The following is a 275552-nucleotide window of genomic DNA, read 5'->3' on the forward strand; positions in this document are numbered from 1 at the left end:
TTGGTTCTTTTCAGGAATTCCTTCTACAGAAGAGACCATGAGCTCGTTGCTGTCAGCAATACATTCAAGTTCACAGTCCCAGCTGGGCTCCCAGCAGTTTTCTGAGTGTTCAATCTCTGAGTGGAACAGTGGAGCTCACCCCAGCACCAACGCAACCAGTAGCAACGGACAAGTAGGACATGTACGTTTCCTCTTGTTTTCAGTTCTGTGATAGGAAAATTACTAGGCGGAATTAAGGTTCTTTATTTTTGTTTATTTCATATTTATCATACATGCCTTTTTTTCTTTTATTTTTACATTTCATTGCTCAATCTTTACATATTTTCATTTCATTCAGCGTTGCTTGTCTGAAAAAGCAGTTTTTATTTCATTTGTTATTTTTGATCATCATTTTGTTGAAGTCATGTGCGCTTCTCTTTCTCAGGTTTCATGTTCTAGTAACGCCACTGTAACACCAAGCTCAGGAAGCGACAGTTTGTTATCCCCAGTGGGATCCATCAGCAGGCCAATACCCCTAACTAATACTAGTTTATGTTCAGAGTCCACCACATCCAGTGTCTCCCCCCTGACGTCTAACTATCCCAAAGCTCCCGGCTTTGAACGTGAGGATCAGGTACATAGAATCACTCTGTTCAGATCTAGAAAAGGATAATACCCTGCCAATTTAGGATATTTTTATAACTGGAATTTATTTTGCCTTTTGTTCACACTGTCATTTTAATTTCATTTCTTAAGGCATTTCATCTCACCTACTATAGCTTGTTGGTCATTCTGGGTTTCAGAATACCAGAAGAAAAGTGTCGATTAAGCTTTTTATAGTTTAATATTGAGCATTTTTGAATTTTATGTAAGCTATTTTTACTGTGACAGCTGAAGAGTTGTACATTTGAAATTTTGCTTAAATGGTGTTAATATTTGTAATCTTATCTTGTGGTGCAATTTGAAAGAAGTCAAAAGTAAGGCAAAATATATTTTTAATCTGTTCTCTCTATATCATAATTCGTCTTAATAAACACTAGATATGTGGATGACCTCTTATATTGCTGAAGTTTGTTGCATTTGTGTCACTTGTTCATCTGTAGATTAAGAGCAAGGGACACATGGATCACAAATTGATGGACCAAGACAAGCAGGTTTGTATCTTTAACGGTTTCTACATTTTGTTTTACTTAAGAATATGATAATAAAAGCTGTGCTTTCTGTGTTTGACTTTTAGACACAAAACACTGTATTCTCTGTGGGGAACCCTTTGGCATCAAGTTTTACCTCCAGCATAACATCCAGCTTGGCCTCTAGTATTGGCTCGGATAGCTCTTCACCCACCACCTTATCAACAATGAATGCAAAAGCGACTCCATTCTATCCAGGAAGCAACACAGTGGAGTCTGTCATTGGTAAGTGTGTGCGTAAAAGGTAAAGACGGAGAGAAATTGTACCCTTTTTTGGTTTTGTTTTAAATTGTTAATCTGATTTATATTGTATCCCATCAGGGTCAGCGCTGGACCTCAAGTTTAGTGACATCAACGTTGCATCTCTTGAAAAAGAACTAGAGGAACAAGAGGGTGGTTTAGGACTGACAAGTAAGGCATGTCTGTTTAAGCAATCTGTTGGCTGTTGGATCAAATGGCTGCTAATTCTCTGACTCTTCGTTTTCCTTTAGGTCACAGGGTGCTTGGTGGATCTGCTCCTGTCAACATTCCAGGGTCTCTGGCGCGTTCGTCCTCGTTTAATTCCTCATCATCACTTTCCACCTCTCCGCTAAGCTCCCTCTCCCAGTCGCTGTCACAGTCTTTGCTGTCTGGGACCGTTTCCCAGCCAAATCAGCCTTCAAACATGCTGGCCAAACAAGAACATGGCTTACTGGGAACACCCACCTCTTCTTCCCAGAACTCTCTGGGTAAGCTGGTTGCGGTAGATACTTTGTCTCAAGTGGATTTGAGAACATTCAGCATTTGTTAGAAACTTTCTTAAATGATAATGTTTAACTATGCTTTTTTTAGGCTTAAATGGAGGAGCTAGCAACATTTGGGACTTTGTAAGTGGCAGCTTCTCACCAAGTCCTTCCCCAGTTTTTAGCACCCTAACCTCCACTACCAGCAATGCGGATGTGGCACGTCTTTTTAGAGAGCTGGACGAAGCCAAGAGGAAGATCAAGCAATGGGAGGAGGCCTGGCATCAAGTAAAACGAGTAAGTATGTGTTAAATTAACTTTTATTAATAGAAGTTTCTCATTGTTTTTTTTTTATAACAAAACGCCTGCCTTTGTTCCAGGCCTGTGAAGCTTGTCAGAAGGATGCTCTTGAAGCAAAGGAACAAGCAAAGACCGCTGAGGCGGAGCGGCAGCTGGCAGAGCAGAAATGGGAAGAAACGGAGCGCAAGCTGAAGGAGCTTAAGGGGAACTTTGATATGCTTTGTCGCACCCCCGGAACACCTCTTCTCCGTAGTTATGGAGAGCTGGAGCAGCTCCCCTTGTCAAAGCTTCACTCTATCCAGAGTCAGCTACGTAATGACCTAGACCTTATAGATGGGGTAAGAAAGCCTAGATCTCACACATTTCATTTGTAGCAACTATGTAGTTTTGAAACGGCTCATCCAACTGTTCCACACATCCATGTCTGTCATCAAGCATGCTTCTTTTGCAAATCTACATGAGTTGTAATTTCCTGGGTTGCAGCTGATCCCAGTTCTCTTTTTCCCCCCCAACAGGTAATATTTCAGCTTCAGTCAAAGAAATGTATAGCTTGCCAAAAGCATGATCGTTGCGTTGTTCTGCAACCTTGCCAACATTATGTATTATGTGAGACCTGTGCACCTAGTAATACAGAATGTCCTTATTGTAGAACAAAAATATTAAAGTGGTGATGTACAGTAACTCAAGGTACTATTTAAAGACTTAGCCCTTTGGAAAATTACTAATAGATAATGCATTTTCTAAACAACAAATTTCTTGTAGTGGTTAAAATATATTCAAGTAAAATGGTGTTTGACTGACAAAACTGATAGTATTATAACTAAGGTTACATATATGAAATTCATTTATTTTTGCTCATGTTATGTACATGTTACATTAGCTCCCCGCCCATAACTCATGTCTACTATCACAACTCAGACATTTAAGTAAAAAAATATTTTATCTAGATGCATCATGCTTACATTTTGGCTAAGTTCAAATTATGATCATTCTTTAAAGAAAACAGAAGTACAATTGTGATTCACAAACCTGACCTGAGGTTAACCCAGTTTAACCAGTAAACACGGTGAGGTCTTCTCGCTCAAATCTGTGTGGATTTGTGTTAGTGGGATTAGATTTTTACTCTTTTCTGGCAGCATTCTGAAATTTGGATATATATATATACCCAGTTGCCTGGGTATATATTTGAAGGGGATGTAACTGTAGTTTTTCAGTGGATATTTTAGAAACAAGTATAAAGCTAATTTAGGTGTTTATTTACTTAGATGCATTGTTATGATCAGAATTAGCTCAACAAATATCTAATAAATAGTAGCCTCAACACACATAGTAACTTGGGGTTTTAACATAAAATGGGCAAAACGCAAATGTTTCTTTAACTAAGAGAAATACATGTAAATTTAAAATAAATACATTTTGCTTAATTAGTCCTACATTTAAAATTTCACGGAACATCTAAAGTTTAAACCCTGAAACTGAAATAACTAGTTATAAATACACAGATTATTCTCAAACAATTACATGTATTTGATTTGAATGAATTCAAAAAACGGTTTTATGAGTATTCTGCACTAGTAAAAGAAACGCATTTAGTAGTACTGTTTAAATAAGGAGTACAACAGATTAAAATTCTCCTGCAAATAAAACCAATTTGAAAAACAATAACTATTTAACCATTTTTTATATGCAACCAGTCAAACATCATTATTTTGACCAAGTTTCTAAAGAAGTTTGATTTCCTATGAAGAGCACTTTGTTAACCTGGGACTTTACTAATTGGTATATAGTAATTTGCTTTAAGTTGTTTTGTAGGTATTCTATTGTCTTGTTTTAGATTTATACATTTGTTTTTTGTTGTTGTTTTTTTACATAAGCTAATGTCTGAAGCTTCTGTGTGTACTGTGAAACATTTGAATATTTCTTGTTTCATATTGTTAAATCACAGCATGGTTCTGCATATTAAAATTTCATAGAAAAGTACTTAAATAGTTTCTACTGTAGTTAGATTTATAAAATTTTAATCAATTAAGTGCAAATTAAAACTGCATTGTAGGCATAACCAGCAGCTGTAATATCAGTAAGGCACATGCTACATGTTGAAAGCTGTTTTTCAATCAGTACATTTTGTTATGTAGAAATTAAAAAAAACACAAAAACTATTCATTAGAGAAGCATGAAATGTATTTGGTTTAAGCCTAAAGTGGTGATTTTTTTTTTCTTTTTGTAGGAATCTAGCCTCTTGACTTTGTCTAGAACATATCGGCCTCTGACTCTGAAGTGCCTTGCCTTAGTTTTAAAGGTTATGTATAGAATTGTCAAAAAAACACAAGTAGTCGAAGCTTGTTCACAGGTTTCTGCGTGTTTAACTTTGCAACAGTATCGACATGTTTATGACTACATGTGTATGAGTATATTCCAATATTTTAGGCCAGATTCCAGTAAGTATTTCTGCAGATTAAAAAAGAACATTTCGAACTTAAACTGTCAGTGCTTGTGTCCTGACTTCACCCTTAAAAAAAATAAAACCTTCATACTCTCCTCCAACTTAACCAGCCAGCAGCTCATTCCTTGGTTGTGGTGCTCTTTTGGTGCAGCTTAACTATTTGAAATTAGGTATTACGATTTTTACATTTGGGAGTATGCAAGCCTAGGACGTATGAAATTTGTAGAGAAACTTGCAAAATGCTTTTTTTTTTTTTTTTTATAGCAGTCTAGTGACTTATTTTTCGTGAAAGATTTTTGCAGTAAATGAAGAATTTTGAGCATGAGGCGGATTTTGCATAGGACTTGCGCTTGAGTTTCTCTATCTGAAATGACCTTCTACTGTGTAAAAAAAAAAAAAAAAAGACAAACTTTTTATTCTTGCTTTAAAACAGTAGAAAATCATGTATCTCAAAGTACACTTTTTGCTACTTATGAATATGGGATAACGCATTGTTTACATTCTCACAAATGACAATTAAGCAACTCAGAGGAAAAATATTATTAATTTTATTTGCATTTTTATGACCATATTACAGCATATAATGCAGGCTTAACTCCTGGTATTGCATGTTATGCGATATAGCTACCACTTATAAAAAAAGTACTAAAAATGTCTGCACTGTGTCACACTGCCAGGTTATTTGTATTGACTTATAATAATGTAAGTAAGGCTTAATTACTTCTGCAAGCTTCGCTGCTACTGGAAAAGGTATTAATGTAGTTTCTTCTTATACTTTTAGATGTTTGAATGTTGTACCTCCACTCAGATTTGATTACCTATAAAAAAAATCTCTTATGCATCTTAATTATTTTTTTTTTTTGATTGACTTCATTTGTAAATCCATTTGAGAAAACATTTTCAGTACTTTTGTAAGTCACTTAAAATGATGTCATTGACTTGTACTACTATAGATTGTGGGGGTTTTTATATTAATTGATTAAATTCTATCATATTTTTGTTGGCTTTGTTATCTTCTGTATACTGGATAAGGGTGTACAGTGCAGCTAATTCACAAAGTCCTTTGGTCTATTTTGTTTTGTCTGTGGAGCCAACAATACTAAAGATGTCTTGTGTGAAAATGTCAAAATGAACCAAAGTGGTGTGTTAGTAGCTGTCCAAATAGCGTGCACTGTAGAGGAAAAAATCAACCCTTGAACAGAATTGAAATAATGCTCTAGCCTTGGCCAGATAAGCTGTTTTTTATGGTAGTTGAAAGCACAAAAGATATTTGTAAGAAGGACCAACATTTAAGAGCAGCTGAAATTCTGTTTTTGGATGGATTTTTGCTTTAATGTTTATTCAGTAGGATGTAAATTCTCTTGGAGTCAGTAACTCATTTTGCTTAGATGTCTGATGGAGTTTTCGGTTTTACCAAAGACTTGCATTGATTTTTTTTTTCTCTCTCTCTCTCCATTACTCTTAATAATTGTTTTAACTTCTGCCAGAAGTCTAAATTTGTTGAAGAAAAGAGGTAAATCACCTAGAACCTTAATAGATAAAATCCTTTGGTTTCCTACCTAAATTTACTTACAAGTTTATACACAGATGTTCAAAACTGCATGAGTCCAATCCTCACAAAACATTTGGTTGATGCCAGATTTTTCTCTACTGGCTGATGTTAAGCGCAAATTCAGTGTCAGTTTAATTGTTGTCTGCAGTGAAGAAAATGTTTTGGTAAATCATCTTTGTGCTTCTGAAGTGGCCATATAAACTTCACTACAGTACTGTGTTAAAAGAAATCTTGTTTGACTTTGCTTTATCTAAATAGTTATTGAATTAGTAGGTTTGCACTTTGATTGTTATAGCAGGCCTACAATGACTGTAAGGTGCTTTCTGTGTTGATCTACATATTTTTTGTTTTATTTGTTGAAGTGATGGTCAAATGTACTTGTTTTTTTTCCCAGGACAGACAATGATTGTGAAGCATCGATGACAGATCCAGACAAAAGTTTAACTGATTTGCTGTGGGTGTCTTAAGTCTATCAAGAAATCCACTTGGCCTGTTTGTTAAAAAAAAATATTTACATAAATGGGTACTCATTTGGTTTGTGCAGCTTACGAGTCTGCGTCCCTCCCTCCTTATTTTATCTCTTAATGGACCAATTAATTTCAAACAAATCTGTGCCTTTAATAATTACATATTGTTAATTGACTTAAGAAGACATACATCTCTAATCAGAATCAAAATTTTAGTGCCTTACAATAATTTTTGTGGACCACAATGTGATTGCTTATGGTCCTGAGCATTTAGGCCATGTGAACTGAAAGGAAAATTGCTTAGCTAATGAGACTTGTTTCAGCAATTTGATGAAAAAAAAAAAAAATCTCTGCCAATCTTTGTCTGTATTTGCCATAAAGGATCAACAACCCCAACTACACATAACCACTTAATTTTTCTGAATTATTTGTTCTGAATGAGGTATTTTGACACCAAAATGTCTTTATTTTTGATGTAACGAGAAGCACCAAATAGAACGACTTGTAAATGAATATTAATACATGTATCATGATGCTCTGCTCTACATTGGAATAGTTTGATCTGTGTTGCATTGTTGTTACTTGTGGTGTCTTTTTTTATTTTATTTTTCTTCTTAACCTTTATGAAAATGGAGCCAGATTTATGCAATCTTGTACATTTATATGAGTTTGATGTATGGAGCTGTTCAAATTAAGCAAAACTATTAGTTGGAAGTCAAATTAATCTAAACGTGGAACCAGCTGGTTTATGTACTCTAGAAATTTATGACATGTTATTTTAATATCAAAGCCAAGAATTAATGAATGTATTGTTCTAAATTAGATATCCAACTAATAGACTAGGTATTTTGAAGCGCAGTTAATTGATTATGATGTAGCATTTAGTTGTGAACTGCTATTCAATAAAATATATTAGAACATTAAAAATGCAAGTTTTCAAGTTTCTATTTGTCAGATTAAAATCATTTAAAGAAATATACTTTTTTTCAGGGTAACATGGGAAATTTAACGAAGACTGTGTTAAATTTAAGAAAACTGCATCTCATGTCAGTGAGTTTAGTCATTATTTATAGATTATAATATGTCCCGTCTTTGTGACAAGCTGTATGAATATGTAGGAAAATCTATTCTCATAATTGTAGAAATTATACTGTTTGTATATTGATATTTTTTGTGTTGTGAACACAAAAGCAGGTCCAAGTCTTTAGAATATTAGATGGGTTTTTTTTTCTACATTGAAGATTGTGTATCACATTTACTGTAGTGTATTACTAGTTTGTTAACACTTGTTAAATTGTTACACTACAGTTATGCAATGGTTTACAAAGTTCACAAATTATTTTTATCATCTTGAGAATTAAAATAATTTTTCATCCGAATTGTGTGAATATTTTTGTCCGGAGAAGTTCCCAGCTCGGTTTCAGAAAATGTCACCGAATCTGAAATGTCAGTTGAGGACAAATATTTATTGGTAAACAGTGGCTTGAATTATATTTAGATTTATCTCTAAAGAAATATTTATATGGATTTGTCGTTTTGAGAGTACACGTAGCAGTAAAGGAGGTGCCGCAAAATCATTAAAGTAATTTTCAGACTATTGAGCACACATCGCACTGAAACAAGTGGCAGAGTATAGTCCGGAAATTACGGTATGTAAAGAACTTTTATGTCACTGCAGTATCGATGCTCTCCTCAGACAAGACATCAAATGGATAACATGGTATTATGTTGATTAACCTTAAGAAAATGTGTATACATATATAAAAAAAAATTACTTTCATACACTACATTTGAAAATTGATTTTGTCAGTAGTTAAGCCTAAAAAGATTCATTTGATACCTCAACTTCAAGCTGAATTCTTTATTGCACCTTCTTTGGTTTTTGGGTAAGTTAGACAAACTTACTTCATAACAAGCCTCAGGAAATCTTATAGTGACAGAAACGTGTGTGTATAATATTTTTTTTAATTGTACACACATGCGCATAAGATTATAGTTGCTTTTATCCATATCCTTTATAGAACGAGCTAAAGGAAGGGACAATCATTTCCTCTTGGAAAAAAAGATGATGAGACAAAAAATAAGCCATCACAAGATGCGTAGCCATAAGAAATCTAATTGTGGGATAAAACTTGGTAATCAGCGATTTTAAAGCCACTTTCATTACCTTTTCTCTTCCACTTGATGATACCAAGAGTACTCCTCTAGCCAGTTCCCTCTGTGTTGTCCAGGTTGCTCGATTTGCCTTCCACAAGGTGGCAGCCTGCCCTCAGCAGCTGCTCTGCCGTCTCCAGCTGGGAAGGCTCTGGCAGTGTGGTGGAGCATTTGAGGGCATCAGCAGACAGGTCGTGTGCCAGACGGCTGCAGATATCATGGACCCTGGTTCTAATAAACAAGCAAGTGGAACGTTTGTGTACAGTTTATAAGGTCACCTGGAACCGAATCATATTTCAACACCACTTCCAGGAGAGTCCCTGCCAAAAGCCTATAAATATTTAACCTAAAGATGTCTGCAGTGTTAGACGCTTTGGTTTAAATGGAGTTGAAAGGTCATTACTGAAAAATAAGGATTTTTTTTTTTACAAAGCTAATCCATCAGAGATAAAAAAAACAAAAGTATGTTAATCTTATACAAGTTTGATTAAAAGCAGAAGAGTGGCCACACCTCCATTTGATCCGAATATTGACACAGCTGAAGAAGTGTTCTGGGGCAGATTCAGTATGCTGCTTTGTTTGCGTTCCATGCAGCCCAGAGGGTCTAAGGACAAAGTCAGTATCTGAAAAAACAACAACAAAGCTAATTTATTTAGCCAAAAGTACAACCAAGCTTTCAGAACTGTGTATCATCCAAGTCTTGTCACTAACAATGTTTTTTTATGGAGCTAATCTCAGAACAGCAGACCACTTTTGGGGAAACTGGTTTTACATCATTAATTGCTTGTTGATAAGATAAGAACAATTAAACTTTTTGAAAACACAATATAAACAACATCCTTAGCTTTAAAAGTGTTTAATATAGGCTGTCCATGTATCCTTAAATTCATGTAAAATTAAGACCTTAAAATTCTGTTTAAAATATATTTTTTTCTTAATCACAGATCTTACATATTTTTCATGGCAAAACTATTTAATCTCTTTTTTGCTGTTCTTGTGGGACTTTTCTGTCAGGCTGAAGCTTGAGTTGCCTGGGAACACTTCTTCACTACATTCTGTGACTCCAGGTGGTTGAAGGTACCATTAACAAATTGCTAATATATACTTGATAGCTAGCTAGCTGAGAAACGACTGCTTCCTATTGGACTCAGTTGAGATGTTAAATTTTACCCAATTGCTAATGTTTGCCCATGTAATGCGCCAGTTTGAAGCTATGAAGCTTACCGGAAATTGCCTGCATTGTGAACAACCACTCTCCACCACAACTGTTGATCCGAATGAGGCGGCTGTTGACGTTAATTTAATACCGTTAGCGTGGCTTCACTACCTGCATTGCGGCTTCTAAAACTACAGGCAGACTACAGTTCTAAAACAGCGCAGAAAATCGACGTCATCTGTGACTCTGCGACAACTCCTTCTTCTGTTTGCTGATTGGTCCGGTAGAAATCCTACCGGAAAAGAATACAAGTGAAGGGGAGAAAGCCTAGACTTTGCTTTAGGCGAGATTTTATTCGAGCAGAATTGACAGGCTATTTGTGAATAGGTTGTACCTCAACAGGTTGACCACAGCGGCGAGTTTTCTCTGGACACCAGTTTTTTCGTCACATTTTCTCCGTGGAGGCAAAGCCAGGACTACACAGGTAGGGCACATATTTGTGCCACGCGTGAAGATGCTTAATGTTCATTACTGTATTCACAAACGGAAGAGCATAAATGACCTTTGTGAGGTCATTTATGCTCAAAAATGACGAGAGAGGCTTCTCTGAGAGCGACCTCTGGTAATATGAGAACTGCTGTTGCACAGCTACTCCCTCACCTCGTTAGGACTGAGCTTCTGGGCCTGGAGACAAGTCAACTTGTTTATATTCTAAAAATATATCACAAAATTATAAGCAAGAAAATAGGTTAACGCTAAATGTTTGTTTGGAAACATACTCATTACCCTTATTAGCTGACCTTTCAATAACAGGTAGACAGACTAGTTCCCAGGATAGATGCACCGATTGCAGTTTTCTGACCAATCGCCGATAACCCATTTTTAAAAAGATCGTATCAGCCGACATTTCCATATTTCTTTAATTTATCTCCCTTAATTAAGGAAATGGGCTCTGATAAATTGGCTGCTCGATAAATCGTAATCCCAGCTTCTTTTAAGAAGTAAATTATTTAATTTATGAAAGCAATCATTTAGTAAATTAAATGATTAGTTTACAAAGACCTTTGCTGCAACAAGAACCTCCCTTGATGCACCAAGGGTCTTAGTGAATTAATCCTTTTTATTATATTTTATTTAATCCATTATCTTCGAGTACAAAGAGCTGCCTTTTCTGATACTTTTGTTCAGGGATCATATTTCAGGATTTCATATAGAGTTGCTCTCTTTCCGGCAGGGAACTAAATTATGCGATGTGTCTTTTCATATCCTTCTTTTATATACTTTGCCTATGTCCGTCTTTGCCTGCCTTTTCAGTTCACAGCAGCAGCTCTGTGTCCTAACGCTTTCATTTACACTTTCGTTAGGTAAATGGTTAAACATCAACGTTCTCCCCCAACCTGGTAAAATGTTAAAATCAAATTATCTCCTTTTTCTGTGTCAGAATGGAATGAATGTGAAAATACCACATAAGAAGAAAAGTGGCCTGTCCACATGTTCTGATGGCACAGTAATGTACTAGTAGCACCAGACAGTCTGATGGGAGATGTGGAAAAAAAGAGTAGGTGGGCACTAGAATGCAGTTATCTAAAATAATATATAAACAAGGTGGAAAATTTAGGAAACTCAACCTTTAAAATGTGTCAAAATTACTATTTAAATATGATATACCATTGTTCTGAATGTACAGGAAAATGTACATTCAGATCCTGATGTACAGAGTTTTACATCCTGTACATCAGGAAAAATCTAAATGATTCTCCTTGCTGACAGGTGAGTCTCAGGAGAGAGGCTGTAGACTATTGATGACTTTGTAATAAGTTGGAATCAATCCCACAGTTGATCAGAGGGTTCAGATAGTTCCAATTGTCTAGCTTTATGATATTTTTAGTGACAGAACATCACCCTTAAGCCTTTTTATTATCATAACTTAACTTTATTCATAATCAGATTAAATCAGTGCAATTTTGGAAATTGCTACAATAAAAATAATTGATATGCCTGGGCTTTGAGTAAAAAAATCAGGGTTTCATCAAAATAATTGATAAGCAGTAATAATGTCAACATCAACCCTATAATATTGCCATGCTTTTTGATAGTTAATTGCCTTGAAAGCATTGCACATACATGCAGGCGAATCATTAATAACCTCTGAAAAACATTTTTAAAACATTTGACATGCAATTAATTTGATATGTGGAAGAAGATGCATGATTTTTATCCCACTTAAAAAAAAAAAAAAAACTCAAATAGATGATCTGGTTATACAACTGAGTTTGAACAGAGTTGTGCAAAAAAATGTTTACATTGTTAAGTGTTTTTTTCTTTCTTTATTTTGACAGCAGACCTGTTCAGATGCTGGCTGTGACTCTGCTTCAAGTCTCCCTGAAAACCACAAGCAGAGCTCCCTGTGGATTTGACAGGTCAGTTGAGGGCAGAGGATGAATTTGGGTTCTTGAATTCTGCCCTGCAGAAGGTTGATAGAAGTATAATAATGTGATGTATATATTTTGGTACACTAAATATACAGTCAGAGCTACAGGTAAATGGTTTATAAGAACCTATCTGGATGTCTAAGAATAGCCTGGACATGAAAATTTGATTGGAGATTTTTTTTTTTGGACATGAAAAAAATTGATAATCACAGACACTATGAGTCCAGTCTGACTTGCTTAGGTATATCACACACACACAAAAAAGCAAACAAATAAAATACATGGAAGTGTGTTGTTGCAATGTGTTTAAAATGTGAAGAATTTCAAGTTTTAAGAATCCTTTTGCAAGAACAGTGTAGAGTAAATATTTTTTAAATGAATAGCTTTATTGCATCCTACTGCTGCCACTAAGAATCTCTTTCTGTGACTAAATCAGCTGAAAACCATAAACATTAAATCCAGAGTCTAGAACACAGTGGAGAATCTATTGTGTTAGGAGTGGATGTTGAAAAAAGCTCCTGCACACCAGGACGGCTGTTACCTACAACACATTCCAAATGAGAAATATTAAAAATCTATTCATAGTGTTTGATTCAGATTCTTTTTGTAAAATCAAAACAGAGCTAACTTTTAATGTTAATGGTAATAACATGTTACTCATAACAGAACAGTCCACTGTAGACTGCCCATGCTCACCTGAGTGTGTGATCTCTTTTTCATCAAAGCCCTCATGTGTTTCCAGATCTAAGCCCCAGATTTAGACTAGATCTACTCTCAATAACCTAAACCACACAGACAAACAAAATGCTGACATATAAAAATAAGTATAAATAAAACTGGGATAAATTTTTAACCTAAAAAAATGAATTGTGCATTCTTTTTATTTTATTCCTTCACATTTATTGTAAAACATTGATGAGCATAGGTTAAGACATGCAAAGGTAGTTTACTCTTTTTGGCCAACCTTGACTTCAGGGTTAAATGACAGAGCAAGCCTGCTGAAACATACATAAACAAAGTGACATAAAAATATGAAGCAACAACTTAGTGCTTGTTTACTTTGGCACATACAAACTCATAAAGTAAATCAGTCTTCTCAGACGCTGGCTGCTTCAGATCAACAGACTTGGTCAGAGGAAGAGTTTTTAGCAGCTTATTGATTTCTTGGACACATTCTGGTTTACGTGAACTATCTGTCTGGTGTCTGCTGGTCACCATCAGAATCTGTATCACAGTTTAATTGATTTGTTTATGATAAGTTCAATGAATAACGTTCAAATACTTATATTTGTTGTGTTGATTCTTTAATAAGAACCATAACGAGAAGTTATTTGAGACTTCCTGGACTCCAGAGCAGAGGACTGTTTTTCCACCCACAAATTTGCATGAGTCATGGGTACATGCAAACTCAACAGAGTGACGGTGCTTGTTCTTCTTTTTCTCTCCTTCTGTATGATGAGTACATGTGCCAGGATATGTGTTCCCGTTTCCCTCCACTTCTTATATATTTTTAAGACACATTAGTCAGTCTTTCCCTCTGAATAGATATAAAAACTGAACCAAAACAAAATTAAGAGGTGAAAATGTATCCAGTGCAAAAAAGATTTACCTGACCCATTTTTGGGTCCCAGAATGCTCTTTAAGATTATGCAGGTGGTGTTTTTTCTCAGAAATGTGTTTCCAGGTAACTGATGAAGGAATTATGGATTTTTCTTTTTCATCACAAGAGCAGAACACTATAAGTCGATACAAAAACATCAGCACTCCTGGTGACCCAGCTGCAACTGTTCCTCCATATTTTTTCAACAAAACCTTTTGTCTTCAAGACTTTTAATTTCTTTATTATACATTTTCAGTAAAAAAACAAAAAATGTAGGATATCGCTTATATTGCCTGGCATTTTAAGTTTCTTAGTGGCTCTGATAAAGCCAGTTTAGAAGAAACAGTCTTTGCTTGATATCCATATATGATTGGTTGTTCCCAGCATTTAATACAAAAAATAAGGTAACTAAGCTCAAACTTACAAAATGCAAATTAATATATCAAATTCCAGTTGTCATTGCTATGTCAATATATTCAGCGCTGGAGCTACAAAGGACTTCTTGGATGCAGTATTTAGTAGGCTATTAGGTTTCAAATGTGATGCATTAATAGTGATGGAAACACTGTGATGATGAAAAAGAAAGTAGAGACAAAATATAGGTTACACATACTCAATATCCTCATCATAATATTGAATGACAATATTGTAATATTGCAGTTTCCTAATACATAGTCAAACACAGTTTATGACCAGGTCTCTAAAACATGGATCAAATGCGTAAGGTATTTAATTGTAATCATACTAAAATATATTACCCAAAAAATAATTAACTGTCTATAATCTTTTATTCTATTGTAATTTATTTCCTCTTTTCAAACATGCCACAAATGAGAGATTTTGTATTGTAGTTCACAAATGAGGCATCTAATTTAGTTTCATCACTTATATTTCAATTTAAAGAGACAGATTAACCCAACAGTCAAGTTTTCGGACCGTGGGAGGAACTTATAGATAAACCACACATGCATAAGAAGAATATTCAAACTACACATGGAAGAAGAAAAAAAACAGATTTGAACCCAAAATATTCTTGCTGCAAGGAAACAGTGCTACCAACTGCACCACTGTACAGCCTGTCTTCTGAACATAACGTAAGAGTAAATCATAATTTGAAGAGCAATGTGTCAGAAGACATAATTATTCTAATTTTCTGATATATATATATATATATATATATATATATATATATATATATATATATATATAAAACACGCATAAAAATGACCGTAGTCACAAGTAGAGTCTTTGTCTCGTCTACTTTTAGTTGGCCTTTACTGAATCTATGTTTTGGCCAAAAGGGTGTCAAAGTTCATCTTCATTAGACAAAAACATGGTTAGATTCAATTATTTCAAAACAAGGGATTTCCAAATAGGAGAATGTGTGAACCTGATTTCTATAAAATGTGTGTTTGTCTTCTGTAATAGGTTAAATTTTCCATATGAAAATTTACAGATGGAAACTTTCCATCATTAAAGTGTGTACCTCTTTTCTTTTTGCTCTCTTTCTGTTTTTTGAACATAAAAGTTAACAAGAGCACAATATGTCACACATTAAAATATTTTATTAAATATCTTCAGAAAATTTATCTCCACACAAGTAATAAAACTTACAATCTTTACTGAACTAACAGAATTTATTGATGGTTTAAAAGTGTTTTGTGAGAATATTCTTTTTTTTCCCCAAATAAAGGTCTTTCTAAGATCTGATGTTGTGTTGAATATACAGAGAAAATGTAATCTGAACCAGAAATGCATAGTCAGCTTTTTGTATCAATCAACCAGTCTCTGTAACCTCAGCAGCTTCGGAAGTGTTCACTGCTCACATCCCGTAGGTCCTGGCCAGCTGCATGTAGAGGGCTGGTGCATGTAATGTTGTTATATATGGTGATCGTACTATCAGGTTCTTCACCTTCTCCATGGGTCTCTACTTGTCGAGGGATGACTTGTGGTTTTTGCAAGCTGTAGTTTCTGAGTGGAAGTGTGGTGCAGTCACATTTCCACTGGTTTCCAGACAGCAGGAGTTTCTCCATGTTCTCTGAGAAATTGATGACTAAACTTGACAAGGCATTGGCTCGCAGGTCCAGGTAGCGCAGCCGTGGAAGTACTTGTTTTGTTCCATTCTGCAAAAACTGATGACATTCATTGTTGGACAGAAGAAGATACTCCAGATTACTAAGCCCAGAGAAAGTTTGATCTGTGAGCACCTCCATCTTATTGGAGCTTAAGTCCAGTCCTACAAGTCCTACCAGACCCATAAAACTGTGATCTTCCACCACAGAGATGTTGTTCTGTTGAAGGAAAAGCCTCCGTAAACCAGAGAGACCACTGAAAGCTTGAGCTGTGACCCTCGTAAGGCAACCTTTGTCCAGATGTAGGCTGTGAAGCTTTGACAGAGTTTTGAACATTTGGTCAGGGAAACTTTGAAAGCAGCTTCCAGATAGATTGATGACAGCCACATGAGACAGGCCAGTGAAACTTCCCACATGTGCCTCTTGTACCTGATTATAATCTAGCTCTAGAACCTCCAGATGGCCAAGTCCTTCAAAAATCCTCTCCCCTAGAGATCGAATCCTGTTGTAACTGAGCCTTAGTTCTTCCAAGTACTGCAAGTCACGGAAGGTTCTAGGCCTTAAGCCAGTGATAGAGTTGTTGGAAAGGCGCAATACATGAAGACTGCTCAAGCCTAAGAATGTGTCTTCATGTAGAGAAGTCAATTTGTTGTTTCTCATGTCGAGCCATCTGAGCGATTTCATGCCTACAAACGCCCTGGGTACCACACTTCCAATCTGATTCTGGGCCAGGTAAAGTTTTTGCAGCTTATGGAGTTTAACAAACACATTAGCTTTGATAACCTTGATGTAATTTCCTGTCAGATCCAGCTCTTTAAGCTCACCAAGATTTTGGAATAGTGCCGGTTGCAAGTAAGCAAGTCTGTTACCCGCAAGGTTCAGTTCTCGCAGACCTTGCAGGTCATGGAAAACTGTCTCTGGCAAGACTGTGAGTGAGTTCCATCCTAGATTGAGAAACCACATGTGCGAGAGCCCAGCAAACAGTCTTTCGTCAATACGACTGATGTGATTGTTATGAAGACTGAGTGAAGCAAGGTTAGGTGTGTTCTGGAAGATTGAACCTGGCAACCCACGAAGACGGTTTCGCTCCAGGTGCAAGTGTGCTAGGGATCTGAGGCCTCTAAATGTCTGATGGTCAAGGGTCAGCAGCTGGCCACTCTGTAGATTCAAAAAGTCCAGATTGCTTAGATCCCTAAAAGACGCAGCTGGAAGGGAAACAAATAAGTTTCCATCTAGCCAGAGATAATGAGTGGATAGTGGGATGTCAGCTGGTACTTGAGTTAAGTTCCGAGCACTGCAGTAGACGATGAGCTCCAAACTGTAGTCATCATGCAGACAGTTGCAGCCTTTTGCACAGGGAATTGGATCCTGAGTCACCTTGTCTCCAGCTGTGTCTGGGTCTGGCAACACCGCTGATGCTCCCAGTACCAGCAGTTCCAGTAGTATAATGGTGTGCATTCCAGCTATGGAGAGAGGATTAATATCAAATCAAAAGTTAATTGTACAAAATCTGTTTCAAATCTGTTCATGTTAAATTAGATGCAGTGACGATTCATTTCTTGCTTAACCCTCTATGGCATGGCGTTGCCCTCAGGCAACAAACCACATAGCTGTACCTCACATTGCTCCTTTATTTTATTTTTTGGGGGGCATGATTTTTGACATATTTTTGTCCAAAAAATAGTTCTTTTATGAATATAGTTTTTGTTTGATTTGTATTTCATTTCTCATAATCAGTGTAGACAATCTTGGTGTTCTAGACCAATGTTACCCTGAGGCAACAAACCCAAATCTGGTTCCAGGAGGTGTCAGAGTCCGATTTTATGATTGACATGTAATTAGGGACCACCAAGCTCCCAAAGAATGCAGGAAAATATTTCTTCCCCACAAAAATAAAAAGTCATGCCATAGAGGGTTAAATGTCTACTGTATCCTGCTTACCTTCAGTTGTTGAGGTCTTGATTTAAAGTGGAGAGGCTGTGAAACACTGGATGACTGATGCTTGTGCAATTGTTTGTATGCTGAATGGAAAGAATGCCAAGCCCTCAAACTTTTTTTTGACGTCAGCTGCACTGAATGTGCACCATTAACCCATTCATATCCATTGTCCATTTCTCTCAGTATCTTAATATACTTTATGTAGCTATTTTTTGAAAGTATAGCTAATAAATTGTAAACAAGACATGGTGTCTACACTTGATTTTACTTTGATGTAATCATAATTTGTACTAATTGTGAAAGACACTTTCATCAATTAAGGCTTTGAATTGAATATTTTTTGAGAGTTAACTGACATCAAGACACTGTTACTGAGTGCAAAATTGTGCATTTCAGCTTCTGGCTAAACCTTTAGGTGCTATATGAAACATTTAACCATCTCAGTTTGCAGAACAATTCATGCATAATATCAGCTGGAAAAAGAATAGTGCTTTTGCTGCTCTATTTACTCAGCTATCCTGAGTCTGAGGTCCAAAGGTTCCAGAAGTCCATGGAAGTCCATTGGAGTGGATAACATTCTGTTTACTCTTTTACATGGTATCAGAGTTTATTTATACAGTCATCAAGTGGTCATGGTATGAGGAACAGCAAATCTGGATAGCACTGCCTCCTTGCACATGAATTATGTTGATGTAGTCCAATACGTCCATTCATATATCCATTTACACATATTTAATGTTTATTTTTTGGTTTATTTATTTACTTGTTTTAGACATAAATTTCTGTTTCTAAGTAATGCGAAAACTGTAGATTCTAGTGACATTGCACTAACTGCAGTTTAATGTGTTTTAGCTTTGATTATTAGGTACAGGAAAGTATAGGTAAGTATGTGTGAACGTATTTGTGCCTAAGAAATAAGATTTATTATGTTTTTGCTTTTTTTGCAGACTTGATTTGACGGCTGATATATGACAGACTGACTAAATAGAAAAAGCAGTTTGGAAATGATGATTTAATCAAAAAAGCTATCCAAACCAACCTGAACATATGTGTAAAAGAAATTGCCAATCAATCAAGCGTTTGTGACGTCTTGCAATTCGACATCCCTGTGGAGGAAATTCTGCCCACTCTTCTAACTGATTGGCCAATTTGGTAAATCAGCTGACAGTGAGGCAACCCATATAATTTATTATACAAATACAAGACCTGCAGAAGCACAGAAACATTTTGATGCTACTGCTCAATTGGCTCCAAAAACTAAATTTTTCACAGAGCAAGAGTGGACTTATGAATCGGAGTGGAGCTGCATGAAATTCCTTGATAGGAGACATAGAAAAAAATGAAAGCTCCACCTGGCAGGCTAAACTGAGGTATTTTCACTAGAAACACAGATGTTGTTTGGCTGGACAAATCAGTATCAAGTATACTATAGCGTTGTAGTCCCATGATATATTTTGACTTGTTTTAAATTGCTAAAGTCAACTAGAACAGGTGGTGTTTTTTCTGAATAGCTGATTGTCTTCCATTACTCTGATGATTTATTTAATGTCCAGTAAGCTCACTTTGATTTGATGTCTTTCTTCTAAGGGAACTATTACTGATGTCACAGAACCTCTTTACGTAAAATCTGGACTAATCATCTGAAGACAGTGATGCCTGGAGTGGCCATACATTGTGCTGGGTCCCTGTGTGGCCTCCTGGATGAATCGTAAACTACTCTTGGAATAATTCTAGTTTTCTGCCCTCTCCTTGGAAAATTCACCACTGTTCCATATTTTCTCAATTCAGATATAATGTGCCTCAGGTTTTTTTTTTTTGAGTCCCAACGACTTAGAAATCACTTTTTAATACAGCCTAGATTAATCAAATTTAGATACATTATTTCTTAACTATTGTTGAATTTCTTTAAACCAGGCCATGTTTTTTTGCTTTTTGTTATCTTTTAGCCTACGTCATGTTGTCTGGTTCTATTTAAGGGATGCCTTGATTATACAAGGCAGACAGTTGTCAGGCCTGTGTACAAAAACAGAGAATCTGGAAGGAGGCAAACATCGATGTATGCCTCCAGGCATATGTTTCTATATGTACTGCACAAATTTTAAGGTTTAGTTTGTTGTCCTTTTGTATTCATTTTAACATTTCTTTGAATTTATTTGTGTGAAATTGGGTCTTGCTCGCTGAAATTTTTTCAGTTTCTACTAAAGAGAGCGTTGCATAAATATCATCGCATGTTGGACCCTTAGATGATTTAGTATATGACAGACATACTAAAGCTTCTATCACAAACAAAAAGGTATAAATGCAAATTTACCACTAACCAGAAATGATGGCTTAGTATTATCATCTACCTATTCGGCTTTTTTGAGATTTTTTATTCTCAAAAATATTAATAATTAAACTCCTTTTCAACATCAGAAAAATCTCTTAGAAAGATCTGCCAAGCGGTAACAATCAAATCTTTTACCTAACAAAAGAACAATAACTGAAACTGCCGTTTTTCTCAGAAAATTGCCTTGTGCCCTGGCTGCCGTAGCGAGCTGTTCATGATTGTTGCTCTCCTGACAAACACCTCTAATTGGCTAATTTTGTTTTACTCAGCCATGCACAAAGGTTTTCTTTTCAGGGCTCCCTGAGTGGAGATGAGGAGTCCTAGTAGTGAGTGGCAGAGCCTGCTGGCAAGTCTGTAAATTTGACTGGCCTCTCCCTTCTTTAAAGAAAAAATATTTTCTTAAATCATTCATAATGCATGTTTTTCTTCAGCAGCAGAGGGGACTGAAAAGCACAATGTGAGTCTGATTTGAATGTCTGTTTCTTAATTACTGAAATTCCTCATGCCTTTTCAAACTTCAACAAATGAACGAAGGTCAATCATTCCTTTAAAGGAGGTATAAAATATTATAACTGCATACTGAACTCAAAAGTAACCTTATTGTACAATTCTCCTTTACACCACAGTCACCTTTCAAACATAAAACAATTGCTGTGGCAAATGTAACAACACCATGACATTTACTACTGAATGACACTTTTATAAAGCGATTGTATTGAAACACAGCTATCATATTCCAAGTAGGATCTATAAAAGTCAGCAACAGGCAGTAAACCATGAACTCTTATCTTTGAAAACCCACCAAGAAAAGTCTTCATTGTTTCTTTCGTGGTGGTTACTGGGCCCTTGGGTGTGTATAATGCTAGTCTGCACATAGCCTGGTTTTTAGCCTCTATAAATTAGGTTCCTGTACACATGTAAGAGCTCTGCCGTTTTAATTCAACACTGCCATCCACTGGTGGATTGTTGGACAGTGCTCTATTTGTGTGTAATTTGGAATTATATCTAAGAAATATTTCCAAAACACAGTTGCTCTGTGGCCTTTCAACTGTTAAGGTGCTGCTGTTTGGCGCAGCTCTGAACCCTTGTGCAGCCTCATGCGTTGACAGCCAAGGAACCTCAACACCCCTGCAGTGGCTATTAATAACAGTTGGAGCTCACAGTCAATTGCTGCTTTCTAGGAGGAGAGAGAATAAAATGGCTTTGTCTTGACATCTGTAAGATACTGGAAGTTAGCCACAGTTTGGTAATCAAGTATAAGATCAGAGCAGATGATGACCCAGTTCAGCTTTGTGGGGCAGTAAGGGACTCAGATTTTATGTATTTCATTACCAAAAAGCAAAAAATATACATATGATGAGGATATTTTTAATTAGATTTCATTTGTAAAAAATTGTGAACTTGTATCCTAACAGGCAATATCCACTTTGATATGTCTATGTCCTTTGTTCCTGTAAGCAAATACAACAATAACATAGCATATTCTTATAATAACATTAGCATATCTTATTAGGATTCCATATGATGACCCAATGCAACGTTGTGCATTTGTGTAGCTGTAAAGTAAAAAATGTAGAACTATTCAATAGATATGAATACCTTTGGAAGACACTGTGATCAATACAGTATGTTTGCTGTGTCATGTTAATATTTCATTGATGACGACAGTTATTTATCTATATTTTCTACTTAGCACTCCTTATGGTCTGCCATTATATTGTACTGAACCAATTATGTTGAATTTCATAACTTGTAAATGTGAGTCAACAAATTAATTTGCTATAGAAGGCAAATACAAACATTAAATTTTATTTGTGTCAGTATGCCATGTGTTCCTATTGCAAGCAACCACTTTCATAGGAAAACAAAACTTGAGGTTTATGTATGTTGTCCTCCACTAGGACTTTACAGTTTCACTCTGACCCACTTAAGAAGCCTGACCCAAAAACATAATTTGAAGAAAACTACTGTGCTTGAGCTTGACATGCTTAGACTTTTCCAAAACTGGTAGGAGAGCATTTTATTTGTATTTTTTTTTTTATTCACTTGAGTCTATATGCACCTGTTGTGCCCACAGTAAAAAAGCTAAGATAGAAATTGTCAAGCCAACATAAAGTTTGTTCTGGTATTTTTTTGTGTTGAAAGAATCTTAAGCCTCAAATAAACCTCTCTAGCCCATGAAAGGAAAAGCTTTATTAATTTCTCAATGTTTTAGCAAGAGGACTTGACAGCTCATCAATCAGAGCCTCTCACTGTTTTTATTATAGGAACACAAAACAAGCTTTCCCTGTTCTACTGAATGGCCACTTAACACATTGTATAGAAATGCGATAAATGTTAGATAATTGCAAACCATTTTAAATATTTATGTTCAGATCAACAAATATGACATGATAATGTGGATTTGATAAACCCTTAAGAGCCTTGTTGTTGACCCTGTTGGCAGAGATGACCTGCAGTGTGGAACCCATTAATGGAGTAATTTCAGTCTGACATTTAAGGCTTTTGTTTGCTGTAAAATAGATTCCCACTGAGCACTTTAGTAGACGACGTGTGTTTCAAACCATTGAAATCAGCCAAGCCATTTGCCTGGTTTTATAAAACAGAAAATTTTATAGAAATTATTGACAAGGATTTCAGTCTTGCTCAGAAGATGTACGTTCATATGAAGTTGAGGGCAGACATGACAAACTATATATATATATCATATAAAATCAAGTTTTTCATACTGTCTTGACACAATAGGTATGGTGACATAATGAATCCATTACCATGTATATATCAAGTTCCATAGTTCTGCTTCCAGTGTACATGCCGGCTCAATTTAACTTTCTGAAAGCTGTTGTTTTTTTTTCTATTAAGTTATTACTCTAATGTCAAGACTTTCAGAACCGAGCACACAGCTGTTGCACACCGTCTGACTGAACTGGGTTACTGTGCTGATTTAATTTCCAAAGGGAACAACCTTGTTGGTTGGAAACATGGTTTGCTAATTAACAAAAATGTCTCCTGGCATTTTTTAAAAATGACAGAGCTCCCAGAGGGTTGATAAAACTTCAGTTATGATTGAGAACCGGAATGTAAACAGAAGAAATAAGCAGTAAAATTCCAACATTTTAAATTATTCAATAAAAACAAAAGTAGAGGGATAAACAAAGCTGCTAAAACAAATGCTCAAACAATTACATTCCCCATGTAATAATGCATTACACTTATTTACTGAATACAAAAATTTCAATGTTTTTTTTTTGCATTTTTCTTTATTGTTAAAACCCAACATTTTTAACTGCTGGACAATCTTAAATCAAAAATAAACATCTTTTTTAAGCGACACAAGAATCACAAGTTTTCAACAGACCTTTTAATGTGTGTTGAGCCATTTAAATCAACAATAGCACATTTACAGACTGAGTCCTTTACATTTTAAGAACACTATGATAGACCTGGAATTCTCCAAACAAACACAAAACCTTTCACGCCAGTTTTCCAATGTTTGTGACACTACTTAAATCAACAATTACAAGGGTTTTCCTTAAATGTCTACAATTCCTGCATGAGGTGATAGTTTAGCAAGTTGTGAATTGCATTTCAAATTGAGGTAATGCTTTAGAGGGCTCATAATTAGAACATGACAGCCATGTGAAAAAAATAATCCTGCACACTCTTAGTTTAGGATTAGTTTCTAAGTCTTTTTTTAGACATAACCTTCAGGTGACACATTTAATCAATAAACAGCCACAGGCTAGTTCAATTTGATTGGATTATCTTTCAACTACACATTAGAAAATACAGTACAGTCTCCTTGAATATTTCAGTAGGTACTTGTGACTGTAATTAGTGTCTCACATCCCAACAATGTGATAAGTAAGTTCTGCAGCTTTAGTAGTGAGATTATATGAGCATCAAACACGACATTTTGATTACAGTGCCCCCATGAGGCTCAACGACATACTCAGGGCCCTGTCACAGTACACATCAGCTATAGATGGCATCTTTCTACCCGCTTCCAAAACAAATGCATTTAGTACAGTCCATGCTGTTTCCTTGCAACCCCACTCACTGGCAGCAGTTACAGCATTTCTTTTTTTCCCTTTATTATTAATTCGGGCTTATTTTGAGCCTTAATATGGCAGACACTCATACTGTCACTTCTGTCTTACTGTTGGTGACAAAGTAAGGTTGTGGAGGCATGTAGCGGGAGCTATGTAACTCTTTCTCTGTGATGCTGGGCTTCATTTGGCCATAGCTCTGTCGGAGCCCCAGCATGTCTTTGCTTTGCCAGGATCTCAGCCCCCCTGGGCTGACTGCTATGTTGGAGATGTGGGACAGTGACTGGGAGCTGTGGCTCCTGTGGCTTTTGTACTTGTGTTCGCTGTGCTTCATAGAACGCTGTCTGGGTGGGCTGTAAGGATTTGGAGGCTCTGGCTCCATATCCACACTTTCCATTGGAAGGCTACCCTTGGCTGTCATCTCAATCGCTTGCCTGCGGCTGCTTTGGTAGTTGTCATTTGCTTTCTCTGCTAAAAATGGGGAAATAATAAGATAAGATTATTATTCAGCTGTCATTCTTCAATAACTGAACCATGTATCGCATCTTACAGTGCCTTGCAAAAGCCCAGATGCTCCCTGAAATTCACATTTTGCCATATAACAGTCATAAGTCTTCAATGTATTTCATATCCTAATTTTATATCCTAATAAAAAGATCAAACATGCTTTATCCATTCAGCCCCTTTTACTTCTTTACCTCTAAAAAAAACCCACTACAACCATCTGCCTTTAGAGTTGGGTTACAGAACAATATCCCAAGCTTTGATCATCTCACTCAGCTCTGTTCAATTAATCTCAACATGAAAAACTTATTGTATAATTCATGCCCTTATTGAAAGATGAACAAGTGCCCAGAGCTATACTAGAAAGAAATCAACACTCACAAATGCTGTCCATCCAGTCTGACTGAGCTTAAGCTATTTTGCAAAGAATAGGTTAAAAAAAGTTTCTAGATTAGCAAAGCTGAGATATATCCACAAAAGCCTTGCAGATATTTCTTCTGTGAAAGAGGGCCATTGATTAATGATGGCTAAACACATGCACAGACGCACTTTTCAAATTTTTATTTGTACAAAATATTGCAAACAATGTATCATGTTTCTGTCACTTCACAATTATGTGCTACTATGAATTGGTTTACCTAATGAAGTTCCACCACCTTAACTGTCACCAGTGTCCTCATGGACCCATTAACTTACATGTAAGGATGTATGAAGTTTGTGCATGCAACATGACAAAAAGTGCAAAACTTCAAATACACAATACTTTTGAACTTCACTGTAGGAGTAAATCTTCAGTAATTACATAAGTACATATTTCTTTAATGCGTAGATTATTAAAATGTTAGCACTGTTGGAAATCCTGACATAATTTCCAAACATTTACATGCTCTGCATAATGATACATTGTCTCTGAATCAAGCTTTTTTAACATTTTCCTTTCTAATCAGTTTCTATGATGGTACTATGATGAATGGGCAACAAATACGGATGAGGCGCTAGTGTGAACATTTCAACGCTTCCATTGGGTTTAGAGTAAGACTTACGAAGACTGAACTCAATGTACTAGGTTTGTAGCATTGTTTAAATTCAGGTATAATAGTGGCCAAAATGCTTTCTCTATAGGTACAGTAGCTACTTTGTTTCGGTTTACGATGGTTACTGTGCTGTTCTATTTGCTTACATGGCAGTTAAAACAAGTACCATCTCTATTTTTGTGGATTGAGAATGTAATACAACTTCCCCCATATCTAACATTTAGAGAAAGATATTTTTAAATATTTTGCAATTGAACAGTTTCCAAGTATCTTAAAATCCTTGACCTAATTAGTACTTTATTCTATTAACTTATTCTATTATTAATACATTTCTGTATCTTCATGTTTAAAGCTCTAAATCTACAGTATCCAAATGTAAAGAAAAAAAGATCTAGTGGCTTACTGAGTCATGGAGATGTAGATGTTATTTTGTTTGGATGATTCTTGATGGCAGACTTCAAATTAGCACAAACCTGCTACTATAAATAAGCTCTCTGTTTCTTTCTATCCTGACATTGATGGACTGTGGATTAATTTACAAAGACTGCTGCAAAGCAAAGACTCAACTCCAAGGCTTTAAATAAACTGCATTTGTACTTTGGAGAAATGTTGTCCTTGTGCACAAATACACGGCAAAATAAATCACATTAAATGTTCTTGCAGTTCACTTGTCTAACACATCATCCAAGGCAGATGACTTTATTAATCTATGTATCAACATTTTCTTAGAAAGCATGTAACATCTCCCTAATTATATCAACAGATAAATCACAGCTGTTATTTTTTTGTTTCACATAATAAACTACTACTTACCCACAGCCTTCAGAGTGTTGTACTTGTTGAGATCCTTGAGTGGGGTCTGTTGTTCATATGGGCTGGTAATCTGTCCCACTGCTGGATATGGCTGACCTACCAAAGTTGGAGACTGGGCCACATTGTTCATCTGATTGCTGTCTAAAAGAAGAGAAGCACAATTCTTAACAAAACATCCTCCAGCATGTCCGGCAGGTGCAGGAGTAAAATTGATTCTATTCCATTGGTTACATTATGAGTGCTTCAGTAATTTTGTACTCATATTTCAAAATGATTTACATTTTTCTTATTTGACAGTGTCACATTTTCCTGAAGAAGGCTTCTTTGGAGACCCAGCTGGAAAATCTTGACTGGTCTTTGTCGTACTGAACTAATCCTATAGTAGACATCTGGTAAATTAAGGGGTATACAGCAAATAGACTGGTACCCTGCCTCCCTGGCATGGCAGAAGGAACAGATGTTCAGAGTGTCCTCTCTTCTCAGTTTAATGAAGAATAGTTTAACATTTTAAATTACACATGGCTCCTTAGGGACTCCACAACAGACCTGCTGGTATCAGGTAAGAAAATGTGATATGAAACAAAATTTTTAGCATCGTATTAATGATAAGACGTGTGATTAGTAATAATTTTTTTCTACTCAGGACTTGCTGCAGAGATGGATTCTGGGTAGAGGTTAGCTTATGCAGACATAATAAAAAATACATTTCAATATCAAAAAATAGTTTTGTTCAGCAGTTACTGGTAACTAAACAACTCAATTGTGTGCCATTGTAGATTCTTCATGACAAGCAAAATTGTTCTGCTGCACTAACAACAAGCCTAATGAAGCTGTATATTGTTGAAATTGGAATACAGACTATGAACGAATAACATGCACACACCTGTCACTTCATTAGTTACATCTGTTCAGTTGCTTGCAAACAAAAATTGGAAATTAGCCACTCGCATGGCAGCATTTCCATGCAGTTAGACATCTCAGCATGGTGAAGGCCACTTGTTGAAGTACACCAGAATGGGGAATAAAAAAAATTTAAATGACATGGAATATGTTATGGTTTTCTTGTGTCAGATAGGCTGGTGTGAATATTTCAGAAACAGCTGATCTTCAGGGATTTTTAATCACAACTATGACGAATCGGTTAGAAGAGAATTGGCAGACTTGTTTAAGATACAAATGCAACAGCAGTCCAAATAACCACTTACTACTACCAAGACTGTTCAAAATAATTTCCCAACATGCTGAAACTTGAATTAGATGGGTTAAAGCAGAAAAAGACCACACTCAGGTGTTACTGTTGGCAGATAACAGGAAAGTGAGCCTGCACAAGCTCACAATAATGGAAAATAATAGACCAACTGACTGTTGTCACATAAATCTTGATTTTTAGCAACAACATTTAGATGGTAGAGTCAGAATCTGGCATAAATAACATGAAAGTATGGATCAAGGCCTGCCAGTGGCTGCAGCTGGTGATGCAACGCTGTAGGGGATATTTTCTGACACATTTTGTGTTAGCGATATTGCTGACCATCTCCACAGTTTTCTCGACAAGTTAGTGTGATCAGTGTACCCATCTGCCACAAAGCAGAAATCATCTCACACTTGTTTGAGATTTTTTATTTTGTTCACTTTTGCTGCTTTAAAAGTGCTTTTAAATAAAAGTTGGCTTGGCTTGTTTTCCTAAGCTCAGGAATGAGTTCACTGTGTTCCAATGGCCTACACAGCCACCAGTTCTCAAACCAACAGATAACCTTTGGAGTGTAGTTTAAAAGAAGATTGGCACCACAGATATACATCATGCAAGACTGTGGCAACTGTTTGATGTAGTCGTGACAATGTGGACCAAAAGCTCTGACACATATTTCCTTGTTGAGTCCATAAAGAATTAAGCTATAGTTCCAAAGACAAAAAATGTATTCTTGTCTTTGTTTTGAACCAATGATCAATGTGGTAATAGATAAAAAAACAACAACAAACAGTTCACATCTCTTCCTAAATACAAAATTGGGTCTGTTTCACTAATGGTATTGTGTGTTACAGCTTAGGAGTCGTGTGGGATCAGAAAGGGTACCAATCAGTTAGTTAACAGCAAGCAGCAAGTTCTCACTATTATTGTTGATATCTTTGCAAAGTTATAAAGAAGCTGAGTCCAAAAATCTTTGGTCTAGAAAGTGCTCTGATTAAAAACAGATTACTAATAAAGAAAATAGGTTAATTAGGCTCTTATTCCCTTTTGGTCAGCAAGAAACTTTAATAATGTGCTAATTAATTTGGAAAGTCTCAAATTATCAATGCAGTCTTACAAAATAATGTAAGGGACATTTTTAACAATCTTCTCACCACACCTTGACAAATAGTGTCTCCTATGCTGTTGTATCGCAGCAGTTTCTCTCTGTCAGTCCTATTTTATTTATTTACTACTCTATCATCTGTCCTGCACATAACTAATTTTAGCTTCTAATGTTCACAATATTTTTTTCTTTCCATCATTAACCAAAGCTCATAATAAAATATGTAGGACAAGCCACTCTCAGCTTCGCTACCTTTTTCAAAACACAACCTCTGTGTTACGTTTGTTGAGGCTTTTCTCTATTCTGAATGCATCACAAACTTAAGTGAACTCAGCTTTGGTGCAAAAAAAGCAACTCTTGGCTGTAAACAATTCTTGGTCTGAAGTTTCATGATCAACAATGCCGTATAATCTAATCAATACAATCTCACCCACACTAAAGATTTTATCACAAGTCCTGTGACCTTTTTATTTAAAAACAGACATCTATCCTATCTGTGTTAAATTTTCAGGTTATTTTTTGAGTTTACTGACCTGTTTCCATTTCATTAGTAAGTGGGCCATGAACACAGGCTCTCATTTGGTCTGTTCTCTTTAAAATGACAGTTTTAATCCTCTTTAGGACACAAAGTAATACATGATTTCTAAATTATTTAACCAGTATTTTTATTCTATTCCACATCTTGGATGCATGATTTTAAAATAAGAAAAAATAGTGGTGCGTGTTCCTCCAGTTTCCTTCTGTGCGAGTTATTTATTTTATTTTTTTCAACTATTTTCAGGTCATCTCCACAAAAATTCATTGTGAGCTATGCCACTCGAACACTTATCCTCCCGTTACAATCAAAACTACTGTATACGCTTATAAGCAAAATTATCTAAACAACTACCATCTGTTATCAAATGCCTTAGAAAAGTTGTTCATAATATTTTTGTGACTTGATCTTTTTATAGCCTGACTTGTTTCTGAGAACATCTTGTATGAAATTGTTTATGTCTAATATTTATCTGACAGTGTTGGCAGCTTTGTGTCAGCTGTTTGGGGGAAAAGAAGGCCACTTTTGGAGACTTGTGAGATTGAAGATTCCATGAGCGATGGAGAAAATAAACAGGTTTACACTTAAGACACTAACACCTCCCCTGAATCTCATAAAATATTTAAGGGGGTATTTTGGGAGTTGAATACTGTGCAATAAATAGAACAAGGAGAAAGGACTTCTAATTTACAGGCGACTTCTTTCAAGTTTGTAATTAAGATGATGTTTTTTTCTTTCTTGTAGTCAATATCATCTGACTTTAGAACTTTGCGTCTTGAGGAATTGGTCTATGACTCAGCAGCATACAGAGCAATGTGTTAGGCATTTTGTTTATGCCCAGTGCTATTTGGTCAAGCTCTGTGTCAGAATTCTTATGCTGGCCGTCCAAGTGACTTAAGTGCTTCAAACACATTACCCTGTACTACTCAGTCTTGTTCACATTTTGTTATAAAGGAAAACTTTTGACAAGCCAGAGATATGAAACATTCTAAAACAAATTCAGGTTAAAAAACAATTTACAGGGTTTGTGCATCTCCCAGAATATTGTTTAATCCATCATCTAAAATTACTTAATTGGGTCTGGATGAAAACCTTAAACTGGGTTGAGATTGACCTTTCCACAGGACAATGACCCTAAATATACAGACGGATCTGCAATAGATCTGGTTTAGATCAAAGCACAGTCATGTAGTAGAAGGTCCCAGTCAAAGTCAAGGCATAAATCCAACATAATAATTGATGCACCACCCCAAATTGTTGCTTTTGTATCATATCACTATGTCAGACTCATTCTGTGATGCCGGCTCACCTTTATTCCTCATGACTATAATTTTCCAGATGGAACCGATCAGGAGTTTTTTTTTCATTGGTCGCATTTAGGACTTAAGGTGCAATTTGATATATAAACAAAAAAAAACAGCATAAATGAAAAGTTCAAAAATGGTCATCAAAAATTTTTAAAATGAGTCCAGGAATGGTTCGCCGTCATGTATCCATGGAACCCAGATTCAGGGATAGTTCTTGTTCACCACGTCATTATTCTGGCATATATTGTGTTCAGAAACAATTATACACCTTTAGCGGGACACAGATGTTGTAGTTCATTTGGCACATATTTGGCCAATGCTCATATGGGCACATACCTAGATCAGATTTATATATTAGTTATGTGCTAGAAAGAGATAGGTACACATTTCTGCACCATTTTTTCAGGTGAGTGCATGTACAAATCACATGCAGACTCAATGTTTACATTGCTAGAAGACTGTTTCTTTGTATTTCAGTGGTTGCACCTATTTAATAAGTTATCATTGTAGTGAAGACGGAGCTTAAATTCTTTTAAATGACAAGGTATCAGAAAATTAGAAGAAAAAAATAAATTTTTAACCACTGTTTAAATTGTCCACGCTGAACTTTACCTTACAACTATCTTTCCTTTAGATTACATATCACATACAGACATTTTTCAGTATCTTTTTCTCAGTTGTCATCAAAGGTTATGCAGCAGTAATATGCCTCTATATAGAAGTGAGAAAATGGCCTGTCATACATCGATGTACAGATGGCAGTGAGTGAAGACTTTGTTCTCTCTGGCTGACTCCTGGAGCAAAAAGAGACTCACCTCCCAGCTGTTCTGTGTAGATGGGTATCTGATCAGATGTAAACATGGCAGCACTGAAATGACTCATAAAACCTGCATTACTCAAGTCTAAAGACAGTTGTCCATTCTGTAAGAATGATGAACAAAGATTGTGCCTCTAAGTCCCTGCTATAAAGTATCTCCAGAAAAAATTACTACTCGTCTATATTTTTAGAAAGCACACCAGTACAGTATTGAGTACAGTATTGATCAGTGTGGAAACAAATATCATCTTACCTTCTAACCTCCCAAGAATTGCTGTCGAAAGAACAAATGTACCACTGAAACGCATTCAAACTAACTTCAACTGGCTCTCTAAGACAAGGTCATGAAATCCTTAATTTATTTAGTGTTATAAATTCTTAAATAAACATAAATAATGCCTGTTAGCAGTTAAATAATTGTCACGTCACATTTATAACAAATCATTTTTGTTTTATTTGCATTTACAAATATTTGTGTAAATAGGGTTTGCTTTTACTGAAGTAAAATTTTTTGGCTTTAGTTTTTTTGTTGTTGTTGATGATGATGATGTTTGTTTACAAATAGAAAAATTGACATGTTATTTCTACGGTTTTATCTATCCATTATTTATGCCAGCTGATGCCTATCTACTGCTGTCATTCAGCGAGAGGCATGGCATCCATTGTCCATCCAGACAAACAACCATGCACACACACACTCACATGCAGACTCCTGAAATAATTAAACTTATTATTATTAATAAAATGTTACTATTATTTATAAAATAGCAGCTAGAATTTCTTTAAATTTCCGCTGAACCCAAGACATAATAATTAAACCAGAGATAATTTTGTTTTGATTGTTTTTGTTCATATGGGCTAGTATTGTTTTAATTTTTGGCAAAAAAGAAGTGCTGCTTGATTGTGTATTTAAAAACAAAAAAACAAAACACTTTTCAATGATATTGTTGAAAAAATGGGATTTGTACCATGTGGGACTCTTCAGCAGATTGGCAGCGCAGATTGGAGAGAAAAACAAGAACTCTGCATGTGCACATCACTGTAGGTGTGTGTAGGCGTTGATGCTGATGAATGAAAGAACAAGGCTGCACTAAAATGCATGAGGCCGTGGCCTACAGTATTGGCTAAGAAAGAGTTCTAGGCTGTCACTGGTAATTAGTGTCTGTGCTTGCCTGGTAATTTCTGATGGCATGACTAATGCGTTCACCAGCCTTCAGGATTTTTGATTGGGTGTTTTTGTTTTTCCATCACTTTGGATTTGATGAAAATTTCAGGCGATGCAATCAGATACGCAGTGTGGTGATTATCTAATATTTTTTAACAGTCAGAGATTTTATGACTGGTGAATGTTTTTTCTTGTCTTTTGTCAAACTTTTGAAATTATTTAGCATGGCAAGCATAATAAATAATGGAAGTTTATTTTTTTAATAACAGCATGGCAAGTAGATTAATTAATTTGCAAAACATGATTCTTTTTTTTTTTTTAAATCTAAGGCCCCGATCATCTAACATTTATCCGTAGTTGGTATTAGCTTAACATTTCACTCAACTTCTAAGTAAAATATTGGCTCTTTTCTAATCTCATTCACAAATACAACTAATTACATCCTCACTCTAGTTTTTACTATTTTGTGGAGTAAAATATTCAACCAGAATGTTACCATTTTTGTTTTTGATTCTGATTTAGAACTGTATTTGTCATTTGTACTTTCACACAATTCCAGCTGCACAGGAATGCTTGTGCAGAATTTGCCAGTCAATCAAGCATAAATTTAACGCAAAATAAAATAAGACATCTAGACTAAGGTATAAAGGACTTAACACTGTTATGGTTAAAATAAAGAAATGATGCACTTAAGAGTAGAAAGAATCATGTACTTGAAACTGTAAATATTCATTGAAAGTAAAAAATATTGTCTGTGTGTTCCATGTTATTTTCATTATATAGACATTAAGTTTCCCATCAGTCTGACAGGCAGAAAAGAGACTGTGGTAAAACCTGCTCTTATGTATGATTATGATGTCTGCACTGCTTTTCCCTAAATTGTATTGTATTGTATTGGCTGCCTAGTTGTGTTTGTTGAGGAAATCTGGCTTCAGATTTTCAATAAGTGCACAAAGTAAGTTGAGTTTTTTTTTCGACAAGACAATCAAAAGACTTGATCGACATGTTTTTGCATCCATTTTGAGATTAAAGTAAACTGCAAGTCATGGATTCTGTTTAATTCCCGGCCAGTTTTTCTGCTTGTGGTTTTCATACAAACATAATTTGTCTGAACTAATAAAAAAGACTGAGAAGTAATAATGGATCAAGAGCACCGAAAGCATGGTGCTCCCAAACAAATACACTTAGAGGAGCTCATTGCCTTTTCAGAATCTGTATGGCGGCAGGTTCACTACTTACGGAAATTGTCAAGTGCCAATCTTGTTTGTAGGTTCTCATAGTGTTGACTCAGACCAATGTCATCTGTATCTTCTGAAGCAGGATGGCGGATCACATGTGCAAGAGCTCTGAAGAGATAAAGAATGCTTTAAGAGAGGTTGTAATTATGTACATAAATGCAGAAAAAGTCTGTCTGCTGCCCACCACAGAAAATTAAACATTAAAAATAAAGACTATGAAACCTCTAATAGTGTTGACCTTCCTTTCAAACTTCTAGTATGTTTGTACAGAGTTCATGGTCGACTCAGTTACTGCAAAGTGCTGAAACCCGGTAGCTGCAAAAGAGCCCAAATCTTCAGCCTACCATCAATTTGGTTCAAAATTAGTATGAGGTATTTATTGATATTTCTCAAGTCATGTGGTTAATTTCAGATGCAACTTAGCAAACTTACAAGTTACGCTGTCGTATTCTTTTTACAAAAGAAGCATATTGTTCTTGAAAACCCTTCAAAGCCACCCATACTCAATCAGTCTATTTATTTTGTCTTGTGCATTAAAATTTAACATGCTATCAACTTAAACCTTTAGAGTCTCTTGGGCTCCTGCAGTTTCTCTGAGCAATGCACAGTCTGATCTTTAGGTGAATTTTCTAAGATGTCTACTCCTGGGATGACTGGCAATTGCACAAAATATTTTGTTTCATAAATAATATTTTTAATTGTAAATGCTGGACTTCAAATAGTTGGCAAATATCTTCTTAACCTTTCCAAGATGGCTGTACAGGAATGGTTGCTCCTTTAAGGTAATCTGTGTTGTCTTTCCCTCCTGACATTGTGGTAACACAAGCCTATGTTCCAGATCAGAAAGTTCCCATTGCTTTTATTGTACCGATCACACATGCTACTCATTACTTAAGTGCATATGATTAGCAGCATCTTTCCTGTTTATATTCCATGGAAACAAGTAGATGTTTACCATGACTCTATAGGATATTTGGTTTATATAATGCAACTTAGCTGTAGGTTTCTTTCAGTCGTCTCTGTTCCTAATAAAGCTTCATACCACATAAGTTTGTTGTTTGTGGTAAGTTAAGTTGTAAATATCAGCTATGTTTCACATAACTATGAAATAATCAGTGGTTGCAAATGTTATTTTATAAAAACCTTTTTCTCTTTCTGTCAGTACTGTCCATCAGATTACTAAAGAGCTTCTCTACCATACTTATACCTCTCTAAGTAAACATGATCCTCAAATATTCTGATTACCTCGAAGTAAAAATGAAACCAAGAAGAAGTTGGGTTCCTCTAACTCCACTCGTCATCACCAAATTGTGATTTTAAAGGACAAAAATGTGTTTCTCCACCTCACTGCGCTGTTGGGCATACTTTAGAAAGATGACCACTATAAACATGTTTGGAACTGTTGTCTCCCCCTCATGACAAAGAGCGTTATTACAAAAAGCACCTGATGGCTGGGGAATTACTCAGGATTCAGGTCAGTGTCTGCTGTTCAAATCTAGTCTTTAAGACCATGTAATAATCAGATTGGTCCTTCCATCATAAATAATTATTACATTTATTTACTCTCAAATGCCTAACAGGTTATAAAGAATTGAACCTGCTCTATCAAGGATCACATTTTGTTGCAATCTGCAACACTTCTGAAGTTGAATTTTGGGATGCAGTTTGTTTTAATAGATATGTAATATTCAGAGTCTGCAATGACGACATGGGGTACGTCTCCATCAGCTAAACAATAAGTAAATGTTTGTGTAATTCTAATAAGATATAAATTCACAGGTTTGCATGTGCCACAAACACAGCATTTTATTAAGAAATTGTAAGGATGCAAATATTTCATAATTGATCGCATTGTGTGTATGCAGTATTTGAGGAATCTGTTTAAATCTGCTTTAAGTTAGGCATTTTTTTAAATGTGTGGAGAGTACTGTAGACTGACCACTAAAAAAAGAGTAAATTTTTAATGTGTTATTTTTGTAAGAGCTTTAGTAAATCTACATTACTTTGCATGTAAGTATCAATGATCAATTTTTATGTAAGATTTGAAGATGGCTTCATGTTTATTTGTTTTCAACATCACACTGTTAACCACTCAAAAACATTTGTTCCTTATTACTTTAAAGTAGAATAATTTATTTAACATAGACTTTGTTTAGTAGGAATTACAGATAAAATCAGTTTTAAAATGGTTGAGTTTTGTGGCTCTTGAATCTTTGAATCCAACCTCAAACTTCTTATTGAATCTCCATCAAACTCTTGAATAATCTTTGCTTCACAATTCTCTCTGTATTGTGGTTAACTGTTCACTTCTTTCTTCCACTTAACTTCCCAATGCTAATCTGTTTGAATATGCAGCACTCTGAACTGTCAGCTTCTTCAGCAATGATCTTTGGCGGCTGGCTCCAAATCAGTCTTTCCAAAAAGGCCAAGTTTTGGTTTGGCTAAAACCAAAATATTTCAGCTTACAAAACAGTTGTTTGGCTTTTCGTCGTACTGACAATCTAATTTATTCACACACACCTCTAGATCTGAATTGCGTACCTTGACATATTGTCTCTGTTTGGACGGTGCGTCTTTTCCAAACCGAGCTTGGTGAAAATCCCTATAAGTGCCATAATGGCCACGACCCCGCAGATGACATAGACGATGAGGTTGGTTTTATCCTTGGCGGACTCCAGCGCCACGTCCACTTTTGGCGGGGGTCTGCCGGGTGTCATCCACGGCGGGGTGTCGTAATTCTTACAGGTGGTCTGGTCCAGCCGGGAATTTTTGAACGCACAACAGAACCTGAAGCCACAGGTTCCGCAGCAGTACAGGTAGCTGCCCGTCCTGCACACGAACGGCGGGTCCCACTGACCCATCACATCGTAATAGCCACGACACTTCTCCTCCGTGTGCGGGGTCTCCGTGGATGCGCTCTCCCCCTCCGCTGACTCGTTGAACCCGGTTACTATCATGAAGTCATCCGCGGTTTGATCCAGCTCGCCCTGCGCGTCACACACCAGAACTTTCACCAGAAAGTAGCCGAGCAGCAACTCAGTCCCTCGCATCGTTGCTCTCTTTTAAAGCCCTTCTTCAAGCCCTTAAAAGGTCTCATAAACCCGGTTGCATCTTCAGTAGCAGTTCTGCGTAAATTCTGACAGACTGATTCCAACCTCCATGCGTAAAAGCTCAGTGCCACCGTGTACGTTATATTCTCACGTTGAAGTAAAACGAAAAGATGCAAAGAGGCAGTTAAGACATCCGAAGGGCAGCGGACTGAAGCAAGTTGCAAAGGAGCATCTTTAAAGCTGTGCCCAAAGATATGCTGGAGGGAGTCAGATACCTCTGAGGCAGCCTCAGTCCACCGAGCGCGTTAAAAACAGACGGAGAGGAGGTGAGAAAGACAAAGCAGACACCGTGATAGAAATTGGGGGAGAGAGGAACAGTAGGACAGAGAGAAAGAGAGAGAGAGAGGGCTGTGCGATAGCTCTAATTACAACCCCTTACAGCCCGTTATTATTGTGCTGTGTGGTAAAAGTCCTCAGCACAGACGATCTGGAATTCAGACAAACCAAAAGCAAACTAATATATATATATATATATAAACTATATATATATATATATATATATATATATATATATATATATACAGACAACTATAGCTAATGAGAACCAAAAATGTGATTTGTCAGAAAATTACTATTTTCCAAAAAGAAATTTGGTCAACTTAAAACTATGTGTAGCTTATATACTGCACCATGTATGGACTCTATACTTGGTCAGGCCTCATTTTGCTCTAAGTACTGTATCAGCTTAAAATGGCTTGGAAGAAATTAACTGGTGATTGTAAGAAGTTTGTCTTCCTCAAGACCAAGCTCTATGAGGTGCTCTACAATGTTATTTTACACAACAATGCTGACTTTGGCCTTGATAAATTGCATTGAACCAGATAGTGATGGCATGACACTTCTGATTTTGCAGAAATGTTGCACGCCAGCACCTAACTTGTTGGCTTTGAGTTTCAATTTGTAATTTATATGTCTGCAAGATAGCAGGTTAAAAATTATGTGTGTTTTAGTGTGTTCATTTCATGCAGTTATAGATCACTGATTATCTACAGAAGGAAACAGATGATGGCAGACCTTTGACAAAGATCGATGTGCTGAAAATGTAGCAAATTATTTTTAGAGAAACATTTTCATCTAAAATTATAATTCTAAGAAGCCACAAGAGTAATCTCTAGCTTTCTGTTTGATGTTGAATTATCTTTTGTATATGAGACCACTTTTATCTACAAACTGCTGTCAGGTGAGTCCTTGCTTACTTTGCTTTTTCTTTTAATCTTTTTTTAAAGTTCCCTATAAATAGTATTCACAGTCTAACCAAGGACAGAATGTCTCATTTATTTTTAACAAGTTAGCTTCAGGACCTTAGTCTTGGTTGTTTGATAAGGCTTTCTTTTTCCTGGAGGTAAGAAATATGTATCAATAGAATTTTTTATGTTTTGCATCGGTTCAAAATCCTTCATTGGTTTTTTTTATGACATATCGATGTGTCATCACTTTTTAACGGTCATATTAAAATAATGCTGTGTAGTACAGTTAAGAAAAACTTATTGTTCTCCACATGCTGAGGGTGAACATGATGAACATGGTGAAAATTAAGGAGCTGGTGGAGGATTTCTGCAGATCCACCATACTGACCATCCAGGGAACTGCTTTTACCGTAGTGTAAAAGTGCACGTTTCCACTTACCTGTAACCTGCTGCCGGTATACTTGAGTTTCTCCACAGTGGGACAATAAAAGATATTTCTATTATATTCTATTATATTTGGTAATTAGTCACACTTCTCCTGAAATTTCTTTTAATGTCCCCTACTTAGTGAACATAGTGAATCTTTTTTATGTATTTTCTACCTCGTTGGAAGAGCGAGAAAACAGATCTAGAAAAGGTGCTGGTCTGTGTTTTGTGGTGCGTTGAAAGCAATAGTATTTTATAGTTGGTTTTCTGTCAAATCTACGGTGTCGTTTCTGAAGCAGAAACGAGGGATTTATGCCGTCACAACTTCTCAGCAGAAATTAGTTACGACCATGTGACAACTGGATGACTCTCTCAGGTAAATCTTTGTCCAAAAGTTAGTCATTGTATGCCACATTGGGGATGGAGCAGGTGGTTAGACGGAAGAGCTCTATTTCATTTTAGACAGAGACGGAGCCAAAGTGAGGGTTCACACAGTGGGGAATTGTATTATTATCCTGTTTTTTTTGTTGTTGTTTTTAATAAATGAGTGGCACAGCTGAGATATGCACTGTCTCCATGGAAAGATTAAAAGGTTTGTTGCAACCATGTGCTGGAGGAGGTTAGCCTTTAAAAGGACTGTTGGGATTTCTAATAAATATTAAAGGATAACTTCATAAATAGAAAGGGGAATTTATCTTGGTAACTCAATAAAAAATACAAAGTGTATCATGAATAATCATTAAATGCAAAATCATAAAATTCAAATGTATTTTAATTTTGATGTTTGGCTTAGCGGTATTAAAGACATAAAAATGAGCAAATCAAAAATATTGATTAAAAAATAGTTGTCAAATTATAGAGATGTCACATTATGAACCAGATAGTTGTCCAGTCAACAATTGTTAAAGCCCTCCACAAAAAATATAAAAACACAAAAGGTTATTGCCAAAGAAGCAGAGTGCAGGATCCAGCTACTGTATATCGATGGAAAGTCGAGTGGAAGAAAACATTGTGTAGAATGGGCATCAGGGGATATTTAAGAGGATAGTAAAGTAAAACATAGTCAGAAGTTTGGGAAGAAGGTGTGGACTGTAGCGAGAGTCACTACTTCAAGACACACCACCTACAGACGTATCAGAACATGGACTACAGCTGCCACATCCTGTCTTAAGACACACCGGAACATCAACGGCATCTCAATGAGGTTTAGGAAGAATTGTCCAAAGTCCACTTTTCAGATTAAAGTAAATGTTGCCATTAATTTGTAAATCATTGTCCCAATGTATCTTGATTGGCCAAAAAACTGACCTGACCTAAACTCCATAGAAAATATGTGAAGTACTTTCAAGAGGAAAAGCAGAGTCACTACTCCTAATATAAATATTCTGAAAAACTCATGTCTGTATTTTAGATTATTGTTTTTTCCTGTTTAGCATAAGCCCCTTTTTTGCATGTTTATCATGTTTAAGCTGCAACCTTTTATTTCAAATTCAGAGGAGTAACAATTAAAATATTCACCTAAAAACTAAGACATTACATCAACACGCTGGTATATGATAATTTCTGATCAGATAATGTTTGTGACATTGTATGTTAATTTATTTAATTGTTTATCTGTATGGATTAGATGAACTAATAGTGTCCGTTCATCTATTCCATATGTCCTTTGCTTAAATCAACAAATGGGACTCAAATGTAGTTTTGATATTCACTGCTCCATCACATAAGCACTGTCACAACAGAAAAAGCAAATAGGGTTTCTCTGAAAAAGATTTTTGACTAAAATAAATATCCACCAACAACAACAGGTGTCATGTGATCTCAGTGTCATGACCTCCACTCACAGCTGTATGAGTCTTGTGTGTTGTCTGTTGTAGGGGTGTGTGTGTGTGGGATGAAACAATCCACTTCACAGACAGACACTCAAACAAATGTGTGTGACCTCCTGATTTAACTTTCTCAGCCATCTGGTTTCTTTTCATCCTCACATCTCTTGATACTGGATGGATCGCTTATGGCTATTGGTCCCTCTGCATTATAATTTCAAGCTCTGCTATTGTCTTTTCAAGGTCTTATCAATATAAATCAAGATATATATTTTTTTATCCTTCATCGTTGAATCTTAAAATATGCTTAATATTCAGTGATTTAATCTTTTATTGCTCTTTTTAATCACATCTCTGCTCAGACAATCTAGAAACAACAGGAGGCTTATAATGTGTCTGAAATTTAAAGGTCACACCATGAAGTACAGCCAACAATAGGCTTTCAAGGGTTTTTGTGATCTCCACATCAACCTTCATCAAATGCCATGGTGATGCCTCTGCTAAGCTGCTAAAGGATCAATCAGCACTTTTTCCACAGCTCTAGGTAGATTTCTACGCTGAGATTGAAGCCTGTTCGATGTGCAATATCTCAAAAACCCAAAGCTGAACCTTTTGAAATAACCTGAAGCCATTCATTGTGGGGCTGTTCGCCCGTCTCTGCCTCTAAGCGCCTGACATTTTTCCCCTTGTCTTTTTATTCATTTTGCACACAATCAAGATGGAGAGCAGTGCAAAAAAGTTGTCATGGCAACAGAAAAAAAGCCTGAATGACCATGGGCGAGACAAACATGGTGGCGCATAGCGCTGTGCAAAACATTCTACGACTTAAGTACAATGAGATTTCCAAGAGAGGAAAAGTAATGGAGATAAAGTGTAGTTTGAGCCAGAGGGTCACTACTCTGTTGGAAATTAGTGGGATTATCGTCACACTGAGACAGTGGTAATAACGCGAGTTTTGTTCGAGCTGTTAGATGGCATTTGGCAAAGCAGCATAATTCTGAGCATGGTTCATCTTGATGGAAGCAGTCTGAATGGTGTCTTTATTTCTCTTCTTAAAAAGTCCTCTTACATTGATTAGGCCATTCAGTTGTCTGGAAAGGCTTGACAGATAATAACGGTTTAAAGATTTTTTTCAAGTCTAAGAGCCTGAGTGGCTCTAATAAAAAATATATATATTTATTTTTCTATTTTCTCAAACCAAACATGAGATGAATGAAATCTGATTAGTAGCTGAGAGGGATAAAAAAATGACTTCCTATTAGAGTCTGGACATAACATATTGTTATGGATAGAAGATGAAATTTAAAAACATAAAAACTTAACTTTTAACTCAAGCTTTAACCGCAAGACAAAGAATACAAAATGGTAAATAGCTGTGTTATAACCTAATAATGTCCTGGCTTAATAAAAGTTCCAGTACAGATGTGCACAACTACTGAACAGAGAAATTAGTCTTATATTCTACAGATTTATTGGATACCAGATGTTGCAGAAGAGAATAAGTGAGTTTTGCTTCTGGAGACTTAAAATTGGGGCTATGTTCTATCCAGTTAACAAGCACTGTCCCTGTTTCTACCTACAGTGGAAAAAAATTAATAGGATTTAAGGAATAAGCAGATAGGAGATAACAAAGATTGCAAAGAGGTCAGAATGAGGGAGAGTCGGGATGGAAGGAAAGTGACACATAATGCTGAACTGGTGAATGGGGTTACTAAAGATGTGTTTGAAGCAAATTCATATAGAGGTGCTAGAAGTTTGTACATCTCTTTTATTGTTTTTTTGTTTGTTTGTTTGTTTGTTTTTTTGTACATTCTTCTTGTTCCCAAACTAGATCCGACAGTAGATCTGGTCCTAAAATAGCTCAACCAAGCAAATTATGTCTTTGAGGTGACATAAGCCCCTTTCACCTTTCACCTCAAACTCACCTCCGCAAATAAATGTATAATTTGCAATGGTTCAGTTAATTAATGGGTCATGTGTGCTTCAAGAGCATGCAGGTGGGATTGTGGAACCAAAAGGCAGAGGCGACCAACTCAGACTCTCGATCTGAAATTTGAGATCTAAGCTGCTTAAAAGAAAAAAGTTGTTGTGCACGATCTTCAGCGTGTTATCTGCTCCAGATTAAATAGACAGACATTATAAGGTCATCAACCATCTCTGCTCTTTCTACACCTATGAGATCTGCTGCTGCTGTCTGTAATTTGGATCAGATCACAAATCAAACTTGTTCTGCAAATCCATTTTACCTTTACACGTCATATTGGCAACAGGTTTGTGACTACTTCCTAAGCTGAGTCAGAGGAATAATAATGGGAGGTCGACTTCACCTCCTGATGATTCGCATAGGCATAAAGGACATGATGATCTGAAAGTCAATGATTTTCTCGCATTTAAACTCTCGAATTTGCAATCCGTTTTGAGTGAAGTTCATACTTATGTATATTTCTGTACGTTATTCATAGAGGAAGTAGCATGGCATTCTCAAAAACCAGAGCTGCATGAATTATATATATTGTGTGAATCTGTGTTGTTCAAACAGCTGCTGACTTGGCAAAAAGCAGCTTTGGGATGTGAGAACTGATCCTCTATTCTAGTAAGGTGACCTTTTTTGCAAATAACTTATCATCAAGTAAAATCACACATCTTTGATACAGTTTGATTTTGCACATGTTTCTTTTTATTCTAGTAAAGTATTACAGATTTGTAATGTAAATATGTATAAACACTATGCAGTTTCACAATCTGACTTTTTTAGCTTCAGTTGATGCTTTCTATGCATTAAGAGCCAAGCAATTAACAATCTACACTTGAGCATTAGAAACATCCATTATTTATCAATGACACCATTATAAATGTGATTCCCTCCCTGATACAATCAGGGATTGTTCTTCCTTGTAAGGTCTGGCCCTGAAGTTTCTTTTTGCACTTGCTATGTTTGTTTGTGAGAGCTGTGACATGATTCAAAATCGTCTGCATGCTGCATGTATTTGCATGTGTTATTGCAGTCTGCCATTCCTGTGTAAAAATAGACGTGTGCAGAAGCAGTTGCTGTTACTGAATCCGGGATTTTTCTCTGCCTTTTTTTTATTCTTTATTGTAATGTTAATAAAGAAATGACAAACAGATTCGGAACTTGAGATGTCGGCTTGTGCAAACACTTATGATCGTAATATTGCAGCAAGTGCAAATATGTTATATTTTACTTTCAAACAACAGGGATTTACAATGTCCGAGTTGAATAACATGAAACATGACATTTAACAACATCCTCCGGTTTTCTGTAAGTAAACTAGAGGTTGCTGTTGCACAGGAGCACATCAGGAGCTATTTTAGGTTGGTCACTGTTGTGGTTTTGTTTAAAGCTTCTGAGTTGCAAATATTAATTTCATTGTGTCACCAAAAGCATATAAATAACAGTGGGTGAGTATGGTTAGCGACTGACAAATGGCAATGAAATGCAGACAGAGGCTTGTTTGATAGTCTGTGACTGTTGGTGTGAAAGCGTGATTCTCTGACAGTCAATCAGCACCTAAAGAGAGAAAACTGGTTATATTTTCCTCACAGTCTTTTTTTTTTGTTGTTGTTTTGTTGTAACCCAATGAGATGCATTGGTCACATAGAAGCTGCTCTGTCAACTAACAGAAGATTCACACCAGACAGATGAACTCACACGGAGTGCTCCTCTTCTGACAGACCTGCAGGTGAGTTATATTATCCTAACAAAGACAGGAAAGAAATACTTCACAACAACCGACGACTCTGTCGCTGGAAATAGAAACCGGAAAGACTTCAAACTCTCTGAGAGCTTAAAGCTGATGTTAAAAAAGAACGTCGGAAGAAACTTTAGACACGGTTTATTTTTATATTAACTTGTCTTGTGCTCGTCTTCCTTCTCTTTTCTGCTCCCTTCTCTTCTCTTCTAGAAGAAAGGAAACAAAAATAACCGAAAACTTGTCTTCCGAATCTGCCAATCATTATTTGTATTTAGAATCTTTAATCACTATTACTGCAAACACATAAAGGTAAATCTACCGGTTGCAACTAATAATACCCTGACATTTTTATGAAACATAACAATGAACATTTTACTAGAAGGTAAAATAGGGGAAAAACGATGAGTCCTCAAACACTATTCAGCTTGCTTCTAATGTAAGGTTCATCAAATAAACAACCAATTGGAAAAAATAAAATATATGCATGAATGAACCATATTTAAAGATTTGTAGGCTTGTGCTTGAAGAATCTTTTAATCATCCTGGCTACGACAAAGAAAACACGGGAGAGATTTGCAGTGCGTTTAGAAATCACCGACGACAGTCAGAGGTGTGATTGCTGGTAGTAAATCATGCCATCAAAAACACCTGTCATTTGCCTCAGCGGTAGAGCACTACAGTGGCTATTTCACTCTAAGTTTGTCGGTTTCATTCAAGCCTCCGGTGGGATGCATGGCCCATTATAGCAGGAGGAACATTCACTTCTTTAACTATGTGAGCTTCAGGGGGGATAATGAGACTCCTGACCAGTGGGAGTTAAAGCGTGTCTGGCTGCTCCAGTCATCTTGCATACAGCAGAGGTAGTTTTCCTTCTGAATGCAGTTGTCCTACTTTGTTGCAAACTCACTTGCAAATCATTTAAAACACATCAATTAGCGTGGCAGATTGAGCTATTATACAATAGTGCCCCAGTTTAAAATACTTGATGTAGTCTGCCAAAGTGAGTAGTTTGTGTCTGTGAAAAATCCAAGCAGAGATTCCTCAGAGTGAAGTGAGAAATTTGAAACTGACTCAAATTTATTTAGTCAAACAAAAGGGCAACTTCATCTTTCACTAACACAGAATACAGGAGGAATGCAGCTTTTTCTCCAGGGCAAACTGACCGTCTTCAATTTAAGGGTTCCTCTACAGACCACATTTTGTGTACAGTAACATTTCAGGGGTTTCCAGAAAGGTTAAGAGGAAAACTTCAAAAATCCAAGTTGGTAGACTTTCATGTAGCTAATGAACAAGCTGAAACAAAATTAATTTTGTAACAACAAATCTTAAAAAAAAAAAAAAAACATCGTTAGCTTTCTGTTTCACTTTTTAAATGACATCAGCCTTTCCTGCATTCAAGAACATAACCTCAAACATCAGACTTTCATAGATCCATTTTTTATGTCTACATGTTCTGTTCTGTTTTGGAACCAAAAGGATTAGGGATTCCTGCTGAGACAACAATTCAATGCAACTTTGTGTAATAGATACTCTTTTACCAATTGGCATGGCATTAACAACTGTCTGTGTTGTGACATGTTGGAATTGGAATGAACTGGACTGATTTGAATTAAATTAGGACCTAATTTGATTATTTATACTTGGATTTTTCTTGTAAGGTGTCTTGAGACATTGTGCTGAATTAGAGCAATCAAAATAAGCAGAATTTAACTAAATTATATTGAACAAAGACATTTTGTTTAACTTTCTTTTGATGGAAACTAACTTTCTTTTTATATCCTTTCAATGTTTTTCAAGAGTAGAATTGGCATACATTCCAACAAACACTTATGAGACAAAATCAAATTTATTACACATAAAAAACAGTGTTTCTTATTACATAGAAACATATTAGAGTTTCCCAATAAGACTCCTTAATAGCCTATGTGTTGAAAAGCTGATGGGTCTAAACAAGGTACGTTCTTTTAACTTAAGAAAGTGTCCTTTGTTATAAAGGACACTTTTTCAGAAAGTGAAAAAGTGTCCTTTTTCACCTGACCTTTCACCTGGGCTGGAGAAAAGCAACAAGGGTTGCTTTTCTCCAGGCTCTACATTGAACTATAGGAGAGCTAACCTACACTTAGTGGATTAGTAGTATATTTATTTCTTAATTGTATTGATAATTAGGTCCTGCTGCTCCATCTTATATTTATATTAAATATATATAAGTATTGATTTATTTAAACATTGATTAGTCCCCATTTCTAATCCTTTGTGATATGCAGAATTCTTGTCATTCTTCTTTTGTCAATGAGATCACTCAGTGGAAAGGTGAAGAATAAATCCTTCAGATTGATTTTGGAGATTGTGTGACTGATTGATTTTTCGCAACAAAAGCAGCATTCAGCTTCCCCCCACACCCCATATACTCTACAGAAATCCATTATTTCCCACAATTTTATAACATTTGACAATTCTTCAAATGTTCACTGTGGTTCTTAGAAACTTTAACTTCTTATTGTTTCAGTTTTATGTATGATTTTACATAGACAAAGAAAAAAAAAAAACTTTACATCTTTCGTGCCACCCGGCAGGTGGGCAGGCACCCCAGGCGGGAACCAATCGACACACGTTTAAGTTCAGAAGAACAGGAAAAGAAAGACTGGTAGTCTTACTGTGGAGAATTGCTCTCCCATTTTAAGGATCACAGCTGGAGGTGGTTATTTTCAGATGTCATTGACTAGTCACCTTGTCTTTCAAAAACATTTTTGCTCCAGGCGATGCATTATGTGTGAGGAGACCCAGATATGTAGGTCTTTGGAGGCAGGGAGAGGAGGTGGGAGTGAAGGCATATTGCTTTTTGGTGCTCTGAATGTTAGCCACTCGAAGGGGGGGAAGAGGACCTGTCGCAGCAGAGATATCCAGAATTGGGCTGCCAATCTTGGCAGATATTCCAGAGAGTTGAGGCTCAACTGTAGCATAACGTCTGAGTGTCGTCCAACACATTCCCAGATGAGCCCTCCACATGGCCATTATGTGCACAGTGTTTGTGGGGTTTTTTTTGGCTATTTTAGGGGGATTTCAATGTGCATGTCCAAGTGTTAGAAGCAACTTGAGCACAAAGGAAAGGTTACTAGACAGAAAAACAGACATTAATTCGAGAAAGACAAATAACGTAACCTGTAGTGTTTGAGCAGCAAGTTTGTCTGTTTTCCCATGATGATGATGTGACCCTGCCTTTGAGTTCCCCAGGAATAGAAGAGAACATCAGTGAGAACTCGAACCGCACGGCTCACCTGCTCAGTGTAACGTGAAGCACTGTTCTTTGATCAGCCAGTATATTGAGCCCACACGTTTTACTGGAGCAAAACTGATCCCTCTCCCCCAAACACACAAACTCACACACAGGCTTAGAGAGAATTTGGCTGGCCAGCGAACACACACAGAGCAGGAACTTGGCTGAGTTACTCAAATCAAATTGAGGCTAAATTTGACCTCTGTTGGGAACAATTCTGACTAGTCCATTAGTGTTTATTAAACGTCCAAAAAAGTCACATTCAAAAGTCGAGTTAAACTTCTCTTGTATTGCAATACAGTGATATTATTACTTAATTTTCCTTTGGAATCAATAAAATATTTCTGAATTGAATTAAATAGTGTAGGCAACAGTAGGTATTAATTTTACTCCTAATTCCCTAAATAAAAAACTTAATGTTGGGTAGTATGGTGTATTTTTGGTTGATGAATCCTATTTTCATAAATCCTTATTGTTGTTGAAACTGGAGCTGATTTGTATCTAAATTCATGACTGAAACTTGATCACGATTATATTTGACATCAAAACTTCCAAACATCACTGAACTTCAGGTCTGCCATTATGAATGTGTCACAATTGTGTACCACTGTTGTTTTTAACCAACAAACCAAGTAAAAGCTTGTTTAAACTATTAACTTAATTCATATTTTACACAAAGTTATTTTTTTACACGCTGGACTTTTGTAGCTGAAAGTGACATTTGGATTTTTATAACAACACATTACAGTTTGCATAAGCAAATGACAGCATCTTCCAAAAAACTCTACTGTACTATTAATGTTTTTTTAATTTATTTATTGGTTTATTGTTCCAACTTAATAGATAACTATGACAACTATAAACCAAATGCATATATGTGAATATAAATTGGTAACACGAGATATAGGGATGGAATTGCTTGAAACAATTGCTAGTGTTTCGTTTTTGCTTGCGCCTGCACGTTTTGTGCTAAGAAACGTATTTAACTGAGCAGCTGTAGTTTTTCCTTTATGAATTCCTCTGTTAGAAGACACTGTATATTCAGTGTTTATTTACTTCTCTGCTTGAAGGACTTCTCAAAAACAATGTGATGGACGCACTGGAGAGATTATGTCTCTCGGCTTGCCTGTGTACCCTCGAAAAGTGTGAGGACGTCCGCAAGGCTCTGCTTTCAACCGCTGCCCTTGCAACCACAGCCCCGAAGAGCAAGAGCAAATATACTTGATAGGTTTTTTTGAAATTTTATTTTTTTATTTATTTATTTTTTTAAATGTGCTGGGAAAAGAAACTCTGCTGTTTTCTTGTGTTAATTGGCCTAGTCCTACTGAAAGATGAAACTCAATGCTCGGCTGGTTTCATAAGTTCCTTTAAGTCATACCGCCATTTTTTTATGGATATTTTCAAACAGTATCATAACATTTAAACATAAAATTAAAGAACACTAACTTGTCTCCAAGGTGATGCACCTATGTGGTTTTTAGATGCGATTACAATTAGGACAAGTGCGTTTTTTTACTTTAAAAAAAAAACAAACAAAAAAAACATATCTAATCGTGTTCAGAAAGTGTAATTTTAATTTTGTTTGGCACTTCATAGCAGACAACACCCCCTCCCCTCGCTGACTAATATTATCACGGTCCTGTAGCTTTTTTAGACGGTTCCATATTTGGGGCAGAGCTGATGGAGGGCATATGGACTTCAAAGATGTCAGAATTATCACTGTGTGGTGCAGAAGCAACACTTCGGGTTTAATTTTAACCTACTGGATTCAACAGAGCCAAGTAGTAAGCTATTGCTCATAAACACTTTAGCTCTTCCGTGTGCATGTGTTCAGATTTCTGGCTCTTGTGTTGACTCCGTTTTTGAAGAGGTGCTTTTATCGGCTTGTTTTTTTAAGTTTATTTTTCCATAATAGTCTTTTGCTTGCGATATCTGTTTTTGTGGAAGAATGTTCAAGCATTTCTAGAGGCAGATAAACTCTTCAGAGGCATTTTTTTTTTAGATAAACAGCTTCATTATTAAGACACTTTTTGTTGTAGGAAAAAGTTATTTGTTGTAGGAACAATAATTCATTGACCCTTCAAACAATGAAACGTGAAAGATTTTTAGTTATGTCTTCTAGTTTTTAAATTGTCTGGTTTGTGTCTTCCTATGAATCAGGTGAAATGAATGATTCTACCTAATTTTTTGGATGGAATAAAAAAATAGCCTTTTCTACTCACTTTCTTGCAAATTAGTCATATTTTCCGCTGCTATTCTATGGTTTCACTCCAGATATAGCCTCTCAGAAATATCATTTCTTGCTGAAGGCTTTCTGGAGTCATTATGTGCATGTGTGAGGGACACTTATGCCTCCTTAGTACAAAAAAAGGTCAACAATAATAGCTACCTTCTCCCTTATCCAGCCTGACACTGATTGGATAGAAAAAGAAGTCATTTGCAGAGCTGCAACATTGCTAAATGTGTCTATGGCAGCATCGTCTCTCAAGATGGCAGTGTGATTCAGGTACCTGGGATTTGTGGTATGAACTCATTTCACAAGTGCTGTCATGGCAAGACAGTTTGATCATTTGCATTTTAAAAAATATATTTCTCATCTAATTGGAACATTAATTTACTTTACAGGAAAATTAATAAATATCACCTTCCTTTGCTGAGCAGATCTGTTGTGTTTACTGCAGCAAATTTACTTGCTTTGAGTTTAAGGAATTATATTTATTATTATAGGTATTTTTTGACAGAGGTGGCTCATTGTGAACAAAAGATGCTTCTTGTTTTTCTTGCAGTGGTTGCATTTCATGCACAAAGTAAAACACGAGCCTTTAGTGCCCTCTTCTGGTTCATGTTGTTATAATGCAGAAGTCCAGATGTATTTGCTATTAAAACACAGTATTGCTTGTCTGATAGCAGAGATTTTTACAGTGGTGCATAAATCCTCTGTCAATTATATATTAGATGAGGCAGTGTGTTGGAAAAGTACCGTAATCATGAATTTATTTGTTCTCACATTACAACTTAGTAATGTGGGATCATATGCAAAAGTACAACACAAAGCAGAATGAAATGAAAAAGTAAAAAAATAAATATCTGTAAAGATTACATTTGTAAACAGCCTCTTTCTTCTCACATTTCAAAACAGAATCCAGCGCAACTGACTCTTGTCAGGAATGTCCAAATTAGTAAAACAGCAATGTTGTACAGATCATCTGAAAATTGAAAGAATATGGTTCAACTGCAAACTAGAAAGACTTTTCTGTCCTGCGTGGTTAGAGACCTTGCAGAGATCCACAGGTCAGGAGGAGAATCTGCTGGCATGGCGACTATTAGTTTAAGAAATTTGTATTTAAAAAGCTGGTGTTGAAAACTAACAACGCCCATCATCATCATCACCCCCGTCACAAATATGGTGGATAAAACCGTAATAAACCTGAATAAAAGCGTCATGCTGCGCAGACGCTTTTATTCAGGAGGGACATGGAAGGTGAATGAAGCAAAGTCAACATACAGATGTAAATCTAAATAATAATCTGCTGCCGAACATGACTATTGATACACACAGATGTTCTCCATCCACCCTCACAATCTTTGAGCTATTTTTGAAAGAGGAATGGACAAACATTTCCAGTCTGTAGATGAGCAAAGCTGGCAGATGTAGACACCAACCGATTTCTAGCTTTAATTGCATTTAAAGTTGATTATACAACGTGTTGGCTCAGGGGTTCTGATTACAAACACACATCATATTTCTCAGATTTAAAACAATGGATCCTTTTCTCTCGTCTCATAATTATACCATAATTTATGTTGGTCTGTACCAATAACAAGTCCAATAAAACACATTGAGGTTTATTTTTCCAACATGAAAAAATAAGGAAAGGTTTCAGGGGTGTGAATGTTTCTGCAAAATTAAAGCTACCAGAGGTGCTCTCCAGCATATGGTGACAGCGGCAAGCAACTCATGTCCATCCTGGCAAATTGAATCCAGTTCATCACTGGTTCCAGCCAAACATAACCCAGTGAAATGCCACCAAATAACCTGGTCAGATTGTCTAACAACATAATGTCTCTCGTGTGGAATAATATTTTTATTTCTGTCTGGATTAAGAAGAACTCTCCCAGGAACCCATGACCTGCGTGACCCCTGATGCATGCATGTGCCATGTGGGTGTGGGATCCACAGTTTAATGCTCCAGGCCTGAGCAAATAGTGCAGTAATTCCAGGCACTGCTCTGAATGGTGGAGGAAGGAAATGTCTGTAATCAGGGTAACCTCACGGTTTCCCATAGAATAGTCAGGAAGTAAATGAGTTCCCGGGAGATGGCATTAGATGAATCGAGGGAGAATTTTATACTGTCCATTAAGGTTTCATGTAATATTTATGTGAACAATCTAGCAAGAAAAGATTGCTGTGTTTTGCTTTGGAAAACTTTATCTTTTACTTTACTTTTCATTGCCTTCAGCATACGGGGTGTGACAGACATTGCCCGTCTGAAACCAGCAGTGCACACATTGTGATTCTGGCGTTTATAGAGTGCCTAATGCCTCCCTGTAGTCTGGACTATGTTCTTACAGCGTGTTGTTCTGTCAGTTTCTCTCTTGAGGCTGAAGTTAGTGCTACACTGTTATTCTTACCTGTTATTCCAATGAACAAATATTGTTCCTGATCTTTTTCTGGGGACAAAATCTAGAAAGAAAAAAAAAGGTTTGCATACCAGTTAGTAGTGTTGATGGAGAGTTCAGGAGAAAAAAAAATAGGCTTTAAAAAAGATCTTGGGAAAAGTCCAAGGTTTGTTTCAAGTTACAATATGAGGTGACTTGGAATTTGATAGATTGTCTGTTATTTAAAGTCAAAGCCAGATTTTTTCCAGTTAATAAGTGAGAGATACCTTCAGCCTTTTTAAATATATATATATATATTAACTCTTACTGGAGGGTAAACTTAGGGCTATAAGAATATGTTTCCCCATTTTGTTGCCCTGATAGAGGATAAAATAAAGGTAAAGTATAACTGGTTTTCTTTTGAAAATGTTTTAGAAAGTATAACCCCTGAAAAATTCCAATTGAATTTAATTCAATTCAGCAGAATCTGTATATCTTTGAAAATACATGTACTAGTGTTAAATGTTCTCATTTCTAAAAGATGCTGCATCTCTCAGATCCTCTGTCAGGTCTTTGCTATTTAATTTAATTTCTGAAATACATATTCTTCATTTGTAGTTAATCTGCTAAAGATGGTTTATTTTGACCTGACTCTTTGTTTACTCGTCCACTTGATTTAGTTTTTAATTGCATGATGCTCTGTGTATTGCCATGTTAAGGTTCAAGGGGGGGATGGAAGATTGTTTGATCAAGACAACTTTAAAAGTCTACAAGGATGTTTAGCTTCTTGGATACATAGAATGATTAAATTATCTGTGGTTTCTGACTTCGTCATAGTCCTATGAATAAATCGTAATGCAGTCCTGGCAGCTTTTGGGGAAGCTTTTGTCTTCACATCATGTTGCTCTCATATTTCAAGGAATCACAGAGACAACAGAGACCACAGAGACCCGGTCTGGCCCCCACAACAACACCACGAGTTGCAGCATACTGATGAGCAAACAATGGGTTATTTTTATCTATGCTTGGCCTCCAACTTACCCCCTGCCAAGCACACTTCTGACTGGGTTGAATGAAGGGAACAAGAGGAGAGTTTATGTAATGTGAAGCAACTCTGAGTTGTAGTCACTAGAAGGATAATTGCACTAATGGGAAAGTCACGGTTGTTGAAATCAGGGAATGTTGGAGGGGAAGTGTGACGGAGCTGCACACCATTCTGTGCTGTGTTAACTTTTTGTTTTTCATGATGTTAAGATTGTGGAGATACTGTTCAAACCCAAGACCCAGACTATTTTTTTACCCTCATCTAAAAGTCCACTTTAGCTAATGGTTGTACATTCAGCTATTTTTAGCCTCTGAATATATGCCTGCTATAAAGAGTGGAGTTAATGTGGTGTGCTTCTCTTTTCTTATAAAGGAGGAACTATTTATATCTGGCACTTAAATATTGTTAGCCTGATTATTTGCAGTGTTGCACATAATTCTTTCAACGCATTTAAATTGTTCTGTTCCAGCCCAGTCAACTAATATTAACCTGTTTTCCAGTGCAATACAGAGTGTTTAAACCACTTTAACTTTTTTATATTTGGATCCAACCACAAACTTGAATGTGTTTTATTGGGATTTTTATGTAACCATATAACACAAAGTAACACATAAATGTGAACTAGATGAAAAATGAAAGATAATTTATTTTTTCAATAAAGACAGTCTGAAAAGGGTGCATAGCATATGTTCTAAACCTATTTTATTCTTATTTCTCTAAATAAAATCCAGTCCATTCTTTGAAAGTGACATATTTCTACAAGTAATCTCAATCTTAGTGTAATTTAATCTCAGCATGAATACAATTGTTCTATGTAGGCCTGGGACATTATTGTTAAAAATTAAGTTTGAAAAAATCTGTACTTTTCTTTTTGTTTAACCAGAGGAGAAACTTATTTGTCTTCTTAAGTTAACTTTCATGTCACTCAATGACATCTATTCAGATGTATTATTTTCTTCCATTTCATAAGATATACTCTACTTTGTGTTAGTTTGTAAATCCTGAAAATATACATGGAAGCTAATGCTCCCCTGTTCTACTTCACTTTATTTACACCAATGGCAGATTTGATCATAACTGTTGTAGCTGCTTAATCATGCTGTGTGTCACCAATGTCCTACACCCGACCAGTTGGAAGTCCAGTGAAACACTGATCTCTTTGCTTCTTTACAAAATACAGGCAGATAAACAAAAGAATAAACCAGCACCAAAATGAATATCATTACTGAGAAAGAAAGGGAGAGAGGGAGAGAGAGAGAACATGCAAAACAAGCAAAAAGTCCCAGTCGACAAGAACCTTCCTGCTCTAATTTGCTGACAGCATCCATACTTGCCTCTGCTAAAACTTTGGATGGAATCAAAGTGACAATCTTGTCACTGTTGTAATCTTTGAGAGGAAAGTGCGATCTTTAATCAAATGCAGAGTCTCTCTTCGGCAGCTGTCTGAACTCCTTGGGAATACTGTACAACATGCTCTGTTTTTTGTTTTTTGTATCGACTTGATGTGGCCAGAGCTCAGCCGTTTTTAGCCCCGTGTGGCTGCTGCTTGTAGCACAGCTTCAAAGGAAAACTGGAAGCCTGCAGGGATTTCCCTCTGGCTTTCCCACCATCTGCACCGGCCTGCATGGAATTTGATGCAAGTGGGTGCCTTGGAACCTCAAACATCTTTCATTATGTGTATATATAAAGACTGCTGCTCAGGGTTTCAGTCAGCAATGTTTCAACTTGTGTTTGTAATGATCAACTTGGATCCAGGTATAATATGATCTGCCTCTTTGAGAAGATAGAGTCATCTACTTTAATGTGTGTGTTTATGTGTTATGCAAGAAGTTGTGCATAGCAGGATCTTGGCTACCTGTAATGTGTGTCTTTTCCTGGGCTTCAAGAGATTCCTCCTGAAAGCTCTTCCAGCAAAAGAGTCAGCAAAGAATCTAAGATGCTGTGTTTTGTAGGAAAAGATATGTGGACTGAAAATTGGGCCAGATGGATGAGTCTGCTGTTAACTTCCACCTGATCTGACCATGAGCCTGTCTGCTCACCATGTCAAGACGAAAGCCTTACTTCTAAAGCCTTCAAAGTACTCTAGAAGATTTTTACTCCATTTTACTTTTTTGTCACATCAAGGTCAACTTCACTGAGTCTGTATTCAAAACAAGACATATTTCTTCTCTTTAAGGAAGTGTTTATTTTCAAGCAGTCTAGATCAGGTTGTTGAGATCTGATCCAATGGTGATTGTGCTGCAGTTGATTTTTGTGCTACAACAGTTACAGCAGCATAACTACATGGCTGCGCTCTGACATCAGCGCTAAAGATAACCTCAATAGAAAGTTTTCTCATGCATATTTTTTATGCGTCAGTGTGCCATGGAAATTTGCTATTTATATCATTTGAAGAGTGTAATAAACAAGTTTTGCTTAATTTTAGGGATTTTACTGTGTACAGTGTTATTAGCCGGGATTAATAAAAATACTAAGAGATACATGCATTAGGTCATGAAACAGGGGCGACTATATAAAAATTTTTTAAGTAACTTTGGCTTCTTAAAGTTCACTCAGCTGTATCCTAACAAGTCGAAACCGTTCTTAAGTGAGCAATGTTTAACATCTGGATAGCACAGAGCTAAGTGATGCTTCAAATGCTCAACAAATAAAGGAAACAGAGGACACTGAAGCGCATCAAGCTAAAGTTGCAGGGAACACAAAATGAAGTTGACTGGATGATCAGATCCAGTCAACAAATACAAAATCAGTCAAAGTAGTTTTGTGTCTCTGTTGAAAAAGATTTGAATTCCAATAATCTGGGTTAACATCACACAAGAAAAAGACATTTATTTCATGTTAAATTTTGGTAGAAAAAAAAAAACAAAATCTATCATTGTTCTTTCAAAATATGATTGATTAAAAAAAATTTAATCATCAAATAAAAAGATATATAAGCTCACAGCTCTGAGGACATATGTACCTCCTTAAATTGATTTAGCTAGGAGAGAAAGTTTAAGCCAATATGATGAGGCTAAATAATGTAACGAAGAACATCAGATTAATGTTCTCGCTTAACAAATGTCAAGCTAGCGGTAAAACTTCTACCTTACTGTGCCATAGCTGTAACTCCTGTGAAGAAAATGTAAAGTCAGTGGCAGCAGTACCTCAGCATAATGCATCATTTGAGAGTAGTGGGAGAAAGTTGCAGAGAACCAGTCAGTATATCCTTTAACAGTGTAAACCTTTACATGAGTAACTGTAGAGATAGCTCAGGACAACCTTAGCCTCTCTCCCTACGAGCTTCACCACAAAGGAAAGTTCATATTCTCACATAACCACATTGCAAATTTTGAATTATGGTCAAAATGTGTTCCCAGTTGTACCTTCAACCTGTTTGGTAAGTTAAAAATACAGTTGTTTTGAATTCTTTGCTTATTGGTTCCATCTGTTGCAATGATTGCATGTTATACATTGAACGTTGATGGACAGAAAACAATCAGCATCAAATTTTGATGATGAAAGTGAAATCAGCCAAACATTCCTGTTTGGGTAAAGGTGCATCGTTCTAAGAGTGTTTTCATGAACTAAGCTGGTGCATAAACAAAGTCTTAAAAGATATGATGCTGAACTTGGCACTCGGGAAATCCAAACATTCCAGCGGATAAACAGTTTGTTGCAGAGTTTCGCAGCACAACTCTGCATCGTAAATCAAATTCAAGATGGCAGCCAGAAACCCTGAAACTCAATCTTCTTTAAATGAGTATTTATGAAACCATATGTCAGTGAAAATATGTAGCTGATAGGAAACGCATAAGATAAGTATCGTAGTCATTAAGTTAAGATTATATTACGTGCCAGTCATGAAATTGTGAATGTTTGAAAGATTTTGAGCTGTGGGTAATTTATCAAAAAGATGAACTTGACTGATCATCACCTGCTCATAAAATCAAGTTTAGATTATTGTTTTGACTGATTATCAACACCTCAGTCAATATATCCAATCAAAATTATGGCCTCAGTAGAATATTATTTCTTTGGATGATAGATGTTTTCTGCTGTTCCAGAATATTGTAAAGATTTATGGAGCACAGCAATCCGGAAAGAAGATAGGAACTGCGACTTTGTGACAAAGTGTTCCGATGTCTTGTTTTGTTTCTTTGGCTGTGAAGTTCAGGAGACCTGTTCGTAATAAGTGAAATACTGGAGATGTTTTTCCACAGTTCAAACCCCCTCCCACCGCTCTCCCATATTTTTCAGACTCTCTGTTCACCATTATTAAGTCCCAGTGGTGGGCTGTCACAACATCTTGCCTGTCCCAATCTGCTTTTCCTCCATCAACTCCAATATTCCCCCACTTCCCACACAGTTTGACATGCATACTTCTCAATTTACAAAAGAAAATTACTAATGCCAAGCACAGCAGCCTGGTCTTCCCAGCATGCACTTCTTCAGGCACTTCTCTTGAAGCAGCTGGAGTATGGAGGACTATGAGCATCATATGTGTCTCCAGATTTACTTTTTATATATTTATATATATATGTCACCCAGTGAGTTTGTCTCAAAACACTTTAAGAGTATTTTATCTTATAATATAATATTAGTATGAAGTGATTTGGATTGCAACTATCAAGATTGAAACATGAAATTAGTTGATTTGTACTTTCTTTTACTCATCTGTTGTCTTTCTTTAGAAATCTTTTATGTTCTATTATTAAATTTCCAGATGAACAGACTTCTAACTTTTTTAATTCAACAACAACCTAAATATAAAACTGTAAATGTTTTTGTCTAGAGAAAAGCATTGCTCTTCATATGAATTCCTCTTCCAATCAACACATGATCCAGCACTGAACATTTTTGTTCCAATGTTTTAGGAAAAATAATCCCACTTTAAGAAATTAATATTTTTTTTAATTAAACTGGCATGGTACACCTTCTTTCAGTACTTACTGTAGAAACTGTAGAACTGTAGAAACCCCATTTACTAATAGGACGACACCTGGTTGTCAGAAAAGGTTCCCACATTTAACTAGTTGACTTAATAAACTGAATTTGACAACATTTGTTTATAACTACAATCAAATTCACATATACACAAAGTAATTAAATTTGAAATTTGTGTATGACTGGATATATTTGAGTAAACATATTGCAGTATATTACTGTCCTTACCATGTGTAGTGACAAGATAAACTTCTACATGAAGTTTCTGGATGCATCTTCTGTGTTGTACAAAAACGTAAACAGGAGTAGTGTAATATTATGTTTCCTTCAAAAACATTCACCTTTCCACAATGTCGTTATTTATACCACAGTGAAAAAGAATTGCATGGATTCAAAAACCTAAAACATTTGTAAACTAATCAATTCAAACCTGAATTAGAATTTTAGGTATTTATTTTTAGCAGTTGTTATAGTAACGATAACTACAGACTCTTATGATTCTGTTTTAAAAATGCATTTGGTTTGTTTTCTTGCACTAAACATTTTCAAGAGTTGGATGTCTCTCTCTTCAAGCGAGAAGAGAGAGACATCCCTTAGTAAAGATGTTTAAAAAGCCCTAAAAGAGATTAGGGCTTTTTAAACATCTTTCCTGAGGGAGCCAACCAACATACTCTAATTGGCACTGCAGGTGCATTAGAATAAAATACCTTCATATAGAAATTGTAATTTAATGAACTGAAAATAAGGTAATGGTTAAAAAAAATCCCAAAGATAATATTTCAAGTCCAGTCTCAAAGATTAGAACAAGTCTGGCTCCCCAGACACAAAATAGAAACAAATGAGGAATAAACTTGAATGTTCTTCTCTCCCTAAGGACCATGTGGTTTTTCAAGTTAAACAAGTTTCAAGAAATATTCCAGTTTCTGTTAGTCATCCATAAACTGTTTTTGTCCCCTGCAAAGAGAGCTTCCTGAAACAGCAATCATTACCTCATCCCATAAATGATTAAAAGTTGCTTTGCTTTCCCTGTAGAAGCTCAGTGAGGATAAACCAACCTGACCAAGTAAGGGTTAATTCATGCAGTCCTGTGTTCCCTCCTCCTGACGTTGACTCTTCGCTCATGCACGTTTACACACACAGACACAAACTTTCCCCGCTGAGGCCAGCAGAGAGACAGGAGAGTCAACGAACCACATGTTGTTCTCTCGGAGCGTTGTCTTCTCTCCTTCGCCGTAACTACTGCTGGATCTGCTCTGGTCTCATCGCTCCATGGGACTCCAGAGCTGGCCACCAATCAAACCAGAACTGTCCTCCATGGCTTGCCTGGATGTGGAGAGCCCCTCCATTTGCAGGGGGAAATTCAAATCAGGTGTGTTTTCTTCCTTATGTCATGTGCTTATATTTTATTTCTTTATTTATTTTGTCATTGTTGTTGTTATTGTTGTTAGGCGGGATGTTATTTTCAGGTATTCCTTGTGTTAAAGTTGTTGTGCCAACACAGAAAAGACAAATGTCACAAGTACATGCACACTGTGTTCTACTTACAAAGAAAGCGCAGATATGTAGAAGATCAAGATTCTGCTCATTATTTGCATATTTCTAATCTTCCTTGTTGGCTGTTGACCATGCTTAAAATTCAGCCTGGAGCAACAGAACAAAACAGAGCAGACGTTTTGCCGATGTGATCTATTCAACATTTTTATCCCATTTAAACACTTGTAAAGTAAATGTACTATCAGTAGCTTTTCAACCCCATACTGAGATGAATTTCACTATTGTGACACGCTGAATAGCAACATTTCTTTCCCTAAAAAGACAGGAGGAAGATTTGTACTTTCTAATTTAGTTATCATACGATATTTTCTATTTTGTATGATAGAAAAGCAGCCTTGTCTTCATATCATGTCAACAGGAAGCTTTTCTTTGCAGACTGCATTATCACAAACTAAAGCTAACCTATCGCTAACCTATTGTGTTTTATCACAGCCATGAACGTTTCCTTAGTTTCCATTGAAATTACATTGAACTGAACTAAATGATGTATTATTAACTTAGAAGGATAAAAACAAGAACTAAACAGCTACATCCTCATTTCATTTAGGTGATGTTAACACTTAAAATGCAGGGTAAGACTAGTTATGATAATTTATGGAGAGTACCGTAAAATAAATGTTACTATGTATTTCAACTTTGCATTGCATCATGGTTACAATGGACAGCCATGCAAACGCAGTTTTTGTTTGTGTGAGATTTTGTGGTGTACTTGCAAATAAGGAACTTCATGGAACTTTAATGCAGAGCTCTGTCACTCCTTCCATCCTAAAAAACATTTTACAATGGAAAATGTTCTACCACATAAAAAAGGTATATTATAAATGTAAACTTTCAAGATTTTTGGTTTGTTTGTGAAAATTAAATAATCAAAATTAATATAATTCATATATTTACATATTGGTGCAAAAATATAAAACTTTTACAGAGTAAAAGTGTGTAGCTATTTTGGTACAATGAGGCACTTTGTGTCATTTCTCTGCCTACCCCTTCCTCTAAAGTGACTAAAAAAACTTTTCTATGCTGACATTGAATAAAATGTACAAAAGTAATTAGCTAAAATTAACCTTTCCTATTATAAGTGCCACATTGCTCTTTTGTATTTTTTGTTCTTATTTAGTATAAATCACAGAGGAAGGGCTAATGAGCCTTAGATCATATCTAACCAGGTCAATAAACAATAATCTCACAGCTAAATATTTTTAACAATGAATTAACAACTAAGGAAAAAATATACATATAAATAATGAAGTGTTGAATTTATGACTGGAGAAAAATGCTGAACCACTGAGTTCCTTTAAATCAGGGCTAAAACCCCATTTGTTTTGAGTCCCCTTTAATTAATAATAACTGGAACATTATTAATTGTTGTTTGTATTCCAACTTTTCATTACTTTCCTTTATCATGTGTCACTGGTTAAAAGTTGCCTTGTTGTTGTAACAAGCTGAGTTTTGTGCTTTTTTTACTTAATACAAAGTATTATTAATTTTTCACATACATATTTCAAGTTCTAAGCATATTTTGTCCCGCATAATGGACAGTATATGTTCAAAACAATACTAATCTCTCAGTACTAATCTCTTCACAGGTTATTAAACACAATAACCTCTGAAGTGGAATAAAATCCTTAATATAATTTTTGTAGCTGTTGATTAAGGATTTGTGATTATAAATCCCAGAATCTTTGCTAAAATAATGTCATTCCTTTGTATTTACAACAGCAAAGTTGTCATAAATTAGTGTCAACTTGTTCTTAAACTGAAATCCACCATTTCAGACAATGATTTTTTTATTTTTGTTTGTGCAGTTTCAGAAAAAGCGGATATGGAGGTGGGGTCAATTTAAAAAGAGACTGATGGGAGAACTCCAGGAGTGATTTGCTGAGAACAACACAAGTCTGAGATTAGAGATTACATCATCAGACAGGGATTTCAGCAGAGCCCCCTCTCTGTGTTTCTTTATAACCTCTGTTTTTGCTTTACTGGTGAGCAGGAGCCAGTTTGCATCATGGAAGGGTTAGCCAGGGTTCATGCTCAACACAAGATGACACAATGAGGAGGACCCCGGGCAGGAGTCGTACCCTCATGGTGATGCTCAAATTAAAGCCAGTGCTCTCCCATGGTGCTTGCAGGCAGCTTTTCATGCTATTGATATTCAATTGTGTACAGTAATAAAATTGACTGCCTGTGGCGTTCCTTTTGAGTCACAAATATTGAGAGAAACTGTTGTTGTTTCTGTTTGAATCTCCTGGATTCAAACCCCCATTGGCCTGGGTTGGTAATAGAAAACACAACAGTCAGAGAAGGCACAGTTTGTTCTCTCTTCTGGAGATGATGTCCTGCTGGAAGAGTGCGCGCGGCCTTCCATCCTTTGCCTCAGTTCTTGTCACTTTGCGTTCCCTTGCCCAAAAGTCGAAGTCGGCGAACATCCCCCTTGACTCTACAGTAAACCAGCGATCCCACCCCCTTAACTACCCCCAAAAATGTCATGGTTCCCAGGCCTTGTTCTCACAGCTGCCCCGTTTATTTTTGCTTGAGTGAGTCACAGAGTCCTGTTCGGACCCGGCGTCTTTCCCAGGGGAGTTGAGTAGGTCCGTGTTGTGTGTATTTGTGTGTGAGGGGGAACTGTTTCTCCCAGGCCACTGAGCAAATCCGGCTAAGCTGGGTTCGCTTCACTACAGCGATGACGATAAGGGCCATGGCCTCATGCGTCACCGTCACCCCCTAACCTTCTCAGCAAACTTTTTTTTTTCCTTCTTGTGTGTTGCTCCGCTGGAAAAACAAGTCCACGCTTTCTTGTTTGTAAATGTTTAAACTACTACTGTTTACATTTTTGTACAACACAGAAGATGCATCCAGAAACTTCATGTAGAGCTTCAATCTAAGAGTCAAGAAAATTGCTCAACAAACCAGACTTCTTCTCAAATCTTGAATCAGGGAAACAGGGAGAACAGAATGTTATTCCCTGTTTTAATTATTTTAATTGAGTCTTTATCACATTTGCAGAACTCACTCAAACATTGGCTTTATTTAGGAGAGCTCCAAGCAAATGTGAAGCTAACCGTGATACCCCCCGTAACTCAGACCATACAGGAACTGAACAGAATATCTGTGGTTATGAGCTTAGTTTGGTGTTTGGCTTTTAGGGAAGCAAAGTGATGGAGAAATAATAACCATTTCTGCTTTATTTAAAGTCCTCCAGGTTTCACAGATGGTTGTGAGATGAGTCAGATGAGTTGTTTCTAAATGGTAAATGTTTAACCTCTGCATTCTTCTGCAGTCCTTCAGCACTGTCTGCAGCAGAGGAGGACTCGGGAGCAGCTAGTGGAGCAAGGCATCATGCCGCGTGAGTAGTTTTCATAATGCTACCCCTTATCTGCTCCTGGTGAGTTAGTTTTATTGCCCGGCATTGACAAAAGAACAACATGTATCCAAAATTTAAAGAGCTATTCCAGATTCTGACATGACAATGTTTGCTATTTATTTCCAAGAAATCCCAAAAATGATCTTATCTTGCCTACAGAACAGGAATTTATTAAATGAGTCAACCAGTAAAGTCATTTGCACATTACACTCTTTTATAACCAAAAACTTGCAATAGAAAAATACAACTGAGTGACTTAACAGCACATATCTGCATATCCCATATGAAATGTGACAAGTTATCACTGTACTCATAAGACTTACTGATATCTGACCCTGAAAGGACAGATTATTCTTTAACAGAATCTGTTCATCTATCTCAGATGCTGAGACAGTGAAGCACCTGATATTTGGAGCTTTAAGGCAGAATTATGGACGTTTCATCGTCTTGGTGTCCTGCTCTGTTTGGAGGACCTTTGCCTCCTCCTCTCTGACACCACAAACCCACATCAATTAGAAAATGGACCTCCTGCAGGGGTTATTTTCCTCTTCTTAGACATAACTACGTGTAGTGGATATAAACACCCCACATCCAACCTTTTTACAAATTTAGTTACTTCTGGACCGCTGGCACCGGTAACCCCTTATGACCCCACTATGGATAAGCGTGTATGATAATGGATGGATGGATAGCTATGTCTGTCAAGGCCTCTCAAAATGCCTTCACCATGGGAACTCAGACAATACAAAGACACAAAAAATATGGTGGAAGAATTTGTTTACAGTTTATGTAAATATCTAGTTTCAACTCCAAGTAGGGCTGATTGATTTAATTAAGACTGATTTTTATTTTATTTTTATTTTTTTGCATTTTAATATACTTTAATGAAATGCAATCAAATGCAAACTCCTCTGGCTCTACATTTTAAAAGGTTCTTCATAACCTCTTACGAAGAATGGAAATCAGAGCAATAAGCAGGAATGTTTTACTGTGTGTGTATGACACACTCCTTGGAGCATCCCTTGTTTGCTTTAATGTTTTGCCATTAAAGCAAACAATGGCGGTCATATCAGAGGTGACTGGTCAGTGACACAGTCCTTCTCTGAAGGAGGATGAGTTTATTCAGAGTGATCAAAGAGTAAAACTCCCTGCTCAGAGTAATCTCTTTGTTTGAGTCAGTAAAGCTGGTGCTTCCTGTTTTACTCCCATAAGCTCTTCCTTACTGAGGCCACATTCGCAAAGAGCAGAAAAGACAAAAACATAACTGTAAAGATGCCAGGAAAGGGATTATGAAAGAGCTCTTTAAAATCAGCAAATTTTATCATAAACTTTATCATCTGCATTAAAAAATACTGAGTTTCTACTCTCAGTCAGAGCAAGTTTAAACCCTAAAAACAACAAACTTCCTTCCAAAGAAGTCTGTTTTCTCCCAAAAGGAACATATGCAACCCTTTGGGGCTTGCTAGCTAACAAAGCAAATGCCTTTTCAGTTACAATCAAAAGCACGTAAATAGTTTTATGTATTTTTATTATTTTTCCAGCTCTGAAAAGCCCAGTTGCCTTCCACAAACAGATTCACAGTCTACAGCGAGCCAGGGTAGGTCTCTAATGTGTATTTAACTCCACCGTTTAAATTTGTTCATCTGTGACTTTAACGATGTTTAAAAAATATTTAAGTAGACACATTTTTTCTTTTTTTTAACCAGACTGGGACTTTTCTAAAGCATAAACTGAGCAGCAGACCGGATCGCTCCGAATTGGTCCGTATGCACATCCTAGAAGGTAATCCCTTTCCGTGTTGTTTCTGGGTGATGGTGTTTGGATAAGCAGAATGAGTAGGGCTCTTATTCATCTGTCTGCATTTATTACTGCTTGTTCAACAATCCTGCGACCATCCGAATGTTTTTGCTGTAAACTGAGCGTGTGAGAGGTCCAGCTGAGCCTCTTCTGAGTCACAGTGACAAATCAGACCGACTGATCGTAGGCCGGATCGTAGGTGAACATCCTCTTTTTGTTCATCAGAAACGCAGGCGGAGCCCTCCCTGCAGGCGACACAGTTGAGACTGAAGAGGGCCAGACTGGCCAATGACCTCAACGAGAAAATCGCCCAGCGACCTGGACCCATGGAGCTGGTGGAGAAAAAGATCCTGCCTGTCGACTCTGGAGTCGAAGAAGTCATAAACAGTAAGTGATCATTAGCATTACTCACACAGTGACAACCGAAACATAAACTTAAGTCAGGATTGTGTTATCAGACAGACTTTCATCCACCTCTGTGGTCCAAGCTTAAAAAGCTCCATATTTATCTAACTGTCTATATAAATGCTGCAACTCTACAACTGTGTCTTTAAGTGGCTTTATTTCTTAAACCTCTGTGCTGATCATACAGATTGTGAGGCGGATTACTCAGACACACCACATGTTCCAGATGTTTACAGCTTTGATGAGGACAGCAGTGATGCTTTATCACCACAGCAGGCCAACAGTCAGCTATCTCCTTCCCAAACTTTACCCTCCCCACGGGAGTCAAGGGAAACTGAGGTCTCTTATGCTTCCTCTGACTTCAGCCCTCCTCCACAGGTACAAAAATATCCTCAACTCTGTGATCAAACAAATTGTTGCCATGTCACAACTAGTGGACAAATCAGCATAATTTACAATTCTTTCAACAAAGCAGTGGCAAAAGTGTTTCCAAGCAGACTCTGGATTTTTTTTTTTTTTTTTACATTTTCTCAACAAACACCAGTGTATTCTTTTAGGATTTCATATTTGCCCCAACATAACATATACAGTAAGAATCTGATCAGAGGAGAAATATTTTAACTTTGACCTGCATGTACAATTTGTGACGTAAAACTAACATTGTGTGGCTCAACAATAGAAGGTGTCAGGCATCATGACGTGGGAATGCTTTTCTTCAACAGGAACAGGAAGCAGTCCAAGGTGACATCTGCAGCTGAAACTCCAATAAAACGCAGTTTTAAAAAAAGTGATGAATAGGGGACTGAATCCAAATACATGTCACATTTTCAGATTTTTAATACATTTTTAACCTTCCACTTCACAATGATGTGCTACTTTGTAAAGGTCTATCACATAAATTTCACAAAAGATAAAGTACTCTGCAAAAGCACAAAATCAAAGAATTTTTTTTGTACATCTGAAATAAAACAAGACTAATTGCTTTAAGTCAATAATTCCTTAATAATGAAGAAAAAATACTAGTTACAAGTGACAATCTGCCAGTGGAACAATACATTTTAACATAACATTATATGGAAAAAATGTATAGTTCTACTGGCCGATTATTTAACTTACAAATAGTACTACTTTTAGTAATCTGGGGTGTTTAGTAATAGTAATACTTTTTCATAAATATTAAGGAATTATGTATTTAAAACAAGCCCCTTTTTCTAGACCAAAAGAACTTTGTAAGATTTTGTTTGTGCTGCGTAACATGCCGAAATGTGAAAATGTTAAAGGGATATAAATACTTTCAAAAAGAAAACAAAAAAAAAAACCCTGCAGATGAGAAAAAGAAAATGCAACTTTAATCAGACTTTAACTACTATTTGGACAAGTGGCGCATGTTTTTGTTTTTGGAGTGTTCATCAAGCTTGGTTTGGTTATTCTGGATAGTTAGCAGATGTTGCAGCTCATCTAATTCCTGATTTCTGCCTCTGGTTTTCCTCAGCTCTCTCCACCAGGCTGCTCTCAGTCAGCATCGGATGTCTCCACGTCAGAGAAACTGAGCAGCCTGGAAGCTCACCAGCCTAACACCGCTGTCATTCAAGGCATTTCGCCAGGTCACGTTCTTGTGAAAGTAAGCCGACTTTCTCATGTTTCCTGTAAAAACAATTATGTTTTGAAATTGTTTTTTATCTAGTTCAAACATAGCTGTTATGTCACTGACCTCTGGTATAAAGTCATGTGTTTCTTTGATTAACTGCCTGTGTCTGTTGTTTTTTTTTCCTTGTTTCCTTTGGAAATGTAATGATGGATAATGTTAGAGCTTGGATTTTTATCTTACTGAGAATCACAGCAGTTTAGGGGCGGATAAAAAATCAGCCGTCAAGTCAAACGCAGGTCAGAGAGCAACACATTTAACATGTTTTAGTTCTATTGTTGTCTAAATCTGACAACTACAAGCTGGTCTTTCTCAATGAAATTGTAAAATCAAAGCTAAAAGGAGCGATGCGAAAAGCGTGCATTTATCTAAATTCTGTTATACTGTGATCTTCAAGAAGAACTGACTTCCTTAGGAAATGAAAGGGGAGTAAATTTGATAAATTGAAGGCTGCATGCTGGCTTACTTCACGCAAAGTATCTGGTTTCTTGTCTTCAACACAACTTGCAGGCATGCCAGGACATTTTCATATAATTTCAGAGACAGTGTTAAAACAATATGTCATCTTTTTACTACCTGTTTTCTCATCCTGTCTTGAGACGTCAGAGCATTCCTCTATCTTAACACTAAAAGCTATAAAAAAAACAGTATTCAGTCTAACTTTGCTATGGCCACAGCAAACTCCATTTCTCCTGAACTGGACTAAGATCACTCACAGAGATTAAATATCCATCTGCATGGTGTTCTGCAGCTTTGTCTGACCTGTTTTTGTGCGTTACATTCTGCAGCAAACTTTGGCGAAGCTAGCCACGGACAAAAGCCGCAGCAAAAAGAACAAAGAGCCCAAGCCACGGGTGAAAAAACTCAAATATCATCAGTACATCCCCCCTGACCAGAAGCAGGAGGTCAGTGATGTGCCAATGGATTCCTCTTACGCCCGTCTCCTGCAGCAGCAGCAGCAGTTCCTCCAGCTCCAGATCCTAACCCAGCAGCAGCAGAAGTACAACTGCCAGACCATTGTACCTGTCACGCTGAAGTATGGCGCCACTCAGCAGTTCATTCTTTAAAAAAGTCATCTGTCACACTTGACCACAGCTGATCTTTGTCTCATCACATTCTGCATGCAGTTTTCCACAGAGAGACAACTGAAAAATGGTGTCTCTCTTTCTTTCCCACTCCCTTTATTTCCCATTTTGGTGCAGCATATCCACGGCTGAGATGCAGACCAGCTGCTCGGCTCTTGTGCTCAGAGGAAGCTCGCCATCGACTCCTGTGCAGTTCCACCATGCCAGCACAAAATCGGATCAGTTACCAGCTAATATCGATGAGATGAAGGTGACACCGCCTGGCTCTGTCAGTCCCATACACGCCAGAGAAAGCATTCAGCATCTAAAAGATGAACCATATTCTTAATTTACAGGTTGCCGAGCTGAAAATGGAGCTGAAACTCAGATCACTGCCTGTTTCCGGGACTAAGACAGATCTAATAGAGAGACTGAAGCTGCATCACGAGAGCACTAAGAGCCAGCGTATTGCTGCCATGGACTCAGGGGCCTCTGCAGCAAACTCACAGGCTGAAAACATTCTTTTGACACCGCCTGTTTCCCTCATTGCTTCCAAAGTTTCCAAATTGGGAATTGAAGATAGTAATATGAAAGACATTCATGCAAAGTCAGTTTCAGAGAGTTTGTCTAATGCTGCGCTTTGCACAAGCCCCTTAAAAGGACCGCCATATGAAGAGGGCCCCACAGATGCAACGTTCACTGAGAAGGACTCTGAAAAAGACAAACGGCTGCATGAGAAGGAGCGTCAGATAGAGGAGCTAATGAGGAAGCTGGAGCAGGAGCAGAAGCTAGTTGAGGAGCTAAAGATGCAATTGGAGGTGGAGAAAAGAAGCCAGCAGAGTGACTCTCCACCTCATCCTAATTCATCGTTGCCAATCCAGATAAAAGAGGAAAACAGGAATCTGTCAAACTGCTCGGTGTCCTGCAGCTCACCTGGTCTGCATGTGCAGATCAAGCAGGAGGAATCTTCAGATCACAGCCACGTAACCAGCCCAGATCAGTTTGCCATCGGTCAGCGGACCAACACAAACAGTGAAAACCCGCAGCCTGCCCAGGTCCTCCTGCCCACATCCTCTCCTGGCTCAGCAGTCACCGTCGAGCTCCCTGCCAAAGGCGTTAAATTACACACTACTGTTAAGAGCACAGCTCCAGGCCGCATCCCGGCCTCTGGACTTGAGCCACAGAAACCAGGAGAACTACAGCAATGCCTCACTCAAACCCCGCATCTGGCAAAGGTGAAAGTACGTACACTCTGCTGGGTTCAGTCTGTCTTGTTCTGTCTTCCTTGGTCTTCTTAGTCTTTGTCATCACACTTTGCAGTGCTTTGTGGGTTTGAAACATGTTCCAGCTAGTGCCAACAATTCACACGTCAGGCTGCATAAATATAGAGGCATGTTTTTAGTCTGTGCTGCCAGTTAAACCACAGGTTAAGTTACCAGTCATTTGTGTGCTGCAGTGGAAAATGCAGCTTCCTTGTCCTTACAGCTGCAATCAGCTTTAACAGACCACTGTAATCATTTCGGCTACAAAAATCAAATGAGTTGGAAAATATGAGACCAGCATGTCGGTGTAGATTGAACTCAGCAGTTTCACAAGTAAAGTGACAATTTTTTTAGGTGAAAAAAGTTCTACAAAGGTAGTCCAAATCTTTTTCTAAATGTTTTTTCATCTAAGCTAAAGGTTACTAATGTCTGTTTCTGCCACATAGACAATAGTAACTTGTTTATAATTCACTTTTCAGACACTATTTATATCTGTACATTAATGCTAGGCTGTTTAATGTTTTCGACAGACGTGGGGAATGGATGTCGAGGGGCAAAATGTACTTGATGCATTCCTGGTGTCTGGATGCAATAGTCCTACCTCTCAGCAAGCTCCCCCAGAAGTACTCATAGGAAAGGTGAAATATATTCCCTGAGTCTTTGTGGTGTTTCCTAATGCAAGTTATTGTTTTACAGGTGTTTATGGATTTATTTGTATAGCTTCACTAGCACTTAATGTGGGGTTTTGATATTCAACATGTAGAAAGACTGCAAGTTTCTTTTTGCACCACAATCCTGTTCAATAGTTGTTTTGTTGCTTTTTTTTTTATCTACTGTTCCTGTTAAATAGCTGCTTTCTTATCTGCTGTTATTTTGCAGCAAACAACCTTCACAAACCAGGCATCAAAGACTAAAGACCCACCTCGCTATGAGGATGCAGTAAAACAGACACGCAGCATGTTAACAGCTGCTCAGGTGCAAATCAAATGCAAGTTCATCGCTTAAAACTGTTATTAAAAATCATTCCTATATTAAATAACTCTATTTCTTTAAAGTGTCCCACTGCAGCGAGCCAGGAGATGGATGACCTGTTTGATGTGTTGATTGAAAGTGGAGGTGAGCGATGCTTTAGCCACATTTTTGGACTAGTTTAACTAGGAAGATAAGTGAGGATTTCCTCTCACCGTGTCATTCTCTTGTTTTTTCAGAGATCTCCCCTCTCATCAGACAGGATCCTCCCAGCATGGAAAAGCCTCTCCCTGTGACAGCTAGCGTTACCACCCTTCCCATCAACACGGCTCTGACCCGTCCTCCACCTTTGGTGCAGGTGGCCCAGCTGCCTGGAGCGCCGCTCGGCTCGACAGGAAACAACCTGGAAACCCTTCTGGGGGACACAGAGGCTCAAAGACTGAAGCTGATGGAGGAGTTAAGCTCACCTTTGGTTGAGATGGAGATGAACTTCAGTGAAAACCTGCCACCTTCTGGTGTGAACCTGCAAAGCACTTCTGTGGACAGCATGGATTGGCTCGATCTCACCCTTTCTGTGCCTTCGGAGGGGATTAACCCTTTGGACATATCAGTGCCTGACTTCCTGGACTCTCATGAACTGAACTTGAACTGGGATTGAATGATTTTAAAGGCAATATGTGGACTTCATCCTTTTTTTTAAATACAAAAGTTAATGAACTTTAAAAGCTATAACTTTTTTGTGGGGAAAAAATGAAAATGGTACTGACACGTAAAAGATTTCCATCTCAAGTCATCCAGCTGATTTTTCTATATTTTTCACAACTTCTCTGTGTTCTGAAGCCTCAGTAAAGAATATTGCAGTAAGAATTGTCTCAGCGCACATAGGAGTAAAGAAAACTACACAAATCCTGGTTACAGATGGACACGCATGGCTTTTGCTGCTGTGTTGTTTACTCCACCCTGTCTAGGAATGATTATCACTATCAAAACAGATTGTAAACACATAAGCCGCATGATCATGGTTTCCATGCAAGTCAAGAGGCATAAATCTGATATTTAACCAAAGTAGTGAAAGTTTGATTGGCTTGCAGAGAGCCAGAAACCCAGAACAACATCAACTCAAGTGTTTATTACAAAATACTCTGCAAACATCTCTTCACCCATCCTGTAAGTCAGCACACATTAATACACTCTGCAATTCAAAGAAGGAGTCTTACATGAATCATCTGTTGGGCAGCATTTAACATAATTTGCTGGTTTGAAATTGGTCAGACTGACTTTTTATCAGCTAGCTAGCTTTATTTTATTTAGTTTTATTATTAAACATTCAGTGGTGTGTCATTGTCAGAATAATGAGATAGGCTTCTTCCATTAAAGTAAGAGTGGATTCCCGTAACATCTGCTGGCAACAGTGTGTGCTATTATAGGCAGCATTTGGTATGTGTGGATGTGTTGGACGAGGAAATGTTAGACATTCGTTTCTGTGGTATTTTAATTTGCTATGTATCGACTCTCAGACTTCTCTGGAAGATATCTGGAATGTCTTTGACAAAGAACCCTTTGATGCTAAAGAAAATCTCACAATATTTCTTTGTTTTAAGTCAGCTACTTAATCCCAAATCTGTCACCTTCAGAAGAAAGAGGGGGTTACATGCTGGAAGGAGGAATAAGATTTCACAAGACCGATGTAACTCAATACCAAAAACATTACAATCATTCTGTTTATGTTGTATGATGTATTTATGTTGTTTTTTTTTATAAAAAAATATATATATATTACAGTTCCTTTTTTTGGCAAATACAAAAATGTCTTGGGATTTTCAGCCTTTGTGCAAAAAAACAAAACAAAACAAAAAAACCACTAACTTTAAAGGTTTCAGTAATTAAATAGTCTGCTTAAGGAAAATCAGTTCTTATGCTTCTTTATTGAACAGCTCCCTACATGCATATTCATTGCCAGACACATTCAATGTCGCACCTGGCAAAGATGTATGAAAAGCTTTAAAATATTTTCATTTCTTTTTACATGAGAATTTATAGTTTTTAATTCTAGAAAAAAAAATTACCAGTACTTTAATTTGAGTACATTTGTTCAGTGAATGAAACATTCCCATATCCCCACTTGTTTTGTACTGCTGTCAGGACTTTGTACAACCCACCATTGCATATTCTCCTATAGCGTTTCACAAGGTTAGGGAATACAGAAAAAAAAAGACTCCAGATCATTTTCTGTTGCAAAATCTCTCTTGTCATTCAGAGTCCCGGGTTCTTTCATCTTTTGGTGAATTTTCAGTTTCCTGCCAGAGTCCACCAGATTTCTATTTAAAATATTCTGATCTTTCAAAGACAAGATTTGATCCTTTTGAAGAGGTGATAAAAGGCCCCCAGCATCACAATCCTCCTAAAGAACTACTTTAGGATTAATAGAATTTCACAGGTAGTTTAAAATTGAAAAGGTAGATTTCATACATTTTATAGATCTATTATAATACATATTTACATGCAAGTCACAGCTGTACCTATTGAGATGTGCTTCACTAAATCCATTCAGCCAAGATTTAATTTTTAAGTTCACAAACATAAATCTTTAGGCGTGGATTTTCAGCATAAGAGAGGACGATGTTGCTAAACAAACTCTTCAGCAGATCCTCTCAGCAGTTACTAAAACACCAGCAGTTGCTGGTCCAGGGTTTTTTCTCAGCTTCACCTTCTCCTCTCAGAGCTTTTTGATGATTGTGATTTTCGACCGACACTTTGGACATCTGTGCGTGGTGGTCTTGAACCTGTCCATGCAGAAAGGAAGGAGGCAGCAACCAGCCACGCAGCTGCAAAACGGGAGAGCAGAAACAAAACCAGCTGATAACAACAAACCTGGAAGCGGCTGAGCAAACAGAAACAGGTACAACAAGGTGTAACTGTGTCGTTAGGCAAATATTTTACCGCCAAACCAAATGGGAGGGAGAGTTCATACCCTATCATAGCTGACATAAAGCAAACAAGCCAGGTCACGCTGCTGACAGAAGTGAAAGTCTCCGTGGTGACAAACTCCATGCACTCTGGGCACTGTGTCCTCGTTGGTTGTGTAGGAAGTTTTCCAATGTCCAGAATCACGGCAGGGGCTGAAAGAAGAATGTGTACACAATCAAATATCTTTCCTTTACTCTTTACAAGAACTAAATTCAGAATAAAATTGTAGTCTCTGTCATCTAAAATTCCAATCTGCACATAGATAATGTGAGGTGTGACAGTTGTGCACAGTGCCTCGTTTTGCAGCCTCTTACAATACAGGTTTGTGTGGTTTGGTGGCTCACCGGGAAAAGAAGGAGGAGGTTCGACAAAGAAGACTTTAGAAGCGCTAGCGTCAAGCTGCTGGTTGGACTCGTGCTTAATATCTGAAAGAGAGAACTTCAGTGACGAGCCTCTAGCATGAAGAATTCACTGTTGGTCAAACGAAAAAGTTATTTGTGCTCACCGTTCTTGGTTCTCTCATTTTTTGCATCAACGATATTGTTACAGTTCTTTTGCAGTTCAGCCTTCTTTATCCTGAGTTCTTTCAATTTATTGTCAATAGAATTGATCTCTTGTTGGGTAGCAGCCGACTCTTCTGATAGGGAAAAGAACAAATAAATATACACAGATTGCATAATGTCAATGACGTTTTATGATTTATTTGCTGGGAATCCATTAATGTCACCTGTTTCTCCAAATTCAGCCCGATTCCTTAGCTCCTGGAATACCATCAAGATTTTCTTTCTGTCTTCAAGCTGTCCCTCTTTCAGTGAAATGTCTTTCAGTTTTTCTGATATTGTCTCCACCTCATTTTGTGAAGAGGTCATGGCGGCAGCTGAAAAGTTTGCAGACAAGCTGAGCAATGCCAGAGGTTTACACAATGATTTTGCTATCATTTTGGCTTTCTTTGTTTTGCATGTAAAATATGAGTAAATCTATCCGGATGAAATAAAGCTGTCCAAACCAACCTGTCCCTACATGAATAAATAATAGCTTCCTAACACCAATAACTGGTAGGGCTGGATAATATGGATTACAATAGAATCTTACTTTGGTTTTTTTCAAAGCAATCTAATTTTCAATTTTAGTTGACTTTTTTTCTCCCTTTATTTTCTCAAAAAGAAATCATAATAATTAATTAAAATTCCAAAAACTTAATTTCGATCATCCCTTCTGGGAGTTTATCTGAATTCAACTAAACATGAGCTGTGAAACAATATACCGGTGGTAGGCCGTGGGAAGTCGGACACCATTCTGAACTACAGAAATCCAAAGAGTGCATATAGGTGAAAAAAAAAAATCCAACTTTTTCAAAAAAAAAAAAATCTTAAAATTTGATTTATCAATAAAATCAGTATTATCCCTCAGCCGTATCTGATAGTGCCACTTTTGGCAGCAACAACTGCTATCAATAAGACATTTGCAATAAGACTGTTTTGCAACACCGTGGAGGACTTTTGTCCCACCCTTATTTGTCGATTTGTTTCAATTGAGCCAAGCTGGAAGGTCTTGAGGTGAAATAGGTCGCAGGACCTTAATCAGATGTGGTTGTAGGCTTACATTGGGCCACTTAAAAATCTTTCTTGCATTCTGCCATTTAGATGCAGACTTCCTGGCTTATTTGGTTATTGCATATCATTCAAATTCAAGGGTGGGGTGGTTTTGGAGTAATATTAATAGCCAAGCCACTCCTGGGAAGATTCATCAGAGCTACATGTTTTTTTCTATTCGTAGAAATAGCTTTGTAACATTTACTAGTTGATAGACTAGCTTGGGATGGGATGTGTTGACTTTGAGATCTTTTATCCTACTTCATTTACAAGCTTGGTAGTAATCAGGACTGGAAGAGGCTCATTATGAAACTCAGCTTTTAAATTAATTGTGATTACTCACAGTTGAGTCACAGTCTAAAGGTGGATGGTTACATTTTCCACATAGGTCCTGGTTGATTCAGATAGCTTTGTTCCCCTTAATTAGTACAACCACCATTTTAAACTTTTTTGTACTTATCCAAGTTAGCATGATAGTAAAATGTAATTGTCATAAACAGTCAACTGTGACAGAAGACCAACAACAAGAAATCTGTAAAGGCACAAAACCATTTTAAAGCACTTTAGCTTTATCATTAGGTCTCAATTTTCCAAAAATACAACTGATGTCATAAAATGTGTATAATGAATAGATAACTCTGTTATGGTTTCTTTTTTCATCCCTCAAAGTTTAGACAGACTTGCTGTAACGTAATGCAGAGAATAAATTGTTTCGCTTTTATTCCATCTGAATTATGATAGAACAAGTTTTCACATGAAAAACCTACAGCTGCCCAGAGTCTGTTATGTTGTCTCTAACAATGATCAACAAAGTTTTTCACCAAATCAGCAAAATACACCAACAGTAAAATTATATAAAAAAGATTATACTTAAATTAGCTGAGTGGCTACATAAAAATAAACAGTATCCTCAAAACTGAAAACGTCTATTAATGATATCTGCTTAGTTTTGTCACAGTACATAAAAAGCAAATCGTGACAAAACCCATTCCACCACTTTAAATGTCACATATTATTACAAATTAATAAATACAACTGTGAAAAACTCTGATATTACCTTGCTTTTGCTGCCTCTGCTATGTCATTCACGGGTAAAATCCATATAAGCTGAACAAGAGGATATTGTTCCCATCTGTCAGGAAATATTCAAATCATTTGGGCGGTGTTTATTACTCCCATTTTTGCAAACTGCTGCAGTCTGGCTCAGATGGAAGCACGGGACACATTTATGTAGGCACAGACAAAGTAAAAATACTGAAACATTTTCATTTTCACAAAGCACGTCTACAAAAATCTTATTCATTGTAATTACATGTACGTTACAACAGAGGCACATTTTAAAACCAACAGATACAAGACAAAGAAACATTTATACAAAAAAAAGATTAAAACAAGATTTTCATTATTTTAAAGAAGAAACTGGGACACTGCAGGAAATTGTGTTTATTCTCCAAACATGCTGCATCACTTCTTCCTGAGTCTCTTCATAAATGTCACTTCATCTCTGTTCCTGATCCCATAACTAAAGATAAACATTTCCAAAACAGAAAAAAAAAATATTCAGACAGTTTTGATGTTAAGATTTAGGTGCATTAAGCACTAAGGTGAAAGGATAAGCACTCACTCTTTGAGCCTCACTGTGTCATCTTCAAGTTTCTCGCCTTGAAATACAAGATGGTAGGTTCTCCAAACATATCTCCTGAGAAATAAAAGAGGAACAGTTGTAGAGCTACGAACAGATCTTAATTTATTTTCTTGTGTTCGTGAATGCTCCTACCAGCTAACATGTTTCACGCCGCCTTCTCGCTGCTGTTTCAACTCCATAAATCTGCAAATGGCCTTCTTAAGATCGAGGACTGTAGCATTCTGGACAACCACAATGGCTGTTTTCAACCAGACAGACAAATTATTATCACTTGTCTGCAGTAACAACAAGATCAGAAGAAGTGAAGTGAAAAGCAAAGCGCTGATCACCAAAAATTAAACAAACACTGACGCATTATTTCACCATCTGCTTTTAAAACCTTCACAGTCATCGCCTGGCCATATTCCAAGGCAATCTGGGAATTCACCTCTTCCAGGGTCACCTAAAAAAATAAAGACAGTTTCTTCAATGAGCATTTAAAACCAAAAATTAAGGAGGCGTTTCTGACCTAAGGGTTTAAAGATATGCTTTTAGGTCTAAGAAAATCTTCAATTGGTTGTTCTTCAACTGTGAGAATCAACTTGACTTCTTCATTTTTGGACAAAATTAGGAAAACAACACCACTGGGGTACTGTTGCCAAGCAGCTCCACATCATTGTGTGCAGCAATAACTAAACTAAAAGTAGGAAATTATATAAAAATAATATGTAAAATGAGACTGTCAATACATTCACGCTCGCAAAGTGAGTTCTGTTTTCTTGCAGCAGTGGGTGTTGCAAGAAAAATAAAATGCAAAAATTAGTCATTTGATGATTTCTTACACCTGCAGAGTATTTGTTTTTTTTTTTTGTTATAGATATGTATGAAGATGAGTTGATTTTGAGAGTACTGATATATTTAGCAACAAATTCATCCTAAATTTCATTTTAAGAACTTTTAAACACAGCCTGTCACAAAGACACAGTATGGTCGCATTTCTTTAACTGAATCTATAGTTGAATCAGATTTAACACTATTTAATGTTTCCCAAAGAGATATTAGCTGAAAACATATAACATGTGAATCTATCACAACTGATATAATCATCACAATATTTACCAATAAGATCACTATTGTATGATTTTCAAATATTGAGAATCTATAATTTTCAACCCAGAAATTCATCTCTGGGTTGAATATTCATGCAAAACACACTGTCAAAGAATAAATCTTTAAGAATATTTGAGTTTATATTTCTATTACTAAAGAAGTTAGAGGGCGTGTTTTTACACAGCGCTGTTCAGCTAAAAGATTGGACAAGTCTTGAAGTGTTAATGAAATGCAAGAGCTTCTCGAATCCTTTGAAAGGCAATTTGAAAGCAATCTGACTCTCACATAATCATAATTTTAATTAATAAATGTAGTCTATATTAGATGCAAATTTGAATAACATGGGGAGTCCAAATGTGTTCTAACTAATTTAAAATCTTGCAGTCAAAAAATAAGAAGGTTCTGAATTGTACTAAAAACTTGTATAAAAAAGAAAAGAAAAAACAGCTGGCTCGTTTTGCATGTGAATTGTTCAAGTTTGAGACAGTACAATTAGAAAAACACATGAGAGGTATGACTGATTTGGAAGGGCTTACATAAGAAGCCATCCTTTCTCTGAAAAGAATATATCGGAACGGCTTAAGTTACAGAAGTTCAATCTCAAACAAACAACTACAACAACAAAAAATAAATAAATAAATTATTGCCAACCTGTATCGGCAAATCACAGAGTAAAGGGTCCTGCACAAGTCGAGCCAGTCCCTCCTCGAAGATATCCAGGATCTCTGAATGCGGGAGAGCATCTTCATCTTCCTCCTCTGTATCAGCAGCTGGTTCCTCGTCTTCCTCCTTTTTCACCTCCTCATCCTGAAGAACAATCCCCCTCTCACCTCCAGTGCTTAGATTCTGTTCCACCTCCATTAAAAGCTACTAAAACAAGACAGCAAACATCAGCAAGCCTAATTTTATCTGAACATAAACGAAAACAATAAATTAAATAGTATCTCACAAGAGCGAGTTGCCTTCTCTAGATGTGGAACGCGCAAAATATATATCCGGTGGGATAATGAGGCTCATCACACAAAGTTCCACTCAATAAAAATAAAGTATATAAACAAAATAAAATTACATTTTGCTTTATTCAACTTCCTAAAAGTTTCTGTAGGTCATAAAAGATTATACAGTTTCAGTGTAGTTTGTTTTTAACAGAACATCACTTTCTTCTCAGTGTTTCCTATCGACTAGTTTTATTTGTTGCACTTCCGCTATGAAAAGCAGCAGACCGGTAGCACCAAATGGTCTAAACGACTTGATTTCTCTTTAAATTGACTCCTTTTGTGTCATGTCAGCATGCTACTGTTTTGCCCCACATGTGGAAATGTTTTAATCGTCGAAGAAGGACAAAGATGTATGAGATTCGCTTGTAACACTTGTCCATATGTACACAACATCACCAGAAAGGTAACACGAAACGCTTTAACCCGCGCTATGTGGGAATTGGCGTTGCTGTTTCTTCTCGTGTTACGACATTCTTCGAGTTAAATGCCGCCGCCCCCCCCTCCCCCCTTGTACCTTCGCAGGTAAATAACAGAAAGTATCCCAAGCTAAAAGAGGTGGATGATGTCCTTGGTGGCGCTGCAGCGTGGGAGAACGTGGATTCAACTGCAGGTGATTATTGCCTCTCATCGTCTCAAACAAGTCTGTTCTGCAAGTTGAAATTAAAATTACGTTCAAATATATAAAAACACCACGGACTATAGTGCATTATTTTATCATTATTTTTAGCATAATGTAAAGCTTACATTTCATACTTGAAATACAAGGTGAAAACAACGCAACTTAAGATTATTATTTTTTTTGCCAAAATTTTACTCTTTGATTACTATAAACAACCATGTTAAATCAGTGTTAGATCGTTGTATTGTATTGTGTGAAATTAGTTTTATCTTTTTACATTCGGTCAGCTGCTTGTTTCATGTGAAATGATCAGAATCGATGAAAGCCATTTTACCAAAACAACAAATACTCAGATCCTTAAGGTACATTGCCTGCATGTTTTAGATGGTTCTCTGCTTTAACTCACCTGATGTACATGATTGCAGTACAGGAAAAGCCTGTTGATCAGCCATCAAGTGGAATCAGATGCATGTTTCAGGCGAAAATCACCTGAAACATGCAGAGCAGTGGACCTTGAGGAGCAGGGTTGGGGAAACACTGTAACTAGTAGACAAGATGGTGTTTAGACAGTTATGGGTGTTTCACACCCATCATGTTTACAGACCTGCTTTGACTCACACTTGTTCACTGAAGAGATATTCCTGTGCTGGTTTACTTTTACACCCAGTGAAAATCAACCATTAAATTCTTACTTTAATGCTCGAATCACAACTTTTGTATGTCAAGTAATGCATGGTCTGGTAATAATAATGAAGCATTTAGTTAAAGTGTTTCGGACCAGGAAAACAATCTAAAAACTGTATAATACCACCACTTGGTCAACAACCGTGGAATGACCTGTATGTGCTGATGTCTCCACACTGATTAAGTAAATACAGGTTCTACATGTTTATCAGCTCTTGCGTTGTTGTGCTCAGAACTAAAGTTTATGCAAAGTTATGACTGATAATAGTGTCTGCTTGTTTCTGTACATTGTTTACAATGGCTGTAGTGTACACATTTAAACTACTATGACACCAAACTGCAATGTCTTTCACAGTTTGATGATAAAATCAGGTGAAATACAACATGACAGTTCATACTGAGGTCACTATACAAAATATTTTATCTGATATATTTTCCCCAATTACAAGCTGCATTAAGTAAGCAGCACACAAGAGCCTGCTGCCCTGGTGATCATCCTCCAGCTCTGTCAGTAGTTGGGTGAATGAGAGGAGGATTGAGTGAGCGTCTTTAGCTTTATGCTTTTATTTGTGACACTCAACAACGACGTGTCTCCTGGATTCTCAGTTGAGTATCCAAATGCAGGGCTTAAATTTTCACAACAAAGATTAGCTATCTTTTCTATGAATATGAAAAGATAAGAATTTACATTAAGGATACAGTATGGAGCATTCTTGGGGGGAATGTTTAAATTTCATTTACATGGTTCTATAATCAAAACATTATACGCTTTTCTCTTATGTTGTGTATTTTAGGGTATCAGTCATGCCGACTAACGTGTGGAAATTAGGGAAAATGTGATGTTTATGACTAAAAATCTTAATTCTAGGCTGATTATTTTCATCCGTGTTTCTGTACAGAAAAGTGTCCAAAGTGTGAGCATCCCCGGGCTTATTTCATGCAGATCCAGACCAGATCAGCAGACGAGCCGATGACAACTTTCTACAAATGCTGCAACGCACAGTGTGGACATAGATGGAGAGATTGACGGCTGTGTAATGCAAAAAGTTCAACTTATTTTCAGATTCCGCTTTGTCTTTTGAAAAATTACCTTTCCCCAAAAATAAATGTCATTTATGCAACAGTCACTTGTCAGACATCATGCATCTTCAAGATAAGATATTTCTTCATGACTTTTATTGATAAAATATTACCTGTGTACAACAGTTAAATAAACTGTCTTACATTGTTGTACATTATCACACACATTATAGCAATGCAGTTTTCACAATAAGAACATTTTGCTTCAATCCTTCAGCTCAAAAGTTTTACACTGATTTGTCAATCAAAACAAAAAAGTCAGTTGCACATTTAGTCATGGAGCTAATCAGCAGAATTACTTTTTTTAAAGTAAAAATCAAGCAAATTAACTCTTGCTAGGCATTAGTGAACAAAGGATTGGGCATGCAGTGAAGGTATGCTGATCATTTACTGGCGGCAGACAATTCAGTGGAAGTTGAATTGCAATAATATTTTTAATCTTAATTGAAGCTTAAAAGTATGTCATCTAACATGCATCTGAGCAATGCACCTAGTCTTAAAGAATATGAGCCATTGTTGAATTTGCTCAACATTTTTCTTAACATGTCCTATTTTAGATTATTTTGAATCTACAACCTGTAGAAGTGCATCCTGCCAACGTGAAGTCATTTACTAAGATGTCATGCAGTTTTTTTTAAATCAGTGACAAAAACACATCTGCCACCTTCAACATGTTTTCAATTAGTGCACATACAGTCAGATTCATTCAGTAAAAAGCCCAATAATGTTTTTCTTTATATTCTCACAACAAAAGGGTTAGCAGTGGATTTTAAAATAAAGTGCAAATGTTAAGTTTATTAAAACGAGACACAAAATGGACCGGGGGCCAACAGAAAAGCAGCAAGTCACTGAACATTTAGTGACTGAACAAAAATAAATACAGCATGTAATATAAATAGCAGTTTAAATTTGTAATTGGGTATCATTAAACCAGTGGAAACAAGAAAAATATACATGAGGAAAATATGATATACAGACAAAATTGGGTTAGTTAACATAAATGCTGGGAAATGTTATTTTAAGATGAGACAAAAAAGAAGCACTAACTCACAGTCTGAGTAACATTAACATAAGAATTCAAATAAAATAAGCAATTTCACAGTTTTTTCTAAATGAGGCTAACTTGATTTTTTTTCTTTTATTTCACATGCATAAGATAAAAAATGTCTGTAGGCTTGCAGCAGTCTGTGTAACTGCAGCTTTTCATTTCCTGGTTCTTTTAATGTCCTTCATAAGTTCAGAGGTTTTGTACATTTTAAATCCTTGTTTAAATATTTTAGAAGAATGTGGAAGATCTATACAGCAATTATCCTGTGGGTTGATGAGACAACTTTATTTACGATAAGAAGGGGACAACACTATGCAAAAACGGGGCAAGGGGTGGAAGCTGCTGTCTCTACCAGCAGGGGGAGCTGAGAGTTTTAAGTGTGTGCACATACATGGCTCTGTGGCGAAACACTGTCGGTGGTTAGCAGATGCGCTTGTATGTGTAGATGTAGCCCTTACAGTTAGGACAGGTGTGTGTCACATCCTTGAGGTCATCAATCAGACAGGGAATCAAGCAGCAGCCGAGGTCACACCTGGGAGCAAAGAAGAAGAAAAAAATACAACAAAATCAAACACCTGCAGACGAGTTTAATCATGACTGAAATGATGAAGAGGATATTTCAGTTCAGTAAAAAAAATTTAAGAATCAGCACTTGTCTCCACATTTTTAGAGATTCCAAGAAAATAGCAAGAGAGCTTCTGATGTAACTTTAAGGAGCCAAATGGAAGATTGCGGAAACATGCTCCACATCTGCACGACAGATGAGAAGTTTGCAAACTAAATATTTTGTGTGATACTCTTTAAACCCACAGATTTCAGTTTTTCCCCCACTGTAAATATGATCACATTTCTCATAACAGTTTAAGCAATTTTAGAGGGTCGGATCTGTTAATATGTCTAAAGTGCATCTTCTACTGACCAAAAATTACTACTTAAGATTAAACTTTACTTTTAAATTATGGCTGAGACTGGTTATCAATGTCGTAACTCTTTCATCCAATAGTTAACACTTTGAACTTACCCTACAAAGAAACAGAAGAGGCAGAAGAGTGTGTTCATGAGCCCGACATCATGAGAGATGCGGGTGATGATGGCCTGCTGACAGTGCGGACACACGGTCTGCACCGGCGACGTCTGGAACATTTCGCCCTGCAATACCGTCACAGTGGTGGCTGCACCCGGAGGAGCCAGGACGGTCGCCGTGTGACTTCCCACGTGCACAAAGTGACTGGGACCGGGACCCATCTGTCCAGGAACTGGCTGACCAAAGTGACCTGGTGGCGGTGGGTATGGCCCACCTGCAGAAAAAGAATCAATTAAAGCGTTAAAAAAAACAACTTTAAGTACGGAATGGTCTAACCTTGTAGAGAAAACGGAAATTATATTCAGGGAAAGAATTTGATGATGCTTTTGGATGATGTGGTTACACATTAATGTGTGAATAAAATAAAACTGAGGCTAGTGACAACACCAACACAGAAAAATATGGATACACAAAGAAACTTTACAGAGTGTCAAAATAAAAACGGCAAAATGGATAACCAATGATGTTTTTTAAAGGCTGAGCCAAATAAAAGTAAACACCTCCACTGACAGTTTTTCACCCAAATACACACAAAGACGGTATGATGATCAGTATTTACTGATATTAGCGGAAAGGCTGCTGCACCTTGCATTGGTGGAGGCATTGGATGAGCAAAGTGACCTGGAGGTGGTGGGTAGGCCATACCTGCAAAGATTGCATTCAGGAATAAAAGTATTAACATAAAAAAACTGATTGGAAGGATCATGGAGAACACAAAAACAAAACAAGCAAACAAACAAAAATTAACTTAAAGTAGGAATATGATGAATTTGTGAGTTGCGTGAAATGCTGTGGTTACACAACTGATTGTGCCAGTAAAATAAAACTGAAGTCACAGCTAAACGTGAATGGATTCTGACATATTTCAGAGACACTAAATATCTGTAGTCACAGAATTTCCAGGGGAGTCTGGTGCTAGACTGAACGATTAAAAGACGCAGAAACACAGAAACAAGAAGTTATTGATATTTCAGGACAAAATGTGGCACCTTGCATTGGTGGAGGCATTGGCATGGGCATGGGCATGGGTCCTTCTCCTGGAACATGTGGCGGTAGGAAGCCTGGCTGTGGACCTTCATAAGGGGGAGGGCCATAATCTGGAAGTAGGGGCTGTCCTTGTGGCTGAGTAGTTCTTACTGTTTCTAAAATATACACAAAATAAAATGATCTGATCAACAAAAGTCAAGTAAATACGTCACAGAGATCAGAGAAATACTGAAAGATATTTCATATTACAAAGAATTGAAAACTAATACCAAAACCATATGACAACCAATGTTTAAACATTCTTTGTGTATATTCAAAACAGAGCAAAATAAAGGATCACTCACTAGAAGTTATTATTTCACACATAGAACTAAACTAAAATACTCATCAACATTCAGCACACCCTTGCAAGTTTCCATTCATTACCAGGTTGCCCATTCTTTTCCTCAATGAGGGGGGCACTGGGCCCTCCGGGGTACGGAGGGGGAGGGTCACTGGACATACTGGCCGGAGATCTAGGCTCACAGATGGCTCGGATACTTTGACGGCAATCAAAGCTGTGTGGGTCGGGTTTACCGCTGAGGAATAAAACATGAAATCTTTTATCTCAAGTTTCACCAGAAAGTACTCGTCTCTCTCAAGCTAAATAATATATGCAGGGGTTAAGTGTAGGCCTGTCACAATTTGTTGGTGTAATTGAAGAAGTCACAAATAATAATCTCTCTCAGTAAATTCAGAATTTTTATGGTTTTTATCTTTTATTTTATTTATTTCTTAAACTAAATTTTCTCCAAATTGATGTTTGTGATGTCTGGGGTTAGCAGCAGTATGTGTGTGCAAGAAACTCCGTCACAAGTCATTGGCTAGTTCTGTGTGCCTTTTACATGTAAAATAAAACAAATATTGTGGATAAATTCATGCAAATTGAAAACTGTTAAACTAAATATTTAACATGAGTGCAAATTTCACGCTATAAAGTAACAATTACAGAAGGATTATATGCTACTGTTCATACACTTAAGGTTGGAGAACAACACAGCTGTTGAACTGCCCTCAAACGTCAGACTCTATATAAAAATAATCCAATTTGACAAAGTTGTTTATGTCTATTTCAGTATGTTTACACCATTACCTTTAACTTCTTATCTAAGTGCTATGCGTATATTATTAAAAATAAATGTTTGTATAACTGAAATACTTTACTTAGCAAGACTTTTATTAGTTTCAACAACAACAACAAAAAACTAAATAGTATTGTAAAATCAAAATGTAGGCTGTTCGGAGATAATCCGTGTCAAAGCTACTTGCAACACCATGAATAACTTAGTTACATAATATATGTAAGCGGAAGTCCGCATTGATTTAACACTAAGGTGGATAATTTAGCCAAAACAAACTGGCTACATCTTTGTCAGTTAACATACGTGCTAGCCAACAGGAACGTCGCTTTCAGAGGCTAAACGTCTGGTTAAAAACATGTTTATTTCAGGTTCCTTCATACGACTGGGGAAGGACTGACGGGGCGTGTTAGTGGTCAGCCGCCAAGGCAACTTCAAGACGTCGCTGCGTTTTAACTGTGAACCCAATCGTTGAAAGCTAGCTGTCGTTAGCTACAAGGCTAGCTAGCGTCGCCATTCTGGATATAGAAACTAAACGCCAAAGATGTGAGAATAAAAACCGACTTGGAAAACAAGTAGAGATGATTGTTTTCTTCGTTCGCTGCATACAAGGAGATAGGAACAAGTTGGAAGAGTCATTACCTTATTCTAGGAAGAACAGCGCCGAACCGTGTTGTAGCTGAAGTTGTTTCACGTTAGCTGCTTCGACATCCGTTGAGACGGATTTACGCTGACGTCATTAATCATGATGTACATCAGTGTTTTGGCGTATTTTGATACCCTGTCAAAAAAGGCAAATAAGGTATTTTCCATGCACTCTTCAAAGCCATTGCAAAATATGAGGATTTGTTTTTACTGTGGTCTAGAAAAAAGAAAACACAGTAGTGAAAAAAGTTTATTATTTGTTCTCTAGCCTAAAATGAAGCAATTAAACAGTGTTTAAAATGGCGAATTTAATCGAAAGCATCCCAATTTAAAAGGTTGGATTATATCACGAAATACTTGACATTAACAATTTACTGAAAAGAATCAAGAAAAAATCTGCTCTGCCTGAAATATGAAGAAAAAAATATATAATTGTATCTATAAAATCCAATTAGATAAATGTTTTATATGTAATATTTGGTGCAGATGTCCCGTTTATATTTGTACATTTTATAATGGACTGCTAAACGTTATGAAATTGGGAAATGTAAAATTTCTAAGAATTGTCTAAAAAATATATGCTGTATAGATTTCCAATTTTTAACGTGAAAACTTTGACATTTATTATCTGACATTTATTATTATAGTTTCCTTTCTATTGTAAATCGAATACGTAAAACATAAGCTTTAATACAAATAATTAAAATGGCAAGAAGCGACATTAACAGTGTTTGCCAGAAGATTCTAGGCAGTGAGACCAGCGTTAGAGCCCTCTAGTGGTAATCCATGAGAAGCGCAATATCAAATCAGCTATTGCAAATCTAAATAAATAAATAATCTTGAAACAGAACCATTGTGCAAAAAAGATCTACCTGTTTTAAAACTAAATTGGAAAAATATGTGTTTAGTGTGTTTAGTGTCAGATATTTATTATAGTCATATTAATTAATTAAGCATAGGAAATTTTACTTTTTAGCTATTTTGAGCAAAACAAATTGTGTTTAAGTTATTTTGATATCTGTAAAAGGGTTTGTCTGAATCCTGTGCTGTTTACTTATTTTTATCTTCTACCTGGGGAACTACAATATTATGTATTTATTTAATATGTATCAGGTATTTGTAGAGTCATTTTAAATATAAAATTTTTTACTTTCACCTTTATGTTTAACTACATTTAAACGTATATTTTAAGACCGATTCCCATGTGCTTCAGATTTTTTTTTTTTGTCCCTTAATTTATTATCCAACAGAAAAATGTTGCAAAATGAATAAGATAATCTCATCTTTGGAAATGACTATATTCAACAGCTCTTCTTCTGGGTCGTCGTTAAGTGAAATGTGCATTTTGAGTTTTAAAATATCATATGTGTTTGTTATTTGGCTTTTGATGGTTACATTTACAGATTTACCTGCGGAAAATTGATGGAAAGGGAGCTTTTTATTCAGAAATCGTCCTATTTTGTCTGAAACTTGTGTTTGTATTGAACCAACAATCAGAATGCTTCTGTTACATGACAGTTTACGACTCTCATGTAATGGGTTTTAAATGTTTTCCATGTGTTGCTTTTCTTCTCTGAAAACACACCAGCAACACCTGTTGTTTTATGCAACCACTGCACATTATCAGTTCAGCTTCACTGCTATTTTAAGTTGATTTTTTTTTTCTAAACACATTAGAGAAAATTGAAAAGTGGAGGAAAATTCTGTTTTTATTTTGCAATTTTACAACTTTCTTTAAGTAAATGGTTCATAGTTACGTAAGGGACTTGAAAGATAATAAATATGGTTGAAACTAGATGATTTTTTTCGACAGAAAAGTAAATCTGACTGGTGGTTCCACTGAAGGCTGAGCGTCTCTGTTTCTGTAGAGATCACAGTTGAAGTTGGTAATGATCTGAACAGTTCTGGATTCTGACCAGTAAATACATTTTATTTAGTTCATAAACATCAAAATGACAAGAGGCTCATGGTTTGCATTTAAATTAAATCCAAGCTGAACATTTAATTAAGATCTGTTGACTTATATTAGCAAAAATTAATCAAAGATAAAGAAAATGTTATTTTACTAAACTTTATTGTTCATTCCATGTCATTCCATGGTAAGCTTTGAAAATATAAAAAGCAAATTTATCCCTCGCATAGTTTTAGGTTTTCTCTAATTTTTTCTAAAACTGTATTAGTTCTTAGAAAAATTTACATTTGAAAACTTAAAAAAAAAGTAAATAATCTTCAGTCCTACATTATAAAAAATAAATGTAAAATATATTAGGGATAGATTAGGAATAAAATATATAGTGCTATGAACATGAGTTTTATTAGAGGTTTAGATTTGTAGTGTTTCTTTGCAGTTGGGCAGGTTTTACAGGTGTACAGTGTCTGTATTTGTAGATGTCTGTGTTTTATTTCATTTCAATAAAAACCTCTTTCACCCGTCTGATACCCTTTCATTCTTACAAACACCTCTGTATTTAAAATACACTGCTCAAAAAAATAAAGGGAACACTTAAACAGGTGTTTAACACTTAAAGTGTTCCCTTTATTTTTTTGAGCAGTATATTTTTAAAAGGTAGGCTATTGTCATAAAAGGATTTGGGCAAACATCTGCGACAGCTTTTCATTTTAAATGGATAGGATATTCTTATGAAGGAAGTGATATTTTTGTGGTTTTGTCGTGTATATAAATTGTTCCAGCGCTGTGCTAAGCGGAACTCCTAAACTTCCACTTCGGTCTCGTCACTCAAAGATCGCTATACAATGATAATACTTAACATTAACACAATCCGCTATAGTTTTCGGTTCGTAAACACGAAGGTAGAACTTTTAGACGCGTAGCGCCAACAGATGGACATCTATCCGTGCTACGGTAGGAAAATCTGAAGAGGTAGCAAAAATAGTCAGAACACCGGCTGGTTCCCTGTAACAAAGCGAACGCTCTCTCTTCCCGAACTAGCTGCCAGACAGCCAATCAGATCGAGTACCTACTACGTCGTTACGTCGGTGGCAACAACAACAGCTCGCCCTTAGCTTTTTTTCATTTTCTCAACTCCGTCACCAACAAAACATATCGTGAGAAATGCCGAATTGACGACAGCTTTTCCTTTTGGTGGAGGTTTTATTCGTCTGGACACCTGTCTTGGCTCGAGTCATAGCTAATCCGAGCTTCCGTCGTGCCGTTAGCTAGCAGCTAACCGTAGCTAAGAGGAAGATGGGGTCCATCCTGAGTCGTAGGATTGCTGGTGTTGAAGACATCGATATCCAGGCAAATTCGGCCTATCGATTTCCCCCGAAATCTGGTAATTGATTTGCAGTTTCTCATTAGTAAACACGACTTTTTTCTTTTTGGTAAAGAAACTCTGGGAAAATGGATAGGTTTTCTGATCCTTCGGTTTCGTAGCGTCTTTTACACGGTTGATTCTCAGCTATATACATACATAACGACAGTTTTTTTTAAATATTGGACGTGCCATCCTGGAAACAAGTTAATGTTTTCTGACACGATATCACGTGTTGAAAGTAAATGACCTAGGTGTGTTACGGTAAAACCACCTATCCTACAGTGAAGCCGTCAGATCACGTTGTAATGATTATATTTATTGCTATATGTGTCATTACGTGACCTAAAACAATTAAGCAAATGAAAATGATCATGTTAAAACTAAGGGGACTCAGTATTTTGATGTTAAATTTAACAAACTTTTTAAAATTGTATAACATTTTTATTTTCTCTGTTAAATTATAAGGTGCTGTTTTAAATAAATGTTTTGTGTACAGGTGCGAAAAAGTTAAATATTGTCCTCTTTACTGTACCTCCACCTGTGCAGTATCAGAATTTATGAGCCTCTTTATCCTGTTAAGAACAATGCTTTCTTGTCATATTGGCAGTAATTTAGTTATTAGTTTTTCTCTTTCTTCTCCAGGGAATTACTTCGCCAGCCATTTCTTCATGGGAGGAGAGAAATTTGATACTCCACATCCAGAGGGCTACCTCTTTGGGGAAAACATGGACCTGAATTTTCTTGGAAATAGGCCAGTGCAGGTAAAATCTCACATTTGTTTAAATCTGATTTCAGGATTGTGTCTTTATAAGACTTTAGTAGTTGTCATTCGATTCAAACGTTCATTTTGGGGTTATTTTTCTAGTTTCCATATGTGACACCTGCACCCCATGAACCAGTGAAAACCTTGAGGAGTCTGGTTAACATACGGAAGGACTCTCTGCGTTTAGTGAGGTAAGGATTATAAGAATCCCAACATGAGAACAGATTTTCTGTTAATGACCGTCAAACCACTCGTGTCTAGGTACAAAGACGACTCGGACACTTCGGTGGAGGATGGCGGGAAACCCAAGGTCCAGTACGGCGTGGAGTTTACCTTTGATGCTGATGCCAGGGTCGCCATAACGCTCTACTGCCAGGCGTTTGAGGAGTTCTCCAATGGGATGGCTATGTAGGAATTACATCGTATAACTTTTAATTCACATGACATTGTCTAAAACTAACAGCAAGAACCTGAAAAAAATGTTTTGACTATTTATTTATGATGATGTCAAATTCTACGTAACATCATTTATACATTTATTCATAGGTGGATTTTTAAACACCCCCCACCCACTACAATGGGTGGGGGGTGTTTACTCTGGAAAGACATTTTATGAGGTGATGTTGTGTGTGCAGGTACAGCCCAAAAGATCCAACCATGGTCTCTGAGACAGTGCACTACAAGCGTGGGGTGAGCCAGCAGTTCTCCATGCCGTCCTTCAAAATAGATTTCAGCGAGTGGAAAGAGGAAGATGTAGGTTTGGAGTTTGCGACACGATCCCACTTCACATAAAGATGCTTTTTCTTTAATGTGTCAACTGCTTCAGTTAACGTGTGCAAAATGTTGTTTTGCAGCTAAACTTTGATTTGGACCGAGGAGTGTTTCCTATGGTAATCCAAGCTGTGGTCGATGAAGGAGATGGTGGGTCATCAAGGCTTTGTAAAGCTGATCTGTTCTGGTCTATCAACACCAAATGTTTTAGTTGCTAATTACGCCTTATTTGGTTATTTTTCTAGATTGTCTTGGACATGCTCATGTGCTTTTGGCAGCATTTGAAAGAGTAGGTGTAAAACCAAAAAACATACATATGAGAAAAGTGAATGGAGCTTTCATGTGAGCTAAAAGGTTTTTTTGTCTTACAGCATGTTGACGGCAGTTTCTCCGTCAAGCCTCTGAAGCAGAAGCAAATCGTACGTTTAACATTATTATTTTACATTAATAAGTTAGAATATGAGTGGAAAGCTAGTTTAAATTATTAAAAACCCAAAGCTCTGTTTCTCAGAAACTCAATTTTTGAGATGTTTAAGGCAGCGAATCCTTTGTGGCATGTCTCCGTAGCCAGAACCATCAGATTTCTTCTGCTTGTGTTGTCTAGGTGGACCGTGTCAGCTACCTCCTCCAGGAAATCTACGGGATTGAGAACAAAAACAACCAAGAGACCAAGGTATCCGTGGAAGCATTTTGTGTGCGGCAGTGATGGTGCTGAAAAACCTCTGCTTTGTTTGATTACTTTCTTTCTTTCCTCTCAGCCATCTGACGATGAGAACAGCGACAACAGCAATGAGTGTGTCGTCTGTCTGTCCGACCTGAGAGACACACTCATCCTGCCTTGCAGACACCTGTGTCTCTGCAACTCCTGCGCAGACACTCTGCGCTATCAGGCCAACAACTGTCCCATCTGCAGGCTGCGTAGGAGGCATTGCTTTCTAAACTAGATCAGTTTGTGCATTAATAATGCCCAATAATTTATAATAAGTGTTTTTACATTTACTCAGCCTTTAGAGCCTTGCTGCAGATAAGAGCTGTGAGGAAGAAACCTGGAGCTCTCTCTCCCGTGTCCTTCAGTCCTGTTCTGGCTCAAACTATGGACCATGATGAGCACTCAGTAGGTGTTATTTATTGTTTTTTTTATTTTTATTCTTTGACCAAGATCTCCCTCTTTAACCATCTGTAACCGTGTTGCAGAGCTCTGACTCGGTCCCGCCTGGTTTCGAACCCATCTCCCTGCTGGAGGCGCTGAACGGTCTGCGGTCGGTGTCTCCCCCCATCCCTTCTGCGCCGCTGTATGACGAAATCAACTTCTCCGGGAGTTTGGGAGGGGACAGCCGGCAGCTGAGCTCTCCGGAGCATTTAAGTGACGGAAATCTTCAGAAAGGAAAAGTCAGCAAGTCACCTGACAGGTAATACTGCTGCGTGAATGTCCTCAGGGACAGAACTTGGCCTGTGATCAAGACAGAAAATGGTTTTATGCTTTCACTCCTCAAAGGAAAGTGTAGTCACGCAACTAAAGTGTTTTTTTTAATTTTATTTCATTAGGCCTTGGTCTAATTATCATCATATTTCTTCCAGCACCCTGAGATCGCCATCCTCTCCCATCCAGGAGGAGGATGAAGAGAAACTGTCTGAGATGTCTGACGCACAGCCACACACACTACTCTCCAGCAGCCCCGCTCCCACAGATGTAATATGCCTCTTTTTTTATTATTATTTTAATTTTTATCTGTGCTTTACACCCACTCTTGTCTCCTTTTCTTCCAGGCTACAGCCACCGAGGATGTGGCGGAATCTCTTTCTCCAGACGACGGTTAGTTTTTTTCTTCTTCTTGTTTTTGCATTTGGCCGTCAGCAAAAAGAGACACTGTTGCATGTTTGACATTGTGTGTGATCCAGAGGACAGAATGCCGTCTGGAGGAGACATCCTGCAGGACTGCAGCAGTGAGCACTGCAGCTTGACCAAAGCAGAAAGCGACCCAGCGGGGGATCTGTCTTTGCCTGGTGAGAAGCCTTCTGTGGAGCAGGAAAATTTTTAATATTTTTTTTAATTAATTGGTTGAGAATGTTTTGTCGGAAAGACGCACAGAAACGAAAGTGATTTCATTTTTTAAAATGTTTTTAAAATATGCTTGACAAAAGCGTACTCTGATGGGACTTCTGAGAAAATCAGAGTGCCATCATTAAAACACCATCTCCTGCATCTTGCTCGCTTTTTACTCTATAAGGCTTTACCTTTTTTATTCTGGCTCCCCAGATCAGGATCTTAAACTAAACACTTTGAGGCTGTGTTCTCTATGTGCTTTGCATCTAACCTGTGTGCTCTCACCTCTGCATGTTTCCTAACACTCCTCTTCTATTTCCTACCATCCTACCTCTGTGTTCCTCCTCACCCCCTTTGCAGCTCTAGGTCCTGATTCCTGCTCCATTGGTATGGAGGAATAACTGCGGTATGTAGGCTTTCCTGTCTGCTATGCTTCTGGTTATACTGGGAGAGGGGACTCCACCTATTCCCACCAAATGTGGTTCTCTGTGATTACATTCACTGACGTCTATTGTAGCTAGAAAAATATGTCGGATTTGCTGCTGTAAGCATGTTTTAAATGCGGTGTTGTGCTTCGCTGCACCTTATGAAAGTCTAACAGGAGATTTTGCTTTTAACTTTTCCACGTCTTCCGTCGCAGGTTCGTCAGACTCGACAGAAAGTCTAAAAAGTCAGAGCACAAACTGCTCCAGCCAGCCTCTCCTGTGTCCCACAAGCAGCCTTCATATGGAAGATGAACATTTCAACTGACTCTGACTCGGCTCTGCCTCACTACAACAATCCTGTCCCTTTGTCACTTTCACACAAGGCCTCCAAAAAGCCCCCCCGCCCACCTCTGAGCTTCTGTTTTAATGATTGTTGATATGAGGCTTTAAAGAAAATGAGAGGATTACGAAGGACTGTTCATTCCATCGGCTCGAAGGAGAACACCGAGCTGAGGCGAAGTTGTTTTTGCTCTCATTTTCAATGACTGGTATATTTCAGTTTTCATCTTTGAAAAAAACATTTCATTAACATCTATAGTGTTCAGTTGTGTGTCTTGGACAGATTAGTGATTTTTGTAATGTAGATTCCAGAGATTTCCACTACCTGTCTTGGTGGTGCTTTCAAGCACAGTTAACTACAAGCTAACCATCCTAACACTAATTTGAGAAGAAGCTCTAAGTGCAGTTTGTATTAATCGTTTTGGAATGATCAGAAACACAGAACATTATTGATCCAAGATGATTTAATTTGTCGGGAAAGCTTTACTTTTTGTTTTTGTCTCCGTTTCTGATTGATTTTTTTGCACTCCAACAAAATAGTTCATCCATTACTTTTAGAGAAAGAATATGATGAAGTGTTTTTGGTTGTATTAGCATGTTGGTTTACTTTTCAGATAATGTGATACAATTAAGAATTATGTGTACTTCAAAATCTATTCTTGCTTATTATATATGTATAAAATATAATGTTTAAAGTACAAAAATAGATTCTGGTAAAATGCACATTTTTTTAAATAGCTACAGGCTAATTCAGACGTAGTTAAAGCCTCGAACAAACAGCCAATAGCAAGGCAAGCTTACCCGTCATTGATATGGCTGATAGCGGTAGAGTCTTTTTGTGGCAACCCAAGTGTTAGCTTATGATGTCGCTGCAAAACAAGGAGTCACGTGTTGGTGTGGCAGCAGCAGCTTTAGTTTCCTTGGTCCAGTACGTGTAGCATCATGCGTTTTAGATCTATGTGCCTTGAATTTATATGGCTGCCTGCTTCTTGCAACATTCTTACAAATGCTACAATATCCAACGGCTCCACTGCACAGAGGTTTTAGGGCGCTAATGTACAGAACCTTTAATTTCTCTTTCAAACTTCATGCAACAGGAAAAAAAAAGTTATTGTCATCAAGTAATCCTAAGTTGAATTGTTGATTTTCTTTGTGAAATCCAAGTATTAATTATGCATTTATTATAAGTACTTAGGTCTGAGTACTTTTGTGTATGTGTTACCAGAAGGAGCACATCTGAAATGTTTGCATTTTATTAATTGGGCTTGCATTTGCATGTGAATTAGTAGACGCTCTCACCTCGCGCTGCTTTTAACCGTTTCTTTTGTCTTTTATCCTCTTCTGTGCCATTTCAACTTGACACTGTGCCTTCCTGTTCTGACCACTGTTGCCCTGGTATCCAGGATAACCCCACAGTAGGTGGTGTTTGGCTCTATGTAAAATCCTGTACCCGTCTCTCTTTGTGTGTATAGCGGCATGTGTATAACAATAAATAAAAGATTCAATACCAAAACAAGGCAGATGTTTTCTGTGTCTCCACATCATTTCTATTTAAGATTACTTAAGTTGGTCACTTTAAACCTATAAACAAAGGGGAGTACCAAACATTCATACAGGCACAGCTTCCTCTGAATTTTATTCAGTGCAATTAAACTGCTTTCATGTGAATTATGGACTTCTATAAAGGTTCTTTGCTATTGTCAAAGAAGCTGTGTAAATGCAGCAAGATAAAGGTATGCAAGTCTTATGTTAAAAAATATTTTTATTTTAATTAAAGAGGGAAGGTAATGTTGGGGTACAAATAAAACTAAAACAAGTATATCAAATCAAAAATTCTGTGTACAAGCTAAGCTGCTAAGGTATCAAAAGCACAAACAATAGATGATGTAAAATGACTTATGAAAATTGCTTTAATAAGCTGTAAAAAATTTTTTTGATGAAGTGAGATTTTATGAATGATAAAATCTCACTTCACAAGATTCAGGCATCATAAGAAGAGGTGCATATCTTTATATGTGGTTACTAAAACAGGCTGGCCTCAATGCTGATATTACAATGTACTGTATGTACTGAACATATGCAATGCTATAGCCATAATATGCTGGTTTGAAGTGCTTCACATGTATTAATAAGTATGGAAAAAGAACATACAGATAATCCTGTTTTAATTAACAGACATTTGTCCCCTGATTCATTGGGTTAAAGTATACTCTGTGTCTGTCTGTCCATCCATCTGTCCCCTGATTCATTGGGTTAAAGTATACTCTGTGTGTTTGTCCATCCATCTGTTCATTACTCATCCTTCAAACCATCCTTTTTTGATCACACGTTTATTCATCCATTCTTCCAGCTTTTTCCTGACTCCGTTTTCTAAGTTTAAGCACTTTTGAAACATCTTCCATGAAATCATATGAAACTTTTGTATTATACTTTAAAAGGTATACAAACTACCTAAAAAAAGCTTTATAATATTTTGAAATAAAAAAATATGTAGTCTAACAATTGTTTTTATCCTTTCAATAAGATATTTTATTTGCAAATAAGTGTAAAGTTCAGATTGTTCAGTCACTTTGTGCTTTAAAGTGTTTAAAATCATCATGAACCTAAAAAGAGCATTGTGTTTGTATGATCATATGTACAGAAGGAAATTAGTTTCTGTTACACTCTGAGCTATGGAGACTTGGATGTTAAACTGCATATACAAAATCTGAGGTTAACCAGTCGATGTGTTTATAGTGCTGAAATCCAAAGAAGTTTTTTTTATTTTGCCTTCACAAAAGATTCAAACATACTTCAGCACCCTAAACACAGCAAGTTAATAGGCTATAGCTTAGTTTCCACAAGACAAAAGAACAGAGGTTATCCTGAAACATCAACATTATTGTTTTGAACTTAGAGTGAGTTCAGGAGCTGCTTTACAATTTTAGGTTGTCAATCGTATGTACGGGTCTGAGGTTCACCTCAGGCTGGTAAAAACAAGTGTCTTCCCATTTAATTAGCCCTTGGTAAATCTCTTCAAAGCATGAAATCAATCCAACAGCAATCCACACAAATCTCCCACCTCTTTGTCTACCAGCAAATTAGCCCACATGCCCTTAATCTCTAGAAACGTGTGTATCCAAACACTCAGCAGTGTCACGTTCCCCTAATGCCCACTCTGAAATACACAAATGATGTAGCATATTCTGTGTTCAAATAATTATAGTCCAACATCACCTGACCAAATTTGTCACTGTTTTTAGCAGAAATAATATTATTAATTTCAAATGAATGTAGTAAATAAATAGAAAACCTTGTGACCCTGCATGACACATATTTCGAGGATGTACATAATTGACTCATTAATTGATAAACACATGTTGAAAACAAGCAACATAATCTGTGATTTCACCATTTCTGTAAGAAAACAGACATTAAATAAGCATCAATATTTTAAAGGTGAAGCCGAGAAATGTTCATCGTAGTTATAATGATTTTCTTTCTATGAAAAAATAAATGTTATAGGTCAGGAAATCAGCATTCGTAGAATAACAAGCTGATTAGACAACAAAAACAAAGAAATGCAGAAAGTCAGTCCATTTGAAATCAGTTAAAATGCCTTCAGATGGAAACTGTTTGATTAGATCAGAGAACAGCCAAAATGGTAAAAACACAGCCAATGATCAGTTCCTGGATGATCAACAAAGGGCCAGTTACCTGGAAACACAGACAGTCACAGAGCAAATTTGGCAGAGTTAAAAGGCCCCAATGTGAAGCCAAGCTTTCAGCAGACAGTCACAACAAAGTCCCACTGCTGAAAAACGTATGTGGTGAGGAGGTTACAATGTTCCAAAGAACATTTCCTAAATGGAAGTGGCGCAACACTTTAGGGACTGATGAAAGCAAAATTGATCTTTCTGCGTCAAGTAAGTTGGACCAAGGATCCCCAAACACCTGATTCAAGCCACAATACACCTCAGAATACTTCAGGAAATCATCCTCAAACAAAAAGGAAATGCCCATGAAATAGGTGTTTTACCAAAAAAATGACCACAAGCCCTCCAAAAAGCGAGGGACATCTTGGTTTTAGCTTCAACAAGATTAGCGTTGTGGAACAACCAGCCCAATCCCTGGACCTTAATCCTAAAGAGAAGCGAGCGTTGACACAAAAAAGCCTGTTTCAACACAAACATCCTGGGCTGAAACACCTGTTCATAGCTGCCAGAAGTTAGATGACTTCTGCAACATTTTCCAGTTTATACAACTAAGTTTAAGAAAATATAGACGTTCCTGTTTTCCTGTGCTAAAAAATTTGATAAACATTTTGATGCATCTCCCCTGTTCAGTGGCATGTTAAGGAGAAAAAGCAATTTTGAGATTTTCAAGATTCAATCACTGCTTATCACTACTGCATATTAAAAATATCAACATACTGTTCATTTAATATAATGTAATAATCCCAATCAGGGTTTCCCAGTTGTAAATGTTTAAAAATTATTATCCACTTACAATAAATTCTAGAAACACTCCAGATAAAGCAGTTCCTTTTAAACACATGTAGAAGATTAACAGTTTATTGCTTTAACTATTCCAGCATCTAGTTTTAGCTTTTTAATCCAGATCCAAGGTATCAAGCATATGTCTGATTTAGAATCCGGGGATTTATTAGAGACTGGAGGCACGTGCAGAGGCAGCTCCCCTTCTTTGAGACGACTACTTTGCATTATCAGATCAGACTCAAAGAAGAAGAGGAAGAGGAGGAGCGGACGGCAGAGGAGGCACAAAGGTCAGCATCTTGCTCAGAGAAGTTAGGCGATTACAGACGCAGGTGTGGGACAGACCGAGATCAGACATTTGGCCATCGTTTAAACTATATTAGGAAATTAATGATAGTACATAATTGTGAAGCTGCTCTTCACGAGGGTAACATGACAAAGCAGGTGAGCGGTTCGCCTTTCCTGAAGCCCTTCTTCCTGAAGACACCCGTCAGAGTGGTCACCCCTCGGCAGCAGAGACGACACACGCTCCCCGCCAGCGAGTTCAGAAATCTCACCCCACAGGATGCAATCAGCGTGTTCGAAATAGAAAAAGAAGGTAAGTCTGTGCTTTCAATATTCGTAAACAGAATGCTTGCAAATATGGCCAAAAAAGGTAATTTTTTAGATTATGTATTTGTAAAACATGCTGGAATTTTCTAATTTCAACACTGTGGGGAAAAACTAGATGTGTGTCAGCAGATTAAACATGAGAGAACGTCATATTTTCTATCCTTTCATCTTAATTGCCTCCTTGATGATAGTAATCAGTGTCTGAAATGCCTCGCAGCATTTGTGTCCGTCTCTGGCGAGTGCCCACTCACGCTGGACGAGGTGCTTAATTTTCTGGGTCAGTGCCCCGAGCTGTCTCTGGGTTGGTTTGAGGAGGGACAGTTGGTAGCCTTCATCATTGGCTCCGGCTGGCACAAGGAAAGGCTTTCACAGGTATTAAAAAAAAACAACAAAAAAAAACATTTCTATACAAAAAATATTTATTTTTGCAACTCATCAATGATGGAAATCTAATCTTTCTAATCCAGGAGGCCATGACCCAACACGTTCCAGACACGCCTACAGTGCACATCCACGTGCTGTCGGTGCACCGCCACTGTCGACAGCAAGGCAAGGGATCCATCCTGCTGTGGCGCTACCTGCAGTACCTGCGGTGTATGCCGGGCCTCCGCAGAGCGTTGCTCATCTGCGAGGACTTCCTGGTGCCCTTCTACCTAAAGGCCGGCTTCAAGGAGAAAGGGCCCTCAGAAATCTCCGTGTCCAGCATGCAGTTCCAGGAGATGGAGTACATGCTGAACGGGCAGGTGTATGCACGACGGAACAGCGGCTGCTAGTCGGCTGCGTTCACTGGACTCAATGTAACTAACCCCGTGCACTATTGGACTGGACTCCACACCTAACCCAACGAGAAAGGATTGAGGTTTGCGTGGACAGAGTGGACTGACAGTGGATTCAGATGGCAAATTGTTGCTTTTTACCGACAAACATCATGTTCTTCGTCATGAGTAGCACATCAGCTTTTATCTCAATTTATCACACTGTAGTTTGTGGCGAGTGAGGAGGCCTTTGTTAGAAACACACCTAAAAACTGATTAAATTACAACACAATCTTTAGCAACGTTGTGTTTCATTGTTTGATTTTAATAAACTACACAACATCCAGCAGGCGTTAAGAAAAAGTAGCACACATTTTTTATTAATTAAGAGTCATTTTTTGTCTTTTTTCTTTTTACCATTTCAGTTACATGAGGATAGATGGGCGGCTAAAACGCCGCCATGTTCAAAACAATAATCACTTCTCGAGAAGCAATAAACAAAAGGAAACATTCGAGTGCTCAGCATAATGTAACAAAAAATATGGCAGTAGTTGGTACATTTATCAACAAGGCACCAAAGGTATATATATTTTTTGTCCCTGCTTCTGGTTCTGAGGTTGCCTGAATAATTGTGGCGAATGTTGAATATGATCCTTCAGCCTGTACCAGCGCCTTGGCTTCTCCAATTACTTCCTCTCAAGTAAAGGGAAACCAGGTGCTTTGATGGGTTTTTGAAGTGCCTTAGCTTTGTTTCACTGGACAATAAAAGCACTGACAATGATTGTGAATGGGAACGTAAAGGAAATCCATATGATGAAGAGTATAGGTATTCATAATGACAGAGTAAAAGAACACAACAATAATCTTTTAGTTCACAGAGAAAGAGGAAATGTTCCCCTCCCTCTCGATCAGTCCACAACGATTGACCTGATGCCTTCATGCTTCGTTGCTCGCACTTCAATGAAGGTGGGCGTTGAGGTCGTACTTCTCGCAGAATTTGTCCGTGAAGGGGATGCAGGTGATCAGTTCGCACCAGTCGCACTTGATGGGGTAGACGTAGAAGAGCACCACGAGGCCCGAAAACAGACCGACAAACACCAGCAGGAAGACGATGATCTGGCAGCGTTTGCGGTACAGGTCCATGCGGCCAAAGCTGATGTAGGGCAGGAAGGCGAAGGACAGGAAGAAGCCGGAGATGAAGCCACAGATGTGGGCGAAGTTGTCGATCCAGGGCAGTAGCCCGAAGGCAAAGAGGAAGAGCACCACGCACAGCAGCTTGATGAAGGCCCTCCACGGCTGAGCCAGGATCTGCCAGCTCTGGAAGAGCTCCACAAACAGGCAGGCCAGGATCCCAAACTGAGAGCCAGCGGGACCCACCTGAGACAAGGCGAGAGAAGAATTAGAAAACACAAGATGAACAACAAACTACAAACTAGAAGCTTTGCTACCTCTGCTCTATAGGGTAAGAAGATAGCCGAGGCCAGGTTCCCGGTGATCCCACTGAGGATGTAAATGATTGAGATGCGCAGCCAGCCAGCCAGTTTCTCCAGGTCTCTCAGGATGGTCATCTGGAAAGCCACCGACACCATGCAATGGAGGATTCTGGGAGGATAGACGCAGACAAAAGTAAAGCGCGTGAGGGATGGAAATTCCACAAAGCCGCACGTGTTGAGAAGATAATCCTTTAGCGCTAGAAGAAGCGCTGCTGCAAAAATCACTCTCCATCTCAGGGAAGCTTAATGAGTTCACGCAGCGAGGCCACTTTGTTAATTATCCAGGAGAGAAATAACAGAAGATGCAAAGCTTCTTAACTGTGGGTTGTCTGTAAGTGGGAGGTCTTTGCTCTGCCTGACTGACAGCTTTAGACTGCAGCTAGCACGATAATGCCAAAACAGAATACTATTGCGAGCGAGCAGTTGGATCAAACCACATATTTTTGGCATATGGCAAACAGATGGAGTGTAACATATAAACAGAGGAATCTCAACAACAGCCGTTTTAGTTCACAACAAGTTTCCTTCCCTTATGTTATTCCCTTCAGTTCAGAAACCAGATCTATTATACTGAAAGATTATTTATTTAGGGTTCTTCTAGCACAAGTATTCATATGGTTTGAACTTCGCCAAATGTCACATTTCAACCACAAACTGTAATGACTTTTATTGGAAATTTTACTGTCAACTGATTTTCTTTCCAATTCACAGCCGAGCACTACTTGGTACTGGTCTGTCACTTAGTCGAAAGCTGTTCTGGGAAGGCCTCAGAGGTTCGTTAGATAACAACAGTGAATAAACGGCATCGTGAAGACTGAGGAAAAAAGCTCAGGGGATCCGAAAACATGCCAGTCATCACCCGTACATTAAAAAAATATGGCAGAGTGGCAAAAAGTAAACTATTGTTTTAGTAAAAAACACAATAAGAAGTTATGTTTGGAAGAAGTCGTTCGGTTCAAATAAGACCAAAATCTAACTTTATGCAAAAAGGAAACCTAGCATCAAACCTGGCATGATGGCGGCAGTATTATGCTGCAGGAATGCTTTTACTCAGCAGGGACACATGATACTTGATTAAGCTAAATGCAGAAAAATTCTGGAAGAAAATCAGTTAGAGCTTTTGTTTTTCGTAAAACATTTTGAAAACCATCACAATTACGTCATGCTTTGTGTGGATCAACCATAAAAATTCAGTTAATACATTTAAATAGTTTACAGTTATAACATGTAAAAAAATTCGTGGAGTATGGGTGATTATACAAGCAACTGTATGGAAGAAACTAGTAGATCCACTAATAATCTCTCCTGCCTTTTGATATGGCTATGCCTTGTTTATGCTCCACCTAAGGAAAGAGACAGAGTCAATTTCCTCGTGCAGAATATGAAATCAGATTATCATCTTTTAATAAAATTCCTCCTCACCACATGTGTGAACAAATGTTATACAACAGGTAGACGCAGATATTCTGTTGTGATTTTAATTTAACTAAACTGCGACGGCTTGCGCCTGAGTTGAGCTCCTTGAACACATTACGTGCATTAATATCCTTCATATGGGTGCAAACTATTTTAATTTGTTTTTGTCTTTAATACACTGCCAAAGCAACACTTTCACTTTAACAAAGATAGGAAAGACATTCTATTATATTCTGCACATTTTACAATTATTTTAATCTTTGATACCCCACTGCTTTGATCAAACATTAAGAAAAACAACATAAAAGCTTGAAATGTGCTTTTACACAGTCCAGTTAAATCCATTCCCAGGTAATGTTTCACGCCAGGAAAATCCCGGAATATTTTTGAAAGATTGCGCCAACATGTGTGACTCACCCAGCATGCAGGAAAAGAGAAAGCCAGAGCCTATAAAACTGATCTGGAATCTCTGGGTTGAGGAAAGGCAACAATCCACAGACATCATCCATGCAGTGCACCTGAAAAAAGGATAGCATGTTCAATAGTATCCCCCAGTGATTAATAAAAAACATGGATTTGAAACATGTGATGTGCACAGCTGCTTACTTGCGAGCAAAGAGTAGCCTCCTCGTGGAAGTAGCCCTTCATGAAGTCACAATATTCCCTGGATGTGATTTCACACCTTGAAGCAAAACCGCAGCGGTCAGTAAGTGAAAAAGTTTCTCTGGTTTGTGTTATTGGTCCGAATGTTTCTCACCTCCCTTTGGTTCCGATGCAGCAGGGTCGGCCTGTGATGGTGCAGTCTATGTGAGGCAGGTTGGTATGGTTCCCTGTGTTGTACCTGGTACAAATCTAACAAAAACAGAACAGAACAACCACTGAGAAATGAGTTGGGTTATTCCAAACTGGACATCTAGTTAAAAATATTTGTTTGATTAGATCTGGTTAAAGATTTAATGGTTTTTCCCTTTCCACTGAATGCATCAAAATGAAAAATTGTTACTTTTATTTTGGTTTGTATACATCTCAAACAATGTGTCCTTTAATGAACTTTGTTTTGAGTTGAACAAAAAGGAGAAAAAGGTTAGGGAGTTTTATTGAAGCAAATTCTTGTAATAATTTCATTTTCTTTTGGATTTGAATCTATGAGACTGCAGCACATTTTGTCAAAATATACTTATTACCTTGAGGGTAATAAGAGAAATATTTTTTTTTAAAGCTGTTTAATTGGATGGTCAGAAATAATGTCTCCAATTAATTTGGACAATTTATTTATTTATTTTTTGCAGGATTTCAAATACTTGATTTTTTTCCCCCATTAGTAACATAGCCTCAAATGAATAAAGACAATATTAAGATACAAATAATTAATATTTAATTAATGACAAGCCCGGATTTTATCATGGGCTTACCGGGGCTGCAGCCCGGGGCCCCGGCACTTCAGGGGCCCCGAAAGATGCGTTGTATTTTTGTGAATGAATAAGGTTAGAATGCCTTAATTTTATCACTGGCTAAGAGGAATTGGCGGTATTGTTGAAAAAATGTCTGATTTGTTCTGGCAAAACTGGACAAATATATATATATATATATATATATATATATATATATATATATATATATATATATATATATATATATATATATATATATATATATATATATATATATAGATAGATAGATATAGATAGATATATATATAACTGTATAACGATGATTAAGTAGGGCGCACACCTTGGCTCAAGCCCAGGGGCCCACGCCCTCCTAAGTCCGGCCCTGATTAATGATTTGTTTTTACTGTGAATTAAGTGCCACTTGAAAAAGTGAAGGTTTATTGTAATAAGGATCAAAATCACATTGGGATGGAGGCTTCAAATTACTCACAGGCCACTTTGTTATGTCATCGGGCCATTCATGTGGAGACACCGAGGCCGGCTCCAGACATATCCTGCAGCCAAAGAGAAATCGTATACAACAGATGCATAAAATGCTTCATCTACTATAAGCACACGATGTCGCTATGAAACAAGGGCTCGTCGAGTTTCCTACCCGGGATCCTGATGACACACTGAGCCATACTGCCTGTCTTTACCATTGAACTGTGGAGTGCTGAATATTGGATTCGGCCACTTCACCCACTCAGCTAGAGTACTCTGCACAGACGCAAACACAGGATCAGAACAATCCACAGTGTTTCTTAGCAGACAGGTAGGTTTAATGGTTTTAAACGGACCGAGCATTCCTCCTCTGAAGTCTGAACACAGCCAGAGCGATCATTCCGAACGCAGCACGCGGAGTTGCGTTCAACAGCTTTCTTTTCCCTGATAAGATTGTGCACCTGCTCATCTTGTCGCATGCATGGAGAATATTTGGCCCCTAAATGGATCAGGGATTCCTAAACGTGGATCACATGAAGATAAAAAATAAAACATCCAACACCTGCATGCAGAAATGTGTCAGTTTAACAAAAACATTAGGAAGAAGGAAGGGTTACTTACAGAACCAGGCCCGATCCAGAAGTTCTCCTGCTGTACAAACTTGACATTTTCATAGACTCCTTTGTTTCTTAAAACCTAAATCAAAATTAAACAGAACAGGATCAGCATTGGGGTGAAACTGTGTGAGTAAAAATGCTTATTGAGGTCATGAGCAGGACTCACAGAATCAACAGTTTCATGCTGAGAGAAGCCCACTGGTGCAATACCATATATACATACAGCCAATATAGTGATGAGTAAATGAACAAAGGTGATCCAGTATGTGAAAAAAGGCCTGAAAGAGAGACAAAGCATGTGTAAAGACAGGATGGAGTTTATCCAAAACCGTCACCCACTGAGGGAAGCAGCAAAAAGGTGGGACGGAGGCGCTGCACCTGTGGTCGTCCATATCCTCGATCTGTCTCTTCACGTAGCTGTCAATGCGTTTGCGGTAAGTGCGGTTTGTCAGCTTTCCCACCATGCCCAGCCCATAAGGCCTCTTTTCACGAGCAAAAAGCTTCTTGACCGGCACGACGATGCGCTGTCCACGCCGCTGTCCGTGAACGCTCACCACCTCCTGACGCAAGGGCACCTTTGGTGGTCCTGGGGTTCCTTCTTTGGCTTTACGCCATCCTCTTTCCAGAGGCCTGGAGGAGAAGAAATTAGATTATTAAAAAACAGCAAGTGGTATGGGATTAGGGATTAATACAATTAAAGCCTTTATCTGCTTCCTATTCATTGGCAGTTAATTAAAATAACCTATTAAACTACCTTATTAAAACACAATCTATATACAGTTTAAAATAGCAGTTTGTCTAAAAAAAAGGAATGAAGTTGAAAATCTTTATAACATTTTTTACATCCATATACTTGAATGCACTTGGAGCACATTCTGTTATAAAGACAAACCATGAATAAATATTTATCTAATGGGTTATTACTTTTCAGAAAGTAATAAACAATATTAGGCATAACTCAACATCAGTCAGTTCTTCAGTGTTTTCACTTCTTCAGTTTTTAATCAAAGTACTTCTGCCAGTTCTTCTGAACAGTTTTTACAGTGACCTATTTTGTCCAGATTTTCACGGTGACGCATTTTAATCAGAACTGCTATTATTTTGAATGTTTCAATTACTCAAAATGAGCAGCATGCGTGTCAGCACATAGCAAGTGATGTCTTTAAGCTGTTATTTTGAACACAGCTGTATTTCATGTTATATGTATTTTTGTTAAGATTGCGGTTCCAACTAGTTCTTAATGAAAACCCCTTGGAGTCAGATCGTTTTTACACAAAATTAATCGCTAAAACTGACTATACTAATGACATCTACACTCACAGCATGAGGTGACTTCTCTCAAGCTCAGTCTTATCCAAGGCACTGCCTGTCAGCTCCATTTCATCCTTCTTGGTGCCGGGCTCTGCCTCTTTGATGGCCATCTCAGATGGAGACTCAAAGACCTCATCTGCATATGTGGACAACTCTTCGTGCATCAGGATGTCCTAAAAACAAACGTTGAGGTGAAAAGCGGCATAGAATTTTAGAAGAAATTATATTTTTAGAATTAGATCTACAGTATATTCAGTGCTGGAGAGAAATTAATTCAAATTATGCTCACTCTAGCAAAGAAGGAGGTGTCCAGTTCATCAGGAAAGTCGACCACGTCTTCCTCCATGAAACTGGCGGGAGTGAAGCTTCGCCTTTGCGCCCGTTTTAGAGTGCTCTCTCTTAACGAACGCCCCTACAAAGATTAAGACACAAAGTTCAACATGCATATTTAGGGGTGCACTGATTTATCGGTGCCGATTTCCTTAATTTTGGGAGATCAGTGATTGGCCAAGTTTTACATGTGAAGCCGATCTTATCCACCGATGTTATCAACCTCGGCAAAGGTATAAAAATCAACCACTGTGCTTTTCTTTTCTCCCGTGAGAGAGGTTTGACTGACAAACCAGCCGACCAGGTCATGTCTGCACATTTACAGTTAACAATAGTCACCCCATTTATGCCAATTCAGCAACTTTCTTGCTATATTTAGCAACATTTCAGACAAAAAAATTGTATAGGCCTAAATCAAAATCGGTAAGTTAGGTCTTTTAAAGAATCGGTAATCGGTGATCGGCCAGAAAACTGCAATGGGTGCACCCCTATGTATTTGCAACAAAATCAATACAATAAAGAAAAGCTGAATTTAGTGGTTAAATTTCATCCTGCTCTGTTTGCTCTTTCACCTTGACCAGTGCAGCTGCGGCCCTGAAGCTCATCTTGGCCACCGATTCCCTCTTGCGCCTCCGAGGTAGCCGGTTGAGACCCGAGCGGGAGCTGGTGAAGGAGCAAAGTGACGTGGCTCCGGGGGTGATCGGGGTTGGAGGCACGCTGTAGCCATCAACCTCCTCCACCATTCGAAAGGCTCTTCCACGTGCCAATGGGTCCACGATCTGCAAAACCAACCAAAGTTTTGGTTATGGAATATAAAAAAAAAGGAGTCTACTCAGTCACATGTTTTTTTTTTGTTTGTTTGTTTTTGTAGAAAACAATCGTAAAAAGAAAGAGGTATGATTCAAAATATTAAATTTATCAGTTAAAAAAAAAAACGTGGGTTCTTTTTCCAGATGAGACAGATGAAAAAAAGAAATGGAGACAAACAAATACTTCAAACAAAATGTGCAGGAATGACCAAAAAATAGAAATTATTTAATTACTTTTCAAGCTGCATTCTTTGAAGAAAGCAGCTTGAATTCGTTGAGGACTTTATTAATAAAAAAGCAACATATTCTTCAACCTGGTCCGAATGTAATTTTGTTTCCTGCATTGTTTTTACCACCATGAGTTTTTTGTCAATACATGATTAGGATTTAATACTCTGCTGATCCAGTCAGGAATGTGTTATTATCCACATTTTTGTTTTAAATTGTTACATTATATCAAATGGCAGCTCTCTTGTTGGGTCCATATTTTATGTTAAACAGCTTGGAAAGTTTTGCAAGTGCAGTTTCATTTAAATTTAAACAGTGTTGTGCACGTATTAGTTTTAAAAATGCTAATGATTGAGTGGTTCCAGAATATTCTTCTCTAAAATAGATGGTTTTTATTGAGATATGTTTTACAAAGTCCGAAAGTTTATGTGAATAAAATAGTTTTGTGAATTTTTACCACTCTTAGCTGGTTGAAAATCATCTAAGAGTGGTGATTACGTTCAATAAATTGCAGCTGTCAAATATCAAAAAACATGAACTAACAAAAACCTTCGAGTTATAAATTGTAGAAAAGGTAAGAATTGAAAATGAGAATTTTCTGTTGCAATTTGTTGTACATATGAGCAATTTTGACAGATTAAAAACAAAACAGAAAATTGTCATGTTGAAGTACAGAATTGCTAAAGCTGTCCTCCACTTTTCATTTAATTAATGAAGCAGGTTTTAGAAAAAGCCAAAAAACACCTTTTGCATTCCATGCTGCGAGGACGGCACGTAGAGGGGAGGTGGGGTCTCAGTGCTGGTCAAGGAGATGTTGTCCTGGCTCGGCAGGTCCATCTCCCGGATCACCTGCGGTTTTAGCTTCCCATAGCGGAGGCTGCAGTGCCGAAGACTTTTCCTCTGCCATTTCTGTGTGGCGTCGCCGTCTTTACTAACTCCAAACCAGTCTGCTGTTCCCCTAACCCCAGAAAGCAGAAGCTTTTCAGGTGAGATCTTCAAACTCACGTCAGAGACATTCAGAGCAAATTACTGATGATCCTCGTAGGAGGCTCGCACATGTGGAAGTGAGTCAGGACAGCATGCAACACCCTAGGAAAATAACACTTCCCAGAGTGTAGACAAGGTGCACTGGATAGTACAAGTAGTGGGCAGAGTAAAGGGAACAAGTCTAGGCATGTTGCTTGTACAGTTACACACACTCTCTCACCCCCGCGCATATGGATAACAAAAAAGTGATTAAATACTGACACACCTATGCTTAAATGCCACCAATCCAATTAGAGTTTACCACTAATATCGGAGTGCATTTTTCCATTATGGACATTCACACATTAAAATTAGACACACACATTCAGTCTGTTGCTGCAGAGGCCTAATAAGCACCAGAACAAACAAAGTTACAGCTCCCCGAGGCCAGGAAGTGGAAGTTAAAACATTCTTCAAAGGAAAGCAGGGCAGAGCTAGCCATCCCTCTTCAATGATTACAAGCTGCACAGTAAATGTTACGTCACTCAAGCTTTTATCTATTGTTTAACCCTCAGTTCTAGGAGAACAACAGTCGAAAAGCGCCTTTTCTTCGCGAATGATAAGACTTGGCAACAAAAACGTCTTATCTAACAGAGAAACTCTGAAGGGCCCATTACGAGTTGGCACCTCAATTATCAGGCTCTGGTTCATCAACAACCATCATTACAAAGCTAAAACAGAGTGGATTCTTCTGAAGCATATCTGTAGGGAAATCAGGGACCATTCCAACTACTGGCACGAGTCATTACTGTGGCTCCTGGAAGAGGAAGAGGAACAGCTTTTGGTTTCACTGTGTGACTCATTCAAAAAACAAAAAAAAATCTGACTAAGAGGGAGCTCTGACTGACTGAAAGAAAAACAATTCCATCTTGTGATGTGGATTTTCTACAAAGAGGGCATGCAACATGTCATGACTTTAAAAAAAAAAGAAATAGTCCGCCTTCTCATTTACCCATCGTCAGCACACAGATTCATCCTAGTGAAGCCTGCGTGAGGCCGTTCTCGTCGTACCTGAGCAGAGTTCTGGAGAGAGAGTGGTGTTTCCTGACGCTGTGGCGTGCAGCCCGCTGCCCCTTAACGGGGACAGTGTTAATCCGCTCAAAGTGCACTCTCCTGCTGCTGTGACCAGCCAGGACAGGGCGGGAAGGTGACAGCAAGACGGCAGGAGGGGACAGAGGAAAGGTGGAGAGAAGATAAAAGTGACACAGGAAAAAAACAAACAAACAAACAAATGCACCTTGGGAGTGCTATAGCCCATCTTCATGCAAAGAGAGCAAAGCAAGAAGTGCGGTCAAGATGTTTATTGCTTAGGTTTGCAGTATTAGTGAGATATTATAAGTCAGATTGCATTAAGATGTTAATCACCAAGTGTTTGGAAAATTAGAAAAAAGAGAAAGTAGAAACACTGCAAAAGTTATGAAAATTTGCTGTATTACAAGTCTACAGGACGAAAGGGAAATAATACCTCTACTGTATCTTATAATAAATATTTGCTCATAAATATTGCATTTGATAATGATATAAAGCAAAAACATACTCTGGAGTCTAATGCTCTGCACGACATCCATGCAAAATTTTGTAATATTAAGGCAAAGATATTGTTTTTTGTATTCATACCAATGAGGTATGACAAAATATATCTAGATCCATCTTATCGCCTTCTCCTACCTCTTTATGGTCTGAGTAATGGATGACTGGCGTTGTAATACTGGCCGCCGGGTGTCAAAGATGTCGCGCGGCGGAGACTGGAGGTGAGAAGTCTCCACCGGCATGCTGATACTGCGAAGGAACCCCTGCCGCCTCACCGGCTACACAAGGAAAAGATACATCATAGAAATGCGAACACAAATCATGCCGTACAGCAAATGACAAGTGTGATAAATACTGAGAGAGGCATTTAGCGACTGGAAGAGAGAGAGACAGAGAGAGGGAGCACCTGAACAAAAGTCGGAGGCTCGTCTAGTGACATCTGAGCCGTGGGAATGTCCAGTCGGAGCCAGGGAGGTTTCTTCCTTTGCAGGCTGCTGGTGCTTTCCCGCCGTGGTTCAGCCATGCTTGCTATCCCGCTCCAGACCTGCCAGCTATTGGGATTAAAAAAAAAAAAAAGACGGATGGAAAGGTGAGTAAAAACACTAAGTTCACAGTGAAATATTACCATTAAAATATAGGATCCTGGCAGAATGCTCTATTTTAATATTCACATTTTTCCTCTGACCGGTGAGCAAACTGATATCCTATAGTTGATTGCCGCTTCCTCAAAACCTAATAGAGAAGTACAAAAATAATATTATTATTATGTTTTTGTTGTTGTTGAAGGAGAAGGAAACTTGCAGCCTTAAATATAATCCTTTAATTCTCACTTCACATCAATCTTAATCCCTTTTAGTGGTTTAAAGCAGCTCAGCACACATCTATCAGAGCCTAATGACTGTGTACGCATTCTCATGATGAGGCCCAAAGACCAGAAGGGCCGCAACAAACGTCAGCATCAGGCCGTCTGCTAGCGGCTGCAGCTTTGTAATTTTACCACCCCACCATCTAGCCTCACCTCTCCCTGTCATTTCCTGCATTCGCATTTTTCTCATTCTGATCTGGTTTGCATTCCTGCTAAAACATCCTTTTATTCTATTTGTTGCAAATGTCTAAAATTGCAGTTACGCAGCTGAAACCAAATGAATGTGAAAATCCTAAATGATTATTAATTACGGGGACACTGACAGAGCCATGGTAACAGTGTTTTTCACGCCCTACACCAGATCACCCTCTTACTTGCATTGTTACTCTTTCGAAAAAGAAGAAAAAAAAAACCCACTTCCATGGCATTTTGAAACAACATCTGTTTCAGATTGGCATTTTACTGCACCACAGGCTTCTGTTTTAGTCCATGTCATGATGGGAAATGTTGTCTGTGACTCTCAGCAGCGGCGGAAGGAAAACCTCACACAGGTCAGCAGGGGTCAAAACCAGCATGTGAAAGTAAACCGCGGTCCGAGTAATTGCAACCAAAATTCAATTTCAAGCTTATAGAACAAAAACAACTGTACAAAGTCTATTATTACAATATTCCGGCAGAAGAAAAGTTCTAAATGCAACAAAGTCATTAAAAGAACAAAGCAAAGATTAAGCTATTCTGCAAATTAATCCTTTTCTGGTGTCACTGGAATGCTTAACCTCGCGCAGGTATTAGAATTTTATCCTAAATGATGCATGACCTTCAGTGGCTTTGCGCTCTGTTCTGCTAATCTGGTATCTTTCTCCAAAAGCTGACTGAAGAAAAGTGGAAAACTACCACCAGGTTTAGGAAAGCGGTCTGGTGAATAGGGAAAACAACCATCAAGCAGTTTAATTTAAGGATTATTTAATTAAATACATTGAAGATCTGACAGAAGAAGAGGCTCAACCTGCTATGTTTGAGACAGAATTTGATTGTTGATCCAGGAGCAGAAATGGGCACTAATTTTGTCTTCCAGTAGTACAATCTCACTTAGTTATGGCACATACCAGACCAGCAGTCACACTAATCCACTGTACTCGACATGAAAGACTTCACAAAGTGCATAAATAAAATGAAGGACTCAATTTTGTGACGCAAGTGAATTGAGCACTGTGTTCCAAATGTTCGGCCATGACCTCACGAAACAAGCCTGGCTTTTTGTGCTTTAATTATTGTTGTACTTTAGATTATGTTTCCTCTGGTTTGACTGAAAACATTCTATCGTTGTGGTAATTATTTTTGGCAATAGCAGTGGATGATGTGGCGGCAATGCACCTTCCTACAGAATACACATTTGGTACCGCTTACATGCATTTTTTCCCCTCTTTAGCAAATTATCCAGAAACCCATACAGTGTTCTCACATGTGGCTCAGGGCCAAGTAGATGCATCTGAAGAATGAATGCTCATACTTTGGGCACACACGCTGCAATTAGCAGTTGAATTTTTTGCAAGGGTTTGCAGAGACTCGACTACTTAATCAGCTAGTATTAGTTTGTTATAAATATGCAAAAAGCAAAACACAAAAGAAAAATTGGCATTTAAAAAGTGATAGATTTAGTGGGGATTTATTCTCCATTTTTTATTAAGAACAAGTACATAAATCAAAAATAACATAAATAAGTATTATAGATGTACCAGTATTAGACCTGTATTAGTCAATATTGTTGTAGCAGTCAATCAAAGCAATTACATCATGTCACACATTTTTCTTCTGTGAACTTATTTAACTAAAGGTTATCATACCGTGAAAATCTCATACCAGCAGAGTCTATCGCTAAATGCCACAAGATGAAGAATGTAGAAAAAAAAATCCAGTAAATGTGTGAATCCAGTAAAGATGCATCAAATACTTTATCTTTAAAATCCATCAGGGTACCAACATTAGGGAAACGCAAATATGATACCATTATCTGAGCCTCAACAGACTTGCTGTTAAGACAACAGCCCCCATCTTGCTCCAGGCAAATTTAACTGGAATTTAATTACTTTTGCCATTGGTATAAACAGCAGGACCCCTGATGTGAAGCAGGTCAGAGGGAGCATCTCTACTTGAAGGTTAGAGAAATAAACAGGCTGGGAATTAATTTACAAGCAAGCCAGTTGTCTTGGTCTCCATCCGTTTGCAGATGATGGTGTGTTCATGACATTTTTTTCCCATCCAGAGAACCTAAAAGAACTGCTTTAACCCTTATTCATCCAACTCTTGCATCTCCTATATTGTGCATACTTAAACATTTAGAGGTAATGACACTATGAAGGTTACTTGGCTTTTTCTGCCATCTTACACGCAATATATCCGACACTAAATACAAAAAGTAAGAAGCCAGCTGAAAAATCTTGACAGCACAAAAAGCCCCTAAGTTGCTCAACATCCACCATATAAGTTGCAGCACTGTTTTCATACAGAAGCAATAAAATAAAATAAAATAACTGGAAAAAGATATTATGAAACATGCCAGAAAACCTGGTTGCTGAAACATTACTATAAACAAGCAGCTATTGTTTTGTTCTTCCAGAAGTCTGCTGACCACTAGGAACACTTGGTCATAGCCCAAGGTAAACCCTCCAACATTCTCCAAGTAGTAAAGCCAAAAGCCTTGGAAGTCTGTCTCTGTCTTTTTCTCTCGTCATCTTCCAAAGTCAACATGGCCGTAAAACTGGCATTGGCCTGCAGCTCGTGTCTGAGGAGGAGTTTAGCTGGAACAGTTGGCGTAGACATTGCTTAAATGTGAGCGTGGCTAAGAGAGCTGTCCTTGCTTTTTTTGTTTTTGTCCTGTTAAAAATTAAAAATGGAAGCTGGGAGAAGGATAAATTCAAGGCTGCTCTCCGTCTGAGAAAAATCTGATATTACAGCCAGGAAGTCCTTCAGCAGCATATATCCTTGGGGGAGGCACAACTCAATTGTTGGCAAAGGATTAGCTCTTCCCGGATGGAGAATGTTATCTAGCTGTGAGTTTGAAAAATGATGAGCGCATAATACTTAATCTGTTTAATTTGTTCATTTCTTAATTTCAGATGCCTCATAGTGCCCCACATTGTTTACATTCCCAGAGTTGATTGGAGGCTCACATTCTTGTGACCACCATGACTTAATCAAAAAGAATTGTTTTGACTTCAAGATTCACATCTAAAAGAAGGAAAACACCCACATCCACAACTTAGCACAGAGCTTGGAAAGACCAACTTCCTGCACTTTGTAAAAAACCAGGACCTCCCACTCAATCACAAGACCATGGACTGCTCAGTGTGCAAGACTTTTCATTCTGGGGTGATTCAGTGCCTCTCCAGAACCCACATTAACCAGCAGAGGACAAGCAAGCAAACTAAACACAGAGGACATGCTGACATCTTTGCAGATGTGGGGACACCCAGCAGGCCGTAATGAACAGAGCTGACAGGCATAACCAGCGCTCTCTGTTTATTACACAACATGCCAGTTTAGTTTTCCATGACTTTACTTCACATGAATGCCCTGTAAATGCTTTCTAGTTCTGAAATAAATGGGAAAACGATAGAGTATCGAGCCTCGTCCATATAAGACATTTAAGGCAGCAAACATTTTTCATGAATTCTTATCTGAGTAAGTCGTGAGAAATATTTTTACATTTTTTACATCTTTTCCACCCAAGGACATAATGATCTCAGGCTTTGTGCGTGCCATACCCGCATTTCATAAAATCTCTGGCAGTTCTAAGCTAAAATGGCAGCAGTAGCTGCTTTGAAACCACATGCAGCCTAACCACTACGGACAGGAGCTGACTGGTTTCCGGCCACTGTGTGCTGTGTGTTTCACCACAGGAGGCAGTCACACTTTGGGTGGCTCAGAGAGCTGCATCTCTGCCGCTGACAGAGCCAGCAGTCATTAAAAAAATATCAGTAAGAAAGGAGGGCCAACCTAGTGTAACAATACAGTATGGACAATCTTGTTAATGATAATACCTCATTTTTGACAGCTGCCCAGCTTTCTGACCTTTAGTTCCTTCTTTCATTTCTTTTTTTTCCTTTTTCTGCTGCTACTTTTTCCATTTCCTTGTCCACTTCACAGCAACTTTTTCATTTGTGCCCTTCTGTGACCTGTTAAAAATCACGCTCTCGGTGTACGGGACACCAGTTCAGTGCAAAAGGACACACAAGGGCAAGACTAATGATTGATTTAGACATGAAACTAAGTGGCACAGACAGGGTCACTCCACATTTTTCTAGCACATACCATCCATTCCGTTTTACATAAGAAAACATTTCTGCTAAAAGTTTTACTTTCACATGGTGAACGAAAATTTTACATTTTTAATTACAAAGGCATTGCTACATGTGTCGTTTTTTCTTCCATCTGAGGTTCACCTGCACAATATTGCAGAAATTTTTAGTTTCAGAGAGCACATCATGTTGCTAACTCTCCAGTTTGGGTACATCAAGGAAAATGTCTTATTCGAATGAGGATAATAGGACTGCAACAAGAAGTAATATTACTATGGAATGTTGCAAACACCAGAACCAGCTGAAAGCAGAATAACAACGATGATATAAAAATAAATAAATAAAACTTGATGCCATTTCATTTCTAGATACATAAACAGAAATTTGCAAGACACTTCATAGAGATGCAGGAAGAAATCACCTCGTTACCAGAATCGGCCCATTTTCAAAATTGCACTACCAATTGCTTATTGAGAAATGTTCATCAAGGCTGCAAGAGTGTGAGACAGAGCAATACTTTCAGTTGATAGTGGTACGGCTGAACAGAGCACAGCAAAGCTGCTCCGTTTCATTGTTTTTATCTAACAATGTGTTATGGAAACCTTTGGATCTTGAAATGCCGAATGCCTTTTTGTAAGAGTCTACATCCTCAAGAAGTACACACAGAGGCTGTTTTTCTAGAAATGCTACCTTTGTCAATCACTAATATTTCATGTTTAATACATCAATCATGTTGTCTTTAAGAAATAGGTGATGTCTCTGCTCCTAATATACTGTAGTTCACAGGAAGGAAGTCTAAAAATATATGTTTTGTGTGCTGCTTTAATATGTTCTTCTAAAAGAGAAACAAGAATAGACCAAAATCAGTAGAAATATTGGTAGGTCAACATGTTACAAAAACCAATAATGGAAAACTAGCCACAAAAGTCTTTTTGGTGCATCTCTAGCTCTTCCACATTGAAAAAAAAATCAAGTGGTTTACTTCTACATCACCCTCTCCCATCCCGTTTATTACAAATACAATGACAAAACACAGCCGCAAGCCATAAGCTACAGTGCAACTGAGCACCAGCAAGAGCAGCAGTCATCTGAATTGACCCTAGTGACATGTGACAGTCTGTCACACCAAACCGGCCCTTACGACATTAAAAAAAATACACACCGAGACAGCAGAAATATCCACCGCAGCTGACCCGAAGATCAAGTGTCACAGCTAGTTGAGGAGGATGCATAGTGGTTTGGTGGGGGTAAACCTGCTGTGGCTGGGGAGTTAGATGGTGGGCATAGACGACGTGCACACCGACGAATGGTGGAGCTGCTAATGCATTTTCCCATGTCAGGATTTTAAAGATCTTAAATTCAGCCACTGAGCTTTCAGTCTGATCATTTTAACAACGCAAACTTAACTATATCAGTTACGTGTGGAGTGACAGATTTGTATCCAGTTAAGTACCACACTCCCTCACAATCATAACTGCAAGCCAGAAATATAAATAGGTTGTAAAATTATAAATGGCCTCTTAACAGCAGCCTGTGTGCAAGTGGTCTATTTATAAAACTGGGCTGCTCATGTGCAATTAGATAAAAGTGAACCCGACTTAAAAAAAGAATCCACATGCGCGTCTTAGTGTGGGGAACTGTTTTCTGACAAAAATAAGACTACAGCTCTTGAATACTGTGCTTGTAAACCTGGATGCTTTCACTGATCTCTGTGAAAGAAATAAACACCATCTGTATTTGCAATCGCATCCCACCCCTTCGCTTCCTCTACAAAGCCTTGAGACACTCCCAGGCAAATACAGAGCCTAGAAAATTGTGCTCTACTATATTATCAGCAAAAGACCTGACTTTTCATAGTGCAGTAATATCCTATGCAGGAAATCAGTCTGAAGGAGGAATGTTGCGCCACACAGAAACATATACACACATGTAATCACACAGATTTCAGTGTGTTTACCAGTAGATATCTCTAAGCTGTCCCCTGTAAGATTCGGTCCTTATTGGATAAAAAAAAAAAAAAAAAAAAATCTTACACGTGCAGCTAATACAGCACATGAATTTTTAATCATTGTGCACAGTTAATTATTTACAGCTCGGATCTCAGTGGAGTGCCTGTGCACATGCAGGTAACAGTACATGGTACTTGCACTTTCCTCACAAGCCATTTTAGGTCCCTTCAGGAGACAACAAAAGCTTTCAGTGGAAAAATGAGGCTCACCAAGGAAAGTTGTGAAATGTCTCAGTGCAGGGCTCTGCTTGTGCCTCTAATCTTCAGGAAGCAGCTGACAGAAAAGACTCCCTCACCAGGAGCTATATATACTTCACAGGTCTAGATAACAAGATATGGGGGTTTTAAAACAACACAACATTTAAACCCACTTACACCATCCTGCCCATTCCTGTTATACCCATGCATAGAAAAACCACAATCTTTGAATTGTGCGGTGTCTACGCAGCTCATACTGTCTCCCACAAAAAGGTTCTCATTTAGCTAAATTAATCTCCAACTGTAACTTTTAAGAAAAGGAAAAATTCAGTACCTTCTAAATCTATGCTATCAAGTACAGGTCAATTATGTACTGGAGTCACCAAAGAAATTTAATATGTGTCCAATGCTGATGAAGACCTAAAGATATACATCTTGTAAAGGTATGCATACGCTTTTTAATATTCTCAAAGTACAACCACAAACATTAAAGTTTTTTTATTAGGATTTTATGCAGTACATAACACTACAACTCACTTCACTTACTAAAATTGGCTATTGTTATTACCAACAAAATTTTGGGGGGCGGGGTCAAAGAAAGATGAAAGCAGATTTGGCACAAAACCTCTTGAAATTATGCCAGTATACATATTATTTTTACAGCCTTGCAAATTAAGCATAAGTTGTAGGAGACAAGAGGCATTACTCTCAAAACAAGACAGCCTCTTACTATAAAAACTAATACAAGTGGAAGAACAAAGGATAAGAATCGTATTCTTCTTTTTTTTTATCGCCCCGCAAGGGGTCTTTTTTTTTGTGGGCTCTAGTGTCCCTTTTTCAAAGTAGGCTGACAGGAAAGGGGGAAGGAGAGGGGGGAAGACATGCGGTAAGCGTCGTCGGGTCCGGGAGCCGAACCCGCGACAGCCGCGTCGAGGCCGAGTTGCCTCTGAATGTGGGTCCCGCTAACCCCTCTGCCACCACGGCACGCCCCTGAAGAATAGTATTCTAAAAGGAAGGTTAGGAGGCACAGGCACCGATGGCAGGTAACGGAAAGGATGAAAAAGAAGGGTGCAGATTATGGAGATTGTGTGATTAACCAATCTTCAGTATCTTGCCCCACCACATTTCTGGGCTGCCGAGACTGTGTTTCAAATCATTCTCCAAGGTCAAGGTGATTAAAAAATAAAAGTAGTTTTGTAAATTCACATAACGCTATGTGACATTCTCTTATCCATGGTATCCATCCATAAAATATTGTCATCACATTTCAAAAATGCCTCATGGGAAAACTTCAGCTGTCAACCAGATCAAATTCATGGAAAAGAATGTCAGCGATCTAATTTGCACTTTACATCATGATTACAAGATAATGTCTGATGCACCATCATGCAAAGCTCAAAAGAGCTGCTGTTTTGAGCAAGAGATTAAGGTCAAGTCTTTTTGGTTCTCCAAAATGTGTCCAGGGACTTCATACAAGCAAATTATTGTCTACAAAAAGTCTAAAAGTCTGTTTAGGTGAGTAAGAGGAGAATCTCTGAAAGAGCATGTCTTGACAACATGTGATCCTCATCTACATAGTTTCCAGCATGATATCAGCCTGATTTAAGACCACAAAAGGCTTCATTGTATGGACTGGTGTGGACTGGGCTGAACAAGGGTCATTGTGCAGGCTGATAGTCAAAAAAAAAAGCAAGAGCCGGCTCAAGTTTTCATTCTCGCATCACTGGAAATGGCAGACTAAGCAAATTCCCAGCTGAGAAGAATTTATCGACATGAGGCACACAGCAAGCTAAGTTAATCAAGGTTCAGCAGTGTCATCATGTAGGTGTGTGTAGTGCACAGCGCTCAGTTCAAGACTTACTAATGTGGAGATCCTTTTTTTAAAGCCCCCAGAGTAAAGTAATCAATCAGCAGGAATAAAAATACTTGACAAAGGATGGAGCGTAGAGGTGATGTCACATCCTCTGTGGTGGACCACCAGCTTGAGGAGCTATGGTTACTGCTTGTTTTACTGGGGAGCCCTGGAAGGAAGGAAATGCAGAACAGGGGAGGGGCAATGTATAAATGAAGGCAGGAAACAAGCTGCAGACCGGGTGCATTCTTAGTGTCCGGTCAACACAACCAAGGAAACAACATATGATTGCTCACAAGTACAGGAACAGATCCACACGGCACGTGTAAACTTACACATCCCATCCCTGGCCCTGACAAGGCGTACGTGACTCTAATGTAATAAAAATAAATAAATAAATATTTAAAAAAACGGGTCTTCTGTGAGAAGAAAGCCTGCTGGACAGAAATCAGAAGGAGATTTCAGTGTGGCTTGTACTGTATGAATGGTCACTATCCACATTAGCAAGGATCAAAGCTGAGGGCAGATGTTTAATCTCAATCAAACTTCAAAGTCAAATATGAACACAGAATATTTTTTAAGTTGCAAAACAAAGACTTTGAACTTGACTTAGAAATGTCGTCTTTGAGCCACTGTGTCATATGAGAGTTAAAGAAGATACTGTATCACTCTATCATTCAGTCATGATAAACTAAGGATTTTACTGTAAAAAACAAAACAAAAAAACAAAACATTACATGACTTGTTTTGCCCAACACATGCAAATGGACACTTTTGTATCGACTTGTATTTTAGATGTATGCAAAGCTCACGGAGAATACTGTGTCAGACATTTCTTCTCACACTAAAATATGGAGACTTCAATACAGTGCTAAATGTTTAAACCTGGTTCTCTATAGGCGGGAGGATTATATATATATTTTTATTTTTGTAGTGATAACAGGAGCAGAGACCTGTTTAATCTTTAGGCCTCTCTTTGGATTAGAGGGAGGGAAAATCATTCTACTTCCCCACACAGGAGCTAGGTAATTCTAATAAGCTCCCAAATTTGAATCTCTTTCATGTGCTCAACAGACAAATATGGCCGGGAAGGAAGAAAAGCTGGGAGGCATCATTATAAAAAGCCAAGCGATGTTAGTATAGTGGAGCATTATGTGGCTACATTCAAAGCATGTGTGAGAATTTTCCGACGGCTGCACACAATGAAATCTCACAAATCAGTTACATGTAAATGAATCCTCTGTCCTCTGCTTTAACCGTGAAATGAGAATAAACCTGATAATGTAGAGAGCTTCAGATGCCAACATTTTCAATCCACAGAAAAAAAAAATTGTCTTTGGGCCTCACAGGAGAACAAGTCCAACCAGACATTTTGGTGGATTACATGAACAATGTTGACTGGGAGAAGTGATAAATGTGAGAGGAGATTTGGGTGACAAAACAGGGGAAAATCTTGTTACGGTATTATTTCTGATAATCTCAAAAACAAATATAAAGTATTTACAGTGAATTTTCATTTCCAAAGACTTTTTGCTCTGCACACTTACCTAATCAGCTAGATTTTATCATATTGATAAAATCATCTCAGGAAACCCAACCCACAGCAGCTTTTGTCACACACAAATGAATTTCTTCCTTTGTATCACTCCAAACCAGGGGTCAGTGGAGCAAGTTTTAAAAATAGCCATTGTCATTATCGAGCACTGCCAAAGAAATGATTTAATTTAATGTTTTTACATTGAGGTAATAACATTTGTTTATATTTATGATTTTTTTAAAAAGTAAATTATAAAAATTGTTTAAAATAAAACTCTTTTCTATGGTTAAAGTTCAGAACTGTGCGCAGACGCCTGCAGGATATTATCGGAGGGCAGCAGCGCCTGCAGCTATACGGCTGCACCCACTCTGCCTACCTTAAGATTTTCTTTAAAGTAAAAAAAGAAAATAATTTCTGAAATTTTTATTACCGAACCCTCTTTACAATTAACAAAATTGTGGAGAGAAAAAAAAGACCTTATGTATCAAAACATCTTGTACTTAGCGCACATCTGAGTCTGTGGAGGTCAAAGGGCACGCCAAGACTTAAACCTTATTGGTCAGTTTGCTTTTGTTTATTTGGCGGCTTGGCGCTTTTTCTGTAAGCTAAAACTGAATGAGCAGAGTTTGAACCTCCCGTAGTTCTAAGAGCGGTTTGGATCTCGGCGGAGCTTTTTTACCGTGTTCGGTTCTGGCGGGTCGCCGGTTTATTAACTTGTTTGATGTTTCCCGATCTGGAGAGCTGATGGGTCACCCGCTAGCTGACATCTGCCGTCTCAGACTGCAGGTTAAACAATTTAATCTAGTCTTAACGTTCCCCAAAAGAGTAAAAATTAAGCAAACATTGTTGCTTCACCTTGTCCTCCTTTGAACGTCTGATACCACCTGAACCTGGGAATCAACGTCCTCCTCTTTCCGTGGATCACACGAGTAGGCTTTGCTTCCATGTCTTTTATTATTTAGCGTCGTTTGTGTAAAAGAAAAAGAAAAGGCGTGCGCTGCTTTAGTGGTTTAGGTTTGTGCTGGTTTTGTGCGATGCGCACATGATGTGGTTGTGCTCCTGCAGGTCAGGTGCAGTGATAGTTTTGTGCGTACCTTCCGATATGTCGAATATTTTTTTTCCCGACATCTGCTGTTGTCAGCCAATAGGTGACCCGTTCGCTTTTAAGTTCGCAAAACCACAAAAAAGCTAATAAACCGGCGGTCCGCCAGAACCGCACACTGTAAAAAGCTCAGGCGGGATCTTAGAACAACGGGAGGTTCAAACTCCACTCATTCATTTTTAGCTCATAGAAAAAGCGAACTGACCAATACGATTTAGGCTTTGGCGTGCCCTTTGACCCCCACAGACTCGCAGTGATGTGCGCTACATACGAGATGTTTTGGTACAAAATATATTTTTCTTCTCTCTACAATTTTGTTAATAGTAAAGAGGGTTGGATAATAAAAAAATACAATAACTTTTCTTTTTTTTATCTAAAGGAAAATCTCATTGCGTACAGCTGCAGGTGTTACTGCAATAATCCATACTGTCAGTCACTTGCGGGCAATTTAGAATCACACAAAAAAGCTCCAAAAGGGAATCAAACTTCAAAATCTGAACTAAGAACTTCTGACCACATAATAGCAATTAACCATAGCTGGTAAATTATTACTAACTGTTGCCAGTAGACCCTAACATAAATATGATTAGATCGCATGTAATAATGTATACATATACTGTATGTATTATTGTTATAAAGGCTGAGCCAAGAAAATTTATATCTGTATCGAACAAGTAGCCCTTCATGTTGCTCTGTACCCATGAAGTAGCTCCCAGTCTCAAAAATGTTGCTGACCCCTGCTCCAAACTGTTTTGTACTGTTTCGTTTATATAGAACCTACAGCTGCATTGCAGCCTTCTACAAGACAAAACAAAAATTCACATGGGTTGACCATTTTATTAGAATAATACCTAAAAGTTTGTTATGAAAAAAAAAAGTATTGCACGTTTTTCCTTCTTGTGACATCGTGCGTTTGTATAAAATTGCTTGTGCAAAGTTACCCTTAGCAGATTGCTTCAGTTTCTTTTACATCAATGAAGTGTCAATGTTTGAAGGATGCTCTGCTTCTATTTACTTATCTCAGCATAGTGTTGAATCCAAGGTGAAGATCCTCCAGAAATCAAAACCCAGAGAAAAACAAGGGACCATCATCACTTTCTTGAGCTCCGTGGTGACTAAAAGAAGCATGTTCTGTGTCCAGGTGTCTCTCTTAACCAAAGAAATGGTTGAGAAATCCATTAATACTTCTGCGGTCTCATGACCAGTTGATGCTACAGCCCAACTGGCGCCTTCAATAAATGTCCTGAGTGGGTGATGATGTAGATAGATGCAAGTGGAGTTTTCTTGGGGTTTCTTTTGTTCTATATAAATTTCTGCCTCTCCCCAAACCATCTGCAAAATGACCATGGGGTCAGAAAATCTGTACTTAGATCATCAACATGAATCTTTCGATGTGCAGCTTAGACGCAAATAGGCTTTTGCGAACTCATAAGGGCTGGACATAACTCTGCATGTCTGTGTACACAAGCTGCTTGGACCTCGTGGACAAGCACATGCTCCTATTCATACTATTTATAGTTCAGCTGAATAACCACATTCCAATTGGAGAGCTACCATTTTTTACTGTAGCATGTAAGGGGCAATAATGTGTTAGTTTGTGCACCATCACTCAGTAGAGGAGAAGAAAAGAAGCGCCAGGACAGAATATATTTTTTTAGCCAACTAAATTATACACCCTTGGAAACGAGCAGACTTCTCACTTTAAAGAAAGTTTATTTCTTTAAAATAAACTTTGTTTTTCTTTTGCTCACAATCTGACCTGTTGTTTTCTTTATTGGCTTTCTGTTTAGTGCCACCCTCTGACCAAATTCTCCATCTGCCAGTGCACAAAGTCAACATGATCACAAAACCTTGTGAAGCAAATGTACATCTGCAGAGACCCATAGCAGACTATGACGAAGGTTGCATCGAGACAGCTTTGCTGTAGAATGGACATTGGAGCAAACTAGGAGGGGCGAGCTAGGCATAAAGGTTTTAATAGGCTTCAATATCAGTTTCTTGGATTTTAGTTGATTAGACTTGCTCATAAATTTTTTGCAGCATTAGTTCACTACACTACAATCCATAACAATTTTAGTAGACTGTGTGTAATTTTTAGATAAACATAAGATTCTCAGTAGTATCTTTTAACCCATCTTATTCCTCAGTGTAAATGTTAAAACGTTCATAGAAAATGTGAGATTGTTTCGGATAAAATTTTATTGATAAGTAATGGAAGGTGAGAGAGTTATGGATAGGAAAGACATTTAACAGAGACTAACGGATTGCTGCAGCTCACTAAAATTAATTCATTTAATGAACACCCCGATTGTCAAAGAAAGCAAAGCTAAATCTTAGAGGGGGGGGAAGGGTTGAGAGACTTGTAAAAACTAAGGATGAATGTTAAGGAAGTGGGGAGACCGACGCCATACACCAGGGATGAAAGATATGCGGAAAACCTCTGACAAAAGCACAGGAAAACAGGGAAGACAGGGGCAGGTCCTTTGGGACGGTCCCAAAGCCCAGAAAGAGGAAGGCCCTTTTACAACTGATGGAACAAGGGAAAACACACACAGAGTCTTTTAGAAAGGAACTAAAGTCAGTTTTTCCCCCTCGAGTCAGAGCATACTCAATTAGCAATGTTTCCAAATTCAAATAATGAAATCATCGCTAAATGTGTGGGTGGTTAGACATATTGTCTTGTTTTAACTCTGGAAGGTTCAAAGAATTTATCACTTTTACACCAGTTTTTTTCCTCGTCATTTTAAGAGGACACTTAAACACCACACTGGGCTTCTATAAAGAAGCCTTCTCCCAAAAAACCCTGGGCATGTTCATTTGCACAACAGAAATGAGGGGTTTTACATAGGTTATTTTTCAAAAAACTTTTCCATGCATAACATTACAAGCTGGGCCAGCTAGGGAAACTTGCAGGAACGTTGGCATATTGGATAAGCGGTATGTGAATGTAGACCGAGCAAGTCGAGAGTTGCATTATGAGGTATGCTCCAAGACGTAAAATGCGCCTGGCTTTCTACCACAGCTAAAAATAAATTCCAATCTACTTATGTCAAAAAAGCTAGTACCTAGAGGTTCAAAGAACACATTAATCATTTGTATTTTTCATTTTTAAAAAGATTCAATTTTAGTAAAAAATAAAAAAATCAAACTCAAACCAAGTTAAACATCAGCAGAAAAAAAAAAAAAAAGTCAAAATAAGAAATGTGACAGTGGTCCAAAACACGCCCTTTTCATTTCTGGGAAAGCAGCTGGAGTGAGTTTGGTGGATGTGATGCTGTTGAGACTGCTGAAACTCTCCAGATACAAATCTGTGTGTGCGCTTCCATTCAGGGAACAGTCAGTTTATGTTTAGCAGTCTGGTACACAATGAGGATTCACAGCCTCTGGGCATGAAAACTGACCGTTCCAAAGATAGAGGAGCTGGGAGCAAAGCAGGAGTGGGCCTGGGCGGGAGGTACCCTATTTAAAACCTCACTCTCTCGTCGCCGTTGTGTCAGGGTTGGGATACTCTATCGGTTTGGGTGTTCCCTGAAGTTTGAAGTCTGAACCAACAATGAGCTAAGGGAAAGTAAGCACACTCCAGCTACCTAACAGCAACTTTAAAAGCAGAACATGTTCTAAATTTACCAGTATTTAAAATGAGGGTTCCTCAGAACTAATAGTAGTAGCAACATTTCAGTAAGGTTTTTATTTTAATCATGTGTTGCGTTTCCCCATCTTAAGGTCAGAAAAGCCACTATTTGTTTCAAAGACACACTTGTAACATGTTTGTATCAAGTTAAACATGAAATTTTGCAAAAACAAACATCTTGAAAGACCTTTTTGTACTTTAGGGTCCTATAAAATCTGTATGATTAAGATGTAATGAATTAGGCATTAGGGCTTTAAGGAGACTCATTCAGTCACATGTGAGGTGTCCCTTTTCCTGACATTTTTATTTATTTCCACATAATAAAGCATCAGAGATATCTCAAGTGAACAGCATCTGCTCTCACACTCTCAGTTCCCCTGTTATTTTTTGCCACACCTGAAGTCATTGAAAATGAAAGACGCAGCCATGTAAAAACAGCAGGACAACATCAGGCTCTGTATTTGGAATTGGAGGAGATCCATATCCATGAAAATATTTCTCCTATCTGGGAAGAAGAAAAAAAGTTTGTCAGAAGCCCCTGGAAGTTTGGAAGTAAGGAATAGATGTTGACCACAAGATGAAACTGTTTAAAGACTTGTTTAATTTTCATTCATTTATTTTACAATGAATAGATCATAAATCCACTCCGTATGTAATGCTTTGCTGCGAGTGCACTCGGAAAGTCGGGCATGATTAATAGTAGCAGTCAAAGCGGGATTAGAGTAATTGATTGTCCATTTGTTGTTTTTTTCTGTGTAAACATTTTAAATCTGCAGGAAGGTGATAAATTAACATCATGTTGCTACAAACAATTTTATAATGCTGTTCTATGGATCTACAGTTGTGCTTTTCATATAATTAACAGTTGGATGCATTTTGGTGATGTTGCATAAAGTTAAACGTGTGCTGAACATTTTTATGTGCATAAACAGGGATTGTGACCAAATAAATAAATGAATGAATGTAAAAAAAAAAAAAAACAGGCAAAACAGCTTTTGGCCTCCAACAAACCCTTTTATACCACCCTCCTCAACATGTTATTGTCTGCATTTGATTCTGCTGATCAGGGTATTTTTCAGTTCAGATGGGCTCTGGGTTATCAACCTTTGCCTCTGCTCTGTGGACACTCACACACTGTCATTGCTTCTGTCATTTCGCCACATTGCATTCTGTCTGCAGTCCTTACATCCCTGTCTGACAGACCACCAGCTCTGGAGCATTGCTGACCCAGCAGGTCAATTGTTCAAATCCCAAACCTGCCAAACTGTTTGATCACATTTACCCACCACTTCATAATTTCACCTGCATTTTGTCACTGTCAAGTTATAGCTTCCACACCTGGATCAAATGAATTATTCCTTACACTATATTAATGGCTAATGTGTCTTTGAGGAAGGCTTTCCCCCCCTTTTTTTTCTACTCAAAGTGAGTATTCGCAGTCTGGAGGAGTGCAGGCACTTCATTACTTCTAGTCAGCTAATTGCTCGCAGATGTATGTTAAAAAGAACAGTCTCTTTTTGGAAATTAAATAATTTGAATGTCAAATTGTTAAACACAAGAATTTGATCTATTATTACAGTCATGTACAACAATGAAATGTAATTAACCCTCTATGGCATGACTTTTTATTTTTGTGGGGAAGAAATATTTTCCTGCATTCTTTGGGAGCTTGGTGGTCCCTAATTACATGTCAATCATAAAATCGGACTCTGACACCTCCTGGAACCAGATTTGGGTTTGTTGCCTCAGGGTAACATTGGTCTAGAACACCAAGATTGTCTACACTGATTATGAGAAATGAAATACAAATCAAACAAAAACTATATTCATAAAAGAACTATTTTTTGGACAAAAATATGTCAAAAATCATGCCCCCCAAAAAATAAAATAAAGGAGCAATGTGAGGTACAGCTATGTGGTTTGTTGCCTGAGGGCAACGCCATGCCATAGAGGGTTAAAAAGAAAATCAATCTATTCAGAATTCATGTACTTAAATTAAATTAGTTGGTAGACTAGTTGCTTTTCAGTAACTAAACCAACGTGTTTAAGGTGTGAAATCTTCCAAGTAAACAATTCACACCTGGGGTATCCATTTCATTGTCAGAGTATCATGTAAAGGTGAGAATTTCTTAAGTTATTTGATCAACCCGACCTCTGAGAGTTCTTCACACTCAAAGAGGAAGACCGAAGTTCAAAAAGGTGCTGCTGCAGTTTTACTGAGCCTTGAGGGGAAAAAAACACACACACTGTACTCCCATCTCTCTGGAAAATGAGCTTTGCCCTCAGGGTGAAGACCCTCAATCATGATAAAAACGCCAATCCTAAATCAGATGTGTTCAGCCATTTAACAGGCTAATGTTACCTTGAGTTAAATAAAACCATCCGTTGTGACTTGGATACTCCATGTCAAATTATCTGCAGCTTTCCTTGTGTGTCAAAGGTTTCCAGCATGTTCTGCGAATGCCAGTTCATGTTCAGCTCATGACAGATGAGGTGCTGACTGAGAGAAAGGCAGGGTGGTATGCTGGCAGATGGAAGCCTTGGAGGCTTAGAGGTAAACCTGAAATAGCCCTGCTGCTACATTACATCACAACTGACTTCATCGTCATGCAGGCCGCTGCATCATGCAACCACCAAAGGTGTCACGAGGATAGGTACAGCTGCTGCAATGGTTGAACTCTATCAAGAAATCGACTGCATACCTCACTTCCTAAAAGAACAATAAGCTGCACAAGCGTCAATAATTGTCGCTTGTGCAGTAATTGTCCACATCCGACGCAATATGTTGTTTTTTATTACTCCGCTAATATGACAACAAAATGTGTCTGCTTGAATGTTATATTTCAGATGCATTTCACAGACATCACAGTGTAACTCATGCAACAAAAATACAGAGGAAGACAAATCTTTTTTTTTTTTTGACAATTTACTCAAAACCACAACCACATCAAAGTCAGGCAGCTAGGCACTGAGCCAGTGTGATGGAGAAATTGTTCAAATGCTGCTTTTCTAAATGTCTAGTAATCGAACATGGCAAACAAGTTTTTAAAACTATGCTTCATTTGAGCTCAATTGTGGGATCAGTTGTAACACTTTACTTAGCAGGAATGCATGCTTCTTGTTTCCCAAGCGGAAGAACAAGTTAGTCTACGTGTTTAACAGGTCCAAGTATTGTTTCCATGTCTGCCGTTAACAGGATGCAAATATTAACAGTAGCAGACTCAACACAAAGCACACAGTGACCTGTAAACCTTTTCATATTTTCCCACATCACAACTATAAACATGAAGCTCATTAATATTTAATGTGGCCAACACAAAGCCCTGTGTAACAGTACAGTGGAAGGAAAATGATGCACGGTTTTCAAAAATGTTGAAATATGAATACGTTGAAATATGGTGTGCATTTGGGTTCAACTCTCCTAAGTCAATACTTTTTGTAGAACCGTGTTAACTGAAGCTGGAAACGTTCTGTGGCAAGTCTGCAGCTCTGCACATCTATAATGAACTCTTCTCTGAAAAACAGCTCATGCTCAGTTATATTGGATGGATGTCTAGATTAGGGTCTAAACTTTGGCTGGGCCATTTAAATTCATGAAGATTCTTCTCAGTTATAGATCTCGTGGCATATTTAAGAACTTCGCACTGATAGGTGAATTTACACCCCAGTTTAAAATCGTTTGTTGCTTCTGCCAGGATTTCTTCCAGGATTATCCTGTATACACCAAGAAAGCACGTGATACTTTAAAATCAAAGAGATGTCACACAAAATAATGAAAATGTCAACATTTTGCATTGTTGCTGTAGAATTTACATTGCCTCAGGATGCTTTTTGCATGTGATTCAGATGCATTTTGTGGGTTTCAACAGCCTAAGGTCACTTATAGAATCATGTGCTTCACACACATGGAACTGTTCAGCCTACTGACGCTCATTTCATTCAACTCAGAGAGAGCTCCAGCCAGACAAAATGAAGAAAATGACCAGCAATCCCAGAGGGTACACCCAGGTTTGGGAACAGGAAAGTTTCCATGAAGTCCAGTTAAACATTGAGAATGAAAAATTAAGAAACAAATGTCAACAAAATAACAGTGTTGTCCTTTTACGTGTATCATCTTTAACTGATAGTAGGTCAGTAATGGAAAATAAACTCGAGGAGGAGTGTTTTCTTGGCGCTGAATAGTTTTAGATCACGGGTGCCCAAAGTCGGTCCTCGAGGGCCGGCATCCTGCATGTGTTAGTTCTCTACCTGGTAGTACCAACAACCTTTTCAGCATGTCAGTGTTCTTCTTAGGCCTTCTAACAAGCCATCATTTGATCCAGGTGAATTAAACCCGAGAGAGAACTAAAACATGCAGGATGCCGGCCCTCAAGGACCGATTTTGGGCACCCCTGTTTTAGATGCATGGAAAAAATAGCTTTGGAAGAATGGCAATGAATGAAAGTTGACAGCATGAGCAGCGAGCATGAAATCCTGCTCTGTATTTGAAGTCAACACCATGAAGAGTTTCTTCAGGACTGTGCACTTGGCCGGAATGACAGACAGAAACTGTGCCATGAGTCATGCTGGTATAATTATGGTGTGGCCCCGTCAATAGACGCCTGAAAAACTCTCATACCGGCCTGTCGATAAAAGGCCCCACTGGATGATGGATCTGCTTCAGCAGAGCTGCTTAGAAGCAACACTGGAATATAAATGGACCACAACACAACAACAGGACACTTTGGGAATATTCTCTCTGGGATCCAGTTGGAGCAGAGACAGAGGATGAGCATGACTGCCACTATCACACACCAGGGGTCTGCTTTATTGGTCGGATTACATCACCCACCCCTCTTGCTCCATGTGATAATGTTTCAGGAACACTGGGCACACAAACTTGGCCATGTGCTTCTACGTCCTCGCTGCCAAAATAAGTCAGCACTTTCTAATACAGTGTGGCTACAGTTTCACTTCATCCTGGCCAGGTATTGTAGGACAGTGATGAGCGTAACTTGTCAACAAGACCACAGATTGTTAATATGTAGGCTGCTTGTGATGCTGCCCTAGAACACAGAGTCATTTTTAAAACATTTTTTTGGGGGGTGAAGGGGGGTGCTGCAACTATTTGAATATCATGGCTCTCAACTGTGAGTCATTTTAGGACACAGTTGAGTGCAACACAAAGGCAACAATCTTGGGACAAAGCACAGCAAAACTCTGGCTCTTGATTCTCTTTTCTGGTAAACTTACACAAACATTTATTTATTAAGTCATCCGCAGTGGTATGAAAGGAAATGTGTGAGCCAGTTTGCATGGGGAGAAGGATGCTGATGGTGACCAGGAAGAAGAGGTAGAGTGGGAGGAAGACAAATATGAATGAGGTCATGGTGAAACTGCATGGTGTCAGTGGCTTGGTCATTCACCAATTACTCACAGTCAAGTCCATCTTTCCAAATAAAATCGAAAATCATACCACAAACTTAAGTTTTTCTCAAACACAGTAATGTCGAATTAGACATCATGAGGGTTTTATTAAAATAATCTCATAATTTCTGTTCAAGTATAAGCTCAAGTAGAAAACGTTATTTACTAACCCTGCACATGTCAGCCCATTCATTCCACTGGGACACATACAGCAGTACCTATCTTCAGAAAGCCGGTTGGGCCTATTGGAGCGAACCCAGTTATATGCTATAGAGCTGGAGCACTTTAAATTCTCCACTTTCACAATGACAACTCTGCTACAAACAGCAGCAAATGGCACAGAACACAGTGTCCCAAAGTGTGACCTGCCACCTGGATCTTAAGGGTTCCCACGCTGACCAGTTAATTGGCAGGTAAATTCAATCGACTTTGAACGAGCTCGTTTCCTTCTTAATAATCACGACGCTGAGCGCTTCTTCCGACTGCTGCCTGCCTACCTTCCGTATGGGGCGACCACAGCAGCAGACAGTCACGATAAAAATGACACAACTCACCCTTAAAATGTCCAGCGGTATAAAAGATATCCTTATTCTGAGATTCTTTCACAGGCAGCAGATCTCCGGTTGTTACATTATCCTAACAGCGGCGCGGCAACAAACGGGGTTTTCCCCCCCACCAAACAGATGTGTGATTTTCTTCTTCTTTTTTTTTTTTTAAATACCAGTCCTGGTGCCGTGCGTAAAATCCAATCGCTTCAGTGTTGGTCTCAGCTGCGGCACAACCGGGGAAATAGAAGGGTGTAACAGGGATGTGGCTGCTGTCCGCTCCCCTTCTCTCCTACGTACGGAGCATTTCCACGCTGCTCCATGAAGCGAGCGACCGAAGTTCCCTCTCTGCCGCCGGTTGTAGCCTAATTCAGTTTCGTGGAGAGTCAGCCCCGCCCTGGGCTGAAGACGGTCTGACGGAAAGGCGAGCCCGAGAAGTGCGTTAACCAATCGGTGAGTACACGGGGAGGCGCTGCTTCTCCCGGTTAACTATCGGGGTGACTAAGCGTTATCTTCGGTCCGTTTGGGTCATGGGAGCGAAAAACATTTAACCCTTTCCATGCAGGTCCACTGCTTCTGTTGGGGAAACAACAACAAAAAACAAAACAAAACAAAACAAACAAACAAACAAAAAACTCCGCAGCGATTTATGTGAGCCACACAGATGCGTCCCAATCAGTTAGAATATCATCTCAAAGTTAATTTAGGTAAGGAATTAATTGCACACAAAGAAATATGTGTTAATGTTACAGCCAACAAAAGCCCTGAAATAAACCTTGAAATTTAATTTTAAATATTGCTGGAGAAAAACAAAAAGGGAGAGTGATGTGATGTTATTGCTTGTAATATCATGGGAAAAAACTGCAGTTGTCCAGCTGACAACTGGGAGAGTAAACCTTTTGTTGGCTTAAAAAAAACTGTCCAAAATATAGTGCTGTATCCAAACATATTTAGGGAAAGTTTGGTGGAAGGAAAAAGTGTTTCAGAAACAAAAAGCTCCAGAATTTAGAGAATTGTAGCTTGAGTCAATCAAGGATCACACCACTGTATTCAGGACATGACCTTACACTGTTGTACTTATTGAAGTAAACCATTCCTGAATCAGTGACAATGCCAGAACTATTAGAAAAAAGAGAATGGGCAGAACTGTTTGAGACATACCACACCATAATTGTCACAAGTCTTTAACTCCATAACATCCTAATGAAACATTAAAAGTATTTTGTTTATGTGAAAGAATAAACACTTTTGCAACACCTGCAGGTTACAGGGACAAGAATTGGAAAAGTTAAGGCTTAAAGAATATGCCTTATGCTTAGGCTGTTGGCTTGAACAAAAAAAAGTTCTGTTAATATTATCTTAAAGAATATGTATTATCTTAATGTGACATGTTTCCTAGGCAGGATGGAAATATCAGTGACATAGTTTGACTTGTACAGAGCAGCTGCCTTTTCCCCATGATCAAAACAACATTCTGCAGAGCAAACAATGTAAGGTGGGGGAGGAGGAGTATATTCACTCCATCTCTCACTCTGTCCTACTCCTCACAGGCCTGCTACACCCAAACAATCTTTTGTTTCATGGTGAAATAATTTCTTCATATGCAGTCATGTATGCAGGGCTCTCATATCCTCTGAGTGTGGGGTTTGATGTTTGAAAACAGGCTGCCCAGTACAGCTGACCACAGCAACATTTCCCATGCAAACGCCTCACGCACTTGAGATCAAGTGGGGGGTGAATGTGTGGATAATTCTTTCTACTTTAACCTCCATATGTCACATCAAATTATATAACTTTTGTAACTTCAATGTAGAAACCTGCTCATTAATGGCTCTTTGAATTAACTCACACTAAAAGGTAGATTCAAATGTCTTTTTTTTTAGCTAGTATAAGTGCAGCTAGTTAAAACTGTTATTTTTTTCCACACTATGTCACCTTTAAAAGTTTTCCACCAATTTGTATGTGACTGCAATAAATTACTTTAATGTTTGGATCTTAATATCTTCAAGACATGAATGGAAGATGCATTGACTTCAAACTGGAAAAACATAAAACTGTTTATCTCCTTATTTAATATATAGTATTAAGTTTAGAGCATAGCTCTATGTATTGTCTTAGACCTGGCTGGATCTTCACAATCCTCATTGTTTCAGTTTCATTTTAATTATTTAGAGGAAACTCTCCCATGTATGCAAAATAGCTTAAGGGCACAAATCACATATGCTCTCAAATGCCTCTTAAAACTAATTTAAAAAAACTATATTTCGGCGGGTATGCAATTGAGTATCTGGGTCTAATATGAATTATTGTTTGTTACTAATTCAAACAACTTAAAACACTATGAGAGATTTATTACGAAAACATTTTTATGCTTCAGGCCTCTTAATGGAATCTGTCCACATGACTCAATGATGATGAGTATAACATCACATGCCCATGGATTTTGCTCAATGCTGCATTTTAGCAAAGATTAGACAGTAGGATTACACAGAATCCAGTAAGGAAAACAACAACGGAGAATCCACATTCTGCTTATTACCCTAATAGCACATGACCTTTGAGTATTTGTTCATGCAGTGGTTGCTAACGTGCAAAACTGGACTTTAGCGCAATTTGATTTCAATGCTCTGTTGTAGGAGCAGAAAGCCAGGTGTAGCCGTGTGCTGAATTTAAGTCTCTTCGAAAGCAAATATTTGACTTAGGAGAACAAGATTCCTCTGCGGCACCAGTAACACACCTTGCTGCTCCATTTAATAAAAAGCCCATTTGAGTACATTCCATCAGTGAAAGCTCAGATTCACCTGGGAATAGTCTTCAGGCGGGAGGCGGATGCTAAGAAGCAGAGAGCCTTGACGTGTTGACAAGGGGCTCTAAACGTGACAATTTACATGGAATTTGGTTACATTAGTTAAACTCTTTCTCATATAATTAGACAAATTATACTAGAATAAACAAAACTTTAGATTACAGTTAATTTGGTATGTTATTCCCATTTAGTAGCATAAAGAATACATTTTATCTTCATTTCACACAAATTGTAACAATATTCTGGAGGTTTTTTGTTACACTGATGCAAATTCAATCTGTCAAGCTAGACACATCAGCATATTCCTTTCTTTGTTGTTTATAAAGAATGAAATAACCGTGGCAATTGTTGAGAAATTTCAAGGACAAATTATTCATCAGCAAACTGTTTCACAAATGCTATTTGTTCCATTTGGCCTTCTTTATCAGCCCCTAATTCAAAGTTTTTATGGTGTAAGTGTTTCCCCAGATCACTCTGTAGCGCAAGGAGAGAGTAGAAAGACATGGATTTCAAGTAATTAGAAATACACTCATAAATGTAAATATAACCCATTAAAGTAAGCTTAACCATGTTCTCCAATACATTTCATTCAGTACGACTGAAAATTATCATTAATCTCCATAGGAGTTGCAAAGATACAGATAAAGACGCATATTTCTTAATTCAAAATATATTACCATCACAGCAACAATTATAATGTGATGTTTGATTGGTTCAGTTTTACTTGCTATTCGTTTTAATTATGTTTTCACAAGCATTAAATTGAAAAAGAAAAACCCATCACTGTTATGTAGTTCACTGTATTTAGATGTACTATCTGGACATGTAGTTAATAAATTAATATATTTGGAATAATCTCCAGAAAGTATGTAAGACACAATATATATTATTGTTGGTATTTTGGCAATACATAAAAAAATGGAATACATTTCACATTAGAAGTAGATATTTTTTATTACATTAGTACATTTAAGATTACATTTTTGCTGTTTCTTAATAATAAAATGTAACATTTTGCTGCATGATTGTTAACCATTTATGTGAAGCATGCGGGCATCATGTGTTTACATCGTAGCATTTGGCAAGAACTGATAATGTACTAGCTTTTTAAAGGAGATTGCGATTTTTATGTGGGATAGTTTAACCATCTAAAATTTTAAATTAAGTACCAAGAGAAAGGGAGTGGAGGGAGCAGGGGAGCAACACAGGAAGAAGAGATTAAGTAAATTTTTTCTCAGCTCAACCACAGACTAAAGATATTGATCCATACTTTTTTGAACAGTTTGAATGGAAGTGATTTAAATAGAAGGACTTTCCTTCTTTTGTAATTTTCTAACGTTTATATGTTAATGTACCTTATTTTCTTCTGTCAACAGAAAGACACTTATGAGTGAAAGATGTGTTAAAACATAGTTAGAAGGATTTCCTTCACTGCACTGGAACAATGCTAGATTGCATTTGTTTGCTTTCAATTATGCTAAATCTATGATGTAACTCTATTATGTAGGACATTATCATTCTTTCTGGTATAATACATTCCATTTACAGGAATTAACTGTGTGGTTTAGATTTTGTAACTTTTGCTCCACAGCTCTCTTCCCAGAAGAACAATCTGGTACAAGAAGCTTTTTTTTTTACTGCTAACTATTTGAAACCAGAGTTTACACTCTATTCAAATTATGCTAAGCAAAAATAATATCATAAATTAAATGAATATGTCAGATTTTTTAACTGTGCTACATGTACTCATCTGTGTAAGGAATACTTAGTGGCCGCCAGGGAGTCCCTGATTGATAAACCATGAAGCGAGTAATTAATGGTGAAGTTTCCCATGAGACTGCAGAGGGTTAAAGCTGGGTCAAAGGCAGCATTACGGAAGCTATGAAGGACCTGTCAGAGCTCCCACGTCCCCCTGAAGGCCCATCAGTCAGTCGCAGATAAAAGAGCCGAGTGAAAGGATAATGTTTAACCAAAAGAGCCATGTCAGACCGTCCATAAAATGCTTCCTTTTGCAGAAAGAGACACAAGAAACACAAGCCTTTCTGGAATAAGAACAGAGATTTTTTTTCTGCTCATGTAAGAGTGACATGGTATATAGAGGTTAAATTGTGTTGACAACCTGTATAGGTTACCCCTTTGATCAGCGTGAAACACCAAAATGAGACACAACTCTAAGTTGTTAGCATAGATCATAACATCCATGTGTTATGAAGAACAAAACATTATATATTTTGGAAAATGTGGCAAATTTATTCTGATAGGAAAAGAATTAGGAGGTTAAATAAAGTTCATGGTTGTGCAGATTTATTCTCCCTTGTTTCATTGATAAGAGCAGAGAAACCTCAACCTGGCTCAGCGGCTGTTATTTATGAAAACCACAGGTGTGACTTGAGACATGAAACTGTTATCAGCGATGGTTGATGGGTTACTGGACTGGAGCAGGTTAAAACAATAAAACAAACTGCTCAACATTTTTTTTATTATTAAATGATCTACTAAAGCAGTCTTAAAAGGCCTTTCACTTTGAAAACTTACACAGTGCATTAATAAAGCTTTATTAATGCACTGTTAATAAATCTTTATTAATGCACTGTGTAAGTTTACAATAAACATGATTCTGCAGAAATGTCTCTCTAACTGAAAAAAAAAAAAAACTTCCAGACTCTCAAGCTAAATAAATACATCTATAATTGTATGTAATTTATGTATGCACTCCAGATTAACAGTCTACATATGGTCCAAATTATGTGGTATAGTTAAAGGTTGTGGGGACAACATTCAAGATGTGGACAAAGACAAGCCTGTTTCCTTATAGACATGTCTTTGTTAAGTAGGTCTGTGAAATGGATCACAAATGAAGTCATATTTCCATCTCCCAGAGAGACTTCAACCAGTTGTGCACCACACACCAAATGGCTGCAGTAAACAACGAAGGGGAGTCTTGAATCATTAATTATCATCAATTATTAATCTCATCGCATATAATTGGCCTCTGGGCTCTAACATGCTCTTAGTAACAAAGAATTCAATACAGCCAGCCACTTGAAGACAACTTATGAAAGCATCCAATACATAACAGGTGTATAGAAAATTATTGGTTATTATTTTATTTGTTAGCTTTCTTCTTTATTAGTTCTTTATTTAAGAGTAGTCTGCAGTAAAGGCTCAGTAAGAACTATAGAAACTACAAGAAATTATTGCTTTAAAATATTATATATACAGTATATATACAGTATATCTTCAACAATATCAAAATGTTGAATTTTACAAGTAACATTCTTTAACATTCTGTCACTTAAGATATTTTATGTTATATAATCTATATAGTATAAGATACAGTTAATATCATAATTTTATTAATAATATTAGCTGAAGCAAATCAAATATTTAATTTCTTTAAAATTAAAGAAAGACTGAAAAATATAAAAAAATATATTTTAAAGAAAACACCCCAAAACTTTCTAGATACGACCTTTTTTGTGATTCATGTCTCTGACTCATGCTTTAGTGAGATAATTTTAGTCAGGCAGCATTCTGCGTGTTTCTGGAGTTTCTGCTTGGCGTCACAGCCAATGAGGAGCCAGCAGGAGATGAAAGCAAACCAGAATGCCTAAAGCATTGCCAAAATGTTTCAGCTAAGATTATCAGCGGCAGCTTCCCAGACGACGGCCTTCCCTCGTCTACCAGCCTGAACAAAGTCAACAATCCATGTGAAAAGACTTGGACATGACACGCTCAGCGTTTTTCTTTCTGGAATGTATCCTTAAAAACTCAATGCATGTCATTAAGCTTCATTAATCTGAAGTGCTTTGTCTGGTAATTCATTTAATAGTATTATTTGTCATTTTTGAATAGAATTTTGTGAGCATTTCAAAAATATAATTATTTTCAACTTACAATATACATTATTACATATAACATTATGCAAAGGTATATGCTTGGTAAAAATTTATAAGAATAATTCCCAGCAAAATATTTTGAGCTGTTACGGCATATTAGAAAACAGATGAATGTGTGTAACTATTTTTGAGCTCAAGAGATCAGGAAAAGACTTGGGAATATGAACAAATGATGTGCAGAAGGAGCTGCAGCAGGGCGCTGCCAACATTTAGCACAGCAGGCAGAGGAATATCAGAACCACAGGGAGGCTGGAAGAATGTTTCTGTGGTGCAAAGCTTCTGCTACAGACTCCAAAAGAGGTTGTATAAATAAAAAATATTTCTCAAATTCAAACTGGCAGTCTACACAGGGTATGAGAGTTTGAGCTTCTATTAATAATTTTGCTGCTGTGAAATGCTTCACCAATCTTGGGCAGCTCAAAAAATACTTAATCAAAGAGTTATGGATGTGTTTATAGTATATAGGGTAATGAGATTTGTTTCCTTATTTAACCCCAATTAAATTTCAGTGGTGCGTGGAATTCAGTATCTATCTAAAAGTAGCTTTTAAAAATATATATTTTTTAATTTCTTGCTGATTAATGCTCTCTCGAGCTCTCTACTGCCACCATTTTGCAAGTGAAACGGCACTCTGTGGCACAGCCATGTCACACACAATTAGTGTTCCTGAGAGTCACATGGATCCACACTGCTTGGGGCCAAATAGGTACCATCCATTTCCTAGAAACAGGCAGCGGAGAACACGATATCTATCTCATCATTAGTTAAATGAAGATAGAAAAAGACTGCTCAGCAAGAAGAAATCGCAGTGCTTTCCGAAATATATGTATTTTTGTGTGTGTGTGCGTGTGTGTGTGTGTGTCAGAAATGCGAACTAATGGAGACAACTCTATTTTAGGTAGTAATTGTGCTGGAATTATTACATATGATAGGAGTCAATTCTTCTCTAAATGGGTTTGTTTTGTAAATAGTGTGAAAATAGACTCATACCAACCAGTTGAAAAGCATAACAAAGAACAGAAATTTGAAAGAGGACTGCACAGACATGTACTTAGCCTTTTTGTGCTTTATACTTTCTTTTTTTAATGTATGTGTTGTGGTATGCAGTGCAGTATGAAAAAAACACGCGTTGATTAATAGTAAAACTGTATGTAAATACTTATTGACATTTTTTCCAACCATTTTTTAAAAGCTAGTACAATAGCTTTTAACCTATTGGTTGTGTTTTAACCCAAACCCAGCCAAATGATTCAGATCCCAAAAAAAGAGCTGCGATTCCCATCAGATGTTGACCTAAATTCGTGAGCGGTCCCTTTAAGAAACATATTTACTTCCTGAACGCCACAGCAAATGTAGCCTTCATAACAACCGGTGGTAAAAATGAATGCTTTGAAATACGGAAATATATTGAGTACATAAAAAAAACGTGTCGTAGAGATATTTAAACTCAAAGCTCGCTGTAACATGAGCAAAGATGATGGCAGGAAGAAAAAGAAAGGTCCAAGACTTGGCAGTGGCTGCTGCTGCTACACACACAGAGTCGGGCTTGCTGTTGCGTAGAAACCAGACTGAACTGAACTGTAGAGCTTCTCCTGCCAAGCTGAAGAGCCAACCAGGTCTGTGTGAATCTGTTCAAAGTCTCGAGCCGGAGCGAAGCCATTATTTCAACTACAACGAGCCTCAGCGCAGACTGGGGCAGGACTTTTTCAGCCAGCCCTGCATCAGTTTGGCCAAAGCATTCCTCGGCAAGGTACCCTTGAAATCTGTCTTTAAATTTACATGGACTTATTTATTTAAGGGGTGTTGTTACATCAACCTTTCTAGAGTAGCTCAGCAATTTTTAGAAGCCGCAGTATTCGTCTAAATAGGAAGTAAAAACCACATTTCATTACTTTCTAATAAACGTGTTAACTGTACCAGTCTTTTTTAATTTGTTATTGGCAATACCCTCATCTGCAACATCACTAGGCTCAACTGTCCTGACAGCTAAACAGCATGGTGGGTTGGGTTGCCTTACAATGTGGGGGAAGATTTGCTCTATAAAAGAGGGAGAACAGAATATTTTAGTAAAGTAAAGCTAATCTGGTTCAGGCAACAAATAGAACAGACCTGATTATTACAAATTCACAAAAATGATGAGCATGGATCATAGACCAAATATCAAAACTCCATTATCTTAAGTGTTAATTTATAACCTAATTGTAAGGTGGGCCCAAGGTGGAACCTGAAAGCATGTAAGCGTGGCACCTAGAAGGTTTACAGTGAACACACTGAAACATAAGGGGTTGAGCAAGAAATACTTTATGCAGTTTGTGCTTCAAGGGGAAAAATTACTTGGAAAAAAGCCCCACTTAATGGAAGTTGTGTAAAGCAATCCTGAAATATTTTAAAATACATATTTCAACTTACTTTTACACAGCCTCCTAAACAACTTCTTTTACACCTGCATTGTTATCATAACTAGTGTTGTCTGTGACATTTCCTAGAATATATCTTGTCGTGCGACCAGATCAGTTCAGTGTTTTTTATTAACTCTTTAGCTTTAAAAGCTAAAATTTCAGTTGCTATTATAAAATTAGACTTTTCCATGCAGGTGCTGGTCCGCAGGCGTGCCGATGGCTCTGAGCTTCGAGGGAGAATAGTGGAAACTGAAGCATATCTTGGAGGGGAGGACAAAGCCTCTCACTCAGCAGGGGGCAAACGCACTGAGAGGAACACGGCCATGTTCATGAAGCCCGGCACAATCTACGTGTATCCGATCTACGGGATCTACCTCTGCATGAATGTGTCCAGTGAAGGTACATTCACTACCCACCAACGGCGCCATGTGCCCTATCCGCATTTCACAATGTTTGCATATGCAAATATGATGTGAAAAAAATTTCAGAGAGCCTTTTTCCGTTTCATTGTGTTTAGGTCCACTCAGTATTTATCTAACATTAAAGCAAGTCAGCGATTTTTGTTCTTCGGTACTGGTTAGTAGAGAGCAAAGGAAGGAAACAAAGCAGAGCCCTGCTGACTGATGCAGATTGTGTGCTGTGTTTATTCAGGGGAGGGTGCTGCCGTGCTGCTGCGCTCTCTGGAGCCCCTGCTGGGCCAGCCTGCGATGAGGGAGCTGAGAGCGGCTCGACGCAAAGAGGGAGCCCGGCAACTGAAGGACAAAGAGCTCTGCAACGGGCCCTCGAAGCTGTGCCAGGCTCTAAATATACCTCGCTGTTTTGACCGAAGAGACTTGGCTTCTGACCCCGAGGTGTGGCTCGAGGATGATCAAAACACAAGTCCCCCAAAACCCCAGGATATAGCTTCAGCTCCACGCGTCGGTATCGAGTCCCACGGGGAGTGGGCTAAGAAACCGTGGCGCTTTTATCTGCGGGGGCATCCCTGTGTTAGTGTGGTGAATAAAGAGGCAGAGAGACTGTCTCTGTCTGGAAATGAAACAGACAATGTAGATGCATGAAATGTGCAAAAAAAGAACAAAATCAACTTGGAAAAAAAAAAAAGACTGAAGTGTTTTAAGCTGCTTTTCTATGTGTTCCCTTTTTTAAACTTGAAAATAAAATAAAGTCTTGTCCATTTTGTCTTGTGGAGGTATGCTACATAATACATTAGGAGAAAAAAAACTTTAAGAGAATAGCAAAAGGGAATAAAGTCTGGAAATGCTTTTCCCCCCGCATACTTATTAAAATACTTTTCTGAACCTCATCTTTAAAGTATTAGCAGTCCTGGGACAATCAAAACTAATTTAACAATTCCAAGCTCATTTTTAAATTAAAAAAACTTTATTTCCCACTTTGTAAGTTTATTTTGAAATGCAGTTTATTGAAGCAAAGTTATACAGTAAGGTAAAAGATTAGACCTGACTGAGTTTATTTGAAAAAGAAAATCATTTTTCTACATACAGTAGTCTGTCTCATATAATTCCATCTGTTTTCCAATAAGCATTCACTCGGGGGAAATGTTCTTCTCAGTGATTTTTACAGATGTTTTGAAAGCCCCTTTCCATTCAACCTGAGCCTGTGCAAAAACAAGCCGTTTGCTGCTAAGACTCTTCATCTTTTTTTTTGCTCTGCAGTGCTTCCATCTCCACCTTTGGGACGCCTAAAGAGAGGTAGCTGGAGGCCTGGAACGATCAGTGCTTGGTGTGCACTTCTGAAGCCGGCACGGGCGATTGTGTCAGTCTCCCAGTGCACCAGTGCTTCCACTTTTCACAGTGAACCCATAAGGCATGTCTGGCATATATAAAATAATTTACTATTGTAAACAAAGGTTTGGCTCAGAGATAAAAAATACTCTATATTTTGTAACTCTTCACACACTAATGCCGTCATGTCAGTCGCAGAGCCTCCTTGGTCCTGTGCACGTTGCAGATGAACCAGTGGGTGGGCAGTCATGCTGTGTACTCCATGGGAGACTGAAAGATAGAAATAATAGGATCTTCGTGGTTTGTCACAATGAGGACGCTGCGGAACTTGTCGAACAGCGTCTTGAGCTGCGATCGTCTCATGTTCTCATTGTACATGATTTCTTCCAGGTGGTGATGTCCCCGAAAATAGTGCAGCAGCCTAAAAAGCAGTTTGACACATGATGAAATTATTTTAATAGCAGGAACTTTTTCTGTCAGCTGCAGTTTGTAGACTCTTGCAAAAAGGTACAAAGTATTAACTTTGATCATGAGAGTTTAAATCCTTAGTTGAAGTTATCCCAACGGTGAATCTTTATCAACTAAATGACAACTCTGATGTCTACATTTCTTGTGCAAGATCAGAATAGATACAATCTTTACATTACGCACTAAGGCAAAGTAAGCGTTTTCAGTGAATATACTAATATGCAAACAAAGCAATGTAAAAGACGGTCCTCACTGCAAAAACACAAAATCTAATCAAGTATTTTTGGCCTAGTTTCTACTTCAAGATAAAACTGACAAGTAACTTTACAGCAAAATACAAGAGCTTATTTTAAGTAAATAATTTGTGAACCTTGATGTAAAAAAGTACTAGTACTGGCGCTTAAGTGAAGTGAAATAGTCTGCCGGTAGAACTAGTCAATATTAAGGAGTTATTGACCTAAAATAAGCTCATATTTCTTACAGAAAAAGTACAGTCCAAACCAAAAGTTTGGACACACCTTCTCATTGAATTCAATTATAAAGTGTGTCCAAACTTTTGGTCTGTACTGTACATGTAAGTTAGTTTTCTCTTTTTTCAAGTATACTAAGATATTTGCACTAGAACCTAGACCAAACATACTTGGTAAGAACTTGTGTTTCTGCTGTGCAGCTAAAAAAGGAAATGCTTATAAATTAAAAAAAGAAAAAACTTTTTTAAAAGCCTGATTACCTGGCAAACATCCGCAGATCCTCTGGATTTTGCGCAGCCGGGATGTTCAGTATAACCTGCCTCTCATGCTCCGACAGGCTTGCCAGGAGTGTTTCTGTCATCCTTTTATTCAAAGGAGAGTCTCCGCCAGGCAGCAGCTCAGCGCTGGAATTCTCCATACTGGGACTGGTTAGGGTCATGTCGTCACTGCTGGCTGCAAACATGAAGGATGTGAAGGAAGTGGTCAATGATCTGTTTGACCTCTTATTTAGCCGTGAGAGCAGAGAAGGGAGCAGTGATGTTGATGGTTGGGTCTTACTTGGAGAACCAAAACTGAGAGCGCTCGGGGTGCTGAGACTGCGGCCTCCAACCCGCGCAGCCAGTGGAAGTTCTTCACCCTTGGGTGTAGGCTCATCTTCACTGGGTGATATTAAAAGGCAAACATAAGTGTGCAACTGGATGAGCAGGCGGCGCTGGAGCATCCACACCACCATCTGGATGAGCTGGGCCTATAGAGACGCAATAGAGGAAAAACAAGACACCAAATTATTGAGGAAATTAGAATAAATGGTGCAGTGGGTCACAGATAATGTGCTTCAGAAAATGATAACACATCTTCAACAGCCAATGAGAAAGTATTCTAGTGATTACAATCCAGTCTTAACTTACAGTAAAATCCAAAAGACCTCTGATTCAACTTACCATTTGCCTTCGAATTTGGATAAAAACTATAAAACTGCTTCCATTAGAAGAATATTTCTGCAAATATATTGATATGTATTTCTCAAGTGTTTATTTATTTTTATGTAGAAAACTGATTATGCCAACAGTAAAATATGTTTTGTATCTGCTGTCCATCTGCACATAATATCTCAAACGATCGATACTTAGTTTTGAACCTGCAATCTACATAATGGCCAGCAGAGGGCGCGCTTCGTGGAGGAAAATGTTACAGTACAGGTTTAAAAATCGTGAAATGACTCATCAGTCTCAATCTCGTGTGTTGGAGCAGGAAGGAAGTCTAAAACAAGCAGAAGAGTGTCAAAAATAACACAAACATCATGAGCCAACAAACAAGTAGTCCATGTCACTAAAGTCATGTCTATTTATTAGTTTTATTAGTCTGCCTTCAGGGAAAGGGTGCTTAGTTTAGTTCAGAGATCTTGCCTGGTCTTTCTTCCCTCTAAATAATCAAAAATATTGCTAGCAAATTTTTGCATCTATGTCATATATTTCAATTTCCACATAAAATGAACAATATTTTAGCAATTTCAGGGATTATCTTACCTCCTGTGCAGGGGCTTCCAGGGGGTTTCTGAATTCAGCCAATGAGACCGGTAGAGAGAACTTGGCCAACATGGAGGGCAGATCGTGGCCAGAGAACTGCTGAGCAAATTGCTTAGCCAAAGTGGAGTATCTGGTCAGGGAGGAAGAACAAACACTGCAACTTAACACAGTCCCTGTCTGGCTTTAATATGTTTGATCAAATCTTAAGAGAAGATTTCACACACTTACAGAGAGATGTTGGCATGAGGAGACAGCATGTAGACGTTATTCTCACAAAGAGGAAAGATGATGATCGCCTTGCCCCAGTAAACCAAGTGAGCAGCAATTTGGAAGATCTGAGTGAGAAAAAAAATAATGATAAACTACAAGGTCTGATTAGAAACCCTGAAAAAGTGGTGTGAAAAGAGAGAAAAAATGTTTACATGAATGTTTTTGCATTCCGTATACTCACCACTAGATGGCAGTAAGTAGCTAAATATACAAGACACACTGGGTGGATTTTTCATGAAATGCATTTTAGTGGTAACTCACACTAAACACGCGAAGAAGCTTCTAAACCCAAAGTATTTCTTTAAGTTTCAGTTGTGACTTGTTTTTATTTTTTATTTCATTCTATTGTATACACGCTATGTGTGCAACTGAAGGCACATTATGAGAAATGCAAAAGAATTGTAGTCCCTATTAAAGTCATGCCTTGAAAAAGCATGATATCAGAGCGATGCTGTGCACCTGAAGTAAGGCCAGGTCAGCGTCCTGGGCGAGCTGCTGCAGGTTTTTCACTGCTGAGCAGGTCTTTATCAGGCGCACCATTGCAGGTGAGCAGTCCAGAGGAAGTTGATCCAACAGCGCCTTCTCACTTTCTAGCAGCAGCAGGGCATGATAGGGCCTACAGGGCCAAAACCAAATTACTTTTCAAAACTCTTTACAAAATCTTCACTTCGTACCTTACTTCTTTTTAGCTTTAAAAAGGCATTAAAATGAGACGTTATTCAAAACAGCAATTTTCAAAGCTACCTATAGGTGGCAGTGTGGCCCACAGGAAATATTTCAATGAATAGATGGAGCTTAATAGATAGGCCACAAAAGTTGACTATACTTGAAAAAGATTAACGTCTCATAATAACTTTAAAAATATTTTTGAAATGTGTAGTAATTAAAGCATCAAAAGAATTTTCTGCTTTATTTGACACAGAGCAGTTTTCCTCTGTAATTTACAACAAATTAAGTTTGTTCGTGTACACTGATAGTAACATTAAATATTGTTTCTAATACAGAACAGAGTGTGTAACATATTGAATTTACCTTATGGCCTTCAGACTGCGTTCTAGTGCCTCTGGGGGAATGTAGTTCCCACCAACCCTGTGGATCTTATGAGGCAAGCAGAAACTGACCTCGAGCCAGTTGTTGATATGTAATCGTACCACACCTGTTGTACAGAGGCTGAAAAATCACAAATATCACAATTAACTTAATGAAAACGTGTATTTGTTCAAAACTTTGAGAAAGATAACAAAGCAGGTGAATTTATTCAGCTTCCCACCTGTCATAGGCCGCCTTTAAGTCTCTGGCTAGTTTACATTTTGGAAGAATTTGTCTAAATGGAGATTGCGGGGTTCCATCTGCTAACATCGGCAGAGAGGAAGCACAGTTATAACAATGAGACATGGAATAAAAAAAAAGGACATGATTATAATTCAAAATTGGAAAGTTTGACTGAGACAGAGCTTTAGAGAAGGTGTGAATAGTGAGAGAATATCGTACTCTCAGTCGTAGTGGTGATCTCGTCTTGCATGGAAAGCATCAGCTTGGCTTCTCTGGTCAGGTACTGGCAGCGGCGCTCCTCATGCTGAAGGGCTATGGCGATGCGCCGAGACAGGTTGTGCATGCAGCTGATCACTGACGGGTCGGCGTTTGCCTGGAGATGCAAATGGACAAGCAGAATATATAATTTTTATGTTTGAAGTTTTAACTAATTACATCAAATTTCTCTTTTGTGTTGCTTATCTGACTAAAAAACATTTTCAGACTGAAAGGCCACTAAAAATAGAAAAACAATGCACATTTGAAAAAAAGAAAAACATTTCTAGAATTATAAAGTACTTCTGCTTCTTTTTTAAGTGCGTTTACAGCACAGTAATTGAAGCTGCAGAGCAGATATTATGGACAAAGCATGACAGAGCAACTTTTCGCATCTTCTGAGCCTTCCTGGGACTTGCAGAGAACCATGACTCAGCATGGGCTGGAACCGGGCTGGGCCTTGCTGAGCAGCATGATTAAGCAGAATAAACCGCCCTCTGCTCCCAGAGTTCTCATGCTGTCACTGATAACTGAGCGTTATCAAACACACACACCCCTCCCATCCAAGGAATACAGATTAACAGAAAACTAACTTTAAGCGTCCCACCCACAGTCAGCTAAAATATTTTAAAAAGACTTGGTAAAAAAAATAAAAATAAAAATGAACATGAAAAGCCATATTATCATTTTCAATTTTCAACACAATATATTTAAAATCGAAATATTTTATTAAAGATTTCCTTACTCTTAGTGCAAAAACCACATTAAACAAGATCATCGTGGGCATTTCTCTCTTAGGCGAAGGATCTGTTTTGAAAACCTGAAATGACAAAAAGCCATGTCTCTATAAAGTCCATAAAATTAAGCTTTTCCAAAAAAAATACATCTATTCTTTAGTTAAAATTTAACTAAAAATGTTATCTAAGCAAATAAGAGCAACCTTTAAATATTGCATTACAAATAAATAAAAAAAAATTAAACCAAATTTATTTTTACATTTATTGAATAACTTGTCTCAAAAAAGAAAAAAAAATACGTAAAATAGAAAAAGATGCAATAAAAACTCTACAATATCAAATATTATTTTTTATTTTCAAACAAAGAAGAATAAGTAGAAACCCAGTTTTCAAATATACAAAGACTGGTATAGACACACAGAAACATTTGTGGAAAAAATGGCCGGATTTTAAAAATAGTGAAAACATTTTCTGTCTGTCAACAAAACATAACTGAAAAAAGCCCGCATCAGATGTTAAAAAAATGTGAACTAAAACCCTAGTTCAATTCAAAGGATTATTTTATCACATTAAAGTGCATCGAAAGCTCTTCCAGTTATTTCCAGATGCAAAAGTCTACAAAACGCTATCAAGAGTTCTAAATGTATCAAACACAGAGAAATCATGATCATTTCTGCACATAGGAGAGCTTTGTGCTGCTCAGTTTGCTTTTGCCTTGTCATCATTGCCAGTAAAACAGTAACGATCTCAACAACACAGGCTGTTCAAAAAAGTACTGTAGGGGGAGCTGATCTCTGGGCATTAGAAAAAAAACCACTCGGTGGTATGAGAGTTGAAGCAGAATTTTCAACTCTGCTTCAACTAACAAATGTCTTCAGCAAGACATTAACAAATGTCTTATGGTCAAGTACTGGAGAAAGCGAAGGAAGCAATTTTGCAGATATGACAGAGAACTATGAAAAAAACTGAATTAGTATTTCTTCAGTTTTGTTTTGTTTATTAGTATTTCATATGGAATGCAATGGATTACTGCAACTCTTTATATAGAGGGATGGAAAAATCACAGATTCAGCGACTTCAAATGATCCATAACGCAGCAGCACGGCTTCTCACAGGAACCAGGAAGCATGACCACATAAGGCCAACTCTGGCATCTTTACACTGGCTGCCTGTTTTTTATCGAATAGATTTTAAGATTCTTTTGTTAACTTTTAAAGTTTTAAATGGGTTAGCCCCCCCTTATCTTCGGGACCTTTTAAATTTCCAGTCTGTGTCCAGAACGCTACGATCAAATAATCAGTTATTACTTACAGTTCCTCGAACTCGACTTAAGAGGAAAGGAGATCGAGCTTTTTCTGTTGCTGCTCCTGTTTTATGGAATAACTTACCTTTCCAGATTAGATCTGCCCACAGCCTGGACCATTTTAAATCGCTTCTTAAAACTCATTTTTACTCTTTGGCATTTAAATGATGTGTGTTCTGTTTTGTCATTGTGTTGTTGTTTTTGTGTTGTTATTTTGTGCAGCACTTTGGTGCAGTCTTGTCTGCTGTAAGGTGCTATATAAATAAATTTGACATTGACATTGACATTGACATTGACATGTGAGGTCATTAAATTTACCCTAGAAAGCATGGAGCTACTAAGTAACAAGTGAAAATCACAATGGATTTAATTTAGGAAGAGTATACTTAAGACAACAATAATTACAGCAATTACAAGCACTGATGGGTCAAAGGATGTATTAGCAAGAGCAGAAGTTGTAGATTTATCCAAATGTAGTAAGATTTCATTAGTAGGCCTGCGTGACCATTTATATTCAGCATTTTGTACATATATTGACATACTTGAAAGCTAACCTTCTTCACTTTAATGTCAATGTATCACAGAAACATACATTTTCTGGTAAAATTTTAATTGAAAAATAAACAGTTTTAAACTGCAGTGGCAGAGAGTTGTGTTTATTTATTGTATTTTTAAGATGTGAATAGCTATAAACAGAGTTGGAACTAAAAATGTAAAATGTAACTTCTGAAACATTATCAGTGCCAGATCATCAATGTAAATCAGTGTCAGAAAAAATAATCAACACAAACATGTCCTGAAAACGTCAAAATCATACTTAGGGCAAGACAAGAATGGCTTATTAGAGATGCAGCTAAAGAAAGAAAGGAGATGTTTAGACAAAAGCTCTATGAAACATGGACCTTGAAATTAGCACATAAATTAAATGTTAATAGTGGTAATGAAGATGGGTAAAAGTATGAAAACGTAAAATTTCTCAATTAAAATTGTCTTTAATTGAGAAAACCCTAATTCAGTTTCTCAATGTAAGTGAGAAGACCTTAATTCTTTGCTTCACTGACTATTTTTTCCTACCTGGATGAGGGGAGAATGCTGCAGAAGAGTCGGGTGACCCACAAATCGAACATTATCTATCTTGAGTTCAAACTTCTTTCCACACATATCGTTCTTGGTGGCCAGGATGGTGGCCAGGATGCTATCAGAAAACCTCGAGGAAGGAAGCACAAACTCAATTAAAAACCTTGCAAACTGGGAGCAGCAGAGATGAGTGAAAAAGGTTCAGATTATCTGGCTATAATGTTCTTATTCCTGCTTATAGGATGGATTTGACTTAAAATAATTCAATAATAACAAGAAAATCTAATTTGGCAACTGTGAGGTAAGGAAAAGAAGAGGTTTCCCAGCAGAAAATAGTGAATGATACATGAATGAGAAATGTGACAAACTCATGCTGGTTTGACTGATGTAACTCATGCTGCAGTCAAAGGGGATACAAATTAAGGTGTTATCTACTAGAAAAAAATTAAACACAATATGGACCTTTTCCACCACCATCATTTTAAAAAAGCAATGAAAAGTATTACTCAAACTGCTGTAACTGATTTGAATTTCATTCTTATTTGCCAAGTCTACATGCTCTGAATTATGAGCGTACATTTAAATTGATGATTTTAGTGCAAGCATGATTCATCTTCTGTACATCATTAAAAAGGAACGGCACAGAGATTGGGATTGGAGATTGATACAGGGCACAAAAACAGGAAAGATGGGGTGAAATAAAAGGACAGGGGGGTGATCTAGGGGAAGGAGAGGTGGTTCAGAATGTTTCGGTCTTACCCTGCTACCAACTGTTCGTCAGTTAGCGGACATTGCTCCCTGAAATGGGATTTGGGCACCAAAAAAAGAAGAACAAAAAAAAGCAAACAAAAGGAAAGATGCAACACACAGTTGGGCTAAATGCAGAAAATGGACATTAAAACAAACCCAAAAAACATGTGACACAGTGATGTAAACATGCTGCTCTGCATGTACATCTCACTTGCATATATAGGTATACCAGTAGTGGACATTGCACTTGATATGGTGAGTTTACAATATCAAATGATAATCAAGTTTATGCTATTGCAATTACTGTTGAATTTTTGCCATATCAATATGTTTCTCACTCATCTTCAATCTTTTCCATCATCATGTTGTGCCCATCTGGGATCCATAAAATCGCCATTGTTTTAGGGCATCAATAGCAGTGAAGTATCCCCCCAATGTCCAAATACATTATCGGCATGCAAAGTCTGAATGCCTTGCACTAGAAATAGAACAGCAAATCAAATATTGCATCTAACCAAACCTTTGCAATTGTGAAATTGCACATACTGACACGTCAATATAAACTATGATTAGATATATTGTTCAGCTTTGAACTGAAGGACAAAAACAAAGATATTCATCTTCCTGGTCAATAAAGAGTCTCGTATCTAATCATCTACTATCTATTGAAAGACTCTCAAGTACAGATATTAGTTACCTACTAAAAAATAAGTAGTCTATGACTATATCTCCACAGACTGAGCTGTTTGATATTTATTAAGGTGTTCAAACCAACAAAAATGACAAGTTGATTTCATCATCTGTAAGGTGACAGCACAATAAAAATGAATAAAACAGACACTATGGGTTGGGTCCTGTGATTAGCAGGCACAGTCAAACAACAGCTGAAAATGTAACATTTAGACTCATGAAGTGATGAAATTACATTTTCAACAGTACATTTTCAGATAAACATGCACAGAATGTACATTTACTTGTCTTTTAATAGTTTTTTTGAAGAAGAAAGAAGATGAAAAAAAAAACTATTTACCTTGAATCACCATCCGGATCTTCCAGAACATCCCCAGTTGTGTTCAGTGCATATGGATTACGCTGTTTTGCTGAAGACAGATTAAAGTATAAAGGTAAAAAAAAAACTAAACATTTTCCCCTTTTTATAAGCTAAAAGATAATTGCAGACCAGTGAATTAACTAATGTAGAATTTAGAGCCTAGAAATCTGTCAAATAAGCTTTACGAATATTTTACCAAATCCCAGACTGTTGCTATAAATGTGATACAAAAATTTAAATAAAGATTTTTAGCAACATCTCCAACTAAAATGGCTCATTAAAATAACACAGCGCGATTGTATCAGGATGCTGCCCTGTCATAGAAAAAACTACACACATCCCATGATTCAATGACTTGCATAATCATCTTTTTTCATTGTCTGTATGATTTTATCTGGGGGAATTTTGATGTTCTATTCTTTATTTATTATATTTTGTGGAGATGTTTCATTCTGCACCGGTCTTATGTTATTAACACACCACTACAATTCAATCTCTTCCAGGTCTGGACAATCACAACAATCAAGTTCAGGTTTCCTTTTTGTATTTGAGATTATTGTCCTGTGAGTGAAGTTGTCAGATTGACTCACATCTGACTGTACCACATGCAAAGGAGTAATGGTTGAATCAAAGACATCCGAGTTGAATTAAACATTTGACAAGCTAGACTGCACAGTGGTGCAGTTTGAAGCACTGCTGCTTTACAGCAGAAGTGTCGTGGGTTCAACTACAACATAAATACACTACCAGTAGTGTACAGCTGTAAATCGATAAACATGACAGTCATTGTTTGAGTTCATGTCAATGCAGCAACCTACCTGAGAGAGAAGACGGACAATCAGCTATTCTTTGAAAAGGATACCGAAATAGAAGTTTGTTCCCTCTACTCCCAGAACTAACCAGGATGACGCTTATAGGACTAGTTTTATCTCCGCTTTTATGTCTGTTGTTCAGTGACTGACTGTATAGGGAGTTTCTGTCATCTGGTGACTCGGTCGACGGGCTTAGCATCATGTTAGCATTCTAAAAGTGTCCGCTAGCTTGATTTAGCTACAGCTCCTATCACCGTTAATGCGTTCAATAAAGAGATAAAGGTAACAATAACGGGGACACTTTACAATTAACTTAGAAGCCTATATAAAATTGCGCAAGTATCTTCGAAAGCTGTTGTTGACATTGTTGTGTATTGCCTTGAGAAATGCCCGGCTGGAAACATTAACTCGGTTTTAAGTTCCAACCTACGGAGCCATCGAGGGGACATGGGGAAAGAAAATATTTTGCGTTCCCTCGCAATACTGTACTGATCAGTTCATGTGGCATAATTGAACAATGTAAGTCTCTCTTACGGTGGCCACCGCACTTTCTGCTTTAATATAAGATGTGAGGTTTTTTCTATGAATGTTAATATCTCTTTGTGAAATATCTAAAGTTTATGGAACTTAAAACCGAGTTAAAGAAGAGAAAAAAAAATCCCATGTCCCCTGGAGGGCATACAGCAATAGATTGCAAATACATACTTCTTATGTCTGCTGACGAAATTCTTTAAAAGAAATTGAAAAAAAAACATTATTTGAGAGGCAAAATCCCCAACTCAGTTACTCAGCGAATAATACCCAATACAAAAAATAAATGAAGAAGAATTTTAATACAGAGGTGTCATGTTTTTACCGGTACAATATAGCAAATACTGCTGACTTGACAGTTGGAACCTTTTACATAAAGAGCAAGTCACCTTCATTGGTATAAAGGTTAGCTGTTCACCTTTCTCAATTTAATTAGTTTAGACAATAACATTTTCAATAATATTCCAATTCATTCAATTTTATCTGGATTTTAACACGTAATGGCGGGATCGGTGTTTCTTCTAGATGGCGCTTTCCCCATATCGTTTATTTCTAACTTCTCCAACTTGTTGTAGAAATTGTCTATGAGTAAAGTAAGACTAAATAGAAAATTATTACTCCAACGGAAAGATTAATTATACTGTATCTGCGAAATAGGTCAAGAGCCATATAATATTTTGAAAATGTACTTTGACATTTTGATATTTTTTATGTGATGTGTGTAAGGCTTTGTTTTGTGGTTAATTAGCACTCAGGCTGACCTGCAGTATTTTTGGAAAATTATCATTAATTTCAGTTTGCCACGCCCTTTCACATCAAAATACCGAGTCTGTGATCTGTAGTTTTCATAGCCCAGTTTACTAAAAATGTTAAATTATTATTGAGTAAAATATATTTCCTTGATCATGTGAAGAAATTATCTAAATATATTTAACCCATTACACTTTCTCAGACTGATGTGTGTTTTAGCAAGTAACTTAAGTGGCACAGGCATATTCCTTCATATTTCTTTCATAAAATGTGTGGTCAATTAATTGGGGCGGACTTCCAAAGATAATTATTTTCTATTGAATCTGCATATATACTTTAACTGAAAAAGTATTAAATCAACAGCCTGCAAAGCAACTAAGCAAAATTGAAAGCTACTTTAACAAGCAATATTGAACAGAACCATAGACTATGATTTTCAGTTTTTATTTGGGGTTTGCAACAGCTTCCAAACAGCAAATGGTGCATTTTCGAAACTTTACAAAAACTGTTTCATGTGAAAGACTGTTGTGTGCTTTATTTTTGCTTAGTGGTATTGTCTTCCCAGGGCAGAGACCACCACAGCCAGGAACTTCTGCCAAGCCTCCTGGAAACTAGCTGTGAAGACAGTGGGGCCAAATTTGGCGGCCACAACCACTGAGATGCATTCAGCAAGAGCCTGAAATGGAAAAAAGTAAAGCAAGGATGTTATTACTGATTAAATAAAAACTTTAAAAGTTGTTTTTCACCAAGGGAACTTTGATGAAAAACTCGATGACGAGTGAATTTATAACAATGTACCCTGAAGTTATCGGGATCCACATGCAGCTTGTCAGAGTGCATGACGCTCAGCTTGGCATAGGCATTCTTGATGTTGTCCATGTTCTTCACTGCAGTTTCCAGTCCACTCATCACAGTTTTTCCATGCTGAGCCACTTTGGCATTTCCGACAATGGCAGCGTAGGTGGACAGGTTTCCGAAGGCTCCAAAATGTCTCTGAGTCCAGGGATACACAATCAGAAGCCTGGTTCAAGGGACACATGTTAAAGGTTAATACTAAATTAAAACATGTGAAACTGAATTCAGGGGCCTGGGCATGCTACCAGCTGATTCCAAGAATGTGCTAAACTTGAAGAAGGAAATGGATAAATGAATGAAAATTTTATGAAGAGTCACCTGGTCAGAGCTTGGGGTCCAATCTCACCCACATCAATTTGTCCCCACAGAGTTGTGATGGCCTTGCGCTCTTCATCTGTCCACTCGACCATGGTGATGAACTAAATTTGTCTTTACGCCACAGAAAATAATTTAAATGCCTCAGGACACAACCTTTTTGAGGATGATAATCTTAGAGCTTTTTATTAATTTCCCAGTGCCACTCCTCTCTGTTTAGGAGGCATCTGATTGGACAAATGTCAGTTCCATGTTGGGTTATACCCTTAACAATGTCGATATGATCACTGGGGGGGCTTCCTGGAAAAGGTTGATAAGAAGAAAATAACTATAAATGTTTTATATAATCAAGGGTGACATTTTATGCAACTTTGTTTTTTGCAGCTCTTTTAATGACATCCAAGCAATAAAAATAACCAAATTTAATGGAAGAGTATAGATTCCATTACTGTTTTTTGGTTTCTGTATGTTGTACAACTGTACAGAGCAATATTTTAGCTTAAGAAGCTTGACAGTGTGTATGTTCTGATTATTTCAACAACCTAAGTGCAACGATATGAGAAAAGGGTCAAAATATTATTCTAACTATAATATTTTGGGAATTATGTCAGTGGTTACATGGAAAAAGAAATGCCAATAACAAAAAGTATGTTTTCTTCATCATTTATGTGCAGAACAGAAAGAATGAGACATCAAAAGTTTATCAATGAAGCAACTTGCTCCAATGAATATGATAAGATGGTCTCTACACCGCCGCTCTGAGGGTTCAGTAGTTTTGATGGGTTGGTTATCATTAAATTCAGATGACCGCACCCATTTATATCAAACCACGCACTTTTAGAGAAGCCATATTAATCAGCAATAGCGTTTCTGACACTTGTAGGGATGTCACTGACTAAATAACTTATCACTACCCAATAAACTGTAGAGCCCTTAATATCGAAAGGTAAAAGTAACCTGTAAAGTTATATCTTTCAGCTGTATGAGCCTTCTTTTCATACACATGCATATAAGTTATTTCTATTATTGGACAGAAATGATTGATATAGACCATATTCTTCCTTGCATTTCTTTGTCAACCCATCACTGATTTTGGAATTTAACTGAATTGCGTTTCTACTAAACTTGACAAAAGACAAGTAGACAGGTGGTTGACAAAAGCTCAGAAATTGTTCCCACAAAGAGCTTGGAAGCTGTCACATTCACTTTCTCTCCATATACGTATATATATGTTTTTACTTTGCGTAGATAAAAGAAGAGCAGCTAGAAAAGAATGCTGGTACCTGAAATCTAGATTGAAAATTGCAAAGTTTCTAGAATAGATGACAGAATTGTTATTTCATACTGATATTGGTTGTTAAAAAAGTTGGACACTTCACCAGTCACTATAAAGATAAGTAAAACCTTCATCTGCTGTTTGTGTAATATACAAAGTATATGATTTATCTAGAGTGAGTAATACCATTTCTTGGTGTTGATCAAACACATTTAACATGGTTGAATGGCAGATGTAATTAAATGCAGTTACGCCTGTCTTACGTTTCCTCAATTGCTTCTCTAAATATCTTTAGAATACCTTCAAATTATATGAGTAATGTCTATTGGAACAGTCCTCACACTATGCAACATTTCACCTATGTGGACTTGTATTTTTCCTTGGATATGAATTTGAAAAATTTTAATTAAAAATACACTTTTTTAACTGAAATAAAATATTGACAGACATTTGGTCAAAGACAGGGAGTGGTTATCTTTTATCTCAAGAATTATAGAAACTTCTAGTAATTTCTGCCAAAGAGGTGGGGTCTACGTTTGATAGAGGGCGTGGTGCATTTTGGCTTGATATAAAACAAAGACAGTTATAAGTCTTCACTACCAGCAATTTCGTAGCAGAGTTTCTTTTCGTTCAACTTGGAGAAAAAAAGGCAGAAATGAGTCTCTCAGGAAAGGACAAGACTGTGGTGAAGTCTTTCTGGGACAAAGTGGCCCCTAAAGCTGCTGAGATGGGGGGCGAGGCTCTCGGCAGGTGGGTTTTCTCTCTTATTGTTGTTTTTGTTTTAGTTTTCAACCATGAATTGTTAAATGTTTTATTCTTTAATCCGGATTAACTTAATCTTGTGTGTATTTTCTAGGATGCTGACTGCATACCCGCAAACCAAGACCTACTTTTCACACTGGTCTGATCTGAGCCCAGAGTCTGCACAGGTGAAGAAGCACGGTGCCACCATCATGTCAGCTATTGGAGACGCCGTCGCAAAGATTGATGACATGCCTAGTGCCATGTCCAAGCTTAGCGAGCTGCATGCCTTCAAGCTCCGAGTGGACCCCGCTAACTTCAGGGTGGGTAGAAGTTGTTGAGTTAAAAGTTAAAGCAACATCAACATTTAAAAAGCTTCATGGACAATCATAACATGCTCACTTTAACTCATTGTTTGTTTCTCATGCAATAGATCCTCGCTCACAACATCGTCCTGGTGCTGGCCTTGTACTTCCCTGCTGACTTCACCCCTGAGGTCCATGTCTCCATTGACAAGTTCCTGCAGAACCTGGCCATGGCTCTGTCTGAGAAGTACCGCTAAGATCCAGCCTCTCAGGGGGATCGACTGCACAAAAAAACTGCATGTCATCCAAAAGAAAAATTCATCAACACCTTTGAATTCAAAAGGTTGGCTGAATAAATTAAAGATATAATTGTCCATAAAAGCTGTCTTATTTTTTTGTCTTTTGCGCCTCACTTCTAAAACAAATGGTTTCCTAATCTTCACACAAAAGAGTAAAATAGTAATTATTTCAGGTTGTAGAACTTAGAAATTAAACACAGCAAATTTAATAAAGTCAAGAGCTAATGAAACTATATATATATATATATATATATATATAAAGCTCTAATTATATAATTAGAACTTTTGATGATGTTTGGGAGAACTTGGACAGCCCCATAGTTTCACTGACTGACTCTGTGGTGCTTAATAAACAGATAAGCAGCACAAGGCGCCATGAAAAGGAAAGTGTTAGAGAAGTAGCAACTACATGTGGAAGCCAGAACTTGTCTGATTTGTGTTAACATTACTGTAAACATACATATAAAAAAAAACAAAAAACAAAAAGACTGTAGTGTGTACTTACAGGTCTTAATCTTGAACCACACAAACGTTTTTGTACGGTTTTACCATGCAGTTTCTGAATGACAGCCAGCTGCCAACAGCAATGCAAGTTGTTTAGTGATCCTTATCTGCAATCGTCTTGGCAGAAGCACCCGCTACAGCGCTTATTATCATTTTACAATAAACATGGACACAATCCAATGTCGTATTAACTTAGTATTTTAAATTGTTTTATTTTCATGACAAAAGAATTGGTGGTAGACAAAAATATTAGATAGCTCATTTTCAGCCTGAAAATTAACTACATATATATATATATATATATATATATATATATATATAAAAAAACATTCTTTGGATATCATGTCTAGTGAGACAACTGCATGTCAAAGAATTTAAAAAACTTAAATCATGCAAAGTAATGCAGCTAAAACCTAGTTGTGCATGTCTAATTTTAAAATATTGTGAATCCAAAGGTGCATTCTTTGCTAAAAACTTAAGACAGCATCAACATTCACAACTGGAAAGTCTTTGAGGAATTACAAAAACACTACCAGATGTTGTACTAAAGTTGTTTAAGTAACTTTGTCTTTTAAGCACTCGGCTTTCTTTGACTCTCTTCTTCTTCTCTTTGTGTTATAAATGTACTTGTTTTGTATGGACATGATGCATATGTCTATATCTAATGAACAAACATGTTCTTGCATTCAGTCCTCAACCTATAAAAGATATTTAACTTAAATGTTAAAATTTGATAAAATGATTATGAATTCCATTTCTGATGCAAAGCAACTGAAAAAAAATGCTTCTAATAAGTAGACAAATAATACATTGGTTTAATTAAATACAATGTGGTCGTAGCTTTAAAATTAAAATATGCAACAAGATAGAAAATCCAGAAACTGTGCTGTTACACAAAGAAAACCTAACCTAAAGCTTTGAACTATATTTTCCACAAGCATCAAGTGTCCATAGGCAGCGCATTACAAGTAGCAGCACATATAGATAAGATTCTAGCTGCAGAGATAACTTAAAATGTGCACTTCTTGCCCCAACCTCAGGGTTTTTTAAGTTTACATTGTAGTCAAAAACAGTTGTTATTCAAGAAGGAAAGACAAATTTGAATGTGTGAAAACTTATCATGATCACCATGATAAGTTTAAACAATCTTTGCCTTTTACTTAATATTCACAAGAATTGTGTGCAGACAGGCACAGCCTGCATTAGCAGACCAGTGCAAATAATTAAACATTTACAGAAAGAAATGTTGACAATTTGAATTTTTCTAACACACATAGGAACAGAGAAAAATCGCACTACTTTTCTTTGATGGATTCTCAGATACTTTCATTTGTATGTGGCAATTCTTTAAGACCTTTAGGTAGTTCATAAATGTATTCGAATACCTTAAATTAGGATAAAGTTTATTTTACTACTAATGTCAGTGAGAAAAAAATTAAGAGACAGATGTTTTTTTTCTTAAAAATTACTCTTTTATTTATTCATTCAGTTTTGTAAGACACAAGTCTCTAGTGGTACTGCTTCCTCAGAGAGGCCACCACCATGGCCAGGAACTTCTGGAAAGCTTCATGGACTTCAGGGGCGAAGGCTGCCCCCATCTGACCAGCTACATCTTATTTAGATTTCATTTACGTACTACATAAGAAAGTTATAAACATGATAATAAGGAATAAAGACAGCGATAACAAAATCATTTGTTAAATGTGCTAATTTATTTATCTAATCATTCATAGCCTCCTCCTTCTAAAAATGAGGAGAAACAGATCTTGAGAGCATCCTGGCTGAGGCTCTCTAGTGGTACTGCTTCCTCAGAGAGGCCACCACCACGGCCAGGAACTTCTGGAAAGCTCCATGGACTTCAGGGGTGAAGGCTGCCCCCATCTGACCAGCTACAACAATGGTCAGGCAGTCTGCCAGGAGCTGCAACAGAGCATAAAATGGGTCAGAAAGCAGCAACAGCATTAATACCCGTGGTGTAATGACAAAAAGAACACAGCTTTACGTTGAAGTTGTCGGGGTCCACTTGCAGTTTCTCAGAGTGCAGCACGCTCAGGTCTTTGTATGTGGTCTTAATGTCGTCCATGTTCTTCACAGCTTTCTCCAGACCTGCCATGATGACCTTTCCGTGAGCCGCCACTTTGGGGTTTGATGTTATGGCCGCAGCATTGTAGAGGTTTCCAAAGCTGCCAAAGTATCTCTGAGTCCAGGGGTAGACAATCAGACACCTGAAGAGACAAAAAGATCATTAAGGAGAATAAAACCTCAAATTAATACATTTTTGGGTAAAGAAAATAGTTTTGTTTTTTTTTTACCTGGAGAGAGCTGCACAGCCAACAACATCATAATTGATCTTGGAGAAGATGTCCTGGATAGCGGCACGCTCGAAGTCTGACCATTTGACCATTTTGGAGTTTTTGTTTGCTCGCTCCCTTTGTCTGGTGTGGGTCAGCAGGCCCAGGAGATCCACTTTATAGACATCCAGCTGTGCTCCTCCCATAGTTATCAGATGGGTGGAGTTGAGGGAAGCTCACATCTTCCCTTCTTGATACATCGATTTTAATAACTGATGGGAAAACACTGAATGACTTTGAAGTCAATAGTGCATGATGATCAGCAAAAGGTTTTTGAGCATGACAATTATTTTATGACTGATTCAACACTGTTTCATCAATGAAACAATCTCTGGCACTGAAGACATCAGATCAGTCATTGTTTCATTGTATGAGTCTAACTTAATAAAATAGAAATATGAATGTCGGACCAAGGGATATGCAACTGAGTTTGAGTACTTTTTAAAAAATGTACCAAAGAATCTGATCCTAAAGCTTTGGAAGCCCAGATCTAACTATGCCTAGACAGGGTAATTAATATGTATATAAAATCTGCAAATATTCATTATTTGCAGATTTTATTGCCCACATTTTATTGCCTTGTTTAGAGACATTACACTCTTTTCATTTCTGGAGGAATAATGAATAAAATAAATAATTAGCTGGCATCTACCAGAGCATATTTATAAGGTATGTAGATATATTCTTAAATATCTTAATTATTTGTATTTTGTTTTGCTGATACTCTTTGTGAACAACTCACAAGAATAAAAGTTATATAAAATGACATTATTGCTTTATATTGATAAATTTAACTTTTCTTGTTATTTGTGTAGTCACCCATTTGTAACTTGTGGTGTTTGATTCTTGCATGGGTCCTCAGAGTGACCGTTACTGTTCGGTTTTATTCTTATCTCATTTCTCAGCTGGAACACCTCTGAGTTCAGATAACCTCAGAGGTGACCAGGGTGTGTCCCTGTCCTCTTCCGTCTATAAAACCTCCTATTCTCGTGCTGAAACTCCACATTCAAACTTAATCGTCAGACAAGATGAGTCTCTCTGCAAAGGACAAGGCAACAGTGAAGACCTTCTGGGCCAAGATCTCTTCCAGTGGCGAGGAAATCGGCACAGATGCTCTGTCCAGGTAAAGATGGCTCTGAAGGAAGAAACAGCAGCTATATCTATTGCATGTGTTCAAAGTGTTTGTTTTTGTACAGGATGCTGGTGGTTTACCCACAGACCAAGACCTACTTCTCCCACTGGAAGGACCTGAGCCCCGGCTCGGCCCCGGTGGTGAAGCACGGGGCCACGGTGATGGCTGGAGTTGGTGACGCTGTGGCCAAAATTGACGATCTGACATCAGGGCTCCTTAGCCTCAGTGAGCTGCATGCCTTCACTCTGAGAGTGGACCCCTCCAACTTCAAGGTAAGAAGAAGGTTGTTTACTGCACTTCAAACTTTACACAAAAAGCAAGATTTTTACATTTGGTTTTTCCCCTCAGATTCTCTCCCACAACATCCTTGTGGTTTTGGCCATCATGTTCCCCACCGACTTCACTCCTGAGGTCCATGTGGCCATGGACAAGTTCCTGGCTGCTGTGGCCCGTGCGCTGTCCGAGAAGTACAGATGAACAGCAAATAAAGCAGGAAGCGATGGACAACATGGACCCCTTGTTTTGTCTGTTTTCAACCTTAATAAAATAAATAAATAAGTAAAAATCTGAGTTAAATTGTCGGTTGTAGTTTGTGTGGTGATGTTTGTTTTGCACATTCAGTTATTTCCAAAAGGGGAAAAAATGTACAAAAACTTCAAAATATGGTTTATGTCATAGAAAGTCTAACATATGTAGCCATATGTTTCCACGCTGTGCTGTGCAGCATCTTTATACAATAACTAAAAAGTGATTTGGAAAATAATGTATTCTAATGAACCTATTATATATTTTTTTATTTGTTTATATTTCTTTACATATTTTAATACACACTGATCTTCATCTTCAGTCAAATTTGGTAAAATAATAGGGTTATACTTGGATATTACATGTCAAGTCCATGGTGAAAAAAGGTAAAAGTCTAAAGACATAAAGGACAGAAGCTCACCAGCCATTTAGGTTCACATGCAAAAACTTTCAGTGGATACAGTTTGGCAAATATACTATCCACTGTGGTCAACTGTGTTAAAGTCATAAAACGCTTTTAAAAAATCCTTGGTCATGATTTGAGAAATTACGTGACTGAATAGGCAAGTCAAGCTTTACTGACACTAATGAGTCTGCCCGTTAATTTTGGCACTTGAGAGTCGGGGCATAAAAAGTCAGAATGTCTGTTTTCAGGCTCAGTGAGAGTAAGGCAAAAATGCCCAATAAATAAACAAGAAAACCCTTATTGTCAAAGAAAAGCTGATATGAGCTCAGAATGACAGGTTTCAAGTTATCCTCTCATTTAATCAGTAAATCAGGGTGACTTTGAAGGCAAACTTTAACAGCTGCACTCTGGGCACAGAGAAAGAAAAAAATCAAAGTGGTAGAAACGTAGCATATCCCGATTACTTCACCAATATAGAAAATACAAAATATTGAGATTTTATTCTAGGCGTTCCACACGACCTGTGCTCACTGTGTGTGCAAATGAAACTGTGAGATTTAGGAAGCTTTACTTTTTGTATCAATAACCCTTTTCCAAATCCGGTCAAGGTAGTAAAATCTTGGAAATGAGTAGTCGAACACTGCACAAACAGTTAACATGCAGGAGTTTTGAAGTTGTGGCAAAAAAAAAACAGCAGTTATGGTCACCAAAGATGATTTAATAAATTTATTCATTTACAGAATAAGTTAGTTTTACAAAATATTACCTTCATTTGAACTAATTGCTCGATCCTGATCAAAATATCAAAAATGGGCTTAGCTGGCCAGTGACTAAGTAAAATCATACATCAAAATTTGTATACACATTGTGTGAATTTTATTCATTCTATTGTCTGAGCTATTACCTTTGAGTCTACTTGTACTAATGATTTGCTTTGAAATTACCCCCGGGGAATAAACAAAGTTATTTGTACTGAACTGAATTGAACTGAATAACTATTTCCTTTAACATTGTAATTAACTTCATGTGAGTAATAAGGTGAAATAATAACATTAAAAAATACTCTGGCTTCTGAAAATTAGAAGGATTAATTTGTGGTCAGTAACATGAACTCTGCATAGGTCAAATATACAATATCAATATCACTTATCAGGTTGTTGATCAGCATTTTCTCAGTCACAAGAAACACTCCTGCCTGGAAAAAAAAATACCAATACTGTTTTCAAACATGCCAGTCAACAGTAAATGTATACTTACTCAATATGGAACTTGGTTGTAACAAAAGTAAATTGGATTTATTTTCATTATCTCTGTTAATTGTGTTGTGTTCGCACCTAGAGTTGATTTTCAATCATTTTTTTCTGTTCGATGAAAGAAATCAGTCATTTAGGCTCCATCTAGCTTCAAACTGTTAGCAGAGACAAAATACTGAAAGTCAAGCACTCTTTTGTGCAAAGTTCAGTCTGTTGCTATTGCTTCCTTGCTGTAATTTGCTGAGGTAGTGGATGTTGGATGAAAACAGAATGTTGCCTTTTGCAATTGAAATGTTCTAAAAAAAGAAGTAATAATCCAAAAAAATAAAATAAAATAAAATGAAATGACTTAGCCATCACTTATTTCATAGAGAAGAGTAAAATGTTGGTAAATGCTACTTGCAGAAGCACAATCTCAAGTTATAAAATGTAACAAAAAAAAAAAGTGGTGAAAAGAAGTCATGTAAGACATTACACATTTTTATTAAATATGACTATGAACTGCTGATTTGGATATAAATGATTGTAATCAATGTTAAAGTAAGATGCGAACATTAAAACAAAAACATAAATTCGACAAATAAAATCATTCTTGATTGTAAAATTTCAGCTGAATTGTAAAAACATTAAAAATCCACCAAAAAGGTCGGAAAGATGACAAGTTTGAATGAGAAAATCTGGGGAAAATATCTTAAAGCCAGAATATGAAGTTAACTTAAAGTCATATTTCATTAAGCGTGTGCTCACAGGGTTTTGAAGTTTACTTTTAATTCCTAAAAATACTTTTAGGGGGAATAAAGAATATTTTCATAGTAAAGCTCTTATCGGGTCATTTAATCATATTTCAGCTTTTAGACATTGAAAAAAAGAAAACAATAGAATAAGTTACTTTGAAGTTACAATACTCTGAAAACGGTTTCTAAGAGTAATTACACAGATCCTTTTGTTCAAGTAATAAAGGAAAGATGTTTTTGAGTTTTTGTTGCGTTTCTGAGTGGTTTATACACATACTGAAGGTGCAGACAGATATGTTAACTTCTAAGTTGACATGAGGCTTAAGTGAAACTCATATGTGACTTGAGAAAGACAGATTCATTAAAACAACCACTTAAAATTGTATTAAATACTTTATTCAAACTGAAGGCCAGAGAACATAAAGAACATAAACATGTCTTCTGTTCAACCATTTTGCTCAAGGGTGAAGTTCATCTGTACTTCTCGGACAGAGCCAAAGCCACAGCAGACAGGAACTTATCCATGGCCACATGGACCTCAGGGGTGAAGTCGTTGGGGAAGCTGGTGGCCAAAACCACAAGGATGTTGTGTGAGAGGACCTGGACAGAGCAGATAAATTAGGTCCGGCTGCAACGTACATGAATATAGCCGATCAAAAATGCATTTCAAGAGCTCTGCTGAAGTAGGACCATGCCGTACCTTGAAGTTTGCCGGATCCACTCTCAGAGTGAAGGCATGCAGTTCACTGAGGCTAAGCAGACCTGCTCTCAGATCATCAATTTTAGCCACAGCGTCAGCAACTCCAGCCATCACCGTGGCCCCGTGTTTCTTCACCGGAGCAGAGCCGGGGCTCAGGTCCTTCCAGTGGGAGAAGTAGGTCTTGGTCTGTGGGTAAACCACCAGCATGCTAAAAAAAGGGGGGGGGGGAGCTTTTAATCTTTAGACAAAACTTTAAAATCTATGTTTTTAGGGTATTTATCTGGAAAGAGCATCTGTGCCGATATCTTCAGCATTGGTTGATATTTTGGCCCAGAAAGTCCTGACTGTGTCCTTGTCCTTAGCTGTGAGGTTCATCTTTGTAGTGAATGACTTTTTGCTTGTTTTTTTTTTTTTTTTTTTTTTTAGTCTGAACGTTCTGCAGGAGCGTGAGGGGTTTTATGACACATGGACATGGACACACCTAGGAGATATCTGTGTTTGACGTCTCCCAAACTAGATAAAGACAAAAATCAGTTTTGCCACACAGGCGCTGGAGAGCACGTTGACATAACAGTGACAAGGGAGTGATAACAAATTTTAACGGTTGGCCTTTATTGTAGATTTTTAATAAGAATATCTGTGAATAGAAATAAATAAAAGTATGTGCTATTTAGCTTACTTATGTAGAGATGTTCACCTGATTGAACATGTCTCATTGTGTTTTGAAAGTCGGTAAATATAAATCTCCAAAATAAAATGTACTATTCGTGTCAAATGTATGTTATAAATATGTTAACATCATTATTATTGTTATTGGATTAAAGGACATGAAATTGAAAGGTTAAATTTACTTATTAGAATGTCAAGTTGGGGAAAAGGAATTAGAAACTGTAAAATAGAAGTATGGGGATGATGTGTAGAGGAACAAAGTGTAACTCAGGGCAATTTGTGGCCCTTAGGCTGCCTTGTGTTTCCCCAACTGCGATTCCAAAATTTAACACAAACTCTGCCCACAAATCAGTGGTAATTGCTGCTTATTTGAATCTTCTTACAATTCGTCTTTTAATAACAACTCTTCTTGCCATCTCTATAATTTCATAGTAAAAAGGGCCACATCTATCTAATGACTTTCAGCAGACCTTTGGGCACTCAAATCTTTGTTTAAATCAGCCAAATTAAACAAGTGTTTTTATAGAAACAGCTGCCGAATTATTTTTTTTGTGTAAAGAATAGATTATATTAATTTGCTTATTTATTTTCAATTGAGCCTTAAAGAATTTGCAAACGGGACTCCTTTGTTTTACCAAGATAAATGTGCAAAACCCTTTTAGTATTTTGACGATTTCCGCACCTCCTTCTTATAAAAAGCTGGTATACTGTATTGAAGTAACACATAGTATGATTCATTTATTGTTGAACAAATAAACAAAATACCCAACATACATTTTGTAATTTTAGTTTGCAAACACATATAGATTTATTTTGGTGATAATGTTGACAAAAACTTTAGAAACTTTAGAAACCACTAATGTTCTAATTGTTCTACAGGAAATTATTTATTTCACAGGGGGGGAAAAAAGCAATTCCCATAATTATTTCCATAAAATTTTCATTTATTAAAAGCAGTTGTGGGTCTTTAATTATTTGCATTTATTTTGCTGTGTGTGGAAGGAAACCTGCATTCTCTTGAATTTGGTCCAGTCTCCCCCTCCTCCTTTTTACTATCCAGAAGAAGTTAGACAAACCCAAACGGTCTGTTACCTTTTCCCCCCACCTGATGTCTTTATCAGATTCGAACAGCAGGGCAGGAAAAACGTTTCAATCTCAATGCAGAAAACGCCCAGAGAGAGATATAGCTCTCTGGTTTTAATTTAAGAGAATCAAATAATGTAATCCTTCACAAATATGAATGAAAGTAAGTCCTATTATTCTAGTCAAGCTTAAAGAAATTAGAAAACATTTATTCTTTAAAAGTAAATAACCCAAAATGGAGCTTAATCTATCATGTTCATGAAAATAACAAGAAAGTTTTACTCTGAACTTAATTTGCAACACTCTCAGGGTTGAATCTGCTCATTACCAGCTTAGTTAATTTTGTTTATATTACATTGTTAACATGTTGCAGAGCTTCACTCTCAGAAACAATAAGGCATTTACAAATAACATAAAGCTAAAGTTAAATATCAATTTAAGTTTTGTTTTTTAGTTAATTTTTCAATACTTAAAAGTAGAAAGGTTTCAACTGAATTGAATTTGGTTAAATAAAATCTATCAAAATTGCTATTTTGAATACAAACTGATGTGTAATTTTAAACATTATATACATTTCATGACACCAGTATGTTGTTATTTCCCTGGATTTTTCTTTTTAAGCACACCAGCCAACAACATTCCATCAATCCAGTGAGCTTTTCTCAGGCATCAAGCAGAATTTACCCCACAGTTTATTTAATCTCTATAATTTTAGAAGATCAATAAATCAGCTTTCTGCTCAGCTCCACCCATCTGATAATTCTGGGAGGAGCAGAACTTGGCTGTCTATAAGTTGGATCTCCTGGGCCTGCTGACCCACACCAGACAAAGGAAACAACCAAACCAAAACTCCAAAATGGTCAAATGGTCAGACTTCGAGCGTGCCGCCATCCAGGACATCTTCTCCAAGATCAATTATGATGTTGTTGGCTGTGCAGCTCTCTCCAGGTAAATAAAAAATCTATTTTCTTTAGCCAAAAATGTATTAATTTGAGGTTTTATTTTCTTTAATGATCTTTTTGTCTCTTCAGGTGTCTGATTGTCTACCCCTGGACTCAGAGATACTTTGGCGGCTTTGGAAACCTCTACAACGCTGCGGCCATAACATCAAACCCCAAAGTGGCGGCTCACGGAAAGGTCATCATGGCAGGTCTGGAGAAAGCTGTGAAGAACATGGACGACATTAAGACCACATACAAAGACCTGAGCGTGCTGCACTCTGAGAAACTGCAAGTGGACCCCGACAACTTCAACGTAAAGCTGTTTTCTTTTTGTCATTACACCACGGGTATCAATGCTGTTGCTGCTTTCTGACCCATGTTGTGTTCTGTTGCAGCTCCTGGCAGACTGCCTGACCATTGTTGTAGCTGGTCAGATGGGGGCAGCCTTCACCCCTGAAGTCCATGGAGCTTTCCAGAAGTTCCTGGCCGTGGTGGTGGCCTCTCTGAGGAAGCAGTACCACTAGAGAGCCTCAGCCAGGATGCTCTCAAGATCTGTTTCTCCTCATTCTAGAAGGAGGAGGCTATGAATGATTAGATAAATAAATTAGCACATATAACAAATTATTTTGTTGTCTCTGTCTTTATTCCTCATTATCATGTTTATAACTTTCTTATGCAGTACGTAAATGAAATCTAAATAAGATGTAGCTGGTCATGAAGAAATACTGAAATATACTGAATATTTTGATGTTCAATAAATTCCTTCCTTATTTAAATGCTAAATAATATATAATTGGGTAATTTATATCTGATTAAGCTAATTGTTCTCAAAACAGAAAGACTGCTCCATGATCTTCACTCATTAAAATATAGACTTGTCTGACTTTGTCTACATGGATAAATCCCAATCAGTAAGACTTATTTAAGTTGACGAAAACAGATTAAACATTTATGTTGATTAGTAAAATTACAACAACAAGAAAAGAAGAAGAAGCTGGAAATAATTCCTCAATAAACCGAAACATAAATGCTTAGTTTCTTTTAGGAACTGAAAAACAAATAAAAAAGAAAAAAAAAGACAGTTGACTTGCGCTGTAGTATCAGAAAAAATGTGAGTTCTTGTCTGTGAAGACCCATCTGCTTTGTTCTAAACAAAGCTGAATATTTTTAGTGGTGTAAAAAATATTAATAATCCATAATAGTAAATTAAGGGGCTACCAAAGAGAGAGTAGGACATGAGGCACTAAAGTTGAGACAATATCACTGAACTTGAATAAAAAATTTGACTTCAAACCAAGTTATTGAATTTTTAATCTAAATTTCAGTGTGCTTTTGAAACACATTATGATTAAATATGACAATGACAAACAGGATCACTTGTAAGTTCGCTATCAGAAGAACTCTGAACAAGCTATGCTCACAAGTCACTAGTGGCCTGAGGAGGTGACCTACTTGGTCATTTCTTTCTCTGAACCGTTGACCCTCACCAGTAAAACATCAGCACTGTTTTGTAAATGTCTTTGTTGGTTTTGATTCAAATTGCAATTGGAAGTAATTTGTATTCAATTTAATTGCAAACAATACAAGTGAGCATTTTCTTATGATAGCTTTTAATAATTGAACTACATTAACAGACCTTAAATCCCCCTTCTGTTCATGTAAGCAATTACTGGAAAATGGAAGAAATATCAAATGAGCATGGGGGCCTTTATACAGAAAGCACATTTATAGGTTTAAGTATAAAAAAAGAAACTTAAAGACACCAAGTCTTTCAGTAAAGAAGCAACAGCTAGAAATCTTTCCTGAAATGCATATAAACTTCATGCAGATCTGCAGCAAAAGTTTTAGCGTTGTACTGGTTGATTAAGGCTCCTCCATCAGTTTTTCACTCTACATCAAAACATAAACACCATAACAATTATTTTGTTTAGATTGGAAGCAGAAAGATTTGGGAACCTCTGGTTTAGAGTACCCCATGTGTATCATCTGTTTGATTTGAAAAACAAAAATTATGTAGATGTACTAAAAGAACTTAAGCTCCAGCAAAAAAAAACTAGAGATATACTGAGACACACAAACTCACACAAAACCCAGAAATAAATGACACTTTCAATGCTTTTGGTCTTTTATTCATATTCAGACTGTTAGAAGCTGTAGTATCATGTCTTTTATCTTCTCCAGGTGTGCAGTTTATCTGTACTTCTCGGAGAGGGCTCGGGCCAGAGCAGCCAAGAACTTGTCCACAGACACATGGACCTCAGGGGTGAAGTCGGTGGGAAACTTGATGGCGAAGACCACAAGGATGTTGTGTGCCAGGATCTGTGAAAAGTTGATTATTTAAAAATAATTGCAATTTTGTTTTGCAAAAAAAAAGAAAAAGAGAAAGAAACAAAGAACGCAAAAATTAAAGAAACAGAGAAAGAAGGAAAGAAAGCACAAATAAAGAAAGGAGGAGAGAAAGAATATTTTACATTCCTACATACGTATTGCATGAATGGCATAAAAAACTAAAAATTAATCGTAAAAAGTATAACATAAATTAAATTAAATTAAATTAAATTAAATTAAATTAAATTAAATTAAATTAAATTAAATTAAATTAAACAGCCATGGAGTCTATCTTGAAATACAGTACTATAAGTTTAGTATAAAAATAGTAACTATTCTAGTTTTCATTTTAAAATAAACGAATATCAAAATAAAAAAAGTGAAATATAATTCAAATAATAGCGCATAAAGATTTAGCACGTATTTATTCATTTCAAAATAAACGAAATGTTCAAGTAATGATCATTACAGAGAATCGTGAAAAGGAAAAATGTGAGAAAACGGCAAGTAAACTAATTGAAACTTCACATGAAAATTTAATAGTTCATGCTAAAATTCAATTGATTTCTGTTCATGTAAATTATTTTAATATTTTATTGGACCCACAAATGTAAGTATCAGTGGAGTCTTAAAACACCACTGAGGTCACTTTTTTTTTAAATTAAATCTACAATTTAGTATATCAGGAACTTTATCGTTTTATTTCAAAGTCGCTGCGTTAAATTCATCGAAATAGCTCGCAGGGTGTCTTTACAGTCCCAACTGTTGACCACTAACTGTACCTTGAAGTTGGCAGGGTCCACTCTAAGAGTGAAAGCATGCAGCTCACTCAGGCTCAGGAGACCTGAGGTCAGATCATCGATTTTGGTCACAGCATCAGCTACTCCACCCATCACCGTAGCTCCGTGCTTCTTCACTGGAGCAGAGCCGGCACTCATGTCCTTCCAGTGGGAGAAGTAGGTCTTGGTCTGTGGGTAAACCGCCAGCATCCTAAAGGAATGTGAGTGTATAAATAAACCCAGAAAAATACAGTTCAGGTAACATCAGTGACATAGAGGTCTTTGTTACCTGGACAGAGCATCCTGGCCAATGTCTTCAGCCTTGGGAGCCACTTTAGCCCAGAAGGCTTTGACTGTTTCCTTGTCCTTGGCAGTGAGACTCATCTTCTTGGTTGATTGTTTGGGTTGAATGCCGCGATCAGAGGCAAGTGGTGGGGGTATTTATAGGAAACAAACGGGGCTTGGGCATGGCAGGGACACCTCCGAGTTATCTCTGATTGGACGCCTTCCAAGCAAAGTGTTGCAGCTTAGATGAGATAAGCTGTAAACAAAATCGAGAGACGGGGCTCTGAGGAGCAGCTCACTGTAACCTCTAGAAAATACAGAGGCTTCACTTTGAACTTTTCATTAAATGTGAAAGAGTACTTCTTTTTTTCTTCACTGTGATCAAGTTGAAAATTTAAACAAGTTAAATGATTGTTTTAAAATTGTATCATCATTTAGTTAAGTGTGTCTTTTATACATGTTGTTGACTTTAAATACACATGGCTTTTAGTACTTTGGAAAACACATACAACTAAAAAAAAATCATAGACATCACAAGTTATGAAATCTAGTTTGAAGGGTCATAAATACATTTTTACAAGGTCAAAATAAACTAATGACAACAGAAAACCCAAACACACAAAACCACAGAGCCTAGACATATTAATGGGATTTGGTTCATAAATGATAGATGATAAATCTATAGTCTCTTATCAAGGACAGTCCCGTGGTACTGATTTAAAATCTTGACCATTTTTTAATTCATTCCTGGTTATCAGTGGGTTGCAATATATTTTCTGATGCGGTATAAGTTGCTACCACCAAATATGCTTCTCTGCTTATCTGAACTTTAAAGGGGCGGAGCCGCAGAAAGGAGGCAGATAGGCAAACAGAGGCCTCACTGACCGCTGCTCAAGCTTCAGTTAAACATTTCACTTCCCGCCTGTTTTGTTTAATTACATCAAGGTTTTTTTTTCTTTTTTTTTAAATCAATCTCAGGCTTTTTATCAAACTCTGCCTGTCTAATGCATACAGGCAGAGTTTTAATGACTTTTTGGTGAAGGCAGATTTTCTGCTGTTTGTTGATGGTATTTCACAATGTCTAACTGCTTTGTCCCCAGTTTGTCTTATTTGGAACTTCATTTAAAAATACTACTGCCAGTAGTAGTGATTGTAAATACAAAAGTTATTATTATAATTATATTTATTACTAGTAGTATTAGTAATAGTAGTAATTATTATTACAATTATGTATTATAATAAAACAACAATAAATGGTTGTATCAAGATAGATAATGATATGTGGAGGTCAAACGTTATTTTCCCAACTTCTTTAATAGTTATCATCCATATATGTTAAAATTTTAATTAAGTTAAATTAAATAACGTTAAATTAACTAGATTATTGTTTCCATACTATTTTTTTTATTTTTTTAGGAATTGCAGTTTATGGCCAGTGAATAAGTACAAAATATATTTATTTTAAAATATCAATATAAGACATTTTTTAAAAACGCCATGGCAACAGGTATTTTGAATACAGATAGTTTTGGAGAAAAAATGTATATTCAAAACTCCGTCTGTGAGACATTTTTTAAATTCTGCAACGGCGTTTTAGCGCCCTCTTGTGGAAGAACCAGCGAACATTAAAAGATTTAGAAATTTGATAGCTGATTTTTTTTTTTTGGTGACTCCTGTCATGAGAGGTTTTTCACTTAGAAGCTTAAATAGACTTTCAACAACCAAAAAAAGTGGAAAAATTAATAAAGATTTTAAAGACGAAGAGCAATTACGAACATCTTAGTTCATTTATGTTAGCTATTTATTTTTGTTTGTTCCTTTCCTATATAACCTATTGTTGTTACTAACTGATTGTTGCATTTTCACACAAAAAAACTATTTTATTTTCTTGTTCATGCTGACTAAGGAAAATAAGACTTAAAATGTCAAACCTAAATATTTTTGGGTAAAGCCTTAACATTTTTTATGGTTCTTGTTGGGAGTATAGCCTCTCAGAAGATTTTCAATTCAATTTAATATCCAGAGGTGTTGTTACACTTACTGGAGTAATGTTTGAAGGACGCAAAATTACTTTCAGGAGTAATTCCACTGTATTTTTCATGTCTACTTGAGTAATATTATTATGAAGTATTTTACTTTAGTAAAACTTTTGGATACCCTAACTTCTGCAAGTCACTATGACTTGAAGAATAATTGTTATAACCAAAATCTTCTGAGACAGACGCATATTTATCTTGAAGTGAGACCTCTTGTTTCTACATAAGCTTTGTTATTTTATTTGCTGATCCTGTTTTAGCTGAATAAGATGTAGTAAACAATAGATATTGACACAAGACGTACTATGGACTGTCCTAATTTATGAACGTATTGGTTTAATAAGTTTTATGTTGAAAATTTTGATGGAGAAATGTGTTTCAGCAAACTGGAATTATTCTGTAATTATTTGTTTTCATATAACAACTACATATATATATAATGTGTGTGCGTATGTGTGTATATTCAAAATGTCAGAATTTGTTTATCACTATTTTGTTCTGCCTGCCAAATAACATTGTTTTTAAATATTAAATCATACATTATGATCAAAATAAATAATAAAAGATAAAAATAATGTTGAAGTAATGCTACTCTTACTTGAGTGCAACTTTTGGGCACTCTATCCACCTTTGTTAATTTCTCCAGCCGTAAACATTTAAAAAATCAACACTAATTTCATAGTGATGTTATATACTTTATTGCCTCCAGGGGTCGTAAAAATTCAACTTACACACACGACACTACCATGGTACACAGCTTCTGCAAATCTTCAAGCACTTGCTCTGTTTTCCCACATGTTGACAAGCACATAAGAGCTTTTGAAAAAGCGAGATTTATTCAATGGAAAATATTTCTCCATGCTTGATTGGGTCTGCTTTTTTATTATTATTTGTACTGACTGCTCATAGCCTCCACCACAGCAGACAGAAACTTCTGCCAGGTGGCCTGGACCTGAGGGTTCAGCTCAGCTCTGAGTTTGCAGGCGATGGTAATTGTGATGCATTCGGCCAAAAGCTGGAGGGAAAAAAGAAATCATAAATTTCGGGAACAATAACCGAGATGCATTTCTCTGCATTAGTAAAACGTATCGAGTCACTAGAACAAACACCCCTACTTGTACCTTTGGTGTCACTTGTCATTGGCTGAATTTTTGTATTTGATTTATTTATTTACAAACGGACCACTGCACCAAACCTCAAGACACTGAAGTATCACGAGCTGATCTCAAACTTCACAAAAACGGCGAACCGTTCTTTATATCTAATAAATTCTCAAATGGCTTTCCCAACATGAATTATTTGCGGCTTAAACGTCAGGATAGTAGCTTACTCTGAAGTTATCCGGATCCACTTTGATTTTCTCGTAGTGCTGCCTGCTCAGGGAAGCGTACATCGCTTTGAAGTGGTCTATGTTCTTCACGGCTGTGTCCAGAGCCGATAGCACGACCTTTCCCAGGGCGGCCAATTTGGGGTTGTTTACAATTGCTGTAGTGGTGAAGATGTCGCCAAAAGAGCCGAAATACCGCTCGATCCAGGGGTAAACAATCAAAGCTCTGTCGATGTGAGAAACATGATGCCCGGTTATGCACACTATTTTCGATTTTATACAAATGGGTAAACCGTCACATGGAAAGCTGAAAACTATTTTTGACATGTCATTTCTAAGAATATCCTCAACCTGGAAGTAATTTTCAAAAGCAAGACTCAACAGCAATAGGCGGACAGCGACTGGTGCTGAAACATAGCATGCAGATGAACCAACATGCAAAAAAGTCACCTCAATTTTTGTATTGCATCTCAACCAAAACAATAATCTTTTCTATTCGAGGGAGATTTTACATCATCACACTAAATATGGACCTTACAGGGAATATATACATATATGTATATATTTAGCTTTAAAATAGTACCCAAACAAGACTTGCTAAGCCTCAGTTTGAACTAAAATCTAACTCTACCTTGCCCAAAGCTCTGTTCCGATCTCATCAATATCAACTTTTTCCCAAACTCCTCTGACGATGCGGCGCTCCTCTTCCGTCCATTTCACCATGACGCCATGCAATCAATAAACTGCCAGTTTGGCAAAAGATTTGATGACATGATGGATGACCTGACACCAACACTAAAATGCTTGCAAGCATAAATTCTCTCTTCTGTCCGCCTCCGATGGTCGTAGCAAGTTTTCACCAGCTGCTCGCAGCAGATTAAACCATATACGTTAATAATCTTTATAATCAGGCCAGCCACGCCCAAATAAAAATGATGCCGGTGTTATGAAGAGGAGTTTATATGCTTGGTTAATATGTTCAGTCATAGCTGGTCAGATCTAATTTTTAAATTGCATTTTAAAAAAGATGACGATGAGCAAATTATTTTTGATCAAGTTAAAGAGAAGAAAGATGGGTGTAAAGTTAAAATCTGAACATGAATATTGTTGTGTAATTGTATATTTTTAGCGTTGCAGTTTGCAGTCTTTTTCAGAGAACTTTAAAAAAAAAATACTATTATTGTTTTGCTGTTTTAATTCTGTTTCTCCCGCTGGCGTTTCGGGTAATTTACAGACGCTACACTCGGATGGGAATCACGTTATTCAACTTTTTTTCCCCACTGGTCATTATTTATTTCACTGTAATGGAAACCAAAGATTTATATATATATACTGCTCAAAAAAAAATAAAGGGAACACTTTAAGTGTTAAACACCTGTTTAAGTGTTCCCTTTATTTTTTTGAGCAGTGTATATTGTATATATATATATATATTTATATATATGTATACATTATTTATTTCACTGTAATGGAAACCAAAGATATATATATCCATTTGATATCTTATTTAAAAACAGGGTGAATAATTACAGAGGACACTTGCATATGATATGAGTTTTTTTATTGATGTATTTTTGGCAGCATTTAATTGCTCAGAAACTGATGTCTCGCTGCACCTCTTCAGTGGTCGGCCACTTCAGACGCTTAGTGGTACTGTCTGCCCAGGGCGGAGACCACCACGGCCAGGAACTTCTGCCAGGCCTCTTGGAAACCAGCGGTAAAGACGCTGGGTCCAAACTTGGCGGCCACGACCACAGTGATGCACTCGGCAAGCACCTGCAACCGTAAGACAGAATACAACAAGAATGAATAAACTGACACGAATTAAAAAAGCAAGTAATTGCGTCTCGGTGTGAGGGATGACATACCCTGAAGTTGTCGGGATCCACATGGAGCTTCTCGGAGTGCATGACGCTCAGTTTGGCGTAGGCGTTCTTGATGTTGTCTATGTTCTTCACAGCAGTTTCAAGGCCGCCCATCACAGTTTTTCCGTGCTGAGCCACTTTGGGATTTGCGGCGATGGCTGCGGGGGTGGAAAGGTCACCGAAGGTAGGGAAGTACCTCTGGGTCCATGGGAACACGACCAGAAGCCTGAAAACACAAAAGCGACAATGAGAAATCCCGATCCTCAGGATGTAAGAGATCATCATTCCGCGGAATGAAATTTGTTCTCAAGGTTACCTGGACAGGGCCTGGGGACCAATTTCACCCACATCAATGTTTGACCACAGGGTGGAGATGGCGGTGCGCTCGGCGTCTGTCCACTCGACCATGATGACGATGTGAAAGCCTCCTCTGACTTTTCGCAAAAAAAACGAGTTTGGTGATCAAAGGTGTAAGACTGTGTGAATATGTTTACGAGCCCTGCATTTATTCACAGCCCAATGATCCGTCCCCCAGACAAGACGGGCTGTGATTGGACGAGGTGCACTTGCCAATAAAATGACGTCCGTCATGTTTGGCACCAATTAATGCCAATAACTGCTGCGTCATCTATCTGAAATGATATGCATTTTCTTACTTTATCGTCAATCCTTTCTTTTGTTAAGATTGTTTTAACACTGAAACGTTACCAGAGACCGTTACCGTTTCTTGAGTTAACATGATTTCTTGAGTCATGAGTTCTACAAACTCATGACCAGTTTGTAGAATCAAGTACAATATACTTAAAATCGGGAGTGTGTAATATTTAATATTGGTTCAATATTTTTTTATTTTTTTATTTTTTTTGCAAAAAGCTCTACTTGAAAAAAAATGCACGTTGGTGAATAATAAAGAAAACAAGTACAAAGATTTTAACATTTTGTTAAGTGAATTTTGTGTATTAACTCAAGAAGTCAGTTAGATAAGTAGAAAAAACAGAAGCGTTATCCAGAGCAGCGCCTTGGTGTAATTCCTGTAACCAGCCAGCATTTACGTAGGGATTACGTGAAATTTGAGGAGTGGTAGCTTTTATCGAGCCACATTGGCAGGGGGTTATTTGGCAGTTTTGTTATCAAGGTTTTGGCATGGATTGATTCTGAGGCGTGGTGCATTTAGGCTTGATATAAAGACGCAGTGACAAATTCATCAAAGCAGCTTTTTTGATCTTCATATTTTCTCGCTGAGAAACTAAAGGCAGCAATGAGTCTTTCCGACAAAGACAAGTCCAGGGTGAAGGCCCTCTGGGCCAAAGCCGAAGGGAAGGCCGGCGAATTGGGAGGTGAAGCATTGGGCAGGTAAACATCAAGTTATACAAAACCCTTTCAAAATGTGTCGTTGCTGTTTGTTTTAATCCTATTTCTATGTTACTTATAGGATGCTTGTTGCCTACCCACAAACTAAGACCTACTTCTCTCACTGGGGAGATCTGAGCCCCCAGTCCCCCAAAGTGAAGAAGCATGGTGCCACCATCATGGGAGCCTTGGGAAAAGCTGTGAAGGGCATCGACGATCTCCCTGGCACTCTGGCCGCCCTCAGTGAGCTTCATGCCTTCAAACTCCGGGTGGATCCTGCCAATTTCAAGGTATACTTCCAATCTCTTCTGAAGTTTACTCACACAATCATGATCATGTGTGCATTTAGTTTCTGCTCAATTATATTAAACCATTTTTTTTGGGTGTGCGTAATCTTCAGATCCTGGGCCACAGCATCGTTGTGGTCTTGGCCATGTACTTCCCTGGTGACTTCACTCCTGAGGTTCACCTTTCCGTGGAAAAGTTCCTGCAGAACGTGGCCTTGGCTCTGTCTGAGAAGTACCGCTAAAGACGCACTGATTGTGTGAACAAGGAGTTTTACCCTCCCACATCCTCAACACTCTTTCAGACATGTGGAGACACGTTCAATAATAAAAAAAAAATACATCCGAGGATGTCCAATTCTCAGTTTTTGTTTTCTGCTGTTCTTTCCGATTTGTGTGATATATATATTTTTTGTCATAGTAAAATTGGTTGGGTCTGCAACTGCAGAGTTCAAGGTATTTGCACAAACTTTGTTGGAAAAGGCAAAGTGCAAACTGCACTGAAATGCACATGGGGGAAAGTGCATCATAGTTCGAATGACTTTAGTAATTAATAAATAAACATTTTAAATAATTTCATTTTCTATTCATTTAAAAATAATATTTATAATAAATAAATAAATAAATAAATAAATAAATAAATAAATAAATACTCAAGCAGCACGATGGGTTTTCAGACTTTGGGAATAATTTAAGCTTTGAACAAACATTTATTTCCAGTGGTGTCCAGCCTGGGGGTCTGCCAAACAATTTCTGCCTCCATCACAATTCAAAACCTTTGCTTGGTTTGCCAGAAAGGCAGTAGATGCAGATACACATTTAAATGAAATATGTTAGAGTGCCATTTTAATCGATGTGAGGTCTTTAAAAAAAAGGATACACAAAATTTAAATATTTTGAAGATGTAAGGCACAACGCAAAGCATTGCTCTTTTATCAGTGATGCTAATGCTTTTATTTTTATTAAATATGACTACAAGCACCCACAGACTTTTACTAAAGAGCAAACTGGATGTGCCAATTCGCCAAGCTTGTGAGATAAAGTATGTATGAGCCATATCCTGTTTTTATATTTGTCCCCTATTAACTCTAATTATGTTCAGCATAGATTTAAATATCTTCTTCAATTTTCATTAAAAGCGAATTAGAATTACAATTTTGTGGCTCCTGAATATTTTCAACATGATATTTTCTACCCCCATGGTAAAATGTCTGGACACCACTGACACAAACAAATAGTTCCTTAGCAAGAAGAATCTGTTTCAGAAGTGAACCTGGATCTTTAATTGCTAAAATTTAAATAAATGATAGAAACAAATTATACTGTTTCTGTACAGGACAAAAACATGAGAACCAATCTATGTTTATCTATTTCCATTTCTAAGCTCCTGCCAGAGAAAAACATCCCCACCTTCATGCTAACATCTCTGTTTATTATGATTTAATTAATGTGCGATTACTACATAGGTTTACGTCACATGGCACACTTCCATTTTTGTTTGATGCCTCTGTATTTCAGACAAACTTACTAATCTAAAAAGAATTTAACATTAAATATATGTTAAATTCTTTACATATATATATATATATATATATATATATATATATATATATATATATATATATATATATATATATATATATATATATATATATATATATATACATACATATATATCATATATATATGAATTGTAAAGACCCTCAACATGGTATTGAGTTATGTACTCTGTATGAGAATGTTGTGAAATCCCTCCTTATCTCAAGTAAGCCACTGCATAAAACCATCTTGCATAGCACCAAGCCGGGTTGGAACGACTATGTAAAAGAACATCATGCAGAGGCCAGAAGGGCTTTTAAAGCATGGGCCGATGCAGGTAAACAGAGACATGGCCCCTTGTTTGAATACAAAAAACAAGCAAATGCTAATTTTAAACATTTTTTAAGATTCATAAGGAGACGTGAAAATATTATGAGGTCTGACTCTCTTGCTAGAAAGTTAGGAAATAATAATGTTAAGGACTTTTGGAAAGAAATAAAGAAAGTAAATAACTGTAAAACGTCACTTCCATCTACTATTGATGGTGTTACTGGTGTAAAAGAAATCACTCAGTTATGGAAAGAGCACTACAGTGCGCTGTTTAATTGTGTCAAAAGTGACATTTCTGACATAGGAAGCATTCACAGTAATGAGAATGTGATTGTATCCCCACAAGAAATATATCATATAATTATGACACTGAAAGACAATAAGGCCTGTGGGATGGATAACATATCCACTGAGCATTTGAAAAATGCAAGTAAAAAACTCTGTGCATTACTCTCTATGTGTTTCACTGGCTGTCTAGTACATGGTCTGCTACCTAAATCAATATTATCTGTCATTCTGGTACCCATTATTAAAGACAAAGCGGGTAAGATTAGCTCCTTGGAGAATTACCGACCCATAGCTTTAGCTAGTAGTTTGTCGAAAGTTTTTGAAAGAGTCCTTCTAAATAGGCTGGAAGAGTTTCTTTTGACCTCTGATAATCAATTCGGTTTTAAACCCAAACATGGTACAGACATGTGTATTTTTGTGCTACAGGAGATTTTAGATTTGTATAATTTGCGCAACACCACAGTATTTATGTGTTTCATTGATGCTTCTAAAGCATTTGATCGCGTGAATCATCAAAAATTGTTCTGCAAGTTAGTAAGCAGAGGTGTACCCAAATATCTGATTAGAATAATGGTCTATTGGTATGGTCATCAACTAATGTATGTCAAATGGGGTAACTCATTGTCTGACTCGTTTAATGTTGGTAACGGAGTAAGGCAGGGAAGTATATTGTCCCCTTACCTTTTTAACATCTATATGGATGAACTATCAAAGCGCCTGAATTGTTGTAAAACAGGCTGTGTAGTTGGTGACCGCACAATCAATCACATAATGTATGCGGATGATTTGGTAATCTTATGCCCATATAGTGCTGGCCTTCAACAATTACTAAGGGTCTGCTCCCAATATGGATGTGATTTTGATGTCAAATATAATGCTAAGAAAAGCAATGTCATGATTGTTAGAAGTAGAGCAGATAAGCATCTGATAACCCCTGACTTCTCTTTATCTGGCATTGTCCTCAATATATGCAATGAAATTAAATATCTGGGACATTACATAACTGATGACCTATCTGATGATCGTGACATTTGTAGGCAGTATTGCATGATGTATGCACAGGCTAACATTTTGATCAGAAAGTTTGGTATGTGTTCATCCTCTGTGAAGGTAGCTCTTTTTAAAGTTTTTTGTACTTCATTTTACACAGCCCATCTATGGCGAAGATATAAAAAAAGTAGCCTGCACAAACTTTATGTGGCATACAATGATGGCCTGAGGCTCCTACTCAAAGTGCCTAGATGGAGCAGTGCCAGCCACATGTTTGCACATAACGCTGTTCCCACATGTGCAGCTGCGCTCAGGAATCTCATGTATAAATGTATGTGTAGATTACCCGTGTCATACAATAATATAATAGCAATTTTAGTAAACCCTGTTTTTAGTACAGCGAGATTTTTCTCAAGATTGTGGAAACATTGGCGTCATCATTTATTTGTGGCTCAGTGACTGTCATGTTTCTTTTTTGTTTTTTTTCTTTTCTTTTTGTTTTACTATGGACCTCTTTTGTGTCTGAAATAAAGATTGATTGATTGATTGATATTTAATGTTAAATTCTTTTTAGATTTCTGTAGATGGTGTTTTCTCTGTCCTCTTAACTGGGTTCAGTTAATTTAGTTTGGCAACAGGCTAGAAGAGTCTCTACTAAGGTAGAGATTAATGGGAATCCTTAAATAAACAAACAAGCAAACAGGCTATTCCAGTCAGTTTCATTACCAGAAACACAATAGGTCCTAAACAAACACATAAATGTTGTTTTTCTGTCATTTTGCAGCTTAAAGGTCACTACATAACGGTTTTGCTTTGTTTATGTGTAAAAATATAGAGTAAATACAGACAGAAATGTAGTGGCATTTCAGGTAATCCATTTCAGGTAATTTCAGTTTTTGAATTAAACTGAGTGAGGATCTTCTTCATGGTGCCAGTAAGTGTGTATTTTAGACAAAAATATTATCATATAATCCCCTATTCACTCTTAACTTTTCTGCTTTGTTAATTACCTTTTTTGACTCAATAATTAAAGTTGTATGATTTTGCAGTCACTCAAATACGGGACCTGCGCACAATACAGGCCATTTGTGAGCAAGGGATATTGAAAGTGCTTTACAGAGAAGTAAAGGAGCAAAGGTAAAGGGGATTACATTTAAAAACAAGAAAGAAACAAGTAGAATCTGTCTTTCAAATTTTGAACCTATTGAATAGTTAACAAGTAGCAACAAAGTTGTGTCTAATTGAGGCTTTTCTTTTAACCCTTTTCTTACTCTTAGCTGATTTTTTTGATTAAAAATAAGAATACATCCATTCCATTCGTTACCTAAATCTACCTTTCCTTGCTAGTGCTTATTTCCAGGAGCCATTGGGTGAGAGACGGGACCCAGCAGGTTAGAAACCCGTCGCAGAGGTTAAAACCAGAATCCTACTAGTTAAGTTGAATGATGCTAGGGCGCCCTCTGCTGGAAATATTAAAACGACGCTGGTTTGGATCTTAATGCTACACATGAATTGGTTGAAGTCCTCCACGTCTAAAACTTGCTGCTGAGTACATGCGGTGGTAATAAACATGACGGAAGTAATCAAAACATTTTACACGGATTCTAAAGAGATTTTGCAGGCTTTACTTCCTCTGTTTCAAACAAGCATTTCCATGATAAGTAGGATAAAAATCTAAAGATACATTTGATCTTTTTCATGGCTGTGAAAAGAAAAACGAGACACACATGAGCCAGTTGAAAGACTTTTACATTGGTAGTCATTTAACACCGTGCGCTCTGGAGCTCTTCTGGTTGCTGGCTGAAATTCAGTAAACAAGCGACAGGAGGAGCAGCACCTTGGAGAGCGCCAAAGTACCAAACGGCCTCAGGGAGGCTTCGACTATACAATAAAATGCGGATACAAGAAGAAAAGCAAAACTTCTGATTGCAGCTACTGTTTGTCTTTTTCAATATATAAACAAAGTATGAAATTCTTTGAATGTGCATCTCAAATAACTGGAAAATCATGTGAAAAAACTATAGAGTTGACGCATCAAAAGCCATAAAAGACGAGTCCCGGGCGGCAGTTGTTAAAATCTTCGTATTAAACCCGGCGGCTCAGTTACATTTACTTTAATAATATTGTGAAAAAAGTAGGTTACTTTTAGGAGCAGTTTTGGAGCACTGTTTACTTTACTTTTTCTTGAGTAATATAATTATGAAGTAACGTTATTCTTACTTGAGTAAAATTCCTGGCTGCTTGATCTACCGAGAGGAATTTCAATGAATGAAGAATAAGTTTGTTTTAACCCAGAACTCACCAGAGAATTGTTTAGATGGAAATATATTTCTGATTTCATTTTAAACGCTGGTTGTCTCAGTGTAATGAGACACGCGCCGTACAGGAAGTTCATATTTAAGAAATATTTTCCCAAAAATATTGAAGATCACTAATACGTTTTTATTCTTGGAAATCATCCCCTCTGCTCCTTCGTTTCTGTTTTATTAATAAGGCCTACCCAAACCGATAGATGTTGGAGGTTGTATTTGATATTTTATTTGATCTTCCTTTATGAAATCTCTTAGCCTAGTTGTTAAGAAACACAAAAATATAATTAATCAGAGTTAATTTATGATTTAAGATCATGAGTAATTTCCTTTTCACACAAGACCAAGATATTGCAACCTTTCTTTTTTTTTTTTTAAATGTATTTTACTGTGAAAACAGAACAGAAATCTCCAGTAAAGAACCAGAAGTCAACATTTTGCGTTTTTTCAGCCATGCATTTATTGATCACACAAGGTGAATTCATATGTCTGGATCTCCTCTCCAGGAGTTCATCTGTACTTCTCGGACAGAGCCAGAGCCACGGCAGACAGGAACTTATCCATGGCCACATGGACCTCAGGGGTGAAGTCGTTGGGGAAGCTGATGGCTAAAACCAGAAGGAGGTTGTGGGCAAGAATCTGTGAAAGACAAGTGATGAGACGACACTTAGACTTCATACAAGCAGAAAAAAAGGACCAATGCACAGCTTAAAGCACACTCTTAGCTCTGAAGCCTCACCTTAAAGTTGGCGGGGTCCACTCTCAGCTTGAAGGCATGCAGCTCGCTCAGGGTGAGCAGACCTGCAGTCAGATCGTCGATTTTAGCCACAGCGTCAGCAACTCCAGCCATCACCGTAGCTCCGTGCTTCTTCACTGGACCAGAGCCGGGACTCATGTCCTTCCAGTGGGAGAAGTAGGTCTTGGTCTGTGGGTAAACCACCAGCATCCTGAATGGAAGAGTAGAATGGGTGGGTAAAATTTTAAGCAAAACGTTGTTGAAATTCAAAGGTTTCAGGTCTCATTTACCTGCCAAGAGCATCTGCTCCAATGGCTCCTGCCTTGGGAGAAATCTTTCCCCAGAAGGCCTTGACGGTGTCCTTGTCCTTGGCAGTAAGACTAGTCATTTTGGCTGTTTCAATAACCGACTAACTAACAAACTAAGTGCGAGGGCTATTTGTCTGAGAGGCAGCAGAGGAAACACCCAGCAGCACCTCCCCTGAAACGGCCCACGAGAGGCGGTCTGAGTAATCCTGATCAACGGTTTCTGTGAGATAAAATCTTTAAGTGTCTCTGAAATTTCTTTGAATTACAAAATATTATTCAAACTTACTCAGTTCTATACGATAAAATATTCAAAAATAACACAAAAAAATAAAGGTGTGGATGGTCAGGATAGTTAGAAAATGGGAAATTTACTGTTAGAATTAAAGGTTTTCATTTTCTAATTTTCTCTCATTTGCATCTTGTTTAAAGAAACATGTAATGATTTTACACTTGCAGCTTGGAAAACTGGCTTCAGTGCATTACAGAAAGAATCATTCACATTTGCAGTTTAATTTTAGTATGCGGTCAATAGCATAAAATTCCATTCAAATACATCACAGCTTTTGTTATTACATCAAATCTGGGAAAGCGTTTAAACCATGTGAATACTTTTGCAAGACATTGTTCAACATGTTTGTAATGAATTCATTTAATATGAAGCTTTTCTTTTTTGTGCGATTGAAATACTAGAATTAAATTCATTTTCAATTACATTTGATACTGATTGAGATTTACCTGTTCTGTTTGTGTAAATGGCCTCAATTACAAACAAAGTATCTTTAAAAGTTGCGGCTCTGATTATGATTAACTATTGTTATCAAGATTTCACTGAGGAGGATAATTTATTGAACCAATTGACTAATCAAAACACACTGGGAAATTTTGTAATGTTTTCATTTATTATTTGAGTCCAGTGCTATACTACACAGACAAACACCTTCACTGTACCATTAACGCAAACAGTTCATAGGCATAATTGTAAAAACAAGATGCAAAACATTTTAAATGCAAATCTACAGTCTTTATCCCAATTTTACAGATCTGAAGGCTGACTTAACCAAGTATTAATAATTCATTTTATCTGATATGACTATGAATGTGTGAATTTTCAAACCAACATGAAGGATTTTGCACACAGAGCAAAAAGAACCAGATAGCCATTTTTTTTCATTGCATTTATTTATCACATCAAGAATGAACTGATGTAGCTTCACTTCCTCTCCAGGTGTTCATCTGTACTTCTTGGACAGAGCCAGACCCAAGGCAGACAGGAACTTATCCATGGCCACATGGACCTCAGGGGTCAAGTCGTTGGGGAAGCTGATGGCCAAAACCAGAAGGATGTTGTGGGCGAGAACCTGCAAGGTAAACATAACAAGTTATAATTTATCTAAGTAAACTTAACCCCCGTCTGATGTGACAGAAGGAGACAATAAGGTTGTATTCAAAGCTCTGAGTCTTGACCTTGAAGTTGGCAGGATCCACTCTCAGAGTGAAGGCATGCAGCTCGCTCAGGTTGAGCAGACCTGTAGTCAGACTGTCGATTTTAGCCACAGCTTCAGCAACTCCACCCATCACTGTAGCTCCATGCTTTTCCACGGGAGCAGATCCGGGGTTCAGGTCCTTCCAGTGGGCAAAGTAGGTCTTGGTTTGTGGTTACACCACTAGCATCCTAAAAGGTCAGAAAACAAAAAAAGTGGGTGGGCAAATTTAAAACAGTGAGAGGCTGGAATTTGAAGATTTTTGTCACATTTACCTGTGAAGAGCATCTGCTCCAATGGCTGCTGCCTTGGGAGAAATTTTTCCCCAGAAGGCTTCAACAGTGTCCTTGTCCTTGGCAGTAAGACTAAGGCTAGTCATTTTGGGAGTTTTGAGTACCGTGCTGAATCGAGGTCCCAGGGCTTATAAGCCTGTGAAAGAGGGTGGACACCTCTTTATTACAATAAAAATAATAATGGCAAGCTATAACATTTAAAATGATCTTCCTTTGGATAAAATAACATTTATTTGACATTAAATAACCTTTTATTGAAATTGTTTATAAAATGATTCGAATAAAATTGATTTAGGTTTTATCAAAAAATCAAATAACGACCCTAGATCAGATTTTAGGACTAACAAATTCTAAAACATTTTTTACATTTTCAGTTTTTACAATAAAAATAACATACAGTCCTAGTCATAATGCATATAGTCCAGTTAGTCACTTATTATTTTAGAGTTATAGACAGAGATCCCCCTCTTAAAGAACAATGCAACAACACAGACAGAGAAGATTCAGGCAGATTTTGAAATCCAGGCTCTGCAGTCGAGGAAATATTATTAGATTTGTCTGGAAACATTCCAAGATGCTGAGTTTAGTTACTTTCTGGCCCCTGCAGCCAAAATATATGTTAGAGCCTAATCTAATCAACTACACTGCACATGCAGGGCTGGATCCACACTTATTGAAGAGATAAGATTCATTTCTAGTTAAGCTGATAGGGTTGTGTTTTAACCTCCCTGTTATACTTCTAGTCTGTCTGAGAAACACTGTGGAAACGCTGTGTACCTCATTTATGAAAACGTTAAACAGAACATAAAGCTGCTTGGAGACGGCCTGATAGCCTTTACGTTTAACGTGATCGTCTATAATTTTCTTTCTAATCTCCTGGTACAGCTCTCCTCTTTGCTTTCTGTAGTTCATTCAGTGTGACACACACCATGTCGCCAAACAGCACAATGATTACTCGTCACTCAGAGAATAGGCTTTAAAATACTGTTAGTTTATAAATCACTGAACAGCTTAGCACCACAACACATTAATGATCTGATGTTGTGTCGACCTTCCAGACTTCTCAGGACTTCTGGTTCCGGTCTGCTCTGCAGCCAGAACCAGACATGGAGAAGCAGCATTCAGCTTCTATGCACCACAAATCTGGAACAAACAGGTGAAACACTGAGTTTCTTTGAAAAATCTAGACTAAAAACCCACCTGTTTAGAGTTGCTTTTGAGCTATAATAAATTAAATATTAACATATTTCATGTGCATTGATTGTGCATGACAGCACTCATCAAAATGCAATGTTTGTCACTGATTTTCTCAGCTGTCGACTGTATATCTATTATGACTTTGTATTTGTGTGCTATTATGCTGCAGAGCACTTTGACTGCCTTGTTGCTGAAATCTGCTATACAGATAAACTTGAAAGATTGATTTTAAATAGGCAGAATGATGCTAGTTAGAGGACACACCATAGTTTGGATGATACAGTTAGGAAAGATGATTCTCCCTCATGAAATTACATTCATTAGATGTTTTATTCTTTAATCTGGTAATGTACTTTTTAAATAAAATTAATCGTTATTTTCAAATTAAACATTTCAATCACCACTATCGTTCATTTTGGATTAATGATGCACTGAATCAGGGTAAGAACAATAACAAACACATTTGATACAATAATACAGACTTTTTAAAGAAGACTGACCATTTTAAACACAGAGCAAAGGCATAGGTCGACTAATTTTACACAAGTACTGTAGATGTTACACCAAAACAAGACAAATGGACATGTGATTCCATTTGTCTTTAATTAGGCAAAATAACCATTTTAAAAAAAAATTATATACTTTACCTGGGTTCTTGTAGAAGAGGAGTAAAGCTCTGAAGAAGCAAAAAAGCAACAATTAAATAAAAATAAGGATGGGCAGTAACTGTGCTTTTAACAAGACAGGATGAATACAAATATTAGCTCACTCATTTTGCTGACTTTTAGTTTTTTTGTTTCAAACTTCAGCTGTAAAGATGTAAACTCACTTGCTATGGATCCAGTAGTGTGTTATCTTATCAGCTCCTCCCAATGACAAGCAGCTGTCTAGAGCCAACAGCTGCTGCTGCCAGAGTTTTTCTCAAAGATTACAACTCGTGTAAATTGATCAAAGATGACTTCATTGTTGTTTGAGAAAAGGGGTCAAATGGACGCAGTCATCTAACCCCTAAAGTATACGTTATTTTGGTGGGGACCTGTCTAAAATCCGGATACAGCATTGTTTTTTTTGTGTTGAAATGTCAGGCTTCCAGGTAACTAGTGTTTCAATGAATTTCAAACATTTTAAGGCCTCAATTTCAGACGTACAAATTGATGGATGCACAGACACCCTGAATCTTGAATGAACAGAAGACAAGCACGTGTTCCACATTTATTAAGTAGTTTTTCAAAACGCACATATTACAGAGGACAGAGTCTATAATTTACAGAAACCAGCAGAGAAAAAACAGAATTGTGCTATTACATACAATTGGAGTGAGGTTAAAAACTCGATATGTATAAAAAAGATAGATACTTAAATTAAAAACTCCAAAGTTTATCAAAAATTCTCCACTAAAAAGAGGATATGAAAAAAGCGGAAAAAAACTTTTAAAAAGTAAAAGACATTTTGACATCAACAGCCTATGCACTTTTGTTGAGTTAGTCTTTAGGCATTACCATTCTGAGTTTGCGTTGACATATATTATTTCAGTATTTATATCTTACACAAGACACACTTAAAACTCAGCACTCACTTGCCGTTTCCCTGACGAGACCTACAAGCTTCTCTAACGCCTTCAGTCACTGTTCAACCCAGTTAATCTTACAAAAACACGTTGCATAAACAGATACAATCTAATCTCTTCTTACCACTGCTGAAGATACCTTCCTGACTATAAATTAAAAAAAGACTGTGTATTACACACAGTCTTAAAGTTGAGGGAAGAGACAAATCTTTTGGTATAATTTGCCAATGCATAAAATTTTTATTCATCGTCTAGTTAGACATTTCCCACTGCGTGGGAAACAAGATTAGAATCAGAGGTCCTGAAAAAGAATAATAAAAAAAAAGATAGAAAAATACTCTGTAAATAAATCCTGTGTATAAATATCGACAGAATGTGGAGGTGGCGTCTTTTGTTTTATTATTTAGTAGCACCAGTGAGCTAGTTGATGCAAGGACACTTATGAGAGGGCTGGCTTTTGTTATTCCAAATGGCAGTAATGATCACACATAATGATGATACTGCAGAACAGATTTTTCCCCTAATAGAATCTCAAATGAGACGGATTATGAATAAAATGAGAAATGACTCAACATAATCAGGATAATGAAATTTGTTAACAGTTTTGACTTTTAAGTGCCACCAAAAAAAAAAAAACAGTGTAAAGAACTGAAACGTTACAATGTCAGACTGATGAGACTAAATGACAAAGACAGAACAAAACTAACATATGACAATGTTTTAAGCTGTCATGTTATTATTATATGCACAATGCAATGTACCTAAAACTTTCAGAGTGAAACAAACGCATGAACAGACACACTGTTTTTTCTAAATTACGTGGATGGAGAAACATGAGTGGAAGCTGCTGCGAGCTGCAGGAGACGAGTTTATTTTGGTTCACCAGATGGAGGAGAGGAACCCAAGAGAGGAGACTTAGGTGACACCTAGAAAGAGCAAATAATAAATAACTAAAAACCAGTCAACACATAAACAGAAGTAGAGAACTTTTGTATTTTCTGTGCACATGCAAGAAGCTAGGTGTCCTTAAAACATACATTTACAGTAGATGTGCAACATCTGAAGTAATAAATTGTATGCTGCTTCTAATATAAATAAATGTGAATATTCAGATTTAAGCTTTTCTTAATATACAAAGAGGAATAATGAAAGACCTGGACAGAATTAGTCCAATGGGGTTCATCTTTCTTATTTTATTGCATCTCCAGCTCAAGACCCAGGCGTCCAGCAGTCAATGAGTCGACAGTGACCTTGAAGCACGTTGGTCCTGTGGCCAACAAATCATCAGTCCTCTTCCACCCTGTCTGACAGTTTGTGTTTGATGTCTCTGCTCCAATTTATTTTGATTTTTTTTTTACACAGATGGGACTTTGTATTTTTTTCCTGATGTTTCCATTTCTCCTGAGACATTTTGATTTATTTAGATGTGCCATTGGCAATTTAAAGTGTTGCAAACAAGCTTTTGCTTCTGTATAGATTTATTCTGTTTTTAATTTTTTTGTTACTGTTGGATGAGAAAAAAAACAACTTCTTTTAATAGATTATTTCATTTTTAAGGAAAAAATGTTATTCCAACCAAGCTGAACCTTAATTAAAAAAAACAACTAAGCAAAAACAGAAGTAAAGAAAATCTTTTCACAGCAGTTTAAATTGTGGTGCCATATTCTAAGTGAAGCACATTTTTCCTACAAGCTATTCTTGTTCAGTCCTCCTTTGTCTTTACCTTCCTGAAAATGAACATTTAACATGCTAACATACCAGGCTGAAGAGTACACCACAAATATTTGGGGGTTTTCTAATTTACCTGAGCCTGGCACATTCCTACCCACAAGAGAATTTCCAAGGCAAACAATTTAAAACATTTTGTACTTTGAGATTGACCTTCATTTGGAACCATTGAAAAATAGGAAGTCATAGCTTGATAATAGTATTTTACCAGCTTAATTCAGTACTTACAGGTGAAGGAGGCTTGGCAAAGTTAAGGTGGGCATACAGAAGTACAGCAATGTCGTTTTGGCTGGCCTCCAGGGCGATGGACAGAGCAGTGCTGCCGTCCTGCATGACACAATGAGATGAAAACTAGATGGTAGTAAACACTGGGGAACAGTGAGAGGTGGACCAGGTTTGCTTACGTTATCGGTGAGTGTCGCATCACAGCCTGGGACAGAGAGTAGCTGACGAACAATGTCCACATGACCATGCTCACAGGCACACATGAGGGCAGTGGAGCCATCATCGTCACGGATGTTGACCTGAGCTCCGCAGGACAACAGCGCCCGGACCATATCCCCTCGTCCGTGACTCACGGCGAGCATCAGCGCTGTCTGACCAGCCTGCAAACACACATGTGGATCCGAACACTAAGACTGTGACAGTCAAACTACTGAAAGTTATTCATAAAGAATATTTGACTCGGATTGGAGTTTTTGCAGGCATCGAGGTGCAGTAGAACATAAGCAGCACCAGAGGGCGCACCTGGCTGGCTCTAGCGTTGACGTCCCCGGTGCGCAGCAGCTGCAGGACAGTTTGGAGGTCGCTGTCAGAGTGAAAGGCAGCCAGAGCCGTCAACATGATGGCTGTGTAGCCGGCCTTGTTCTGCTTGTCAGCATTGCACAGGCCTGTCAGGTAGAGAGGGCAATCAGTGGGGCAGAAGGCAGAGCAGCAGCAGAAAAAACCCCATCATACAACATGCTAAAGACAGGCTAATCATTGAGATGCAAGACACATCATCTCTCTTAGTCATCATTAGAGTAGATTAATACCGTAATATGAATTTTCTACTCTTATTGTGCTGTTATTTGGGCTTAAACACATTTTTGCTTACATATTCAGTATTTGTCCAGTCCCATATTCTTTAGCTCATTTAATCAATTTAACATATAGCTGGGCAAATATTTTTGCGAGGGCACAAGGTGGGAAGGAAGAAAGGGTAAAATACAAGATAGAAAGTGAGGAAAGAATAACATAAGGCAAGGAGGAAGGACAAATAACAGTGAAGGAAGAACACAAGAAAGATGGAAAGAGTATGAAGAGATGAAACAAAGATGGACAGAATGAAAGAATGAAGAATACTAGGTACCATGAAAGGAAACAAAGTAAAGTCATAGAAGAATGGAATAAGGAAGGAAACAAGGAAGTAAAGGAGACGATAAAGCCTGGAAATGTGGATATTTGCCCATAATCTTTTTTTTATACTTTTCCAGACCTGAAAAAAACTTAATGCAAATTCCAAACTGTTCAAAACTTCCCAGCTAGCTCTTATGCTACAGAGCCGTCACGCCAATATGAAACAACGTCACAGTAATATCTGAAACACTTTCGCGCACACAAAGTCACATTACCCCATTTCAAACACTGATCTATATATATATATATATATATATATATACACTGTATATATACAGTATATAAATAAATAAATAAAAGAGTCAGGGTCTGTGGTCACATTATATCTCAACTCTCACCAGTGTCCAGCAGAAGTTTGACCACAGGGAAGTTGGAGTGTGAGACAGTGTAGTGCAGCGCCGTGTTCCCATTGCCATCTGCCATGTTGATCACAAATTCCAGCAGCTGAGGGGAAATGGAGGCGAAGGTGTCCATGTAGGTCTTGACGTCCGCTGTGTTGGCTGCCTTGTGACAGGACACACGCAGCCACTCCTGTAGGACGATGGTGTAGGCCGTCCTCTGTGAGCAGACACAATGAGGACGCTTAAGGCAGAAAATCATTTAACGGACTGCTGAGTACAAAGACATGACTGGGTAATGAACTCAACAGTGAAAGCAAAAGGCATTCTTTGAGATTTTAGTTGCAGAAAACAAATATAATACAGATGCTTAGCTGTTTAGCTAAATACAGAGCACTTTGCAAAATGATCCATTCTTGAGCTTTTTTATATTTTGTCACATTACTGTCACAAATTCTGATATGTTTTAAATCGACAAAATCCAATAATATCCATTTGTTGTAGAACCCCTTTTCACCGATACCCCTAAATGCAATGAAGTGTAACCATTTGCCATCAGAAGTAAAGTTGACCAACAGCTTAAAACAGGGTCAGGTTCAATAAAAAATAAAAATAAGTAAAGTAACTCCCAGAGTTTTGTTCAATCCATATTAACATCCAAGAGGTCCAGATTAACTTTGGAGAAGCTGCAGAGATCCACCGCTCAGGTGGGACAAGACGTTGAGGACAACTAATAATCATGAATCACACCAATCCAATTTGGCTCTTTTAGATGAGTAGAAAAAGGAAAACCTTTTATGGAAATGTTTACAAGTTCAATTTTCAGCAAGCATGTAGAAAAGCTGCTTTGGTCAGATTAAATCAAATCTGAACATGTTGGCCTAAATGTAAAGATCGATCTGGCAGAAATGTGTCACTGATTAAGGGATGCTAGTCTGAGTTGATGGGATGATGCGTCAAGATAAGTACAAGGCAATCCTGCAAAAACCTCTTAAAGGCTGCAGGAGGACACTCCTCCTTGAAAAATCAAACAAAGCTCTCTCCCTCTTAAAGCCAAATGCAATGATTAAGGTCGAAATATTTTCATGTATACGAACTGGTAGACCTAAATCCAATTGAGAATCTTTGAGAAGACTTTAAAAAAAAAAAGTCATATGACATATCAGTCCAGTATGACTGAGAATAGTCTGTTCTACAAATACAGATTTCCTGGGGATGAATACCACTAGAAACCAGTGGTAATTTTTTTTTTTTTTTATTAGTGAAAGAAGCATCATTTTCCTTTTACTCTACAGTTCTACTTTGTGTTCCATCACATTAGAATTCTAAAATACTGTACATTAAAATGTGTGGTTGTAATGTAAGATGTTAAGAAAAAAAATCTCAATTGGAATGAATGCTTTTGCAAAACACTGCAGATCAAATCTCACAAAGCATATGATCCTATTGTTTCAAGAAAGAGAAGCTATCATTAGTTTCTTGGATTTCTAAGACATAGTTAATGAGTGAATTAGTGTGGAGACATACTGCTGCTTGTTGGCTGAAAGCATTGGGGTCCCCCAGGGCTTTCTGCAGAGTATAGAGAGCTGACATCAGGCTTTCACTCAGCTCCAGCCTGCACAGACAACAGACAAAACAGACAAATCAGAGAGAATTCTCGCTGACAGATTCTCCTTAAAGTGTGTGTACATTTACCTGACTGGTTTAGAGGACTCCTGTTTAACGCTCTCAGGTGCTGCTTTGGACTCTGGCTGACAGGAGGTGGTAGACATTTGTGACAGAGCGTTTACCTCTGCAGATTTAGTGATGCATATTGAAGAACACTTAATAGTGATTGGTGCAGATTCAGTGTTGGGTGATGTGGAAGTGATCTCCTGGGTAACAGTGTGCTTATCTGCTATTTGGTCCACAGAGGAGGCAGAATCCTTGGCTTGAGGTGTTGAGGTGGAGTTTATTGTCGATGTGTGGGAGGCACATATTCGCTCAACAGAGTCAGTCGCTGGTGAATGATGAGCATTTTCCGGCAGTTTTGTGTCCTCTAAATGGGTTATAGCTGGCATTTTTATGGCAGTTTGTTGAGGTACACTGGTGCTTTCTTCTTGGGGTTGGGAAGTTTTATTAACAGTTATACGCTGGAGCTGATTGGTGGAGTCTGGAAGTTTATCTCTTGCTTCATGATATTCACTGGAGTCGCTCCCATCGTCTGAACTCTCACTGCTGCTGTCATCTGAAGAGGTGGACTCGTACCTGGGAGACAATGCATCTTTTAGACCTCTAAAATACTGTATTATTACAAAGTTCATGAAAAGTAATAAAGTTATGTCTGCTTTATTTCCATTTACAGCATCGCTTTGGCTCTAATGATCGCAGTGCTAAGTGGATAAAAATGGCTCAGTGCTGCTTTTATGTAATAGCCACTTACCCTCCATTGACTCCAATGAACTGCAGGTTTTTCTTTGTAGAGGGGGAGCCTGGTTCACCTTCTGCTTTCCGCTTCATAATTGATCTCAGTGAGGACTGGGGAGATGAGGCTAAAAAAAGAAACCATCAATCAAAGTTAAAGTGAAAACATGATGCTTGGAGAACAAAGCAAGCACACTTTACTTAACTCAATCGACAGACCTGATTTAGAAAAGATCTCGGGAGACTCTTCTTTGGTTTGCACCAAGCCAATCTGATCACCAGATGCTACAACGATGGCAGGATTACTGACAGGTACAGATGTGGATAGCCCACTTTTCAGGACGTCACGGACCTGCTTGGAGCTGACTGCAATTGGCAACTCAACGGGAACTTTTGAGACAATGGAGAAACTTCAATAAGTTAAAGATTACAAGAAAAAAAAACAGTACTGAACATCCATCCTAATAAGATTTGATTCTGCCCAATCTGTTTTAGTTTTACTATCCAGCTTTTTGTGTGGAAAATGCTTACAACTTTCAGAAAATTTTTCTATAAATAAATGCTAGCATCTGGTCGGGCTCCACCCACAATCACTGTGTCCTCGAATTCACAGCCTGAATCCTGCTTAGAGACTTCAGTCGGAGACAATGACTCTGTTGTCTTGTTGGTGCTTTTAGCTCCTGTCCCTACCTCCTCCTCAGGAATGTCGATGTACAGCTCCCCATGGTTTCGACCTCGGCTAAAACCCAGAGTGTGTCCAAGAAACTTTTGGCTTTTTAAAGATTAGAAACTGGGAACTTAAGCCCTAATTAGACCAAAGTAGTTTTCACATTTCTTCAAGAGAAAGTTGTTAAATGGTTCTAAACAAACAGCTAAAAATTGGCTTCATTTTTTGAAGAATCATGTCATTTTGCACTTCAACTCTCTTGTTTCCTCCTCCCAGTGATGTTTTCAATCAATCTTCATAGTGCTGCAGTGAATCAGCTATACATATGACAAGGTTTGTCTTTTTATTCCTGTAAGAAGGTGGATCAATTATGACTAAGACAAACACACTGTTTGCTGAAATTATTCACAATGCAAACCAGCATATCCGACTTCTTAGCATTACTCATGAATGTTCAGTTTAAAGGAATCCTTACAATTCATAGTTGAGCAGATTGATAAATGCCAGATGGCAATAATAAAAGACTCAATATTTATAAACAAAGTTGTAAATTGTGTTTATACGTTCAGTTGAAATATGATGACTGTATGCAGAATTGTGCGGCAGCGGTAGAATTTACATGAAACTGCAGGAAAATGAAAAACAGCAAGGCCATGTTTTCATGAATTAGGCAACTTTAACTTTGAATGGTTTTAACATGGAGGTTTCTATATTAGGTCTGTTTGGTCATAATTAAATTTGCCACAAGCCCTCATTGTAAGGGCACACTTACACACATAGTCAGGTAGACCAGCTTTTGGAGTTATCTCCGGTCTGCTTGCCTTTCATATATGCTATCAAACCACACCAGAATTCACTTCAACTGAACCGAACCTTTTAGGTGAACCAGCGTTTGGTCCACATTAGTGTTTGGTTGCACATTCACATCTCTCTAAATGAGCCAGAATTTCTAGGCAAACCAACTATAGTTCAATTGAAGCGAACTAAACTGGGCCGGTGTGAATTTGTTCTAAAAGAACTCAAACCTACAACAGCAAAGGGTAAATGTTAAGTTAGTGCCAGGGCTGGAGCTGATAGTTTTAAGTTTATTAATGTTATTAACAGAGCACTGTCTCTGAAGTGGAACTACTTTGGTGGAAAGCCCCTCACTGTTTCTCCCTACGTCATCAGTTTAACACAAACCTTCAGTTTGTCCTTTGTGGTGACCTTCTGTAACTCCACCCGCTGGCTGAAGTGAGGGAGAACTGCAGGTTTCTGCTCGGAGCAGAGTGCCCACCTCCACTACTGTAGGTTTCTCCAGTGTGTACACCTGGATCCCCACAGTTCTCTGTTCCCTCTGCTGTGGCTGCTGTGTGAAGCTGACCAGAGTGTGCAGACTGCTGCCTTGTGGTTCCTGCCACCCAATGCTGGTTTCCATTACTGGATGCTCTGCCTGTGGAGCCTTTTGCAGCTGTGCAGCCTGCAGTTCTTGCAAAGTCCTCGTTAGCTTCCCCTCAAGCTGACCAACTTGATCTTTGAGCACCTCAGCCTCTGGGCGAAGACCCAGATCCTTCTCTCGAACCCAGACCCCCACATCACGACTGCCTCTAGACCCCTCTGGTCCAACTCCAATGGTGCGAACTTCTCTCTTAGCATCTGGTCGGGCTCCTCCCACAATCACTGTGTCCTCGATTTCACAGCCTGAATCCTGCTTAGAGACTTCAGTCGGAGACAATGACTCTGTTGTCTTGTTGGTGCTTTTAGCTCCCGTGCCTACCTCCTCCTCAGGAATGTCGATGTACAGCTCCCCACGGTTTCGACCTCGGCTAAAACCCAGAGTGTGTCCAAGAAACTTTTGGCTTTTGAGCTGAACGCTGAGCTGCCTTTTCTCCTCCTGCAACACAGAGATTTTAACTTGCAGCACAGGGATGGTCTTCACCTGCTCCTCCAGCTCCTTTATCTTCCTCAGGGCTGCGGCCATCTGCTCTCTGACATGTTGCAAATGCGCAGGGGTCGGAGTCACTGGTGTGGACAGGCCTGAGCTCATAGGAGTGAAAGTCCCACCTCCACCGTGTGCCCGGTTGAAGCTGTGCGCACTGCTAAGAGAGGTGTTAGACCCTGCCATACTGTTGTTCATGCTGCCAAGGTTTGAGAATCTCCTCCCTTCTTTCTCCTCCTCCAGCTTCCTGCGAGCATCTAAAAGGGTCTTCTCCACCCGAGCTGTGCTAAAGCTGGGTCTCTGTAATGTGTGATAGCCTGGGGCACAGTAGGAATAAGAGGAATGCCTGCTCTCCACGCTCGCGTTGGAGCACAGAGACTCCGTGGAGGTCCACCAGGAGCCGGTGTAGCCATACCCCCGAGGCAGGGAGCCATAGCGCGGCCGGCGCTGTATAGGCACCTTTTTAATAGTGTTACCCTTTTCTATGTCGTTAACATATTTGAGGAAGTCCAGGTCCAGACGGTAGCCATAGGGGGTCTCCACTGAGTAGGGCGCCTCCTGTTCTTTGGTGTGCAGCGTCGGAGGAGCAGGCGAATTGAGTTTCCCTGCAGGGGAAGGAAATCAACGTTAAACAAACGGAAATCTTTGTCTAATCTTGGGTTCAGACTTTAAAAACTGGAATAATCTCTGGAGTCCTGTGTAATAAAGCATGCACTCTGTAAAATTCCACTAATTAGACACCAAAGGGATTGTTGTTAAATCTAATCTCACTTTAAGACGAACTGCACATATGGTCCAAAATATCTGACAAAATAAAAAAAATAAAAGATGATTAAATGAGTCAATGAAGTAATTATTGAACCAGCAAATACAACAAGTTTTAGACAATTTAACTCAAACAATAAATTTAAAATTATTAAATAATTTTAGGAAAACACAAAATAGTAAATAACAGAAAATATTCGGTTAGCAAGTATGTGCCTGTAAAAAAGAAGTGCCTAAATAAATAAATTAAAAAAAAGATTAAAAATAAAATGGTAAACTAAACAAACAGGCATGATGACACAAATAAACTACAACATTTTTAAAAAACTTTTTTTCAGAGCATTTGTGATTATTAGTCTATGATCCTCCAAAAACCTAAAGCTCTGAAATGCTAAGGTTAATACATATAAAATGAACTATATGGTAACGCAGTAAATCCTCAAAGTAAATACAAATATGCAAGTTAAAAAAAAAATTAACCATATTTTTTAAAGTCTTACATTCACTCCAGATAGTTGGGTGTCGTTCTTTAACTAAATCAGACAAGTCAGTAGCTCTGGTGTCTGCCAAAACCCATTTATAGCATTGTTGTTGGTCTAATTCAGACAAAACGAAACTCTTATCAGCTACTAAAACTCAGTGATCTATGTGGCACCAGGAAAGATGAAATGATAAAACTATTGTTTTGAAGAATTATTTTAAAAATATGATTCTTTTTTAAACAGAGATATAAACTCTTACATGGGTGTAGTTTTCTGGATTTTTTAAAATAAAGATTTAATGTAGTAGCATTCATTCAGTCATTATTGTTATTATCAGTAAATATAAAACCAACCTGGAAAGCCGGGGTCCATGTGCAGCACCTGAGCCATGACGAACCAGCAGCTGCTTTTCAGTCACACACAAACTCTCACCTGTGAGAAGACACACAGCTTTCAATTAATAATGAGCAGACTGGATGTCTCCTGCACTAACAATAATACAGAGTTGAAGTAATTATTTAAATTATCTGTTTACAATGAATGAGCTGCACAACACAAACAGTGTAGTTTTTTTTTTTCCTTTCTTACATTGCATGGCTTTCTCAGCCTCTAATTTTACTCGTTTATTCTCTGAAATACAGCTGATTGTGTATTTGCTTCTGTTCTTAGCAGCCTGAGAAGAGCTACAGGGCGAAACTTTCCTGGCAGCTGAATCCAGCACGGAGATTTGCCAGTTGCAGCCTTATTAGGAATCATCTGCGCACACCAACTTTGTCTCTCAAATTAAGGTTTGCCTCCCAGTCTCTGCTCCTTCTCACTCTTACTTTTTTTCCCTTTAATCTTCCACATCAGTTCTTTTCTGTCTCGCTTGCTTGGTGTCAGCTGATTATCAGGGGTTTTTGGGATTGCTCACTTTCTTGCTTTTCTCCACTATTCCTCAAATCTACTTGAATGTTTCTGTTATTTCAGAGGTGATGTATTTGATTTCTGAAAAAACAAAAGATTTCCTTTTTGCCTTTATCGTGCTGGCAGAGGCAGCACCGAGTCCCCCTCATGCCAGTCATTTAGAGTTTGTATCTTCTTGGAAAAGATTAACTTTCTAGGTCATCACTTTGTGGGAACGGGTACTCCTAAGTCAGCCACAGAAAAGTTCAACTTAATTTTATTACTGCAGCTCTAAGAAGCTAAGATCAAACATTTTATCGAAAACAAAACAAACTCTGCTTTATTTCTTAAGGCATAGTCAATTTGATTCAGCACTGGGTTGTTTCTCTTCCCTCCCTTTGTCTGTCTTGTGACCATAACTGGTGCTTGCTCGTTTGTGAAAAGTAGGACACTTGGAAACACTGACTGAGCAGACTTGGTATTTTTGAAGTGCTGTGTTCACTTAAATTTCCTCTGCGTTATTCTCCTCATCTGTGCTCCTTCATCACATACATTCTGAAATGGCCACATACCATGGATTTGTGACAGTATGGTATGCATTCATGCACACAGCAGCAATGTGATATTTGAAAGCCCTCCTTATCAGACTGCTGTAAGAATCAGTAAACTGGAATGTGCATCAAGAACCAACATTTAGTATCTAAAAAGTTAAATTATTAAATGCCCCAGATGGACATGGGCTGGTTATCGAGGATTTTGAAGCTATGGTTTGAAAACTGCTCAAATTTAAAATACTGGCCCTACAATTAAAAGTCGTTTTTTTTTTATAAGTTGCTAGAAGAAGAGCTAGACATGAGTTTTCTCTGCCTGTATAGAGTGGTGATGCTTCATCACTAGCACTTTTCCCCCACACTTAAAGGAAAAACAACCAGGCTATTTGGAAATATAATTGGTCAAAATATGCATGACTTCAAAATAAAAGTGTTGCAAAAGTATCTAATCAGCAAACCGCTTGTTAAATTAAAATGAGCTTGATAATTTCCAGTTTGATGATAAATACTTTCAAAGGGTAATTTTGTTTAAAGAGACATCATAATACATTTTATGTATGGTTTTGGTTGCAAGTGGTTTTTATTTCTGTTTTAGTTCTTATTTTTGGTTGCTGTGTTTTATTTTGGATATTTAAAATATCTTCCAGTTGCACAGTGGAATGTTCTTTACAAAATTTAAGCTTATTGGTGTTGGAGGGGGTGAAAATGGCATTGTAATACCATTAAAAATGTATTACTAGAAAATGGTCTCAGATCAACAATATTATCATTTATCTCAATAATTGCTGGGTCAATTTATAATCCAGCAAAATTTGCTATGTTTAGAGGCTTAATTGGAAACCAAAGGAGAACCAGTCGACACTCTCATTAGGATACTGCTGTTTTAAAACCGCTGTTTTCCAGGAGCAACTCACATGTCTGATAAGCAGCCCACTGTAAACTGAATTTGAGCAGGTAGTCAAGCTCATTAACCAACGAATATCAGATTGTTAGATCTGTCTTACTTTGTAAAGAGAAGAACAGAAAAACAGGAGTTGACAGTTTTGATGAAGTCAGACACGTAAAAATAAATACATAAATCTTATTTCTGGTCAGTGAATGCACTATACATTATCTCAAACAGGTCAACAATGCACTATGTAAGTTCTGTCCATTTGCAATTTTACTGTTGTGGACATTTTCATAGAGGAAAGAAGAGGGAAAGTTGGGTATTTCAGTATTGGTGAGGTTTTAAAACATGCCAGAGAATGCTCAAAAGCTGTTAGTATATCTTAGAAACTGTTTTCTGTGTCAGCTGTTCATTCATGGCTCTACCTTTAAACAGGGAGTTAAAGTTCACCAGATAAGGAGAATACATTACAGCAGCATCGCCCTGCTTTTCTGTTTTTCAAAAACATTTAAGCCCTTAAAAATCTCTTAGCAGCCGATTCTTAATCCTTGATAAAAATGTTACTTAGCCTTACATGAACATTCCTTATACTGTGGGAGTCTATGGAGAAAAAAAGATGGATTGGTAATCTTAAATTATATAAAGATAGAAAAAGAAGAAAAATTTGACCTGCCTCCTTGAGGATTTATTTTAGGTCTGTTTATCTCCAGCGTAAGTGTGAAACTGATTATCTGCTGCACTTGTAGTGTGGTGTCAGTACGGCCAAATGTGTGAGAAAGCGACACAGTGACTGTGACAGAGTGTGAGAGTTTGTGGGCAGGAGGGCGGAGGACAGAAAGAGGAAAGTTGATGAGATATAATTAGAGCCGGCAGTTTAGCCACCAAACATCCCATCCAGACACAAAGGCTGACGTCCGCTAAATTTGTCCTGATTCCAAAACCCTTTTTCTCCCCCTCTATCCTTCAAGCTACTCTCTGCTTCAAAGTCTCCCTTCACTCCTTCTCTGGAAGCTCTTCCTCCCACATCATCCTCCCCGAGTGCCCACACCACTAGGCCTCCACATCTGTTTTTACATCAGTGGTGAATGGGGGCGATTCAGCTGCGTCTCCATGTGTGTATACGTATTCCCATAAGCGTCGTAGCACTACTGACCTTCTTACCATTTTCAGCTCTCAAGCTACTACCATTCTTCAGATGCCTCTCCCAGACCATCCTGACTCTTCCCCCCATTAAATCCATACCAAAGGAAGCTCTCACTGCCCGGTCTGCTCCCTCCATTCTCTGCCATTAAGATTAAGCTTGGCCTCAGGGGGTAAGATGCAGGTCATCCAGCACAAATTACATGTCTGTGGCATGTCCTGTAAGATGTCACGAGACTAACCGCTGCGACTTCATCACCCTCCTGTGCAAACCGTTTTGTGCTTCAGATTTATTTTTTAAAACTAAACTCTTGCATCCCATCTGGGAATTTGAAGACTGGCTTTGATTTACAGCATGCATAAACATTCTTGTCTCTTTGGTGTGTCAGAGGACTGAGACCACCCTCAGGAGTCATTTAACATACCAGGCAGGATTTTGAAGTCAGCTCTACTAAGTTTAACAGACTAATCAAGTCATTTTATTAATATTATTGCTATTGCAAAAGATTAAAAAGTGGCACTGTTGCCAAAGAATTACCTCTGGACTAAAGATTATGGATTTTTCCATTGCATTACGACTCTTGGGTTTTATTATGATGTCTATTTTGCTGAAGGTTTGGAAATGGGTTTTGACTTAGGGAAAAAAAAAAGGGTTTTCTTGTGCTCCATACCAGCTGCTTGCACTGTGAGGATGGGATGTCTCCTCCCTAGGATCCTCGCTCTTCCTCCCTTCTCTTTCCCTCAACAGTCAACACCTGTGGGAAATATGAGCAAAGGAAACCTGAACTTTATCTGTGTACGCTCTACTGTAGCAGTCTGAAGACTGGAAAACCAAAAATAAGGGCAATATCTTGACTAAGTCATCAGGAAACATAAGCTTTTGTCTGCACACCATTAAATGGTGTACAGACACACCGCAACACTTAAAACAGGTTGGGAAAAATAAAAGCATCCATAAACATTCCAGTGGTTTGACTGACAACTCAGATGCAAAGAATACACCCCTATAGGATGAGCTGCTCAGACCTTGTGGTCCGTGTTTAAGCGCTCCGCTTTCCCCACCCTGTTCCTCACTTCTGCTCTGGGTATACTAATCAATTCAAGGCTACATGCGGGAGTTGCCTTCCCATGTGATTAGGCAATGTGTGCTGTTTTCTTGTGACTAACACTCCTAAATCCCACGGCACGGACACACACCCTCCAAGTTTGGTGGGAACAGCCATCACCTATGCAACCCAAACTGATTTCATGAGGGTTTTACTGCATTCCTCATTATGTAGACTTAACCACTGCATGAGCGTTCAGTGGATAAGCTACATGATAGTGCCTGCAGATTCTCAGCTACGATTCAGGCCGGACATTTTGTCTGCAGGGCCTCAGAATTACCAAAGGGTGACCTTTGCATAATATCATAACAGAGGCCCTGGTTGTTCAGTCCATTGTTTAATAGTGTTGTCATGCCAGTACCAGTGAGAGGTGCAGGAAAGGGGGGGTGGGAAGGTAGTGGGAGAAACAGATCGTTTCAGACCCGGAACGACGGCCAAATCACAAAGAGCCATTCATTCGGCTGCTAGTTCCACAGCTGGTTCTAATAGAAAGCAAGGAGGGGCATCTCAGAGACAGAGAGGCTGAGAGAAACTGTATGTGCATGAGCATGCGGCAAGGAAATTTGCCTCAAAACAAACAAACAGTTGACGAACTGCTGCTACAAAAGCCACACGCTGAAAGTAAGTGGAAATAAAAGAAACAAACAACCGGCACCGAGGGGACAGACGTCCGGAACTGATTTGGTCATGTCCAAAAAGCATTTTTAAATTTTCCCACTACGAAATCAACAACAGACTACTGTGTGGAGATGATGTTGTTAGAAAGCCAGCATTGGAACAATAACAAATGCAAACTGTTACAGAAGAGACTGACAAACCTCCCACGCCTCCCATGAAAACACACAGATCTGCCAACACGTCAGCGCTGTCTGAGGCCCGAAACTCCCACATATCGCCCAACAGCTGTAGCTATTAAGTTGATTTATTCAGGTAAGGCGCATTAATTATACAAAAACCAAATGATTTAGCTGTTTTTAATTCACTGAGAAAACATCAGCAACAGGCTGCTGAGAAAAGGGCACATTTTTCATTCATTAGGTCAGCCAAGTAAAAAAAAAAAAGGCCTCTTATCAGTTTATGTCCTGGTGTCATCATTGCAAGCTAATTTATGTTGCAAAATAGAGATAATGGGTTGAAATCTGATGAAGAAACGGGTTACAGGAAGGGGATTTTCATCTTTGTATTCCCCAAGGACACAAAAACAACCCAGTCACTTCCTCCCAGCCCAGGAGAAAGAGTAACAAGAAGGAGAGCAAAAATGAGCAAAAAGGAAAAAAAACACACAAAGCAAGAGAGGGAGAAATGTGCTTAGAGCAGAGCAGCATGTGAGGGGAGAGAAAAGTGGGAATGTTAAGGAAGTAAGTAAAGGAAGAAATCTTCTTAAGTCAGAGGAAAATGAGAGTTCTCCTCCAGAATGAATCCCAGCTGAACTTCCGCTGCATTTAGAAAAAAAAAACATCATTCATCACAAAAGGACTAAAATGGCTCCTCACAAAGCATAAACAAACTTTTCTCATTGTCTTTAAAGGTTACGCCTAGAAGAATACCATCATTTACATGTTCTACCCACCCAAAATAGACTGACGACAGGGCAACCCAACATGCAACAATGCAACAAAAAACAAACCAAAAAAAAAAAACAACCTGCATTTCTGCAGACTTAAAAAAAACCCCCAGAAAGACACCCATCTCAGATATTCACAAAAAGTTACGCAAAAGTCAATAAAAATGGCTCTGCTCCAAAGATAAAACTAAAAGCTGAAGAGATTTGTCTCGAGGCTAAAAAAAAACAAAACAAAAAAAAAAAAACTGAAACAAATTGCAACAAATCTGTCACTGCATAAAAACGTGGCTAAAATGAGTACGTCACTGCCTGACACAAAGCGCCTTTGCCAAACTGCACTGAAGCCAGATGAGCTCATATTATGGTGGTAATACAGTGTGTTCCACTCCTTTTGGAGGGACATGCTCTCTACTGAAGCCTTGAAATTTGGTACAGTGAAATCCTAACCTAAAGGGATGTCCATTTAGAAAAAAAAAATGCCCAAAAAACTTAAAGGCCTGTTTTTCACATTAAACAGTGATGTGGAGGAGCAGACAGTAACTGGGGCTGAAGTCGTCTGGTGGCGGCTATAGAGCAAAGCCAAAAGGAGGGGCTATCCAGCTCACATTACTCCTGGAACAGGAGCAGAATAAATACCCGCCGGTCTAGCTTATTGGTCATTGTGCTGACCTCCAACAGGAAACTGCGCAAGGGTGGGGCCGAGAGGCAAGGAACAGCACCGGAAAAAAGATACACACTAAAAGAAAAAAAAATCTTTTTGGAGAAGATTCCTGAGCAAGTTGCAGAGGTGGGGAGGGGGCCAGTGAAGAAGATTGCGGAGGTCTTTTGGAGGTGGAGAACGACAAACTCCAGACGGAAATGAGACGAGGTGGAGAGAGGGTCAGAGCAAAGTTAGGGTTAAAAGATCATGTCGGTGTGTTGTAGCAAAATAAGATGTAATGCTACTGCGGTTTGGTTAAGTCGTTTCCTCTCATGAATCTCATCAATTACTTCCTGGTTTCAGAAGAAATGCTGATGAAAATGCTCTGCAAGAAGGACAGCAAAACACCCTCTATGCCAATTATACCAACATCTTTAAGCCATTTACTGGACAGAGGAGTCCAGCTGGCTTTTCTGAGTCATCAAGGTATTAGGTGAGATCAGACAGATTATTTGGGAAGATAATAAATTACTTTTTCCAGGACCCAAAACCAAGATTTAGACCATATGTTCACAATGAGCATCTCTCCACCGGAATCGTTAATCATCTATGTTGTGCTGGCGCATTATCTTTGCTGTCGTTTCTGCAGCCGGTTTTACAGAGTTGCATGAGTTTCCCTTAGTTTATAAACAATCCAGTCCTTATCCATCAGTCTTCAAACTTAGGAAGAAAAGCTCCTGTTGGAAAACAGCACACTAGATGAATACAACATATAAATGTGCAATTTTGTATTTTGATCTTGGAGTAAGAAAGAAAGTCGATAGAGTGGCTCAAATCAACATCGTCAACTGAGCTTCTACTTAATTTAGAGAAAAGCTTGAAGTTTTCCAGAAAAGTTGGCCTTTGTAGGTTAATTTAACACAAACAAAACTACAGACTGAAACAAAACATTAAAAAGCAGGGCATTCCATAAAACTTAGAGAAGTTAATCTGTAATAAAGCCAGAAGACAGTGACAAACCCGCCCAGGAGTTGTAATTTCATTAGTCTCAGCAAAGCATTTAAATGCCCGGTGTGCAAATGGGGTTTACAGCTCTGCATTCCACCGCAGCACCCCTGGGCCCGAACGCTGTAATGAGACAGCCACATTCCAAAACCTGGTGAGGGAAACTCCGGACCTGACCAAAACATTCTCAGATTAACAAGTCAGGGATAGAAAACTTTTCTCCGGCTTTCAAGATCAGCAGAATTTCCTGCCTTCACTGAGAAGCAAAATGAAATCGGCTTAATGGGGTTCACTAGTAAGACCTACACAACTTCTCTTTCCATGTGACAAGCCAAAAGTGAAGTCAGAGCCCAAGTCTAAATGCCATGCAGCTGCCACAAGCTATTCCCTGTTATATGATTACATACAGTCAGTAAGTCATTATACAACAGTGGAACAGTGGAGTACTGTGATGAAGTGTAACAGGCCAATGAGTACTCCCCCACATCCTGCCAAGACCTTCATGTCCTCCACAACAACATCTGACGTGTTTTCTGACTAATCTGAACAAAATGCCACACAGCTTCTACTCTGAAGTGTCATGTCATGTAAGGGCCAGGAAGTAAACAGCTTTGGAAATAATACAATCATTTACTATTTGAGGATTTCCCTAGGAAATTGTTAATTACATCTGTCAAGCTGATAGTAGTTACTTGATAAGTCGAGTCACCAGAGTGCTTCATGAGAAAAATCTGAACTATATTCATATAAATGCAGTCAAGTTGGGGTGTTTTACGCTCCACCTGTCCTGCTTCATCCATAAAACCTCATCCCAGTGGCAGAGTCTACCGACCAGCAAATCTGAGAGCAAAAAGTAAGGAGAGGGGGAAAAACACACACACACACACATCTGGAAGTAATGAGAAGTCGAGGGATGCCTGGACCCACCCTCTCCCCAGAGTACTCCAGACAATTGACTGGTTTTAATCTCCTAATGAATTTAAAATTTTGAAATCCTTCACTGGCTTTTGGCAAGAGAAAAGTTTTGCAATCCTGATGGTTTCCATCTTTTCTCTACTGTGAAACAGAAAACTGGCTGGAGATGTAAAATATTGTCAAATATACATGCGTCAAGTTTCTTTATTATTTCGTTTTCACAACGTTTGAAACAGCTTTAGTCAATTAAGCGGAGGTTAGGGCTGTGAGAAAAAGTCCTTGCTAAATGAGCTTTCATCCAAAATATCTAAACAGACCATGAATTTGGGCTGCTGTAGAAAAACGCAATAGAAAATTTAACCAAATTAAATGCATCATTTTCTCTACAAAATGACAGACGCACTCCTAAGTGCATTTCATTTTTCGGTGAAATGGGGATAATTAAACATATTTTTGGCTAAATTTTGCGGCGCGTCAGATAATGCTCCAAACAAACAAAAAACGGGGCAAACGACTCCGAGGCTCCGTCTCAAATTCCTCTAAATGTAAGACAGAAACGAAGATGCGAAATGATAAAAACCCACCTTGTCTCAATTCTGCAAATTAATACAAACGTAGCATTGCATTTACGGGCGTTTTAGTACATTTATAGCCCGTTACTTCATAGAAAAGACCCCGGCGGAATGGGCAGAGCCGACGCTTCACAAAGAAAGTCTCCAAAAGGCGCGTTGTCTGAAGTGCCTCAAACCGTTTCGGAAAAGAGACGCGAAGAAATGATTCCAACAGAGGAAATGAAACTTATTCACAGCGCTTACCTGGCCCCTCTCTGGAAATCCTTTCAATCTTCTCGGCCCAGGAGCGCTCACTGAGAGACAAAAACACTGCAGCCAAGATGCTCCGACCCTCCTCCCTCCCTCCCTGCTGCTCCTCTTAAAGGGCCAGCAGCCCCCAGGACAGGCGCAGGCTTTGGTCATTTACAGTAGGACAGATCTGACAGGTTTGAAATATGAAATAAAACAATACAAACACATTCAACAGCTTCAAACGATGTAAAATCGACTATTTTGAGCGTTAAATTATGCTATAATGTTATCGCCTAATCAAAAACATACCTGCAATGTTGGTTCTTTCTTGCTAGTTTGAGAATTTAATTGGTGGCAGCCATGCAGCTGTTGTAAAACGCCTTGGGGGACCAAGCGCCACCTTTGAGGCTCCTCAGAGCAGCAGCTTCCGGCATTCCCTCGCAGGGCAGCCCTTCCCCAAGACGCCCCCTCTCAGCTCCTTCAGACTAGCCAGCAACAATTAGCAAACACCTGATGGAACTGGCATCTGCTGAGCTCATTAGACCGGCTATTTCTCAGTGCAATGCTGGAAAAAAAACATTGTAAAATAGTTAATAGAAGACCGATGTCATGACTTCCTGAAGGTGGCGTTTCAAAAAGGTTTTAAAGAGACAGAGGTCTAATTTCAAGGAATTACATCAAATATGCTTTATGTCATGTTTGACATATATGGCTTTTTTCATAAAGACTGAAGACAATAGTTACTCCAATCCATATGACTGGAAAATACATAATACTGCTCCTTTTAAATTTATTTAAAACAAAAATAAACATTGAGGGTAGAAATAACAGTTTACAGAATTACACGTCACACAACTATTAAAACTATTGCATGGCAACAATAAATAAATAAATGAATGAATGAATAAAATAAAAAGAAGAAGCTGGAAAACCATTTTGACTCACATAGGTGCCATGTATGGTTAACCCAGAGACCATAGGGGAAGCTCTTCAGAACAAGTCCAAAAAAGTGGAAACAATCAAAATGCAAAGCGGCTCTCTTCATTATATATATTTTTAAATTACACTTAGTACAATTACATTATTAAGGCTGTTTTAAAATGGTAGAAGTCTCCTTTACTGTCTTTTTGGCTTCTTATTTTTGTCATTGTTGGTGCAATGTCCAGTGTTTATCCCACTATTTTTTTCCTTTCTCTCTCCATATTCTTTGCCATAGCCGGTCCAGTTTGAAACCAGAACCTGATAATTAAACAAAATGGGAAAAAATAATAAATAAATAAAAAATACTTTCTCCCCTTTTGAAGTGTCTCTCTGACAATGTATAGGAACCTGACCCACCACACTGTTTCTGAGCTGCTAGGACAGAACACATTATAAAAAGTCGTATTCACTGGTAAATATTTAATTGATCAAAAATATTTATGAGCCCCAAATAGTTCAACACACCTCCCCAACCCCAAAAGGAAATGCTAAACGGTTTGAAGAAAGAAATATTTAATAGAATACAGACTAAATAAATACAAAACTACCCGGTAAAAAAAAAAGCAGTTGTAAATAAAAGCACAACTTGTTTGGTTATAACAGTTTATGTGCCACAGGTTGTTTACAATAGTGCAATTTTAAAGATACAGTAGTTAATAAATGTCTACAAAATAATAATAATAATAAAAAAACATATTTAACAAGTAATGATGAATGCATAAGAGCACAGAGTGCTTTCTAACAGCAGATCCCAAAGTCTAAAGGGGGTTTGCCCACACAGGTAAAGCTTATTCAGTTATCACACTGCAGTTTGACAGTAGATGCAACAGTCTGAACATATTTGTGTAGATAAAGGAGATGATTCCGCTATAGGCAGAGCTTCTGTGATAAAACGTCGCATACGGCTGCAGTAGAGAGGAATTCACAGTTAAAAGAAAAAGAAAAAAATCACGTTTGGACTTTTTTTTTTACAAGTGAGACGTGAGCTTGCATGGAACGTGCCCAGCAAGTCTCTATATTAAATTCTTAGAAAGAGATGAGCTGATATAAGTGACAACTTGAGGACTAAGGAATGTAGATCATTTGGTCCACATACAACAAAAGAAAACTCACAGTGAGGTGACTTTTTTTTTTTTTTTGTTTAAAACTTTGGCAGTGACTACCAACAGAGTTGGTTTAGAATAACCTAACAAATTTTTTAAAAAAGCCTGACAAAAAACAGGCCACCGACAGTCTCTCTAAAGCAAAACCGATAAACCTTAAGCAACTCAGAAACATAATGTTTGGTAAAACCACTAGAGCCAGATCAGCTCAGACAGATTACTTTGGGTTTGGGAGATTACTTTAGACAACTTTCTTTAAACGCAGACCTCTTAAAGAACCTCACACCAAATGACAATGTTTACTAAGCAGATAAGCTTCAAGTATAAACAGATGAGATTTTTTCCTACAGTGGTGTGAGCCTGTAGTGATGGTGGAGGGGGAGTATGGTTCAGAAGGAAAAAAAGAGGTAACATCTATCAGTGTGTGTATGGTAGCAGTAGTGGTTATGCTGGGAAAAGAGGTTAAGGAATGAGCATTTGGATGGGGATAAAATAACGACCAAGATGAGGAATGATGGGGTGTGTGTGTGTGAGAGTGTGATGGTGACAGTTGGTGCACAATAGGGTGGGGGGGGGAAAGGACAGATGGGAGGGGATGGTGCTAGTTTCTACAGCTTGTTGCTTTGAGTTGCTGTCCAGTTTTCTACGCCTCAATTTTGCGAAAACTCGATCTGCCATAGGAATTCCTGAAACACAGACAACGAAGAGAGTGACACTGATATTAGGCTAAAAGGAGGCAAACGATTATTTAACAGTCTTCAAGTAATTTTGGTCTCATTTAAACAATTTAAACAAAGATAATGCTGTATAAATGTTTTCAGCTGCCTACTTTTATCTTTATTTCACATCCAATGAAATTGACTCAGTTTGGGCTTCAATTTATCCTTTTCTCTTTTTAAAAAAAAATCTTTGTGCCACCTTCATAAAAATCTATGAATTCTTGAAACAACATTTACACCTTTTGAATGCTTCACGTTACAACCACCAGTTTCAATTTTGTTTAACTTGTATGAAAATACTCTTTGCAAAGATAGAACAGCATTTTTTCATCATTAACAGAGAATAGAATAAATAAAACAAATTAAATTGATTCTTTTATCAATTAAATCATTAGCATATTCCCAAATGTAATTACTTCTTCCTCTATAAGTGAGGTAGCATTGGAGATAAATGTAGAGCTTGATTTTCATTTGGAGCGTTTTGATTTAGTTGAGCTTTTTGAGTTAGAAAGTATTAGATTCTTCTAATCTTTTAACTTGAATGTTGGATACAATCCCAACCAAAGTATTTAAAAAATCTTATCCTTAGTAAACAGATGCATACCACAGGCCTTTAAAATTGCTGTAATGAAACTTTATTTAAAAAAAACAACCTTCTCTCAGTCAGGATGATTTAAATTACAGATCTGTATCTAATCTTTCATATCTAAAATTCTTGAGAAAACTCTGCTAATCAAGTGCGTAAAAATCTGTTTAAGGAGTTTCAGTCTGATTTCAGAGTTCATCAGGGGACTGAAATAGCCCCGGAGAAAGTTACAAATTATATTCTCTTGACCTCAGATAATGGACTGGTATCTATTCTGATTTTGTTAGATCTCAGTGCTGCTTTTGACACAGTTGACCACAACATTATCTTAGAAATATATATATTTCTTTACTTCACAACATTGCTTCCATTGCTTTGTATTTGTCTAACACATAAAATCCTAATAATATACAGGAACATTTGTGAATGTAGCACAAAATAATGTGAAAAAGTCAAAGCCATTGTAATTGTGATGAAACGTGGTTTCATGTTGCTCCATTGCTACAGTTTAAGAAGCAGCATGAGCTCATTCTGTGAACCCCCGTGCATCTGTTAACATCTCAAATTACCGTTGTGTTTGCACAGTCTGCACGGGCAGGGGTCTGTACAGCTGGGGGATTTTGCGGGTGATGAGAGGACCCAGAGCTTCTTTTAGTTTGTGGTAGTTCCTCTCCAGCTCTCGGTGGTACTCTCTCTGGTCTGGCCCAATCAGGCTCTTATTCTTCCTCAGGGCGTCCTCACACCTGCATCACAAATAGCAGAGGAGAGGCCGACGGCCGGGATTTATTTTTCTTGGTTACACAGCGGTCTGGAGTCTGAGGTGTGGAGCGTGTCGTCACCTCTTGGTGAAGTCTTTAAAGCAAAGCCGCAGTTTGTTGTGATGGCGAAACAGCTTTGGGTCCTCTGGAATGTCGGAGAGAAAGACCTGCGCCACCTCAAGGGGACCCTGTGAGGGGGAGAAACCGTTACATATCGGCAGAGGAATGTCTAAAGACTGAACCAGACTTTAGGCCAGATTTAAAGCGACTTAATACTTCAGAAGAGGTTGGCTTTGTGACATTTTAAACATAATACAGTTAGAAATCTTTTTTTTAAAGTCAGGCACCTGGTTAACAGTGGTTCCCACGCACCCCTGCAGCACCATTTGAAGCATCTTAGGGTCCGCCGGGTCTTGATTCGTGGCAAAGGCGAGCTCCTGCGTCTTCTTCTGCATGTCTTCAATCGCCACCTCCATTGGAACAAGGATAATCTGGAGAAATAACAACAAAAAACCTTAATTGAAGCAGTTGTTGCAAAATGCAGCATCTGCTCCGTTATCCTGCAGATATCTACCTCCTCCTTGTGGATGACGTTGACGCGTGTCTTTATGTAAGGGAAGGCATGAGACGTTGTCAGGATCGTTTTGCGTTTGTACTGCTCATGCAGGTCGCCGTGTGCCCGGCCGTCCAGAGTGAAGGGAGTGCAGTACATGAAGGTTCGCAGGTTGTAGTTCTTGTCAAAATAGGTGATTCTTTCTTTCAACTCGTATGTGTCAAAGTAAGGCTCGACGTAGGTGATCTGGAGGTAGGCCTGGAAAAGCAAAACTATGAATTAGTTCATTTTTTCAAAAACATCTACTTTTTTTATTTATAACAAAAGTACATATTAGGTTACCTTGTTGGGATCCAGTTTACTTTTGTCGACTGGACTAGAGTCCTTGATAATTTCAACCACGTCATCCTCAAACCTTTCTGAGTAGAACTCCTACACAACAAAGAGTTTCATCTTGAAGTTTCTCATAAATCTCTAGTGACACTTTTATTAGGATAGTGATAAATCAACTTGCCTCAAGCCTGTGGGAGATTTCAGCTAATTTGGTGATTGAAGGTTCCTTGTAGACAAACTCCTGCTCATCCAAATCTCCAAAGTGGCAGCCATAGAAACCAACTCGGAAATAGGTCCCAAACATTCTCTATAGACTGCAGACAGGATACAAAAAAACATTAAGATAATTCAATTAATTTAGAAACAGAGAGGCAAAATAACAAAATGAAACTGAAGAGGCAGTGACGTGACATTTGAAATAGGGCCATGAAGCACAAAGGAATGCAATCTAAAGCTGATAAAGGCGGAGTTCAACTAAGTTAAATAATGAAAGTTTTCTCACACTCACCAGTAATGTGGCGTCCACACAGGAGCACAAAAACAAATTATAAGAAAAAGGAAAAGATTGTTAGTGTAAAAACTTAAAATTACGTGTTTAATATTTAAATTACTGTATTTAATTACTGAAATGAATTTGTTACCTCCCATCCTGAACTCTAGAAACATTGAAAAGTGAAAAAGAAAACAACATAAGATACAGGATTCAGGTGCATTTTTATCGGCTAGAGGAATTATTTTTTTTTATCTGAAAGTCAACTAACTTGGTTGTAGACTTTGTTGAAGGCCTCCTGCAGCTTCCCGTGGACAGTCGCCAGCTTTTTGAAGTCTCTGTTGGCTTCGTGGATGGGCAACAGAATCTTGTACACTTCGTTTATAGCTTCATACATGGCAGCCTGTGGTTTGAAGATAATGCATCACAGCATCTACTAATACGTTTTAATCAACTATGTTTATTTCAATATACAGTGCTGTAACCTTGAGCTGTCTGACCCCATGCAGTCTGTCGTCATGGAGCCAGAGAATGTGAGTCGTACCATGTTAAAAGAGGCAGCTGCTTGCTCCAGGAGGCCCACCAGGCCGACCTCACTGAAATACTTCCCAGCACAAATGCCTTCCTCCTCAGGGGACAGAACGTCATCTGAAACTGCCGACTCCTCTAACACGTTGGATGAGATATTCTGTGAGAAAATATAAAACAGTCACATCAGAAATCCAGTTGCCTTTGGAAGATACTAGTAAATAGAGTTTGTGTTTGATTAAATCTTAGGATAAATGATGACTATTACTGTACATTATCCTTTAAAAATCATCCCTACAGAAACAAATGGGACGCTTTTCTTTTACAGTCTGTCAGAGATGACAGAGGATGAAAGGAACTGGAACTAAATACATGGCAGTCCTGGAAGAAAACCTGTTAGAAGCTGCTAAAAACTTGAGACACCTTCCAGCAGTAGAGAGAAACTTAAACATACAGTAAGAGATAGAAGGATAACCTTAGATAAAAGCCTATAAATGTGTTAGAATGGCTCAATCAAAATCTAGGCCAAAGTCCAGGTTAGAATCTGATACGATGCTTGAAAATATATGTTTACAGATGCTCTCCAACCAACATGAGTTTGAGCTCTCCTGCAAACAAAAACAGACAAATCTAAAGGTATACAAGTCTGGTAAGGAAAGACACCAAAACACTTCAAAGAGCAAATATAGCAGAAGTTGGTTCAACCAAGTATAAACTCAGTATAAACTAGTCCAAACAGGCACCACATTTCAGATTTTTATCCGTAGGAAATTTTGAAATCCATGATCATTTGCCTTTAACTTTATAATTATGTGTGTTTTGTGTTGGTCTAAAAAAATTAAATCCCAATAAGATACATTAGATTTTGCAGTTGTAATACAACAAACTCCCAGAGATATAAAAGCTTGAATCAGGGTCTGTACATTATAAAGAGCATAACTGATCACCTGAAATGTTACACAACCGATGGGCAGGTAGCGGCAGTCCTCCAGCATGTTGAGGTACTCTGCCACCAGCGCTGCGCTGTGAACGAGGCAGTGGGCCGCCTCGGCGTGGTTCCCTCTCTCAGAGTGTTTTCCGGCCATGTTCTGCAGCCACGTGAGGCGCAGGTCAGGCGAGTTCTGGTAGCCTTTGGCGATCCTAAAACAGAAAACAAAGGAAGGATTTTTCTTCTTCTGTTTTTCTTCACCATTTTAACTCAATCTTGGTTTTCCCAATACCTGTACATCAGGTCAATGAGCATTTCAGGATCCTCCTGATGCTCTTTCATTTTCACAGTGTCAGTAAGAATCATGTGCAGGTTGAACACCAGATCCTGAACCTGTAGTTTTGAAAAAAGAAAAACACCCACCAACATTCATCATCACGCCCTTTTAATTTGAAGACTGCTTTAAAAAGAGGGGTACGTGTAAACTACCTGCTCTGGGAAAGGCGTTTCACGCAGCTCTAGGTCCTCCTCAGCATATGTCAAAATTGTCTTTAGTGACCGACGAAGATGCTCTTCGTTGAAGTTCTGTGACGTTCCCACCAAAGAGGACAGAGACATGGTGACCTGCATCTTTACTCGCGCAAAGTTCTGATGCAAGACCAGAGAGAAAGAGGCAAGCTGTAAATAACAACATTATATTCCACATGCAATGCATATGTATTTCTGTTTAACTGAGATGTTGGTACAGGAACAATGAAAGGCATTTGAGGGAATAAATTAAAATGGTGCTAAACTTACATTTCCGATCTCAAAGTTCTGCCTCATGAGGAGATAAAGAGAGGCGGAGGCCTGGCTCCTGACAGAGCCGACGCTGCTGCTGCAGTGACGGAGGAGACGCAAACAAAGGTCTGCGCAAAGCTCAGTGTCCTCTTCAAACAGCATCTCTGGAAACTGCTCAAAAATACGAATACAGTTAACTCAATTTACTACTGTATTTACACTGAGGTGTCAGCTGAAGCATTGAAAATAATCTAAAGCGCTTAAAAATAAATGATTAAATAAAAAAAAAAAAGCAGGAATGCGTTTGTGTTCTGCTGAAGTAGTTTAATTCCTAAAAAGGACGACACTGGTTTCTCACCTTGAAAACCAGTGCTCTCTGTGTAGTAAAGCAATGCTGCAGAAAGAGGGCGCTCTGGTTGCCTGCCATGCTGTGAAGAATCACTCTCAGGACTCCACCGAGAACACTCTCCTTCAGTTCAGAGGCAACCACAGTCTGAAGGAGGAAAAAGACATGACATGCTGAAACTTAAAAAAAATAAAAAGGCAGCTAAATATGACAGATAAAGAAAACGTTTAGTGTTACCTTTACTATAATTTCCAGTGTGTCAAGTACTATGAGGGACACCTCAGTAGCTAAGTTTCCATCCACCACAGATTCCTGCTCCATCTCAGCCTTACTCCTGTAAGTTTATTCAGTGTTCATCAGTGTATCACATAGGAAAGCATCAGAGAAGCTTACTCATTACCAATTTCAACACTGCAATTAACATACTTGTCGACTCTGTCTGTATTTTGTCTCCAGTGGGTGACATTCTTTTTCCACCTGACATTTTCCTGGCTACCATAAGGACTCCTTTCTGTTACGGTAACAAAAAAAAAGTGAATATGTGAGATTTTAACAGCTGTAGACAAATCATGAACCATCATGTTCTCACGCTCCTCACCTCTGCAGCGGCGGACCATCTCTTGACGAGCCCCTATAGTTCCCAGAATGGCTTCCTCCAGTCGGGCTTTCATGTCCTGAGACTTTTTAAATGTCAGGCTGTTTATTCTTTCAAGCGTTTTCCTCCCCTGCAAGAAAAGTTTTGTCAGAAAATGTCAGCAGCACACTAAAAGGACATAAAACAAAATATATTTAGAGTACATAAAACTGGCAAAAATAACAATCCAAGAAAGATTTGAAAAAAAAGTAAGATAAGCCTAATAAAAATGACATTTACAATTTGTTTTTTGGATAAATTAGCATCACGATTATGTTAATGCACAGTCAAAAACACGCCACTTTATAGTCCTACACACCAATCTGAATGTGTCAACAAGAAAACAGAGTTTCTGAATTTTGATTCCAAACTTTCTGGCTACCATAAGGAAGTTGAAGTTGAAGTTGCCCATGTTGTTTCTCTAAGCTAAGCTCTAATATTGTTTTTCAAGCAAATGTTTAGCTGGAAATCTTACCATGTACAGTTTTATAAATAAGAAAGAAGCTATATGTCATGTTTTTAATTCTGCAATAAATAAGACAGCCCAATGCATAAACACTACCATCTTATCCAAAAGTATTTAAATTGGATGTAAGTATTTATGACAGCGAGGGTTCAGATAACAGGTGCAGAAATATATTAGATTTCCATTTCTGTGTGTTAAATGAATAGTAAAGAAATGCTTATACACAGTAGTCGGTTATCTATCCTCATTACTTTACCTTGTATTCAAAACAGGATACACACAGATGAAGTAGATCCAATAAGCGGTTGATCTGCAAGACAGATAAGTCCGACACCCAGCGCTCCAGGAGAGATGCGTCTGCGTTCTTCAGCACCCACAGGAAGCACACCAGCAGAGTCCGGCTGCACTCGGCAGACAGAGAGCTGCTTTGGCGCCCGGCCTGGTGGAGAACGGACAAAAACAGAAACTCAAGAGCAAAGCTTGGGATCCGCTTCAGAAAAGAAGTAAAAAGACAAAAATAGAGCATGAAGGAGCTGACTTTCTACGCATCAGCCGACCTGCGACCCGTAAGTCTGTACGGCCCAGGAGAGCAGGCTGACCCTTGCCATTATCACTTACCACAGAGGGGAGAGCAAATGGGTTGGCTTTGGCATGCGGTAAAGGGGAGCCAGCGATCGCCATGGCAACAGACTGGCTGATAATGTTGCCACTGTCTGGGTCAGTGTCTTCAAAGTAGGCAGAGGAAAGGCGAGCGCGAGAAAGCGAGGAATCTAAAAGACAAAAAGGACTCTTAGGTATGTCGTTTTTCAGAAATAAAAGTTTTTTTTATCTTTTTTTAAATGGCGCACAAAACATTCCACTGACCACAGAAATCATGGAGCTGATGCAGCGACTCCATGACAATGGGCAGCAGGGGCAGGTAGAGCTGAGCGACATGCGCCCTAACCTGAGGGTCCTGGTAACGAGGGTCCGCATCATGGCTGCACAGCAGCGAGTGAACGGCACTGATGGCCTTTTTATGAAGGAAGAAAACCCTGCAGGCGACAAGAGTTCATGAACCACCTCTGTTTCAGTCCTCACTGAAAGTGGCGCCACTGGGACTGAATAAAAATACAAATCTCAACAAAAGTACAAGGTTGCAATGTGACAAATGCGAACATGTTCATGAGGATTAATACTTTTGAAAGGCACTGTATAAAGAAAATATTAAGGACCTACCCTTCACCATCAGGATCAAGAATGAGAGCGAGTTCAGTGAGCAGCAGGCCAGACAGGAAGTGCTGCTGGCGAAAAGGGACCGACAGCTCAAACATGGTGGCCACACCCTGGTCTTGAACCATGCTTGAAAATGCTGAGCTCTGCCAAACAAAACAGATATTAATAAGATAATATAAACTCTGTGAATACAATTTTGTAAATAGAAAAGCCTTGAAAACTGAGATTCATAAATGTAAAAGTACAAAAAAGATCGTCACTTTGGAGCCTACTTGAGTACCTGTGAAGTGGTGGATGAGGTAGAAGGGGAGGGGGACGCTGGAGGGCTCAGAGTTGAGCAGGGCAAGTTGAGGATGACATAATGCTCATGGCTGCAGACAATACGCATAAAGTCCATCCTTAAGGCATTCAGAGAGCTGGGATTCTGCGTCGTGTGGAGCTTGTTAGCGATCTGTTAAACACACAGAATCATTGAGCGCAAGAAGTTGAAAAGCGAGAGCAGAACTGGGTCGTCTGAAGCTACGGGGAAATGATGAGGAGATCAATAGAAACCTGTTTGTAATAGGAGCGAATGAGGTTGAAGACAAAACCCCGGTCCACCAGAGACAGCAGATCATTAAGGAAGAAGGCCAGACTGTTGTTCAGCCTCTCCACAACCTCCACATCCTGAGAGGGTGGGAGGGATTTCACAGGGAGAGGGAGGATCAATAACAAGAAGAGAGTTTTCAGGTGCATTTCAATAAATGTGAGCTTCAACAAATTTCAGCTTCATTTATTTCAGTAATTCAATTGAAAAGCTGGAAGTAATCCTTTAGATTAAAAATGGAGTGAGACATTTGATGCTTACTTTGGATGAATGTGGCTTATAGCAACAAAAAATCCAAAAATCCATTTCTCAGAAAATGTAAATATGTTTTATAGGACCGATAAAAAGGATTTTATTATAGAATTTTAAGCCTCCTGTACAGTTTATACACTGTGTGGTTGGGCCTGAAATACTGCAACAGTAAGGTGTGGCGACATGTGTTGAACGTTTGGTGTGATCTTATTTTTGACAGCGCTGAGGAAGATAATGGAGCATGAAATGATGTAAAATGTTCTGTCAGAAAAATGTGGTGCCCATAGACTTTATATAAAACAAAACCCAAATCTCCCAAAACTATTCCTGACTGTGGTGACTTCTCATTGGACCTCAAGCAACTAGAATTATGTACCTTTCCACTCTTCCTTCAGACTCAGGAACCTTCATTTCTGAATTAAATGATATATGTACTTTGATTTGAAAAGACGAGTTCCACATATCAGTAAAGTCGCCTTGGTGTTATCTCTGGTTCGGAAGTGGCTTACCATAAGTCAAGTTGCAGTTCTAGCCCCAAGTCTGGATATGCCTGTGTGTGTTGGCTCATCCCTCTCTGATCTCCCTCCTTTAAAATGATTTGCTTCACAATCTTTTTAAACTTGCAGCAATTCCTCTTGCTTTTGCATATTTTTTTTCCCTTACATTAATATTCCAGAATTCAGCTCTTCCCCCACCTAGAATTCACCCTACGCACTTTAACTTAGTGTTATTAAAAACCCAGACAGCAGATCGTTATATCTTTGTTGCACACATTTACCTTGTGATGTCTGCTTGCAATGTCTGCACTGATGGCACACACGAGTGCTGCAATGTCGTCAACGAAGCGGTCTGGGTAGCGCTGTCGCCTGGGAGAATCCAGTTTAGAAGTCAGGAATAAGTGATGAGCCATGCTCTTGGTCTGAAGAAAGGAAAGGAAATAAACTCTTAAACAAAAGCAGCTTTTTCCTGATTTAAAAGTTGTGTTTTGACTGCGTTTGCTTTGGATGCACAAGAATTATATGGCCCAATCTAATTCTCAGAAAGACTGACCATCAATTGGAAGAAGAACCAAGCCTGCTGCAGCGTTGCTTCCCTCACTGCGCTGGTGCTGACCACCCACTGCAGCGCCAGCTCCTCGTGGAGCAACTAGACGTGAACCAACACAGCAGGTTTTAGCTCACAGGAGGAAACAATGAGATGTCGCTTTCACTTTTCTGTCAGATATGAATATTTTGTAAATGCAACTACATCTAAAACACAAATAAGAAGAAAAAACAATGTGTGCTCTAAAAAGCTTACATTTTAAAAATACAAAAAATGTGGGTATGCATTAGGGAAGAATGTGAATGTTTTGTTTACATTAGATGCCACTTTTGTTTTACCTTCTTCGTAATCGGTCTGGTGGGAACAGTTAACAAGGCCACACTGTCCAGAAAGGCAGACATGCGATTGCAGCTGTGGTCGCTTGCCTGACATGAGGTGGTGGTGAAGTGAACACAGACATGAGGACAGCGAGGTGAAAATGGGTGAATGAGAACGGGTTGGTGGAGGGAGTTCTTTTTAAGAACTCTGATGAGGCTGAAAGGAAATCTAACAAGCTCCAGGATGAGCTTCTGTCAATTAGGTGCTTGTTAGGACAGAGGGGAGAAAATGTTTTGGAAATGATCGAGGAAATGTAGTTTAAAAAGAAAAAAAAAAAAAGAGGTAGGATGAGATTTGCAGAGAATGATTCCATGCAGAGACAAAAGCAACCTCTGAGAAACTGGATAAGAAAAAAAAAACGAGGAGCTGATCGGGGGCTGTGAGCGATGAAGGTGTAGAAGAGGAGGAGGAAGGAAGGATTTGGCACCTGCTTGAGCTCGCAGCTGGAGTTGGGGTTCCGGCGTAGCACAGATCTGGAGCCCCCAGGGGCATAAGCAGAGTTTACCCAGGAGTGGGAGCGGTCAATGCCCTGCCATAAGCACCCGAAGAAACACACACACAAACACACACAGAGTGGCAAGAGGCAAGGACACAGTGAGCAAAGGGAGGCTAATTATCACACAGGATTTTATTTCAGGTTGAAAATCAGGAAGAAACAAAAATTAAGCTCAAAGGGGCAATAAAGGGGAAAAGCAGGGAGGGAAGAAAAACTGAAGGAGCCAACAGAAACAAAAGAGAAAAGTAAGAAGCACAATTGTAAAAATTAAGCAGTGATTAATTACTGGAACAGTTCTTAGTCGACTTGAGTTTAATGAATCTGCTGTGAAGAATTAAGACACTATAATTAAATCAACATAAAATTATGAAAAATGTGAAGAACAGCACAGTGGTTCTAATATAAACATAAAATAAAGACTCTCAGCACAATATGGAGAATATTAACTCACCTTGCTTCCTATGATCCTTTGGACTTCCTCATCCGGGGAAATCGGCGTGGTGGCCAGGTCGGGGTTTGAGTTGCTGATGCTCTTTGAACGGGACAGATGCAGGCTGCTCGGGCGGCCTGTCGCCCTGGATAAGGTAGCATACTGCACCGGCATCTCATAGGGATGGGCGCCTGCGTTTTAGGAGGAAAATTAAACGCACAAAGAAATGAAACATACTAATGGCTGAAAGGGCTTTTGCAAAGTCGCATAAACAGTCAGTTCTGACTGGTCGCTCACCTGCTGGAGGCATGATGGGTTCAGCGGTGGGCAGGCGGAAAACGTAATGGACATAAGATGCCAGCAGGTTGTTGCGACCGTGCTGGTCTTGGTTTCCCTCCAGGTTTTTGTGGATCTGGTTAACCAACAGCGCCATAGCTTCAAAAGCAGCCCGGCCAAGGTTCACTACAGGTCAAAAAAAAAAAAAAAAGGCAAATTAAAACACAGGTATAAATGACAAGAATCAAGACTTTTCTATTGAAATGATTTTCATTCTTTTTAAAGAAAGATATGTTCTTTTTTGAGTTTTGCGCCACATAACTCTGAAACACAAATCACACAGCCATAAAATGTTCTTAAACTCAATAGAACCAGTTTGTTTGTTAAAACATAATATACCAGTCAGTAAGTAATAATAATATATTCATTTTAAACCAAAAATTGTACTGTCTCTCCCCTAAATTTCCTGAGAAAATTTTATCTATAATACAAGCTGGGAAATGTTAAACTCTATTTTTAATTTTTAAAAAAAGGCTGATTTTATAAAAGAGCTTTTAAATGTAGAGCACATCAACACATCAAATGACCTTATCACCTAGAAGAGCTGCTTTTCTCCAGGTCTCTTTAAAATATCCAAGCTGGTCCTTTTAGGTCTGGCCAAAATAATCTCATATGCACGAGTGGTCAAAATAAAGATGTTTTATCTGAATTCTTGTCAAAATATGTCAAAGCCCTTCGTAGAAATAATCTTGATGATAATTTAGAAAATCAGAAAGATTTTAAATAATCTCTAACTTTAAATTTGGATTAATGTGCTAAACTCTAAAACTGTACAGATTTCTTTTTTGTTTAATAACTGAATAATTACATGTTTGAAACTCTGAAAGTGAAAACAGCCTGTGGAGATGTTTGGGTCTCTCTACAATGTAAAGAAAGTGTTAAAATATGCAACTGATAATATAACAGTGAACTATGACTGAGAGAATTGTTTCTGTCCGTATGCATATGTTAGCTCGGTAAAAATTTGACTTGGGGAGCCAGGCTTTTTGTAGATCAGAGATCAGTCAGAAAACTACGTTTGATAGGTTGTAAGAGTCAGTGCTTTATTAAACTTTACTCAGGTTTGCTTCATAATAATGCTTCATAAATGAGAATCTGGTAAACAGAGGAATGATTTGGTGTTTATTTGTTACCTGACAGACAAATCTATGCTGTCTTTAAGTGTGAGTTTGTCTTGCTGTCGTGGTGAGTATAGTGACTGGACAGGTAAAAAAGTGAAAAACTGTTTAAAGTTTAAAGAGTCTTTGGTCAATCTTTTAAAATCTTCAAACCAAAAAAAACCCCTCAATGCTATTGACTAACACCAATTTAAAACACTACAGACCACAAAACAATGGATCTAGGAGGCAAGCAGATTTAAATGACACATGGGAATTTACTAAAAAATAATCCACACATTTTCTACTGGATTAGAACTAATTAAAAAACACTCACCAATTTGGCCTGCAATGACTGGCGGGTACACGATTAGCTGAATGAGTTTGTTGAAAAGCTGATGCAAAAATCTGACACAAGTATCCAGCTGAGACCCTCTCAGCGCTGAGATGCTGGCCTTCAGCTCGCCTTCCATGTTTGCTTCGGTAATAATCACATCCTTCAGTCGGAACGGGAAGGAGTACTCCTCGAGAACATACACCAGAGTGAAGAACTTATCCAGGTGTGCGTCCTAGGTGGTAGAGCCAATAAAACACAGATTTATCTTTGTTAGAATAAACACAGAAATCCAGCAGACATTTAAGGCAATATTTTGTCTTTTTAAATCCATATAAGAATTAAATTACAGGCGTTCGCAGCCCTAAACACAAATGTAAAAGTTCCTGAGGAATTTTTACATTTTTTGGATTACCCAATTAATAATTGGATAGCAAAAGATGCTTAAAGGAGGTTTATTTTTCTTTTTTTTTTTTTTTTTTTTTTACCAAATTTGAACCAGGGAAAGCTAAAACTAGGTTACTAGCAGGTCTGGGTAGAATATATTTACAGAAAAAGTTTATTATTTCTTTATCTTAAGTGGAAAATGTACTTATTTTTTTCTAGCTTTGGCTTAATTACTGCTCAGAGTGTGTTGTTCTTTCACCAAATGGCATTTTTTTGAGTCTGTATACTCTAGTTACGATCAATCGATTACTAAGTTGACAATTATTTCAATATTCGATTCATGGTGATTAATCGTTTCAGCCCTACATTAAAGATTTTATGAGTCTGAGAGAAAAGCAAACTGGTAAGCTTAACCCTCAGTTAAATAAGCATTTTTATGTACCTGAGTGTGAACAGAGGAGGTTGCTGTCACCTCGACATTGAAAACTCCTTTGTGATTATCCACCCACTTCATGCCTGGAAGCTGAACCTGCCACGCATTGAAATTCGACTCATTAAACAGCGCACCATGACATCACAAAGGAATTGCTGTTGGCAGACGAACTGATATCCACACAGTCTTGTGTACATCACTCACATCGGGGGTGAGTACCGAGTAGCTGGGTGGAGGCTTTTCCACAGACACAGGAAGACTGAAGGAGCCGGTGCGCAGTCGGCCGTGCTGCATCAAAGGTATCCACTGCGGGCGGAAAGACATGTGATCTCTCCCAAATGGCGAGAGTACAAAAAGAGCTGCCAAACAAGTTAACATGTGGGTGAAAGTGTTAAACCTGAGCCAAGAGCACACTCACAGTGTAGCCCACGGGGGTCTCCAGAGGAGTGTTCTGCTTGGGTTGGCAGCTGATGTGGTAGAAGGTGAACAGCAGATGATGGTTGTCTGTCAGATTGGCAGGAATCTTCATCTTCGTCTCCTCATAGAACTCAGGGGACCTTATGAGCAAGAGTTAATGTTCAAGAGAGCTAAACAGCGAGAGGGTAAAAGAGCGAAAGATCCTTACTTGTTATGATAGATGATGGGAGTGTATGCCTCTTTCATGAACTCGGCACAACTTGACTTTCCGAAGATGACCTGGTCAAAAAGGCCCAGTGTGAAGGTCATTTTCAACCACTAAGATGGAGCACTCATTGTAAATAACCAGCTTTATTGTTGCATGCAGGTTTATAGAAGAAGCTATTTAATTTGCTGCACTCACGTAAAAGATCCACTTAAGAGAACAAGCAAGCAAACCTAGAATAAACTCTATTATAATTCAATGTTCTTGTTGCCAATAAATTAGACAGCCAACTAAAAACTAGTTTTAAGTGGATATATCTGCCTTGAGCAATTTTAATACATTTTTTTAGGATACAACAATTATGTTCGTCTTTGAACGGGACTCACTGGTAAAGCTTGGCTGGGATCTTCTCCTGCCATAAACTGAACTTTCACAGCAATGTTCCTGACTGAGCCCTGGCGGCTGCTGAAGTTCAGACTTTGCGGGTACACATAGAGCAGATTCCTGAGATGTGAGGAACAAGCAGAGGGAGATGACACAAAACAATTTAATACAGAAAAAAATCTGTGAAGGTAAAAGTGAAATAAAGTTCCTCGCTTTTGTTATATTGTCATTAGGAAAAGCATATAGATTGTCTTCTAAAGGTATTCATACCTAATGAACTTTTTTTTTACATTTTGTCATGTTACAATCATAAACTTCAGGTTGTCATATTGGGATTTTGTGACAAACCAACACAAAGCAGTGAGCCACTGTGAAGCGAAAGTAAAAAGATTTACAATTTTTCTATATGTCTTAGAACTTAAAAGAGTGGTATACATTTTGTTTGTATTTATGCCACTGGGAGAATGAACCTTTTGCTACAATTCCATCTTTAAGTCTTGGGATAAGTCCAGATCAGCTCAGTCCCTTTGGTTGGGAACATCTGTGAATATAACGTTCTCAGGCCCATTCAGTCTAGCTCTAAAACTCAGATAAAATACATTAAAGATTGTGATTTCAATGCGACATCAAACATGAATATGTTTGATGTCATTTTACAACCTACAAATTCTTTACAAGATTCAGAAAGTATGATCCTCTTAGAGAATGAGAGTCCTGTGCGTACGTGAGAGACGATTGACCCATCACCGTATTCTCACTCATGTCACCAACTTCTTTCCAAGTTAAACACACACAGGTTACTACTGTTCATATTTTGAAATATCTGATGTAAATTGCGTTAGGAGAAAGATTACCACAGTATAAAAGTAATACTGCTGCACTTATTTTAATGCTGCAAATGTTTGCATTTATAGCTTCAAGTACATCTCTTCCATACATCATATGCATGGTGCAATAGTGCATGACCTAAATGACAAAATTAGACTCTCCATGGTTAAGCTTTAAGAGAAGGTCACCGAGACCAAGGTCGTGAAACTAAACTTGGGATCGAACCACAAACGAGCTAATGTTTCACCACAGTGCTGCGTGTCCAGTCCCTATAAAAGGCGCAGCAGCAGGCCTGAAGATTCAGCTGTAGATGATAAAATTCTGGATGAAAGGGAGATACATATCCTCCTCCTACAGTTTTCGTCTTTTAACTTGAATGTAAATATTTTGGAGGAAGTGGATTTAAGAAAAAAGAAAGCCCTTATGAAAATGATCTGGAGCCTGTGTCTCGTGTGTTTAGTTGGGGGTTTCGGAGCGGTTCTTGCCGGCCCCATCAGGAAGACGGGCAGCATGGAGGGCAAAGCTGCGCCTCAGGAGGAAGTCAACATGCTCACGTTTGGAGTCATACAGCTGAGCGAGTCGCTCAACTACGTCTTTGAAACCACTGAGGCAAAGATGGAGAGAATCAGCAAGACTCTGAAGAGTCGTGAAGAGACCCTCCAACAGCTGGGGCAGCAGACTGAACAGGCTGCAGAAGTGGAGCAACAGATAAAAGTAGTCGTCCAGCTGCTGCAGGTAGGAGCAGGGATAAACGTAAACACTGGATTCCATTTGTGAAGCTGAATAGTCGCACGATTACAGTTCAGATTATGTAGATATAACATACAGAAGCTAGGAAAGACTAAAAGAGTTACAGTTAAAGCAAGGTAAAGCACCTATTTTATTCAGTGACTTATAGAAACATTTAATTTAGACTCTTAGTAAGGTGGATCTAGTTTATATAGAAACTGCTGTTAAAGAGAATAATAAGGCTAAATCCTTATTTTCACAGGAACAAATGGCAAAACAACAGGCTCAGACCCATATCACAAAAAACTGGCTGAACAGCATAGAGAAGGATGAGGAGGAACTAAAGGCAAAAGTTCAACAGCTGGAGATGTACATCAACAACACAGTACCAAACAGCCTCAAGGAGCTGCAGGTAAATCTGAAAACTTAACTCATTCACTGTCAAACTGTAAATTAAATGTTATTTCCTTATTTTCATCACATTTAAACATCTATATTGCTTTTTTTTTCTTAAGAATAAAGCGGAGGCACATCTCCAAATCTTGAAAGGTTTACAGACCTGGAACAAGATCCAGAAAAAGGATATTGAGACTCAGGATGAGCAGCTTTCCAAACTGCAAAAGATGGTAACTTGCTGGTTCAACACATTTCATATGCAGAACTTATTCTATTTGTTTATTTCAATTAAAAATGTTGCTTGTTTCTGTGTTTCTTTCAGAGTGAAGCTATGCCATAGCTCATTCAAGACTCATCAGTTCACTGAATAAGAAAAAATCCATCAACTCCTCATCGTTACTGCACTCCATCATTCCTATATATGGATATTAGTTCATGTTAACAACTTTTTTAATAGAAATTAAGTTAAAAATGAAGTTAAATTATACACATTTCTTTGTTATTTGTAAATAAATACTAAAACCCTAAAAAAAATCCTGGTTATTTTTTTGTGAATTTTTCTAAGTTTTGAACATATAGGGTGAAACTTTTTTAATCTTTTTGCTTAAAACAAAAAAAGAAAAGAAAAACATCCAAAAAAGAAAAAAGTCAAATCAATCAATAATCACTCAGGAAGAAGCATGCATGCAATGAGTGGCTGAACTTGTGCTTGTTCAATACAAGAGGTCAAGCCACCGCTTGCAGGCATGTCTTTAATAGTAAACGCCCACCTGTACGTGGTGTGCGGCGTGTACACATTACGAGCAGGGAACTCCAGCACCTCTTTGGTGGGCCGGACGCGCAGGTCCGGATAAGGTATCACGTGAAGGAGTTCTGGTGAGAGGCAGTAATGTGGTGAGTCCGGTGCTGGAGAGATGTCAATTTTCAACTGAGCTGAGGGACACACGAAGCACAAGACATCAAATGAATAATAATAATAAGAATTTAAAAATAAAACTCTCTTAAATCTTTTTATGCAAACTGGCACATTAGAGTACATCAGAGTTACCAGTGACAGGTCTCAGCCTTCGCAGAACAGAGGACGGCCGGCGCATGTCTGCCAAAAACTTGTAGAGGTCCTCATCACTCAGTCTATCCCCCTCCTTGGTAAGAACACACAGAGAAAAATAGGATAATAGGGATACAATCAGGTTTTAAATTCAGGATATAAAATTATTTCCTCAAAAGTCCAAAAAAGTATTTAAAGCTGCCTCTTTATTTTATAGAAGCAACATTTGTTTTTTTACTGCCGCAACATGTTATCTAGCCCTCAGTATTGCTAATGCAGCACACTGACACAGGAGGGAAGAAAGAGGGGGATGACAATACGTTAATAAATATGGATAGTGAATTCTAGCTCTGTTGTGTCAGAAAACCAAGACTGATAGATGAGACTGGAGATGGAAGAGCTTCTTCATTTCACTCTAGCAGCAGAATGATGCTGCACCTTTAACAAAAAAAAAACGATAGTAATAAAAAAGGTTTTTCATCCAGTTTTTTCATAAATACAATTTCAATTTGAATATGGAGAAATTAATGTTACAGCAGATTTTTTTTTTAACACAAATAATACTTTTAACAAAAAACATTCAAAGTCAAGTATTAATCCATGATGTATTATAGTTCAAGATGAACTAAGATAAATAGTTCAGTTTCTGTTTGTTGTGCAAACAAAAACTGAACTATTTATCATAGTTCATCTGGTGACCCATCTGGTGACCCATCACAGCACAGATTAACCCCAATATGTTGTGGGTCAAATTGACCCATTTTAAAGTTTAACATTTTTTAAAACATACTTGGAAGTATTTTTTTTTGCATGAAACTTTTTCTATTTATCTTAATAGGTGCACTCTACATATAAATTGAAAACTTAATCATTTTGCACATTTGCAACCCCCCGTGCGTCTACTTTTTACGTAGATACTGTCAATTTGACCCGGCAGTCAAATTAAAGGGTAAAAAAGATTTTAAAAATGTCCAATTCTATATGTTTCCTTGCAGCTATGAACCATATTTCCCCACACACACACTCCACACATGCCCACTTTCTCACTATTCTCTTTATTTCACTAGGAAACTGCAAGAAAGCAGGTGTTCATACAACTTTTGACGGGAATCTTTTCTGTTCCCGTGGGCAAACTCCACCCACACTGAATGGACACTCAGCAGAAGTGGGGGGAAACATGAATACTCTCTGCATGAGTCATTTGTCTTGATTTTAATCAGCGGGTCAATTTGACCCTGAACAGTATACGTGTCTCAAGTTCAATTATAAAGATCACCCATACAAAAAAAAATCAAAATGTAATTTTTTAAATGTAATGAAATTATTGTTTTTTATTGTTTGTAGGATTTTTCAGTGCACATAAAAAATGTAAATTCCATTTTTTTATTTTTGGAATTCCATTCCAAATGAGTAAGTTGTCGTCATTGATCCTTTACTTGTGAGAAATAAAAAAATATCATTGAACAAATATTGATTGAAATGGTTAGTATTGGAGTTAATAATCAGATACAAACACTCCCTGGGTCAAATTGACCCACGAACGTTATTGCTGTACCTCAGAAACGAAAATAACAGGAGGGTTAAACAAATGTTAATCCAATATTTTATCAAATTAATCAAATCATAATATTGGCAAGTTATGGTTTTAGGATTTTTCAAAATAATCTAGAGAATCTTTGTTGTTTTATGATTCCATGCTTTTAATGAGCCAAACTACACAAAAAGGGAGAAATAAAGAGATAGACCAGAAGAATAGAGAAAACAAGATTTTTGTAAAATTATTAAGACTGAAGTTCAAGCTAATCTTTCATTTCTACCAACGTATTCCTTCTTACAAAAAAATTGGAATAACAATGCTTTGGTCTTTCCCTGTTAGAGTCCTGACTTGATTCTGATAGTAAATCTGTGGAGCAAGATAAAGATTAGGGTTATGGCAAGGAGGTCTTCCCTTCTTAAAAACTTGGACCTCGTCTCCAAAGATAAATTGCCTAAAGGAGCGGGAATGCTAAAAACGGTGAGTTAGCAGTTATGAGAAGTGTTCAATAGCTGTAATGATCATTTTTTCAATTAAAATGAAACTTTCTTTTACTTTGCTTTCCGATGTTTTGAGAAATTTCCACCTGGGCTGAATGGGAATAATTATTCTTTTAAATCTGCCAGGGGTGTGAATACTTTTGGGCTCATCTGTAGTGTATTTAAATGTCAGCCTGTAGGTTTTTACCAGCCTCAGATAATACTGTTGCATTGAGTCTGACCTGTTTAAAGAAGTTGGTGACGGTGAGCGTTGCTGGGCGGAAAGTGGCAAAGTTACACATCTCCTCCCCAACACTCATTCTCTCAAACCCCTTCTTCTTTCTCTCATTCCAGGTCCCGTGGCTCTTTCGTTCTGCCAAAAGTGATTTACAAAACACGTAAATATCAAAAAATATTTGTAGAATGCTAAAGGTGCACATGCAGGAATTAGAGTTGGATCTGGGGATGGAGGGGCACTCAGTACCAGAGTCAGAGTCTGGGTCAGACCGATCGAGACCACCAACGCTGCTGACGATGTTGAGGAGGTGAATGGCTGTCCAGGCAAAAGGCATGCGGAAACGTCCAAGACGAGAGCATGCCTGCTCTGCCTGGAGGCGGAGCTTCTCCAGCTTCTCCTTGTGCTGCGGTGGAGCAACAAGAGATCAAATTGAGCTCAAAGGACACTGAACTGTTAAGACCTTTCTGCAACAGCCAAAGATTTAGCAAACTGAATATGACAGTGGAAACTGCAAAATCAACCAGACGGAATTGAGTAATATTTGTGGCTCAACTTTCATAACGTCCAATGCAGAACATTGCAACAGCGACACACTTTGACTCCGTTACCTTTGAGGAGTCCGATTCTTTCATGACCATGTAGGGTTCACAGCATTCACCAATGTCTCCCTGCTGAAGAACTTTTTCAAGCTGAAACAAATTTTATATGCAGGGTTGTTAACAAAAGAACTATTATTTTTCCACATTTTACAAAAATTAGGGCACCTCACAAAGATAGCTAAAATGGGAATAAATAAATGTCAATTCACCAGAAATTGTTGTTCAAGATGACATTTTACATAAACATTAACAGGCTAAATGACTGGAAGTATTTTTGGATTGTCAAAAAATATTATTAAATGTGCAAAAAGTACATGGGGTGCTCTAATTAAGACATTTTAATTTGATTGAAATGAATTTTCTGTACCTTAATGACCAAGAAGATATCTGGAGAAGGATATGTGATGGAGAAAATGGCGGAACGAGCCAGCGTGGATATAACTATGTGAGGTGTGTGAGGTTTCAGCAGTCCTTTCATCTGATCTGAGTTAAGGTCGAAGTAAAAATTCTCTGAGATCTGTCAGGGGAAAAGAAATGGGGAACAGGGAAGGAAAGGGCATGGAGAAATGATAATGGAAATCTATGTCAGAGGAATTTAATTGAGTTTTGCCCAAGTGATCTTAACAAAATAAAACACACTTAAACCTTTTAGATGGAAGGGAAACTCAATTAGTCAAACATGAGCTCAGAATTACTAAGTGGCCTTACTCAGCTTTATTGACTGTGGAAACAATCACAAAAAAAACAAAGAAAAAAACATTTACCTTTTTCTTTTCCTTAACGTCATAAAGAGCAAGTGATCCAAATATTGGCTCAATTTCAATCTCAAATCTGAAAAAAAAATTATAATATGCACTTACTGTCACATAAAAATCACACTAAGGAAGTTTTGATCCAATTTGGCCACTAATAGAAAGAATGAGGTCATAAACATGAGGGATTATGTTTCTTACTTTAGTGACAAACACTTGACCATAATCCTCTGGCCGCAGTGCTCTTTGGGCACCTCAGGTAGAGGACATCTCTCCACTGCTTCATCCTGCCACACAAAGAACAAAAAACAAATCCACAGACCAAGATAACATTTAAACAGACGTTGTGGTAATGCCATGGCAGACAAACAGCGATCTGTACGCAGACATAAAGAAACACGGATCAAGAGAGAAAAAGGACAAAAAAGCAATCAAATATTGAGGAAAGAAAAGGCCAACTAGCTTACATTTATCATCTCCAATTGATAAAAGCATCAATTTTGTTTGAGTTGAGCGCATCCCAAAAAGATAAACCTTGTACTTGATAAAACACTATACATTATGTGTAGGTGATTAATACAGTTAAATGTTAGCAGCTATTTTCACACAAACCTCATCAGGGGGAGGGTAGAGGCCCAGCAGGTCACTGTGGCGCTCCTGAGAGCGTGCCTCCGTGTTGTTCCGGTCCATATCCTCTGCAGCTGTCCGCTCCAGCACGGACGGGAGCAACGCATCCGGGGAGGAGTTCTTCAGGTCAAAGATGCTGGAGGCCCAGCTGCCTCGGGGGGTCTCATCGAGGCTAACCGACCTCCGCTTCGAGTCATCCTGAGGAACACACACGCAGGAGGGGACATTAGTTCCCCCTTCCCTCATCAGAACAGCTGTGCAGTAACACTAAAGACTCCACTTGCTAGGTCACCCAAATATTTGAATTTCTAAGAAGCATGAGTAATTGATAAGGAAACAGCTAGAGCCACTTATCCATTATGGATGCTGAGTTGTAAACAGCTTACATTGCCCTTAGCCATTTATAATGGCAGACTATCATGTTCTATCATGCCACGGTTCCTGAGTGTCTCAAGTCTTCCACCATCATCCCTGTACCGAAGAAGAGGTCCATCACCAGCCTGAACGATTACCGGCCTGTCGCTCTGACCCCGGTGATCATGAAGTGCTTTGAGAGGATTCTTCTGAGGTACATCAGAGACTTCATCCCCGCAAACCTGGACAGCCTTCAGTTCGCCTACAGAGCGAACCGGTCAACAGAGGATGCTGTCTCCATCACTCTGCACACAGCCCTTACCCATCTGCAGCATCCCAACACCTACGTCAGGATGCTATTTGTAGACTTCAGCTCAGCATTTAACACCGTCATCCCAGACAAGCTGGTGCTGAAGCTACTCGAGGTGGGGCTGCCCGCTTCACTGTGCCACTGGATCAGAGACTTCCTCACCAACAGGCCTCAGGTGGTGAGAATAAGTGGCTCAACATCGTCCCCACTGGTCCTCAACACAGGCACGCCGCAGGGCTGTGTGCTCAGCCCAGCTCTCTTCACCCTGTTTACACACGACTGCGTGGCCATCCACCCCACCAACACAGTCGTGAAGTACGCGGACGACACAACAGTAGTGGGTCTCATTTCAGACAACAACGAGACCCACTACAGAGAGGAGATTCTGCAGCTCACTCAGTGGTGTTCAGCCAACAACTTGGTGCTGAACACAGGGAAGACCAAGGAGGTCATTGTGGACTACAGAAGGTCCAGGAGGACGGCTTACACTCCCCTTCTCATAGATGGAGAAGTGGTGGAACGTGTGGACAACATCAAGTTCCTGGGCCTCCACATCACGTCTGACCTCTCCTGGAACACAAACACCTCCCACCTGGTGAAGAAAGCACAACAAAGGCTCTTCTTCCTCAGGAAACTGAGACGGGCTGGACTTTCCTCACGGCTGCTCGTGAACTTTTACAGGGCGATGATCGAGAGCATCCTCTGCCTCAACATGACTGTGTGGTATGGTAGCTGCACAGCACTGGAGAGGAAACAACTGACATGGGTGGTGAGAACAGCACAAGGCATTGTGGGATGCCCCCTCCCAGACCTGGACTCCATTTACACAGACCGGGTCAAGAAGAGAGCTGGATCCATAGCCATGGATCCCAGCCACCCGGGCCACAGACTGTTTGTGCCGCTGCCATCAGGCAAGCGGTACAGGAATATACGGACTACAACAAATAGACTGAGAAACAGTTTCTTCCCCACAGCCGTCAGAGCCATTACTCCCTGCCCCCCCCCCCCCCCCCCCCCCCCCCCCCCCCCACACACACACATATCATAACCTCGCAGTCACACATACATATCCCCCACCCCCACACAGCCACACTGTTCTGCACTTTGCACTGTCACATTATCTGTACTTTGCCATAATTGGACCTGCTGCTACTTCTTTGGTGTGGTTGAGTGCCTTTAGTTAATTTAGTTGTATATATTGTTATTATTATTATTGTGTGTTTGCTTATTTATACTGTATATATTTGACCTTTTGCACGGGAGCTGCAATGGAAATTTCGTTGAATTCTGTTCAATGACAATAAATGCTATCTATCTATCTATGCTATCTATCTATCTATCTATCTATCTATCTATCTATCTATCTATCTATCTATCTATCTATCTATCTATCTATCTATCTATCTATCTATCTATCTAATCTCCTCGTCCAGGGATGAGATGATGGAAGTTTAAGAAGAAGTAAAGCTTCCTCTTAAACTTCCAGCAACCCTTAACCTCACTTATGACCCTAAAACTGACTGAAATTGCATCTGAGTGTTTAAAACAGTAAATGCTTTCAACACAACCAACTACCTGGTCGTCCTGGCGATCGTGCACAGCAGCCTCGTCCAGTTCAAAGGTCTGTTTGACCAGCCCTCGCTGCCTCTCTCTCTGTCGCTCAGAGTTTTGAGGGGTGTAAGTGGTGCTGTAGTGTTGAAATCTGGAGGAGAAAATCAAAACGTTGAAATGGTGATAGCGCGCCCGTGACGCCAGTCGATGAAACTGACACTTACTTTCTATGTATGACAAGCCAGTCATCTGTGTAGACAGCCAGGGCATCTCTCACTCTGGGATCTAGTGAGCTGCATAGAAAAACACTTGAATAATTGAGCAACTCATGCCTTTATTATTTATGTTCACATAGTGTTAAAGAGAAAGGCTTTGTTTTCTCTCTAGTAATGCCTGTCTCCCATTACAGTGAACTCGATGCTGCTGCTTGTGCAGTAATGTATAGTTCAGAAGAGGATTAGTAGATAATATAATGAGCTGTGAAGTCGAAGCAGACCCTCTGACTTACTCCTCCTCCTCCTCAGGCAGAGGTGGCTCCAGTGTAGTGCACTCTTTGTCCAGCGGGAGGAGCTCCAGGTCATCCTGGGGAAACTCCATCAGCTGTCTGAGGGGGCCGGCCTCAACCCCTGGAGCGTGACTGCTCACATATTCTTCAAAGTCCACTGGTTCAACCACCTCCGTCAGGGGTAACTGTCAGAGAACATCAGGCCATGGTTACTTAACCATCGCTAAGACATCACCATCAAGACAAAACAGTACTCTTCATTTGGATGTCTTATCTTGTTAGGGGGGAGGTTTAGAACATTTCTGACTAAACTTAAAATGTACATAAGTTAGTAATACACTAATATTGTTCCCCAATTAAATGTAAAAAAAAAAACAAGGAAAATCATTCCTATATATTTTAGAGCCATCACAAGAAATCTCAATTGGTTAACTATTATAATCCATTCTTGAATAATCTTTATGAATGCATGTTTAACAGTTATTTTTTTCTGCTGATGTTCTGTGTGTGAGGAGGAGCCTCTGGCTGTGTTTTGCAGGCACTGTGAGTGTAGAGCCTACGTCAGCAGAGATTGACTCCAGTCATTGGCCGACTTCGTTCAAGCTGGAGTTTTGAAAAAACAAATACGTCGCAGTGAAAAAAGGATTTCCCCCTTATAGTGTTCTTCCTTTTATACTTTTTCTTGTCAAAAATCTCTCAGATCAAGCAAATTTTAAAATAAGACAATCTCAGTAAATACAATAATGTCCTTTTCAAATGTTGATTTTAATAATTAGGAGTAAAAAAATATATCTAATCAAGATAGTTTTTTCCTTTAACAAATAAAATATTCATTGTGGAGTTACTCTGAATATCTTTACACAACATTAGAATGTCTTTGATGATCTAAAAGACTTAAGAGTGACTTCAAATCAAAGCAGATCAAATCTTTAAAGGGATAAATACTTTGTAACAAATGTTTTTAATAATCTAAGGAGTATGGGAGTACTTCAATGACCAAAAACGATTAAAAAAAGGAAAGTGTGGACTCTTTACAAGGACTATTTGCATACAGTAGCAGCACAAGATCGATGTTTGAGCGTATGAATGAGCAGACAAAGAAACAAAACAAAGTCATCAAAAGTTTTCTTCAGCTCCAGGGTGCAATATAAGTTGGACACATTGTTTGTCTGATACATTTTCCCCTGAATAAATGTTCGGGGATACTTTTAGACCAGAAATTGAAAACATTTTAATTGATCAACGCCTTGTTTTTGTGTGGAAATGTGTAGGTTATGTCTGTGTTAACAGAATTTAATTGTCTGGGCAATTACATAATTTAAATGAATCTTATTTGCTTTTTAACCAATGCTACAATAGGGCAATTATCTTTGAGCAGCTCTCATAAAGATTAAAAAAATTAAAGAAGCAATGCTTTCCTTGTGCATCCGCAGAAATCTAAAGAAGCATCCTTGAGATTCAAAAGGTAATTATTCCCAAAACAAACTTCCCACAGACCCAATCTTTACTTTATTTACATGTAAAAAGTAATTCAAAACCAAAAATATCTAACAGTTTTACAGGTTGTTTAAAAATGCCAGTTTAACAAGCTGGCATTAATGTTAATTACAGGCTTACTTACAGGTTGATGAGCTCCTCCTCTTTTCTTAGACAGCTGAGGTGAGCCATAGTCTCTGGTCACTTGTTTTCTGACCTCCGCTGCAATCGTCCTGCAAAAAAAAAAAATAATAATAATAATATGGCACCTGGAGATGACAGGGGTCAGTTAATGTTAGGGAGGTACGAGATTGTAAAAAGTTAGGGTTTCAAACCTGGCAAGTTCAAATATCAGCTGATTGTTCTCTTTACAGAGCAGAAAAGAAAAAATGTAGAACATTCTGCACATTAAGCACTTCGAATATTCCACATTGTTACTCTATACTTCTGCTAAAGTCAATGTTTCAAAGTCAAATTATCTACTGCATTTATCTATTATGATACTATAAAAATCACATACTGTTGTCTCCTGGCCCTGTCTTAAAAGAGGCAAAATAATTTAACTTTTATTAGTGAATGTGTGCAAGGAATAAATGTTTTGTATTTGTCCTGAATTACAATGTCAACATATGCATGCTTGACAGGACATTTTTCATCACTTGCCTTATTTAAGCTCTTTTTAGAGAAGTAACACCTTAATCTGTTCCTCTATAGTTAAGCATAAAGGTTTCAGAGACATCATCTATAAACTATTTGTAATTGAAGGACAGCAGCTGTTGCACCTAATGACTCAAACCTCACAGAGCAGCAACGGGTTGGATCCCGGGAACAGGGCCAGATCTCTGTTTCTGGCTGCTAAGAACTTACAGCAAATGGCCAGCTTAAAGACAAAGCAGGAGAAAACCCCAATCCTCTCAGAGACAACAAACAGCTGCTGCTTTTGATGTGCAAACTGTCTGCTTCTCACATATAAAAGCTAAAAAAAACAAACCCTTCCCTTAATACCAGGATCTCAACTTTTCCTTTTTTGTTTTTTTTTAAGTGTAAGACTTTTTATTTCACACTTATTTAGTAGCTCTGTGTCATTTTTAAGACATGGACAATTGACAAATCAATTTAAAAACAGGAAAAAGGAAAGCTAAGGGCTGCAGAGGCAGAGCCAGAACGGGCTTCCCACCCTTTCCTGCATCCGGGACAAAACAATAGTGTTAGACCTATTACAGGAGACACAATCCGAAAAATGCAATGGTACACTTTTATAATTCACGGTCTGATGCGGCTTAAAGTAGCTACTTTACACTTGCCGTTACTGAACTTAATTATAAGAATCCATGTTCTTGTTTGTTTTCTGATATGTGGAGGAACTATCTGGTTTATGTACTAAGACAATGCAAATACTTGTGAATCCAGGTCAAATACAAGCATAAGGTTAAAGTACATAATCAGACTCTAATATAAGTTATTTGCACACAAAAATGAGTTGTCATTTACATGGCTGTGAAGCTTTATTTCCTCCTGGAATCCTGATCAGTTAATAAGTGTAGTGAGAAACGGTAGATTTGTACTTATCACGGCACTTCTCTCTGTTTTACAACATTATAATACTCCCAGTTTGACACACAGCAGCAGCAGAGAAGCTCTTTCAGCCCAGTAACTCTGCTTCACCGAAGTGGCTCTTGACAACGCTGCTACCGTGCTACGATACCGCCTGTCAAACAGGTTGTTAAAGCCTGTAAAGTATTTGGGAGCGAAAACCACTCCAGTTAATTGTTGTTGTTTTTTTTAATTGAATTAGGGAAGTTACAGATTTAAGCTAAGCTGATAATATTATGTGATACATTGCGAGTCCTAGCATAGTTGCTATGTGTGCACTCGGTCCAGCAGGTCACACTATTCACTGTCGCTGTTAAAAAATAACTTGTTTGAGCCTCACCGGTTGATTTTATGAGCAAACGCCCTCCTTTCGCACGCTGACGATGTCATTTCTTGCCCTCCATGTAAAGAAAGTCTTCGAAAGTCAAAGTAAAAGTGTTCTCCTCCCGTGGCGGCTTGGGTTTGCCCCGTCCTGTGTTGGGATGCGGACCTCTTCCTTCTCCACACCAGGACCAGACAAGGAGCCCTCCTTGTTCCTCCTAGTGGCCGGGAGCCGAGGCGGCCGTCAGCACCAAGCTGACGTACAACACCAACACCACATCCGGTTACCCTTCAAAATAAAAATACCACTCTTGTTTATGAACGCTGACATCTTGAATTGACACCGAAGCACTGCAGTATAAACGTTATCTGAGATATTATCTCATGACTTAAGTTATTTAAATCATGTAATTCAAAAAGTACACCTCATGTATAAATCAGATGCAAATGGACTGTTATTTTTCCAACATTTATTTCTGATCATTTTGGTGATGAAATTGGAACCCAAAACTCGGCATATAAGAAAAGTGAAAATATTACATGAGTCAAATAATAAAAAAAACATGTTAATACAAAAAAATATGGCCTGAACAATCAGCTAGCTTAGACTTGTTGGTGACTGCTGTGCAGAATCATATTAATCGAAAGTTTAGTAGAAGGAAAAAGGGTTTGGTTTGCACAAGAAACAGGAATGACTGCATATTTGGAAGGATTTTGAGGCAAAATTGGAGTCAGCACTTCAAGAAACACCAGAAAGAAACATACGCCTGTCTCATTCCTTGTGCTGAGTCACTCCTGAACCTGACAATGCAGATGTCTCTGGTTAACACGGCTGATTAACAGTCGTGTTAACACTACCCATAATTATTATTATGGGTGTAATAATTACCCATAATTATTATGATTCCCTCATAAACTATGAAGAAAAACATGACTCGAGTGTTACTTGGATTAAAGTTCTCTTTGCAGAGAAAAATTCTTTTTGTGTCTCTTTTGGAAATCAATATCCGGGTGGACAATTTCATATATCATAAAAAATAACACATATTTTCTTGTATAAAACAAATGTTCTATTCCAGAAATAAGTGAACTTTTCAATGATATTATAATTGATCAAACTGCATTTGTAGGCACTGTGCAAGGTTTTATTTACTTTTATTTTAATATTTCATGACGTCGTCATGACGAGCTTACTTTCTTCTCCTCACATCCGGTTTTCTTTTTTTTCTTTTTTTTGTTCTTTTTACGGAAACTTGACTATCAAGCGGCTTCTGTAGTAGGCTACCTTACCCATTCCACCGGCCCAAATCTCACCCGACCGGTTTAAATGTCGACCTGACAATGGCGCTTACGCCTCGCAGTTTTAGATTTCTTTGGTTTCAGTTCTGTTTAAAATATAGGAAGTAAACTAAATAAAGTTTCCAAGCCAATCCCTCTCACTGGAAACCTGACTTTGGCACTTTCACTTATTGTTGAATCAAACGAGAAGTGAAATACCGTGTTCGATGGTTACTGTAATTTAACTAAGTCTTGTGCTTTTTTCTTTTTTTTTTTAGTTCCATTCGCAATCAAATTGTGTAAAACCAGCACGCAAAAACTCTCATAGAATGCTCACCTCATTGTTATTTTTTCTATAATTAATAAAAGTGTGACCATACCACGACCCCGCCAACAGATGGAGCTATTCACCACGATTGGAAAATGACTGGTCTCATCAGTAATAGGTAGAAATAATTAGTTTGCAAAATTCTCCCTGGGCTACACAAGTCATTTTCCAAGAGAAAGAAAAAAAAAGTTTATATACAGTGTCGTTATGCATAGTGACAAGAAATCCTACAGGGGAGCTCAATAATGCATGATTGATATAAAAAAACAAATACATGTAAAGGGATGCAGGAGGCATGTCAGAGCTTCTGCATTTACAGGCTTTCTCCCTGTCCTGTTTGAGAAAATACGGAAAGACATTGTCAGTGATTCTTCCCTTTAATAGAGGACTTGTCAGTTTATGGTAATGGAAGGTCTCAATCTTCCCTGGCAATCACTCCAAACCCCCATGTGTCCTCTGAGGAATATCCTGTAGCTACTCACAGTGTTGAAGCCCAAACCTTCCACCCCCTCTCTCCTGCACCTCGCAGTCGCCCTATTCAGCACCCTGGAGAGCTGCTGCAGGTACTCAGCTGTCCTTTGTGACTTGGCTGATGAATGGCGGGAATTATGTAGGGGAGATGTGAAAAATGATGAGAGGGTATATAGTTGGGGAGAAGAAGAAAAGATAACCTTGCATGACAGAGGCTTGGCTCGAGCTGAGCAAGGACAGGCGTCTCTGGGATATATGTTTATGAGTGGAATAGCACTCAGAGCTGCATCAGGGCTAACAGTCTGGACCGTAGATGCCGCTGATGAAAATAAATGAAGCTCATGCTCTCGATCTCCTCCCAGCATAGGCACGCTTCCATCACAATACCAAAACTCATCTTTCTTCATCTTCTTCTCACATTCAGCCAATCTATAATCTACAGCACAATTTTTATGCATGATTTATACAATATAAGAATACTATATGTAGAGCACATACAATGCATACCAGAAAATCACAGTCAACACTAATGTTTTCATAATGAATTCACTTAAACGACATGCTGTGTTTTTGAATGAGACTGAAGCATCATTGCCGTGCTGAAAACAAGGGCGAGCTAACGCCTGCTTCTCTCTCTGTCCACACCTTCCTCGCTTGCTTTCTTGCCTCTGTTCATCGAAGGCTTTCAAATCCTAGATCGGCACTATTGTTCGAGTGCCCAGCCCCCACGGCAGTGAGAGCCCCACCACCTCCACCACCATCACCATCACTGCTGTGTAGCCGAAGAACAAAAGAGTGAGTGTCAGACACCACCCACTAGATCTCTTTCACACCAGAGCCCCCACCTCAGTTCCAGATGGGGTTGCCTTTTTTTCAGGGCTTCTCTCAACCCCAAGAGTCCTCCAAAATGGAGCCCCCCTATTCCCCCTCGGAGTCCACGTCTCAGCTGCCCGTCATCCACCTGCTCCTCCGCCACGCGCCCGTGGCCAGGGCATGTCCCCTCGCTATTCTGTCCCACCAGGGAGTCCTGTTAAAATCCATTGACCATTTTTTTCATTATTACCAAGAAGATGTAAAATTTAACAGGCAAACTTACGCTTTGTTGGTACAGTTGTACATAAAAAATATAATACATTGTTGTTGTTTTTTTTCAGTTTGAAATTATCATATTAAAATGTTCCTGTTTTAGGTCAGCTGGGATCACCAATATTATTTATATTTCACAAATTCAAAATAAAGAATACATATTTTTAGTATTTGGCATATTTACCTTTTGAACCATGCGAGGTGTCAGATGTTTTACAGGCTTTTGACAGTTTGCTTTCATCTTAGCCAGTTCCTCCTTAAAGAAAAGGTATAACTGTCTCACATATGCACATCTTTCTATAGAACTCCTCTCAGAGCATTGTGATGGCCACTCCAAAACAATGATTTTGTTGTTCTTAAGTCACTTTATAATGTAGCTGTATGTTTTGCACCATTAAACATGTGGAAGTCCCATTTGTGTCCAAGCTTTAACTTTCTGGAGGATGTCTGGAGGATGTCGCTTCAATATTTCCACATAGTTTGCCTTCCTAATGATGCCATCTAATTTATGAAGTGCACCAGTCCCTCCTGCAGCAAAACAACCACATACTACGAGTGTGACCATGGTCCTTGTGGTCAAACACTCAATTTTTATTTCCTCAGGCCATAGGATGACAATCTAAGTCTTTAACCCTGAATGCATGCATCTAAACGTTAATATAGCATTTAATATTGCTTTTGAAGTAATGATATTTCCTCACTGAGTGGCCCTATTCACATTGGCTCAATGTGAATAGGGCTATATTCAATATTCACACCAAAACAAACTCTTATGATGTCAAGATTCTTGTTGTCTCACTCTCAAACCTGGGAGAGCAAATCAAATTGATTTTGGTAAGCCTCACACTTTTAACGGAACAGTTAGAAAAAAAAAAAAGGGATATGTGCATTTTATGCCGTTCACGTAAAGATCTGCCTTCAACTGTAGAAAAGAAAATCTATTAAAAGAATAAATTGCAAACGCAAAATAATGCTCACACTAATCTCCATTCCAAATTAGTGTCCTACAACACTGGGAAGGCAGATGCTCGTTTGTTTAATTTTCTAAAAGCATCAACATGCGTCTTTTTTAGGAGAATATTTGCTCCAACCTCCACCCAGTGTCTTGACCTTTCCCCTCCAGGGACGGGGAGCGTGCCTAAGCAACAGGGCACATCTGCTACAAGACAGCTGTTAAGCCTCTTAATGATGATCCAACAGTCAGGGTTGGAATGAGAGTTTAAAGTAATCGTTGCTGAATCACTCACCCTACTTTCCTTGAAATACACCAGAAGACAAGCCAGCCCTCTTGGTAGAAGCCAAATAGTTCATTTGGCTAATGTAGTTCTTTGTGTATTCACAAATAAACTAGAGTGAATCAGTAGAATGAACGTTGATTAGTATGAGCAGCCACAGTTTCTCCTCTGTCTCCATTACATCCATGGATATAAGATATGCTGTCACACACTGATCAAGATTTATGGTAATGGATCCTCCAGCTCTAGACGATACGTTGCACAAAATGCAGCGTTACTTGTACAATCACATTTGTTAAAATGTGCATGTACAGACGTTTACTTACACAGGCCTAATCTATTCTTAATTTGAAGTTTTCAGCATATATTTTAACCATTTGGGAATTTTATTCACACACTATCTCAAAATTGCACACAAAGGCTCAAATATATACTGTCTTTCTAACCTCGTAGCTATTTGGCTAAATGTCTTTAAGAGAGTTGGAATGAAACTTGTTGCTTGGAGCAGGTACCAGGTCCAAGTTCCAAAACGTGACAATTCTTCTAAGCAGAAGTGACTTATTTTGCTTGATTAACTCCATGACATTGATCTGGCTTTTATTCATAATGTGTAAACATTTAATAGGGCTGAGGTCAGGGCTTTGAGGATGCCTAATGCAAGCCCTCAAAACTGACATTAATATCTTTTATAATCCATCATCCTGTTGGAACACCAGAAGGTCTCCAAGTTTCAACCATTTGACCAAAACTGTAACCCTCAGATGAAAGAAAATTGGTTAGGATCTTCAGGAACAACCTACAGACTCATGCGTAAAACATTCCCACACTGGAAAATGTTGGAGGACAAATGTAAATTTCCATCCTGAAGTGATGACAAAAAGTCAACAACTTTAATTATTTAGCACCTTGAAATTTGCGTCTTCCCACAAGAACAAGCAAAAAACTTTTAATAGCAAAGACTTTACGGTCAGAGAAGACGAAGATTAAGCTTTTTGGCCACAGTGACTCGATGATGGTTTATTTGGTGTTTTGAAATACTGAATGAAACACAGTAAAGATAGCCAGATTGTTTTTTGTTGTGTGAATGAACTTAAAAAAGATAGGCTCTTATTACTTAAACAATTTATTTTCTGAAAGAAAAATACATTGTCTTGTATCTTGAACAAATAGTTTTGACCTCAATACATAAACTTGGGTAAAGATACTAACTTGAAGTTTTATTGTTGATTTCACAGATTCAATTATGCTAAATTTACTTCACCACTGATTTGTTTTTCTCAATGTACGGCACACAAAGCTAGAGCACTGTACCAACTGTGAAGCATCACACTGAAGGCCTGATTCAGGTTTAGTGGTTCTGGTCTTTGAATATAGTCCCAAAGTGGAATAATAAAGACAACACAAATCAAAACTAGTTTTTAATATACACAACAGACTAACATCAACTCCAAGAAAACACTGACTCCAAAACTATTCAAAACGTGGCAACTGTTTAAAACTCAGGTAGGTCCATGCCAGGAAACCAAAACATTTAAATGAACCATTTCTGTGAAGAAAAGTGGTCAAACATCCAGTAGGAATTCTGCCTGGAACTGCCTGCTGATGGTTACAAAAGTATGTCATTTTGAGTGAGTGTGTGTATTTGAGGCCATATGCATATTTTAAGCCTGCGGGGATAAGACAACATTTTTATTAAATTCAAACTCAGGGACTTAATTTTTGCTTTAAAAAACATTGAATGATATTTTGTGTCTTTAGTCCATCTTGGACAAAGATTGATTCAAATACATCGATAATAGCCCAAGATTATTATACATACAGCTTACCGGCACTTCATATGCACATAACGAGTTTCTGCGTTCTTTGCCATATTGAGACTTTTTTTGATCTACAGGAAACAAGTTAACCCCCTACAGCACATTACCTAGACCCCCACAATCCTGTCAAACCATCATCCTCTGATCCCTGAGGGTTTGAGCACCCAAATCAATTGAAAGAAAGGAGAAGAAGAAAAAAAAAGAGTGCACTGTGGTCCTCCTGCTACATCTGCCAGGGAGGAGAAGAAGGAGGGGCCTCACTTATGGGCCGTACAGGGGAACAATATCACTCCATCTGTCACAAACCGTTTCATCTCTGATGGAGTGAAATATAGCTTCCAGAGATATATTCTTCCATATCATCTATGTGTATTAGCTTACCAGTGCCCAAGTCTTTACCAATTCCCCGAAGCGTACACGCAGAAGCTTTTTGTATCATATTACCTTCCTCCCACCAGCCAGCACTCTCCATCCAGCTCACAAATTACGCTTTTAAGCCAAGCAGCATGTTAAAAGAAATTGTTCCACTTTACACAGTGAGGCACTTAACGAAAATGGAACTAAGGGGATGTGCAGGCAAACAAAAAACATTTTACATGTAAAAACTTCCAAAATGAAGGTACTAAAGCGAAAACCTGAAAGCGTAATAAATGCTAATGACGCCTGTGGAGAAAATATAAGGGGGAGGAGGGAGAAAAATGAGAAAGATGCAGTCTGGTAATAACCAAAATGCTCTTTCATATTCAAATGCTTAGCTGCTGTTCTTTGGAGGATGGGTGTGGCTGACTGATTCTTCTTGCCTCCTCAGCTGTCGCGGCTTTGTGACGTCTGTGATCCCATTTGCTCAATCAGGCCATGCTTTCGGGGAAAGTCCACATCGCTGCTTAATAACCACAAACTAAGTAGCTCAGTAATCTAGAAAGCAGTCAGAAATCACAAAATGATCAGGCTGTTTACTTCAAGAAATCAATAAAAAAAAAAAAAAAGAAAATCAGATTCCCAGGAGCGATGATGCCTCTTTCTCTCTCTCTCTCTCTCTCTGTCTCTCTCTCTCAGCAGCAGGTAAAGCTGCAATCTCAGTCATTCATATTTAATTCTGCTAGAGTTTCCGGGAAGACTAATGTGCTATTGATTTCAGGCCTCCTATTACTGGAGAGGGGAGGAGGGTGGAAAAGGCCATGACGGTAGAGAGCTGGACCACAGGGACTAAAAGCAAGAGAGTGAAAAGGGAGAGGAGGAAGGGTGAGTGAAGCAGGGAAGAAAATGGAAACAAACAGCTACAGCAGCGAGCTCTTCTATGAAACACTAAAATATTTCACACAGCAAGCCTGCATTATCTCTCTAACAATCTGCTTCACACTGTCAAATAAATACATAAACTTCCACATGAAAGAACAAGAAGGAAAATTGAGGCTGAGGCACAAAATGTGCCCCGTCTTATTTACTTTTCATTAAATCGAGGCAGTTACTCAGCGACTGGGGCCAAACCCAACAAAGCAAGATTACCTGTGCCTCCTCTAACTGCTTTTGTGTCCACATGTTTTGATAGAAAAGGAAGAGAGTAAAATAAGGAAAAGGGAAAAACAAAGAGAATGTCAAAGAGCCAAAGTGTGTTTAAGGTTTCTCCCTTGACACCAACTCAGACAGGACAAGATGAAAGATTAATAAGCATGGCTTTATATTTAAAAGGTTTACAGTAAAAGGTGTTTTCAGTGAAGGAGGTTTGCTCTGTTTAATCAAAACCCAGAACAACAAGATAATGTATACAGAAATTAATGAGAATACCACCAAAGAAGAGGAAACAAACGACAAAAGATTGCCGATTTGTTTGCAAGTCTTTTTGTTCAACATTGAATACATGCAAACAAAAACACCTAGCTTACGCGGAGAATTATCCAGCAGAATATCATACATAAATAAAAAAAAAATGACAAGAGCGTCTACTTCAGAGATTTCCTCCCACCAGCCTGTCTACTCTAATAATAGCCCAGAGACAATGAATCCAGACAGACAGAGGGAGAGAAGGAGACATAGAGACAGAGGAAAAAGTGCGAGTGAACCCATGAGGGAGATCACCAGAATATTGCCAAGTAAAACATAAAAGGGTTGAAATAGGCCAGATGCCACTGTCAACAAATTTCCCTTTAAGAAAAAAAAACCAAACAAAACAGGCTAATTTATTTTTGGATTCCTTCCTTGTTCACTGCTGCTGCCACACAATAAAAACTCAGAGATGCCTTGAGCCAGGCCTGGTCGAGAGAGACCCTTGAATTAACCAGACCAGAGGCTGAATCATCTTTCCCATCCCCCAGATCCACTGTCACAGTGTCACTCGCTCACTCTGCTCGTCTCTCTCCCTCTCCCTTCTTCCCATGCGCGGACAAAGCCTCCACCTTACCGCAGGGCAATGGCAACAGGCAGTCATTTTGATGAAATAATAATGAGGAACAGGGAAGGAATTCTGATATTTTAGAGCTTTAGCAGGAATTTCTTTCCTACACATACTGAATATTGAGTTTCACCAAGTGGTATATTAAAAAAAATATATACAATTTAATGACATAAATGTTTTCTACCTCTTTGTTTTATTTACAGTACATTTGAGATTGTATGACAAACATCAATGTATACATTGTTTACATTTTATGTGACAGACCAACACAAACTACAGCATAATTGCTATGTGGAAGGAAAATCTAAAAAACAGTGGCACACATTTGGATTTGGATCCCCTGAGCCAACTTTGTGGAAGAACTTTTTACTCCAAGCCTTTTGTTGTATGTCTCTGTGAGGTTTTACACATGTACAAAGCCTGCATGTTTGCTCATTCTCGGTCAAATTAGGTGGAGAGCATCTGTGAGCATCAGCTTTCAGGAGCTGCCATAGATTCTGAATTGGATCTAAGTCTGGACTTTGACTTAAATCAAAGTTCAGATGCTTTGATCTTAACCATTAGATTCTAACTCTGGTGATGCTTTTAGTGTCACTATCCTGAAGAAGCTGAATCTTGGTTTCAGTCTATAGGTCACTTCTGAAGAACCATTATGTTATTTTTATGTTTAGGTAAAGTGCACCCTTTGTTTTCCATAACATGTAACATTTTGATTAAAGAGACTTGATCAAATGCAGACGGACAATATTTACAAATTCACAGACTCTTAAAATCAGTTCATTGCGCTGGATTTTTTTAAAGGGGTATCAGAGTAAAGGGGGCTGAATGCAAATGCATGCTACTGTATTCAGATGTTGATTTCTGAAAAAGAAAATTACCTATCTACTGTTTTCCTTCCATGACAAAATTATGTCTTACTATGTGTTGGTTGATTACATATAATCCCAATGAAATATTTTTAAGATTAAAGGACTTTTGAGTTTATTCATTTTAAAATACTCTACTAATGTGCATTCCACAATATGCTAAAAGAAAAGGGCCACTTCTTCAAGATTCCTGACCACCATTACTAGAGAAACCCTCAACTACAAGAAGATAATCAGTAGACTAACAGACAAAAAAAGCTTTTAAGCAAAACTAATGCTTGATCCATGATTCAGTGACATACAATAGATGCTTTAAATGCCCTCTTACCCACATGGAGGATTCAGCTGCCATGCTACAAACAGGGGCTTTAATGAGAGGCCACAATTAAGCCCATTTATTCACATTAAGTGTGAACTGTAAGTGGAACTGCAGTCAGTTGACAGACCTGGTTGCTTTTGTGTGACAAGAGCCGCTTTCATTCAGCTCACAAAAAGGGAAAAAACACAAGCACCTAATGAGTGAATCTCTCCATCTCCTCACCGACAGCCAAGGATGCTGACAAGAACCACACACACACACACACACACACACACACACACACACACACACACACACACACGCACACACACGCACACAAGGGCACATACGTGTGTGCTTCCACACATGGACAACACACTTGTCCTCCCTCGCTAGCAAACTGACTCAAGGGCTCCAACGCATCCAAGGCTGAGTTGAGTCACTGCTTGTCAGAGAACGGTGGGGGCGGGGTTAAGACAGACTGACAGTGGGGCTCCATCTCTATCCTCTTATTAACGCTTAACGAGTGCTTTCCTCATGCAATATTCATCTTCACTAATATCATCCAAGCTCTGAGCCAAGCTTGCTACTTATGTAAGGCAATTATGTAAAATATCAGACAGAGCCTATGTTCAGAAGCTTGCTGGAAAAGAGCTGCAGGACAGTAAAATAAATGGACAGGCAGGAAAACCTTTGGAGGCCTGGACTGCGAGGTACTTGATTTCTCGCTCTTTATACACCAATATGGATCCTGGGATCAATTGAGGGCAAGTGGCCAGCATCAATAATGCAAACAATTTTCTTTTTACATTATTCTTCAAACCGAGAGACGTCTGAGGATTCCTCAAGGTCACCTAAGAAGAGGAGAGGAAAGGGAAGACCTCAGCAGCCCTGTTCACGCCATCAAAGTTGATAGATTGTACAAAATCAGTTCTGTAACGACAAAAAAAGGAAGATATCTCTCACTTCCTCACAGGAATGGAAGCTCTAAATGCACGCACAAATAAACAAACCTGCAGTAATTTATGCACACTTGCACCTCGCAACCCCCCGGGTCAAGGCCCTGTGGGGGTCTGCGCAAAAAATAGGTCATTTGTCACACATGATGTCCCGGGGCAGGGGATACATTATAGATGAGTCCAAACAGCATGTCTCAGCGAGCACTTACCATACAGTCAGGCACATGGGAGGGAACAGCAGGAGGTGTGCAGAAAGAGGAAAAGAGAGAGAGACAGAGAGAGAGAAGGACAGAGAGAGAGAAGGGGCTGGGAACTCCTCTATGAGGGGACACTTTGAGAGTAATGCAAGTAGGGAAGCAAAAAAAATAAAATAAAATAAAATCACTGCTAATGTCTTTCTGTTAGAAAAGAGCCTTAGGATAACAGATCATTTGGCTTAACTGGATAAAAGCTAGAAATGTAGCCCTTTTCTCAACCTTTTTTGCTGTGTGGACAGTAATTAATTCAGGGGGTCTAATTCGGTATTCCCATGTCTGCACCTGACCCAGTGGCTAACCATCTGCGTTGCATGGGGAGAGGCCCAGAAATCGTCCACTCCTTGTTGTAGTAATGTAGTAAGGATGCAGCGCTTTGTCTCTGGCCACCACTCAAACCCAATTATTGCATATTTCTGCCTCTTTCTCCTCCACTGCTGTCTGTGTAGTTATCAGCTAAGAATGAGCACTTGTGAATTGCTTTTATCTTGCCTGTTTGGGTGGAGATGTTTGCTGTCGCGTCATAAAGGCCCAAATGAAGACTGATACATAAAGGAAGGAGCTGTGCCAACGCGAGACTAAGTGCGAAATGTGCTGAAGGAGAAAGAAAGAAGAAAGTCCACTGCCTTTTGCTGCACCCATCTGTTCTGAAAGTGCAGGTGGAGTCCTATTCACTGCGCTCTGCATGTGTGTGTAGAGAGAGAGGGGGGTGCTTGGGAGGGAGGGAAGGAAGGGCAGCGAGAAGGAGGGAGTGGAGAGAAGGAAGAGGGGAGAGAGGGGGAGGACTCTTGGTGATCTCTCCTGAAGGGGATAATGGGAGAGGAGCGCATTGCAATGGCTGCCATGTAGTACCCTCCCTGCACAATTAGCCAATCAGCAGCGCGCTCTGCAAGCCAGGAGGACGCATAAAAGAAGAACATTGCAGCAGAGGCACAGAAGGAGACTGCGAGAGGAGCAAGGAATTACACATACACACATACACACACATATAAAGCAGCAAAACCAGAACACCCTCCCCTGGACACACCCTGCTGAGGATCACTGTTTCTCTTTTTTTTCCTGAACCATCGCCCACTCCACACGGAGAGAAGCTTTCTCCATCATCATCCTCCAGAAGAAAACTCCCTTTTTTTCCCTCATTTTCATCCGGTAGAGGACACCAACAATTTCGCAGAGCTGAGATCCTTTGGCGAAGACTGTATTTTTTTTCCTTTTTTTCTTTTTTTTTCTTTTACTTTTTGCTCCTAATTGTACATAAAGGCCATATAATAATATAAAGGCCCAAGAGCGCAGAGAGAGAGAGAGACTTCCGCTTCAAGACCTGTGAAAAGAAGGACCTAGATTTCTTTCATTGTACGTCAAGAATGGTTACTGTACGTATGCCTCTATTTTTCTTATTTTAGAGAAAGGGGGGCGGGGGCGATGTTGCATCATTGGATCTTTTTGTGTAGTATTTGTTTTGGATGCGCACATGTGATGCAGCCATTGATAAATCAATTCAACACGAATTCTCTCGTTTATTTTCCACAACTCGGTCTCGTTTTCAGCAGCGCTCGCCGCTTGTGTCCACATGCCGACACACAGAGGAGCTTTGGGGTTGTCGTTTCTGTCCAGTTCACCATGCCGTATCATTCTGATGAGATTAACGATCGATACGGGCATTTAGCAGTCTCACGCTGTGTGATGCGCCACACCGGCCGAGCTCCAGCCTACAGACAGCCTCGGCGTTGGAGGAAAACATTATCCTGCCATTTTAGATAGCTCTGGCTTTTTTATTATTATTATTTTTCTTTTACAGTGTACGCTCACATCCCAAGCGTCGCATCTCCATTATACGTTTACTTAACTGTCAAGAGTGAGCTTTGCATTCGACATTGTGCGTGATAGTAGCGATGGAGACGGGGGTGGGGGGGGGGTGGGGGGGGGAACGCAAGGATGCTCCGAGTTCAGAGGAGGAGGGGGGCGGGGGCCTTTCTTTGCCTGGTGCTGCACAAGGATGCTGGAGACGGGTTTGTGAGACAAAACATGATGCCTCGGAGGCTGAGGGCCCATCCAACAAGGCGAAGGAGGGAGGGGAAAAGGGTCGAGTCACTCTGAGATAGAGGGGGGTGGGGTTGAGGAGAAGAAGATTACGCATCCGTTGGTTCGCTTTGAATCAGACAAAGTCCAAAATTCCTCAGGGTTCTCGTAGCGATGCAACCGAGTAAATGGGCTGGAAACCTCCGAGGCTGTGACGGCACCACTAAGGCCGCGCCCGGACAGCACCATTTTTTTTTTCTTTTTTAAAATATATATATATACATGTATATATATATGAAGCGCATTTCTCCAAGAACTATAGCGCCGCACACACAACAAGATGGCCATGTCTGTGCTGCGCTTATCGGATGAAAGGAGATGCGCTGATAAATTAGCCTGGCTGTGTGCGCCGACTGGCTGGATTGGGCGTGTCTCTGTTGTACCGGAGCATCAAACGAAGGCCTTGAAGCCTTAAACGACCTTTTCCGCTTTGCCTCTTGACATGATCCGGGGCTGAATGCACGAGGCTTATGTATGCAGACCGTTGAAGATTAAAACCATTTACATAGAATTAGAACAACGAATAGCAATAAAGAGTAAATTTAGTCGGAGCACTGAAACAAAAAACGTGTGTGAAAAAAAAAGGATCAAAATAATTGAATAGCATGAGTCATATTTTACTTGTATAAAAAGCCTAGACAGTTTATTAGATGACTAATTTTAGTACACAAAATAAATAATTCACAACATAAAGGAAGCACGCGTAAGACCCGGAATACACACACACACACACACACACACACACACACACACATACACACACACTCATAAACGAGTATTCTTACTCGATAAATTGTCTTTATATTAAACAATTCTTACATTTTCTCTTTGTTTGAGCCCCGTTGTTACTTCCAGTCCTATTTTATATATATATAGTGGCAGCATCTCTCCTCCACATGGTCCGCAGCCCCCCGTGCGTGTACCGCAGTGCCAAGCAAATAAAAGCGTTGAGTCAGACAACCTTTCCAAAGCACTTACACAATTCAAGGACAAGGACAGGCGAGGCCATCACTGTAAAGCGTTTCTTTGATCTTATAAGGTAAAAACTTCTCGCCCCATTCACTGGGCCTACATGGAGTAAAATACTGAAGATGTGAATCCTTTTTAATTATTTTTTTATTTTGATTTATTTCTTTTTTTATTAGGTTTTATAGGTGAGATCAAATAATGCAGAGTGAAAATATCAAAAAAGCGATAAATGCGATTATATAAGCAGAAATATCCTTCTTCTAGGTCGGCATGTATTTACATATGAAAATGAATGACCTTTGTTCGTGTATTTTTTATTCTAAATTTGTTTTAAGCGTTTTAAACCCTTTGATAAACAGCATTTATTTTACCATAGCGAATCTATTTTTATTCATTATATTAATCCATTGTAAAAGAAGAGAACTATTTTATTGTAGCACAATTAAATATAAGACTCTCAAATAAAAAAAAAATACAAACATTATACACTATATAGACTAAACATGCTTTTCCCATTGAGGATATTTGACATTTCTTTGGGTTTTTGACTTGGAGATGGCAACTGTAACGATCATTGTTCCCGGAGAGTCCTGCAGCCTCTGGCCTTGACACAAAGCGCCACTGTTTACATTAATATTCATAGTGCTGCCATAGCCCTCTGCGAGAGGGAGAAGAGGAGGAACGGGTGGCTCTTTTGTTTGGTCGTTTCAATACGTTTATTCAGCAAATAGGCGCTCTGGTTTATGAATGCCAGCAGAGCTCACCAGTCCTTTGATTTAAAGCAGGCGATGCACCGCAGAAACAGAGAAATCAGTCGATCCTTTACATTGTTTGAATAGGTTTGAAATATTCTTTTTACGGATCGGTGCTTAGAGATTTGAAATGAATAAAAAAAAATGTTAAAAAAATACATGAACAAAGTCGATTTTCTTTTGGTCGTTTCACGGCCATCTGTGTCTTCAAAAGAGCCTGTCCGAAAGCCACTCCCTTTTCAGCACGCTGGATAGCGCCCCGCATGATCCAAGGACTTGTGAGACAGATTTGTGTCCTGCAGCCTTTGACGCTGTCTGCTGTCATCTTATCAAAGCGGTCCATAACACCCAGGGATCTTTGCGATCTTTGAGAAATCTTTTATTTTGTCATCTGACTGTGTGGAGTCTCTGTTCGTGGCTGACAAGAGCTGTGACTCCGGTCGTCCTGTTGTGTTACATCTGCCACCATGATCCCTTAAGCTGCAGAGAATGTGGCTAATGCCCTTTGTTTGGGATAATCCTGTAATCTGTGTTATTTAGAAGGCTCATTTACACTTTACACTAGGATTCGGTTTTAGATTATGTCTTGCACACCTAAAATAATTTGTATACAAAGAAGAAGAGACTGCTGCTTAGGTTATGTTTTGATGAAACAAAATGGTTGGTCTAAATTATTTCCTAATGCTATATTATACACGTATTTTCTACTTCAGTCAGTTATTATATATGTTGACCTTAAGATAGCTAATGCTACAAGAAAATGTACATCTAGTTCCTATGGAAATAAACACTAAAATCACATAATTTCATTGTAACACCCAATTTAAACTGCAACATCCAAACTTTGCGAGACACATGCTATTCCTCTGTATTATACAGCCCCAAGTGCTCCAATGTATTTGGAGCAGAAATTATTTGAATGCATCAGAGGACAGAGATCACAAGACATACATTTACATTAAGTCTTGCAACGCTTCTTTGTTTTGTAATTTAATTGTGCACAGTGTAGGTGGTGTGTGTTTGGCCAAGGGAGGCAGGGCCTCTTGTTTGCGTGCATATCTGGGTTCATGTGTTTGGTGGTGGAGGCTGAGCTCTTGTTGCGTGCCAGTCTGGGACCGTGTGTGGGCGAAGCTGATGCACTCCATTAAATATTAAGGGAGGTCTCACAGAACCCCTAAAATAGAAATAAAAACAACAGGCAGCGGGGGTCCCAACGTGATGATAACAGCTGTGGTGTGTTGGAGACTTAAAATCAGGAGTTATTTATCACGTTTTGTCCTTATCAGAGAGAAATAAAAAGTGAGCAGCAATGTATCTAAGAAATTGTTGGTGATCTTGTTTATTTTCTCGTTCAATATGTCAGAATTTATGATTGCACTACATGCCTACTAACATTAATTTAGCAATTCATGATTTTATTTGCCTTTGAAGCAGGTTACTCCAAAGCTTTTGTTAGAATTATATACCATCTGCAATTAAAGCATAAATCTTTTAAATTTATTCTTGTGTTCATGCTATAGCCGTTGTTATTAAATGCTACTTTTAATTTATCTATTTATTTTGCTGCTTGTGTGTCTGACAGGCACCGTGGATTTATGAATTATATAACCTCACACTGTTTGCTGGAAATGCTTACTCTGCCTCTCTGAGGTTTTCCAGTTGGAGAGTCAAATTTGCCCTGAAAATGTCTTTTCCCCCCTCTTTGTTTTATACAGCTTTTGCTATTACTTGGGCAAATTTTTCCTTATTCTACTTCTGCTACCCCACAAAGTAATGCACTACTACTAGCATAAAAACAACAAAACAGTGTGTTTCCTTATAAATAATTAACAGGAGTCATATAATTTTAGGTATCTTTTTAGCTTCATCTCAAAATCTTTACATGACAGGCTGTTGTTCTATTTGATGTTCAACCTTTGTAAATGAAGGTGCATTTGATGTATTTTAGTTTTTACACTGTCTAAACTGTCACCATGCTGCTCTTTGTTTCTACAAAGACACACATTATCAGCATATGTACGACATACATCTAACCTGTGTGTCTGCTGCTAACAAGCTCAGACAAACAAACAGTTAAGTAAGGAAGTCTGTCAGCCGTTAGAAACACTGTCGTCTTTGAGGGACTGTAACCAGGGCAACCTGTATCAAGGTGAGTCTCAAAACAAGGCAGATGGATGCTGAGATTAGGTAAAAATGAGTTTATTAGAAAAACCCATCAAACTTAACAAAAAACAAAACAGGAATTTGTTAAATTTTAGTACTTTATTAATTTCATACAGAGGATGTGGAAACAGAAACAATAAAAGTAACAAAATGACAATCTGGAATAGAATATCAAGATAACTTTAATGAAGTCAATGAGGCACTCATAAGTCGTGAGTAATATGGTCTGTAAAAAATACATTTAAATTACATTTGCAGTATTTCTCCATCAAATTGGTCTTTCTTAGAATAACATTAGGGAATAATTTGTGGAAGTTGACAATTAACTCCTTTTATTGTTTGGTAGAATATTTTAATTCCCCATGAGATTCAGCGAGGGCTTATTTATCCCCTTTACCATAAACAAACAATAACAAATTAACAAGCTGCAACAAGTCAAATACAGAGTTTGAGGTAACTGCTTACAAAACAACCCAACAAGCATTAATATTTACTCAGATTGCATAATTGCGAGGAAGAATGGTACAAAAATGCAATAAAAAAAAAAAAAATATATATATATATATATATGGATGACGTAACAGGTGTACTAACAAAGTCATAAAAATACTCTGTGATCAATAACTTTTTTAAAATAAACAAATAGGCAACTAAAAACTAACAACTAATTGTATCAAAATCTAGACTTACATGTAGGCATGAGTGTAGACCTACACTAGTGTTTAAATGTAAAAAATCAAACAACAAAACAAATAGTTTTAAATCAGCAGTAAATACAAATACATAAAAAAATGAAATTAGCTGGTGAGCTTTAAGCTGTAATAGAAAAATCTCTTCAACATTTTGCATTTTTATTCTCTAATTTTTCCCTTTTTTCATTTTTTGTAAAAGTCTGCTTTTTTCCTGAATAATAATAAAGTACAGTTAAATTCAGTGTTATTAAACTCAGTATGAATAAACACACACACACACACACACGCACGCACACGCACACACACACACACACACACACACGCACACACCCGCACACACACACACACATCCCTACACATACACACAAACATTTGCTGTGACTGTCTATGATATAATATACTATAATATTGATCTGGTCTCAAAGAGCTTGGTGCCGAGGGGGAGGAACTGGAGCAGGAAGTCTGTCTTTGTTGCCATTTTCTGGTATTCTGCATGGCTCTAATTAGGTGCATCAAAGCAACACAAAATACTCCACTATACACCATCTCTATGCTCACTTAAAAACTGGGAAATTAAAGGCCACAGAGTCCAAAGACAAAAACTGTTTAAAAAAAAAGAAAGTATTTTAGCTAACCATGATATGCATTATTTATTGGAGCGCTAAATCCCTCCGACAGTTCCCTTGGTTTTGTGCCAGTCTGGTAGCCACCATTCTGACCATCCGTCCCTGTGTAATGATGTAATGATGTTTGACCCTGGAAGAGTAGAGGGGGGATGGGAGGAGTAAGGAAAAGGGACTGTGACATCTGCAGGACCAGAGGCAGGGAGAAGGAGAGCTGGAAAGATGGAGCAGAACGGGGAAGGGAGGATGATAAATCAGACCTTGTCCACCTCCATTTTAGCAGCGCTGATTCTTGACCTGCACTTGTGATGCTTAGAGAGTGAGCCGCCTCTGTGTGCTGTGCTATGCACAGCCTCTATTAGCATATGTATCACTGTAAGTTAAATAATGGATTCGAAGCATGTTTAAAGGTTTACTTTTGTCGAGTCTCTTTGTGAATAATGAATCTAATTGCACCCTCTTCCTCAGCAGATAATCAGCACCATGGAAACGCAGGTGTCCAATGGTCCAAGCGGAACCAGTCTGCCCAACGGCCCAGTCATCAGCACAAATGGCTCCACAGATGACAGCAAAACCAACTTGATCGTCAACTATCTGCCTCAGAACATGACCCAGGAAGAATTCAAAAGTTTGTTTGGTAGCATTGGAGAGATCGAATCCTGCAAGCTAGTCAGAGATAAGATAACAGGTACAAAATTGACATGAGCTGAAAAAGTCACTCCAACTGGTTTTGAAAAAGCTCAACATTCCCTGTCATTCTGTCTTTTCCTGCAGGTCAGAGTTTGGGATATGGTTTTGTAAACTATGTGGATCCAAATGACGCAGACAAGGCTATCAACACACTAAATGGTCTCAAATTGCAGACTAAAACAATCAAGGTGGGCAAAACTCTATGCTTTGGGAAAATAATCACTTCAAATTCATTTTGGATTCTTGACAACATTCCAGACAAAAAAAAGGAAGGAAGTGGAGATTTTGTCAAGGGGGTTGGTGAAAGAGGTGGCAACGGATGTCAAAGCAGGAGGGGAGCAAATACAGGGGCTCAAAAGGGGGTTGAGGAGGCAGAAGGGAGTGGTAGCATGAACAAAAGAAGAATGAGAAAGGGTGAAAGGAGAGGGAGAGAGTGGAGGTCAGAAATTAAGGGGCGGACAACATGCGGAGGGTTTTTGTGATGGAAATGCAATTAGGCAGTCTGACTGTGGCACACATGGGTCAGTGCAGGTTAGCCCATCTGTCTTCAATCTAGGCTAATTAGGGGGCTTCTTTGTCCCAAAATCAGATGACGGACAGAGAAGTGGTGGGGAGTAGGGGGGGGGATCAAATTATTAATCTCTAATTTCATCCAATCTCAAACTTGATCGAAGTGGCCCAAAGACAAACTGCAGGATCTACATCAGTGGAGAGCAGATGCTCTGACTCAACAATGAACTTTAGATAAAGTCATAGATAAACATACAGTAAGGAAATATCTCAGCAAAAAGCCAGTTATTATCACAGTGACCATAAAGATAATTTTTAAGAAGGAAAATGTCCACTCTTAGATATAAAACACAGTAGCTGGTATTCCAATCTTCTCCCGATTTTATAGAAAGCTTCAAAGAAAAGATCAAGGTGTGGGGGAAAGTGGGTGGAGGGGGGAAATGATGGAGGGGTCGAGAGCAGAATGCCAATGACGGGATTAGAGGCCATATGGGCTTGAGGCACCATCTGTACTGTGGGAGCGTCAGCGAGAGGGTTAATTGTAGGGCAGCCTCTGCTCCCTGAACAGAGCAGCTCCCCCCGCGCCTCGTCCAGAACACCCTAATCACCACGCAGCACAACCCTCCTGCTCGCACAGTCCCTCTGTGGACACAATAGATGCTGGTCCATTGTGCTGATTTATGAAATCAAAGCACCTGTATTCATCTGAAAGATAACATATTGACCAATTAACTAGCACTGAATAGTTTTAATAGTAAAACATGAGTGCAAAATGACTGTATGATTTTCATAGACGTCTGTAGATGTATTTAGAGAATAGTATATTTATAAGTTGGGAGAACTCTTTCCAGCCTTAAGGTGCATTCTCACTGTTTGCTCGGTTGGAGCGTTTCGCCCCTCCCTGGAGAATAGCAACAAAGAAAGGAGGCAGGACAGAGGGAGAACGGCTCAGCCTATCTCCAACAACACTCACAGTGTCTCTCCATCACACACAAACACACCACTCCTAACAAAGCACTGGAGTGGACTATCTGTCACTCAACTGTTCATGTTTCCATAAACAGAATTTTAAAAAAAGAGACAACAAGAGGTCAGCCTCTTACACAATCACTTAGATATTATTTTTTCATATCAGAAAACAGGCCACTGAAATAAGACTGAGAAGAACAGCCATGTGGGATACGAACAGATGCATCAAAAATGACGCTGTACTAATTAACTCACTGGAGAATTTGGGAAACTATATTGACTGAAGCCGATGTTTTTCAGTGCAAAGCAAAGAAGTCCCATGTGATTGTTAAGCAATGATTGGATTCAGCTGCAGTAATGGTTACGCAGCTGTTAAATAGTGTGTCTGTGATGAATCTGAAAGTCATGTTTTAAGGTAAATAAAGACACAACTTGGTCTGTAGAGAAGAGCAAGAATACGTGGGATTCTTACTTCAAACTACCATTTACATTGCAATTTAAAGGTTATTTACAGTACTTAACATGAATATTCACACTCCTTGAACTTTGTAATATTATTAAAGCAAACTGCAACAAATGTTTGAGGTCTTCTATGGGATGGCCAACACTAAGTTCAGCATTTTTGTGAAAGTGAAAGGAAGGTTGGGCATACCGGCATATGTAACAACATTTTCTGTTTGTAAGATAAGAGTAAAACTGAACTTTTGGCCAACAAGTGCAATGTTAGTTGTAGAGGAAAACTAACTCTCTAAACAATGAAGCATAGTGGTGGGAGCATGATGCTGTGGGGATGATGCTGTGGGTTAGATGGACAAAGGTTCACCTACCTTCAGGAGCAGCCAGAACTACGATTGACAGATTTACATCAAAGCATATTCACGTGTTAAAATTGTTCCGTCAAAGTTCAAACCTAAATTTATTTACATAATCCATTTGGTCTACTGTAAATAAAATAATTTTGTGAGTAATATGTATTTTTTTCCTTCCACTTCACATTGTTTCAGTACCTTGTGTTCGGCCTGTTGGTCTAAATTCCAATTAAATAAATCAAACTGTCTGTAAAAGTATTCAAGATGTGTGAATACTTTTACAAGGAACTGTATCTGTGATTCAACAGATCATTCAATCTATTTTAGGTATCATATGCCAGGCCAAGTTCAGCCTCCATCCGTGATGCCAACCTTTATGTGAGCGGACTCCCCAAAACCATGAGCCAGAAAGACATGGAGCAGCTGTTCTCCCAGTATGGTCGCATTATCACGTCCCGCATCCTTGTGGACCAAGTTACAGGTAAGGCCTTTTAATAAAACTGATCACCTCAAGCCAAGCAGACACACCAACACCAAGGTAGTCACGCCAATCCTCTGTATTTTGTTTTCGGAGCAGGCATATCACGGGGAGTGGGCTTCATCCGGTTTGACAAGCGAAATGAAGCAGAGGAGGCCATCAAAGGACTCAATGGGCAGAAGCCTTTGGGTGCCGCTGAGCCAATCACAGTCAAGTTTGCCAACAACCCAAGCCAGAAAACAGGCCAGGCCTTACTGACTCAGCTGTACCAAACTGCTGCCCGTCGCTACACGGGACCCCTGCACCACCAGACTCAACGTTTCAGGTATTGAACCGTCACCAACCCCGCCCTGAACTCCACCCCACCCCAAAATAAGTACCTCATTTATCGTTCTATTGTTGCTTTAAAAAAAATTTCATTTCAACAGCAAGTTTTTGAGCTCAATTAAAAGTGAGTCATTGTAAAGTTGAAAGAGATGGAAGATCTTTACAGTTTCTTTATTTTTATGCATCACCTGTACCACAAAATGGCTAAGAGATGAAGCTGGAGGTTGTAATCGTCAGTGAAAATATGCAAAAATTAAGACATGTAAACTGTTTAAAGAAAACAAAATCCTTTTGATTATAAAAGCTATAATTAATTTTCTCCTTTAGGTAACTATTTCTTATTTGGAAACATGGTATTTTTTCCTCTTCTTTCTCCCTCTCCTCCTCCTCACACCTTTTCTCTGACTTTCTTTTAAACTGCAGTGTGATCCCTTCACTTGGAAAGGGACCAGATCCAAATAGCAGCTCAAACACAATGTAAGAAACTAGATTTTTCCAAGTACAAATAGAATCAAGTTAAATACATTATGGTTTGCATACTGCTTATAAGTCATAGACCTTGCAAAAAAAAAAAAAATCAAAACTACCGGGTAAGGTTGTATTTATGTGGATAATTGTGCTAAATGACAAAAAGCAAAAGGAATCGCTCAAAATAAAAGCATTGTGGGATCTTTCCTTCTTTTGTCACTAGATGCAAATTTGCCTATGTTTATACATTAAAGCTAATAAAAGATATTGTAAATTATAAATAATAATAAATACCAGCAGGACTATGTCACATCATAGATTTGTTGCTGGATGATATGAGACTGCGTTGAAGTGAAGGATGCCCTCTGCAGGCCAGCTGATGAAGACGCAACACATTAACCATAAAAAGCCCACCACTCCCATTCCTTGTAGATCTCATAACTAACCTCTGCATCCCCTTCACTCTCCCTCTTGCGTTGCAGACTCGACAATTTACTAAACGCCAGCTACGGAGTCAAGAGGTAAATGCCAAAAGGTGTCCTTTCAAAAGCATTCATGCCAAAATAAAACCTTCAAACAAAGTGCCCGGAATACCACATGCTGCTTTAATCTCAAAAGAAGTTTTATATGGCCATAATTCTTAATGCCCACAGCCCATTTACCCATTCTACCGAATAAGCACTATCTATAGCTTTCTAACAGCGGGGTATTCTGGCATGGCTTTGTTTAACCTTTTCGTTCCTTTTGTTTATTTGAATCAATATGAATAATTTCTATGTATTTATTTCTGAACTAACATTGTTGGTTTCAGTTGCTTTAATGTCCCCTTTTTTTCACCAGCATGGACATACCAGATTCCGTTTGCGTCTCTTCTGTTTGCTCCAGTTTTTTGTATGATTTGATTCCAGTTTGCTTTTCATCCCTCTCTAGGTTTCTGTGTTTTGTTCAATGCTGTGATTTCAGTTGAACATCGTGATCCATGTGTTTTAATTCTTCCAGAGGCTCTGGTCAGCAGAGGAAAAAATAAATGCACATTGTGTGGGTGTCTTGTCTCAGGGCACGCAGTGTCATTATGTATAAAAGCAGGCAGTTTGGAGCCACTGTGGTGCCCACACATATTTATCCACTTACTGTACAGCAGAGAGAGGATGGAGATGGGGATCCTCAAATGTGACAGATACCTAGCTATTAGAAGATAATGTAAAGCAATGAATGCTATGTGGAACTTCAGAATGACACCCATGGTAGTTCTCCTCCTCTCTTTCCCAGATTCTCCCCCATCACCATTGACAGCATGACCAGTCTGGCCGGTGTCAACCTAACCGGTCCCACCGGAGCCGGCTGGTGCATCTTTGTCTACAACCTGTCGCCCGAGGCGGACGAGAGCGTCCTGTGGCAGCTCTTTGGGCCTTTCGGTGCTGTCACCAATGTCAAAGTCATCCGTGACTTCACCACCAACAAATGCAAGGGCTTCGGCTTCGTCACGATGACCAACTACGACGAAGCCGCCATGGCTATCGCCAGTCTAAATGGCTACCGCCTGGGCGATCGCGTGCTGCAGGTTTCCTTCAAAACCAGCAAGCAGCACAAGGCCTGAAGCAGACGCTGCCGGTGTCAGCTGGTTGAATCTGCAGGGGGTCCTACCTGAGCCTCCCTGCGTCATCACTCTACATGGGCCTGGACTGAGTCTCTCTGTCTTTCTCTCTCTGACATGCTCGCACACAAACTCATAAACACATACACACACACACGTGCAGAGGCACAGAACACATGCACACACAAAGCATACAGACATTCTCAAGCGTAGATAAGTCAGAGTTTCAAACAAACACACTAGTGGAGTTCTTTCTTTTCTCTTTACACAACTTGCTAGTCTTTCCCTGTATTTGCCTGGATTGAATTAGAAAGGGGTGCGTAGCTGGTGGGGGCTTTCTGAAAGGGAGGGGGGCAAGGGGAAGAGCTTTCTATTTAGGAGACAGTCTAACGAATGTGACAGAGAATGTGTACTGAGTGCTTTGATTGAATTCAGGCAAATAATGACAACTGATGAACAAAATTATCAAAAAAAAAAAAATGTGCAATTTACCTAAACTCTTACCCCACCATCTCTCCCATTATCCTGCTGGAGGGGATGTAGTCACTTTTTTTACACTTGGGCATTTTGAATCAGTGATTTTTTTAGATCAAAGAAAATGAAACTAAAAACAGTGTTCTCTTATATACGTCTATTAAAATATTACTATATATTCAATATTTAAGGTGGTTATAATAGCCGAGTATGTAAGCATTTTCTAGAAACTTTGACTACTGTTTCCTGACCTGCGTTAGGTGGTGCCTCGCTTTAAGGCATTTTTCTCTTATATCTCAGAGCTTGTCAGCTCAGACCCAACATGATTTAGCTCAACGGTCAATGAAAAGAGCAGTTCAAAGGCCATCACTTCTATCCACACAGACTCACGAGAAATATCACAATAGAACAGTTAACGTATCACAAAAAACACAGTTCAGTAATAGGAAGATTTACACATATTTAGTCCTCTGAAGCTGTTTTTTTTTTCTTTCTTTTTTTCACTTGATCTCATCCACGCGATGGATTGAATTCAGGCAGACCGTCTGTGAACTTAGAGCAGAGCAGCAGCGCTCCCATGGTGACGACGTTCATTAGTAATTCTCTGCTGGGCGAGAGAGTGATGAGTGTGAGGGGAAAAACTGTTTCATCATCACACAGCTGCGACAAAAATACTGGTGTTTTTACACTTTGGCTGACTTGCAAAAGAAGCTTTATTGCATCAAAAGTTGTTTTATTTCTGCAATGCCTTTCTATCAGCCCTTTGCCGTCAGAAAACAATTGCAAAAAGTCACTGACAGGCAGGTTTATTTCAATACAGCTGAATGTTTCTGCTCTTAAAGGGCATGGTTGGAAGAAAAACTTGAATATGTTTGAAATAGTACATCTGTAATAATAAAGGCAGGCCCGCAAAGAAGCAAAAATGTGAAATTCACTAGTATTAGTCCTCAGTTCCTTAAAGATAAATGCTACTTTTCTGTAGATTAAACTGGATCTATAATGTCCAATATTGTGTAGATTTTACTGCTGATAACTGATTGCAGTCATATCTGAACATATATCCATTAAGCAGAAAGATTACTCTCTATTTTACCATTTTAGTCTGGAAAAAGCTGTACGTTTTTCTTTAAGGCCATTGTTTTCTTCAAAAATCTTCCTGGTAACTTTGAACGTTCAAACATGGCAAAACATCAACCTTCCAAATAAGTGTCATAGTTACCTTTTTGATCACAAAGAAAGCATTTAACAAGTTTCTCACGATCAGTTTGGTGCAACAACAAAAATAGCTGGTGATTAAAATATCCCCAGCCCAGAAGCATAGGGATTATTTATGGCACCCTTGATGAAACAATAAGGCCCAACCCGTCTAATGGAAGTGTCTGCTGCAGCCCAGATTTTTGATGTACCATGTGGAGAGCGAGTGTCTTTTAATATCAAGACACAGGCGCATGATGATACGTTAAATAAGGTCAGCTATCCAAGTCATTTTTGTTTTTCTAAGTGACGCTGTGTTAGCCAAAGAGGACAGTCTCTTTGAAAAGGATTACATTAGAGATAATCTATTTTTATACATACAAAGGAACAAGACCTTGTGCTGAATTTTTACAGATTCTTAAGCTTGGAAAAAATTGGGACATTGCGTGGCTTCGTTTGAAACCCTCTGATCTTCACAGACAAAGAGGGAAGAAGCAGCGTGGTGTATGGGTGGGGATTTGGGGAAGGGGCGAAGGACAGCATATCTCACACAAACTTAACCGCATCTGGAGAAAAACAAACCCGGCAAATGCGAATCAAACCCAAACGAAGACACATTTTGACAGCCAGGGTATAACCTGACAGACACATCTGTATTTTAGAGTGTTCAGACACACTCAGCATCTCTAGTCTTGAAATTTTGTACAGTGTTGCTTCAAAAATGGAAGTTCTTTGACCTGAAAATCCCAGACAGAGCTGCAGTGAGACTGGCTCTCTGCCCAGCTGTAAAACCGAAGAAGCTGCTTGCAGATTGATAATAAAAAAGATTCAAAAAGTGCTGGTGATTCACACTGAAAATCCTTACGATGAGATAGATTTGAGTTTTGCCAAAGAATTGCTTTGCAAGTCAGTACTAAGAAGGACAAACTAACTATAATATCCCCTTCATAATTGCTGTAAAAATCTATGTTATTTGTTGAGCAAGGACCCTCGAAAATTTGAGTTAGAATTACTTTTGAGCATATATTGTAAGTTGCGCATATCGATTTCCATTTCTGAATTAAAAAAAAAAAAAACACCATACCAAATGCTAAAATCAACTACATTTGCACACCTATCATGCAGTATAAAAAAGGCATATGTATATAAAAAAGGGATGACTCAACTCACCATGTGACCGAGGCAAAAAAACAAAATGCATCCACATATTTCCCCTGACATTCAAATCACCCGTTTCATCTTTATCTTTTAATATATTGCCAATACTTTTTGCTGACATTTTTTTTGATCTGACTCATACTGTTTCTCCCCCGCAAATGCTGATTGCTGTCGTCCACAGCTAATCACAGAAAGGTCTAATCTAGCTCATTTGGTTCTTGCAAGTGATAGCACAGCCAGTTTGAGCATGTGGTGAGCCCAGCGACAGACATTATAGCAAGAAAACAGGCCACATTGAACTGCAGCCATGAAAAAGTCCAAATATGACCTCCCACACCCGGTCCGTATGGAGACCTACACCTGATGTACGGCAGAGAGCCGAGGACCATGGCAGGAAACAGTACTACACTGCTTGAGCAACAACAATAATCATTTTAAAAAGACAAAAAAACTTTCCTATGGAACAGTAAGTGCAATGTGCTTTGTTTTTATATTGACTGAGAACAAATGATATATATTTTTTAAAAAAGAAAAAGAAACGTCACACTGAAAAGGTTTGAGGAATAGCAAAAGGAGCGACTGTTCAGGCGAAAGCGATTAAATTGAACAGACTCGTTACCAAATCAGAAAAATGAGAGAATGAGAGCTCTCATCTCCAAATTGTTACACGATCACTTCCTCAGTCCCTATTTTGTGCTCTGTCCACGCAAGCTCAAACTGCATATTTGGCTGACTTTAGTAGAGCTTTTTTCAATGACTTGGAAAGGAATATCATCTAACAGAACATCAGTTTTAGCCCACGTCAATTTCAAATATCATTTTCCTGTGATTTCTTGATTTCATTTACATATCAGGACTCACTTGTTAACTTAGTGTATTTGTGTTGTTGATGTTGCCATAGAGAACACACATGGGTCGAAGATTACGTTTTGGTTGCATCGATTGGGTACAGTTTGTTATTTTTCTTCCATTTTATTAGTTGCAGTTTTTACAGTGTATGCAGATTTTAGACTTAGTTAGATTTCTTTTGTTTCAATCAAACTGTGTTCAATTGTGTTTGTAAAGTCTGTGGTAGCTTTTGTTGCAACATAAAAATAATTTAAACTGAAAAAATTCAAAATAGCGCCAACAAACTTGTATTATTTGGGCGACTTTAAGCTTGTAGTTTTAACTTATTGTTAACTTAAAAACTATTTATTATGATTATTATTATTGCCTCGTATAAAGTATGTTTTGTGTATATTTATGGTTTATTTCATTATATTTGCAAGTTTAAAAGATTTTAAGTTTGCCAAAATTGTGGTTACACCATTTTGTTTCTTAAAAAGGGGGACAAATAGAAAAACAGCTTTAGAAATACAATTTGGAAACGTTCTCCATAGTCAAAGAATGCACTGCTATATTTAACTAATTGAAGTGTATAAACATACATGCTGTGTGCTAGATGTTATGCCTTTACTGCCTGTGTTCTGTTTGTCTTGTTAAATGAAAATCTTTTAATTATTTAACCTAATCACAGTCTTGTTTTTTCCAACCACTCTGAGCCCCTGAGAGATGAAGGCGCCCCCCTTTAGTGAGGCTTCGGCTCTCTTCAGGGGGAGAGATTTGTTTGATTTTCTCAAAAGATGCTTTCCTGTTTCGCTGATGGGCTGAATTTATCAAAAATCTATTAAAGCCTCTGAATCTGTCAAATAAACGTATCACTGAGGCCATTTTTTATCAATTTGTGCTATTCAGAGTCACAAACTTAGTCAAGAACTCTGGGGAAAATATCACAGAGCTCCAACAAGCTACAGGAAGGTTTTCTTTGGAGGGTCTAGAGTTGCAAAGGAATGAGTGGTCCTTCTGTTTCTCAACTGTATTTTGTGTCTATTTATTTAGAAGAGGGGACGCAGTAACTTAGTGATGTTTTTCTTACCTTTTCCTGGAATGGTAGAACAAATCAAAAGGTAAAAACGATCAAATAGTTCTGTTGACACCAACGTCAGCAGAAACAAAAAATAAAAAATAAAAAAACTACAAAAAAAAACTACAAAATCTCATACTTCCAAACATGACCAAATGAACAATGTCAAATTTAAACAAAGATAAAAAAATAAACCTTTCAGTTTAGACTAGGATATTTATTACTGGGATTTCAGCTGAAGACGCTTGAAGACTTTTTCATGGAATTGTTTAATTATTTGTACTTTACATGCCAGAAAAAAAAAATAAAATGAAAGTTACAAATAAAAGTGTTGCAGGGGTTTTTCTTTTCCATTGTCAGAACAAAAGCAAGAATTTCATTACACCAGCCTGTACTAAGAACACCAATAGGAAGATTATTATTTTTATATGCTTAAAAAACTGAATGAACAAACTATTGATAAAATAAATTATGTGGATTTGAATCAGTGTTTTTTTAGCACAACTCACTCCTAACTTTTAAAGAGGTTAAAAGAAACATGTTTCATTGCAAATTTTTCTTGATGTTCTTAATGTGCCAAACATATGCTGTAAAAGAGCAATTGTCTGCTTAGAGACTCCAGATTTTTTTTTTATCTCACTAAGCTTTTTCAGACAAACACATATTAATATCAAACAAAAGAGGACTTGAGTAAAGGCAGAATGCAGTTTTCTAATAATTTTATTCATCAAAAGGGGGAAAAAAAACTACCCAAACCAACCTGGCTCCATGTAAAGACATGATTCTCCACCTGCTAAATAGGGAGTGTTAACTTTCATGTTGAGCCATTTCAACATCATGAAGGTTTTCAAATGGCCGGTTGTGCCAGAATTTATTAATAAAACCCATTAACAAGCTGTTAAAACATTAATAAATAGCTGTCTCTCCTGTCAATAAGTACTTCTTAAAATGAAATATTAAACAACTTTTCACATTTATGTAATTTAGACACTACTTTTATTTGACTGATACAATGTTATTTAAGGACACAAACTTCTTTTTTTAAGGTTTTCTTTATGTGATCACATTAAAAGCCACATGGCAAGCTGGATTTGGCCCAAAGCCTTGAGTGTGACAAGTGCTAAATCATAAATCTATCCACAGCTGTACCCAGGCCCTGTCTGACAACATGAAGTAGGCTAATCAATTCTCAAAATGCAACACATCATGGCTAGATCAAAAGTACCGTAACTTAAAACCAAATAAAATTAAGATATTGACGTCTATCAGTCTAGAAAGGGTTTCAAAGCCATTTCTCAAGTTAAAGCCATTATCCACGAATGAAGACAGAATGAGAGCACAACACCTTCAACAGGCTGTGCAAAAACTGCATCTCAAATGGGGAAAAAAAAAAACAGTACTGATCTTGATAAGGCTATTTAGATTCTGTGCAAACTATAGCTTAATTATGTAAATTAGAACTTAAATATCTGGATTTCATTTCTGATTAATCAGATTCAGTTAATGACAGATGTAAATTCAAGACAAGGCTTTAATGAAAGGTGTAGCAGCTGATAATTAAGGATGTACTGTACATAAATCTGCTAACCATATTACTAACAATAATTTGTTTTTAAGATGAATTATACAGCACAGGTGTCACTTTCGGAGGTGGAAGACGTTTATTGGTACTCTTGCACAATAATTCACATTATCACATATTCTTTATAAACCTACAAAATAACAGCAGGTGTACATGAACTTTAAACCTGTATTTTGAACTTATTAGCAGGCAAATTAATCAAATGTAGGTAAAGTTTATGGAAATCATACAACAGAAGGGATTTATTGGTTGAGAGAATTACAACCAGGGGGAGATGTGGTTAAAACAACTTTATTTGATAAAAGTGGAATGACAATACATCTGACTTAAAAAACTAATGTGAGCACACCTTGCAGGAGTGGAAGATAAGATGTGTTGATCACAATAATTTCACTTCTCCTTGGAATTTCCGTAGCTATTACAAAGAACGCAGACAGAGGCGGAACAGCAAGCAGACTGGAAACATTTCTGCTGCAATGACTGTGGTCCCTTCACAGTGTTCTGCAAGACAGAAGACAGCAACTTTTGGCAAAAGTAGTGACTTTTTTAGGTATAACTTCATCCTTTGGTATTTGACTTTGAAGAACATGGTTTAAATGAATGTATCTTTGAAAGTAAGCAAACCAAATAAAAAATAAATTCAGATACAAGAAAAAATATATCTGTGGCTATCGTGCAACCTTACAGTGTATTACTTTATCAGATCAAAGTACATATACTTCTCCTGATATGTAATATTAAAACTAAATAAAGATATTGTTGCTAGTAAAGAACACAGAAACTATTGTATCACAACTGATAATACTTCTTTGGGCTTTAATGTAATCCCTCGCCATATATAAAATTGGTAGCTTCTTATGCTCTAAGATCCACTAGTTTAAATAATCTAGGACTTAAAAATGTGACCACTATAACAACTTGCATGATTATATGTAGCAATCAATAAGGCATCCACAACCACTGGAAATATAAAATACTTACAGCTAAGGAGCTTCTAGAGCTCCTCATGGTCAGGATGTCCTGAATCAGAGCTTGTGGGGTCCTGGCAGATAGCAGGGCTGGTGAACTCCATGAGATATTCACAGCGACTCGGCTCTGATGTAGATGTCACAATCGTTTCCTTTCCACATGTTAACTTAACCTAATATTGTACAAAGGCTGTTACTTTTAGTTTTGATTATTGAAAAAAAAAAAAACACAGAGATTGTCAAATGCTGCCTCAGACTTACAGTGGTGGATCTGTTGGGGCCTTGCCAACACCCGGTTCCATGTTCGTACTTCATCACAGAGTAGATGTTATCCTCAGGACCTGCCCATTTACCCCATGTTCTATGTGAAAGAAACAGAACATATTGAATAAAACAAGTAAATCAACTTTAACAACAAACATGCAAACCACAAATTTCCATCCTTACCCTAAATTAGTCTCTGATCCACCAAATTTGGGTTTCTGTGACACTCTGTTAAAGGGACAAAGTCTGTAGACATACCTGTGAGAAAAAGATATGTAGTCATTCAGAGATTAATCCATTACATTTGGAAAACATTTTAAAAAGAGTAAGTATGCACTTACTCGCCAGTGGTCAGTTCATAACACTGGCTATAGAGGTAGGCAAACTCAGAACTGGGTCCAAAGTCAAAAGAGATTTCCTTCTCAAGGTTCCTGTAAACAAACCAACTCCAGGTTTTAGTTTGCAACCCCCAGGTGGGTGAACAGGAATTTTGATGAGAAAAATTAACAATATTGGCCAAGAAGGCCTTTTTATATTTAAACGTACCTGATCTGATCTTCCACCTCCCGCAGAGCTTTCTCTGCCTCATTGAACTCATCCCTGGCTTTCTGAGCGGCTGAAATTAAAACAGATGATTACACTGAATTTAGCAACACATAAAAAGTTAAATTAATCAGATGTGAGAGACCACCGATGCATGTAAAAGTTTCCAAACATCAATTCTCCAGGACTTTTGAGATCCAAGTTTTAAGGTCTTGAAGACCAAGCATAAATCCTAATTAGGAAAGTTTTACCACAACAAATCGCTAGTCACTGCAGGACTGCTGGGTTGCAAACACGTACCATCAATGAGAGTCTGTGTTTCTTGCTCATAGGGTGGCATAGCGCCCTCTTCATCATCGTCCTTTTTGTCATCAGTTCGCGATGTTGGAGGGGCCTGAAACCAAACCAAATTGAAGTGATGAATTACCCAAACCTGAGATTTGCCAAGTTTAAGTTTCACTGAGAATCAAAAAGTTTACCTTATAGTCTCCTTCATCCATATCTTCATCATCTTCATCCATATCTTCATCATCTTCTTCCTCCGGGATGTCCTCATCAGGGTAGTTTTCAGAGTCATTGTCAGAGGATGTATCTCGGGTTTCCTCTTGTGCAGTTTCCCCTGGTGGAGGGACGTCTGCAGTGGACTGATCCCAACAGATAAACATTTAGCTGCAGCAGCAATGTTTTACGAATATCTATTAACAAACACGATTTTGAATTTTCTCACCTCAGAAACATATTTTTCTTTAATGTTATTCCAGACAGTCTCAAATGCTACTGTGTCCACTTTGTCCACTCCACCTAACAAACCCTAGAAAGTTATAAAAAAAAAAAAACAATACATATTCACCAGCTCTTGTAATGCTTGAGTTTAAGTTTGGTTTAGCAACACTGTTCTAGAAGAAATAGCCAGAGTTGTACCTGAGCTTCTGCTTCTGTGAATGATGCATCAGAATCTGGATCAAGCTCAGAATGGGACTGAAGTTCAGCCACTGACACGCTAAAAAAAGAAAAAGGAACATTAATTTACAAAAAAAAATAATTCAACAATCTGCCAAGACCTACAGGTATGACATTTAATCATTTTATTAAAACCTGCATATCATATCCAAAAGAGTGGGTTGGTTAAAAAATTATGCATTTAGTAAAGAGAAATATTACAAAACAAGTTAAAGCAACACTAAATACGACCATATAGTTTGGGTACTTTTCCAAATTTATATGGACGTAATCTTCGTCTCCAAATAATGTTTTCATTTCTTACAACTGCTCAACATTTTGCAGCGTAAGCGATACTCACAAGCTATCGTCATCATCATCCAGTTCAAGAAACACGTCGGCCATCCTAGCCTTGTCTTTCTCCATACGAATGACAGATTTTTGTTCTGAAATAAAAGCCAAATTTACATTTGTCTCATCTGTGATTCTGTTTGCCACAATCTAGATGTTGTGAGGAAGAACAGATTGAACATTGAAAGAGAAGCAGAGGTTTCAAAGAGATTACATGCTTTACAGACACCAGGTGGCGTTAATCTTAATTTACCTTCCCAAGCCTTCAGGTGGCGCTCTTTAGCTTCTTTCTCTGGTTGCTCTGCAGTCTCCTTAACTGTTCTCAGTGCTTCAACCTTTGCTTCCAGATCTTTCTTGCTGTTCTGGACATCTCCAAGTTTACTCTGTTGGACCAAAATGAAATGGCAAATTCAGCCCAAATAAAATCTGAATCAAGAATTGTACTTAACAGCTTCAAATATTCAATTTACCTAAAAAATTACATTTTAAGAAAACATTTCTCAACTAGGCCTGGGTTCATTTCTGTAAGAGCAGAACTTGTAAAAACAAAACAAACAAAAAAAAAGAAAACAAGATTAGGAATGAAAGCTACACTTTCCCAAACTCCATATTAATCCTGTATTCTATTGTTTGCACAAATGTTGCATGGATTACATAAAACCAATCCATAAAATTATTTAACAGAATATACAATATTAATCCTGCACAGACTAAATTCAGAGCTTGTTTTTCTCTCCAAACCTTCTTGTCCTCTAGACCCTGTTTGGCCTCCTGGATAAGCTGTTTTTTAAACATAAAGCCTTCTTTTGCGATTTCTGCTATCTTCTCCAGTTCTTCCTTCTCTTTGCGACCCAACTCCCTGAAAAACACACAAGTAATGTCAAACATAACACCAAGACATTTTCATTTGTCAATTCTAAGTAACGTCTTGTAGCCATAGAATATACACGCCTGCAGGTGTTTTGACAGTCAATACCACTGTTGTACTCATCGGTAGTGTCACAGCAATCTAAAGGGAAAATGCAAGTGTTAAGAAGCTATTAAATATTTTTCTAAAGGTGTATTTGAAACTGGACAAAATGCATACCACATATTCCATCATTGACTCGGGAGGAAGGGATGAAGGCTGGTCTAAAACCCGCATTAGTGCAGTGAAAGTTGCCATTGGGGCAAGCAGCAGTACCTGGGAGGGATAAACACCTTGAGTCAAAATCATTGTACTTTAAAATCACAACTGGATAATTCACCAGGAAGGAGGATTTACACACCTGGCTCATCAGAACCATCCACACAGTCACAGTAGTCGTCATTTACTCTGTCAAAGGGAATAGTACGGGATCCATCCAGACATGTAAAAGGTTTGTCTTCTTCATAAAACTGGCGTTCTGTTGTTCATTGAAACACAGCAAAGAGCTCAGACCTCCCCCAAATCAAAATGATCTGATTGAATTACTATTTAATTCATCATAGGTCAGGTTAAGAATGCTTACTTGACAGGGGGACACCGCGGGGACGTTGAACCTCCGCAGACATGGCTCCGCCGAACAGAACCAGCAGCACGAAGTGACCGAACATTACCATGGTCAACCTCTGTATTAATGACCCAACAGTGCCTATAGAAACACACATACACACAATTTGCATAATAGTAAAATTTGCAGCTTTAACTCCTGAGGAGTAAAACCATGTATTGGCAGAAGCTAGAGGTTCGTAGCTACTAGCTTGATAGCATTGATAAAACAATGCTAACTAGCAAATTGTGCTAATGGCTTTGATAAACGGCGAACAATAAATAGCAAATTCAAAATAAAATCTGAGGAGTGACCATTATATAAACTTAAATACCTGAAGTGTGAACAAGGTAGCAAAACAGAAAGGAAGAAAATGTATTTTTATCGGTGCCAATGCCTAATCATTACAAGTACACTTCGCTGCAGCCTGCGGAAAGGGGCGGTGACGGACCACTGTCAGTCTCATACCTTATATGGAAATTGGACTATTACATTCCGGAAATGAAGGGGGCGCCAGTGACACCATTTCCTGTACCAGCCGTGTTTTAATAATTATAATAATAATAACGCATTTTATTTCACAACGCCTTTCAAAACACCCAAAAACACTTTTAACATTTAAAATTAATTACTAATTAGGAAATGACATACCACGTGTTACGTTATGTTAGTGACGTGGTATGTCAGTCACGTGGTATGTCAGTCACGTGGTATGTCCGCTTTTTTATCTTTATTAAATCTTTTTTTCGGATGTTAAAATTACATTAGTAACAAACAATCTACAATAAACAATAATAAGGAAATGAAGGGTGCGCCGTGTTTTCATAATTATAATAATAACGCATTTTATTTGACTACCCCTTTCAAAACTTACACTTTCAAAACTTTTCAAAACACCCAATAACACTTTTAACATTTAAAATTAATTACAAATTAAACGTTAAGGAAATGAGATACGTTATATATTACGTTTATTAAATCTTTCTTTTCGGATGTTAAAATTATATTAACAAACAATCTAAAAGAAGGAATCATGGAGATGTATTTATCTATCTTTACACCCTAACTATCCCAAACAAAAGTCATAAAACAAATTAAATTAATATTTTAGAGACAAATGTACATTACATTAAGAACACATCTATCCATTCCATTAATTATTATACACATATAGCGGGGTGGTGAGAGCTGCTGATGGACCCTGGACACATCGCCAGTCCATCCATAAACAAATACTTGCTGGTGTTGAAATTCAAATAATAGTTTTAGATGTTGTGAATGGTATTCTTAAAATAAATAAGTTAAAATCTAATATACAATGTCCTTTTCATTATTTCATAAGGACTAGATGGAAAAGAGGTTTGGTCAACAATTTTGGCCAACCTGGTCCGTTCATTCACAATTCTGTTTATTTGCCAAATATTTTTCTTATTATTCATATCTTGAATATAATTCACTAACAAATTAAATGACTTTTGAACTTCTAACAAGCTCAACTGTTATTGTTTACCATAATGTCTTAACCAGTAAACTGGTTGGTGTCCCACTATTCCATTTAGAAATTACAAATCTATTCTAATTGCAATCAATTTATAAACTGCGCTCCAAAGACCTTAAATATGCAATTGTTGCAGAACCCAGTGATTCATTTAAAACTTTAAATTCAGCTTCAACCTGGAAAGACTCACACAGAAAGTAGGTTTTAGAAATTTTATTTGATAAGAAATAATCTTCGGACCCGGCCGTAGACGCTGCGCTGGTCACCGCCAGAGAGAATGATCTGCTGTTCAGGAGTTATTTTTTTCTATATGAAAACCTTTTTTTAATAAATTCACTGGATACATAAATTAAACCTGTGTAAATTGTAACTATAACTGTCTTCATCTCACCTGATCACGGCGCCGGTCTTATCTCCTCCACCCTTCAGAAACTCCGGCTTGATGTGCAACTGCTCCTCACCTGAGCTTCCATCACTT

At 38.1% G+C, this 275552-nt stretch overlaps 27 protein-coding genes and 1 pseudogene across 59 annotated transcripts in view; 11 read left to right on the forward strand and 17 right to left on the reverse strand.

Moving 5' to 3' along the window:
* The window catches only part of unkl (unkempt family like zinc finger), a 13429-nt gene extending 5856 nt beyond the window's left edge, over positions 1 to 7573 (forward strand). Inside the window, exons 8-16 of one of the 2 annotated variants that reach the window (XM_023348895.1) lie at positions 15 to 181; positions 425 to 613; positions 1083 to 1133; positions 1217 to 1394; positions 1491 to 1580; positions 1661 to 1897; positions 2001 to 2188; positions 2272 to 2529; positions 2707 to 7573. In XM_023348895.1, the coding sequence (XP_023204663.1) occupies positions 15 to 181; positions 425 to 613; positions 1083 to 1133; positions 1217 to 1394; positions 1491 to 1580; positions 1661 to 1897; positions 2001 to 2188; positions 2272 to 2529; positions 2707 to 2862 (1514 nt within the window). In that variant the 3' untranslated portion in view covers positions 2863 to 7573. The remainder of the gene's footprint in view (positions 1 to 14; positions 182 to 424; positions 614 to 1082; positions 1134 to 1216; positions 1395 to 1490; positions 1581 to 1660; positions 1898 to 2000; positions 2189 to 2271; positions 2530 to 2706) is intronic. The other variant, XM_005796730.2, reaches the window with a different exon arrangement.
* Positions 7574 to 15540: 7967 nt separating this feature from the next.
* On the reverse strand, positions 15541 to 18103 carry igfals (insulin like growth factor binding protein acid labile subunit). The gene is made up of 2 exons (XM_005796793.3): positions 18009 to 18103; positions 15541 to 17530 (listed from the first exon to the last, which is right to left on the reverse strand). Exon 2 carries the CDS (start codon positions 17523 to 17525, stop codon positions 15792 to 15794), a length of 1734 nt encoding a protein of 577 aa, XP_005796850.1. The 5' UTR covers positions 17526 to 17530; positions 18009 to 18103; the 3' UTR covers positions 15541 to 15791.
* A 5542-nt stretch (positions 18104 to 23645) lies between these two features.
* Positions 23646 to 37471, reverse strand: LOC102228266 (protein shisa-9B-like). Its single transcript, XM_005796794.2, has 4 exons — positions 36632 to 37471; positions 34092 to 34198; positions 26735 to 26875; positions 23646 to 24854 (listed from the first exon to the last, which is right to left on the reverse strand). The coding sequence occupies exons 1-4, from the start codon at positions 37138 to 37140 to the stop codon at positions 24472 to 24474; spliced, it is 1140 nt and encodes a 379-aa protein (XP_005796851.1). The 5' UTR covers positions 37141 to 37471; the 3' UTR covers positions 23646 to 24471.
* Positions 37472 to 59323: 21852 nt separating this feature from the next.
* On the forward strand, positions 59324 to 72029 carry LOC102230740 (MKL/myocardin-like protein 2). Of its 2 annotated transcripts, none has more exons than XM_023348609.1 (14): positions 59324 to 59565; positions 63028 to 63093; positions 64653 to 64708; positions 64818 to 64893; positions 65134 to 65295; positions 65501 to 65691; positions 66806 to 66934; positions 67747 to 67994; positions 68161 to 68293; positions 68379 to 69257; positions 69815 to 69922; positions 70164 to 70259; positions 70340 to 70400; positions 70493 to 72029. In XM_023348609.1, the coding sequence occupies exons 1-14, from the start codon at positions 59466 to 59468 to the stop codon at positions 70909 to 70911; spliced, it is 2724 nt and encodes a 907-aa protein (XP_023204377.1). In that variant the 5' UTR covers positions 59324 to 59465; the 3' UTR covers positions 70912 to 72029. The 2 variants fall into 2 exon arrangements, with proteins under 2 accessions (XP_023204377.1, XP_023204376.1); XM_023348608.1 differs by having other exon boundaries at positions 59325 to 59565; positions 68379 to 69263.
* A 130-nt stretch (positions 72030 to 72159) lies between these two features.
* snrnp25 (small nuclear ribonucleoprotein U11/U12 subunit 25) lies at positions 72160 to 78606 on the reverse strand. 5 transcript variants are annotated; one of them, XM_005809056.3, is made up of 10 exons: positions 78496 to 78606; positions 78198 to 78413; positions 76809 to 76899; positions 76590 to 76695; positions 76437 to 76511; positions 73948 to 76334; positions 73726 to 73857; positions 73565 to 73645; positions 73225 to 73372; positions 72160 to 73078 (listed from the first exon to the last, which is right to left on the reverse strand). In XM_005809056.3, exons 2-6 carry the CDS (start codon positions 78405 to 78407, stop codon positions 76277 to 76279), a joined length of 540 nt encoding a protein of 179 aa, XP_005809113.1. In that variant the 5' UTR covers positions 78408 to 78413; positions 78496 to 78606; the 3' UTR covers positions 72160 to 73078; positions 73225 to 73372; positions 73565 to 73645; positions 73726 to 73857; positions 73948 to 76276. The 5 variants fall into 5 exon arrangements, with proteins under 5 accessions (XP_005809113.1, XP_023204381.1, XP_023204380.1 ...); XM_023348613.1 differs by having other exon boundaries at positions 78198 to 78416; XM_023348612.1 differs by lacking the exons at positions 76437 to 76511; positions 76590 to 76695; positions 76809 to 76899; positions 78198 to 78413; positions 78496 to 78606 and having other exon boundaries at positions 73948 to 74097; positions 75870 to 76236.
* A 118-nt stretch (positions 78607 to 78724) lies between these two features.
* On the forward strand, positions 78725 to 80970 carry polr3k (RNA polymerase III subunit K). The gene is made up of 3 exons (XM_005809033.3): positions 78725 to 78947; positions 79067 to 79154; positions 80747 to 80970. The coding sequence occupies exons 1-3, from the start codon at positions 78837 to 78839 to the stop codon at positions 80872 to 80874; spliced, it is 327 nt and encodes a 108-aa protein (XP_005809090.1). The 5' UTR covers positions 78725 to 78836; the 3' UTR covers positions 80875 to 80970.
* Positions 80971 to 81006: 36 nt separating this feature from the next.
* cdip1 (cell death inducing p53 target 1) lies at positions 81007 to 85913 on the reverse strand. 3 transcript variants are annotated; one of them, XM_005809034.2, is made up of 6 exons: positions 85807 to 85913; positions 84473 to 84624; positions 84049 to 84201; positions 83645 to 83704; positions 82997 to 83273; positions 81007 to 82507 (listed from the first exon to the last, which is right to left on the reverse strand). In XM_005809034.2, the coding sequence occupies exons 2-6, from the start codon at positions 84546 to 84548 to the stop codon at positions 82396 to 82398; spliced, it is 678 nt and encodes a 225-aa protein (XP_005809091.1). In that variant the 5' UTR covers positions 84549 to 84624; positions 85807 to 85913; the 3' UTR covers positions 81007 to 82395. The 3 variants fall into 3 exon arrangements, with proteins under 3 accessions (XP_005809091.1, XP_023204382.1, XP_023204383.1); XM_023348614.1 differs by lacking the exon at positions 83645 to 83704; XM_023348615.1 differs by lacking the exon at positions 85807 to 85913 and having other exon boundaries at positions 84450 to 84541.
* Positions 85914 to 88763: 2850 nt separating this feature from the next.
* mgrn1 (mahogunin ring finger 1) lies at positions 88764 to 94942 on the forward strand. Of its 2 annotated transcripts, XM_005809036.2 has the most exons (17): positions 88764 to 89102; positions 89727 to 89845; positions 89950 to 90038; positions 90109 to 90255; positions 90483 to 90600; positions 90702 to 90768; positions 90864 to 90907; positions 90990 to 91037; positions 91223 to 91291; positions 91377 to 91536; positions 91623 to 91732; positions 91813 to 92027; positions 92197 to 92308; positions 92386 to 92431; positions 92518 to 92622; positions 93023 to 93068; positions 93303 to 93395. In XM_005809036.2, the coding sequence occupies exons 1-16, from the start codon at positions 89015 to 89017 to the stop codon at positions 93061 to 93063; spliced, it is 1578 nt and encodes a 525-aa protein (XP_005809093.1). In that variant the 5' UTR covers positions 88764 to 89014; the 3' UTR covers positions 93064 to 93068; positions 93303 to 93395. The 2 variants fall into 2 exon arrangements, with proteins under 2 accessions (XP_005809093.1, XP_005809092.1); XM_005809035.2 differs by lacking the exon at positions 93023 to 93068 and having other exon boundaries at positions 93303 to 94942.
* Positions 94943 to 98222: 3280 nt separating this feature from the next.
* Positions 98223 to 99723, forward strand: LOC102226079 (serotonin N-acetyltransferase-like). Its single transcript, XM_005809037.3, has 3 exons — positions 98223 to 98499; positions 98731 to 98885; positions 98981 to 99723. The coding sequence occupies exons 1-3, from the start codon at positions 98292 to 98294 to the stop codon at positions 99284 to 99286; spliced, it is 669 nt and encodes a 222-aa protein (XP_005809094.2). The 5' UTR covers positions 98223 to 98291; the 3' UTR covers positions 99287 to 99723.
* A 108-nt stretch (positions 99724 to 99831) lies between these two features.
* rhbdf1 (rhomboid 5 homolog 1) lies at positions 99832 to 131778 on the reverse strand. 5 transcript variants are annotated; one of them, XM_023348823.1, is made up of 19 exons: positions 131521 to 131778; positions 110309 to 110453; positions 110041 to 110180; positions 109384 to 109491; positions 108091 to 108304; positions 106882 to 107088; positions 106269 to 106391; positions 105989 to 106152; positions 105047 to 105298; positions 104835 to 104946; positions 104673 to 104747; positions 104408 to 104569; positions 104224 to 104327; positions 104059 to 104122; positions 102935 to 103029; positions 102784 to 102859; positions 102595 to 102695; positions 100717 to 100870; positions 99832 to 100645 (listed from the first exon to the last, which is right to left on the reverse strand). In XM_023348823.1, exons 2-19 carry the CDS (start codon positions 110423 to 110425, stop codon positions 100226 to 100228), a joined length of 2688 nt encoding a protein of 895 aa, XP_023204591.1. In that variant the 5' UTR covers positions 110426 to 110453; positions 131521 to 131778; the 3' UTR covers positions 99832 to 100225. The 5 variants fall into 5 exon arrangements, with proteins under 5 accessions (XP_023204591.1, XP_023204592.1, XP_023204589.1 ...); XM_023348824.1 differs by having other exon boundaries at positions 109384 to 109488; positions 131354 to 131777; XM_023348821.1 differs by having other exon boundaries at positions 131354 to 131777.
* Positions 131779 to 137785: 6007 nt separating this feature from the next.
* On the forward strand, positions 137786 to 141620 carry mpg (N-methylpurine DNA glycosylase). Its single transcript, XM_005809057.2, has 3 exons — positions 137786 to 139799; positions 140643 to 140847; positions 141100 to 141620. The coding sequence occupies exons 1-3, from the start codon at positions 139524 to 139526 to the stop codon at positions 141504 to 141506; spliced, it is 888 nt and encodes a 295-aa protein (XP_005809114.1). The 5' UTR covers positions 137786 to 139523; the 3' UTR covers positions 141507 to 141620.
* A 227-nt stretch (positions 141621 to 141847) lies between these two features.
* nprl3 (NPR3 like, GATOR1 complex subunit) lies at positions 141848 to 152593 on the reverse strand. Of its 4 annotated transcripts, none has more exons than XM_023349336.1 (14): positions 152188 to 152593; positions 151349 to 151418; positions 150328 to 150366; positions 149566 to 149698; positions 147197 to 147271; positions 146416 to 146569; positions 146195 to 146273; positions 145957 to 146094; positions 145384 to 145540; positions 144883 to 144989; positions 144655 to 144784; positions 143687 to 143876; positions 143389 to 143581; positions 141848 to 142611 (listed from the first exon to the last, which is right to left on the reverse strand). In XM_023349336.1, the coding sequence occupies exons 1-14, from the start codon at positions 152381 to 152383 to the stop codon at positions 142437 to 142439; spliced, it is 1836 nt and encodes a 611-aa protein (XP_023205104.1). In that variant the 5' UTR covers positions 152384 to 152593; the 3' UTR covers positions 141848 to 142436. The 4 variants fall into 4 exon arrangements, with proteins under 4 accessions (XP_023205104.1, XP_023205103.1, XP_023205105.1 ...); XM_023349335.1 differs by having other exon boundaries at positions 146195 to 146276; XM_023349337.1 differs by lacking the exon at positions 150328 to 150366 and having other exon boundaries at positions 146195 to 146276.
* A 1297-nt stretch (positions 152594 to 153890) lies between these two features.
* Positions 153891 to 154881, reverse strand: LOC102234410 (hemoglobin subunit beta-A-like). The gene is made up of 3 exons (XM_005816936.3): positions 154636 to 154881; positions 154261 to 154483; positions 153891 to 154138 (listed from the first exon to the last, which is right to left on the reverse strand). Exons 1-3 carry the CDS (start codon positions 154725 to 154727, stop codon positions 154007 to 154009), a joined length of 447 nt encoding a protein of 148 aa, XP_005816993.1. The 5' UTR covers positions 154728 to 154881; the 3' UTR covers positions 153891 to 154006.
* A 1613-nt stretch (positions 154882 to 156494) lies between these two features.
* Positions 156495 to 157335, forward strand: LOC102234668 (hemoglobin subunit alpha-A). The gene is made up of 3 exons (XM_005816937.2): positions 156495 to 156658; positions 156765 to 156972; positions 157083 to 157335. The coding sequence occupies exons 1-3, from the start codon at positions 156564 to 156566 to the stop codon at positions 157209 to 157211; spliced, it is 432 nt and encodes a 143-aa protein (XP_005816994.1). The 5' UTR covers positions 156495 to 156563; the 3' UTR covers positions 157212 to 157335.
* Positions 157336 to 159449: 2114 nt separating this feature from the next.
* Positions 159450 to 160268, reverse strand: LOC102226585 (hemoglobin subunit beta-like). Its single transcript, XM_005809039.2, has 3 exons — positions 160070 to 160268; positions 159760 to 159982; positions 159450 to 159677 (listed from the first exon to the last, which is right to left on the reverse strand). Exons 1-3 carry the CDS (start codon positions 160252 to 160254, stop codon positions 159549 to 159551), a joined length of 537 nt encoding a protein of 178 aa, XP_005809096.2. The 5' UTR covers positions 160255 to 160268; the 3' UTR covers positions 159450 to 159548.
* An 851-nt stretch (positions 160269 to 161119) lies between these two features.
* Positions 161120 to 161771, forward strand: LOC102226846 (hemoglobin subunit alpha-2). The gene is made up of 3 exons (XM_005809040.2): positions 161120 to 161231; positions 161305 to 161512; positions 161589 to 161771. Exons 1-3 carry the CDS (start codon positions 161137 to 161139, stop codon positions 161715 to 161717), a joined length of 432 nt encoding a protein of 143 aa, XP_005809097.1. The 5' UTR covers positions 161120 to 161136; the 3' UTR covers positions 161718 to 161771.
* Positions 161772 to 164629: 2858 nt separating this feature from the next.
* LOC102227105 (hemoglobin embryonic subunit alpha-like) lies at positions 164630 to 165233 on the reverse strand. Its single transcript, XM_023348418.1, has 3 exons — positions 165137 to 165233; positions 164859 to 165064; positions 164630 to 164758 (listed from the first exon to the last, which is right to left on the reverse strand). The coding sequence occupies exons 1-3, from the start codon at positions 165231 to 165233 to the stop codon at positions 164630 to 164632; spliced, it is 432 nt and encodes a 143-aa protein (XP_023204186.1).
* A 2165-nt stretch (positions 165234 to 167398) lies between these two features.
* On the forward strand, positions 167399 to 168175 carry LOC102227550 (hemoglobin subunit beta-like). Its single transcript, XM_005809043.2, has 3 exons — positions 167399 to 167558; positions 167642 to 167864; positions 167947 to 168175. Exons 1-3 carry the CDS (start codon positions 167467 to 167469, stop codon positions 168073 to 168075), a joined length of 444 nt encoding a protein of 147 aa, XP_005809100.2. The 5' UTR covers positions 167399 to 167466; the 3' UTR covers positions 168076 to 168175.
* A 1483-nt stretch (positions 168176 to 169658) lies between these two features.
* LOC102227809 (hemoglobin subunit alpha-1-like) lies at positions 169659 to 171094 on the reverse strand. The gene is made up of 3 exons (XM_005809044.3): positions 170948 to 171094; positions 170662 to 170869; positions 169659 to 169870 (listed from the first exon to the last, which is right to left on the reverse strand). The coding sequence occupies exons 1-3, from the start codon at positions 171040 to 171042 to the stop codon at positions 169742 to 169744; spliced, it is 432 nt and encodes a 143-aa protein (XP_005809101.1). The 5' UTR covers positions 171043 to 171094; the 3' UTR covers positions 169659 to 169741.
* A 2559-nt stretch (positions 171095 to 173653) lies between these two features.
* Positions 173654 to 175172, reverse strand: LOC102228068 (hemoglobin subunit beta-1-like). Its single transcript, XM_005809045.3, has 3 exons — positions 174938 to 175172; positions 174310 to 174532; positions 173654 to 173994 (listed from the first exon to the last, which is right to left on the reverse strand). Exons 1-3 carry the CDS (start codon positions 175027 to 175029, stop codon positions 173866 to 173868), a joined length of 444 nt encoding a protein of 147 aa, XP_005809102.1. The 5' UTR covers positions 175030 to 175172; the 3' UTR covers positions 173654 to 173865.
* A 678-nt stretch (positions 175173 to 175850) lies between these two features.
* LOC102228318 (hemoglobin subunit beta-A-like) lies at positions 175851 to 176670 on the reverse strand. The gene is made up of 3 exons (XM_005809046.2): positions 176488 to 176670; positions 176175 to 176397; positions 175851 to 176082 (listed from the first exon to the last, which is right to left on the reverse strand). The coding sequence occupies exons 1-3, from the start codon at positions 176577 to 176579 to the stop codon at positions 175951 to 175953; spliced, it is 447 nt and encodes a 148-aa protein (XP_005809103.1). The 5' UTR covers positions 176580 to 176670; the 3' UTR covers positions 175851 to 175950.
* Positions 176671 to 177265: 595 nt separating this feature from the next.
* Positions 177266 to 178169, forward strand: LOC102228577 (hemoglobin subunit alpha-like). The gene is made up of 3 exons (XM_005809047.3): positions 177266 to 177524; positions 177604 to 177811; positions 177922 to 178169. The coding sequence occupies exons 1-3, from the start codon at positions 177430 to 177432 to the stop codon at positions 178048 to 178050; spliced, it is 432 nt and encodes a 143-aa protein (XP_005809104.1). The 5' UTR covers positions 177266 to 177429; the 3' UTR covers positions 178051 to 178169.
* A 5527-nt stretch (positions 178170 to 183696) lies between these two features.
* Positions 183697 to 184456, reverse strand: LOC102228846 (hemoglobin embryonic subunit alpha). The gene is made up of 3 exons (XM_005809048.2): positions 184288 to 184456; positions 184001 to 184208; positions 183697 to 183900 (listed from the first exon to the last, which is right to left on the reverse strand). The coding sequence occupies exons 1-3, from the start codon at positions 184383 to 184385 to the stop codon at positions 183772 to 183774; spliced, it is 435 nt and encodes a 144-aa protein (XP_005809105.1). The 5' UTR covers positions 184386 to 184456; the 3' UTR covers positions 183697 to 183771.
* Positions 184457 to 185465: 1009 nt separating this feature from the next.
* LOC102229104 lies at positions 185466 to 188357 on the reverse strand (annotated as a pseudogene).
* A 118-nt stretch (positions 188358 to 188475) lies between these two features.
* kank2 (KN motif and ankyrin repeat domains 2) lies at positions 188476 to 208139 on the reverse strand. 2 transcript variants are annotated; one of them, XM_023348663.1, is made up of 13 exons: positions 208053 to 208139; positions 202679 to 202762; positions 198896 to 198974; positions 196560 to 197900; positions 194930 to 195100; positions 194730 to 194838; positions 194003 to 194554; positions 193835 to 193922; positions 192308 to 192527; positions 191319 to 191461; positions 190976 to 191176; positions 190800 to 190898; positions 188476 to 189769 (listed from the first exon to the last, which is right to left on the reverse strand). In XM_023348663.1, the coding sequence occupies exons 3-13, from the start codon at positions 198930 to 198932 to the stop codon at positions 189713 to 189715; spliced, it is 3018 nt and encodes a 1005-aa protein (XP_023204431.1). In that variant the 5' UTR covers positions 198933 to 198974; positions 202679 to 202762; positions 208053 to 208139; the 3' UTR covers positions 188476 to 189712. The 2 variants fall into 2 exon arrangements, with proteins under 2 accessions (XP_023204431.1, XP_005809116.1); XM_005809059.2 differs by lacking the exon at positions 202679 to 202762 and having other exon boundaries at positions 208053 to 208137.
* A 730-nt stretch (positions 208140 to 208869) lies between these two features.
* Positions 208870 to 238787, reverse strand: LOC102232050 (dedicator of cytokinesis protein 7-like). Of its 3 annotated transcripts, XM_023348897.1 has the most exons (49): positions 238599 to 238785; positions 236811 to 236898; positions 235193 to 235374; positions 234909 to 234977; positions 234709 to 234835; positions 232455 to 232667; positions 232044 to 232129; positions 231855 to 231921; positions 231458 to 231607; positions 231100 to 231180; positions 230738 to 230894; positions 230496 to 230626; positions 228241 to 228334; positions 227963 to 228125; positions 225242 to 225359; positions 224859 to 224929; positions 224652 to 224790; positions 224438 to 224539; positions 224243 to 224329; positions 223417 to 223648; positions 221944 to 222108; positions 221668 to 221837; positions 221148 to 221249; positions 220349 to 220444; positions 220077 to 220217; positions 219013 to 219126; positions 218741 to 218911; positions 218464 to 218603; positions 218110 to 218279; positions 217864 to 218015; positions 217502 to 217684; positions 216744 to 216870; positions 216572 to 216656; positions 216383 to 216479; positions 216158 to 216292; positions 215818 to 215970; positions 215509 to 215667; positions 215312 to 215412; positions 215039 to 215231; positions 214108 to 214251; positions 213835 to 213966; positions 213715 to 213729; positions 213255 to 213380; positions 213083 to 213172; positions 212762 to 212998; positions 212535 to 212678; positions 212269 to 212375; positions 211999 to 212172; positions 208871 to 210810 (listed from the first exon to the last, which is right to left on the reverse strand). In XM_023348897.1, exons 1-49 carry the CDS (start codon positions 238646 to 238648, stop codon positions 210768 to 210770), a joined length of 6273 nt encoding a protein of 2090 aa, XP_023204665.1. In that variant the 5' UTR covers positions 238649 to 238785; the 3' UTR covers positions 208871 to 210767. The 3 variants fall into 3 exon arrangements, with proteins under 3 accessions (XP_023204664.1, XP_023204665.1, XP_023204666.1); XM_023348896.1 differs by lacking the exon at positions 221148 to 221249 and adding an exon at positions 220681 to 220767 and having other exon boundaries at positions 208870 to 210810; positions 216572 to 216870; XM_023348898.1 differs by lacking the exons at positions 208871 to 210810; positions 211999 to 212172; positions 212269 to 212375; ... (21 more) ...; positions 220077 to 220217; positions 220349 to 220444 and having other exon boundaries at positions 221242 to 221430; positions 238599 to 238787.
* An 11586-nt stretch (positions 238788 to 250373) lies between these two features.
* elavl3 (ELAV like RNA binding protein 3) lies at positions 250374 to 267588 on the forward strand. 14 transcript variants are annotated; one of them, XM_023349034.1, is made up of 8 exons: positions 250374 to 250936; positions 257310 to 257529; positions 257616 to 257719; positions 260147 to 260300; positions 260394 to 260622; positions 261048 to 261101; positions 261575 to 261613; positions 262341 to 267588. In XM_023349034.1, the coding sequence occupies exons 1-8, from the start codon at positions 250928 to 250930 to the stop codon at positions 262687 to 262689; spliced, it is 1158 nt and encodes a 385-aa protein (XP_023204802.1). In that variant the 5' UTR covers positions 250374 to 250927; the 3' UTR covers positions 262690 to 267588. The 14 variants fall into 14 exon arrangements, with proteins under 14 accessions (XP_023204802.1, XP_023204804.1, XP_023204807.1 ...); XM_023349036.1 differs by having other exon boundaries at positions 262362 to 267588; XM_005815205.2 differs by having other exon boundaries at positions 250376 to 250936; positions 257313 to 257529.
* A 1468-nt stretch (positions 267589 to 269056) lies between these two features.
* prkcsh (protein kinase C substrate 80K-H) lies at positions 269057 to 274034 on the reverse strand. The gene is made up of 18 exons (XM_005815211.3): positions 273911 to 274034; positions 273556 to 273678; positions 273334 to 273450; positions 273153 to 273248; positions 273017 to 273074; positions 272807 to 272924; positions 272319 to 272448; positions 272076 to 272160; positions 271697 to 271775; positions 271503 to 271586; positions 271255 to 271419; positions 271076 to 271169; positions 270779 to 270848; positions 270574 to 270663; positions 270416 to 270490; positions 270230 to 270329; positions 269982 to 270141; positions 269057 to 269501 (listed from the first exon to the last, which is right to left on the reverse strand). The coding sequence occupies exons 2-17, from the start codon at positions 273644 to 273646 to the stop codon at positions 269995 to 269997; spliced, it is 1599 nt and encodes a 532-aa protein (XP_005815268.1). The 5' UTR covers positions 273647 to 273678; positions 273911 to 274034; the 3' UTR covers positions 269057 to 269501; positions 269982 to 269994.
* Between the last annotated feature and the right edge of the window lie 1518 nt (positions 274035 to 275552).

The sequence above is a fragment of the Xiphophorus maculatus genome, chromosome 16, assembly GCF_002775205.1.
Source record: "Xiphophorus maculatus strain JP 163 A chromosome 16, X_maculatus-5.0-male, whole genome shotgun sequence".
In the NCBI taxonomy this organism is placed as follows: Eukaryota; Metazoa; Chordata; class Actinopteri; order Cyprinodontiformes; family Poeciliidae; genus Xiphophorus; species Xiphophorus maculatus.

What these genes read in the sequence shown, in the direction of transcription:
- igfals (XM_005796793.3), bottom strand. Translation starts at nt 17,525, where the DNA reads ATGCACACCATTATACTACTGGAACTGCTGGTACTGGGAGCATCAGCG.
- LOC102228266 (XM_005796794.2), bottom strand. Translation starts at nt 37,140, where the DNA reads ATGCGAGGGACTGAGTTGCTGCTCGGCTACTTTCTGGTGAAAGTTCTG. An exon ending in AACAGAGACAATATGTCAAG is followed by an intron (nt 34,199 to 36,631) that starts GTACGCAATTCA and finishes TTATCTCTTCAG; the next exon opens with AGCTCTTGCACATGTGATCC. An exon ending in CAACACTCTGAAGGCTGTGG is followed by an intron (nt 24,855 to 26,734) that starts GTAAGTAGTAGT and finishes CCCCATTTTTAG; the next exon opens with CAGAGAAAGCAAATGACAAC.
- LOC102230740 (XM_023348608.1), top strand. Translation starts at nt 59,466, where the DNA reads ATGGGACTCCAGAGCTGGCCACCAATCAAACCAGAACTGTCCTCCATG. An exon ending in CTAATATCGATGAGATGAAG is followed by an intron (nt 68,294 to 68,378) that starts GTGACACCGCCT and finishes CTTAATTTACAG; the next exon opens with GTTGCCGAGCTGAAAATGGA. An exon ending in CAGAAGTACTCATAGGAAAG is followed by an intron (nt 69,923 to 70,163) that starts GTGAAATATATT and finishes GTTATTTTGCAG; the next exon opens with CAAACAACCTTCACAAACCA.
- snrnp25 (XM_023348610.1), bottom strand. Translation starts at nt 74,158, where the DNA reads ATGATAGCAAAATCATTGTGTAAACCTCTGGCATTGCTCAGCTTGTCT. An exon ending in GGCTGAATTTGGAGAAACAG is followed by an intron (nt 73,858 to 73,947) that starts GTGACATTAATG and finishes TTTCCCTATCAG; the next exon opens with AAGAGTCGGCTGCTACCCAA. An exon ending in AAATGAGAGAACCAAGAACG is followed by an intron (nt 73,646 to 73,725) that starts GTGAGCACAAAT and finishes TCTCTCTTTCAG; the next exon opens with ATATTAAGCACGAGTCCAAC.
- polr3k (XM_005809033.3), top strand. Translation starts at nt 78,837, where the DNA reads ATGCTACTGTTTTGCCCCACATGTGGAAATGTTTTAATCGTCGAAGAA. An exon ending in TACACAACATCACCAGAAAG is followed by an intron (nt 78,948 to 79,066) that starts GTAACACGAAAC and finishes GTACCTTCGCAG; the next exon opens with GTAAATAACAGAAAGTATCC. An exon ending in GAACGTGGATTCAACTGCAG is followed by an intron (nt 79,155 to 80,746) that starts GTGATTATTGCC and finishes GTTTCTGTACAG; the next exon opens with AAAAGTGTCCAAAGTGTGAG.
- cdip1 (XM_005809034.2), bottom strand. Translation starts at nt 84,548, where the DNA reads ATGTCCAGTGACCCTCCCCCTCCGTACCCCGGAGGGCCCAGTGCCCCC. An exon ending in GGAAAAGAATGGGCAACCTG is followed by an intron (nt 84,202 to 84,472) that starts GTAATGAATGGA and finishes TGTATATTTTAG; the next exon opens with AAACAGTAAGAACTACTCAG. An exon ending in CTCTTCTGTTTCTTTGTAGG is followed by an intron (nt 82,508 to 82,996) that starts GTAAGTTCAAAG and finishes CTTTGCTCCCAG; the next exon opens with GTGTGACCTCGGCTGCTGCT.
- mgrn1 (XM_005809035.2), top strand. Translation starts at nt 89,015, where the DNA reads ATGGGGTCCATCCTGAGTCGTAGGATTGCTGGTGTTGAAGACATCGAT. An exon ending in TCGATTTCCCCCGAAATCTG is followed by an intron (nt 89,103 to 89,726) that starts GTAATTGATTTG and finishes TTTCTTCTCCAG; the next exon opens with GGAATTACTTCGCCAGCCAT. An exon ending in TGGACCATGATGAGCACTCA is followed by an intron (nt 91,733 to 91,812) that starts GTAGGTGTTATT and finishes ACCGTGTTGCAG; the next exon opens with AGCTCTGACTCGGTCCCGCC.
- LOC102226079 (XM_005809037.3), top strand. Translation starts at nt 98,292, where the DNA reads ATGATAGTACATAATTGTGAAGCTGCTCTTCACGAGGGTAACATGACA. An exon ending in GTTCGAAATAGAAAAAGAAG is followed by an intron (nt 98,500 to 98,730) that starts GTAAGTCTGTGC and finishes AATGCCTCGCAG; the next exon opens with CATTTGTGTCCGTCTCTGGC. An exon ending in ACAAGGAAAGGCTTTCACAG is followed by an intron (nt 98,886 to 98,980) that starts GTATTAAAAAAA and finishes TTTCTAATCCAG; the next exon opens with GAGGCCATGACCCAACACGT.
- rhbdf1 (XM_023348823.1), bottom strand. Translation starts at nt 110,425, where the DNA reads ATGGCTGAACCACGGCGGGAAAGCACCAGCAGCCTGCAAAGGAAGAAA. An exon ending in TCTGGATCGGGCCTGGTTCT is followed by an intron (nt 104,570 to 104,672) that starts GTAAGTAACCCT and finishes ATCCACGTTTAG; the next exon opens with GAATCCCTGATCCATTTAGG. An exon ending in TCTTACCCTATAGAGCAGAG is followed by an intron (nt 100,646 to 100,716) that starts GTAGCAAAGCTT and finishes GCCTTGTCTCAG; the next exon opens with GTGGGTCCCGCTGGCTCTCA.
- mpg (XM_005809057.2), top strand. Translation starts at nt 139,524, where the DNA reads ATGATGGCAGGAAGAAAAAGAAAGGTCCAAGACTTGGCAGTGGCTGCT. An exon ending in CCAAAGCATTCCTCGGCAAG is followed by an intron (nt 139,800 to 140,642) that starts GTACCCTTGAAA and finishes TTTTCCATGCAG; the next exon opens with GTGCTGGTCCGCAGGCGTGC. An exon ending in CATGAATGTGTCCAGTGAAG is followed by an intron (nt 140,848 to 141,099) that starts GTACATTCACTA and finishes GTGTTTATTCAG; the next exon opens with GGGAGGGTGCTGCCGTGCTG.
- nprl3 (XM_023349335.1), bottom strand. Translation starts at nt 152,383, where the DNA reads ATGATGCTAAGCCCGTCGACCGAGTCACCAGATGACAGAAACTCCCTA. An exon ending in GACGAACAGTTGGTAGCAGG is followed by an intron (nt 149,699 to 150,327) that starts GTAAGACCGAAA and finishes TCCTTCCTCGAG; the next exon opens with GTTTTCTGATAGCATCCTGG. An exon ending in TTAAAGGCGGCCTATGACAG is followed by an intron (nt 146,095 to 146,194) that starts GTGGGAAGCTGA and finishes GTGATTTTTCAG; the next exon opens with CCTCTGTACAACAGGTGTGG.
- LOC102234410 (XM_005816936.3), bottom strand. Translation starts at nt 154,727, where the DNA reads ATGGTCGAGTGGACAGATGAAGAGCGCAAGGCCATCACAACTCTGTGG. An exon ending in GGACCCCAAGCTCTGACCAG is followed by an intron (nt 154,484 to 154,635) that starts GTGACTCTTCAT and finishes CCCTTGAACCAG; the next exon opens with GCTTCTGATTGTGTATCCCT. An exon ending in TGGATCCCGATAACTTCAGG is followed by an intron (nt 154,139 to 154,260) that starts GTACATTGTTAT and finishes TTTCCATTTCAG; the next exon opens with GCTCTTGCTGAATGCATCTC.
- LOC102234668 (XM_005816937.2), top strand. Translation starts at nt 156,564, where the DNA reads ATGAGTCTCTCAGGAAAGGACAAGACTGTGGTGAAGTCTTTCTGGGAC. An exon ending in GGGGGCGAGGCTCTCGGCAG is followed by an intron (nt 156,659 to 156,764) that starts GTGGGTTTTCTC and finishes TGTATTTTCTAG; the next exon opens with GATGCTGACTGCATACCCGC. An exon ending in TGGACCCCGCTAACTTCAGG is followed by an intron (nt 156,973 to 157,082) that starts GTGGGTAGAAGT and finishes CTCATGCAATAG; the next exon opens with ATCCTCGCTCACAACATCGT.
- LOC102226585 (XM_005809039.2), bottom strand. Translation starts at nt 160,254, where the DNA reads ATGGGAGGAGCACAGCTGGATGTCTATAAAGTGGATCTCCTGGGCCTG. An exon ending in GGCTGTGCAGCTCTCTCCAG is followed by an intron (nt 159,983 to 160,069) that starts GTAAAAAAAAAA and finishes TTGTCTCTTCAG; the next exon opens with GTGTCTGATTGTCTACCCCT. An exon ending in TGGACCCCGACAACTTCAAC is followed by an intron (nt 159,678 to 159,759) that starts GTAAAGCTGTGT and finishes GCTCTGTTGCAG; the next exon opens with CTCCTGGCAGACTGCCTGAC.
- LOC102226846 (XM_005809040.2), top strand. Translation starts at nt 161,137, where the DNA reads ATGAGTCTCTCTGCAAAGGACAAGGCAACAGTGAAGACCTTCTGGGCC. An exon ending in GGCACAGATGCTCTGTCCAG is followed by an intron (nt 161,232 to 161,304) that starts GTAAAGATGGCT and finishes GTTTTTGTACAG; the next exon opens with GATGCTGGTGGTTTACCCAC. An exon ending in TGGACCCCTCCAACTTCAAG is followed by an intron (nt 161,513 to 161,588) that starts GTAAGAAGAAGG and finishes TTTTCCCCTCAG; the next exon opens with ATTCTCTCCCACAACATCCT.
- LOC102227105 (XM_023348418.1), bottom strand. Translation starts at nt 165,233, where the DNA reads ATGAACCTCACAGCTAAGGACAAGGACACAGTCAGGACTTTCTGGGCC. An exon ending in CACAGATGCTCTTTCCAGAT is followed by an intron (nt 165,065 to 165,136) that starts AAATACCCTAAA and finishes CTTTTTTTAGCA; the next exon opens with TGCTGGTGGTTTACCCACAG. An exon ending in TGGATCCGGCAAACTTCAAG is followed by an intron (nt 164,759 to 164,858) that starts GTACGGCATGGT and finishes TGCTCTGTCCAG; the next exon opens with GTCCTCTCACACAACATCCT.
- LOC102227550 (XM_005809043.2), top strand. Translation starts at nt 167,467, where the DNA reads ATGGTCAAATGGTCAGACTTCGAGCGTGCCGCCATCCAGGACATCTTC. An exon ending in GGCTGTGCAGCTCTCTCCAG is followed by an intron (nt 167,559 to 167,641) that starts GTAAATAAAAAA and finishes TTGTCTCTTCAG; the next exon opens with GTGTCTGATTGTCTACCCCT. An exon ending in TGGACCCCGACAACTTCAAC is followed by an intron (nt 167,865 to 167,946) that starts GTAAAGCTGTTT and finishes GTTCTGTTGCAG; the next exon opens with CTCCTGGCAGACTGCCTGAC.
- LOC102227809 (XM_005809044.3), bottom strand. Translation starts at nt 171,042, where the DNA reads ATGAGTCTCACTGCCAAGGACAAGGAAACAGTCAAAGCCTTCTGGGCT. An exon ending in GGCCAGGATGCTCTGTCCAG is followed by an intron (nt 170,870 to 170,947) that starts GTAACAAAGACC and finishes ACATTCCTTTAG; the next exon opens with GATGCTGGCGGTTTACCCAC. An exon ending in TGGACCCTGCCAACTTCAAG is followed by an intron (nt 169,871 to 170,661) that starts GTACAGTTAGTG and finishes AACTTTTCACAG; the next exon opens with ATCCTGGCACACAACATCCT.
- LOC102228068 (XM_005809045.3), bottom strand. Translation starts at nt 175,029, where the DNA reads ATGGTGAAATGGACGGAAGAGGAGCGCCGCATCGTCAGAGGAGTTTGG. An exon ending in GGAACAGAGCTTTGGGCAAG is followed by an intron (nt 174,533 to 174,937) that starts GTAGAGTTAGAT and finishes TCACATCGACAG; the next exon opens with AGCTTTGATTGTTTACCCCT. An exon ending in TGGATCCGGATAACTTCAGA is followed by an intron (nt 173,995 to 174,309) that starts GTAAGCTACTAT and finishes TTTTCCCTCCAG; the next exon opens with CTTTTGGCCGAATGCATCAC.
- LOC102228318 (XM_005809046.2), bottom strand. Translation starts at nt 176,579, where the DNA reads ATGGTCGAGTGGACAGACGCCGAGCGCACCGCCATCTCCACCCTGTGG. An exon ending in GGTCCCCAGGCCCTGTCCAG is followed by an intron (nt 176,398 to 176,487) that starts GTAACCTTGAGA and finishes TTGTGTTTTCAG; the next exon opens with GCTTCTGGTCGTGTTCCCAT. An exon ending in TGGATCCCGACAACTTCAGG is followed by an intron (nt 176,083 to 176,174) that starts GTATGTCATCCC and finishes TTACGGTTGCAG; the next exon opens with GTGCTTGCCGAGTGCATCAC.
- LOC102228577 (XM_005809047.3), top strand. Translation starts at nt 177,430, where the DNA reads ATGAGTCTTTCCGACAAAGACAAGTCCAGGGTGAAGGCCCTCTGGGCC. An exon ending in GGAGGTGAAGCATTGGGCAG is followed by an intron (nt 177,525 to 177,603) that starts GTAAACATCAAG and finishes TGTTACTTATAG; the next exon opens with GATGCTTGTTGCCTACCCAC. An exon ending in TGGATCCTGCCAATTTCAAG is followed by an intron (nt 177,812 to 177,921) that starts GTATACTTCCAA and finishes CGTAATCTTCAG; the next exon opens with ATCCTGGGCCACAGCATCGT.
- LOC102228846 (XM_005809048.2), bottom strand. Translation starts at nt 184,385, where the DNA reads ATGACTAGTCTTACTGCCAAGGACAAGGACACCGTCAAGGCCTTCTGG. An exon ending in GGAGCAGATGCTCTTGGCAG is followed by an intron (nt 184,209 to 184,287) that starts GTAAATGAGACC and finishes TCTTCCATTCAG; the next exon opens with GATGCTGGTGGTTTACCCAC. An exon ending in TGGACCCCGCCAACTTTAAG is followed by an intron (nt 183,901 to 184,000) that starts GTGAGGCTTCAG and finishes TGTCTTTCACAG; the next exon opens with ATTCTTGCCCACAACCTCCT.
- kank2 (XM_023348663.1), bottom strand. Translation starts at nt 198,932, where the DNA reads ATGGCTCAGGTGCTGCACATGGACCCCGGCTTTCCAG. An exon ending in CCACAAAGGACAAACTGAAG is followed by an intron (nt 195,101 to 196,559) that starts GTTTGTGTTAAA and finishes TTGTCTCAAAAG; the next exon opens with TTCCCGTTGAGTTGCCAATT. An exon ending in GAGTCCTCTAAACCAGTCAG is followed by an intron (nt 193,923 to 194,002) that starts GTAAATGTACAC and finishes TTGTCTGTGCAG; the next exon opens with GCTGGAGCTGAGTGAAAGCC.
- LOC102232050 (XM_023348896.1), bottom strand. Translation starts at nt 238,648, where the DNA reads ATGACATCGTCAGCGTGCGAAAGGAGGGCGTTTGCTCATAAAATCAAC. An exon ending in TGGCTTGTCATACATAGAAA is followed by an intron (nt 234,836 to 234,908) that starts GTAAGTGTCAGT and finishes TTTCTCCTCCAG; the next exon opens with ATTTCAACACTACAGCACCA. An exon ending in TTCGCTCCTATTACAAACAG is followed by an intron (nt 218,912 to 219,012) that starts GTTTCTATTGAT and finishes TGTGTTTAACAG; the next exon opens with ATCGCTAACAAGCTCCACAC.
- elavl3 (XM_023349034.1), top strand. An exon ending in TGCAGACTAAAACAATCAAG is followed by an intron (nt 257,720 to 260,146) that starts GTGGGCAAAACT and finishes AATCTATTTTAG; the next exon opens with GTATCATATGCCAGGCCAAG. An exon ending in CACCAGACTCAACGTTTCAG is followed by an intron (nt 260,623 to 261,047) that starts GTATTGAACCGT and finishes TTTAAACTGCAG; the next exon opens with TGTGATCCCTTCACTTGGAA.
- prkcsh (XM_005815211.3), bottom strand. Translation starts at nt 273,646, where the DNA reads ATGGTAATGTTCGGTCACTTCGTGCTGCTGGTTCTGTTCGGCGGAGCC. An exon ending in GGATGGTTCTGATGAGCCAG is followed by an intron (nt 273,249 to 273,333) that starts GTGTGTAAATCC and finishes TATCCCTCCCAG; the next exon opens with GTACTGCTGCTTGCCCCAAT. An exon ending in CCACCTGAAGGCTTGGGAAG is followed by an intron (nt 272,161 to 272,318) that starts GTAAATTAAGAT and finishes CTTTTATTTCAG; the next exon opens with AACAAAAATCTGTCATTCGT.